Source organism: Magallana gigas, chromosome 4 (genome assembly GCF_963853765.1).
Source record: "Magallana gigas chromosome 4, xbMagGiga1.1, whole genome shotgun sequence".
Taxonomy (NCBI): Eukaryota; Metazoa; Mollusca; class Bivalvia; order Ostreida; family Ostreidae; genus Magallana; species Magallana gigas.
Genome location: NC_088856.1, coordinates 6,641,609 through 6,929,966, shown reverse-complemented (window position 1 = coordinate 6,929,966; position 288,358 = coordinate 6,641,609). Strand labels below are relative to the sequence as shown.

General features: G+C 34.3%; 18 protein-coding genes and 2 long non-coding RNA genes across 57 annotated transcripts; 12 read left to right on the top strand and 8 right to left on the bottom strand.

Annotated features, from left to right (window-relative positions):
* Positions 1–32,659: 32,659 nt before the first annotated feature.
* Positions 32,660–34,948, top strand: LOC105338108 (high mobility group protein HMGI-C). The gene is made up of 4 exons (XM_011443099.4): positions 32,660–33,145; positions 33,690–33,764; positions 34,295–34,333; positions 34,638–34,948. The coding sequence occupies exons 1-4, from the start codon at positions 33,053–33,055 to the stop codon at positions 34,674–34,676; spliced, it is 246 nt and encodes an 81-aa protein (XP_011441401.2). The 5' UTR covers positions 32,660–33,052; the 3' UTR covers positions 34,677–34,948.
* Positions 34,949–40,254: 5,306 nt separating this feature from the next.
* On the top strand, positions 40,255–71,361 carry LOC105338106 (membrane-associated guanylate kinase, WW and PDZ domain-containing protein 1). 13 transcript variants are annotated; one of them, XM_066081103.1, is made up of 24 exons: positions 40,255–40,914; positions 42,350–42,460; positions 43,100–43,219; positions 44,702–44,984; positions 46,046–46,128; positions 47,569–47,601; positions 53,075–53,132; positions 53,547–53,608; positions 54,803–54,910; positions 55,465–55,503; positions 55,883–56,068; positions 56,728–57,366; positions 58,529–58,566; positions 58,709–58,820; positions 60,255–61,210; positions 61,559–61,748; positions 62,021–62,125; positions 62,734–62,781; positions 64,391–64,558; positions 66,976–67,010; positions 67,267–67,331; positions 67,986–68,208; positions 68,592–68,730; positions 68,961–71,361. In XM_066081103.1, the coding sequence occupies exons 1-24, from the start codon at positions 40,563–40,565 to the stop codon at positions 69,116–69,118; spliced, it is 4,311 nt and encodes a 1,436-aa protein (XP_065937175.1). In that variant the 5' UTR covers positions 40,255–40,562; the 3' UTR covers positions 69,119–71,361. The 13 variants fall into 13 exon arrangements, with proteins under 13 accessions (XP_065937175.1, XP_065937173.1, XP_065937172.1 ...); XM_066081101.1 differs by having other exon boundaries at positions 62,021–62,137; XM_066081100.1 differs by having other exon boundaries at positions 62,000–62,125.
* Positions 71,362–76,426: 5,065 nt separating this feature from the next.
* Positions 76,427–91,920, top strand: LOC105329645 (sentrin-specific protease 1). Of its 9 annotated transcripts, none has more exons than XM_066081091.1 (22): positions 76,427–76,572; positions 79,812–79,886; positions 80,065–80,113; positions 80,250–80,328; positions 80,800–80,913; positions 81,227–81,304; positions 81,824–82,920; positions 83,438–83,505; positions 83,790–83,831; positions 84,261–84,293; positions 84,409–84,462; positions 84,583–84,633; positions 84,713–84,748; positions 85,060–85,101; positions 86,277–86,327; positions 86,407–86,442; positions 87,354–87,384; positions 87,688–87,836; positions 88,072–88,203; positions 88,594–88,742; positions 89,301–89,418; positions 89,899–91,920. In XM_066081091.1, exons 7-22 carry the CDS (start codon positions 82,788–82,790, stop codon positions 90,178–90,180), a joined length of 1,407 nt encoding a protein of 468 aa, XP_065937163.1. In that variant the 5' UTR covers positions 76,427–76,572; positions 79,812–79,886; positions 80,065–80,113; positions 80,250–80,328; positions 80,800–80,913; positions 81,227–81,304; positions 81,824–82,787; the 3' UTR covers positions 90,181–91,920. The 9 variants fall into 9 exon arrangements, with proteins under 9 accessions (XP_065937163.1, XP_065937162.1, XP_065937165.1 ...); XM_066081097.1 differs by lacking the exon at positions 79,812–79,886 and having other exon boundaries at positions 76,434–76,572; positions 81,824–81,846; positions 82,813–82,920; XM_066081098.1 differs by lacking the exon at positions 79,812–79,886 and having other exon boundaries at positions 76,434–76,572; positions 81,824–81,863; positions 82,813–82,920.
* Positions 91,921–94,684: 2,764 nt separating this feature from the next.
* LOC105324010 (uncharacterized) lies at positions 94,685–96,798 on the bottom strand. The gene is made up of 3 exons (XR_010713683.1): positions 96,714–96,798; positions 95,169–95,291; positions 94,685–94,722 (listed from the first exon to the last, which is right to left on the bottom strand). It is a non-coding gene; the product is annotated as an uncharacterized lncRNA (long non-coding RNA).
* Positions 96,799–98,662: 1,864 nt separating this feature from the next.
* On the top strand, positions 98,663–103,163 carry LOC136274402 (membrane-associated guanylate kinase, WW and PDZ domain-containing protein 1-like). 2 transcript variants are annotated; one of them, XM_066081087.1, is made up of 4 exons: positions 98,663–98,715; positions 99,484–99,941; positions 100,288–100,477; positions 100,756–103,163. In XM_066081087.1, exons 2-4 carry the CDS (start codon positions 99,861–99,863, stop codon positions 100,854–100,856), a joined length of 372 nt encoding a protein of 123 aa, XP_065937159.1. In that variant the 5' UTR covers positions 98,663–98,715; positions 99,484–99,860; the 3' UTR covers positions 100,857–103,163. The 2 variants fall into 2 exon arrangements, with proteins under 2 accessions (XP_065937159.1, XP_065937161.1); XM_066081089.1 differs by having other exon boundaries at positions 98,675–98,746.
* Positions 103,164–106,378: 3,215 nt separating this feature from the next.
* On the bottom strand, positions 106,379–107,162 carry LOC105338105 (uncharacterized). Its single transcript, XR_004596906.2, has 2 exons — positions 107,099–107,162; positions 106,379–106,515 (listed from the first exon to the last, which is right to left on the bottom strand). It is a non-coding gene; the product is annotated as an uncharacterized lncRNA (long non-coding RNA).
* Positions 107,163–108,249: 1,087 nt separating this feature from the next.
* On the bottom strand, positions 108,250–113,422 carry LOC105326228 (uncharacterized). Of its 3 annotated transcripts, XM_034450485.2 has the most exons (5): positions 113,350–113,385; positions 112,733–112,818; positions 110,120–112,522; positions 109,775–109,942; positions 108,250–109,227 (listed from the first exon to the last, which is right to left on the bottom strand). In XM_034450485.2, the coding sequence occupies exons 3-5, from the start codon at positions 112,482–112,484 to the stop codon at positions 108,461–108,463; spliced, it is 3,300 nt and encodes a 1,099-aa protein (XP_034306376.2). In that variant the 5' UTR covers positions 112,485–112,522; positions 112,733–112,818; positions 113,350–113,385; the 3' UTR covers positions 108,250–108,460. The 3 variants fall into 3 exon arrangements, with proteins under 3 accessions (XP_034306376.2, XP_034306375.2, XP_065937158.1); XM_034450484.2 differs by lacking the exon at positions 112,733–112,818 and having other exon boundaries at positions 113,350–113,422; XM_066081086.1 differs by lacking the exon at positions 113,350–113,385 and having other exon boundaries at positions 112,711–112,818.
* Positions 113,423–115,182: 1,760 nt separating this feature from the next.
* LOC105346514 (uncharacterized) lies at positions 115,183–130,434 on the bottom strand. 4 transcript variants are annotated; one of them, XM_034448500.2, is made up of 6 exons: positions 130,337–130,434; positions 123,538–123,684; positions 119,146–119,405; positions 118,246–118,381; positions 117,769–117,975; positions 115,183–117,391 (listed from the first exon to the last, which is right to left on the bottom strand). In XM_034448500.2, the coding sequence occupies exons 2-6, from the start codon at positions 123,617–123,619 to the stop codon at positions 117,282–117,284; spliced, it is 795 nt and encodes a 264-aa protein (XP_034304391.2). In that variant the 5' UTR covers positions 123,620–123,684; positions 130,337–130,434; the 3' UTR covers positions 115,183–117,281. The 4 variants fall into 4 exon arrangements, with proteins under 4 accessions (XP_034304391.2, XP_034304390.2, XP_034304394.2 ...); XM_034448499.2 differs by lacking the exon at positions 130,337–130,434 and adding an exon at positions 126,341–126,523; XM_034448503.2 differs by lacking the exon at positions 130,337–130,434 and adding an exon at positions 126,341–126,511 and having other exon boundaries at positions 117,769–117,963.
* Positions 130,435–132,649: 2,215 nt separating this feature from the next.
* Positions 132,650–136,509, top strand: LOC105326230 (uncharacterized). Its single transcript, XM_011426132.4, has 2 exons — positions 132,650–133,111; positions 134,237–136,509. Exons 1-2 carry the CDS (start codon positions 132,957–132,959, stop codon positions 135,285–135,287), a joined length of 1,206 nt encoding a protein of 401 aa, XP_011424434.1. The 5' UTR covers positions 132,650–132,956; the 3' UTR covers positions 135,288–136,509.
* A 4,767-nt stretch (positions 136,510–141,276) lies between these two features.
* Positions 141,277–177,977, bottom strand: LOC105326231 (uncharacterized). Of its 3 annotated transcripts, none has more exons than XM_066081081.1 (34): positions 177,913–177,976; positions 172,502–173,462; positions 167,457–167,562; positions 165,638–166,725; positions 163,361–163,532; positions 162,465–162,638; positions 160,880–161,022; positions 160,210–160,320; positions 159,413–159,718; positions 158,925–159,095; positions 157,619–157,699; positions 157,203–157,326; positions 156,428–156,543; positions 156,115–156,217; positions 155,108–155,289; positions 154,429–154,542; positions 153,560–153,730; positions 152,756–152,866; positions 152,300–152,431; positions 151,856–152,051; positions 151,150–151,279; positions 150,778–150,947; positions 150,405–150,484; positions 149,920–150,114; positions 149,344–149,474; positions 146,820–146,904; positions 146,518–146,715; positions 145,918–146,055; positions 145,634–145,779; positions 144,925–145,048; positions 143,771–143,890; positions 143,313–143,459; positions 142,642–142,883; positions 141,277–141,649 (listed from the first exon to the last, which is right to left on the bottom strand). In XM_066081081.1, the coding sequence occupies exons 2-34, from the start codon at positions 173,444–173,446 to the stop codon at positions 141,499–141,501; spliced, it is 6,603 nt and encodes a 2,200-aa protein (XP_065937153.1). In that variant the 5' UTR covers positions 173,447–173,462; positions 177,913–177,976; the 3' UTR covers positions 141,277–141,498. The 3 variants fall into 3 exon arrangements, with proteins under 3 accessions (XP_065937153.1, XP_065937154.1, XP_065937155.1); XM_066081082.1 differs by lacking the exon at positions 177,913–177,976 and adding an exon at positions 177,644–177,665; XM_066081083.1 differs by lacking the exons at positions 141,277–141,649; positions 142,642–142,883; positions 143,313–143,459; ... (4 more) ...; positions 146,518–146,715; positions 146,820–146,904 and adding an exon at positions 148,590–148,825 and having other exon boundaries at positions 177,913–177,977.
* A 1,114-nt stretch (positions 177,978–179,091) lies between these two features.
* Positions 179,092–183,574, bottom strand: LOC105348949 (uncharacterized). Of its 2 annotated transcripts, XM_066081085.1 has the most exons (3): positions 183,454–183,574; positions 180,686–180,816; positions 179,092–179,823 (listed from the first exon to the last, which is right to left on the bottom strand). In XM_066081085.1, the coding sequence occupies exons 1-3, from the start codon at positions 183,470–183,472 to the stop codon at positions 179,257–179,259; spliced, it is 717 nt and encodes a 238-aa protein (XP_065937157.1). In that variant the 5' UTR covers positions 183,473–183,574; the 3' UTR covers positions 179,092–179,256. The 2 variants fall into 2 exon arrangements, with proteins under 2 accessions (XP_065937157.1, XP_011456873.3); XM_011458571.4 differs by lacking the exon at positions 183,454–183,574 and having other exon boundaries at positions 180,590–180,721.
* A 198-nt stretch (positions 183,575–183,772) lies between these two features.
* Positions 183,773–186,097, top strand: LOC105348947 (tumor suppressor candidate 2). The gene is made up of 3 exons (XM_011458564.4): positions 183,773–183,985; positions 184,144–184,252; positions 184,563–186,097. Exons 1-3 carry the CDS (start codon positions 183,846–183,848, stop codon positions 184,644–184,646), a joined length of 333 nt encoding a protein of 110 aa, XP_011456866.2. The 5' UTR covers positions 183,773–183,845; the 3' UTR covers positions 184,647–186,097.
* A 1,893-nt stretch (positions 186,098–187,990) lies between these two features.
* LOC105348946 (leucine-rich repeat neuronal protein 1) lies at positions 187,991–200,591 on the top strand. 4 transcript variants are annotated; one of them, XM_066081084.1, is made up of 3 exons: positions 187,991–188,009; positions 188,826–188,935; positions 197,727–200,591. In XM_066081084.1, exon 3 carries the CDS (start codon positions 198,246–198,248, stop codon positions 200,397–200,399), a length of 2,154 nt encoding a protein of 717 aa, XP_065937156.1. In that variant the 5' UTR covers positions 187,991–188,009; positions 188,826–188,935; positions 197,727–198,245; the 3' UTR covers positions 200,400–200,591. The 4 variants fall into 4 exon arrangements, with proteins under 4 accessions (XP_065937156.1, XP_011456863.3, XP_011456864.3 ...); XM_011458561.4 differs by lacking the exon at positions 187,991–188,009 and having other exon boundaries at positions 188,642–188,935; XM_011458562.4 differs by lacking the exons at positions 187,991–188,009; positions 188,826–188,935 and adding an exon at positions 197,368–197,567.
* A 3,283-nt stretch (positions 200,592–203,874) lies between these two features.
* Positions 203,875–217,785, bottom strand: LOC105348945 (mitochondrial inner membrane protease subunit 2). 2 transcript variants are annotated; one of them, XM_066081080.1, is made up of 7 exons: positions 217,693–217,785; positions 208,386–208,528; positions 207,964–208,073; positions 206,862–206,927; positions 205,355–205,402; positions 204,948–205,050; positions 203,875–204,163 (listed from the first exon to the last, which is right to left on the bottom strand). In XM_066081080.1, the coding sequence occupies exons 2-7, from the start codon at positions 208,509–208,511 to the stop codon at positions 204,041–204,043; spliced, it is 576 nt and encodes a 191-aa protein (XP_065937152.1). In that variant the 5' UTR covers positions 208,512–208,528; positions 217,693–217,785; the 3' UTR covers positions 203,875–204,040. The 2 variants fall into 2 exon arrangements, with proteins under 2 accessions (XP_065937152.1, XP_065937151.1); XM_066081079.1 differs by having other exon boundaries at positions 217,688–217,768.
* LOC136274723 (zinc finger CCHC domain-containing protein 12-like) lies at positions 210,576–211,648 on the top strand. The gene is made up of 2 exons (XM_066082260.1): positions 210,576–211,443; positions 211,536–211,648. The coding sequence occupies exons 1-2, from the start codon at positions 210,576–210,578 to the stop codon at positions 211,646–211,648; spliced, it is 981 nt and encodes a 326-aa protein (XP_065938332.1).
* Positions 217,786–221,417: 3,632 nt separating the features above from the next.
* On the top strand, positions 221,418–226,389 carry LOC105348944 (uncharacterized). Of its 2 annotated transcripts, XM_066081078.1 has the most exons (6): positions 221,418–221,940; positions 223,345–223,450; positions 224,055–224,264; positions 225,006–225,143; positions 225,396–225,985; positions 226,180–226,389. In XM_066081078.1, exons 1-6 carry the CDS (start codon positions 221,473–221,475, stop codon positions 226,192–226,194), a joined length of 1,527 nt encoding a protein of 508 aa, XP_065937150.1. In that variant the 5' UTR covers positions 221,418–221,472; the 3' UTR covers positions 226,195–226,389. The 2 variants fall into 2 exon arrangements, with proteins under 2 accessions (XP_065937150.1, XP_011456860.3); XM_011458558.4 differs by having other exon boundaries at positions 225,396–226,389.
* A 6,691-nt stretch (positions 226,390–233,080) lies between these two features.
* Positions 233,081–240,879, top strand: LOC105335031 (uncharacterized). Its single transcript, XM_066081077.1, has 5 exons — positions 233,081–234,739; positions 235,047–235,635; positions 235,740–235,946; positions 236,344–236,481; positions 238,441–240,879. The coding sequence occupies exons 1-5, from the start codon at positions 233,888–233,890 to the stop codon at positions 239,097–239,099; spliced, it is 2,445 nt and encodes an 814-aa protein (XP_065937149.1). The 5' UTR covers positions 233,081–233,887; the 3' UTR covers positions 239,100–240,879.
* A 7,919-nt stretch (positions 240,880–248,798) lies between these two features.
* LOC105318149 (hypothetical protein) lies at positions 248,799–256,695 on the top strand. 2 transcript variants are annotated; one of them, XR_010712717.1, is made up of 8 exons: positions 248,799–250,230; positions 250,501–250,696; positions 251,694–251,772; positions 252,091–252,244; positions 253,459–253,576; positions 254,037–254,144; positions 254,379–254,429; positions 254,636–254,675. XR_010712717.1 is itself a non-coding variant. In XM_011415085.4 (8 exons), the coding sequence occupies exons 1-8, from the start codon at positions 249,037–249,039 to the stop codon at positions 254,806–254,808; spliced, it is 2,034 nt and encodes a 677-aa protein (XP_011413387.3). In that variant the 5' UTR covers positions 248,801–249,036; the 3' UTR covers positions 254,809–256,695. The 2 variants fall into 2 exon arrangements, 1 of the variants encoding a protein (XP_011413387.3); XM_011415085.4 differs by having other exon boundaries at positions 248,801–250,230; positions 254,037–254,105; positions 254,636–256,695.
* Positions 256,519–261,625, bottom strand: LOC105317665 (mesoderm-specific transcript homolog protein). 2 transcript variants are annotated; one of them, XM_011414379.4, is made up of 12 exons: positions 261,475–261,625; positions 260,440–260,622; positions 259,947–260,026; positions 259,426–259,503; positions 258,971–259,101; positions 258,706–258,761; positions 258,331–258,371; positions 258,104–258,171; positions 257,842–257,943; positions 257,600–257,676; positions 257,415–257,475; positions 256,519–256,834 (listed from the first exon to the last, which is right to left on the bottom strand). In XM_011414379.4, exons 2-12 carry the CDS (start codon positions 260,585–260,587, stop codon positions 256,708–256,710), a joined length of 969 nt encoding a protein of 322 aa, XP_011412681.3. In that variant the 5' UTR covers positions 260,588–260,622; positions 261,475–261,625; the 3' UTR covers positions 256,519–256,707. The 2 variants fall into 2 exon arrangements, with proteins under 2 accessions (XP_011412681.3, XP_019918526.3); XM_020062967.3 differs by lacking the exon at positions 260,440–260,622.
* LOC105317666 (centrosomal protein of 41 kDa) lies at positions 261,608–278,963 on the top strand. 2 transcript variants are annotated; one of them, XM_011414381.4, is made up of 12 exons: positions 261,608–261,727; positions 261,854–261,917; positions 265,491–265,538; positions 272,870–272,931; positions 273,573–273,624; positions 274,034–274,178; positions 274,809–274,945; positions 275,487–275,554; positions 275,923–276,037; positions 276,453–276,638; positions 277,997–278,130; positions 278,263–278,963. In XM_011414381.4, exons 1-11 carry the CDS (start codon positions 261,689–261,691, stop codon positions 278,107–278,109), a joined length of 1,029 nt encoding a protein of 342 aa, XP_011412683.2. In that variant the 5' UTR covers positions 261,608–261,688; the 3' UTR covers positions 278,110–278,130; positions 278,263–278,963. The 2 variants fall into 2 exon arrangements, with proteins under 2 accessions (XP_011412683.2, XP_065937147.1); XM_066081075.1 differs by lacking the exons at positions 261,608–261,727; positions 261,854–261,917; positions 265,491–265,538 and adding an exon at positions 269,783–270,176.
* Positions 278,964–288,358: the final 9,395 nt, after the last annotated feature.

Genomic DNA, 288,358 nt, shown 5'->3' with positions numbered 1-288,358 from the left:
AAGCGGAACGGAATGGAAAATATCATCACGTTTATCGCTAAAAAAGGGTATAGACTGGCCAGAAACGATTTACTTTGTATCTTTTATTTATATCTAATGAATGATTATCAACATGTTGTTATCTTATAAATATTCATATGAATGTCTATCAGTTATAGCATTGTATTCATTCGGCTTTAGTTGAGTACGAAACGGAAAAATCAAATGTATACGAATTGTGAAAAATTAACATTATTAAACGAGCAAATTAGCTATAACTTTTCACTTATTCTTCTCATATGGTATTGCTGGCATATCGGCGTAAGGTACGCAGTTAGTGAAAGCGTTTTATGCGTGTTTTGAGTATTTTTATATTTCAAATATGATGTACAATAACATGTATATACTTACATCAAAATTGAATTTTCGGTGTTCTAGACGATCTTTTATCATACAGATGATACAGTATCATTGAGATGGAAGAAAAAAAACCGTAGGACTGACGACATTAAAAATTAAAATACAGTTAACATTAAAATACCCGGTAATTTGTGAAACTAGTAATTTGTGAAACTAGTATTTTTAGCAATGCAATTTTGTTTATGTTTGCATTACTACATGTAGCTACCGTGCAATGAGGAATCAATAGCAGGTTAAAATTGATGTTTGTGTCTTAAGTAACCTAAATATGAAATTTCATGACATTACTCAAAATTGGCAACTCGAACCCATTTATCCCTTTAAATATCATATGACCTTGTTAAAAATTGGGTAATTTCTTCAGGGATGATTTCACTCATTTGTTTTCAAGTATTACATTTTATTTGATCCATTATTCTTGCTGAGAATTATAGAAAATTTAGCCACACCATGGGTTTAATTAAGATTAGCGATTATTCCCCATATAGGGCAGAGGAAACAAAACCAAAAAGGTTGTACATTTATTGCAACAAAAATCCTAATCAAAAAAAGACGCCTCAGGTAGTTCTCTATCTGAAATCTTATGGGTGGTCAATGACGTCCGAGTCTGACACTCGATATTCATTAAACGATCAACCAACACACAGAAAGCAAGACTAATTACGGAAAAATGATGATTACTTTAACTTTTAATCAGCTTATTTATATAAAAAAAACAAATTTAAAAATGTTTAGCTGGGAAAAGATATCGATAAATATACAGGTATATTGTATACTAAAATATCGTCGCCATGTTTTGTATATACAAAATTGCACGTCACTTTATGAGGACCAACCGCTTTCCTTTTCCCGTTCGTAAATTTTGGGAATAATATTATGTTTTGTCGCCGAAGAAAATGTGCGGTTTTATACAAATTCTAGCACACGCTTATCTCAATATAGTCACGTAATAAACGTTTGATATTACACTGTGTGTTGTTACCAACGTGACTTCATTTTTAAACACCTCGTAGGTTAAGGCGTTTATTGACATAGAATAAAAATGGAAATGATAATTCAGTTGAAAAATGTGGAGTTGTAAATTTGAAGCATTTAATGGTGTTTTATTATATTTTCATGAATTAATAAAAATGTGTTCGAAAAAAAATCGTGTTTGTTAATCTTAAAGGAACGTTTTCCATGCTTAAAGTTGTTGACGCCTGGTTGTCAGTGTGTTATGCGGCTTAAAGTAATACTGTGGAATCATTAAAATTCGCGGGGGCTAATTTTCGTAAATTCCTTAAAATTTGATTTCATGAATTCTCTTTTACCTACAAAAAGAGGCATGACTTTAAAACGCCGATCTAGTAATTCGTGGAGGATGTTAATTCTTGGGTGAGATTCCTCTAAAATTGAACCACCATGAAATTGAATGATTCCACAGTAATTTTTACAGACTAGATTGAGGTTTTTAAAAAAGGCTGGCAAAACATATGATCAAAAGAATCTCATGATTTTCGATGATATATGATTTTATCCAAAGAGTTCTCTTTTCTATCCCCGAGCCTTGGTAACACACATCTCGTTGGATAAAAATCATATATCATCGCCAATCATCCTATATCATTTATCTCACACGTGTGGTGCAATCCATCCAGCAAGCCTCGCGAATATCTACACCAATTCAACTCGTTGGATAAAGTAAATACAAAATCACACAATATAAATATACTCTGTATATTCCATGCCATGATCAGGTACCGATATATCGGTAAATAAAATGAATCAGATAACTCAGCAGGTAGTGTCGTACGCTGCCTTAGCGATTTCTCAGTGGGGAGTGTCTTTCTTATTATTATATATCTCAATATGAGGTATGTTTGTTATAATTATATATCCCAATATGACGTATATTTGTCATTATATATAGAGGATATATATATTGTGTGATTTTATATTTGCTTTATCCAACGAGTTAAAATGGTGTATATATTCGCGAGGCTTGCCGAGCAAATATAACCATTTTAATCATTTATCTCATACAATTAATTTATATTATAAAGCTTTTGAGACAGTCCCTTATATGACCCGAATTGATTTTTTTTTTCAAAGATTAAAAAAAAGATGATGCAACGTTGTGTTACGCGGTTATTGTGACCTTGCGCAATACAATTTAGTACGTCATTTCGGAGATGAATCTAACTGTTTTAATGTAAAGTTTCACTGAAATAAATTGTTAGCTCTTAATGAATTTTCTTAAAGCGTAATCATCTGATTAAATAGAAATACTGAGCAGAAGACTTAGATAATCAAGTTCGTTGACATACACAAAGTTGCGAATGCTCGTTAGTTTAAATTGACTCGATCTCAAACCAGGAACAGTTGTTGATGTTTTATAAAAGAAACACTAGCCTAATGATGCAAAATTGAAAATATTGAATACGGATGCTCACTAGTGGTGGAATAAATTTCTAAAGAAACATTATTTTGGTAATTTCTTATATATAAACATAACTAAAGCGTTCTGATTTCGTCGCTTCTTCAGAATGAACTCCTCGATAGCTAACGTGATTCGCAGTTTTATAAACTACATAGTGGCGTCGGAAACAAATTGAAAAAGGGGGGGAGGGTAACCATATCATAAAACTTGACAAACAAAAAAAAGGTCTTCGGTTACGTTTTTTAATAGCTTTGCGGTTCCGACGCCTATGCTAAACAGTTATGTGTTTTCCTTTATTATTGTAATTTAAATCTTTGACAAAATCTTATCAAATTTTTTTTTTTATCATTTTTTGGTAGTAGATACCGTTGAGTTGAAAGTACTAGCAGATCTTCGAAAATAGGTCACTGAAGCGTTGAAGCAAGGGGCTGTGTCAAAAATAGTTTGGACCGGAAGTATTTTATAAAGCAACACCCGTCTGATAAAGCAAAGGTTTATCACACGGATAATAATTACACCACACATATGAGATAAATCTCAATATGAGGTATGTTTGTTATTATATTTCTCAATATGAGATGTTTTTCGCATTATATAGCTAAATATGAAGTGTCTTATTATATAAGTGTAAATGATCATGTATAGGAAAAGAAACTAGTAACATGAATGTTAATTTTTTTTTCAATGTAATGTAGTGTTCCCATCGTAATCTTAAAATTTTTACACAAATATAGAGTAGCTCCAAGTTTCCATAATAAATGCGCATCACTAAATGTACATGCTAGAATATAAATTCTATGTTTTAATAATTGCTTTTAATCAACTTTGGTTCTCTTCTTTGCATTAAATTTTATACAGTAAACATCAGAAGATTATTGCCAGCTCAAAGACTTATCTATTATCTGGTATTTATATAATATATTCTTTAACAATGCATTTGAATTAAATTGTACAACTTGCAGAAATTTCAAAACTTATGCAATTTGATGACAAAACGTCAACTTTATTTTTTTTTTAAACATTCTTTTAAGTGTCGGATCTAAAATATGGGTACTCAATAGCAAGTTATTTTGAATATATAAAGCTATAAAATTGGCTAACGTTCTGTGTCAACAAGTTATCTCCTGGAGATGCGACTCAAGCCCAGTAACCACGAAGTCCAGTACTTCTTTCACCGATAGTTTATTAATAAGCGTGATCGTGCAGTTAAAATTAGATTAACTAAAAACAGTCCAAATCAAAGAATCTCTATAAGCGGAATCAAAACCCAAAATACAATTCTAAATAAAAAATCTAAAAATTCCTCAAAGTCTCAAATACTAAAAAACTGTCAAACATCATTTTACAGTGGTATATATAACATTTTACTTATGATTGATAGTTCTGACTAGTTCGGCCCATCTACGATGATCATGAGTGAACATTTAGTATTCAAATTTTAGATTAATATTTGATTTCTAAATAAAGTAACAGAACTATCAAAACTGCCTATCAAAGAGTACGAATGCAGGATTTGAGTCTCGGAGTCCCCCACCTGGGTATGAGGCATCACTTTCATATAGTACATTCATTCATACATGGTATAAAAGGTTACAAAGGTTAATACATGTATATAGAATATACAATACATGACTCAGTATAGAGTACCAGAGCTATTGTTGCAGACACAGAATCGCCAAATATGACACTTGTTTATAAACTCTCAATTTGGATATTATTATGCCCGTATTATGCACCTGGTTTCATAACATCATTTAGGAATACTACGCAGTGCTACAAGAGTCATAGAGTTTATTCTGTTAGTCATCAATACCACAATTCAGTGCGCAGTAAGTATCATAGTGACCAATATGTAATACTAGCAATTCAAGGTCATAGCATGGCTATCTGTTTACAAACAGAGTAGCACATATAACCACAAGCTTCCAAATGGAACATTTCTTGTCCTCTGTGCTGGCACGTGCTGTTAATAGGGAGTGGGTTATTCAAGCATACATATGAAGCTAAATTAATGTTTTTTATGAATTACACTACACTCCCCACCTGATATTTAAAATATCACTCCTATATAATACAATAAACCGAATATTAACATATTTCTTTATGAAATATATCATGATATCAAATTTAAACAAACAAATACTACCAAAACATTATCAATGCAGTGAATTGCGGTACAACAATGAGAATGTCACACGTCATGCATTAACAGAATAATATCTGGTATTGGCCTTGTGTAGTTGATTTGTTTCCCATCATTTGTTACCTTGACTTCGGCTTTGCGTACCAGGCCATCAACAATCTTTAAGGCATTAGTATTGATTTCAATCGGCCACTCGATCCGTGCAGTGGATAAGTCTTTAAGAAGAACAATTAATGTCTCCCACACATAGATCAGGAACCACAGACTGCCATTGGGTCCTCGATGGGAGCGTTTGTAAATATTACTTCTTACACTTATGCCAGAAAATATTTTTTAAGAGATAAACACACCGCAATTGTTTGTGTTTAAAAGCTTGGCATCACAACAAGACAGATTGTTGCCTTATTTTAATAATAATAGCATTTATTCCTTGATACAAAGGTCTTCAAGTAGATCCAAAGAATCCCAAAAATCATCGATTGAACACAAAACATTACTTTTTATGCTATCAAGCTATGAACATTTTTTTTCAGGGTATCTCTCAAAATGGCAGATTCATTTTTTTCGAGTCTGATCAATATGAGCCCATGATACTGAAAGTAACTGGAGATGGAAAAATGATCATTGGTTTACTGATAGTCGTACTTTAGATATATGTGTATATAAATCATTGAAATAAATGAACATATGTTCTAAATACTGTGGTTTCATTAATTTTTGTGGGTATCAATTTTCGTGGATTTTCTGAAAACCACAGTTTCAAAGATACGTTATTTCGTGGCCAATGATCCTATCAATACAAAATGTTAGTTGAAATTTAACTTCAATGAACATTTAATTTCGTGGATCAACTTAACAACGAAATTCACGAAAATTGGTATTCAACGAATATTGATGAAACCACATTACATTTATTTTAATTCTGCATGGTTAAACTCTTTGTGAACAGTTCTTAAACTTTCTCAAAAAAAATATCTTTCATTTAAAATTCTATGCTCTCTTTTAAATTTCTTTTAAAATAATGTTTTAAATTCACTAAAATCGATAAAATCCTATTTGTGACATGCATTTGATTTTGAAAATCACTAAATACACAGATTACATAACGTCAAAATGTTGGGGTTTTCAATTGCATCAAACACGCATGTAGATATCAATCGTGAGTTACAATGCGATGTATAAACATTACAATCATATAATACAATCACTATCGACATATATTTTTCCTTTTTTAATTTTTTTTTTTTTTGCTATATTTGTTTCTCTCGTATAGCTGTTTGGTTTTTCTTGAATAATCAAATTTTTTTAATCAAGGTACTGAAATACTTTGATGCGTTTGGTATCTATTTCAGATATCCAAAGTCTGTCTTCGTCATCAACCTTTAAACCTCGAGGCTCTGAAATCCCATCTTTTTCTGTCAGAATGTACTGCAAAAACCGCCCATCGATGTCCAGCAGATGAACAAGGTTGTTTTCTTTATCAGAGATGAGAATATTTCCATCTTTGTCTGTGTCTAATTCTGCGGGACCAAAACTCCTATCATCGTTTTGGTTAAAACATCCTCCATACGCAAACCGAAATATACCAGTTCTGTCAACTACAATAACAGATTTCTTCTTGCAATCTGAAACACAAATGTCTTGGTTGATATTTTCTGAGATGAAAATTGGCCGAACATATAGATTTTTATTGTCGCTGTTTTTCTCGATTTCCTGAACAATGTTCCCTTGGAAATCTATTCTCAAAATTTTTCCTACGTCGGTTTTATTAGTTTCATATACCATTAAATATGCAACACAGACTAGAATATGGCCGCTAACGCTGATGCACATTCCCATTGGATACCATTCGGTTTTGATCTCAGTTTCTTTCAGTAGGTCTTTTGATACTTTTTTAATTTTTTTATCCTCTACATCAGTGTAGAACATGACTCCGTCTTCCGTTTCAATCAATCCAGATGGCCTACCTATCTTTGTCTGCGTGGAAAAAGTTGCTTGAATGTTACCTTCCATGTCTATTTTATGAACGGATGCTTCGTTTCCACGAACCCATACAAATCCTTGATTCCGGTTAGAAACAAAAAGTCCTATAGGGGATTCTACAGTCGTTCCTATTTTCCTAATTTCTTTTGCTTTGGCCACTATGCACCTCTTTTTATTCTGTATCACTAATTGTGATGGTAAGTGCAATCCAAATAAGATCTTGAGGTCATTTTCATATGGAAGATTAGTGAGAAGGCAAGCTGGTTGAAATAATGGTATTTGGAAATTTTCATTTGTTTTGAACTCTGTATAGTTCTTCGTGGATGCAATCAGATCTGTCATACTCTTGGTGTCTCGTATTTCTTCTAATGATGCAAGAAGTGTTTGCAAATTCGAAACGTGATGTTCGATTTTATTCTTCTCTGCTTTGATTTGGTCACTGTAACTCGTTCTCTCAGAACAAATCTCTTGAAGAAATTCTGTTTCAATCGACCGAATAAAGCCAACCAGTTCCTGAGATTGGTTTACAACTGTTTGTTCTAATTCTGTCGTTTGTTTCCTTACATCTCCCAAGATAGCTCCCAGATCCTCTATATTTTGTCTGTATGCCGGAATAAGTTGAGAGTCAACATTAGTTATAATATCTGAGATTCTAGATTTGGCCTCGAGGTAAGCAGTCGAGATATCTTTCATTATATGGCCGTTGTGTTCGCCGGTGATACACTTTGTGCATACGGGTGTTTGGCACGCTTGGCAGCTCAGCTCATACTTGCTTTCAGGATGTATTTTACAATGTCCAAAACCTTTAATCTCCATCTTTCTGGTCAAGGTCATTTTAACCACATCATGGTGTAGAAACATTTTCTTTCTTTTATGGTCATCTTTGCAGTCTATACACATATTGCCTTCGCATTTCCGGCAAAAGAATTTTGCCGGCTTGTCTTCACAAATATCACATAAAACTAGGTCTAGAAAAGCTTCAGCTTCAGCCATATTGATTGTTCGTCTTATCCTATAAAAAGCATCATAATTTTGATTGATAGCTTGTCCTTTGACAATACATATGATTTTTATATAAGATTGCATTTGTAATTAAATATAAACAAGTCTTAGTCGACCTTTGCTCGTGGTATTTGTTGCGTTTTCCTTATTGCTTTGTCTTTTTGTCAGTTGAATTTGTTCTAATGTTTTAATTGATTAGATTTTTATGATATATATTTTTATCATTAGATCAATTTGAAATTTTGATATATATTTAATAAATAATTGTAACTAATGAATTCAAGTCTATTCAGATCATTATCATTTTGTTTCCAAAAAAAGCTTTTTCAATGTATAGTCTGTCCCAAGATTTATATGCTGCACATTTGGATGATTTTTAATAAAAATACACATGCCTGTTTTAAAAGTGCAGTTGAAATCGATAAAAAGGAAAATTTTCAAGATAACTTTATTCACACATAATCATTTTTCCCTCGTAAAAATTCACAGAAACGAAAACAGATTTCCGACCGAGTTTTATAATGAGGAATGTTGACATTTTTTTTCCAATCGGAAGTCACTTGGAATACCTCGCACAATTTCTCAACGTTATCATCCGGGCTTCATAAATGGCTGAAGTAATGCAAAATTCGTATAAACGCTCTATTTTTAGCAGTGAATTGAAGCATGGCTAGCAAGAGGGGGCGTTTCAAAAAAGGAAATCTTGGGATTTTTTCATACTATTGAATGAACATCGTCTTAATCAAAAGTTATTTATGAATATTGAATAATTCAAGAAAATATGCGCGAAAAATATCTTGGGACAGACTATAATAGATACGTGTATTTAAATGCCCTAGAATTGCATCCTTTGTTAAACATTAAACAATTTGCTGTTTCAGTTTTTCAAAGAAAGGGGTGTTTCTATATGTAAATTTTTAACCAACTTCCTGCCATTAATGCTTAATTCTACCTCCTGGGATCATGATTCGTATTAACATGACTCTACGCTTCCTGTGGATGCTTCCATACAAGTTTCAGATTTTCTGGCCAAACGGTTTTTCAGAAGATTTGTTTTTGAATTTCCATCATTTTAAATCTTGAAAGTGTGCCTTTTAATACATAATATGAACGTGTGATATATGACATAAATATCTAAAAAGTTTCTAATGAAATATCTTAAATGTAAAGACGATTTGGTTTTGGAATGCTAATTATGAAAAAAAGCTTTTCATCAAAGGGTGATTTGGGCCAGATTTATATTAATCTTTCATACACGTTCTTTCTGTCAGGAACATCAATGTTTTTTCACACAGTTTCACAAATTCTCAACGGACCCTCCTTCATTTCTTTATCTAAGTGTAGTACAAATGGTATACAGAAAAACTTAACAAGAACTTATGGCAGGCATTTTGCCGGAATTCTTTTTAACAAAACAAACATTTGAAGAAAATAATCGGTCTGTTTCAAAAAATAAAACAGCTTAGTTTTTTAACTAACATTAAAAGCTCGTCCTTACCTAAGCCATAGTAGAAGAACTTTATATTCGCCATTTTGCGTGATTTATCGGGGTACCGGGGGGACGGCCCTTATTCCTTTATTTTGACTATTGGCCTTTTTATTAACAATAAGAAATTTTAAGTTGACAGTCATCTATACTCAATTATTATTTTTAAAATTTCAAACTCTATAAGGATAGTTAGATAGATCTGTCATCATTCCTTTTAAAACGATACGATGTTGTTTTCAACAGCACATGACAATCTTTTATAAATTCTGTATTCCCATGAGATGCCTCATTCTAACTGCGTCTTTTATATCAATTGTTTAAAAACCAATTTACAGACAAGAACACATTCAAAAGACACGTATCTAACAGTTCATCTATAAATATGGAACTAGGTCAAATACATAGTATGCGCAAATCCCTCTTTGGTTTAGTACTTATATACGTTTAAATCGATACAAGAAAACTTCAATTCTTTATAAAGTATACACTCATGTAATTATCAGATAAAATCATTGTTCCACAATGGTAGCTGCATTCATGTGTTAGCAACAATGTATATATATATATATATATATATATATATATATATATATATATATATATATATATATATATATATATATATATATATATATATATATATATATATATATATATATATATATATATATATATATATTACTGTAAATAGATTATGAAGTTTAAAAGTTTATCTTTGTGATTGATCTTTGCTGAAATTCATGGTTATTCTGACCCATAACACTTTAAAATGTCAAGATAAGTTTTAAAAATCAAGCACATTTACTCCAAATAATTATTATCAGATATTATGTATTTTTACATATTGTTTGCAATGGTAGCTTATATGTTAAAAGATATTCAAATAAAGTTTGAAATAAATCAACGATTTTAATTATATTGGTGAAGTTAACCCATACAGTATTTAGCATCCGGCGAATTTCACTATTTGCGCATACATAACGCCTCGCTCTTCTTTGTAAACTATGCACTGACAGCTTCGTGTAATTTCATATTTGGATGCAATTTTGTTGAGATTTAACTTTTATACAATCACATAATTATTCAGTCATGTTTGCCTGTTATGCATAAAACTTATATTCGGAAGTACATTATCATCGCCTTAAGGATGACGTTTACTCAGAATGAAAAAAAAATCCACTGATGATTATGAAAAACCATCTATTGTGTGTTATAGACCTTTGCTTGTATTGTTATTTTTCACTTTCAGAAAAGTAGGTCAATGACCTACTTTTTGAGTTAATGGCCATTGAATATTTATTGAAAAATCAAGAAAAATCACATAAAATTTTACTCTACGATTGAGATTTTCTTAATTATAAAAATATTACAAATAATTAAAAACTTTAAAAATAAGATACAGTTTATGAATGGTAGTGACACTAAATAAGTCAAAGCATTAAGATTTCAGCAACAATTTTAAGAAATAATCCAGTCCGAATTTCCTCTATCAGTTTTCAAATCCCTTCCCATTTTTGATCCAATTTTACAAAAAATTGAATGATGTTAATACAAAAACATTTATGGTATTAAACTACTTATATTGACCTTATTCTGTTGTCATAAAATTTATATGAGGTCAATGATCAAAATTTTGAGATATGGTGTCTTTTATCATTTTTAAGCATTTTTCAATATTTTTATAACTCGTGCCATGAGATTATTTTAATGAATAAGTGAAGTAAAACCAACGGAAAATATGCAAAATTACTTAGACTTAAATATAAAATCCTAACTTTAAATAATAGACTACTGCCAATAAGCTTTTAGCAGAAAACAAAATCTGCAAAATTTAGTCCGAATTTCCTCTGTTTGGCTAAATGTCAATTTTTGTTTGAGCCTAATTCCATAATAAAGTAAAATATTAAATGTTTTGTCAATAATAATTCATTTCATAAATACTTTTTGTATTCAGAACAAATTTTACTCATTACATTAAACTTTATAACAATCGGAATTTGAAAACTCAAACCCTGAGTAAACAACACCCTTAAAGTAAAGTATGTTATTTTGAAAAACAACAAAACATCGTGATTTGTGCTTTTTCAGCATGTTGTTGTTTCGGCAAAACAAAACTTATATCACGATGCTGACAGTTGATATCAAATGCCGATTAGTTCTTGAAAGGAAATATTTTGTTTCTGTATTGCTTATCGACAACTTTACAATCTTAGCGCCTTTGAACTTTGATTTGTACTCATGGCATGGAATCCCGATTTCGATTTAGACCAACGTTTGCTATCCTGTTTTGGCCAATTTTTTTTATAGTTATTGTGCTTCAATGCTTCAGTCAAGCATTTCTAATAGTCAACCAAACTAAGGAGACATTGAAGTGCCCATAGTAGTTCCTTTTATTTGTTTAAAATGTTATCCATTGAATGTTAATTTATTACAAGTCAATACAATTTTTATAGATTCTAAACTGATATTTTTTAAAAGCCGATTGTTGATATTTTAAGGATTCCTATTAATCCAATATTCTATCGCTTTAAGTCCCTGAGAATTTGAAATGTTGCTGTACAAAAGAAAATTCAAGTCATCTTTCATGTAGCTTTTAACCTAAGAACATAATGAATTTAGTAGAATATTAAGTAGATTGCTAAGTTTTTTAGTATAGGTGCTGAAGGCGCACCTATTATAGGTCTGAATGTGATGTCATCTGGAGAAGGACAATGGATGTTTTCAGAACGCTGGATTTTGATGTCATCCTTAATTTTTGTTGATTTATTAATCTTTGGGAGACCATAAAAATCGCTTTCTTTATAGGCATGGTCTGTTAGGTAGTCTTCCTCTTTCTCAGTTCAGCAGGATGTTGTTTTATGTCTTTTTAACAGATTCGTGTTTTTCTGCATTGTTTTTCTATCATTATTGATTGGTATTTCCAGATAATATTCGGTGTTTAAAATCATTTTAATGATATGAGTTTCATCGAAATTGGAATTCACAATTACTACTGTTCCACCTATATCTTTAATCGCTATTAATTACTATTGATTTGCTAATGATTCATGTTTTTTTCTATGTATATTTTGAATCGCACATATTTAAACAAAATAACGTTACAAGAGAACTCGCATGTCCTTTATCATCAGAGTGATACCTTCCGAAACTGAAAGCATATAGTTTGCCCACTCCTCCTCTGGAATGACGTCATTATCCTTCGATCCGAGAATAGTACCAATTATGACGCTGTCCGAGTTGTATGTCAACTTGACATATGTACGTATTTACAATCAACGAATTTACAATAAAATGCATAAGATATTCGCGACTTTAATATACGACAGGACAGTCTAGAATTAAATGGTGTACTATATCGTTGACTTTTCTTTTACAGAGCTTACACGACACTTCCTCTGTTTCATATGTAAAAGAAAAGTTGATTAATTCAAATAATTTCCAGGTCTTCCGGATGCTGAAGGCTCAATAACCAAAGTGGATGAGGTTCAATATATTTATGCTCTTTGGCAAAGCGGTTAAGTTCTGATCGACTTTTCAAAGATTCTCTCCATTCCTCCTTAGAAGAATTACGAATGAGAGAGTTGATGCATTGGTTCCAACTTGACTTTGAAGGTGTTTCCCTGTTTCAGAGATAATCATTGAAGAAGTAATCAATTTTAAAGTTTTTCATGGTTCTATAGATACAATTAACGAACCCACATTTTTGGATGGCGTGCCTACCGAGTATGTACACAATCTTGCAATAAACAATTTTTTGAAAAACAACGAGTAGTTAGATTTGCAGAGCCGATTCCAGAAAAGTAGTTGAAGTTTTTGAACCATCTTTTCCATTTTAATAAGACCTAGTGAGTAAATAGTGCACGCAGAGGGAGATTGCTGCTCAAAACCATGAATCCTGCGTTCAGCAAATCTTTGTAAGTTTCAAGGTTTTCCAAAGATTTTTAGATATATCTGTCCATAGTTCACAGTCATAAAGAACTGCTGGTGCAACAACAGTTTTCCACATCTTGCAGTTCAGGATTGGGTTCATACCATGCTTGTGCACTCTTATGTTTATAAGAGAGTTCATTATTTTTCGCCCTTTACAGCATGAACGCGAAATGGCACTTTCACATGAGAGTTTGTTATTAATTATCACCCCGGCGTAGATGTTTTCGTCTGTGATATCGTTAGGTGAGTTTTTGTTCCCTAAGAGGAAGATGTTTTCAGTGGCAGGTTTTCTACGGTTGCGTTTGGATGTAAAGTATATAATTTTTATCATCAAAGGGTTATATTTCAACCGCCATTTTAACGCATAATCTACTACGACATTTAGTTGCTTTTGCATTATAGTTTAAGTATTTGATATTAGTGATGAGTCTTCGGCGAGAATAACACAAGGAACATGTAAGTCGCAAATATGAGGACCAATGTTGAGACGATCTAGCTCAAGAATGAGGGTATCTATCATTAAGACATCCTTTTCCATTTATCACAATACGAAACAGTTTGTAGAATAAGCCGGTGTAATGAAGAATAATGACCCCCGTAGAATAATGACCGGGGGTCATTTTTCGACGTAGAATAATGACCCCTTAATAAGTGTCATTTTCATAAAAATGAGCACACTCCACATGAAGAAAAGTGACCCCTGTAGAATAATGACCCCCTTGTAGATTAAAGTTTTTCAGTATATTTTTTTATTATTTGTGAAATAGTCTTTACACTATTGTAATTTTTACTGCTGCAGTTTACAGAAAGTAACAGAAATTATAATTCATATTCAAATAAACTTAAAGTGAAAGAAGGGTTATATCTTAGAAATTAAAATCCTTCCGTTATAACAAGATATTGACGTATTGCATCGGAGTATGGTTGTCATCTTAAAGGGGCATGGTCACGATTTTAGTCAAAAATTATTTGTCCGACAATGCTTCAGTAAGGCATTTTTAACAGGCAATCAAAATTTGAGTGTCATTCGTTGAGTTATAAGCAAGTTACAGAGCTTGCAATTCTTTGCTATGTAAACAAAGCTTTTGTTTACATATTGAATGTTGAAGTGAAAATTCCAATTTTAGACCTAATGAACGTGTTAAACGTAAGAGAAACTGTTTATTAATGCCTCAAATGAATAAGAATATTGAAAAAACAAATTGAAAAAAAAAAAATTTCGCACTTTCGCCTTCGCCTTTTTTGATTGCATTCAACAATTATAAAACATAGGTAATCACAGATTACAAAGCTCACCGAGACGAGGCATCACCTTTATGAGGCATCACCTTTATGAGACCACCTTTATCATATTATATGAAAACCATCCTTTATGATCTTGGATATTCATGGATTCTGTTTTGACACAATATCGTATATCATCTGTTAAAAAATTGTATGATAACCATATGATCATATGTTTATCAATACAATAATGTAAAATTTAAATTGCATCCTATCATACTTACATGATATTGTAACGTATGATATGACATTATATTGTGTTATATATTATTGTATTTGATCAAATAATACAATATCATAAAACATATAGCAATATGGTATTAAATGAAACAATTTCATATTGCAAAAATATATCATAGCATTAAAACATATTATACAAATATTGACTGGGTTTGAGGGCAACATTGATTATATTAGCCCCCGAGGGACAAAATTGATTATTTTTTTCCCAAGGGGGCTAATATAATCAATTTTCGTCCCAAGGTGGCCAATATAATCAATGTTGCCCTCAAACCCAGTCAATATTTGTTTTGTTATATGAAGAAACAAACCAAAATTTAAGAAATTAATTGAAAACAGATCGCCGTAATTTTCTCAGCTTAACAAAGAATTCACGAATTCAATTTAAAAGTTAATTTCCAAACCTGCTATCCTCAGCATCAAACGGTCACTGGTGATATTCCGCCGACCGTAAGAATTAACATACAGATACAATATATTCTATTGTATGATCACGGATATAAGGATTTGTGAATTACTGTGAAGTAATTCGCAAATCCTTATATCCGTGATCATAGCAAACCGTCGCTTTGCGCGTCCGTTGTTTACTTTCCTTGACTGACTGTTTATTATGACGTCACCTTGTTTTGGAGTCGCGAAGAGTTATTTACGTCATCGTTTACGAATCAACAAATCAGAGGCGATTATTTGAAATAGAGGGAATGTTCTCTAGATATTATTCCTAGCCGGTCAATATCAAAAAAATATTGACCGGTCAATATTTTTCGGACGAGCTAATATTACAATTATTGACTATTCGTCTATAAAGAGTTATATAGTGAGAATATACAACAACATATTATATTGTATAATATAGTATATTGTTATACTTTCATGTTAAATACTGAAATCTGATTGGTTAAGACGCAGTTAATAATATTTTCTATTACCCTCAGCGTTAGCAACGCACTTGGCAACGGGTAACATTAAAAAATGTTACATGCGCGAAAATTATGCGCGTACGGTTCGCTGTAGAATTCACGTTATTCCTATATAAAAGCAGTAAAATTTTCTTAAAAATTTTAAAAAAGACATTCAGTATAACAAAATAAATAGTGCCTGTTTGGGAGGATAACAGTTGAAATTGGCACCCCTCGAAAACCATTGTCAACCTCCGCTTCGCGTCGGTTGACAATGGTTTTCTCGGGGTGTCAATTTCAACTGTTACCCTCCCAAACAGGCACTATTTATATAATATTGTATTGTATTATACTGTATCATATTTGATACATAACATGATATTATATGATATGACAAAATATAATTTGATACAACATTGTATCATATCAAATGATACAATATCATGAGATAAAGTAAAATATTATATAATACAATTTTATTATACATATTGTATCATATGATACAGTAATATATATTACAACATCATAAAATACAATTTCATGTTATATGATAATATATATTATATAAACCAATATCATATTATACAAAATCGTATGATACGATATTTTTATAATATTACAATATCATATATACAATTTCATGTGATATATGTATTTTTCTATATTACAGAAACCTTTATCTCATACGTGTGGTGTATATTACCCGTGTGATAAACCTTTGCTATATCACACGGGTGATGCTATATCAAATACTTCCGGTCGGAACTACTTTAGACACAGCCCCTCGCTTCAACGCTTCAGTGACCTTTTTTCGAAGACTTTCAACATAACTATATCTACTACAAAAATTAATATAAAATTGATTTTGTCAAAGATTTAAATTACAAATATGGTGGAAAACACATAACTGCGTAGCACAGGCGTCGGAACCGGGGGGCTATTGTGAGTGGGGGGGGGGGGGGGGGGGGTTAGCCCCCCCCCCCCCCACATTTTTTGCAAAGTTATTCATAACCGTAACCACAATACCCTTTTTTCTTGTGTCTCAAGATTTTTGATAAATTTAGCCCACTTCCAACTTTCAATTTGCTTTGTGAAGTTTATAAAGCTACAAATTACGTTAACTATCAAGGAGTTCATCCTGACGACGCGACGAAAACAGGGCGCTCTGGTTGTTTTTATATACAAGAACTTACCGAAATAATGTTTCATGAGACTTTTATTCCACCACCAGTAAGCATCCTTATTCACTATTTTCAATTTTTCAATCATAAGGCTAGCCTAGTGTTTGTTTTATTAAACATCATGCATCAACAACTGTTCCTTGTTCGAGTCAATTCAAACTAACGAGCATTCGTAACTTTGTGTATGTCAACAAACTTGATTATTCAAGTCTTCTAATCGGAATTTCCATTTAATCAAGTGAATTAGCTCTAAGAAAAATTATCTAGAGCTAAAAAATTATTTTAAGGTTTATTTCAGTGAAACTTTACATTAAAACAGTTAGATTTATCTCAGGAATGACGTACTAAATTGTATTGCGCAAGGTCACAATAGCCGCATAACACAACGTTGCATCATCGTTTTTAATCTTTGAAAATAAAACAATTTGGGTCACACAAGGGACTGTCTCAAAAGCTTCATAATATAAATCAAATTGTATGAGATAAATAGAACATCTATAATTGTGTGATTTTATATTTGCTTTATCCAACTCGTTGAAATGGTTATATTCGCTCGGCAAGCCTCGCGAATATATACACCATTTCAACTCGTTGGATAAAGCAAATATAAAATCACACAATATAGATATTCTCTCTATATCATATTATACAATTCTGTATGATACAATATCATACAATATATAAAAAAATATCATAGGATACAATATTATACATTGCAATGTCATATGTTATAGTATCATGTGATTAAATAATAATTTAATAATACAATATAATATTATACAATATTTATCATACTATACATTACTATACATAATAATATCATGATACAAGATCATATCATAACATATAAAAAAAATTGATACAATATCATATCGTATCATATAACGTTTTACAATATAACATATGGTATTATATTGTATCATATTAAACAATCGTGTTTCATATCATACAATACTATATTATAGGAATCATGTTATATCGTTTAACAACAACCACATCTATCTATCAAGCAGGTTTGAGTGAGGTAGGAAATTTCTTGAGCATCCTTGATCAGGCTCTGCATCGATCTGAAACAACCTCTGCGTTTGATTAATAACAAAGTTAAATCAAATATGCAAGCTATCATCTATAAAACATGTGGCCTGTTCCAAAAACCTAAACCTCATCAAGAATCATAAACCTATGGCTCAGATTCAGCATTCAAGCCTGTCAGGTGCATCAGTATCATAATACGCATCATCCATGCAAGTGTGGTGAAGTTATGACCAGTAATAACTAAGATATCATCATCAGAGGGCACCAGCAATTAAAACCTTTACCTCCTCCAGCATCCGCAACTTATGGCTCAGATTCAGCATCCATGCCTGTCAGGTGCATCTGTATCATAAAACACTCCATCCATTCAAAGTTAGGTGAAGTTAGGACTGCAATAACTAAGATATATTTTTTAGCATCCTTGATAATGGAGATCTACCTCTGAAGCTACCTCTGCGATCCATTCATATTACAGTTTAATAAACTATGCAAGTTTGAAATAGTACTATTATCTATTAAACATGATACCTGTTCCAAAAACCGAAACCTATGGCTCAGACTCAGCACTCAAGGCTGTCTGGTGCATTAGTATCATAAGACACACCATCCATGCAAGTTTTGTGAAGTACGGACCAGCAGTAACTTAGATATTGCTATCAAAGGGCACCTGCAACAAAAACTTTAACCTGCTCCAAAAACCTTAACCTCCTCCAGCATCTGAAAGTTAGGAACCAGATTCAGTAGGTCCAGATGCGTCATCCATGCAAGTTTGGTGAAGATATGACAAGTAATAGCTTAAACAAGATACAGGACCTGCAACAAAACTTTAACCAGCTCCTGACGCCGACGCCGGGAGGATAACATAAGCTCCCTTGACTTCGTCTCGGTGAGCTAAAAAGGCGAAAGCGCGAAGATTTGAAGGCAAGAGTGCGAAGTTGCGAAGGCGAATGAGCGATAGTAGTATCAGTTCTTCGCCTTCGCAACTTAGCACTTTCGTCTTTGCATCTTCGCCGTCGCATCTTCTATATTCTTCATATTGTTCATGAATTATAGCGGCGCGAAGCGAGCTCTACCGGCAAGGCATGTGTGAATAAAAAATTCGGACTAGTTGCACATTCATTCAACGGATTTTTTTGGCGTCAGTAAATCGGACTAGTAATGCCTTGTTATAATCGCCCCAGTAATTCCCTGTAAATATGGTTTCCCATTTCACACTCTCACGAGAACAAGATAAAGACTATGTACATCATGCATTGTAAATAAAATAATTCCATTACATAAGACTAACAGAGTTGTCGTTCCTTCGAGTGACGTCACAATGGATTTCTTGCACATTGATCCCACAGAATTTTTCGGCGTCAGTAAATTTCGACCCACAATGCAATTTATCAATGTCGGACGATCTCACTAGCCTTGATTCCTTCTCGCGAGAATCAAAGTAAAACTTTTGAGAAACAGATAAATTGTGTAATTTCAAGAACATCATGCTTTTTAAGTAAACAAAACAGTATATTAATAATTTCACTTTGTTTTTTTTTTAAGAGACAGACGACACTTGACGACGTGAACTTTGACGTCACAATAAGGGGAAATTACTCTAAGTAGTTATCTTGCAAAGCTAACGAATGGGGACATCTTTTTTTTTAATAGGAAACAGTTGTAACCTGCTCTCATTTGGATGAATGCTTACATTTATTTTATTCACTATATATTTACAGTAATTTCCAGGAACGTTTTTTTAAAAGGGGGCGCGGCAGCATCATTCAAAAAATATTTACAAGCAAAATGAAAAAGAAATTCTCAAAATCAGGGAAATTCTAATCCGGGTGAGGAATGGTGAGTGCGTAGTATGCATTTAGCTCTTTAACTGCTCAATGGTATCTTAATTTTCACATTTATTACATCCTCCCGGGGGGGGGGGATCCAAAACCGTTTTTCTTATATGATCAGCAAATTTTTTTTTTTATACGTAAATTATATATTTTTTTAAACAGGGGGGGGGCTCTATGATAACTCAATTTTTTATATGTAAGTTTAAGAAAAATGTCTGATGCAAGAAAAGAGGAAATAAACTGCAATAAACATTATGTTAAAATCTGTATTATTCAACAACATTGTATCTGAGATAAATTCTATTAAATAAATAAACAATCTTATAAATTATGAATAATGAACATTTACTAGAAAAAATAGGCATGTTTATATTTTATTTTGCATTCAAATTCATTTACTTTACGTTGATACTTTTATTTTTATTGATTTATCATAATTCATTATTTGATCACATGCTGCGCTCGCCCCAACGGTCGCACCGTAAAACATATTACTTGCGTTGAGGATTTCCACTATTTCAAACTGCTGGTTATGCAAGTGCATCACCCAGAATTAATGATGAAACCAAAATTATGAAAAGTTTACTCCACTGTTAGGAATTATAACCAAGCTGAAGTTACATTTGTAGTAGGCACTGACAGCAGCCATTACACCAGTAGAGGTGAACGGCCAATAAGGAAAATCGTCAAAGTACTGAGAGTACTCGTACAGAAAATATATTTTACTTTATCATTGGCATACTTTAGTTAATATCAAGATGAGTAATGCATCAATAGTTTGTATGAGTATTGATAACTTTGGATGCAATAAAGAATATGTGATCAAAATCAGAGGATATAAACCCCTAACATGGGCCCGAACCCCTTATCAACGCTTTTAGAAACAATCTCTTCTTATTATAATCGAACAATGTTTATTATCTATTTAAGATGTACTATAGTCAGATACTCTTCACACATTTGCTCTAAGAATAAAGTCTATTCATGATCACAGATACAACATTACAACAAATGTTTAGAATATCGATGTTGATGTATTACGTACAAGGAAACAAAACTAACGTAAAATGATTTTTTAAAAAAAATACTATCCCCCAGAAGTGTAAATAAGAAGTATTTATATTCCTACGTTACATACCTCCCTTGTCTTTTTCCATTAAACTATATACATGTTTCATTCTTCGATTGACAATTCATTCACCAATGAATATTGCTAATATTATTACAACAATTATTTTTTCATGATTATTGTTCGTAATTTATCACACAATATCCTCATTGTATATGAAATTGGTTTTCTTTATTTGCGTCATTTCCCGCCATATGTCGACGAGAGAAGTAACGTAACTGTTAACAATCAATTTGTGGCAATGTAAGAGTGTTTTGTGTGTGCTTGCTACGGATATGAAAAACTATATACATCGATTTATTTAAAATTTCGGTGTTTTTAACTTCAAAATCAGTTGAACAGATGGAACAATTAAGTAATTTCAAAGTCATATCTTGGATACGGAGTAACCAATTTCTATTCATGTTTACGGGGGGGGGTCATTTTTCTATGGGGGTCATTTTTCTTCACGTTTAACATGAAGAAAAATAACCCCTGGGTCTTTTTTCTTCAGAAAAATCCAATTATTCTTCAGCTAGGGGGGTCATTATTCTACGTCGAAAAATGACCCCCGGTCATTATTCTACGGGGGTCATTTTTCTTCATTACACCGGCGTTCTACACACTGTTAAAAGCTTTTTTGTTATCTAGAAAAGCTACTTTTCTTTTTATCGGAAAAACCGTAATTTAATATATCATTCATTTCATTTATATCCCTGAAACCTGAAAATAAAACCAGCATTTTTTTCTTTGAAACATTAATTCTCATTTTAGCAAAGGTGATAATATCATGTTTGAGAGAAATCATTAAAACTTTTGTTTAAGAAATTATTAAATATACAAATTATAGTCTGTCCCAAGTTAATGCTTCCATCGCTTTTTAATCATTTTTAATAAAAATCCACATACCTGTGAAAGAAACACAGTTGAAATCGATAAAAAAGAAAATATATTACCAAGATATCTTCATTGAACAATTATCATTTTTCACTCATAAAAGTTCACAGGAACGAAAAAAATTTCTTACGAGGCTTTATAATGGGAAATGTTTACATCTTTTCTCCATTCGGAAGTACTCGGGATACCTCGCGAGATTTTTCAACGTTATTATCCGGGCTTATTAATGGCTGATGCAATGTAAAATCCCCGTAGACTCTATTTTTGGATGTGTATTGAAACCTGAAGCGGTAGAGGGGGCGTTTCAAAAACAGATAATCTGGACTTTTTTTCATATTAGTGGATGAATGTAGTTTGGGCACAATGGTATTTATGATTATCGAAATATTAAGCAAAAAGTGGTGGAAGCAACAAAACTCGGGACAGAGTATAGATGATATGAACACAGATAGATATAAAGTAACAAGGCGATGTATAAACATTAAATGTGACACAATTACCATCTTTTACAATGACTATCTATCCATAATAAGTTTCTATCGATTTTAAATGAAAACTGTTCTTCCGATATTGCTGTTTGGTTCTTTGGTACATGTAAATTAATTATATTTTCGTGGGAAATTATCCCCTGTTCATTCAAGGTACTGGAATACTTTGATGCGTCGGGTATCTATTTCAGTTAATCAAAGTCGGTCTTCTTCATCAACCTTTAATCCTCGAGGCTTTGAAATCCCATCTTTTGCCGTCAGTATATACTGCAAATAGCGTCCATCGATGTCCAACAGATGAACAAGGTTGTTCTTTTCATCAGAGTTGATAATATTTCAATCTTTGTGTCTTATTCTGCACGGCCAAAAATCCTGTCATCGTTTTGGTTAAAACCTCCTCCATAAGCAAACCGAAATATGCCAGTTTGGTCAACAACAATAACAGATTAGGTTTCTTCATGCAATCTGAAACACAAATGTCTTGGTTGATATTTTCTGAAATGCAAATTGGTCGAACATATATATTTTTTCATTGGGGCTGTTTTTCTTGATTTCCTAAAAAAAAAATGTACCGTGGTAATTCATATTTTTGAAGGGGTCGATATATATGCAACACAGACAAGGATGTGGCCACTTAGAGTAATACACATTTCCAATGGATACCATTCTGTGTTGATTTTACATTTTTCTTGCAAGTTTTTAGCTACTTTTATTATTATTTTTTGTTTTCCAAATCAGTGTACAATATATTTCTGTCTTCCATTTCAATCAATCCAGAAGGTCTACCAATAGAAGTTAGTGTGGTAATGTCTACCAGAACTTTACCTCGCATGTCCATTTTATGTACTCGGCTTTCAAATCCACGAACCCACACGGCAACTTGATTCTGTCTAGAGACACAAACCAACATGTGACTTTATGGTTGTTTTTATATTCTTAATTTCTTTCGCTTTGACCAAGAAAATTAGCTTGCTTTTCTGTATTACCATTTTTAAAGGCAGAAGTAATCCGAATAGGTTCCTCGTAGTTTTTTTTAATGTGGCATTGTTAATCAAATATGCTGGTTGAAAAGTGGGCGGTGGAAACTTTTTTTTTTCAGCAAGCTCTAACTTATTCTTAATGTACAAAATTGAGTTAATCATACTTTTGTCACCTTGTTCATCTGTGGGCGATAATTGAAGTCTTTGAAACAAAGAAAGGTGACTTTCAACTTCTTTCTTCTCTGCAACAATTTGATCCCTGTAGGTCCTCTCGTCAGCATGTATTTTTTGAAGGACATCTTTTTCAATCGAACAAATGAAGTCCGCCATATACTTAGTTGGGTGAATAACTGTTTGTTCCAAATCTCTAGTATGTTTCTTTACATCACACAAGACCGCTTCTAGGTCCTGTAAACTCCGTCTATATGTCGGGTTAAGATGGTCTTTCACTTGATTTGATATTTCTGATATCGTGCCTTTTGATTTGCGGTAAGCAGTCGAGATCTCTTCCATTTTATGCCCATTGTGCTCGCCGACGATACATTTCGAGCAGACAGGTATTTGACATGATTGGCAGTTCAACTCAATTTGCATTCAAGGTGAACATTACAATAACCAAATCCTTTCAACTCTAATTTTCTTGTAATGGTCGGTCTAACGACATCATGGCGTAGAAATATTATTTTTCTTTCATTTGTGGTCTTCCTTGCACTCTTTATTCATATTGCCATGTCCGACAAAAAAATTTTGCTGGTTTGTCTTCACAAAGTTCGCATAAGGTGGCAGGGGACAGTTTTTTTGATACAATTCATCGTAGCCAAAGGATGCATGTCTTTGGAACTCTGTAACTAGAATTTCCTCAGTTCCCATTCAGCACAAATACCTTTAATTCACTCTTTATAAGGCCAATCACCAATTTCTGAAGAAAATTACTAATCAAAACCTGTAAAATTCTCTACATACTGGTTTTTATGAGATTTTGACCCTTTCATATTTTGCTAATTTTTCATGATTTTTCAGCTTTTTAGACCTCCCCCAGCTAATTCCCTGCAGAGGGTTGACCTTCCGTACCGGGTGCATGTTGCACTATCACACGTCAGAAACTTACCGGTGTATAGTTTACAATGTCCCATCCACCTACTTTTCGTGTTATTTTACCTCCCGTCTGTAACTTGCAATTTCACTGTGTAAAGTCAGCACAACAGTCATAGCCGCAGGTTTCGCATTTTACTTCTGATTCTCATGTACCTAACATAAGGGGCCTACATATTGCATATCATTTCAACAAGAGACGCCCCTCTAACTAATGATAATCATTAAAAATCATTTCATGAATTTTAGCAACACTCATAAGCCTTCAAGTACAGCAACTCTCAATTTTACAAAAATATTGACGGGTACTTTATTCGAAACTGTCCCTTGCTACCTAAGACAGGGTCTTGACAATTTTCACCTTCAGCCATATTAATTGGTCTTCTTATCCTAGAAAAGCATGGAAGTTTTGATAGATATATTGAATTAAAATATTTGATATACATATAAGTTATATCTGTGTGATATGCATTTCTACATTAATAGTTAGAGTGTCACCTTTACTCGGATACTGTAACTTAAAACTTCCAGGTCCTATCATTACTGCATTCGCTGAGTAAATCTGAAATCGCTTTTCTTTTGTTACTTTTAACATTTTTTATTGGTACATATGTTATGATCTTTAAGTAAAGTAATCGAAAATAGTATGCAGCTGCAGGTAAAAAATAAAACATAAAATGTGAAAGAATACGTAACGGGCGCATCTCGTTGTCAATATATCAACGAGTAGGGTTTCCGTATGATTTTGAAACGATTGACGCATTTCTGCAAGAACATTCTAAATAAATGTTTTAGATTCGATTTAAATTCATAATTTTAAAATGGTCTTTTAAATATTTTCATTTTGTAGCTATGTTTCAGTCAATTATTAAAACAATCTTTCATTACGAGGCCGTGCAAAACATTTTGAAAATGATGGTTTTATTCATAAACCAATCAAAATCATCTTGTTTGAATATCTACTCCAAGTCACTTAACTCAATTTGAATGACTGTAATATATAGTGCCCTTTTCCCCCTTGCCACCCCCCCCCCCCCCCCCCCCCACGGAAAAATGGCTATAGAGCATTTTTCCCCCAGAAAATGGCTAAATAGCAGTTTTTCCCCTACGAAAAGCTGACTAAATAGTGCGTTTTCCCCTCTTTTATAGCCAGATTACCCCCACGGAAAACCTACTGTATAGTAAATTTTCCCCCGTTTTACATACCGGTCATGTTTATGGCGGACCATTCGTTGCAATATCTTAGATGATATTGATTACTCAAAATAAAGGGTAATAAATGCATTTAAAAATACATAGTATAAAATACATGTTTTTCACCCCTTATATGAACAAGGACACACGCCATCATTACACTTTGTTTTACCATTAATTGCACCTTTATGGAACACGTTTGCAACTAAAATAACTAATTAAACTGTAAAACGAAAACAACCGGTACAGATGGATTCAGGTATACGCAACCTGGGGTGTTAACCATTAATTTTAATCCTTAATGGGTTTTCTTTATAATTATATAAAATCTGAACCAAAATTGTGAGGAAGAAACCCTACTATGGGGAAAACTACTATAAAGTAGCTTTCCTCCTGGTAGAAAAACTACTATATAGCAGGTTTTCCGGGAAAGCTACTATGGGGGAAAAACTACTATATACAACAACTGGTAATCTTATAAAATGAAAGTAAAAGCACGTCTAAAATTTTCAACCAATATGCCATTTTATTATTTTCAAATTATGCGTTGTTCACAATAATATATTCAAGTTCACCTATCAATCAATTTGAATATATCATTGTGAACAACGCATAATTTTCAAAAAGGCGGTCTCTTCAGATATGTTTTGACTGACCTTTTTCCACTCGGTTCTCGTAGTACAGGCGGAGTTAGACATTATCGCTTGGAGAGAGAGAGAGAGAGAGAGAGAGAGAGAGAGAGAGAGAGAGAGAGAGAGAGAGAGAGAGAATGAACTTTCATACTGTCAACAATATCAAAGTTTATTCCCTTGTATTCCGTTCACAACTAACCTGTGTATGGCCCCTCATCGAATCGTAGTTAAAAACATCTTAAGCACTTTACTTCAAAATAGTAACTTCAGATGACTATTCATCTATTATCTAACAGTGGTTTGAATTTAAATTTCTACAGAGTAGCAATCTGCTAATAAATAAAACAACAGTTTATGTCTTACCTTAATCCTAATCTATGTACGCCATGTTTTTTAATTACGTAGCAACAAGAGGCCAAAATAGGTGGGCCTTTTTCATATTACGTTAGTTTGTATAGGTATCCATTTCACTAATAGTATAATGTATGAAAATTAAAAATTATATAGATATATAGTATAAAAAGCAAGAATCCCTCCCCTAATAGGATCTTTAGTTGTTTAATTCCCTTCTCCTGTACCCCCTCCCCCCCCCCCCCCCACCTACACACGCTGAAAAACAATTTACTTCTTGCCAGTCACTAGTTCATAACTGATGTCACAAACCAATTAACTTTCGTATCGGTAATTGTCTCTCTATTCTTGACTATTTCTATTACATGACTTGTACACTTCTTTTATTTGGACAACTTCAAATTTAGCATACCAATTACAGGAACATTAATGAACTTTCAGTTGAATTTAAATCAAGTTAATTTTGATTTAAAGATTTCACGGTTAAATATTGATGAATGAAAAAATGACAATAACAAACCGTCAACCATCTCAAAAATCCATAAAACGAAATACAAATTGAAAGCAGAGCAACTCGGACCTCCAAATAGATAGAGGTAGGATCAGGTGCCTAGGAGGAGAGAGCATCTTCTGCTGACCGGTCACAACCGCCGTGTACTCTTTGTCGTGATCGGGGAAAAAACCCGGAAAAGTCCGTAGACAATTGGGTGATTAATTATGGTCTAACAATTAGTATGAAAAACGTCAGTCAGCATGCGACCCAGTGGAAGATTGTATTTGCTGACAAGGTCGTTATATCGACCATAGAACTTACGAAAAGATGACTTCATACGAGACTGTTGATAGTCCTGTTTAATCAACTTGTTTGTCAGTAGCTTGCCTCGCCTTACAAACTGTTCATACGAAGAGCATGTCCTTGCATATCAAATCAACTGAGAGACAAAAACGCCATATGCAGGTGATCAAGGTTATTTGCTACATAAGTAAGGAAAGTTGACTATAGAAAAATTGAAGTCATTGCGTTAATCATAAAGTTTTGTTGTTAGGTTACCATCAATGTCCATTTCCAGTAAAATATCCAAATATGAAACAGATGACGCAGACTCTGTGGTATCTTTTATTTCAAGTTCACTGGGATATATCGAGTCGACGTAAGTATGGAAATAACAATTGTTATTGTTGTTACTTGCCTTATCAGCAGGGACCAGTACATACTAATCATACAATCTATCTAGTTCATTTCTCACTTCTGCTTTATTGAAGAAGAATAAATGGTTTTCATTTGACCTCTCAGTCGTTTAATACGTGATTTTAATATACATCTTATGCTTTTAACCCACTCTGACAAGGTATCAAGTTTTTCTTTTTCAGATTTTGCCCATCGCTTGGCGTAATCTTCAACAGAATTCATGATATGTATAAAATTACATTAAATAAACTTGGGTTTCATTACACAACATGTATTTTAGAAAAAAACAAAAAACAATAGAACAGACCAGAGATTTTTTTTTTCATTTATCAAATCAAATTTGATGGTCTAAATTATTACCTGTACAGTCTTACTTTTGTATACAAATTTCAATAATAAATGATTTGACGTGTGGGGAATGTTATGCGACAGCTAAACAGCATTTTACTTTTTTAACTTCCTAAATCTTATTTTGAATGAGAAAAAAAATTATACGTTGACCTAAGACTTTTTGCCAAGCAAGGAAGATTCATTGCTTAACCATCAAATTTACGAGTGAATTTATATAATTGCATCATATACAATAGTTGCTTATGCTATTAGATTAATTTTTAATATCAGTCATGTTGTACACGGTTATAAATTCTAATATGATGGACTTGGTAACAATAATATCAGTTGAGTTGTTCCGTCTTCGGAATATAGTTTTCAGAATATAGTTTGTCAGGGTTTTGTGTTTTTCTTTGAATTCATAATATAGAAACGTTGTACAAACGTTTAGCGATAGCATCAGCATGTGCTTCCGAGCACGATTCCTATGTTTTATGTATCTTTAATAGCAAGATTTATCATAGTGGAGTCTGTCCCTGCACTGCGTAAGTGTTAATCATGATATTTTCTTAATTAGAAGTTTATAAAAAAAAATTATATACTAGTCCAAATATAAAACTCCGTGCAACTATTTAATTAGTAAGATGAAATTCGGAATTAATTTATCATGGTACATAATTGTACAATTCATACATTTTTTTATATTTTTTAACATAACTACTTAGTACTTAAAACATATTAATACGTTTAAAAGGAATGGATCTTCATATACATTCAAATACATCTGTATTTTCTTACACATGTTTTTGTGTGGCAAATGTTTATTGTGAGATTGTGTAACTAATTATGATAGTGAGTTCATACTGTTTACATACTGATAAGTTATCACATAAATGTTAATTAAGCATTGAATCATTATTTTTTGAAAGATGTGGTCTCTAACTGCAACGGTGTGTGCATACAAATTGAATAACGCGCGCTAGCGCGTTATGGAAATTTGTTTGCACACACCGTTGCAGTTATGAGACCACATCTTTCAAAAAATAATGATTCAATGCTTATATTTACGTTTTTTAACATTTGTTCTCTTTCCGCAAATATGATTTATTTTAAAAAATCTCGGTCTTTTTCAACAAGTAATGCGCAAGTAACGGAAGAGCCATTGCAACAGCCAAATTATGCTGACAAAAATAGTCCACAGAGTTTTAAATTCTAATTACACAATTTTATTTTCATTCTGTAATTTGATGAATTTATTTTTGGTATATACTAAGAAATTAATCAATTTAATTCATTTAAATCTTAAAAAATATTTACATCCATGAAATATTAATCAGCCCAAGTATAATATCAGGTCGTGATCCGGATTGAAGTCGGGAGGAGAGTCAGTCATGTTCTGAAGGAAGACTGAATGTATTCATCCGCACCAGATTTGGTGATTGGGTCTTCTGTGTTATGCGTAAATATCACTCAAATATATCAATGCAATTTAATAAGAGGAAAGAAAGTTAATGTAAATATTAAAGGTATATATTACATGTACACTTATGGGTATATCCTGTTCAAATTGCTTATTTTAAAGAGAATTTCTGTCTAAATTTAGAAAGTATGGTCACTAATAACTGTCACAATCCAGGATGGTTATTTTCAAATATTGTTATTTGAGATTTATTGTAATAGTGTGTTTTGTTATTTTCAGTTTTTTTACCATTTGGACACGACCTTAATAAAGTGAAAATCAGTTCCTGTAACTCCCTGTTCATCTTTATTTCGCTGCTTTTTGGTTATACTAGCAGTATTACTAGCAGTATTAAAGACTGCATATGGGTTAGATTCTAAAAAGTTAATAATTAAACCTCTGCATGTCTGCAATGTTGCAATATGTCCAAAAAATGATATATTTAGAGAGGATGTCGTCAACTTGGTCCCTTTGTACCCTTCATATCTTTTCTTGGAACAGACATTTTCTCCGGTTCAATTTTACTAATTAAGGTGAAAGTACATGTATATTTATCATTCGTTAAGAATGCTACTGATTCATCCTTGTTTCTCGATGGTTAAAAATATAACTATTTGAAACGTTAAATCTCTTTTCAAAACTCTACAGATAAACATCCTTAAACAAATATGTTTGGATTGGTTTAAAATCAATCTTCTATGGGTACAAGTAACCGATTTTTGACGGTGAAAACTAGACATCTAGACAACAAAATTTATACTTTATTTAATATACATTATGTGTTGGGATGAAAAAAATAATGGTATAGGACTCACCTTTCCAATATTTATAATTATACTTCACCTAGAGGAAGAGTTGCCATTTCAACACGCGAAGTCGTAAACTAAACCATAAAAATGTATGTTTACTTTACTTCAAGATACAATGATGGAGATAATATATAAAGGTTTTTTGTGCTTGTCATATGAAGTCGTGGAATGTCTCAGCATCGTGTCATGGTCTACTTGCATCCTAAATTGGTTCTTATTGGAAGTATTACCAGTGACTGTCAATGTGCATGCAGAATAGGTGAGCACCTGAAACTATTTCTCAGATACCATCCGCTCTGCTCTTGGCAGATGTGAGTAGTTATGTGAACAAGGGCAAAAAAACATTTAAAAAATCATTTGTAAACAATAGGGCTTTCAAATCATTCTGTAATGGTGTAAAATATGCAAATCGCTCTATGGTTTACTTCAAATATTTTTTTTAATCGATGATTTTTGTCGTCTTTGTGAACTAGACATGGTGTAACCAAAATAAATATTAGCTTTTGATTCTTGCTTCTTTCGAAATCAAAAATAAAACAGTCTTTTTGTGCTAACAAAACAAAGGCCTATTTTCTCCAATACGGAATTCGAATTGAAACTCATTTCAGAAGGGCATGTTTACAATCATGTTGAGGTTAAATTCTTTTGTATTTTTGATGGTTAAAAGTTCTTATCAAACGTATTAATAATGGTCATTAAAAAATTGAATGTCATTTGTTAAGTTTTAAGCAAGAAGCAGAGCTCAATACTCTTTGTTCAATAAACAAGGCAGTGTCATGTTTTCGTTTAAATAAAGGTTGCTGGAAATGCAAAAACAACAGATGCTGTTTAATCGGGTTCATGTGCGAACTGGATATAAAGCAAACACATTCTCTGAATAAAGATATTCCAACATAGAAACAATGCCGTGAGCATATCAAAGAATTGTGAGCGTTTTATCCTGCTTGTAAACCGACACAGGACATTCAATTTTCGGTTACCTTTAAGAAATGATACCTTAGTAAAGCATTGTATGCATTAAAAATAGAGTAATAAATTTTGAGCATTTTCATCTCTTTTCGAGACCATGCCACTGTAAAATCCACAGCGACTGCGTTATGAGCTTTACAGCATAAAGTATATTGTTCTCAGATCCTGACTTGGTGCAAATACAAAAAACACCAACTTTTACTCTGGATATCTACAAAATAAAACAGTGTATTTCTTTTCATAAAACTATGGACTCTTCAAGCCATTTCTCCCCAAACATGCCCCTTATGTAACCCTTCTGTAAAAATGTTATTAAGCATATTGCGTTACCACGTCATGTGCAGAAACCTTAACTAGTCTTTTATATTTAAGATGTACACATACGTAAAAAAAAAATATAAATACAAAGAAGGATATTTAATTTATTTAATACCATTATTAATAAACATTGAAAAACCCATTGTGATTCATAAAATGTCGCACTTGCTCAAAAACACAGTTTAGCATAGTTTATTTGATAATTGAATCAGGTTTTCATTTTGCTTGGCTTTTTCCCCTTTTCTTGAAATATTTTGTCGCACTGCATGTGGAACCACTCATTTTTATAACAAAACTTTATAAAGTTGTGATAAAAAAATTGATAATAAAAAGTCTAAAACAAAAATGTCAATGGACACAAACGATGCAATTTTTCATTAATGGCATTCCCTCTACAAAAACTTTTGACACCAAAGTATGAATGATAACATATATTCGTCTTTTCTTTTTATATATCATACACGTGTGTAGCTAAGCAAACGAAAGACAACTCAAGGGCTGGCATACTGGAGTCAGAATGTTGTATGTTCGATTGGTATTTTTTTTGTTACAAGGAAATAACCGCTGTCAAAAATTGATGCAACGTACGTAAATAACAGAGATTTAGGGTGGGACGTACGAAATTATGTAAAACGTATACATGTAAATATGCGCGCGGTGGTGGTGAGTGGGGGCTTGGCTTTCCTAACACCTTTAACATACCTTTATGGATAGTCAGTATCTAATGCAGCCCACGACAGTACACATTCAGGTGTGCACCAGTTATTGCGCAAAAGGTAAATTTGAATGAACTCTCCCATATATTTAAAATTCAGTGACTTAACCATATGTTTATATGGAGTCTGCATTTAGGACAATAAACTATACATGATTATCTTAATTAATTATTCTCTTACATCATAGAGTGAAGGCGGAAAGGAGGTATGGTCCTGCAGTCATGCACCTTTTTCAGGGTTTAACTTCCTCATTTTTCCCGCCAATTATACTATAACTAATTAGTTGAAGTATTGATTGTCCATAGCCTCGTTTTTGTATTCGTTGACCCGCTGACCACAAGTTGACCTGGTTTATGGAAGGTTGTGCCGTGTGAAGTTCTTTTAGTGCTTTTCATCGGATGAGCGAAACTAAGGAATGCGTGTGGGATTTTGCGTGATTTTTCGCGCGGAACGAAACTTTGGAAGGTCTCTAGATTTTACCGCAGTGTAAACGAATGTGACCTATATACGCATGGTGTATTTGGGTCGAATTCTCCAGCTGACTAGAACACGTTTCATTCATAGATTTCTACAATGGTTTGATCACCGTGGGTGACATCTTTTGCGTGGTGGCAATTAGCTGAATGAAACACTGACGTTCTAAGGTATTATCACGTGAGATATAGCATTACAGACATTTAAAGAATGGAGGGGGGAGAGAGTAGCAGCACGGACAAGGTAGCGGAGGAAGCCCCAAAGAGGGGCCGAGGGAGACCCCGGAAGGAAAAGACCGAGGAGGTAAGGCAGCGATTTCTGTCCTTTGTCTCGCCTGTCGGGTTCTCAGCTTTACGATACGGTTCCACAACAAAGGGACGGTCAGATACACGGAACCACGCTGTGGGATAGGGAGCGAGGATCGCGGCCTTATCTCCACTGCTTGTTTTTCTGTGGCCCGTCGACCCCAAGTCTTCCATTCTTTGATTGATTTATCTTCTAGTTATTTTTTTTTCCAAGACAGGAATTTTTATTAGAACTGTATGGTAATGATTTATCGGCATTTAAAAATACTTTCAGGTTGTGACAACTTTAAATATTTTAGATATTTTCGTCCTCTATCTAATGCACTTGTCAAAATGAAACAACGCCAATATTTACACAATGTATTTTCTTATCTCTGCATTTACTTGTTTTACTTTCTAGGAAAGATCGTCATTTTTTTTTTACCTCCCCAAACTTATCGTGCAGCGAATGTTGCGCATTTACGTTTTACATATAACAATGGAACAATGAAGTTCAGGTTCCTTTGTTCTCGGGTGTGAGCATTCTGTTCTTTGTTTTGCAGCCCGACGACGCTGAACCTAAACCAAAGAGGCCCCGGGGACGACCCAAGGGCACCTTTAAAAAGCCAAGACCCACGGTACAAAAAGAGAAAGCGCTCTTGAAAGTTGACATCTTGTTAGATTTCAAAGTATTTTGAAGGGGGAGCTTTTCTTGGTATAATATGACCCAGTGAACATGCACTGTGAGATAAACATCCGCTGCTATCTGGGTCAGATTATCGGGGGCAAGTTCTTTGTGTGGTTAGCTTGTCAACAAAAATAACGCGGGAAAACATTATTTTTTGTCCAAAAAAACCAACAACGCAGAAATGCATTGTTCGAAAGAGAGAGAGAGAGAGAGAGAGAGAGAGAGAGAGAGAGAGAGAGAGAGAGAGAGAGAGAGAGAATATTCATCAAGCCCGTAAGGAACTGTTGGGGATGTGTGCAAACAATAACCCTTATTAATAGCAATACTGAGGACTTTCCATGCCTCTCCCAAGATTAATAAGTTATGATAACATACTTAAACACAGTCGCTCCGATGTAAATCTCTCTCTACGGCTTACGTATTAATCTGTCTTCTTTTAGCGCTGAATTATATTCTTGTCCTGTTGTTTTTATATTTCAGGAGGAAAAGCCCAAAGGATCACGAGGAAGACCCCGTAAGGTACAGAGATACAGAGATATTTATCTTTATTCATTAAAATTTCAATAAAAACAATAACAACAATATATAAACAAATCAGACAAGAAAACACAATACAAAAACTTATCAATAAACATATTAAATACCTGAAAAAAAAATGCTCAATAATATTAAGTCATCACTATTCATCTACTTACACTACAAAAGCAAAAAAAAAAATTAAAAAAAACAACAAAATGTAGAAAAATAAGTAAGCGATGCAACGTTTGTTGAACAAGATATCACTGAGCAGTGATTTGATTGGGTATGTTTTCTTTCTCTCTAGGATGCAGAATCTCCCAAAAAGACAGAAAAAAAGAGTTAATCTGTGGTGTCAGCTCGCGTTCCTTTGGCCTGGACAATTGACCGTGTGTTGATCAAAAACTGAAATATGTAAATGTGTTCAAATGTATAAGAGCCGTGTAGTTTAGATTTTTTAAAATTGACTTTCCATTTCACCCCTGATCATTGCTTCAGTCATTACATATACTGTATAACCTTTGCCTCATGCTTCATTTCCCATGTAACGCCTCTCATTAATGTAACCTCATGACGTCATCTTCATTAATAAATCACGCATGTATTCATCTCCATCAATATATTGTTGTTTTATTTTGTTTGTTGATTGTTCTTAAATCACTAGTATGCAGACAAGAACTGAAAATGCGGTGCAAAATAGTTTTCTGGGTTTTTTTTCAACAGAGATTAGGTGTTTTTCCTCCTATTGTGTTCAAAATAATCCCAGGGTCTGTCAGTGCACATAGACCCAGTTTATATTAACAAATTATTAAACATATTCAGAAATACATGAGACATACATACCTTTTTTCTTACAATTCTCTATGATAAATATCCATGACTAAGATGGAATTTCAGATTCTTTAATCAAAACACATAAAGTCAATCAAACACCTCTGGGTTCAGATGATATGAAATGTTGGGAGTTATTCCTCTTTTATGAAATCCATTGCGATGGGTCTCTATTACTTCCCTTGATCTCAGTTGGGAGTCGGTAAAGCAATTGCTACTGAAACAGGATATTCGGATAGATTCCACTTCCAGCGTATACGAGTACATGTATAAGCATTGAAAATGTGTTATTGTTTTTGTAAGAGCACTCGGCCAAGGTAGATGAGTCCTTCCTGTATCACATTTTAGGCGCCGACGTGATCAACAGTTCTGGATACTCAATGGCCGTTACTCATATTCTACTTAGATAGGAGGAGACTGTTTTACCAATAACCAGAAGTTATGTCAGTTGTGCTCCATTGATTCAACCAGTGGCAACTTGTTGTCTTTTAGCCAGAGATAATGGCAAATATTTGATTAAGTTCATAAAGGAAATACGAAATGGTTTCTAGAAGGAGGAACCCACAGCACCTATTACCGTTTCTTCGTGCTTCTCATGCGCGGATCCAGAAAGTGTTTTCAGGAGGGGTCCGAAGGATAAATGCCGGGGAGTCCGAAACATATTTTCGGAAATTTTGCAAAGTGAATTCAAGAAATTTGAATTTTCGAAGGGGAGACCCCTCCAGATCCGCGTTAAGTCAGCGTATGCTTCTTATTTGACTCCTATTTTTCTTTTTCATTCTAACGCTATGTTGAACGCTAATGCCCTGCCCCCCCCCCCCCCCCCCCCAGCGGTTCCAAAATTGAGAGGTGAACAGATTCTTGATAAACTACGTATGTTATTATACAAGAACTTCTCATAAACTGACACCTTCTTGCTTTTGAGACTTAAGTTTATATATATAGTTTCGTTACGTTAATTTCTTCAGCAACCAAAAAGAAGCACCTGCCCCCGGGTATGTAAATTTCGTATTGCCTATCAATGAGTGTTTGTTGATAACAAAACATGTTGGTCGTGTAAACCAGGTTGAATTGAAAAAAAAAATGATATAGTTTTTTGTAGTAACATCTTGTACATGCATATTCTTCATCATGATCCCTGATTTTATACATAATGCTAAATAGTTAATTCAAGGAAACTTCAATTCTTTTGTTAGCTCATGTATTTCAAACTGAAAAATCAATGTCCAAAAATCGTTAAATTTATTCTTTTCTAAATACTTCTCCACGCAAGTAAAAATAAAGTCCATCGTTTTGTAATAGATGGAGAAATATCTACCTATAAAAAGAAATGATGTGGGTTTTTAACCGGGTTTTCCAACGGAAAAATCCGGTTATTAAAATGGTGAAAATGGCGGGCGGGCGGGCGGGTGGGGGGGCGGCTGCCAAAAGGGTACCCTCATTGTACGGATAACTCCTCCTACAGTTTTCAAGATAGGAAGTTGTTCTTTTGCAGATCAATTGTACATATATCAGAGGTGTGCATATTGCTAGGATTTTGATTTCTGATAATTTATCGAAAAAATACCAGCTTTTGAACTTAGTCATTTTTTGGCAAAATGTTGCATATAGGGAACCCTCATTGTACGGATAACTCCTCCTACAGTTCTCAAGATAGGAAGTTGTTCTTTTGCAGATCAATTGTACATATATCAGAGGTGTGCATATTGCTAGGATTTTGATTTCTGATAATTTATCGAAAAAATACCAGCTTTTGAACTTAGTCATTTTTTGGCAAAATGTTGCATATAGGGTACCCTCATTGTACGGATAACTCCTCCTACAGTTCTCAAGATAGGAAGTTGTTCTTTTGCAGATCAATTGTACATATATCAGAGGTGTGCATATTGCTAGGATTTTGATTTCTGATAATTTATCGAAAAAATACCAGCTTTTGAACTTAGTCATTTTTTGGCAAAATATTGCATATAGGGTACCCTCATTGTACGGATAACTCCTCCTACAGTTCTCAAGATAGGAAGTTGTTCTTTTGCAGATCAATTGTACATATATCAGAGGTGTGCATAGTGCTAGGATTTTGATTTCCGATAATTGATAAAAAAAATACCAGCTTTTGAACTTAGTCATTTTTTGGCAAAATGTTGCATATAGGGTACCCTCATTGTACGGATAACTCCTCCTACAGTTCTCAAGATAGGAAGTTGTTCTTTTGCAGATCAATTGTACATATATCAGAGGTGTGCATTTTGCTAGGATTTTGATTTCCGATAATTTATAAAAAAAATACTAGCTTTTGAACTTAGTCATTTTTTGGCAAAATGTTGCCTATACATGTAGGGTACTCCATTTCACTGGATAAGGGTTGACATGGATTATGGATACAGTTTACATAAAAGAAAACCCGGTTTGCTGTCACATTGACAGCTTTTCACTTGTTTTTTCTTATATGTCTTCAAGTGTCTATGTGAAAACCTGTTTAACAAATAAATGCATAAAAATGCCATGCCTTGACTTTACACAAATTAAAAAAAAATCCTGTTTGCATTACCGTTTATATTAATCCTGTCCTAAAATACAATCACGTATACCTGCGATTTTGAAAGTGGAGACAAAGAGGCAAATTGTGTTAATTTTAGGGCCGGGCTGAAGGATGTATGTGTGTGGGACTGAAGGGTAATATATATACTAAGGCCAGTAAAAAAAAATAAACGTTGAGCTGTTAACATGCAGTTTTCATTGGGTTGGCAATAAAAGAAAATGGACCCAGGCTGAAAACTGTCTCCCCCGCTTCCTAATTAATGTAGGATTTAAATGGAATTATCAATGGTAAATAGGAGAGATCGTTACACAAATTATCGCGTTTTAAATTTATTTATAAATTCAATTTCATTCATTTTTAATAGACAGTTCGAATTGGATTTGTCTGTTTTGTTTGGTAATTGTTCATATTATGTTCACAAATTATCACATGATTTTAAAAGCACTAAAATTGTATGTATACAACTATAAAAGATAAGTTTATGCATGTAACATATACATGCAAATGAGAGAAGTGTATACGAGGGTCAATCAAAAAATACTAAGACAATGTGGCTGTTTATCATATATTTTTCATGAAAGTCATACTTAACAGATTAATCTGTGCACCAACACTTATGTTATTGATATGCAAAGTTTTAGTCCATTTGATGAAATGGTATTTTTGTTACCCCTTTTTAAAAACAACATGTTTTGTCACCACGACGCACGGTAACATTCAAAACATGACGTCAAGATAAAACACGCACAGTTTATAGATATACCCCATCTTTATATCGCGCTTAGTCTCTTGTGCCTTTCTCCTTACAATTTAAAATGGCACTGAACCACTTAACATCTTATTTGCACACATTTGTACGAGAATCATAAGTCAGTTCTTCAAAGTTTTCATTTTCTAACCGTGTATCTCTTAGTTTACAGTAAGGATAATCCTGAACGTCGGTGGACGTTACTTCTTTTTTGACCAAATATTTACAGATATTCTACTCTATTTCGGACTTTTTTATATTCAAAATACAATGACCACCCCCACAAAATTGATTACAGTTAAACACAAACTTGCAAATAATTGTTGACTTATTTTTTGCACCATTGAGCATTTTCACAGCTTGTATTGGTTTTTCATGAGTTAAATACATTTTATTTGTACTTCTCGTTGCGCCGTGATGTCCGGCGACGTCGATGATTTTAGTCAATTCTAAATAGGACTATCTGACTTTAGTTAATATTATCTGTTCGACAAAACAATATATCCCATCATTTTTTAGTACATAGAATACCATGAACTATATTAAATTTGAAGTTTCAATATTATTTGGTTTTAAGCCCAATTTATGGAGATATTACTTTCAACATAATATGGTTTATTATTGACATAACACACATTTTGACTGTGCGCCGTGACCTCATTTTTGCAGGATTAAATTCTAAATAATTCTTAGAAATAAAGAAATTTATTAACTTTTTTTCTTGCAAATTGTTTGAAACTATTGTTAAATTATGTCTACCAAATTTAGTAATGATATGACGTTAAGTAACATAGATATGACAAAAGTCTTCGTATCTTTTTATTGACCCTCGTATAGTGATTGATTTTACATGATATCCAATGAAAGCCAAAACTGGAGTATTTCTAAAGGGGTCTCTCACAATTGGAAAATAACACTAAATTTATAGATGTAAATTCTAACAGTATAGATGATGAAACTCATTTTTTGGATTACATGTGGAAAATATGATAAAAAAAGAACAGAAATTTCCAATATTTTCAGCTATAGATAATGAGCAAAAAATTTTTTGGTTACTCAATATTGACAAAGAGATTCTGAATTTTGTGGACGAATTTATAAATAATAGCATGCTATAGTACCACTTTTCACTGAAATGATACAAAATTGTTTGTCATTTACTACAATTGTTATACTTTAACAATTTGATGATGTTCATTTGCATATCTTTCAGGGCTTTCTCTTGTAGTTATAATAATGTCATACGTGTCTGTTCTGGACTCTGATTTGAAATAATTGTTCTGATTTTGTTCGGTTCTGTATACAACCCAGCAGGTGCTTATACAATATCTAAACTTGGTTGAAATGTGGTTGAATTTTCATCATTTCACTTTTCATATAATTGTAGCTAGGCGGCGAGTATGTGTCATTATAGCTTGCACAGCCTCTGAACCCGAGTAGTTTCTAAAATTTGCAATTACCGTATATGAAATTAGTCAGTTATTGCTATCACATGAAATAAATGCAATATCATAAATAAAATTTAAGTGAAAGAAAAACAAACAAAAATTTTAACTGATCAATGTATATAATGGTCCTCCAAATATCGCCCTTTAAAATTTTTGATCCGCTCACAAATTTATCATGCATGCCCGCCCACTTAACGACATTAGGAATAATGATAAAAAAAATTTATCAAGAACTAGTATTTTATTGTATTTTATGCCAATGAAAAAGAATGGATGTTTTGAATTTTTGCAAAGATTTTAAGAGTTATAAGATGTAAAGATAAATTTTTTGCGACAATCGCCTATTGGCTTTTCGCGCATGCGCATATCATTGTATACTTCGTAATGTTTTGAATGTAGGGCGGAAGATTAAGTGATTTTTGGACCCTTTCGTTTTATATATCGCCCTTTCCATTAATGTTTGTGTGTTTTTGTTGAGTACTTTATGTTCCCGGTCTGCTTGTTACGTCGTTTATGCTAAGAAAAATGTGATATTTATATGCTTTACTTTGGGACGATGTACCCCCTCTGCAGTGAACATGGAGAAAATCCGAGTGTTAGCTGTCAAAGGTATTTCAGCTCATTGAAATGTAAGTGCATCTGCAGATCCACTGTAGGTACCGAATAATGTCTTATCCGAATTCAAACTCCTATACAAACAAACCTCCGCCGTTAGCCCCAAAACGCCGAGAGCAGAGACATTGGTCCCAGTGTATCAATGAGACGGTCGTGTCAACGGGACAGGAGGATGGCCTGGGGGTCACGCTGTCTGGTGGGGCAGACAACGGACAGTTCGTGTGGATAGACACCATCAGGGAGGACCATCTTACATATCACAGCGGAAAGCTGCACACAGACGATATACTCCTAGAGATTCAAGGACAGAAGGTGGCTGGTTATACATTAAAGGATGCCAACTTTTGGCTGAAACAGGTCAGCCAGAATGGGGCACCTGTCATGATCAAGAGTATCAAAATAGGTAAGATTCTGACAAATTGTCGTCATCAGATGAGGTAAATATCATCATTAAAATATTGGACATTTTGTGTGTTTAATATTTCATTTTTGATTAATATTGACCCAGTTGATGTCAAATTGCTAACTTGTGCACTAATAGAAGACGAATAAAAATTTTAAAAGCTACTTGTGATTTTATAGAAACAATGCATTTGAAGTGCTACGATATTATTTTTTTGTTCATTTTATCCAAATTGTAAAAGCACAGCATCGGATGATAAAGATTTGATATATAAAAGCTCTTGTTGATACCTTTAACACACATCTATGTTTCAATTAATATACATATATGTACTATCTCTGTGAACAGGTATGGGTGTACAGTATTAAAAGTATATATAAAGTATATTGCATTATGATATAGATTTTTAACATTCACTTTAACTACACCCCCAAACAATTGCAGAAAATAATGAATTTAAACACAAAATAATTACTGTTTAAAATGAACAACTCAATATGATATATATTATTACTTATTAGGTTAGTTACTGACTCACTACGGAAATATATTGGGTTGATCAATCTCATAGATGGCGAGGCGAAGCCGAGCCGTCTATGAGATTGATCAACCCAATATATTTCCGTAGTGAGTCAGTAACTAACCTAATAAGTGTTTTGTTTTCCCGAGGACTATCAAGCGACATATTTATTCACAAATAGCGTTGATCTACGCAAAGCCATGTACAAGATGCCTAACGTCTCTTCCAATTTAACTCATTTAAACTCTTCAAAATTTTCAATCTCACCTTTCAATAGTCTTTTAAAATCTTTGCTTCACCCATGTTTACTTACAAAGTTTTGTTGCTATTTAATTTTAAATGTTTTCTCCCTTTCCTCTGCAGAGATTTGAGCAAATTTCGACGCTGCCATTTTGTTCTGCTCCAGACAAAACAAAGTGACGTCAATATTCTAAGGGCAACTACTCTAATTTTAAAGAATTTCAAAGGGCAACTACTCCAAATACTTTAAGAACTTACGGCATGCGGTTTATGTATTAAATACTATGAAATATCGAAATGAGTAAGTGAAGCGTCGGCCAACGACGGCCATATTGCCTAATATTATTTCTCACCGAACAAATATAGAAATATATGAGGCAATCACGTGCTATGTTTAAACCAATGAAAGTGTGACATTTCAGTTCAAGGGAAAACAACATATATTATAATGATATATATATTATTTTATTTACAACTTCTCTGTTATACATGACAATGATCTTTATCACTTTAGTCTTATTATGATATTTTAGAAGCATTTTTAGTTATTTTTATGTGAAAGTAAAGTGAAGTGTAATGTACAAGTATTGATATCTATAGATATTCCCAAATTTTGTTTTAAAAAAAACCATGTTATACATTTGCATGATAAGAATAACTGTATTGGTTTTTCAGGCTTACCCAAAGAACTTCGTCAGTTTTTGACTTCTCGATTTCCGAAGGGTTCTGTTGACCATGAGTTGCAACAAACGATTCGGGATAATTTGTATCTGCGGACAGTACCATGTAAGTGAACGCTTCTTAAAGCCAAGAAAGGAAAGCTAGTTAGGTTTTGATGCATGCTATGTTTGCATTATCTCAAAAGTAAACTGTTGTTGCTTGATAATTAAACAGAAATAGAGACAAGAAAACATTGAGAGGTTTTGAATCTTTTCAAGTCTTGGTTTTATATGACCATTTGATTAGTTCCATAAAAAGTCAGCATTTACCTAGAAATTTTATACAATTTTAATTTTCTTGCTGGATAAACAATATCTGAATATTAAGTAATAATGGTCCACATTTATTATGTGCTGTATTTTGAAAGAGAAAAAATTAACCCTAATTGTATATTCTCCTTAATTAATATCATTGTGAAAGAATAAGCTAGATCCAACAGCCATGAGATAGTCTTAGAGAATGGCTGGTTTATCCTTTACACTTTTATAAGATTATTTCAAAAACTTTGATGGTCAAACATTGCAGATTTAGACATTTTAAGGATAATCATATTACATGTGTATTACATTTTCATAATAGTGTATATTAACCCTTATCAGTGTCTCAATGTCCCATTCAGCATTAGATAAAGGTAGACAAATTAAGTAACTATAGACATTATTTAGATGATTGAGTAAATTGGGTACATGTTTTATTGTTTTTTAGGTACGACCAGGCAACCAAGACCAGGGGAACAGAATGGTGTAGATTACACATTTCTGTCCATTGAGGAATTCAACCAGTTAGAGAAAAGTGGTTGTCTCCTAGAAAGTGGCCTGTATGATGGTATGTAACTGTTCAGTGCATGGTCTTATGAGAACATTGAAAGGGAGTGGGTTTTATGTCAGTATTTGATTGTTAAATTAGTGCTATATAAAACATTTTTTATATAAAGTAATCAAAGTTGCTTACCTGTCTGATGGTATGTTATTGTTAAGACTGGGTTATTGTGAAAGTATACCAGTATTACTTCTAAAAATTGTGTATTCTCTTATTGTTAAGTTTGGTTCAAGTATTTTATTAGTAAGTATTTTCTTTTAGAGAGTGGTTATTTGTTATATTATGGTATGTTAGTGTACAGGTTAGATTTATCATGTAGTACATGGGTACTATAGAGTGGTCCATAGGATGGTAAATATGAGGTATGTTGATATTGGGTTTGACTTCAGTAAGAGAGTTTGGTTGCATTCAAGCGTATTATTAGTGAATGTATTTCAGCTCTCTTTGGAAATGTGTAAAATTGAACAAACTGGAGGTGAAGCATGCATGAAATGACATACATTTACATTGTAGCAGTAATTATTTATAGCCTTTGCTAACTGTATCAAGCAAATTCCTAGTACATGTATGTGAGCAAAAATAGGCACAAGGTTCCATTTTCTGTTTTTTATGTTGTTGTAAAAACAAAGCTTTCTACATCAGAGTCTTGATGTTAACAGGTCGTTGGCATGTGTCACAAGGTGTTTCCAGGTATAGGGCCTGATACAGGTGCTGTGGATTCACTTGTCAGGCTTTTTGACCTGATGGCTCTCACAACATGCATATTTGTTGATCTTGAATAAAGATTCTTTTAGTAGTTTCTTGTTGGATGTCAAATTGGAGGAATCGTGACATGCATTCATGTGGAAGCGATAACAAGATTTCCTGAGCAATGCTTATTTTGCATGCAAATGTTGGCTGTGCTTAATTATAAGTCTGGTCAGTGACCCGGTGTTGATCAGAAAAGAGGATAGAGTGTTTGATTGAGTGACATTGTCTCCTAGTCATCAGGAAAGGACGGCTTTGTTCTCTTTGTAAGGACGCTTATGTACATGTATAATATTCATAAGAGGCTGCAGAGTAAAGTAGATAAAAAGGAGTTATGAAGGCAAATGGGTTTTTTTTTTTTTGGGGGGGGGGGGGGGGTAGATGAATTGTAATATCAATATGCAAAAATACACTGATGATTATATTTGTCAAATTCAATTGTTTTTTTTATAGTTATTTGCCTATTTGAGGTTCGAGGGTATTTTTTCAATTTTACTTTGAAATATTGCAGAGGATTTTGATTTGGTTGTGGTTTAGAATCTTTTCAAAGTCTTCTTTGTCCCATTCTTACATCAAGTTTCATGTAGTTGTTAAAGGTTTCTAAAATTTAAAGTAAAGAAAGAATTTTTAGGTAATTTTAAATCATTTCTTTTATGAAATAAAATGTTTTATATCATGAGTGTATACATTTAGAAGTTATGTGACAGGAGTGGTTTTCTAATTTTCCCATTTGTATTTCAGGCAATCACTATGGGACCCCTAAGCCCCCAAGTGAACCCAAGGGTCCAAGCCTGCGACGGTCCACTTCAATGGGCAATGCCCTGCCCTCCTCTGGTGACGGCAAACGGCGACGTAACAGAAGTAACACAGAGGGAGGGTCCGCCCGGACCTCACCGGTACCGTTCCAGTACGACGGAGAGCGCAAAAAGTCGATGGAGAAAATGCAAATTGACAACTCGTTAGGTCCTCTACCTCAGAACTGGGAGCGGGCCATGACAGAGGAAGGGATTCCATACTTCATCGAGTAAGTCGTTGAGCCAGGGTTTTGTTAAAGAGGAGTTTATTGATCTTATGGTTAATTTTTTTTTCCTTTTAGGAATATTTTTGGAACTGTATATATAAGAAATTTTATAGATTTTATGTGGATTGTATATTGCTAGAACTCCTGAAAGTTAAAGAGTAAAATCAGTATTTAAAACTTGAATATAGAGATCAAAAGAACAATCATTGGATGGCATATTTGTATTTAAATGTATTCTATTTATTGAATATGTCAAGTCTAGAGTTAATATATGTGTATTCTTTACACTGCATCATTCACTTATTAGTGTGCAGTATACTATTTCAAAGTTCCCATATTTAGGTAATTTTGGAGGTATTTTCATTAGTCTTTATCTGATTTACATCCTATAAATAGGGAAAAAGTGTATCAATCAATATGGAAAGAAATTTTCCCTATTGACACTGGCTTGTCTGTTACTGGGTATAGATATAATGTCAGTGTATAGTGTATCAATAATATTGATATCCTGTTGTAGTTATAAAGACCCGTCTTTGACCATTGAAATTGACATATCAGTGTTATAAAAGATCGTGTAGATATGATATATTCTGTCAGGGAATTTATCAGGATTCCAAGATAAACTCTCTCCGTCCTTCCATTAGACAGTCTGATCACAAGACATTGTCTGATATCTGTATATATATGTGTATTATCCCTAAATGATGCTACTATATTGATTGGACAAATTAGGTTTGATTACTAGTGCACCATCAATCTATTCTCATGAATGGCAAATCACCTATTCAAGGTCTTATGGGATGTTGTAACTTATAAAATTGGATTAAAAAGTAGAGTAAAAAACTTTCAAAAGATTAAAAATGTAAGAAGAAGAAATCCAGGTGAGCACCAATCTGTACGGATCAAACTTTACTCAGCCAGTCTTACCCGTACAACTTCACGATAAAGTTAAATTGGATAAACAATGATAATATTAGAGTTAATTTTTTGGTTTATTTTGAATGAGAATACATCACAGTTTGAGATGTTCCCTATTCTAAGTGACTGTGTGTTTCTGTTTTTAGCCACACCTCTGAGACCACTCACTGGCTAGACCCCCGACTGGCGAAGCTCCAGAAACAGCAGGCAGGGGACTGTAACGATGACGGTAAGTCACTGTCAGGGTCTCGGGGGGGGGGGGTCAGAGGTTAAAGGTCAAATAACTGGCAGGGGACTGTAATGATGATGGGAATTCATGGTTAGGGTCGGGTTGGGGGTCAGAGGTTAAAGGTCAAATAACTGGCAGGGGACTGTAATGATGACGGAAAGTCATGGTCAGGGTCAGGCGGGGGTCAGAGGTTAAAGATTAAATAACTGGCAGGGGACTGTAATGATGACAATAATGCCCATACAAGGGGCATGGAGTAACATTCTATATATATAAAAAAAAAAAAAAACACGATACAATATGTCCATCTTCATCATCCTGCTAATAAAATGTACATGTACATTTTTTTTATAACGGTAAGACATGGTACTCTTAAGTAATATAGTATAAAGTAATATACATACGGTATATGGGGTATGAAGCTCAACAAGCCTATCTCCAAAATGAAGTACTTTACATTCTTTTAATAATGTAATCTTACCAAAAAATATTTCTTTTATTGATTTCTCTTATCCTGTGGATCAAACATCTTAATTGTCAAAACATTAGTAAATGTACCACAAACCTGAAGGGGATATGGTTTGAATAGCAAAGACATTGTAGAGCCCCTATATGGAGCATGTTTTACTAACCCAAGCATGCAAGTGTTCTCCTACATGAACTGATGAAGTTTCCCAGCCCCAAATTGATATGTGTGAGGGTGTCAGAAACAGGAGATGCATTATGGAAGAGAGCCGTCCTAGCATTAATAATTCAGTGAGACTGATAATTGATATTAATATGGCAGCATGATCTAACACTCCGAGTGTTAAGTGCACCCATAATTAACAGTCCTGTAGAGTGATCACTTTATTTCAACTATGCGTGATGAAAATGGTGCCCTACAGGCTTTTACTGCCTCCTGCATTGATCAATTGATGTATGAGTCAAGAGTAGTAAGTTTAGGCAGGGGAAATTTGTGATCTTGAATTTTCTCAAAGTACAATGTACCATAGTATAGGGGCAGAGAAATTTATGTTGGTACTATTACTTTTGAGAAAGGGGGATAATAGACTCAAGAATTTCTAGGTGCTATGGTCAGATGTTGGAATATATGTACCACTTGTCAAAGACTTTTTGTGGTGTAAAATGTCAGGGACAATACATGTATATGGCCACCAGATATTCTTAGATGTAGAGCATGTGGATGGGGAAAATTTTACTTTTTTACATGGAGCAAGAAAGCTGGATCAGTTAGTTACATGTACTATAAGTTACCATGAACATGTAATGCAATTACAGCTTTAATTGTGAAAATATGAGATTATTTACTCACACATGTGTTGTTAATCATCAGTGCACATAGAGCCTGTTGAAATTTTTTTTAATACTAATATCTTAAAATTTCATTGAGTCTGTGCCCATTTGAGCAGATTATTAAGTTTCGTTGTTTGAATGTAGGTACTCATACATTTCCGCGCTACAAGCGAAAAGGTAAGGACTTATTAAGACACCATCTTCTGCGCCATTTCTCACTCCGCCCATCTCTCACTCCGACCCTGTCACTTTGTATTTCATTGTTCCTGTCCTATTTCTCACAGCTACACTACAGTGTAATGACAGTTCTTTTGCAGTGCATGCTCACCCCCATTTAATAATTAAAGCACATATTGGGATAGTTTATAATTGAAAGCTAGGAAAAATGAATGTTAAACTGCTGTAAACATTCACTTACAGTATACTCACAGTATACATTTATCATCATTGACCAATAAGGTTCAACAGTAAACTGGTACACACACTCTTAAACTTACAGTCATAATAGGAAACATTAAGGTTTTAAAAAAATTAATTTCGAACTTCAATGCATGAGCAATCTCACAGATTTTGAGTGTTATTTTCTACCAGTAGAAATCTCCAATTGTATGCATATATGCCATATCAAATAATATTCTTGTATATTTGTAATATCATATATGTATACATGTACATTTTTAACCTAATATTGAGCTACCTGAATAGACGATAGTGAAACGATTAAAATATGTTACATAATACACATGTATCCTTAGTCTGTAACTTGTTCAGTTAATTCCCTTTTAAACATAACTTGTATTTAAACTTGGTATTTTTGTGTTAATAGGAATTTTTTTAATATAATGGAAAAATAGTTTCCAAATAATAGAAGTAGCAGAACAGTTTTCATTAACAGATAACATTAAAAGTTTGGTGTGTTTTTTGTTCATTTTTGCTTTAATACCATCATATGATTGGTCTTGGCTGTCCAACATCATGTTTACCGTCCTAAGGCAGGCGTCTGTAACTATAGTACATGCAAAAATAAGAGTTATTCCTCTTTGACCATTTGGGAAAACAATCACATTGTCATTGCTCTACAATTTGAGTTTCAACATTGCATGACTTTTTTTTAATACATTGTACTTAACTGCATTGCTTTTTTAATCAGTTCTTATGATTCTAATGAATGGTCATTGGAAAAACGTTGGTCACACAATAGTGTTTGGTACTGACTGTATGTCTTCCTGTAGGGACCTGTCCTGTGTTAGGCCCAGCCAATACCACAGTGACTTTTATTACTGTGTTGTACAGTGTACATCGTCGTTGTACATGGTCGGTGACAATCTAGACATCCGATGCTCCTCCTCTTACCTTTATCTACCTTTGATGTGTGTATTACGTAACCTTTATGACCCGGTGTGAGACCAGGCCCGTGATTGGGTCAATATAAGTGGTATAACCTGCCTGTTTGATCTATTTTGACGTGCTGTGTGTCCGCGTTGTCTACTCCAGATTGTCATGTATATCTTGTTGGACGAGGTTTACTTATGATACCATAATCCTTGTAATGTAGGCGGAGAAGATACATGTATCAAATCAAGTGCCATGAGGACTCTACGAATTATCTATCAATATTTGCTTTATTAGAGGTACTTCTCAATTTGATAAATCTTTTAAAGTAGAAGGATTCTCCATGTGCTCTGTGACTGTGTACAGTGTGTTATATGTGACAGCTCCCCTCTGACGTCTGCTCTGTGCTGTAGGATTGTTCGCTCTGTGCTGTGGGGTTGTTCGCTCTGTGCTGTGGGGTTGTGCGGCGGTCTTCTCTCTGGGGTGGAGTTCTGTATCATCCTATTGTTTCATTGTGTGACAAGCAATGCCAGACCATCGTGCGTGCATCTCTCTCCTGTACAGCTGTTTTATCTCTGTGTTTTTAGAGACTGATTCTCAGGGGGAGAAAGGACTGGTAATTTTGTAATGTTGATTAATTTTCTGTGCACAGACTAATTGAATTACTGCCCACTTCCAGCCATATACATCATTGATGTGTGTATGATGCACAAATATGACATTGTCACTTCTATAGAGGGTGAAATATTGGTCTCTGTAATGCCAAATCTGTTATTGATTATATACACTTATATTGTGTACTCTCTTTCAAATTTCAACCAGTTCTAAGAGTTGTCTGTCTTTATCCCAGAACTTCCAAACTAAGAACTGCTGATTTGACAGACAGATTGGAAAAGTGAAACAAAAGTGTGAAATAAGACTACCTTTACCATATGTGCAGCAATTATTGACAAATTTTGAAATTTGATATGAGATGTAAAAATGATCTATTGTGAACCTGGAGGTAGGACTTACAAAACCCTGGACAACTGATCTGTTAAACAGAGGTGAAAGTGAAACTTGAGAGGGAAAAAACGCTACCTGTTCCATATGTGCACCAAATATTGACGTTTCTTTAAAACCAATTTTAAAACTGTTTTTAAGAATTTAACCTATTTCCTCTACAGCTGCTGTACAGAGGCTGTTTCTCACACCTAGATCACTGAAAGCTAATTAATTATTTTGGTTGTTGACTCAATCAGGCAGGTTAAATTTACTGGGAGACTATACATGTTTACATTGTGGGGAGACTTTAAGCTGTTTTCTTTGACGGGCCCACAAAGGGAAGGAAGTAGGGGGCATTGATTGCCGTCCAATCGATGTGAACCTCCCTATCTTGATTCATATAGATCCTCCGGTGCTGTCCTCCCGAGAGGAAGAATAAAAAAACATGATGGCTGTCATATAGATTTTTTGATAAAAACTGAACGGGACGAATTGGTGTTTTTCTATTGTGAGAGGACAGATGTAGAGAGCCCTGGGAGGAGATGGCTTCCTCGTTTGTTTTAATTGAATGAGCCGGGGTGAAATGTTATGAGTGGCTACACTCTTCGTGGGCCTGAATAGGAAGAGAACCATTAAGTGTATCCATTTTAAACACGTGAAAGGCCCACTATTGATGATGATGTTTGGATATACACTGGTTCACAATGAGCCGGGCTTGATGTACATGTAAACAAATTTCTCCATATTGTTTACACTTACAATCTGCCATTCTATTGAGCCGCTGCTGGGATTTTATTTAATGCTTCAAAAGATGGTTGTCATCCAGACGACTGCCATGTTGAAAAGAAGCCATCCAAATCTGCACCTAGACTTATCGAAAAGCGAGACGACTAAACCGGCTGTAGTGGTCAAGTCCCCCCACCCCCCTCTGCTACCCCCACCCCTCCCCCCGCCGGGGTGTGAGAAGCACAGGAACAACGAGGACTGCCGATGTCAAGTGGTGTTCAAGGCTTGTAAAGGTAGGACACATCCTCCCTGATTCTTTTATAGTCATGGACTCTGAATGTTAATGGGGAATTAAGTTAAATAAGTTCAGACCAAGTATCGGTGAGACTGGCATTGTACCCTGTGTTATATTGATAGGGACAACATTTACGGTTTATTTACAGTTTGGACCAGTCATTGATGACACTCGCATTTTACTCCCTAAAATTCTAAATTTTATTACTGTAAGGGAAAATTTTTTTATTTTAATGCTGGTGTATTTTAAAGTTCAGACCAATAATAGTTGCCTCTTTCTGTGGACTATTAGATTTGGACCACTGTATTTTGTTGTAGGACTCCATACTGTACGTAATCTCCCTCTGTAATCACTATGTCATCAATCAAGGCATTTATTTTATCCTATAATTTCCTGTTGATCAAATTGTATTTTGCAATCATGTTGTTAAGTGCAAATTCTTGATGCATTTGATTTGTCTCCAGATAATTATCCCTTGTTTGTTTTTATCCATGTGCTGCAAATGAACTTCACATATTTCTGTAATCTTTCCATAAAAATCTGGGCTTTATGAAGGAAAAGTTTGATTTTGATTTAGCTTGTAGCAACAATTTTGTTTACAAAAACCTCCATGCCTCCATTGTTTGTGTGCCAACCGTCCTAGTGTTTTGGTGCGCTATTAATGCATGGCTAAAATGCTTGCTACATAACAACCCAAATGATTATGACTGCCAAAGCATAAAAACCGCTAGTATATGAGTTGTAATAGACATTATCTAAATCTCCATCTGAGGCAGTTTTTCCCAGCTTCTGTTATCTCCACAATTCTCCATGTGTTGAACTCCTCCCCATCTTATTCTTATAGAAGCTACCAAAATCTTTCCTCCGCAGGAAAAGTGGAACCTTAACTGTATTCAGGAGGTATATTTTCACTCTGGAAACTTTTTGTTGTTCATCTGGAATTTTGGGAAAGGGAAATTTAGAAAAATCTGGTAAGGTTTTTTTCTCTTCATTTTCCCCCCTGCATGAGTCTGTCTGCTAGATTTGTGCAAGTCCTTTTTATCTCTGGGGTGTGTTTACTTTCATCAAGCATTTTAGAGGTGATAAAAATGGAAGCCAGCTAGCTCAAATAGGCTAAGCAAGTGCTCCATCTGTTATAGAACACACACAAAAACCCAAACAAACAAATTGGGGGGTAAGGTTGGTGTTCATAGATAATCTGACCCAATATTAATGATGGACACCAACTAGACAATGTTTTTATCTGCCATTAACAAGTTTTGCACACATATGTCATAGTCACTAAGTGTTACCTTGTAGCCTGAAGAGGCACTAATTGTAAGATGATGGGTGAGAAAAGCCTAGCCCTGACTAATTGGACAGCTTGAACCGGTGGGGCTAATTACCCCCTGCTACAGATTAGGCTGACCTGAAGCCACCGATAAATCAGTCAGTGGTCATTGATTTTTCTTTGTGAGCCTGTCTCCTGGTCACTTCAATGCAGATGGTTCTAACTGATTTCCAATTTCCCCCTTTTCCTTGATGTATTTGTTCCTGTGTGTGATGATACTGCAGTGCATTTTGCTGTCTCCAGAACATTTTTTTTGTCTGTGTTGTTTTTGTGGATTACAGTGCTTCGTAGGGCATCTGATGCTATTTTCGAGAGGAAATCTCTTTAATTCAAAGAGATAAAGGAATTTTTTCCCTGCTCTGAGTAAGCATGGTTAGAGGATGTGGATTTGGTGTGTAGGATTATAGCACTAGCAGCATGGATGGAAGGCTCAAGAAATTCTTTGTGCGACGCTTTGTTAATCAGCTTCGGCAGCTTCTGTATGTGTCCTCCAGGCTTCTCTATGTTCAAGAAGGTGACACGAATCACCAAAGTACGTACTAACACAGGATGTGTGAGGAGACTGCTTGATACAGTCTCTAAGATTCAGATCTCTGGGACCATTATAGCTTTAAAATTCTAAATGTCAAGTGTTTATTTGTACAGAAATAACAGATTTTTCAGAGAGATACCAGTCCAACAGGCATATTACTTGAAGTGGTCATTACAGCCTCTCAATAGTTTTGTTTACAAAAAGCTGATTTGTTTTTCTGATATAATTGAACAGTTGAAAGTGCACTCTATAAAGTAAAAAAAAATGCATTATCTTATTGTTTAGCTTTTTGGAAAAATCTTTTTATGATAAAAATATAAATCATATTATCTGCCAAGGAAATTGGATGAGCTCCAGGTTCAAAAGCTGCCCGGAAAAATCAGCAGCATTTTTTGTCTGAATTCTGATGTGTGTGTTTATGTATTAAGAATTTTTTTGTTCTTTCTTGCAGAGCTTCCATTTGGCTGGGAGAAAGTTGAGGACCCCCACTATGGGACTTATTACATAGAGTAAGTATTTAATTCAACTCATTCACGTTTCCTAATCAGCTTCATATGTGAGTTAAAAGAAACTGTGTTGAAACAGGATAGTAAAATTCTTGGTTTTCCTGGATGTAAACTGTGAGAGAGCTCTTGGAACGGTTCCCTGAAAGGTGTGAATATAAGAATTCCTTCTGATGAACAATGGAACAGAGTAAACTAGTAAAATCTTGACCAGTTTATATACCACCAAATTTTTTTTGTGACCTGAGAGGTTGGGTTCAGCAGATGCTGGTGAAGCACTGTGTATGTGTGCACGGCTGATGGCGAATTAACTGCAGCACTTCATCAAAAACATTGCGGGTTGATTTCTCTGGCAGTTCACTACACACATTTGTGTTTTTCGGTCTCACACGAAAATAATTTCTATCTTTTATTTTGCAGCCATGTGAACAGACGGACTCAATATGAGAATCCAGTGGCGCAGGCCAAAAGACAAAATCAGGGTAAGTGAAACAAAAGACATTATTAGATAAATAACTCAGAGATTTTAAGTGCGATGAGGGATGCTGTGCAGGCCAGAGAAAAACATCTGTGTAAATTAAAAAGAAAAGGAAATACAAAGCTTGGGTTTTTTTAGGGGGTGGGGGGGTTAGGTAAAGGAAGATGAAGATAATATGATTTAAAGACAAAATCAGTACTAGTCAACAACAGTATTTGTGTAAGTTACAACCTTTGGGTAATGTAGTGTGCAAACTTTGTATTGCAAGCCAAAAGACAATCATTGCATAAGTAAACAAAGGTGATTTTGGAGGAGTGCAAGATGTTGTGGGGGAACCTTGTGACACAAGGGTGCAACCAATCAAGAAGTGAGGTGTATGCCAGTAATCTTGTGGCAGGAGGACATAGGTTGAGATGTACAGGAGAGGACAGAGCCAGGATTCTGAGTTCTGTAGATACTTGTAGAGGGAGTTCCTCACTCAGACAAGACATCACTGACACCAGCTAAACATTACCCTCAGTCTCTGCATAGTTCATCTCAGGTTGTAGATAGCTAGATTCTTAACAAAAACAACGTTTAACATGAAGGCTAGCAAAACATGTGGAGGCTTTGAGTCCTCTGAACGATCACTTACCTACATGGTAGATAGTTAATTAGCAGGTAATATATATCAAGGGATTATATCAAATTTCTACAAACACAGGATTAACATGTAGTTTAGGTAGGAGTCTGAGTAATGCAGACTTGGAGGAAGGTTTCTTTGATACACAGGAAACTGTTTGGCTTGGAAAGCACCACACAGATGCAAAAATAAACAAAAAAACTAATTAATTTAATATTTAATTTACTATGTTGAATTAAAGGTTTAAAAATCAATTATAGACAAATCAGTGAGTTTCTATTAGGAAGCTTGGCCTTAATGTGAACTACTTGAATGAAATATTTTGTTAGACGAAAGAGAAACAACAGGGTTTCCGTTATCTTCATTTTTATTTTTTTTTGGATTTGTTTCAAAAATGTTTGAAGCAAGTGAGATGTAATACGCAACTGTTGTGGGCTTGGTCATTGAAAAGATATTTAAAGAGCGAGTATTGATGAGCCTTCGGAGTGATTTATGAATGAACTTTTTCTGTAGAGTTGCTGATGCTTAGTAAAGGTGAACCATTGTTTTAAATAATGGCTGATTAATTATTTACAGGCACGGATGTAAACAGCACACTACCTCGAACCAAACGGAGTCAAGATTCCGGCAACACGACCAAGCGGTCCATCAGTGATAACAACATGAACGGGCGAGCCCCGCCTGGTAATGTATCCCAGAAAGCCCTGGGTTTCCTGCTGTGGTTATAACAAGAGCTTTAATCATTTCATGATATGCAATAGAAAAAATGCTTGAATTGAACTGCAATAGCTTATTCCTATTTTAAAAAAAACACATTGAAAAGATAAATATATATTCAACATTAAAATGGAGGTCGTTTTTCCACAGATACAGAAAACTTTGAAATAAATTGTCAAAATTGAATCTGTGATACAAGATTTCTTGGAAAAAAATGCATGTTTACACATATAGAATTTAATATTACCATGGATTGACAAACTATCAGTCATCATCATTATCATTAGCTGCAATGTAACAAGAAATTAAGGTCTGAAAATGATGAAACCTTCCATGGATAGAGTACTGGTAGTTAAACTAAGTGTTGCCTTGTACGTACAATGTAATTGCTGCATTTGAGCAGTGTCTGTATTTGTTGTGTTCTGTGTCCTTGGTCAATCTCTGACTGTTGTGTTGTGCATGGTGACCCCTGGTTGTACTAGTGTGAACTAGTGTGTAATTTGGCATGTGTTTGTTTGCAGAGTACCACCAGCTGGGCAGGGTCAACAGAAAACAAAGAGGTTGGATTTGTTTACTAACTTTCCACACTTCACTCTTAAGCTTTTTTTTTTCTTTCTTTTTTTATCTGATAGGAATTCAGGCACTATTTTCCCAGCCATTAAAGTTCAGAAGTAAATTGTTTCTAATGAGTGAAGTGTAGTAGAGTATAGAGAGAATTAGTCATGTCAGAAAATGTGTGCATGTCATTGGAATCCCTTTGACAGTTATATAATGCATTTAATAGTTTTTCTGCTAGAAGCTTATTAAAAAAAAAACTTCATGTAAACCAGCATGTGTTATTGCAAACTGCTTATTAAATGGAATAACATCTCTTTGGAAAAAAGTTAATACCATCGGTTTTTGTTAAAAATGAAATTTAAAAATATTTGAATTTTTCAGAGAGGCGTGTGTTTACCAAGAACCCCGATGAGTTAAAAGGGGAGATAATTACAACAACCTTAGTTAAGAGTACTCGGGGCTTCGGTTTTACAATCATTGGGGGAGATCACACAGACGAGGAATTCTTACAAATCAAGAAAGTGGTAGAAAACGGACCAGCACATATAGATGGAACCTTACAGACAGGCAAGTACTGAAAGACTGATATCCTAAACCCCCAACAGTGTCTAATGTAAATGTACCTCTGTGCTATTGGGGTTTTTCCTACAACCATTTTTTTTGGATTGTAAGGAAAAGTTGCTATACAAGTGTATCCCTTGCCTTAATACAGTTACTTGATTAGAAACAGAGAGGTGTTCTCTTAGATATTGATTGTAGAAGAGCTTGCTAGTTACCTTGAATAACTACAGTGGGCTAATTGGCTCTCTCTTGCTGCAATAGGATGCCCCTCAAAGCATTGAAGCATGTGTGTAATTGTAAACAGTCCTTGGGTTATGTAATCCGGGGCAGGTGTCTGTTGATGCTCTACTTTCTGTTTTATAAACAGCTGAGTGAAGTGGTTTGTTATTTTGTAGAAGGTCAAACTGAAAGACTCCAGTATATTTGATATTTCATTGATACAGAAATCCTTTACAGACCCTAACTTTTAGTTTTACAACTTTTCACTATTAACACAAAGTTGAGAATTTTGAGAAAGTTGATCTTAGAATACATGTATCAAATTGATTTTTTTGGCTTTTTTAGCTCCCTGGATTTGCAGCTGCTTTACTTGTGACTATGTTGGTCATTGTGTTTACATAGAAATGTTAAAAACATCTGGTTCACAATGTTGTTTGTTTTTACAGGAGATGTGCTGGTCAATGTGTGTGATCGGTGTGTACTGGGATATTCCCATCAAGACATAGTCAATCTGTTTCAAACAATACCCCCAAACCAGAGTGTCACGTTAACTGTGTGTCGAGGTTACCCTTTGCCCTTTGACCCAGACGACCCTAACACAGAGATCATAGTGACTGTGGCCGTGACCTTACCTAACGATTCAAACGTCACTCAGCAGCCCCCGAGTTACTCCTATTTTCAAGAGACTCGTGGTGTGACCGACCAGCATAATACGTCAGCAAAAAGCATGAAATCTCTGCCGGATTTAACGCGGTCCACTAACATTCAGCTGAGTCCGAGTTCTTCCAATCAACCCAACGGAACCGGGGAAGCACCGGACGTGCTGGGAATCCAGAAACCGGAGATACTTACGATTAACATTGTGAGGGGGGAGATGGGCTTCGGGTTCACTATAGCGGACAGTGTGTACGGTCAGAAAGTGAAACAGATTCTGGACAAGCCTCGGTGTAAGAACCTTCAGGAGGGCGACATCTTACAGAGGATTAACGACACCAATGTACAGGAGATGGCTCACTCCAATATCGTACAGGTCCTGAAGGAGTGCCCCAAAAACGTGGAGTCTCGCATCATCGTACAGAGGGGAGGTAAGCACCAATTGTTGTCAGAATATCTTGTGTTTATCCCATATTGAAATCTCTTATGTAGAGGAATCAACCATGTTCCTTTAGCTTTTGTTCGCTTTAACAAGGAGAAGCAAGAAGAATTAAGATTGTATATTAAATTGTGTTGTATTCCATTTTTTAGCAAAGGCTTCAAAAAAATATTGAAAAATCTTGTAGAAACATATAAAGCAAATACACTTTACTATCCTAAAATGTCCATTTTAAGTGAGCACTGCATTTATTGGCATTTCAGTTAAAGTCTTTGTGCAAAAGATTGTTTTTTTTAAAGCTTACAAAAAAATTACAACTGTTATTTTAAAATCTGAAGCCTTCTATTCCTCTTTTATTTCAGTCTATCGAATAGGTAATCATTGGTAGCTTGTAAGATGAACAAACTTTAGAATGCTGGCTAGTCGACATTTACACAATGTATCTGAGTAAAATCCTCATTTCATTAGTTAAAAATTAAAAATAAAATCTATAGATGCAATATTACAAAGTAGAACAAATGTGAGACAGTAGAATTTGCTAGTTTATCCTTGTATCATATATTTATATTGATTACTCTGCACAACACCCCATAATGTTCTGAAATTGGTCTCTAATTTTGCAAATTCCCAATTGGAAAAATGTATTATTGGTGTCCTGTTCATTTCATTATTCTCCTGCACTCCTACTGAATCAAACAAATTGACAGACACTCTTAAGCTGGGGATGGGATTCTATTTATTATTCTCTTCACATGACAGACCACTGCTACTTGTACACTGTGTATCAGCACTAGACATATTGTTTGAACTTTGAAATCAATGATATTTGTATCCTAACATAGGTTTAGTTTTAATTACCGGTAAGCTCTATAATATTAAGGTTGATTTGATAGAAGAGCACACATTTGGTAATTGTTTTTAAGCTTTATTACTACTGCTGGTTTAATGTTCTTTGGATACCGGTATTGGGCCGAAACATATCTTAAGGTCAAATGAGAAATCAATCGCTTATCAAAAGTAATCGAGCGTTTTTGAGTTGATGAAATATCTTAATTGCCTTTTTGTCTCTGTAGCCTAATGGTTCTATGAATTTTCCAATCATTGATAAATTATTATGTGTTGATAAGAAGTCTCAAACAACTTTGATATTTTAGGACTCCCACCGAAAGTGAAGAAACCCTCCCGATCATCTGTAAGTTTATTCTCTAATGCACATGAATGACGGCATCATATTTTTATAACTTTAAGTATTTCCATAAAAATTTCATAGTTTATGTCCTCTGTGACTTTAATTGGTGTTTGTTAATGTTCCCTGTAATTGTGCGATTTTCTAGCCGCGTTCCCTGGAGGAGAGTAAAGCCAATAACAACATGTCCGACACAAGCTTCAGCAGCACTAACCAACCGCCCGGACACTACTTCTTTGACGGCCACTCCCAGAATCTAGGTCAGTCTCCCTCAATCCCGGAAGGTTAACTAACCGACCATGCTGTATTCGTATCTACTACTTGTATTTAGTTGATGTTATTCATACATCTAGAATTAATTGCTGAAAAAGTTTAAGCATAGTAAAGTGATAATTAGATTTCAGTACAGATACATCCTATATATTTGTAATTTTTCTCATTGCGTGAAAACCCCCAAAACTAAACTCATTTCTCACTTTCATTTGAATGACGTATGTGTAATTAAAACCCAATCAAGACAGAACATATAAATAAGAAATGCTAGTTTTTGCCATTTTGTTTGCATTTACTTCATTAAAATGCAGTGCACACTCATATTAATGAGGAAAGCTGATTCAGTGTTTGTTGACATTTTGTCAAAGAACTTGTCCTTCTGAAATCAATGTTCCCAATGCTTGAAGCTTTAAAAGAACAATTCTACATAGAAAGTTGAAGTGTTGCATAAAGGGTTATTATTATTTTAAAAAAATATAAATAAGTAAATATTCTTATATTATCAAATCAAACCAAATTTTATTTTTATCAAGCTATCAAATAAGAATAACCAATTATGTTAGTATTGCTTAAAGAATTTGGATTGTCTTAGAACCATTTTAACAAGAGCTTGAGTAGTTGTATCAAACAGAACAAAGTGAGTAATTGTGTCAAACAGTAATGTGACATAGGCCTGTCTATTTAATTGCTGGCCACTCAGCCATGGCTCTTTCAAATCAACAAGATCTGTCTGGCTTTTGAGTGAAGGCTACACAATCAGTGCATATATCGCTTGAAACCAGCATCATTTTCAACTTTTGTCCTAAAGAAAGTCCAAGGTATTGTTAAAATGATTCTATGTTATCTTTCTGTAGATATACATCTTTAACATGGAATTGAAACTAGAAATGTTTTTTGTGATACGATAAACTAGATATTAGACAGCATCACGGCTCTAAGATGGGATTGATGAATTTTCTCAGGATAAATGAGAAGAAATCAATCACAACACACTGTATGCTGAGAGCAGCACTGGTTAGAACAAAAAGCTATTTTGACGAGTTTTTCCGACTTCTTGATTCAGCTCTTTCAAAATTCCAATCAATATTGTAGATTTGAAATTGAAAAAGTCTTTTTCATCTTCACAAATGTTAGTGAAATACATTCCTCTGTTTCCATGGAGTTGAGGTTTTAATAACAGAAAGAGTTTGCTAGCATTCCCTTAGATTATTATGTAACGAGTTTTTGATTCGAAGAGCAAAAGGACAGGAGGTTTGTTCATTTTAGAGTGAAATTTTAAAGTATGGAATTATATTTCTCTAAACTAGCATTTCAGGATAGGTTGACAAGTGTGTGTATTTTTACAAAAATTGTACAATGTGTTTTATTTGTAGAGAGCCGATAGTCACACTGTATCTAATGTATTTTGTGTTATTTATCAGATAACCGGGATGCAGTCGATGGAATGGAGCCCCCCACTCGACCTAAAACACCTACAGAATCTCGACCCAAAACCCCAACGTATCTCGAAAATCGTCCCAAAACCCCAACAAGGAATGCAGGAATGTTTGTGAACGACCAGCGAGGGAAACCTCCAATAGCTCGCCCACCCCCAAGAAATGACGATTACAATAAAAATACTAATAACCAGGATTTAAACATCAGTCATGGTTCATCAGAGTTTTACTTACCGCCGGGAAATAACGACGCGTCATCACGGTCAAGGTTCGACCCGAGATCTGAGCACAGACCTTATGGAAGATTTCACGACTCAGGGAATAGTCGCAGTAACCATCACGACAGAGACAGGGAGACTGCTAAGCCAGGCATGTTCAGGAGTCGAACCCCCGGCCCTGAAATGATCAGCCGAGGCTCAGAGTACAGAAATGAGTTTCAGAGACCTAAAACCCCAACTGCTCACGATATGAGAAGCAAGACTCCCTTACCAGGGCATAGTTACGGTTACTCAAACGCAAACCATGATTTTGGTGGCGGACATTATCAAAATGTTATGAATGGACGTATGGGATATGGAAACAATCAAAGGTCGTGGGGGCAGAACCCTAATTTACCCACATCCCCTCCCCCTCTACGGCGAGGGGATACAGTGAATAGAAACAATGTGAACAATTTCTCTCAGTGGAACAGTGGGCCTCCTCCCAGACAGAGCACCTCCTTTGAGGATGTGACCCCCTCCCCCAGTAACATCACCCAGGTCCCCAAACGCTTCCCCATGCAGTCTCAACCATCCTTCGGAAGCACTGGACAATCTCGGTTTGGAGCCAGGTTTCCTGAGACGGACGACCCGATACGAAGCATGGAGTTCACCATCACGTTACAAAAACAGGAGACAGGGTTTGGTTTCCGGATTATTGGAGGCACAGAGGAGGGCTCTCAGGTAAACATGTTTGCATGAACTTGTAGTTGACAGTGTTACAGTGCACTGCATATTGATGATTCATCAGTATGCTGTTTTAGGCATTTAGAAAATATGGCGCCATTGCACATTATTACATTGTAGGCTGAGACAGATTGTTTCAATTGTATGTGAATCATTATCCAAGTTGGCTATAAGAGACATTTCAGATAAATCATTAATCAAAAGCATTGAACTAGTGAAGTACTTTTGCTTTTTTTCCACTTCGAAATACAAGGGATGTGTACACTAAAATTTACTGTTACTCACAAGCAATGTAATTGATTTTGAATTCGGTTTAGTTTATAAAATTTCTGTCCAATCTTCTAGGTGTCTGTTGGTCATATTGTACCAAATGGATCAGCGGATTTGGACGGCCGTTTACGTACGGGTGATGAGATAACACACGTGGATGGACAAAACGTCATCAACTCCTCACATCATCGCGTGGTGACCCTGATGACGCTGGCTGGACAGAGGGGTCATGTGACCCTCGGTGTACGAAGGCGTGTGTTGGGAGGTAATCAGAACTGTTTCCATTTGATAGGATTCAAATTTTGTAAGAGTAATTTTAAGGACACAAACTTTAAAATGATGAAGAGATTTTTGTCCTGTCTTCAAATTTTTTCAGTCATAATTTATATTTTATTTTATGGTTATATTCTGGCAACATTTGATCTATTGTTTGATTCTGTCTATTATTGGTAACAAACATTTTGTTCTATTTTGGGATTGGTTTTAGTAGTGATATCCATTTCATTCTATTATTAGATTCTGGCTATCTATCCTTAGGACAATCAGAAATGTATCCATACGACGTCCTGGTTACCCGGCGGGAGACGGAGGGCTTCGGATTCGTCATCATTTCCTCCATATCCAAAATGGGATCCGTGATAGGTGAGTCCATAGGTACGTACAGCCGGCTTATCAGTGTCTGCTAATTAATGCTAACAGAGCTACTGGGTTATCCCTTTTGAGGCCCTCAGCTTTTGTAAGAATTACAATGGATTACATAGAAACTTATCATAAAATAGGGGTGCTTTATGGGGATTGTGTATTGAATTCTTTACTTCCATATCATATATCATTCTGTTACATTCTGTAACTGAACAGCATCTAAATGAGAAGATTTTATATGAGTCTCTACTTGAAGTGTGCTTTTAGTTTTACGTTTGAAGATATAAAAAGGAAATTTAAAATGAACTATACATATACAACATCACAAATATTATCAATTCTGCAACTTTCTTTTTCCTCCACTATGAGTAACTTAAATTACTTTGAAACTTTACTTTTCAATCTTTTGAAAATTATAATGTATTGATTTGTATATAAAACCTGTTGAACTAACATGCAAAATTAATTCATAACACACGGGAGGTAAAAGATTGTACTAGGGTACTTATGCTATGCATCAAGTGAGAGTGAACTCAATAGGATAAGTAGGGGGAGGTGAGGTATAGAACTGGTTCTAGAAAACAATGACATGATGTTGGTTCTTGCAGACCGAGTCAGTGACTGGCTAGATAGGAAATCTCTGTATCCATGGATCGGTGAGACATCCCCATGTTTTGCTTGGATATTATTACCCAGAATGCTATACTCCTTCCTGTCTGTCCTGCCTTGCACCTCTGTCTATGTTCACCGTCAGTGAGAATGGTTATAGTGGTTATGTTGACTGTCGCTGCTGCTGTGTTTATAACTGTATGAGAAATTTAATTGTGTGTTTTCTAGCTGGTAGAGACAGGGAGGGATATAAGTGTGATGTTTTCCCTGTATGAGAAACTGGCGGATTTTGTTATTATAGGAGTACTAGCAGTGGCATGACAGGCATTAATGAACATATAAAGATACCATTTATCACCAGACATAGTATCAGACAAATCATATTCTAGCAACAGAGAAATTAACACTGGTGTTTGTACTGTAATTTCTGTACAGTTGTTAACCTGACTGTATAGAGCTGGTCAGGAATGATGTAGCAATAGACAGTAGGGATGTATCCATAGGGTGAAAACATGCATGGCGGCGTGGGGAGGGTCTTACTGGCGGTCGCTATTGTCTTAAGTTAGATGCTTGTGAAGTGGTAATTGATCTGTGTCTTGTGCAGACTGTAGCTATGGTAGGACTCTAGATATGGCATGTTAGTGACAGCCAATTGGTTGCAGTTCTAGAAAATGCATTTTCATTTCATAGTATTTGTTTTTGTTCAGTAAATTTAGAATAATGCCTGAAAATACTGACACAGGTTTTCTTTTTATTGCTACCTAACAAGTTATGATTTCCCCAAAGACTCATTTAAGGTTTACTACATGTAGTTACATGGAGAGGACAATCTGAACTTCTATGGTGGATTTTCCTGTTTTGCACAACAAATAATCAGATTCGACCCCCCCCACCCCTCCACCTTCCTCCATCTGTCACATTTCTCCATCAGTCCTCATTACTCCTAGAGCTACTTACCACATACATACATGTACATACCCCGTCCATCCTCCATGCTTTTGAATCACAATCAAAATCCAACAGCGAGTCAAACTGAATTTTTTGCATTTTGTGTACTGTGGTTTCATCAATATTCGTTGAATACCAATTTTCGTGGATTTCATTGTTAAGTTGATCCTCGAAATTAAATGTTCATTGAAGTGCAATTTCTATTAAGATTTTGTGTTGATTGGGTCATTGGCATCGAATTTACGTATCCTTGAAACTGTGATTTTCGCTTTATCCATGAAAATTGATATCTTTGAATATTAATGAAACCACAGTATGTGTGTCAATATGTGACTGTTTCATTCATTTGATGTTGAGAGGTCTGATTGTTAGTGCAGTTTTTTTGGGTTTTTTTAATAGGGTTTCCCTTGCCAATTTTTTGTGTTGAGCATTTGAAGTTTGATATGAACTGTGTCATCATTCTGTGCATTATGCAATGTTTGGAATTAAACTGTAGAAATCGAGGCTGTCTGTAGCACATGACTGCACATTTATAATTAGAATTTGTGATGTTAGAGCATCATTCATTGCAGTGAATGTACTGCTTACTTTTTTAAATCACTTGCAAGAGAAGATAACTAGGTGAACCGTTGATTGATTATTAGAAGAATAAATTTCTAACCTTATCCAGGATTTCCTCCTAGTTAAATGTGCAATACTGTTTTGCAGGTAAAATCATAGAGAACAGTCCAGCTGAGAGGTGTGGACGTCTTCATGTGGGGGACAGGATCCTGGCCGTCAATGGGGTGGATATCTCCCACATGCACCACGAGGACATCGTCAACCTCATCAAGGACACGGGATACTCAGTCACCCTGACTGTGGGGCCCCCCATAGGTAAAGCTAGCGCCATTATGAGGCCTCCTATGGGACTTTCATTTAGACCTACTGTAGAAAATTTCAAAATGTATGTGGGTCATTATCAAAATATGCAGACTTTTAAAATATGTAAAACATGAGAAAATTATTGATGAAAAAATTACTTTGATTGCAAAAAACACATTTAACAAACAATGAAGTATAACATCTAAAAATTTGCAAACATTGGAATCTACCATTTGGTTGATAATTAGACTGAAATTAAATGAACTGTGAAAATTTTGTCAGTGGTGTAACAGGCATATAGTATAGGAAAAAATTCTTAGATAAAATAAAATAATTCTTTTAAAATGATGGACATAAAGTCTATATCAACAAACTTCATTTAAAGTTATTAGAATTAGATAACAGAAAATATTTGACACATTTACATAGTGACCAACATAACATTTGAGACAAAGTCTTGATGTTACTCAACAAATTTTTAATTTGAGCATTAAAAAGAACACAACTGGATTTTTCTTTTAATGGAGCATAAAAAAGACATTATTGTAAATGCACTGGTGTTTTCAAATATACATGAATCATTGTCAGTTAATTTTTTTTGGAGAAAAATGTGCACGTTACACCACTGATTATTATGTTTTACCACTGACTAAAAGTTACACCACTGACCTAGCGATAATGAATAAGAGATAAGCGTGTTAAATTTTGTAAAATAAACTAATTTCTATTTTTGATTGCATTTAAAACATGATAAATTTGATCTTAAATAAAAGTTTTCGTGCCTTCTTCTTTCATAATCTGAAGATAGACACACTGTTACACCACTTATAATTAGTGTTACACCACTGACACAAAAATGGCATGTAGATGTTTTTTTACATGAATTCACTCATTCTTTGATGTTATATTTTTTACTATTGGCATCCACACATTTATCCACCTTGTACCGAGTTCGAACTTTCTTCGGCTCATCAATCTCACAAACAACATCGTCAATACTATACCAGCTCATATCAATCATACACTTTGGATAATAAAATTGAAATTTCTCCAATTTTCTCCAAAATCTATGCATACAATGCATATACACTTCCTCTTTGTCTATATATGTTTTTTGAAGCTCAGCTAGCATTTGTTACCTTTAAGTATTTGAAAGATTTTAGTATTAATAACATAATAGGGAATGTGAAATGTCAGTGGAATAACATATATTATTGTACACTATAAGTCATTAAAAAATTTGATTTTTTAATAAAAATATGATGTGGATAATTTCATTTCTTTATTAAAATAAATTTGTTTTTACTTTTATCTTTTAATCAAGTATTTAAATGGGTAAAACATAATTAGAGCATACAAAATGTCAATGGTGTTTCAAATAATGTCAATGGTGTAACAGGTCTCATTTTCCAGATTAAGAAAACACAATTGCAATTAAATAGTCAAGCTTTCTTTATTGTGACAGTGTCTAACTTGTAAAATTGATAAATAACAATTGTTCAAAATGCTCAAAATATAAATGAAATGGAAGAAAAAGTAAAATAATTAAGTAATGTCATGTGGTGTAACAGTTTTTTCAGTGGTGTAACAACAATTTTTGGTTACACCACTGACCGTTATACCACTGATGTATCCATAGTAAATGTACCAGTATGACCCAAGAGAACAGATACTACACTAAGCTACATAGCCTATGTTATAATGTGATAAACATTCATCATTTATGTGAAAAACTTTTTTGTTCTTTCATAATAGAAAACCTTAAATAGCACGTTATCCCACTGACACAGTTTACATTGTATTTTTCGGAGCATACTAACATTTTCTGCCATATTTTCTATCACAATGATGTCATCACTGATACATTTATCTTTTTAGTAGCAGGGAATGATGTCACTATGATCTGGGGGATTCCAACTGTAGTACAATATTATTTACTTGATGTATTTTAAGATATTTTTATATAATTTGCCTTGTAACACCAATGACAAAATTTTTTTGTACAAGCATATATCTCATCAAATTCATTGTTTTTAAAAGAGAACTTGTTAAGGAGCATAGCAGAAATTAAAATATGAATGTTGTTTTGAAAATTAACGGCGATTTTTGGAATAAAACATCAATATTATTGAAGATATTGTAGGTTAAAGACGTTGGAAACATTTAATGACAACATAAATTCACTGAAATCTCATAACAAATAATATTTTTTTTATACTTTAAGCAGTAAAATTGTCGATTTATTTGTTCAACAATATGGGTTTAAGTTTCTAAAATCCAATGGTACTGTATATATTCCCCAGAACATTATTTTTTCCTCTTTAAATTGACACTGACGCAAAAGGCTGCATATTTTGATAATGACCCATGTATAAGTGGTAGCAATAGTTGAGGTTTATAAATATTGTTATCCCTGTCTCTTTTTACAGATGACACTGCCAGTAATTCATCAAACTCCCAAAAGGTAAACTATTTACTCATTGATAAATACACTGTATATGTAATGTAATATTCCAGTGTATGCAGGTTTTCACTATTTTAAATGTAAAAATATTTCATTTAAGTATACTGTGAAAATGTATCAAACAGCAGGCAGAAATAGCCTGTTTTACTTCTCTTCAATAACAAGTGTACAGTTCTCTCTATCGCTAATAGATCAGTGTATTGTATTGTAATTATCTAGTAAAGACAGGTTTTTACCATCACATCTTACATTTCAGAGCCCTCAGGGATCCATGGTCAATGCTATGGCATATCCAGCTGTTCCGGACAGTGAACTCAGAAGGTAGGCAATTTGATAGGCCGAAGGATTGAGATGATTTGTTACAAGTGAAAATGATAATAAATATCAATAAGAAAAGACCCTTGTGATGTGCAATATTGATCAGTGATTATTAGTCCCCTATCGTTTTTCACCGGAGGGAACTATAGCTTTCCTCTGCGTCCGTCAGTCCAAATGTCCGTCCGTCCGTCTGTCTGTCCCACTTCAGTTTTCCACACTTTTTTTCTTTGCGTTTGAGGAATAATATGAAATTTGCTGAACGGCTTCAAAATTTCAAACTACAGATCAAGTTTTCACTTTTGTAGCGTCTGGTTGACATATTTTCGAGAAAATTAATTTTTTATATTCTAATTTTTTAATGTTCGGGTTCGATATTCTGCATAACAGTGCATTGTTTTCACAATTTCTACAAACAGGTAGGGAACGTGTATTACTTATGCAATACTCTCAAAATGCTTGTTTTCTGAATGATTATTTTTTATATGAACTGTGCACTAAATGTAAAAGAAAGCTACAATAATATACTGGTAACTAGTAAATTTTGACCATTTTGTATTTTACGCTGAAAAATTACTCAAATACAAAATGCTAAAAATTCTCTGCACTCATTTAAGTCAGGGAGGTAAACACAAGGCTGATGTTGACTATTGCTTACAGGTTCCCTCCCCCTCCCTCCCCGGCAGACAGGGGCTACAAGGACACCAACAAACTCCACCTGATGTCCCGGCCCCAGGAGGAGGGTGACTACTATGTTGAACTACCCCGGGGATCTCGGGGGTTTGGATTCTCCATCCGCGGGGGGCAGGAGTTTAACTGCATGCCGCTGTTTGTGCTCAGGATCGCAGAGGGAGGATCAGCAGACTTAGATGGGAGACTCAGGGTCAGTACGAATATATAAATATGACCAGGGGTCAGTATAAATCTATAAATGGAACCAAGGGTCAGTACGAATATATAAATGTGACCAGGGGTCATAGTGAATGCATGTAAGTAAATGTGATCAGGGGCCAGAATGAATATATAAATGTGACCAATGGTCAGTACAAATTGTTTTATTATCAATATGAATTATATCAATATCATCTTGGGTCAAATTTTTTATCCGTTTGTAAACTTTTGTCAATTTATATCCGAGTCACAGAGAGGTCTTTTTCCAATGCGACCAGAAGTTAGTCCAATGTTATATCACTGTCACTGATAGTTGATACTATCTTTACTGTGTAACTATGGTACTTAGTAATATGTATACAATCTCTGTAACAGGTGGGCGACCAGATTCTGGAGATAAACGGCTACAAGACAGAGAGCATGACCCACTCGGACGCCATCGACATCATCCAGAACGGCGGCCAGACAGTGCGACTGTTGGTCAGGAGGACAGGCAAACTGCCGCCAGCATTCGGTAAATTCATTCTCATTGGCCAATTCATTGTTAACTTGTGAAATAATGTTGAAAATTTGAATGAAAAAAAATTATGAAGTTAAAATATAACAATTGCCACCTTCTAGTTTAGTTTTCCCCATAATATTTTTTAAACATACCACAAATTATAAATATACATGCATGGTTTTCATTGATTGCGGTTTGTTTTGGTGGATGAAAACTCTAATGTGTCACTCTTGCTATTGTAGACCCTAGTCCTATGGGTGGAGGATACTCCCCATCGAACAACGTACCAATGACAAACGGCCCAATAGGTCAAAGTTCACCTTATCTAGGTCGCCGCCAAATTGACACAAGGGAAACAAACTATTTTGGTTACCAAGGAAATCGGCAGTACTCTGGCTAAAGAACAAAAATGAACGAAAATGCATCAAGGTGCCAAATACCAAAGGAAGTGTAAAAAATAAAAACCAAGCCAGACGTGGTGGCTGAGAGACGGAAGAAACCGGGCCGAGCAGGGAGGGGTGTCCCATCCCCACCCCCAGGCCCCCAGGGAGGACCGCAGAGATTGTGAAGTGTGATACACATTTGATATTACTGTCATGTGATATTTTGTAAGTGGTTTCAGTGAATCTGCTGAGATGTGTAACTGTTGTAAAAGAGTGAATTTTTTGCATTTTTATAAAATTTTCGTACTTTGCCTCTTGTTACGTAAGACATGTTTACAAAGCATTTTCGATTGACATTATCTTCATTGATTAACTTGTCATTAACATCGTTAACCCAATTACATATGCTCTGTTATGCATTTTATACTACACCATTAAACATACAAGCTAAATAGCCATCTGTTGGTTCAGTTTACAGTCTGTAAAGGCTGCCTATCAATTTAACTTTTTTTCACTGCAACTTTGAATCAATAATTTCCTGTCAGTTTTTCAGCCAGGCATGAAGAAGTAAAGTATCAAACATATTTTGAAATGTGGTGTGAGTAATAGTCATTTTTAGGGGCATATTGAAAGCAATAGTACCTGTACCTAGTGCTCGTCAGTTTATTGTAAATGTGTGATGCAATGGAAGTAATTTGTAAAAGCTGTTTATTAACATGTTTTTTTAATTTACCTACTACATGTATAATGTTGTCAAATCTGCTTGAAGTCTAATGCTTCTTGATGAAGGTTGTAATCAATATTTAAATGATAAACAAATACATATACATGTACATTTTTAAAGGTTTGTTTGATTACAAAACTAATTATTACTAATTGGGGCCAGTCGTAATAAGTTGACACTGAATTATGTAATCTGTGATCTCTGTTTTTTATTTATGTTCAGCAACCCTTTATAGACAAAACATATCAACAGGACGACAGTCCTAAAGCTTTCACAATTGTTAGATAAAAATATGTCTATTTAAAGTTGAATGTTTGAAATGTTGAAAAACATGTACTTGTATGCAAAATGTTTGAAGTCTTACAACTTATTTTCTTTAATGCTGTGTTATAAAATATGCATACTTAAATAATCAGCATGCCTCTATATTGTAAAGTGAATTTCCTTGTCTGTTATTTTGATGGCTTCAGTTTATTTTTTGTAGCTGGGTTTGTTTTACTGTTCTTAGAACACTTCTTTCTTTATTTTTCTGCTGATTTGACAGGTTTTCTTTGACTCGGTATGGTGTTGTGAAAGCCTTCTAAAGGACATCTCTATTTTTATTGTTATCTGTAAAAGTATGTCCCCAGTGAAATGGCAGATAGTGCTGCAGTGAACTCTATACCTATTTATGTACTACCTTATACAATATATATATTTGTAACAACAAATCAGAAAAAGTCCAATAGGTGCTGTAACACCTGTCCTATATTTTAATGGGCTGTTTAATCAGAGTCTGGTAGAGAGATGGTTTAATTTTTCTTGTAAATATCTTATACAATGCATAGACATATTGATTTTCAAAGTGTATCTTAATGTAAAACCCACAAGTTTCTTTATTTGATTTGAATTTCTTGCATGAAAGATTAATTTCTGTATTTGATTGTAGAGAGTGACCTGTATCAGTGATCAGAAGGCATTTACATATTAATTAACTTAATGGTTGTATTAATTACTCCTATACACAAGTTGTGACTGATGATATATACACATAGAGGAAGTTTATACACTATTTACGCCCTATATCTTCATATACTTTATACTTCTCTAGGTTGTTATTGTTTAAGGAATATATAATTTTAAAGTTGACGTTAATATTGGGTAGCAATTTCACGTTAGATGAAACAATTGTACTAGGGTGGGCATATTTACTGTTTTACGTCCCTACCCATCAAATTATCAGCATTCTTGTTTAATAGTTTCATATTCTTTGTTCATGTTTATGGCATTTAAACTTTTGATGTAATTTTGACATTACTATTTATTCTGTGAGTTGAGTCGTATATTTCTCTTTTTTTGACCTGGTTTCACCCTCCCCCTGCATTCATTTTCTTAACTATCAGTTGTTAATGGCAGCACAGGCTTCATACCACAGTGAATATATGTGTAATATAGATAGTGAGGATGTAAATAACATAGCGTGTACAGATAACTAGGTTGTAATGTACAGAATCAATTCATGTGTACAGATCCAATAATAAAACTTGTTATAATGTGCTTTCTTGTTTCTTTCTGTATTAGTTTACAGTTCACCTGATAAAGCCATGTTTAAATCCCTTAATACATGAGTGATTTATTCTGAATTACATTCCATTATCACTGCCAAAAATTTATATGTACATGTATATACACACACAAGCACATTCAAAGGGAGATAAATCTGCTTCTCAACAGCAGCTGTTTCAATTGATACTTTATGGGAAGTAAATCTGCTTTTAGTTTATTAGCTTACATACATGTACTATGGGAGTATGTCAAGTTGTGCTAACATGAACGGTGGGTTTGTTGCGCTGAGATGTCAGTGAACATATTGCTTTGTACACTGAGCAACAAACATATTGCACATAGTTTTGTTGTTGGTGACAGAAACTTTTTTTTTTTTGGTTAAATTAAACAAGAAAGAAATACTTTGAATATTTACTGGTATATGAACAGGTAGTATGACACCAGGTTGCTATCCTGTACCATTAATTACCATCAGAAATTATAGAAATTTATCCAATGACACAATGTCATTGCATGTATAGCCTAATCGGGCAAAACAATGGAAATAAAAGATGACCAGTTTTTGGTCTCTCGACAACAACACTTGCTTGTTGTTACAAAGTGAAACTTGTCGACTCAGTCTATATGCAACAACAAGGTATTCTGGGTTTAGATAAACTAAACTAATGCAGAATTTTTCCATTACATTTATTGTTAAAATTTGCACCTCTATTAACAAATATACATACTTCTTAAAATAAAAAAAAAAACATGCAATAACATATTTATAACTTTATCACAGATAAATCTAAATAATTAGTGTTTAGTTTCTATGTTAACATTCAGCAGTCATATTGAGCAAAATAGATATGTATAGAAGGCTCTTGTTTTTTTTTTGTAAATTAAAATGTACCATACTTATTTCAAGTACAAGTTAAACATATTGGAAACATTAATCACTGATGAAATCTAAATTTCCACTAATCTACTTGCTTTGAGTTCAACATTTTTTTTTGGATGGAAATCATATTGTGGTCTTTGGCACACATTTATTTCCTTTGACACATCACAGCAAAACCTGAACACTAAATAACATGCATAAACAAAGGTAACTTCAGAGATGTGGACTAAAATAGTAATAAAAATACCTATCAAATATTTCTATAAAATATTCAAAAAAAACTTTGTCTCTGCAAATGTACCATCTACAAAGTAAAATTGTTCACTCATTTAAGCTTTTCACAAAAGAAAAAAACCTTGTATGAAATCAACCATGTATATCATTTAAAAAAGATAACCCTGCACTCTGGACTGTAAAGATAAAAACCCTGTAAAGTTTTGTACATTTAAGGCAAGGTAGTGCACATTTACATAACTGAAAATAAAATGTAAAAAAAAAAAATCATTTTTGCCTTCAGCATTAAGCAGATTTTACTTGTAAGCACTAGAAAATATTTTACAGGAAACATTTTCATACACATATTGCAAGTCTTGAACAAATTAATCCTGTGTCAAGTTCGCTGCTGAATTTGTTGTTTTCACCTATAGACTAAGACATGCCCCAATAAAATGTCAAAACAAAAATCAGGACATCAGAGATATTTCCAATATCCCAACACATTGTGTAGACTTTGTGCTATAACATAACATATATCCATACAATTTATATATTTCAACAATTCTTCAGGGTTATTTTCTCCATATTCAAAATGCATCTATTAGTACTACCTTGAGTTGAAATAATGTGCTACTTTATAATTAAAAGCTTATAAAGAATTGATATGAAAATTCATTTGTTAGTATAAGGTCATTTATGACAAGAAATAGATGTACAGTATCATTAAAAACCACCACCCAATCAAAATGAATATCAATTTTCCTCTAGTGAATCACATGTACAACTTATTGATAAATTAAAACTGGAAAAATGAATTCATTTATACAAAGTATACACTCCTTCAATTTTCACAAACAGCACCAAATTTGCTATGTTCATTTTCTGATAATCAAATATGTTGTCTCTCTCTTTCTCCCTCTTATTGTTTGGTTATGAACATGATTTCATTTCATCTTTAAAAATGACTTTCATTCTGAGGTTGAGCCAAAATAGTTCAATGTAACAATCATGTCTCTTCATTTTGTCAACAGCATTTAGTATTCAACAGTGTTTAATCTAAAGGGGGATATATACATATTTTCACAGCCTCATGTAATCAATGATATGCAGAGGTTATATCCTAAATATTTATATCAAAACTGAAGCTGCAATCATATATATGTTACATTAAAAGTTTAAAATCGAAGATTTCTAAACTTATCTATAACAATCTAACAAAAGTTTAGAAATCTTCGATTTTAAACTTTTAATGTAACATATAGCTAAACCCAACACATCACAGGATGCTGCGGAACCCAAGTTCTCTCTGTCTTCATCTGAACAAGGAAATGCATTCAGATGAAGACTCTGAATTAGATACTAGTTTACATAGCCATTCACTTCAAATCCTCTTTTTGGCTTGAAGGTCTAACGATAGTTTTTTCCTTAACTAATGCTGTTTTTGATGGGCACATATTAAAGGCATAAATTTCTCCTGAAGATTATGGGTAATTTAAATCTTTGGCACAACTATCGTAACTTTTCACTGCACTTCTGGCAATGAGATCATGGTTCTATAAATATTGATGGCCACTTCTACATGCAGTACATACGTCACAAAACACTCCATAAAAACAGCTATACTAAAATATATTAACAAAGAATCTAGGAAAGCTCTCATTATTTTTTCTTCTTCTTCCCCTTGCCCTTTTTCCCTTTCTTTTTCCCAGCGTCTGGCCATCCAAACCCCCGTTTGTCTAGTGCATCAGGCGCATCATGTGCAATGTAGTATAAATTCACCATGGCTGCTGGACTCATTATATCGGGTGCTGATTTCTCTCCCTTATCAGACTTCGCGGATTGTGACCTCGATTTGGCCGATTTCTTCCCCCCCCCCCCTTTTCCCTGATTTTTTCCCAGAGATAAGTTTCAATAGTGCTTCAATCAAGAAACACGACTTGTTCTATGTATGTCTTATCAAATTATCAGATGTAAAATAAAAACATTAACGTCAATTAATGAACTGATCTTTTAGATACTTAATAAAATATTTAATTTTATTACAACGGCATTCATATGAATATATTTACATTCCAAATATTTTTTGCATATAAAGTGTAATATTTACATTCTACTGTGTTTTTCCATTAAATTCTGTGATCTTCAAATGCCTCTAAATGCAACAAGTAGTCAAAGGTCAAATCGACGAGTTTTATTATGACGTCACAAACGTTGAACGCTGTAAACTGCAACGTCACAAGCGAAATTCAAAGTTCACGCTTGTGGCTGTTACTGTGGCTCTTCCATTAATATTAACTTACCCTTAGGATAAGATAGGAATTTTAAGGTATGAATCAAATTTGCAGACAAGGCAAGAAGTTAAAAAAATGTAAATATAAGCATTAAATCATGATTTTTTGAAGTATACACTCTCATAACTGCAGCGGTGTGTGCATACAAATTTTCATAACGCGCTAACGCGCGTTACTCAATTTGTATGCACACACCGCTGCAGTTATGAGAGTGTATACTTCAAAAAATCATGATTCAATGCTATAATATTTACATTCTACTGTGTTTTTCCATTAAATGCCGTGATGTTTAAATGCCTATAAATGCAACAAGTAGTCAAAGGTCAAATTGGCGAGTTTTATTATGACGTCACAAACGTTGAACGCTGTAAACTGCAACGTCACAAGCGAAAATCAAAGTTCACGCTCGTGGCTGTTACTGTGGCTCTTCCATTAATATTAACTTACCCTTAGGATAAGATAGGAATTTTAAGGTATGAATCAAATTTGCAGACAAGGCAAGAAGTTAAAAAAATGTAAATATAAGCATTAAATCATGATTTTTTGAAGTATACACTCTCATAACTGCAGCGGTGTGTGCATACAAATTTTCATAACGCGCTAACGCGCGTTACTCAATTTGTATGCACACACCGCTGCAGTTATGAGAGTGTATACTTCAAAAAATCACGATTCAATGCTATATGAAAAGCTACTGCAGTTATAAGACCGTAACACACACAGGGTACTCAAAGGTTAGAATGACTAGTTTTATTATGACGTCACAAACGTTGAACGCTGTAAAATGCAACGTCACATGCGAGAATCAAAGTTCGCTCTTGTGGCTGTTACAGTGGCTCTTCCATTAATTTGAACTTACCCTTAGGATAAAACAGAAATGTTGACGTAAAAATCACATATGCAGACAAGGAAAGAAGTTTAAAAAAATGTAAATATAAGCATTAAATCATTATTTTTTGAAAGATATAGGGCGCTTTCCATGTACGTTGCCTCGCCGGCGACGTTATCGGGAAACGGCGACGTTAATGGAACGGTTGGCAACGTCACAATGATCCAACAATGACGATTGCAGCTTAAAACTGATATACCTATCTTAAAATTTGATCCAAAAATGTTGGCTATTTGCAGTTTTAATGTATTTCAATGTAGTACGAAAAATTGTAGTTTTAGAAATACTAGTTTTGTAGAATATGATAACATCGACGCCATATTGTTTCCTAATCAGCAACGGTATATTGCGTTGCCACAATCGCTCGCCGGCGACGCGCGTTCCAGCAATCGGCGACGAAGGCAACACCGGCAAATCCGGCGATGCCGGTTAAATGGAAAGCACCCATAGTCTCATAACTGCAGCGGTGTGTGCATACAAATTTTCATAACGCGCTAGCGCGCGTTATTCAGTTTGTATGCACACACCGCTGCAGTTATGAGATTATATCTTTCAAAAAATAATGATTCAATGCTTAATTGATGAACAATGAAAGAAGAAATAAAAAAAATTCAGAATCACGTAACTCTCTTCGGCTATTTCCGAAGACAAAACTTGAACGTTTTACGTCTGAAATATGACGTCATAATGTAAATTTAGTTTTGACGAATCGGATTTGAGTAGGCAACCATGCAGGCGGATCCTACTGGAGGTATAATAGTAACGTATTATTGGATCTAAGAACCTCGATATGGACCTTGATCTGATTGGTTGCCTACTAACCATATTTTGTTAAGCGAACTCTCATTGGCTAATGATTTTTCTTTTTTCGCTTTCACCATAAGTCACCTTGCACCGTAAGCTGCTTGCTGAACTATTTGCACAAGGTATATAATTTATTATATGGATCGGAAATTTAAAATACAATTTATTATTAACGTAAACCAAACCATTAGACACATAACACGTTAAGCATCCCGGAGGGGCTAGCCCCCCACCCCCACTTTTTCTCGCTGGAAACATAATTGTTCCTAAATTGAATTTACCTTTAAAAGAATTAAATATTAATAGTAATATTGAAAATAGAAAAATTATACTGCCCCCCCCCCCCTCACGGATTAGGAATATCGAGATCTTGGGAAATAGTTTTTTTTTTTTTGTCAAGGCTTTTGATGATTAGTCTAGCCCCCTTACCCCCAACCCCCACTTTCAATTTGCTTCGACGCCACAGATTCCTGGTCCAACTATATGTTTTCAATGTGGTATCTGACTGTTCTTCATTTCCTATTACACTGGTGCCATGATAGATGTTATAATAACTATATAGCTACTATGCAATAAAATGCTTTCTTTGGGGATTCATTCGGGATATGCAGGTAGCGACATTGCAAAAAATACATAACCAACATTAGTAAGAGATACATTAAATCACCCAAAAACATTTTGTCTAAACAGATAATTTGTGAGGCATTTTGTACTTTGTTTTGATGCTAGGAATCAGAAATGATTAAAATGATTTTGGGATTAAATATCTTCTAATTTGGTATTTGTGACCATTATTTTTTTTTTAATAAATCAATAGATTGATTTTCTCGTTAGATCGTCAGCAAGGTTTACTAGTAAATATGTATGTTTGAATAAAAAAAGCGATCAGTAGGGGTCCATAACAGTGGCGAATATAGTTAATGCTTTCTACGTGTATTTTAAATGATAAATAAATATTTTAAATGATAAAATGACCTTTTATAATAAAATGTAATCACTCGCCTCTATTTTTTTATGACGCCCAAAATTTTCAACTTTCAGTTTTTAATTTTAAATTTATTGATGAAGTATCATCCTTACATGTTGACTCAGAATCCCTGACATTGTGGGGATGGTTTAGTATATACATTTAATAACTGCATATCTCAAGGGGGGGGGGGTGTTAGACCCCCCCTTGATCCATGCATGAAAAGTATTTCACTGAACAAGTTTCAATTGAGGTGACTTACTATAAACCAATTTTTATTCGCGGTGACTTAATTTTCGCGATCAATTGTTTATAAACTGGCTCAGTCACAACAACTAATGTCTCCGACCAAGCCTTATCCAGACCTGTATTGTTATAAAAACTATAGACAAAGGATTGGTTCGCGGCGAGATATAGGTATTCACGATGACAAGGCTCCCATAAACCTCGCAAAAATTTCTCACACGCGAATAAAAGTTGGTTTATAGTAAGTCACCTCAATTGAAACTTGTTCAGTGAAATACTTTTCAGGGATGGGGTTGATTACTTTCAAAAGTAATCGATTAAATTACAATTACTTTTGGTTTTAAAAGTAATCGATTACAGGCTAATTACATCCATTTTTAAAAGTAATTGATTACATTAGATTACTTTTCCTCATTGTAATCATGATTACTTGTGATTACTTTAGATTACATTATTTGTTTTTCAGTTTTTTCATAGTTTAAATGTTTCATTTTAAAAAAAACAGTGCATTTTTTGACAGGACTCTTTATTCTGGTATCAATGTAATTTGTTGCATTATTTACTATTTTAAGTAGTTTTTGCATTCCCCGATATGTATGCAGAACAGTATCTACATTTGGCTTTCACAATACCCAATGATGTTTGATCATCAGAAAACTCAAAATGTTGTACAGCAGACATCTTTCTCTAAACAAAGTCCAACTAAAAGTGACCCTTTAAATAATTTTCCCAATTAAATAAGCACAGTATGTGAACTGTTTTCTAATGCGCCTAAAAGCAAGGACTGTTGAATAGCAAACTCATTGTATCATGACTGGACATGAATTTAAACATGCCCAAGGGCAATAAATACTGACCAACTTTAAGACTGAACCTTATTCACTAAATATAAGATCCAATGAATAATGATTTCAACCTATTGAGTTTTGCCATTGTAATCATAAAAGTAATCAAAAATTAATCATGATTACAGGACTTTTTCACAGAGTAATCGATTAAATTATGATTACTTGTAATAAGAAAAATGGATGATTACTGATTACTCATGATTACTCAGCAACCTGTAATCGATTACAGCTGATTACGATTACTGATTATGATTACCCCATCCCTGGAACTTGGTTTACAATAATTAGGGCCCCTTCACTGCGGGTGCCCTATAGTAATCAGTCTGTCCGTCCGTCTGTTCGTCTGTCTTTCCTTTCATCTGCTTGGCCAGATACTTTACCCACAGGGATTCTTTTGGTAAAGGGTGTGCAATGACCTCGAACCATTTTCTAGGTTCAAGGTTAAGGTCATAGCAGAATTTTAAAAAAATCCTTGTCTGGAGCATATCTTCTATCCCCTTCTTCCAATCTAGCTCATATTTCACTTACAAAGTGTCTATGGTCGAAGGGTGTGCAGTGACCTGCAGGTCAGGGGTCAAGGTCATAACGGCCCATGCAAAAAAAAAAATCAGCACTTATATATGCTTTTAACTTATCCCTATTTGATTCATACTTTTCATACTCAGAGCTTATAAATTACAGGTTTGTAGTGACCTTGAACAAATTTGCATAGGTCAAATGTGAAGGTCATAGCAGAATTATACGAAAAATCCTTGTTCGGAGCATGACTTCTCTTCCTTTGCTCCAATCTGGTGCATATATCACCCACGTGATGCCTTTGATTAAAGGGTATGCAGTGGCCTTAAATGATGTTTGTAGGTCAAATGTCAAGGTCATTTAGATCAAGCTAAAATCATGTTTTAAGCATATACATACTCTCCTTGTAGCCCCTGTTTGGCTAATACTTTACTCAAACAGAGCTTTTTGGTTAATGGCGTGCAGTGACCATGATCAAGGTTAATGTGAAGGTCAAAGCAGTTCACTTTATAATCAGTTTTAGACCATGGATTATTTCCCATTTGGTTAATATGTTCAGATTGAACAAAAATGCCTGTATGTAAGGGGTAATGAGATTGAATAAGAAGTTCTATGCCAGCTTGAAAATTTTGAAGATATACTGTGAAATCATTAAAACCCGTTGGGGCCATTTTTCATGGATTGCTTAACTTTTACAGGTTCATGGGGATATAATTATGTGTATTCTTTTTTATCATCATAAGAACATATGATTTTATAACATCTATTTTTTTATTTTGTGGAGGATGTTAATTCGTGGATGGGAGGTACCCACAAATTCCACGAAAATTGAGCCACCACAAAATCTAATGATTTTACAGTAGGTCAAGGTCAAAGCAAAATTCTCTGAAATTCTTTTTATCCTATTGTCCACTGTTTAAGCGGTGCCCTTTAACATGGTCACCATATCAATGTTGTCTAGTTGGTATATATATTGATAGGCTAAAAAGAAAAAGACAAGAATAGATTGTTGAATCTTATTATGATACATTTTTCAGTAACTAAAGAAGGATGGAAAAGAAATGGTGGAAGAAGATAGAGAAATATGTATGTCATTTCTTAAAATTTGAATAAGTATATGTTATTTTCACTATTTTATTGTTCTCACAAGAACTAATGTAATATTGATTATGTCTTTCTTCTTGTCAAGCAAATATATTTTTATGATGAATAAATATTTCAGGTTGATAAACTAGTAGAAAAAGGCCAGCAAGTGGCTGTGCTACGCTTCAACAGTAGAGCAAAGGCAATAGATTTTAGAGGTTTGTAATTTTTGAAACTAAATGTGAATGATCTATGCCAATTAAAATTATATATAAGGATAAATAACCAAAAGAAATAAAAATTAAAAATCAGCAATATTTCTCATAAATTAATGTTTAATTAAAAAAAAAAACTTCTGAATCTCTGATCTTTTTTTTTGTCTGTTTACTTTGTAAGCTATGAGTATTTCATCTTTAAGTTTTTCTTGTTACCATTTTCATTTATTTTTGATATGATTCTTCTCACATTAAAGAAAGTCTCATTACAATATTTTGATACAGTCAAACCACATTAATTTGAAGTCTATGGGGCTATGAACAAATTTCAAGATAACTGAGGATTTTAGATATAAAGGGTAAAATACTTAAAGTTGTTGGGACTTTCAAGTCACTTCAACATCATATAGACATCAGTGTTTGAGATATCAAAGTTTAACCATATTTTGTATTTCTTTATTACAACAACTTTAGGAACATCCAACCTGAAAAAGTTTGTAGAGGATGGATCGGTTATGGAAAAATTCATAGATGCCGCATCTGGCTCTTATGGAGTCCAGATGCCATCTAAAGAAATTGTACCTGTTGGTAAGTTTTCAGAATTCAGTACTCATGTCAAGATTTCTTTTTCAAGTAAATTCTTTATTTTACACATGTACTAAATACATGTATCACAAAATGTCTCTTAGATGTCAAATTGCTATAAAAATTATTAGTGATTGGGTGGCTTAGAAAATTTTACCATAAATTTAACTCCAAAAAATTAAAAGCGTGAGTGGTGCTTCTTGTGAAATTACATGCTCTCATCCTGTCTATTTAGGAAACTACAGTAATTATTTTAAAGTATCTTAAGGTGTATTTGCTACTCCAATAGAAATGTTTTTAAAGAATTCTCTTTCAGGTTTGCCTGCTCTTGCACCTGAGGAAATTAATTTGCCTAACTTGAGAAAGGTGGTGGGAAATTTAGTTGGAGCATATGGTAAATTTAAATACCCATTAAATTTAAACAGTATTGTAAAATTTAAAGCTGGTCTTTTTCTTTAATTTAACATGGGTTGATTGAAATGCCAAGTGTTCTGTTTAAAATGTCAAGAAGCCTAAAACAGGGGGTGAAAAATTCTGATTCTCAATTAAAATTGAGAATTCAGTTTCCAAAAGAGAATAGAAATAAATTGATAAATTTGAACAATCCTAGCAATTTATATTTAAGATTGAGCAGTAATGGAACATTTGACAAAACATTTGACAAAACTTAAAATTCAGTTAGACTTAGTTAAAAATGCAAGTTTGAAGATTGTATCCTTTCAATAAATTGAGAACTTTTTAAAGTTTATGAATTTGAAAAATTTTCATGTACTCCAGAAAAACAGAAAACAAGTAAAGAAAACTTTAAATGAAAAAGAGAAAGATATATATGAGTGCCTAATGTATGAGGCCAAGTGATGTTTCTTGGTTATGTTATCATTAGGGTTGAATTTTATATTTTATTTAATTAAAGCTGTGCATGGGTAAGTGGACTTGGTAAGTGTTATGTTTTGGTAAGTATATATCATCATGGTGGTCTACATAGATGTGGTGTGTGGCATTTTTATCATAGTACACTCTTGCTAGATGAACTATACAGGCAATCATTGGTTATCTAAAATCACTGAAATTATTTCTCAATAATAATTTACTTCTCATTTCTGTTTTATGATAGCAAAACATAAACCTTAATTAATAAGCTTCAGTATTATTAACAATACATGCCTATCATTTGATATCCTTTGTTATATACAATATATTCATAATGAAAATAACATTCACTTTTCTATTATATAATTGAATGATTCCTAACTCTCTAATTGGCTGCAAACCAATGTGCTGTAAATCATAAAAGTTATATTCACCAGCATTGAATCAATTGATACTTTAGGTTAATATGTTTATATTGTCAACCTTTGAAATTTCATTGTTTCTCAAAGTATTTGGCAAACACATAATATTCATCAGATATAAACAGCTAAGAAAGATGGCAGATATTGCTACATGGGTTTCAATCATTTCATCACATAAAGAAATAATTACTTTTTATATTAGCCGTCAGCATTATAATTTAGCAACCCACAAAAAGCTATAATTCACATTGTTTTGAGCCAGTTGAATATTGTTCCCGTGAGGTAGATTGTATTCACCTGAAAATAGCAATTTATAATTGTCAAAATTTTATCCTTGCTTTAATGATGCTTACACTGATGCAATATTTCACATTCATTACCATCTAATCACTTGCAATGTATTTGTAGATTCCCTCTGCATCATAACTCATTGGTTTCGTACTTAACCTGTATTCATATAATTTTTATCCTTTTTTGTATATTTATTAAGGGTAAATGTAAAAAAAAAATGGAAACACCAAGTAATATAATTATCCTTTTTCAAGCATAATATGTATTGTTACAAGATAAAGAGCTTTTACATGTATGATAAACAGTATTTTTATTATAGTATATAACAAGTATGGGATAGTCAGAGGATTTTGGGGTATTGAAAGATTGACCCCAGAATGGTATCCAAAAGATGTTCCATTCGTTTCACCGAATGACAACAAGAGAAGTAAGTATACCACCAATAGAATAGAAGCAAACAGTTTAGAGAATAACTGTACACCAAAATGTTCTCTATCTCAAATAATTATGTAACTATGTAAATGCCCAACAGTTAGAACCAAGCCCTTTTTAGCTCACCAGAGCTGAAAGCTCAAGTGAGTTTTCTGATCATCCGTTGTCCGTCCGTCTGTCTGTAAACTATATATATTTTCAACTTCTCAAGGACCACAGGGCCAATTTAAACCAAATTTAGTACAAAGCATCCTTGAGGGAAGGGCAGTTAAAGTAAGGACCAAGTCTTCCTCCAAGGGGAGATAATCAAGAAAAGAAAAAAATAGGATTGGGTCCTGGAACATATGTGGAAGCATACTGGGGTAGTGTAGATTCTAAATGTCCAAATCATGACTCTTGCGGGTAGGATGGGGTCACAATAGATGTTACAATGTGGAAAATCTGGTAAAGAACAGCATGACCAATGGTACTTAGGTGAGTGATGTGATCCATAGGCCTCTTGTTTGTTTTAGAGGAAGACCGGTTGAAGAGAGAAGAGTGTGTTAAAGTGATAAATTCGTACAAAGCATTTGTACTGAGCGTAAGCTATAATTTTCAAACAGTAAAGGTTTTTTTTTTTTAATTATAATTTTAATTTCAAAGTATTTTTAGTGCATTTTTCAAACAAAAACCCTTTTCTTTCTTTTACAGAAGCATTAAACAAGTTTAATGACACTTGGTTGTTATATATCACATATCATAGTGAATCATTTTTGCAACAAAGATAACTGTGTTTAAGAAGCAAACAAACTTCCATTTTAAAACTTTGTTCATTACCTTAATATTTATTTTAGCTATAGTGTATTTTTGTTGTTGATTTTTTAGGGAAAATGTTCCAGCAAAAATTCATCCAGTCATCATAAACAGGTAGTTAATGCATGAATTATATGATTTACCAGTACATCTTCCTGCCTACAATTATAAAGTATACGCAAAGTGATGTTTTCATATACATGCAATACCCATGCATACCTCTATAATTTTAAAATGAGAACATGATGGGATGTTTTTATGGCCCTGTGGATCAATAATATAAATATTTTACTTAATCACAGATACTTTTATAGATATAATGTTTGTTTGATATTACTGGGATGAATGGTTCAAACTTCTGCATAAAAACACAATGGTTGCAAACATGAATTCCTGTACTATCATCAAACAAAGAAATCATTTTATTATTTAAATTGAATGAGAAGGTATTTAAAAGGTTATTTTGCCATTTAGGCTAGACTTATATATTATGAAAAATAAATGTATATGGTATCCAGTTCACCAATCTATTGTTTCTTGTAGGAGACCTATTTTACGGAAAAGATGGATGTTGATGTAAGGACTGTAGATGAAGAAATTTGTTAATGACTTTTAAATATAGTTACTGGTATTTCATAATTGTAAAATCTGGCTCAAATCACTTTTATTTCTTCTGATGTTATTTTTCAAGGAGCCCGGTCTGGCAGAAAGAGAGGACAAGACGGATGCTGAAGAAATTAGACCTGTAAATGAAGATAATTGTTTATGACCTTTAAGTGAAATTTAATTATCTCTTGAACGGATTAGCTAATTATTGAAGATTTTAATGGTGGAACTTTAAATTTGTTTTTTTTTTTTTTTGTAGGAGCCTGTTCTTGAAGATCCCAAGAAGGAAAAGGAGAAAGTTGAATTACATGTAAGTGACTGTAAAAGTAGAAACAGGCTTATTATAAATGAATGTTATTAGATGTTACTTTTATGTCATCATTTTTTAGGAGCCCAGTGTTAAAGATTCAAAGGCCAATGTCCATGTAAGTGACTGCATGTAAATAAAAAGACTTGTATCGAAAAATCTATTCACAATTTGAACTGGTACATGTAAGTCAATAGGTAGAGAATACAAATTATTCAAATCCCCATGGCGTATGAAAATATCAAGATTCTACTATAGTAACTGTTATAAATATATCAGCAACTGTTGTATTGTTGTGTTTTGGTCAAACCAGTGCAGGATATTATATATGTATAGGTATACTCTTCATTGCGTGTAATGGCAAAGTCAATCCATAATTGTAAAATCTGGCTCAAATCACTTTTATTTCTTCTGATGTTATTTTTCAAGGAGCCAGGTCTGGCAGAAAGAGAGGACAAGACAGATGCTGAAGTAAGACCTGTAAATGAAGATAATTGTTTATGACCTTTAAGGAAGCTCGCTGGTTTACCTGCTTGTGAGAAAACCTACCTTGAAAATTTGTCTACGTGATCCATAGGTTTTATAGTTTTATTTCTAAAATATATTTAAGATTTGTCTGCGCGGTAATAATGTTATCGTGTTTCAAATACAGTGTCATTAATAAAATCAAGCAACGCCATTTCAATGAAATATATAGTAAAATGCACATTTTAACTGAGAAACGCATTACAAAACTATGCTCCAAACTTTTAAACGATTCAGACGAAATTAATCATACTCAACACAAAAACAGAGGAGATAATTATGAATCAATTCATAAAAAAATATCAGTATGTGTTCTCAGCCAATTTTTGGCAAAAAAACTTTAAAAATTTAAAAGATTTCTCAAAATCTTATATTTTCATTACGACGTTAGCCTGACGTCATTATTTCCTTACTTCTTAGAACACCAAAATTGAAATGCATTTATTGACAAGACTAGCTGTTTAACACATTTTAGAACATGTAAATGCTTATTAGACTTTATTGTGAATGTTATCAAATGCAATTAATGTAAGGCTGTAAAGATACAGAAAATTGCTATTTTTGTTTTTATGAAACTCTGAGTCAATCAATGCAAAAATAAAATGCCAGGCAACTACTGACATTATAAGTAAGTAATCAAATAAAACGGTTATCTCAAGCCAAAAGAAATTTAAGAATTTAATTAGTAGTACAAATTACAGAAGTTATAATTGTAAAAAAAAAAGCGAAGTTAATGCATACATTCTATTTTAAAACATGACTTTAAATGGAAGAGTTCTAACGCACACTCATTCTTTATCTTTATAAAACAAAATGTGACAATTTATGTGACATCTTTAAATTTTCAGCACTTGATATTATAAATCTTTGTATAAACAGTCATAAACCGCATATAAGCTGTCTAAAATATTTTCTTTTATACTTCTAAATATCTCATTTGTCATTTTAAAATAAAATTATGAGTTTACTATGACGGTCAACTCTTTACGTCGATTTCTGTTGTGACGTCAGCAAACCCGCGAGCTACGTAAAGTGAAATTTAATTATCTCTTGAACGGATTAGCTAATTATTGAAGATTTTAATGGTGGAACTTTAAATTTGTTTTTTTTTTTTTTTGTAGGAGCCTGTTCTTGAAGATCCCAAGAAGGAAAAGGAGAAAGTTGAATTACATGTAAGTGACTGTAAAAGTAGAAACAGGCTTATTATAAATGAATGTTATTAGATGTTACTTTTATGTCATCATTTTTTAGGAGCCCAGTGTTAAAGATTCAAAGGCCAATGTCCATGTAAGTGACTGCATGTAAATAAAAAGACTTGTATCGAAAAATCTATTCACAATTTGAACTGGTACATGTAAGTCAATAGGTAGAGAATACAAATTATTCAAATGCCCATGGCATATGAAAATATCAAGATTCTACTTTAGTAACTGTTATAAATATATCAGCAACTGTTGTATTGTTGTGTTTTGGTCAAACCAATGCAGGATATTATATAATTATGTATAGGTATACTCTTCATTGTGTGTAAAGGCAAAGTCAATCAAAGTTTACTCATTCATGATTTTTTTTCAAATATGTAAAACTTTTATGAAAAATTCAAGCACAAATCTCTCCATCTGAAATGTTACAATTTTTAACCAGGGTTTCTAACGGAAAAATCCGGTTATTAAAATTGTGAAAATGGCGGGCGGGCGGCTGCCAAAAGGGTACCCTCATTGTACGGATAACTCCTCGTACAGTTTTCAAGATAGGAAGTTGTTCTTTTGCAGATCAATTGTACATATATCAGAGGTGTGCATATTGCTAGGATTTTGATTTCCGATAATTTATCCAAAAAATACCAGCTTTTGAACTTACCGGTAGTCATTTTTGGCAAAATATTGCATAAAGGATACCCTTATTGTACGGATAACTCCTTCTACAGTTTTCAAGATAGGAAGTTGTTCTTTTGCAGATCAGTTGTACATATATCAGAGGTGTGCATATTGCTAGGATTTTGATTTCTGATAATTAATGAAAAAAATACAGCTTTTGAACTTAGTCATTTTTTGGCAAAATGTTGCATATATAGGGTACTCCATTTCACTGGATACGGGTTGACATGGATTATGGATACAGTTCACGGTTTGCTGTCACATTGACAGCTTTTCACTTGTTTATCATGCTTTGTAATTAGCTGTTCTTTATTATTGTAGAGCGCCTCACACAGTTCCAAACAGGATACAGGTAGTGAAAAATCTGTGTATTATTCCAAAAACTACTAACAAAAGACTTCTACCTCATACTGTATATCCGGTTTTTTTTTCTCGCATGTCACAAAATTTGTGAAAATAAGGAAAATGTGTAGTATTTTTTATTCGCATTAGTCATTTTTTGGCCTTTGTATAATTTTCTTATTAAAAAATAATACAGAATATAATTTCTGCGTATTCATATTTTGCGATCTAAAAGAGATCACGAAAAAAAAAGTGAAAATTAGATCATTGCAAAATTTAACAGATATATTTTAAATTTTCATTTGTTTTTCAGACCCATTTTCAATGATTCAGACTATTTTGAGCTCTGCAACTAAAGGTGTGCCCAAAATCAAGCCAGGGACACGGTACCATGTTTGTGGGGAGGTCCTGGACAAGGGCGACTTCAATACCCTAAAAAACCAAAATTGGTTGAATGATAAGGTATTTAATAAATATCATTTAGAATATTTTAGTATTGTCAGGTTCACTGTTTTTCCTGAGGGGGATTTACATACTGTTTACTAGAGGAATTATCAATAAGAGAAGACGAAGTTGCATATAGGTGGCAGGTGATCAGTGTACATATATGAAGTTGGCAATGGGTCTTTCCGTTTTGTCTTCAATGTATTTTTTTGAACATTATAAGAATGCAAGCCTTATTTATAATTTTTGTTAGGTTATTAATGCATACCTGGCCCTTCTAATGTGGAATCAAAATAAGGAGGATTCAAATCACATATTTGTGATGCCTTCTTATTTGGCAGTTCTCTGGGAACTTGGCAGGTTCGATACTTGGTTGTATCAAAAGGTAAATGCTTCATTTTTAATGGTTAAGTTAATTACAAAGTGATAAATGTTTAAATTGATTGTTTGATTATACATTTGTCTTTAATAGGCAAAACTTCATATTTTCTGCAGTTTTTCAACTTACATGTTCTATTATAAAGTGAAAGTTGTGCACAATAGCATTGCATCATCAATATTAAATATAGTCATAGATATAACACATTTATCCTTCATTTTCTGTGTTATTAACATTAAAATTATGTTTCACTTAAACTTTATTTGTAAAGTTCATCTTATTGTAAAACTACCTAGTATGCTGCTGATTGCAACTGAATTGATTACATGCATTTCTTCCTAGTATGCTGCTGATTGCAACTGAATTGATTACATGCATTTCTTCACCTTCTTGTAGGTACGATTATCTGCATTTAGATGGATTTTTCTACCAGTAAATGTTCATGAAAACCACTGGGTACTGCTTGTTGCCAATGTTCCCCAGAGATCGGTTACCATCCTTGATTCAATGAATGGGGAGAATCACACTTTAATACAGAGATGGATGTAAGTTATCATCTTATGGTTATTTTCTTATTTTGTCAGTACTCTTTCCCAAAATGAAGCCTTAAATGTGTTTATGTTGCACTCTTTTTCCTATATTACCATATTATAAACTTAATTTGATTCCTGCTTGATGCAAATCATGCTGATACTGATTTAATTAGGTAATTTAGATTCACTCGAGCTCTAAAGTTTAGGAATATTAAAATTGCATTAGGTAAATCATACATGTATTTGTATATAATATATGGGAAATTATGAATCTGATCCCTTCCACAAAGTTAGTACATTATTAATCACTGCAATAAAACATGGTTATAAAGAGGTCACAGCTATGAGGTTTTTTTAATGGATCTTATATACAATCTCAGTTACAAGGAATCTAGTTTTTGATATTCCATTGATTTCCTTATAATCAAATTTTACTGTAGACTATGAATTGTGAATAATTCATAATCAGAAAAGTAATGTAAATTTGCTATAATTGTTTACAATTTTCTTAATGAAGATTAAGTTGAAAGTTTTGGATATCATTTACAGTTGAAGTTTTTTTTTGTCTAGGAAGTACATGCATATCCGGGATAAGCATGTGAATGATTTGCAGTGTTCGTGGACTGTAGGACAGCTACAGTCACAAAGACAGACGGATGGGAGTAGCTGTGGTGTTTTTGTTTTGATGGTATAACATCAGTACAGTAAAATACTCATATAATGACATGCTAGGGACAGCTGGTTTTGCTTTGATATAAACATAATTCCTTATATCCACAATAGTTAACAATATATTTTAAAGTCATGGGGAATGAAAATCAGTTTGCTGTAAGCATCAATTCATTAAAAGCACATTCATTATTAACTTGTTTTACTGTATTAATTATTTCTGCAATAGTTTGAACCATTGATTTCAAAATGAACAAAAAAAAAGCATTTTATTGTTTAACATTTTTAAGTACATACCTATAAATTATAATACAATTTGAATTTCTCTCAACCATAAAAGAAACAAAATATTAGAGTCATAGAATAATTCAAATAATCAATGATAAGGTTACTTGAACCACTTCTGTTGTTTTTAAATTGCCTGCATTGATCATTGATAAGATTTATTGAAAGGAAACAGATACATGAAATTTATTTCAGGATGTGCTTTTTTTTCTAGAATGCTATGGCCCTTGCTTGTGGCAGTAGTTTGGAAGCATTAAATAAAGACTGTGCCATGAACATGAGATTGTATGTCCTTAACCAACTACTGGAGGCAAGTAGGGTGCCACCAGCACAGAGGACACTCTGTGATATGGAAGGATGTAGGAGACCAGGGCAGAGAGAAGCCTGGATAGGATGTGGTGTGTGTGGTAGATGGTGCCATTTTGTGTGTGTACACATCACAGAGGCGCCAATAGAGGGTTTTATATGCCCGATCTGTGTAGCAAGATATGAATGAAGTTTAGCTAGATTTATATTTGTCTTCATTTAAAGCTGACATAAATTCACTCTATATGATTTTGTCTTTTATGCAGACATGCACTGTTCATAGCCTTTTCTTAATCCTTTTTTTATTTGCATTAAAATATGATGAGTCCAAAATTTTGTAACCATTTTTAGCTCACCGAGACGAAGTCATGGGGAGCTTATGCTATACCCTCGGCGTCGGCGTATTGACCTGGTTAAAGTTTTTGTTGCAGGTCCTGTATCTAAGCTATTACTTGTCCTATCTTCACCAAACTTGCATCTGGACCTACTTATGGACTTGAAAGACTTGGATGCTGAATCTGAGTCCTAAATTTCAGATGCTGGAGGAGGTTAAGGTTGTTGGACCAGGTTAAAGTTTTTGTTGCAGGTGCCCTTTGATAGCAATATCTAAGTTACTGCAGGTCCGTACTTCACCAAACTTGCATGGATGGTGTGTCTTATGATACTGATGCACCAGACAGGCTTGAGTGCTGAATCTGAGCTATAGGTTTCGGATGCTGGAGGAGGTTAAGGTTTTTGGACCAGGTTAAAGTTTTTGTTGCAGGTGCCCTCTGATGATTATATCTTAGTTACTACTGGTCCGTACTTCACTAAACTTGCATTGATGGTGTTTCTTATGATACTGATGCACCAGGCAGGCTTGGGTGCTGAATCTGAGCTATAGGTTACAGATGCTGAAGGAGGTTAAGGTTTTTAGAGCTGGTTAAAGTTTTTGTTGCAGGTGCCCTCTGATGATTATATCTTAGTTACTACTTGTCCTAACTTCACCAGACTTCCATGGATGGTGCGTCTTATGATACATGCATGCTGAATCTGAGCCATAGGTTTTGGATGCTGGAGGAGGTTAAGGTTTTTAGAGCTGGTTAATGTTTGTGAAACAGGTGCCCTCTGATGATTATATCTTAGTTACTACTTGTCCTTACTTCACCAGACTTCCATGGATGGTGCGTCTTATGATACTGATGCACCTGACAGGCTTGAATGCTGAGTCTGAGCCATAGGTTTCAAATGCTGGATATGGTTAAGTTTTTTGGAACAGGTCACATGTTTAATAGATAATAGTACTATTTCAAACTTGCATAGTTGATTAAACTGTAATATGAATGAATCACAGAGGAAGCTTCAGATGCAGGACTTGATCTCCATTATCAAGGATGCTAAAAAATATATCTTGGTTATTACAGGGCCTAACTTCACCAAACTTGAATGGATGGTGTGTCTTATGATACAGGTGCACCTGACAGGCATGGATGTTGAATCTGAGCCAAAGGTTGCGGATCCTGGAGCAGGTTAAGGTTTTAATTGCTAGTGCCCTCTGATGATGATATCTTAGTTATTACTGGTCTGAACTTCACCAAACTTGCATGGAGATGTGTCTTATGTATACTGATGCACCTGACAGGCTTGAATACTGAATCTGAGCCATAGGTTTTGGATGCTGGATGAGGTTTAGTTTTTTTGGAACAGGTCTCATGTTTTATAGATGATAGCTTACATAGTTGATTTAACTATATTATAAATGAAATGCAGAGGTTTCTTCAAATGCAGAGCCTACATTGTATACATGTGCAGTTATTTAATTTGTTCAAACTAACGGTAATGTATTTTTGCATCAACTTTTAAAATGTATACATAAAGAATGCTTAATCACTTAAAGTTCTTTTGGATCAATGTTTATTGTCTCATAATAAAATTGCTCTCTTAAAATGTATTTTTTGTCTTGCATTTAATTATATATTATATGTAAAATCATGCCATATTGTTAACAAAACATTTTAAAATGTTAAAAAATCACAGTCAAAACAGTAATTTTCAAGGTTACACATCAAGGTTTGAAGCAAGATATATAATATTGAAGCTAAAAAGTCATATCTATAAAATTCGATTAATTTGATTATTAGTTTGTTGACCCTCGATTTAGCCAATCAACCCAAAAAAGAATGGCATCACAATAATTAATCCTTACTGCAGGAAGCATACTTCTGTTTGGTCAATGAAATTAACCAGATACAGAATAAGTATCTTTGCTTAATTATTGTACATGTACAAAATATTAAAATTTGACAAAGAGCTGCATAGTTATTGTCATATACCATGGTTTCTTAAAAGCCATTTAGCCAGAAGGTGCATGTACACAGAGAAATCTTTTAAGATATATATCTAGACCATATCTAAGAACCTTGTCTACTCTATGCTGACTGTATCTAGGAACCTTGTCTACTCTATACTAACAAAATCTAAGAGCCTTGACTTCACTTTACAAACTATATCTAAGAACCTTGTCTTCACTTTGCAAACTATATCTAAGAACCTTGTACACTCTATGCTGACCATATCTAAGAACCTTGTCTACTCTATACTAACCATATCTAAAAACCTTGACTTCTCTATGCTGACAGTATTTAAGGACATTGTTTACTCTGTACTGGCCATATTTAAGAACCTTGTGTACTCTATGCTGACCATATCCAAGAACCTTGTCTACTCTATACTAACCATATCTAAGAACCTTGCCTTGTTTACTCTATATTGACCATCTCTAAGAACCTTGCCTTCTCTATACTAACCATATCGAGGAAACTTTACTAGATATGGCCAGTACAGAGTAAGCAAGTTTCTTAGATATGGTTAGTACAGAGAAGACAAGGTTCCTTGATTTGGCCAGTACAGAGTAAACAAGGTTCTTATATATAGTCAATAAAGAGTAGACAAGGTTCTTAGATACGGTCAGCATAGAGTAGACAAGGTTCTTAAATATGGCCAGTACAGAGTAAACAAGGTTCTTAGATATGGCCAGTACAGAGTAAACAAGGTTCTTAGATATGACCGATACAGAGTAAACATTGTTCTTAAATGCTGTCAGCATAGAGAAGTCAAGGTTCTTAGATACAGTCAGTATAGAGTAGACAAGGTTCTTAGATATGGTTAGTATAGAGTAGACAAGGTTCTTAGATATGGTTAGTATAGAGTAGACAAGGTTCTTAGATACGGTCAGCGTAGAGTAGACAAGGTTCTCAGATACAGACGGTATTAAGTAGACAAGGTTCTTAGATACAGTCAGCATAGAGTAGACAAGGTTCCTTGATATTGCCAGTACAGAATAAACAAGGTTCTTAGATATGGTCAATACAGAGTAAACAAGGTTCTTAGATATGGTCAATACAGAGTAAACAAGGTTCTTAGATATGGTCAGCATTGAGTAAACAAGGTTCTTAGATACAGTCATTATAGAGAATACAAGGTTCTTAGAAATGGTCACTATAGAGTTAACGATGTTCTTAGATATAGTCAGTATAGAGTAGACAAGGTTCTTAGATAGGGTCAGTATAGAGTAGACAAGGTTCCTTGATATGGCCAGTACAGAATAAACAAGGTTCCTTGATATGGTCAATACAGAGTAAACAAGGTTCTAAAATACGGTCAGCAAAGAGAAGTCAAGGTTCTTAAATACAGTCAGCATAGAGTAGACAAGTTTCTTATATACGGTCAGCATAGAGTAAACAATGTTCTTAGATACAGTCAGTATATATAGTAGACAAGGTTCTTAGATAGTGTCAGTATAGAGTAGACAAGGTTCTTACATATGGTCGATACAGAGTAAACAATGTTCTTATATATGGTCAATACAGAGTAAACAAGGTTCTCAGATACAGTCGGTATAGATTAGACAGGGTTCTTAGATATGGTCGATACATAGTAAAAAGGTTCTTAAATACAGTCAGCATAGAAAAGACAAGGTTCTTAGATACAGTCATTATAGAGAAGTCAAGGTTCTTAGATATGGTCGATATAGAGAAGTCAAGGTTCTTAGATACTGTCAGCATAGAGTAAACAAGGTTCTTAGATATGGTCTCTACGCTATACAAACCATATCTAAGAACCTTGTCTATTCAATACAGAATGGCCAAATCTAAGAACCTTTCACTGTTTATACTGACCATATCTAAGAACTTTGTCTACTCGGTACTAACAATATCTAAGAACCTTGACTTCTCCATACCAATCATATCTAAGAACCTTGTCTACTCTATACTAACCATATCTAAAAACCTTGTCTACTCTATACAGACCATATCACAGAACCTTGACTCCTCTATATTGACCATATCTAAGAACCTTACCTCTCTATACTAACCATATAAAAGAACATTGTGAAAGTATTACAAACCATATCTAAAAGCATTATTTACTCTATACTGACTGTATCTAGGAACCTTGTCTACTCTTTATTAACAATATCTAAGAACCTTGTCCACTCTGTACTATTAAAAACTAAAAGCATTATTTACTTTACATTGACCATATCTAAAAGACATGTAACAATATTACGAACCATATCTAAGAACCTTGCCTTCTCTATACAAACCATATCTAAAAACCATGTCTACTCTATACGAGCCAAATCTTAGAACCTTGTTTACTTCATATTGACCATATCTATGAACTTTGCCTACTCCATATTGACCATATCTAAGAACCTTGTAATAATGTGCATGGTAGATTTTGGAGCAGGCTGCAAATGAAGAAATAGCATAATGACCATGTGTTAATGGAAAAAACATATAATGGTACTTTTTTTCCATAATTCAAGCAGAACCCCCCCCCCCTTTTTCAAAATAAATATAACTCTAACAACATATGTGTTTGTGAAACCCTGATGTCCCAGTATGGCAGCTTATGGCGAGAGATGAATTTTCTCAAATGCATGTCAAAGTCCAAAGGTCAAGGTCAAAAGGTCAAATTTTTTCCTACTAAAAAAAAGGTCTTGTCACATGGAATATATACCTGTGAAAAATGAAACCCATATCCCCACCCACTCAAAAGTTATAGGCAATTTAAGGTTAAAGTTTTTGAGGACAAACAAACAAAAAGATAGACAAGCAGACAGACAGGGCAAAAACTATATACATTGTACTCCCTAAAATTTTATTATAAGGGCATAAAAAGGCAATGACTTACATTTGTGGTTTCTCCAATGCAAGTTGTCTACAGCAAAAGTAGTATTTTGAACAAATAAAGGGTCTCTGTTCAAGAAGTATGCATGCAGATTGCAGGCATTATCATATATCACAACAGAAGGTGCTGTAAATAAACAAGAGGCACATGGGCCACATTGCTCACCTGAGATACAATAGGCATGACAAAATCAGCAAAATGGAGTCATAATACAAAATATCTTGACAATGCTGCATATTGTGGAATCATTAAAATTCGTAGTGGCCAATTTTCGTGGATTACTTCAAATTTACAGGTTCTTGAGGACATAATTTCGTGTATTCTCTATTACCTAACAAAAAGAAATATGATTTTATAACCTTAATTTATTAATCCATGGAGGATGATTATCATGGATGAGAGGTAACCACAAAATCCAGAAAAACTGAGCCACCACGAAATTTAATAAATCCACAGTAATACGTGTAGATCCTGTAAACCCCCCCCCCCCCAAAATAAACCAAATTTTCCCCCTGGATATTCTTTTATTTATTATCAAGTCCCTTTTCTACCAAGATAATTTTATAGTCATACTGGTATCACAAGTTGAGCACTTCAGTTAAAAAAAAAGATCCTAAACAATTGTTTATATTTACATTTGCAAATATGCTTCCTTATATGAACCTATATAATAGCAAAAACATTCAATTCTGTATGAACGTTTTCCTGATGTCACAATGATAGCCGCACGTGCTATTCACTTGAGGGTTGCAATATTGTAAACGTAAAAACACTGTTAAATTAATGATTCTGAATGTTTTGCCATTCCCAAATTTAAATATAAGTAATAAACAGCAATGTTAAAAAGTTCACCGTGATATGAACTTGGCTGGTATGTGATCAAATCTCTTGAGAAGCCCTTTCTTAAATAAATAGGATATAAACCTACATCAAACTCTGAACCACTTGTGAGGCACAAGAACTGTCCAGGAGCCAAAGTCTAAATTTTTTAAAGAATCAACAACACCTGAAGGTCATGATTTCACAGCTCTGAATCTACATGTACACTACGTGAGGATGCTTTCACATGAGTTTCAGCTTTCCTGGCTTAATGATTTGTGAGAAGAAGATTTTTGAAATTTCACTTGTAAAAGGGTGTGGTCCTTTATTTTCACAAATTTTAATCCCCTCTGCCTAAGGGTGCTTTGTGCCAAGTTTGGTTGAAATTTGCCCAGTGGTTCTAGAGAAGATGTTGAAAATGTAAAAAGTTTACAGATGGACAGACAGACAAAATGTGACTAGAAAAGCGCACTTGAGCTTTCAGCATGGTGAGATAAAAACAGAATTGTTTATAATAAATAAGGTAAAAGTTCATGCAAAATATCATCTTCAAGAATTGTAAACTAGTTAATATACAATATAAAAGCTTAAATCAGTATTGCATATGGATTAAATGTTAGAAAAAAACAAACTTAATTCCAGATTTTTTAATTCTACTTACTCTGCCTTTCTTTAAGGAATTAAATATAGATACCAGGTATGTTAATCTTAATAAATACACATACACACCTGTTAAAAATCTTGTTCGTATGAAGGTAAATGGAACATTGGGGGACTCGTTGTTTTCCATTATCTGGAATCCATAGCAAATTCCTTTAAAAGATAATATTGTTTTTCTCAATACATATTTAGAAAAATTGATGGTATATGTACATGTAATTTTATACTGCAACCATCCTTTGCATTGACTGAATATAAACAATTTGGCTTGGTTAAAAACATTTAGTTGGGGTCAGCAAATCTCACCCTCATAACTCCAGCGGTGTGTGCATACAAATTTTCATAACGCGCTAGCGCGCGTTACTCAATTTGTATGCACACACCGGCGCAGTTATGAGACTATATCTTTCAAAAACTAATGATTCAATGCTTAAATATTTACATTCCACGTATATTTTGCATGTAAAGCTACTGCAGATATAGCACCATAACGCAGAAAGGGTACTCAAAGGTTAAATGACGAGTTTTAACTGTGACGTCACAAACGTTGAACGCTGATAAATACAACGTCACAAGCGAAAATCAAAGATCACGCTTGTGGCTGTTACAGTGGCTCTTCCATTAATTTGAACTTACCCATAGGATAATACAGTAATTTTGAGGTATAATTCCCATTTGCGTACAAGACAAGAAGGTAAAAAAATGTAAATATAAGCATTGAATCCTTATTTTTTGAAAGATATAGTCTCATAGCTGCAACGGTGTGTGCAAACAAATTTTCATAACGCGCTAACGCGCGTTATTCAATTTGTATGCACACACCGTTGCAGTTATGAGACTATATCTTTCAAAAAATAAGGATTCAATACTTAAATATATATATATATATATATATATATATATATATATATATATATATATATATATATATATATATATATATATATATTTATAACACCTCGCCTCTTATGGACTTCACAGAACCCACAAATTTCTGTAAACAGTCGGTAACAAATCTAATGAGTTAATAATATCACGTTTAGCTCAATATGCGGTGGATATCACTCATGTAATAAAGTTATAAAGTTTTGATATTCCACTGTTCCACTGTGTATTCTTACGCCACATGATGTCATAATTAAACATTACGTAGTTTCAGGCGGATGATTGACGTAGAATGAGAAAGTAGAATGAGAAAGTAACAAAATAATTCAGTTGGAAAGTGTAGAGTGTTGTAAATATGAAGCATTTAATGCTCTTTTAATTTTTTTTAATAAACTGATAAAAATATGCTCGAAAATGAATGCTTAAAGTTGTTTACATCTTGTAGTAAATGTGTTGTGCGGTTCACAATTAAAATTTTATAGAAAAGATTGTGGTTTAACAAAATACATGGTAAAACATTTGATTGACACACACGCAGGCACACAAACACACATATATATCTATAGACACACACACACACACACACACACAATCCTCCCTTTGTAAATTACGATTTCAATCTGTATTCGGCATTGATGTTTACTCCAAAAATTACAGAATAAAAATACTTTCAAGTCAATTAGAGGTTGTGGAATATATTGTTCTATTGTTGTTTATTCTTTCTGTTTTTCTTACCTTTCTTGACATAAGGCAATGATTCTGTTTTCACACAGTTTTAATCAACGGATTTTTAGCTCCTTGTCAGATCTGGAGGATTTGAACGTACCACCATTAGCCAATGAGAGTTCGCTTAACAAAATATGGTTAGTAGGCAACCAATCAGATCAAGGTCCATATCGAGGTTCTTAGATCCAATAATACGTTACTATTATACCTCCCTACTGTGTGCGTTTAAAAATAGATTTTATTATACAAAAACTGCACTGTGTTAAATCTGCGCTCGGTCCAACGGTCACAGCGTTTACATATTACAAGTTTATTTTCTTGTTATTTTCCTTAACAATTTATCTTAAAATTACAATACTGAGTCGGCGTATAAAAACTCGAATAAACAATGAACAATCTAATACATTTTCATCATTGACACACCGGAAGTTTGAAAGTCTCCAATGACTCTCTCTGCTAGGTATGTAAGAATAAATAGATAATTCACGAAGGTAATGCATAATTATCTGCGCCAAGTTGTAGTAAATTACAAATCAAAGCCTATTCAACGTTTTATCTATAGAATAATTACAGTGAGAGCTTCTTGCTATATCAATTTTCCCACCATAAAATGTCTTGGAAATCTTGAATGATTAAGTATTACAACACGGAAGTCTAATAAGTTAAAATAGCTTATTTTCTAACTTTTTTTAAAAAACATAAATATTATATTTAATATTTTATATTTGGATCATTGTTCAAAGTATGTTATTTTAGTGGTATTTATATGATATTTTAAGATATGTCAACAATCTTTATATGAATATTTAAAAAATATAAAAATTAAAAAGATATCAAAATCCTCATCAGCAATTCTGTTTCAATTAGTATAGCATTGTGGAAACCGCATTCTACCAAAAAAAAAAAAAATAGAATACTGTGGTTTCATCAATATTCGTTAAATACCAATTTTCGTGGATTTCGTTGTTAAGTTGATCCACGAAATTAAATGTTCATTGAAGTGCAATTTCTATTAAGATTTTGTATTGATAGGGTCATTGGCCTCGAATTTACGTATCCTTGAAACTGTGATTTTCACTTTATCCACGAAAATTGATACCCTTGAATATTAATGAAACAATCAAATGTGATGATATATTACTGTGCCTTCTGCTGTAAATATGCATAGTCTTTTTATATTAGATTTGTGGAGTCATGCAACATTTTTGCATCCTTATTTGTTTTCCAGTTTGGAGAGAAAATGGTAGATAAGTGACTGTTGCCCAGAAAATGACCTGGTAACAGAAAAGAGGCTGAAGAATTAAGACGATCAAGAAACCTCAATAGACAAGTTAATAATCATATGACAGGAATTCACCCAGACATGGTACTCACCAAAATGTTAAACATATATTTATACATATAATTAATAAAAAGAGTCCAAATGTAAATAAAATTAGGAAAGGATGTAATTCACATAGGGATAGAAATACATTCTATCAAAATTCATTGGAGTCTCTGTTAGTCCCCAAACGCTTCCCCGTGCAGTCTCAACCATCCTTCGGAAGCACTGGACAATCTCGGTTTGGAGTCAGGTTTCCTGAGTCGGACGACCCGATACGAAGCATGGAGTTCACCATCACATTACAGCAACTGGAGACAGGGTTTGGTTTCCGGATTATCGGAGGCACAGAGGAGGGCTCTCAGGTAAACATGTTTGCATGTATGTGTTGTTGACAGTGTTACAGTGCACTGCATATTGATGATTTATCAGTATGCTGTTTTAGGCATTTAGAAAATATGGCGCCATTGCACATTATTACATTGTAGGCTGAGACAGATTGTTTCATTTGTATATGAATCATTATCCAAGTTGGCTATAAGAGACATTTCAGATAATTCATTAATCAAAAGCATTGAACTAGTGAAGTACTTTTGCTTTTTTCACTTCAAAATACAAGGGATGTATACACTAAGATTTATTGTTACACGCAAACAATGTAATTGATTTTGAATTCGGTTTAGTTTTTAAAAATTCTGTCCAATTTTTCAGGTGTCTGTTGGTCATATTGTACCAAATGGATCAGCAGATTTGGACGGCCGTTTACGTACGGGTGATGAGATAACACACGTGGACGGACAAAACGTCATCAACTCCTCACATCATCACGTGGTGAGCCTGATGAGGCTGGCCGGACAGAGGGGTCATGTGACCCTCGGTGTACGAAGGCGTGTGTTAGGAGGTAATCAGAACTGTTTCCATTTAATAGGATTCAAATTTTGTACAAACTATTAAATGATCAAGAGTTTTTTGTTCTGTCTTCAAAATTTGTCAGTCATAATTTATATTTTATTTTATGGTTTATGAAGTTAAAATATAACAATTGCCACCTTCAAGTTTAGTTTTCCCCATAACATTTTTTAAACATACCACAAATTATAAATACACATGCATGGTTTTCATTGATTGCGGTTTGTTTTGGTGGATGAAAACTCTGATGTGTCACTCATGCTATTGTAGAGCCTAGTCCTATGGGTGGAGGATACTCCCCATCGAACAACGTACCAATGACGGACAGCCCAAGGTCAAAGTTCACCTTATCTGGGTCGCCGCCAAATTGACACTAGGGAAACAAACTATTTTGGTTACCAAGGAAATCGGCAGTACTCTGGCTAAAGAACAAAAATGAACGAAAATGCATCAAGGTGCCAAATACCAAAGGAAGTGTAAAAAATAAAAACCAAGCCAGACGTGGTGGCTGAGAGACGGAAGAAACCGGGCCAAGCAGGGAGGGGTGTCCCATCCCCACCCCCAGCCCCCCAGGGAGGACCGCAGAGATTGTGAAGTGTGATACACATTTGATATTACTGTCATGTGATATTTTGTAAGTGGTTTCAGTGAATCTGCTGAGATGTGTAACTGTTGTAAAAGAGTGAATTTTTTGCATTTTTATAAAATTTTCGTACTTTGCCTCTTGTTATGTAAAACATATTTACAAAGCATTTTCGATTGACATTATCTTCATTGATTAACTTGTCATTAACATCATTAACCCAATTACATGTGCTCTGTTATGCATTTTATACTACACCATTAAACATACAAGCTAAATAGCCATCTGTTGAATCAGTTTACAGTTTGTAAAGGCTGCCAATCAATTTAGATTTTTTCACTGCAACTTTGAATCAATAATTTCCTGTCAGTTTTTCAGCCAGGCATGAAGGAGTAAAGTATCAAACATATTTTGAAATGTGGTGTGAGTAATAGTCATTTTTAGGGGCATATTGAAAGCAATAGTAACTGTACCTAGTGCTCGTCAGTTTTTTTGTAAATGTGTGATGCAATGGAAGTAATTTGTAAAAGCTGTTTATTAACATGTTTTTTTTAATTTAATTGTTTTTTACTACATGTATAATGTTGTCAAATCTGCTTGAAGTCTAATGCCAATTGATGAAGGTTGTAATCTATATTTAAATGATAAACAAATACATATACATGTACATTTTTAAAGGTTTGTTTGATTACAAAACTAATTATTACTAATTGGGGCCAGTCGTAATAAGTTGACACTGAATTATGTAATCTGTGATCTCTGTTTTTTATTTATGTTCAGCAACCCTTTATAGACAAAACATATCAACAGGATGACAGTCCTAAAACTTTCACAATTGTTAGATAAAAATATGTCTATTTAAAGTTGAATGTTTGAAATGTTGAAAAACATGTACTTGTATGCAAAATGTTTGAAGTCTTACAACTTATTTTCTTTAATGCTGTGTTATGAAATATGCATACTTAAATAATCAGCATGCCTCTATATTGTAAAGTGAATTTCCTTGTCTGTTATTTTGATGGCTTCAGTTTATTTTTTGTAGCTGGGTTTGTTTTACTGTTCTTAGAACACTTCTTTCTTTATTTTTCTGCTGATTTGACAGGTTTTCTTTGACTCGGTATGGTGTTGTGATAGCCTTATAAAGGACATCTCTATGTTTATTGTTATCTGTAAAAGTATGTCCCCAGTGAAATGGCAGATAGTGCTGCAGTGAACTCTATACCTATTTATGTACTACCTTATACAATATATATATTTGTAACAACAAATCAGAAAAAGTCCAATAGGTGCTGTAACACCTGTCCTATATTTTAATGGGCTGTTTAATCAGAGTCTGGTAGAGAGATGGTTTAATTTTTCTTGTAAATATCTTATACAATGCATAGACATATTAATTTTCTAAGTGTATCTTAATGTAAAACCCACAAGTTTCTTTATTTGATTTGAATTTCTTGCATGAAAGATTAATTTCTGTATTTGATTGTAGAGAGTGACCTGTATCAGTGATCAGAAGGCATTTACATATTAATTAACTTAATGGTTGTATTAATTACTCCTATACACAAGTTGTGACTGATGATATATATACACATAGAGGAAGTTTATACACTATTTACGCCCTGTATCTTCATATACTTTATACTTCTCTAGGTTGTTATTGTTTAAGGAATATATAATTTTAAAGTTGACGTTAATATTAGGTAGCAATTTCACGTTAGATGAAACAATTGTACTAGGGTGGGCATATTTACTGTTTTACATCCCTGCCCATCAAATTATCAGCATTCTTGTTTAATAGTTTCATATTCTTTGTTCATGTTTATGGCATTTAAACTTGTGGTGTAATTTTGACATTACTATTTATTCTGTGAGTTGAGTCGTATATTTCTCTTTTTTGACCTGGTTTCACCCTCCCCCTGCATTCATTTTCTTAACTATCAGTTGTTAATGGCAGCACAGGCTTCATACCACAGTGAGTATATGTGTAATATAGATAGTGAGGATGTAAATAACATAGCGTGTACAGATAACTAGGTCGTAATGTACAGAATCAATTCATGTGTACAGATCCAATAATAAAACTTGTTATAATGTGCTTTCTTGTTTCTTTCTGTATTAGTTTACAGTTCACCTGATAAAGCCATTTTTAAATCCCTTAATACATGAGTGATTTATTCTGAATTACATTCCATTATCACTGCTAAAAATATATATGTTCCATGTATATACACACACAAGCACATTCAAAGGGAGATAAATCTGCTTCTCAACGGCAGCTGTTTCAATTTATACTTTATGGGAAGCAAATCTGCTTTTAGTTTATCAGCTTATATACATGTACTATGGGAGTATGTCAAGTTGTGCTAACATGAACGGTGGGTTTGTTGCGCTGAGATGTCAGTGAACATATTGCTTTGTACACTGAGCAACAAACATATTGCACATAGTTTTGTTGTTGGTGACAGAAACTTTTTTTTTGGTTAAATTAAACAAGAAAGGAATACTTTGAATATTTACTGGTATATGAACAGGTAATATGACACCAGGTTGCTATCCTGTACCAGTAATTACCATAAGAAATTATAGAAATTTATCCAATGACACAATGTCATTGCATGTATAGCCTAATCAGGCAAAACAATGGAAATAAAAGATGACCAGTTTTTGGTCTCTCGACAAACAACACTTGCTTGTTGTTACAAAGTGAAACTTGTCGACTCAGTCTATATGCAACAACAAGGTATTCTGGGTTTAGATAAGCTAAACTAATGCAGAATTTTTCCATTACATTTATTGTTAAAATTTTCATCTCTATTAACAAATATACATACTTCTTAAAATAAAAAAAAACATGCAATAACATATTTATAACTTTATCACAGATAAATCTAAATAATTAGTGTTTAGTTTCTATGTTAACATTCAGCAGTCATATTGAGCAAAATAGATATGTATAGAAGGCTCTTGTTTTTCTTTTATAAATAAAAGTGTACCATATACTTATTTCAAGTACAAGTTAAACATATTGGAAACATTAATCACTGATGAAATCTAAATTTCCACTAATCTACTTGCTTTGAGTTCAACATTTTTTTGGACGGAAATCATATTGTGGTCTTTGACACATCACAGCAAAACCTGAACACTAAATAACATGCATAAACAACTGTAACTTCAGAGATATGGACTAAAATAGTAATAAAAATACCTAATATCTATCAAACATTTCTATAAAATATTCAAATATTCATAAAAAATGTTGTCTCTGCAAAAGTATAATCTAACAAATAAAGTCACTCATTTTAGCTTTTTGAAAAAAATACCTTGTATGAAATCAACCATGTTAAATGTGTATCACTTTAAAAAAAAGATAACCCTGCACTATGGACTGTAAAGATAAAAACCCTGTAAAGTTTTGTACATTTAAGGCAAGGTAGTGGACATTTACATAGCATAAAATTTAAAAAACATCATTTTTGCCTTCAGCATTAGGCAAATTTTACTTGTACTAGAAATTATTGTACAGGAAACATTTCCATACACATATTGCAAGTATTGGACAAATTAATCCTGTGTCAAGTTCGCTGCTGAATTTGTTGTTCTTACCTATAGACTAAGACATGCCCCAAAAAAATGTCTTTGAAACAAAGAAAACAAAAACCTAGACATCAGAGATATTTTCAATATCCCAACACATTGTGTAGACTTTGTGCTAGCAACATAACATATAACCATACAATTTATACATTTCAACAATTCTTCACGGTATTCTCTCAATTTCTAAAATGTTATTAAAAATAGATTCATTTGCACCCACTAGTACTACCTTGAGTTGAAATAATGTGCTACTTTATCATTAAAAACTTATAAAGAATTGATATGGGATTTCATTTGTTAGTATATGTATAAGGTCATTTTTGACAAGAAATAGATGTACAACATCATTGAAACCATCACCCAATCAAAATGAATATTAATTTTCTAAATTAAAACTAGAAAAATGAATTCATTTACACAAAGGTATACACTCCTTCAATTTTCACAAACAGCACCAAATTTGCTACGTTCATTTTCTGATAATCAAATATGTTGTCTCTCTTTTTTCTCCTTATAATTGGTTAGTTATGGAATGAACATGATTTCATTTCATCGTTAAAAATGACTTTCATTCTGAGATTGAGCCAAAATAGTTCACTGTAACAATTATGTCTCTTCATTTTGTCAACAGCATTAAGTATTCAACAGCTTTTAATCTAAAGGGGCAAATATACATATTTTCAGAGCAGGCTGCTCATGTAATCAATGATATGCAGGGGTTATATCCTAAATATTCATATCAAAACTGAAGCTGCAATCATATGTAGCTAAACCCAGCACATCACAGGGTGCTGCGGAACCCAAGTTCTCTCTGTCTTCATCTGAACAAGGACATGCATTCAGATGAAGACTCTGAATTAGATGCTAGTTTACATAGCCATTCACTTCAAATCCTCTTTTTGGCTTGAAGGTCTAACGATAGTTTTTTTTCTTTTCCTTAACTAATGCTGTTTTTGATGTGTACATATTAAAGGCATAAATTTCTCCTGAAGATTATGGGTAAAATCTTTGGCACAACTATCGTAACTTTTCACTGCACTTCTGGCAATGAGATCATGGTTCTATAAATATTGATGGCCACTTCTACATGCAGTACATACGTCACAAAACACTCCATAAAAACAGCTATACTAAAATATATTAACAAAGAATCTAGGAAAGCTCTCATTATTTTTTCTTCTTCTTCCCTTTGCCCTTTTTCCCTTTCTTTTTCCCTGCGTCTGGCCATCCAAACCCCCGTTTGTCTAGTGCATCAGGCGCATCATGTGCAATGTAGTATAAATTCTCCATGGCTGCTGGACTCATTATATCGGGTGCTGATTTCTCTCCCTTATCAGACTTCGCGGATTGTGACCTCGATTTGGCCGATTTCTTTCCCTTTCCCCCCTTTTTCCCCGATTTTTTCCCAGACTTCTTTCCACCTTTTTTCTTTCCAGGCTACAAACATAAATTTTGTAATGTACAGACAAGACTTTAATGACAGATGCTATTTGTTTAATATATAGGCATTATTGAAACTCTACCACGTTTATACCTGCATATTCTGAAAACGACTTGAATAATTAAAACAAATAATAACAGAGACTCCCATGAATTTTGATAGAATGTATTTCTATCCCTATGTGAATTACATCCTTTCCTAATTTTATTGATATTTGGATTTTTTTTATTAATCAAATGTATAAATATATGTTTAACATTTTGGTGAGTACCATGTCTGGGTGAATTCCTGTCAGATGATTATGAACTTGTCTATTGAGGTTTCTTCATCGTCTTAATTCTTCAGCCTCTTTTCTGTTACCAGGTCATTTTCTGGGCAACAATCACTTATCTACCATGTTCTCTCCAAACTGGAAAACAAATAAGGATGCAAAAATGTTGCAGTTGCATGACTCCACAAATCTAATATAAAAAGACTATGCATATTTACAGCAGAAGGCACAGTAATTATATCATCACATTTGATTGTATATTCTATTTTTTTTGGGGGGGGGGGTAGAATGCGGTTTCCACAAGGCTATACTAATTGAAACAAAATTGCTGATGAGGATTTTTATATCTTTTTAATTTTTATAAATATTTTTAAAGATTGTTGACATATCTTAAAATATCATATAAATACCACTAAAATAACATACTTTGAACAATGATCCAAATATAAAGTATTTAAAATAATATTAATGGGTTTTTTTAAGTTAGAAAATAAGCTATTTTAACTTTTTAGACTTCCGTGTTGTAATATTTTAATCATTCATGAATTCCAAGACATTTTATGGTGGGAAAATTGATATCGCAAGATTACGTGACAGAAAAGCTCTCACTGTAATTATTCTATAGATAAAACGTTGAATAGGCTTTGATTTGTAATTTACTACAACTTGGCGGAGATAATTATGCATTATCTTTGTGAATTATTTATTTATTCTTACATACCTAGCAGAGAGAGACGCCGTCGTCATTGGAGACTTTCAAACTTCCGGTGAGTCAATGATGGAAATATATTAGATCGTTCATTGTTTATTCGAGTTTTTATTCATGCTAATTTATATCTTTTCTTACGCCGACTCACTATTGTAATTTTAAGATAAATTGTTAAGGAAAATAACAAGAAAATAAAATTGTATAAGAAATTGCACAAATCTTTAATGATTTGTTATAAAATTAGAAAATGTATAAATCTTTAATGTATACAGAAATGTTCGTTACGACATTTAAGTTTATTTGATAACAGTAATTATTATATTATGAATAATTGATATGTCAATGTAATATCTACATAATATTCTTATATTAATTCAAATCTATATAAAACTAAAACCCCATTAGACTTTTTTAAAAGTTCCAGGGACTGCAATTAACAATGTTTAATCAAAACATCTGAAGTGTAAAAATAAATGTTATGCAAGCGATCTTTTATATATATTGTGAGAGGAAGTTTGCTTTACAATTTGAAATCCGTTTTACTGATCGATCATTTATGATCAATGGAGTCTGGGTTTTAAAACAAAACCAGAGCTCAGGGTGGAATGGAACACCTTAAATTGATGCGCATGAAAGTACAATGTACATCACATTTAAATTAAATAAAATCATTGTTTGCAAAAATTCTAATTGAACAAATATCTAACCAAAAATCCATTTTGAAATATTAAAAAAAAACAAAACATTAAAAGTACAAGAGCGTTAAATGCCTGTCAAATCCATCGCAGAAATAACAAACATACATTCTTATAAGTTGTGCATCTGTACTTGTTTTAATATAGAACTGCAATGTCTGACACATTGACAAGTATGTACATTTATACTTGGTACTTTTCTAATTTGTTTTATTTCTCAACATTCCTGCACGATCTCTGTGCTGTAGCATTATTGTTATGAGGCGTGCATGCACATAATTTATTTTTGGTCATTATCTGAAGAGTTTTATATATTTTACAAAATATTACTAACAGATTTTTTTTTACTTTACTTTACTTTAAAGCGCAGAAATTAAACAATGACATTTCAGTTATATTTATCCTCACTTTGGTACTTCATAATCAATTCACTGGTCTTCAGGTTAACCCAAGTCAGACACATTAAACAAATATTGGTGTAATATTTTTTTTAATATTTCATTATTTGTTCTCTCTCATGCATAAATATACAACCATGATTACACAATGACAATATAACAAACATGTCTCGGGTGAAATATATCCACAAAAACTCAGAATGGTAAAATGTTTAACATTAAATATCAACAGTAAGACTAGTATTTAAGTGGTAAAACAACAATACGGAGAATATACAGTCTCAAAACAGAGTCATGAATGCCCCCAGCCCCCCGTAGTCCTGGTTTTGTCCCCCCTGCCCTATGTTCTGCTGCAAAGCTGCATTATTTTGTTGCATGTTCTGCTGCGCAACAAAAGCCTGGTGCTCATCCTGAATGATGGCCATTGTTGTAGAAGTGGCCGCCGAGTTCTGTGCAGCATCAGCAATGGCCAGTCTATTGTCTCCTACTGCGGAGTCCACCATCTGATCCGCCATGATTGGCACGTTAACTATTGTCATGCTCTCCATATTTCCGCTATTGCTGTTTTCCACAGAAAGGTGCATGCGAATGTCTTGAATAAAAGAATTGAAATCTGACGGTCTTTCTTTCTCTTGCAGTGTATATGCTTCATGGTCACTCTGGAGGTGGTTCGGGGGTATCGTGTATGAAGCATGATCAAAATGGGGAAATGAAGGCGGTGTCTGTTTCACTTTCCGGCTTTGGGCCCGTGGCTTCCTCTGTTTATACGGAGTCTTCACAGAAGCGTCCGGGCCGTGATGCCTTGCAAAGTGCTCTTTCATTTTGTCTGGTCGAGTTGTCTGGTAGTTACACTCCTGACACTTGTATGGTTTTTCGTTTAAATGAATTTTCTGGTGCCGTACCAGATGGCTTTTCTCAATAAAGGCCTTGTTACAAGTCAGACAGATATGCTGGCGAATGTTCAGGTGACTTTTCATGTGACATTTTAATTGGCTTTTCTTTGGTGTTTTGTATGGACACTGAGGATAGCTGCATGCAAACAGATCACCTGACAAAAAAAAATAATTAAAATCATGTTTTATCATTTAAGATTCTTTTGTAATGCAATTCTGTATATGATGTTGTAACATAAAAGAGTTCAAAAACTTCAAGTTGAGTTTTTCCTTGAAAAGCAATACCAGAAACCCATCAAAAGTCTTCCACGTCATTGATATGACCCAGGGCCATGATCATATTATGTTTTCTGAGTATTGTGAATAATTCATGCCATATTATGATTAGTTCCTTCACACTTATGTGATGAAAATTCTAACACTTGCATGAATGCAAAGTGAAACACATGAACATGACCACTAGCAAATCTTGATGACATTTATCACACAAATATGGTACTTGGTTTGCCATATAACAGCAGCTATAGGTACCTATACGTTAATTTACCTGTGTCACAATGTGTATCATATTGTCAGAAATATTGCAGACAGTAAGTATAATAGTGTGTATCCTTTGTGGACGATACCACAGATATCTATCATACGCCTACAATACCTGGTTTGTAGTATAAGAGCAGCTATAGGTATCTCTATAATTAATACCTGTGTGTATCCGTTTGTGAGAGATAAGGTGAGACTGGAACTTGGAGGAGAATCCACACTCGTCACACAGGTACGGACGGTCACTGCTGTGGGTCACTATGTGCTGCTCCATCGTGTTCTTGGTGGCAAACGTACGCTTACAAATGTCACACTCAAAAGGTCGAAGCCCTATACATATGAAATGATCAAAATAAATAATAGCTGATTGTCAAATATTTTTACTGTAGATAAGGTGTCGACAATTTCAAAAGCATGTGTTTCAAATTTAAAATGTCAATTACAAGGCCACAAAATTTCAATAATCTATTTTTGATTAAATAAAGAAGCCAGATAACATTGATTTACCCGAGTGTATTTTGATATGGGCCAGGGCGTTGTTTCTTGTTTTGAATCGCTGGTCACAGAAATCACAGGCGTGAGGACGGTCCTCCCCGTGCTTAGTGCGATGTGACATCAGCACATGGAGTTTCTTCCCGGTAAAGTCACACTCACTACACCTAAATGGAGGCCCCTTGAAATGTTCCTCCTTTAGATGCTCCGAGAATGCCTTATTCCATTTTGTGGAGTAGTCACACATCATGCATTTGTATGTCATATGGCACTCGTGAATTCGTTTCATATGAGTATCAAGTCTATTCTGGGTATTAGTCTCGTATTCACATAAGCTGCATGGGAAAACTTCTTTGTTGTTTGTTTTCTTGCTACTACATGTATTTAGTGTCAGCTTTGCTCTCTTCTTTTTTTGGACAAGCCTGGAAGGTTTTGGCGGTCGGCTGGACCTTCGGATACCTTTCAATTTTGCTTCTTTTTTGACACCTTCCTCCGGGACCCAATCCTCTTCCTCTGAATCATCATGCAAATCTTCACCTTCAAAGTCTCTCTCTGATCTGTCTAGAATGTCCTTTTCATCCCCCTCATCCTCTTCCATGTCTTCGTTGTCATAATATCCTTCTTCCTCAAACTCATCATCTTCATTATTCTTTTCCTCCTCATCTTCCTCTGTCTCTCTCTCTTCAACATCATCATTAACACTGTCATCATCATCTACATTTTCTTCATTCTTGCTTTTCTTCTGCACTCTTGGAATCATTTCTTCATCATCCTCTTCCACTGCAGCATCTTCAATTTCTGGAGGACTCTCTGGCTCACATTTCACGGATCGCCTCCCTCTTCCTTTCCCTGCCTGTCTTTGCCTTTTCTTCGGTGGACTTTCATTCCTTTTTTTCTCTTCCAAATGCACAGTTCTTTGGTGTTTTGTTGGATTATAACTTTCACTTAGTTCCCGACTATGTACTTTTTCTGGAGTTTCTGCAAGGACCATTTTTCTTGGTTTTCCTTTTCGTTTACTGGATTTGGTTTCTTCCTCTACATGCCGATTTTCAGTCTGATTGCTCTGTTGCTTTGAACTTTGATAAAACAGTTTGTTTTCTTTTTCCACATCATTGATTTGTCTTTCATAGACACTTGTTTGTTGGGTAGGTGGGCTAAACACAACACTGCGCAGTTCCTCCCAAGTCTTTTCAACTTCTGTTGTAGTGTGATAGTAATTATCTGTGCCAACACAGGCATCAGACCTCAAAAACTTTGTACAAACTCCAGAGGCAGTCACAGGATAGAATTCTTCTTCATATGCGTCAATCAGTCCTGCTTTCACAATGTCGTTGAGCATGTGGGAGTATGTTTGGCGAAGGCTAGGGAAATGATCAGCGTACGGACCAAGGGAAATCCCCGAACTAAACAGGGTCTGTAACAAAAGATACAGACTGGATTCATGAGTGGTGAAAAAGTTCTCTGTTCTACTGATTTCCAGCAGAAAATCACTTGCCACAATGGACCAGTCAATATGTCTTAAGAGCTGAATAAGGAAGCATTCACGGTCCCGAACTTCGTACCCTACCCAGCTAATGATGAGGAAGAGTTTGATTTCTGGCTTCAGGTCCACCATGTACCCTTTGGATAAGATGGCGTTAAAACGATCTGCAGGTAAAGTCAGGAATTCAATCTGTTTGACAACATCAGACAGGTTAGCTTGAATAAAACTCACAATAAACTCTTCCAGCGATTTCAGGTTATACTTTCGTGACAAAAAGTACGTGCTAAGGAAATTTCCAAGATGGAGGTTGCTCCTTAAGAATTCCTCACAGTAATGTTTCAAGAGATCAATCTGAAAGCTGACGGCTAAATGAAGAAGCTGGAGAAAATTGGTCTCTCTGGGGGCAATGGTCCCTGAGTAGAGGAAGTCCAGCAAGTCTGAGAACACCTCATAGCTGTCATAGTTCACAATCAACAAGTCCCGCATCACATGATTCTCACTCAATAGCTGACAATCAAAGTAAGGACTCCAAGCCGCCAAAATATTTCGGTGAGCATGAAACCGCACTCCCTTCACATCTATGGCCACGTCACAGTATTTGCCACGATCCCTGAGTGCCCTCATTTTCTCCAGTATCTGCGGCTTCATGAGTTTGGTCTCTGAGCTGGTAGTGCTGGACTTGAGAGTGGTAGGGGGTAGGCTGTTGGTGGGGACCATGATGTAGCCCGGGGTGTTGGTGTGGGAGTAGTGAGAGGTGGTGGCAGTGCTGGGCCGTGTAACAAGCCCATGGGCCTGGGAGGGGCCTGGAGGGTTGTGCTGGGCTATCATGATGTTCTGTGGCAAGGGCTGCCCCGTGTAGATGCCAATGTTCATGCTGTCAGGGAGGTTGTAAGCCATGATTTACACTATTTCTTCATTTTCTTACTTCCAAGGCTCTATAAAGAAAAACAATAACTATTTTAACATTTTTCATTTTGTTATAAATAGACACATAAATTTAGATATAACTTATTGTGACTTAATCCTTTGCATTTTTATTATTTATGGAGATTTTAAAATACACAGACCAATTATTCATCAAATTTAGTTAATTATATTTTGGTTTATTAAAATCCTGGGATACATTGAAGTGAAATAGAAGCCACCATTTCTCAATATCTTGTTTAAAGTCCTTTCAACTTCTGGATAACATGGTTTGACTATATCTAGCTGCAGGTCTGTAGCTCCCAGTCTGAAATTTTAATACTTTAGCTATACTGCATGCATTAATTTACGTAGCCTAAAAAATAAAACGTTATGAAAATGAACAATTTTCAAAGCTATCAGTGTGATAATACACACAATGAGTTTAATGAGGGGTGGATTTTGAGGGGTGTGTGTAATATCAGAATATATTCCTTTGTGAGGTTTAAAGATCTATAATACCTCTGCATATAAAAAAAACCCAGATGTACAAATCGCTGTTATTACAGATCTGATCAGAGAAACTTTTCGGATGGCATGAACAGAATATCCCACTTTTCAGAACTATCATTTCTGAAAAGACCCCCGTTGCTGTCACATTAATGAGGCCGTAAAGTAAATGTGACGTCACATCTTCCATCACAAGTTTTACAAGTAGAAATTTCCTGCACCTTTCGTGGAAGTTGTGCAAATAGTTTTATCAAATAAATTGCTGTGAGATATTAAGAGAAAAAACGTCAAAGAAATATCGTTAGTAAAACATGAAAATTCACAAAACACGTAAACATTACAATCTTACCATTGATATGTTCCCCAAGCGCCATGAAGCCGGATGTGACGTTTTCGTTTATTTGCATAGAAAGTTAAGTTGTACATGAAAACAATACAAAGTGTGCATATTTCCTGTTTTATTTTTAAACTTTTTAAACTTGCCATAATATATTAATCATTATAATGTGGAAGTATGCTTTATTTTTATTTTTTTTTAGTTTTTAAAACCTTGTCTTTAAACATGAGGCCCCAAATGCCAAATTGCTCACCTGGTCAATATATAGGCCTAAAATCAGGTAGAGTCCTAACCCAGCCAGTCAGGCAGTTTGAAAAACACAAACTTCATTTTTTTTTCAGTAGCTTTGGCTATTTATCAAATTCAATAATATATAAACGCATGTATATGAATGTACATTTTTTAAAATACAAATTAGCTTTTTTTCTTTTTTTTGTTGTTTTCATTTTCAAAAAAAAAATTAAATAGGGATGGCAATCAATAACCGGTTAACCGATAACTCGGTCGGAATGATGGTAACCGGTTAAAAATTCAGTAATCTAAAAAAATCAGTAATAGGCAAATCGTATAAAAATAATTATATAATCTATATTTTAAATGCAATTTCAAAATAAATTTTATTTTTTTTGTCTTTCGAAACCTCTATATATTATCTAATTAAGTTAAATTTGGAGACCGTTGAGACCCCAGGGCTAAGCTCTTGGGATGGGGTGGTAAATATGTGTTAATTTTAATGATTAAGACACCAAAGAAGGATACTAATATCACTAGCTGCATGTTGAGTACCGTTACAATCAATGCGTTTATTTCGTGTTTTTCCTTTTTACATGCGATATCAATATCACTATGATCCGAAAAGATAATTTCTAGTATTTCAAATGGAAATCTATCACTTCTCATGGCCATACTTTGTTTCGCGAGGTTGAACTGACTGTGTTGTGAAATTGCTTTCTATGTTATTTATAAGTTATTAAAAAATAATAATAACCTTTTTACAAATTCTCTGTGTGTTTTCCCAGCTAGCAGCACATCGTTGGCCCAATCTCATAATACGGTTGTATTGTCGCCGTTTGGTTACATTTATCAGTTTATTAAGCCAACGGTGGCCCAACACCAAATATTGATAGTTGGTGATGTATTATGGGGCCAACTTGGTTGGACTTACTGTTGGCATATGATCACAAAACTCTTGTAGTTAGAAAGAATATTTGTTGGGGAATTAAAATAGGCCCTAAGTTTGCCAAATGTCATGAATCAGGCTAATCATTATGGGTAAACAACATCTGGGCCACTTTTCGCAACATCATACCCGCGCCATTTTTCATTTGACATGTTATGCATGTATATTATATTTTGCAACAAATCAAAAATTCATTCTCATTAATGTCTTTAACTGAATGATATAAATTGATCTTCATGTACGTTTTCCAATTATAGATCTTATCCTATATTGTAGATCCCTAATTAAACGCGAGTTATTAATATCCACGTAATATCGCGAGAAGTAAATTTCGTGAATTTTTCAATCTTGCTTCTATTTTTTGGATGGATGTTAACTACATGAAACTATTAGAAAAATTCGGCATTCGCGATTTTATGTTCCTGCAACTTGATAGAAAACGGCGGAATCACGGATTTAAGTACTTACGTAAAATAAGGAATCTACAGTACCTATTGATCACTGATCTATATATCTATTTCATAGCGATCAAGAAACAAGTTCGACAACTTACAATTAAATATTTCTCATTGGCACTGATGTTAGAGAGAGGAGGTTAATTAATGATATTCAGAGGAAGCCAAGAACCCGGCGAAAACTCAGTCGATAAAATTATAACACCAACAAAACATGGCTCACTGTTTTATGTAAACATTAAGAGCACTTTGAAGCACAGATAATCCTTATATAAACTCAAAAGTTATCAACATGTGATCACATTTAGGCATGTATCATATTTCCAACCTAATAGCTTCATAATATAAGACTAGCCTGCAGTCAGGCTGAACAAATTATAGTTCTTGTAACACGTATACATGAACATCAATGTTAGTCATATGGCCCATTGCATCATGTGTATATATAGCTCTATACAATATAAATCAGATTACAATGACAAATATTGGATCAGCATAAATTAAAATATGCATTTTGTAAAAGAATGATATGCCAATTTTGTGGACCTCTGATTTACACAAAAACATATTAAATGAGACAGTTGAAGTATTCATTAATGCAGTGTTCTGCCAATGATTGTGAAATACTGATATTGTACAAAAGCCAACTTTTATTCATTAAATTTGTGTGTGAGAAATTTTGCAAGAATTTTGAAAGTCTCATTGTTGCTGATATTGGTTGCCCTGAACAAGATATTAAATGTCTCTTACAATTGTCTAAAACTACCAACATAGGCTTGGTCATGCAAAATAGTTCCCCATAATAATTTTATCAATGGGTAAACCAAAAATAAAGTCATCACAAATAAAAGTTGGTTTACAATCTAGTGTAAACTGTGATAAGTCAATGTACAGAACAAAAAAACTTGGCTAAAACAGCCCTTAAAGTCACAAATTAATATTAGTACTAGTAGTTATATGTTCATAAATGCTTAATCAAAAGCCTCAATGCCTACAAGTTGTCTTAAGATTTAATACAGCTGAATAAATCATGTAAATAACATTTTAAGCATTCCATACATAACCTACATGTTTTTGCAGTTTCAGTTAACTACTCATACAAAAATCTGCGAAGTAAATAAACTGCACTACAGGTACTTGCATCTGGTAATTACAAATAAATACTATAAATAAGCAACAATTAATTTGTTTTGATTAGTTCTACATCACAAAACTGCTTCAAAAAGTAACGTAAAATAAAAATCTGCCAATAACAACATGCTTTAAACCTATGAGAATACAACAGCTATATCAAATAAATAAATACACACAATTCATCGGGCATCATCTGACATTGTCTCTGCTTCCTCTCAATATCTGACGCCAATCAATGTTATACACACAACTTTGCTTTAGTGAAAATCAATCTAAACTTTTTGCAGTTCTGACAATTCAATGATGACATCTCAAACTTGCATCTTACAACAAAAATAAATCATTTTTATTCCTTTGTTTCTATGAACCCAGGGTAAGTTAAAACACGATATACAGACATACTAAAATAGTTTCTTTGTTTGGTGGCATTTATGGGTTATATCAATCTTCCTGGTAAATTTTCTTCTGTTCCAGTGAATTATCAGTTAAATACACAACTTTTCTCATCATTGAATACCCACATATTTCATCAAAAGGTGTCCATTGCACATTTTTTCTTATGAACATTACATATAAAAAAATCACCTTTGGAGAAACATGAAATCAGAACATGAACCGAATCTGTATTATCTATTCCTTATTATAACAATAATGGTATGTATCTGAATTTTAGCCACACTATCTTTAAACAAACATACAAATTCCACTGTAAATTCATATTTACTGCATCTGTAGCATCAATATAGGAATGGCATTAAATGAGATGATAACAAATGAGTCCATTGTCTAAATTAAATCACTCAAAAATTTTCTCAGAAAAAATAATCATATAAAACTAAGTAAATCTGAATATTCATTGCATTATCTTCATGGCACATCCATATATGAAATAAACTGACATGTTCAATCGCGGAACTCTAAAAATCAAATATAAAAGATGTTGTTCATCATATAAAGCAAATAACATGATTCATATTAAGAAAAAAATAATAACTTTTGGTAAAGGTGACAAAACATGGCTTCCTCGGTGAACATATTTTTTTTCACAAAAAGTTATTGTTTTGAGGCCATTATAAAAATAAAACTGCTGCATCCCTGTTTTGAGTAGATGAGTTTATCTTGTCCTGGCATGAGTTATCTCCCTGTCATGGAATCTGTTATTCCTTTGGCTTTTGCTAGACGGGCTCAGGTTTGGGTTGGTAAGGTGGAGGGGGCTCGTTTGGAAACTGTCCGTAGCTATTCAGTATGTGGTGATGCATTTCCACATCAGAGTCCAGGGGAGGAGCTGTCAACAGAACATTGTGTATCAGCTATTGTAACAATTTTATGCTAGTGTGAACAAATAAAACATTGTGTATCAGCTATTGTAACAATAAATAGGCTAGTGTGAACAAATAAAGCATTGTGTATCTGCTACAGCAACAATAGATGTGTGGAGACCTTATATTACTACATACTTCAGACTACCATAATTATTTGTGAAATAACTTGATTAAACTTCAGTCATGCAGTCAAGTAAACTATTTATGCCAGCATAAACTGAAGCTGCATCAAATTCAGGATAAGCCTAACAACTTAATCTTGAGCCATCTTCAAGAAAAGCATTAAAATTTATAAGAATTTCTACAAAAACACCTCTGTTCATTTAGGATGAACACCTACCCGAAGGCTCTGGCCCAGTCTCCAGTAGTCTCCCCTGAGCACCAGAGCGAGGCTTGCTGTTCTTCTTTTTGAACACCCTCCCGTGGTGCCTGTCCTTCCTGCAGCAGAGGACGATGACCACCGCTAACACCACGATGACAATCACCACACCCAGAATCACGCCCACAATCATCCACAACGACATTATGATCTCATCTGAAAAGGCACCTGTGTCAATGCTAATCATTAAAGTAGATGCAATAGGAGGGCAATTGATTGCAGCTAAGATTTTTTAAATTAATGATACTAATCTTATAAAGGCACCATTTTTAATGCTTATTCTTAAAACAGATGCAAAAGGAATGAGATTAAAAATAAAAGAATGCCATCACATTTCAGGTTTGTTTATATATATATCTATAGCTGGTATATCAGCACAATAGTAACAATGTGCTGTTCTAATGTAAATCAAACATCAGAAGAACACGAGACACTAACTCTTCATGGTTTTAGGGACCACCTGCAGCAGCAGACTGTAGCCCTGAGCGTCGATCCGCTCCTTGTACAGTTGGAGTGTAAGATAACGGTCCGTGCTACACACGATCTGAGGTGAGTCTTGGCAACTGTAGTGTCTCTGCAAGACAAAACTCCATGCTTCATACACATTATGAATTATATATCCAAATAAAATTTCCAACAGAATATTATTGTAACTACAACAGTAGCCTTGTATTTTGATTTAAAAGTTTAACTGGCTTTTTACTTTCGATGCACATGCTCAACAGGTTTCCCCATTTTTCAAAAGAGTACCACATATGGTCTCAGAATTTGTTAAAATTAAAATTATGGTTTTCAAAGTTGGTTTTTTTTCCTTAAATTACATCACTTGATCTTTTAAATTTCCATGTGGGTTATTTTGATCAAACAAAACATTGAATTGCTAACTGTCAAAACTCCCAGTTTTGAGTTTTCCAGAATTTCTCCCTACTTTTGCAACTGTATAACCTAATATTTTAAGTGGAGTACATTCCTCTAGTAAAAATACGAAACGTCAAATCAAACATTGCTATCAAATGCATCTGTTTCTAAATTTACACTATGTTAAAATCAATGTTGAAAACAGTAAATTCTAATCTTATCAATTCTACATCAGAAAATTATTCACTAGCATACACCACTACACAAAGTGGCGCATATATATATATATATATATATATATATATATATATATATATATATATATATATATATATATATATATATATATATATATATATATATATATTCACAATTTTTAGACTCAACTTTTTTTTTAAATACATGCATGCCCCATTGTACATCTTTTTTTTCTTCTTTTTTTTTAACTGCATTTGTAGATCTATCCCATTTAGTACTTACAAATAGACACTCATCTTTTGGCTGCCTAGCAAAATCTATTGGCTGGCTTTCTTGGAACACCTTGAAGTTAACACTGCAGTCATCGATGACGAAGTTGTTGAATTTGACACACAGTTGCTGGTCCCTTGCGGCTCTGAACCTTAGGGAGCACCGCATGGTCTGGTAAGCCTGGCCGCTGCCCTTAGCATGGACCAGGTACCCCTCATCATGGACCTCAAAGAAGGAAGACTGCTGGCAGGTTCCATAGGAGTCCATGTACACTGAAAGTCACCAGGGAACTGTTAGGATAGGGGACCGTCTCCACATACATTTTGTTGAGGAAAAAATGTAATTTAAAACCATTCTTGTAATTTGTAAACCAGTAATATACATGTCTTCTAAAATAGGACAATATTTATTGTGTACATTACATGTACATTACATGTACATGTATATATGAATTCATGCATTCTATTTGATGGGTAATTACCATCAGACATACAATGATTAATGAGCTATCATAAGCAAATAAATCAAAATTTATTACTATATCATTATACAATATAAGATAAATATTAAAAAGAAGAACCATAACTGATGTAAAAAGATACTGGTCATTCAAAATCAACTACTGGTATTTGGTCTACAAATCTCTCTTAACCCTGAATTCATGAGCAGTATAGTATTTCTGATTTCTGTATTTAGTCTGTAACCTTTAATCTGTTGACCCTTTAACTATTAGCAGTAGGAGATTCCTGATTTCCCTGTAGTGGTTGCATTGTGTGACTACTGTCCATTAGGTAGTGTCTGTTAGGTGTAGATATTGCCCTTCCTATTCAGATTCTGAAACTGACGACCTTGACACCGTAAATCAATCGTAAGGTCTCCTCTCTTATAAAGACTGACCCAGGAGCCTATCACGTTAAGTCCCAAAAGAAGCTAAATTTTTTTGCTTGCTCTATATAAATAATTATTGTTGAAGAAGCTAAAAGACAAGTACGGTAATTTCCAATGTGGAAATTGTTGTTACTTTGTATGTTTTGAATATTTATCCTTAGTTTGTGAACATAAAAAAATGATTCTGTTTGGTATACCACTGCAATCTATAATATATAAATAATTGTATTTTAGAAAATTTAATTTATAACTTAGTCAGCCTTAATTTCTGTCTTTAGATAAGGTTATGATGTCTAATGTGCACAAATGTTTTCTGGTGTTTGTAATAGCCTAGTCACGGGGCCAGTCCCTGGCTATAACAGCTATAAATAATAGAACGCTTACATCTCCACCAACCTTTACTTGACCTACTTATATGCAGGGATGGGGTCATTTACATTCGAAAGTAATTAATTAAATTACAATTACTTGCATAAATCCTTCAATTAAATTACCATTACCATTACATGGATTTTCAAATGTAATTAATTAAATGACAATTACTTTGCAAATGTAATTAATTAAATTACAAATTACATTTCAGAAAAATACATTTATTGAATTGACATGAGTGTACAAATTTTGTCAATGAAAACTGGTTTAGCTACAACACCTACAGATGTTCTCAACTGCATTTAATGCTCATTCTCGTTCACTATTTATGTCCCCTAACCTACATCTATCATGTCTATAAGTCTTTTCTTGGACACTGAAACTCAACATTTACATCCACAATTCTTCCTACAAACACATTGGAAAAATACAGGTAAAACGGGGATAGAGAGCAGGCTATAGTTGTTATCACAATTCACACCTATTGGTCTAATGGTCATTATTGGAACCAACCAAGTGAACAGATTTGGCAATAAAAACTTGAAAACCATATTGAAGCCATAGCTCAAGGTCAATTAAAAAGCATGACTTCATAATTTATGCAATTCATTAACAAATAACATTGATTTTAATTGTAAAATAAACAGATAATTTTTATCCAACTCAATAAGAAACATAAATTATTCCAATAAATAATAAACATTTTAAGGAAAAGAGATTGAGCATACCATCAAAATAATTTGGTCTCTAACAAATTAATAAATATTTGTCACATTGATATTCATAGATTTGGGATCCTTATGATTAGATCGTCATTCATTAAAAAAGTTTATGTTAAAAACATGTATATCTAATAATAAACAAACAATAAGAGTTAATGCATTTAACAATTCTTCCTAACTTGACAGCTACCCTAGTGTCTGTCTTCTTTGCTTGTTTAATACTGATGTACTATAGGAAGTGTGGGAGACAATGGATAGGGGACATGCAAATTTCTTATTCACATAATACATCAGTGAGTAATTGAATGTAATTGAAAAAGTAATTTGAATTACCGGTACATGCCTTTTTTGAAAGTAATTAATTAAATTACCATTAAATGTAATTGAAAATATTGTCAATTACACATTACTTTTAATTACATCAACAATTGTAATTAATTACACTCAATTACCATTACAAATTACCATTACCCCATCCCTGCTTATATGATACATGAATACCGATTTATTCTTGTGTATCTTGGAATCAATATGAGTGGTCCTTTGGTGTCTAGTTTCTGGTCTCCTTACCATGTAAGCCTAAATGAATTGCCCAGCAAAGTGCATAATTCTAGTACCAGATCAGTTATAAACCTGATATTAGTAGTATATATACTAGGTACATCTGGACCTTCAATAATAAACAGGGGTCATCTACCAGCCAAAGTGTGAAGTGAGCAAGGCCACAAACAGATTTTCTATAGAAACTTATCCTGGCTATGCATTGATATACCTCTATAAAATATTAGAGGTAAATATGTAGATTTTCAATTGTCAATGACCTCCCCCCCCCCCCCCAAAAAAAAAAAAAATGAGAGGCCCATAGACAACATTGCTTATCTGTGTTGAACTGTAATACAAGCACCTCACTAGATTTCAATACAATAACATGAGCCATATAAATGCTTACTGAAATGAGTCTTCAGTCGAAAAGCTGAAGTGTTTCCTCTACTAAAAGTAAGAATATGTTTGATGGGATATTAACTAATGATCTTGAACATTTGAGATCAGAAGGAAGCTGTTGTGTCTGCCACGCTTCCTTCTCAACATGCTCTTTTTTATAGGAACACTTCCGAGGCAGGAAGAAGTAATAATCAAATGTTATGAGCTGAGTATCTTACTGCAATTTTGTTTAATTGATTTTTTGTATTTACATTTTTCTTGATGCATTCTACCACCCTAGGGTTCTTTGTATGTTTTTACAAGGTATTTATACATAAATGTCACACAAACACAAATAAGCTCTTTGCAGCTTTTTTTTTTTCTTTTTTTTTATATCAAAATCTATTCAAATTGGTCTAGTAGGTATGGAATAATTTCCTATATTCAAAAAGTCACTCTTATACCTGCGGGTATGCTAAAATTCTATTCCCCTTGTAACCATTTACATAACTAAATTTTGTCTAACTTTATATGCATCTTAAGGCTAAATGAGTCATTCACTACTGGTAATCAATTCAAAAACAGATGTGTTTTACATTTAACCCAGGTACAGAATAAACCAGCTTCTTAGGTAATTGTACAGTGTAAATATCAAGCTTTGTGAGGAGGTTGTATCAACATGCAACTTTTTTGGGATGGCTCCTAAAATACTGATAGTAAATTATTTAACAATGAAATAGTGGTTGGGAATTCCAACTTGCATAAACATATCTATATGAATAAATGTAAATAAATAAATGCAGAAAAGAAGAAAACTTACTGAAATCAAACTGCAGGAAAAACTGAAGCTTAGAAACAAAACTACAAAATAAAAAGGTCATGCAAATTACAACATCAAATCATATGAACTCAATTTAACAAATAAGTAAAACTTAGTTTTCCTACAACACAAAAATCAATACACTGTTTGTAAAACTTGATCTTTCAACAGAGGGTGTAAGAAGAAAGAAATAAAAATCAGAAGTACATAAATATCATGATTATAATCTAATTATAACGAAGTCCTGGCATTTTAACTTGGTGAAAGAAAGGAGTTTCTAGCATCCATTTCTTGTTAATGAGAAAGGAGTTTTGACTGGCGCAATCCCAATCCATCACTTTAGTTTAGGCCTAACTTAAGTAGGATTTCATGTTTCTATAATGAATGAAAAATTCCAAAACCCAAGAGGTTTTCTCTCTAAGACTATCTAAAGGTAATGAAAGTCATTTAGTTTGTTTAATCTCAGAGATTTTATATGGTTTTATCCTATCTTATAATTTCTTTATCATAAAATTAAGATGAAGAAAATCTTTAAAACTCCAAGAAAAGGTGGCAAAACATTATGTAGCAGACAATTTTTATGAGTTGATTTGACACACGGCATATAATATCATATACTACAACAAACAAACACATACACAAAGACAACAGGCAGAGATTTGTTAGAAATTCATAAATTACTGTCTATAGCTCCAATGTCGGTCGCTAGGGTGGAGGATATCAGGAGAATCAGGGGGTAGAGTGCAGCTGGGCGGGGCTCCATCCTGTTCCCTGGGAATTCCCCGTCCTATAATCTCCTAATGGACAGTACACTTCACATCATGTGTCCTACAACAACGTCGTTATATAAGTAACATACAAGTTGCTGTCCTTTAAAAAAGGACTACAATACGTGGACCATTTGCATGTGTTTCCAACGAAAACGTGAAAGCCTTAAAATTATCAGAGATTCCAGAGAATCTAGCCCTCTGCTTTTAACCACTTAATTTGTACGTTGTATTGCGTATACATGCATGTATAGCCCTGATTTTTTTATCTCAGAATTTAAAGGATTCATACTTCTAAAATAATTATGATCTATCTATGAATGAAGTTTGCATGTATGGTATCAGGCATTCGGTGAATTCTGCTATTTGTACACACATTACGATTCGCTTTACTTTATTAACTATGCAGTGACAGCTTTGTGTAAATTAAAAAATTTCATATTTTGATGCATTTTTCTTGAGATTTAAACTTTTATAGTGACATAATTATTCAATCATACTTAAATGCTTAAAAAATTTAATCGGGAAGTTCTCTAGCCTCGCCTACTATAAATGTAAAGTTAAGTTACATGTGTATTCGGAAAGCAACAAAACATTGCAAATTATGCTATTTGATGCATGTTGTAGTTTCGGCATAGCATTAACTTATTTCATAATACTGATAGTTCATATCACATGCCAATCATTTCTTTAAAAGGAATACTTTGTTTCTATACTGTTTACCGACAACTTTATAATTACAGCGCCTTTGAACTTATATATGCATATGGCAAGGAATCCCGATCCCGATTCAGATAAACTTGTGCTAGCCTGGTTCCCTGAGCTACCCATTATGCACAGGAACCAGGCTAGCTCATGCGCAGACTGAATTTTCCCCATAGCATCCGGTTTAACCTCGCTTATATATTTTCTGCGTGGACCTCAGGGTCCACGCAATAAACCACATCATGTGTCCTACAACAACCCGTTATATAAGTAACATATAAACCACATCATGTGTCCTACAATTGAAAATCTAAATATTACAGAGAAATACAGGACTCGGTATCAATCTGTCTGACTCAAAGAGCAATAAAATAAAGCCTCTATTATCGATTCATTATTCATACTCTTATATCCCTTGAGATATGCTACTCAAAGACAAGGATGGGTAAATTTACATGGCATCCAAAAGTTGTTTCACAGTACTGCCATAATGCTGTGTTCCACTTATCACTGAAACTTGCAATCTGAGGACACAGAAAAATTAACACATTATAATTTCTAGTCAATAACGGAGTGAGAGAAGTGAGGTTTCAATCAATATGTTACTGTAGTAATAGAGACCAGTCACCTGCTGCTTATCTGTCCCTCCTCTCATTCCAAAGTATGTGTACTCAGTATTAATATGCAGAAGTATGTGCAACACATGTTTACCTTGTGTAACAGGTGATGAATATACAACAGATGTTTACCAGCCTCTGTATACTGTACAGCAAGAAAAAAAGGTTTACCAATTTTTGAGATGTGCATATATTAATACCTATTTTTTTTTTTTTATCTTCTTGCATAGGAGCTTGTATTGATCTCTGCATTGTTGATTGCATGTATATTATGGTTTGTATCGTATAAAGTCATGAAATCTCCCATTAGAGAAATTAATAGGTGAAAAGTATCTCATCACACTTCCAACATCAATGATGCTTAAATGGACTCTCCCTAATAAATACATATACAGCCAGTCGTCGATATGTACCGTTATTACTGTATAAGTACTTTTTTATTCGCATATTTTAAAAACAAATTCTGGATCCATCTGACAGTCATGATTGAATACGTCAACAAAGAATATAACAGTAGTCAACAATTGGCTTAGAGCACTTGGTCCCAAAAGATAAATAAAAACACCAGCACTTACATTACAAATTTAAAGTACTAGCTTGTAGTACGACACCATCTTCTTTAAATATTCATGTATAATCATTAATGCTTTTCTACATAGAAGTTGATGTGCTGCATCGATCATAACAGAAAAGGCACCAGGTTTCTTGGTAGTGTAATATCAGTACTTGTACTAGAATATTTCCAAACAAGTGAAAAGCTGTCAATGTGACAGCAAACTGGGTTTTCTTTTATGTGAACTGTATCCATAATCCATGTCAACCCGTATCCAGTGAAATGGATAAGGTGAAAGGGTACCCTATATGCAATATTTTGCCAAAAAATGACTAAGTTCAAAAGCTTGTATTTTTTTTATCATAAATAATCGGAAATCAAAATCCTAGCAATATGCACACCTCTGATATATGTACAATTGATCTGCAAAAGAACAACTTCCCATCTTGAAAACTGTAGGAGGAGTTATCCGTACAATGAGGGTACCCTTTTGGCAGCCGCCCACCCGCCCTTTTCACCATTTTTATAAGCGGATTTTTCCATTGAAAAACCCGGTTAATAAAATTGTTTCAGTCTGATCAAGCCCATGAGTGAAGTTCCTCCACTTAATTTTGTATACAATGTACTACCAGAAAAGAAAAGCATTAGCGCTCTCTCTCTCTCTCTCTCTCTCTCTCTCTCTCTCTCTCTAACTATAAAAGTAATAATTGTTAAACAAACAAAACCTATTGACAAAACAATTATCTAAGAGTCCTGCCATGACATGGCATATTGACCAATCCTAGCTGTTATCTATACAATACATAAACAATTAGCCACAATACTCTAAGTTCAATACATACTGGTAGGAGTGAAAAGTAATCCAGCAATTCAAATCCAAAAACTCTCTAGAATCATTTAACTGTCTGCACTGAAACAGAACCCTGCTGGAACTTGCTTTTGTTTTGTTTTTTCTCATACAGTAAAGAGATCAACAGTAAGACTGGGATCAATACCTCAACATCCCCTAGTTAAGCAGCGGTTCTATTAATCAATGAAGCACTGAAAGCTGCCAGGGCCTTTCCTTGTGGCCATTGTATTAAAAGGCATCAACAAGATCGGCAGATCAATCAATCAGGCAAATACACAGATATAAAAGGAGCCAGATCAACAAGTACCAACATGGAGGCGCAAAACAGCTCCACATGGAGGACCTGAAAAAAAATGATACTGGGGGCTTTGATAACTTTGATTATAGAGGACCTAATAAGGCACAATACCTCAATATACATATTCTCTAACATTCAATATATGGAATACCTTAAAAACTTATTAGGAATGATGAAATTCTGTCCTGATTCTGCAATTATCAGGCTTCACTGTCACAAACAAAATTTGAGGTAAAACTGAGAGTTGAGGCTCAGAGAATAAAGTTAATGAAGTTGATGATGGCCAGGCCAGTATTTTTATTTTCTGTGCCAGCTTTCTATTTCTGTACCTTTTTTAATGATTTTTCTATAAATACCGATATACATATCTATCAATTCAGTAAAAACAGTGAACTTTATTATTACTTAATGGAGTTAATATTGCTCCCAATATTTTCACTATCTGAAGAATAAAGAAAAAACATTTAATTATTGCAGAAATTTACGATGGAAAAATCTGTTATCATTGAATTTAGTGGTTTTCAGAAGTATTTCCTGCAATTTTTTAACATTAAGCCACCCAAAATTAATTCTCCATTTCACGCCACCTCAAAATATAAAACCTATAAGCAGTCTTCGAAATAACCCGGGAGTCCGATGCCCAGGGCCTGGTAAATTTGCAGGCGGGCATGTAAAATTGCCAAATTACATGCCCAGAGGGCATGTGTAAATTTTCTGTCAATGTACAATATGTTTACTTGCCATTTCTTCCATCGTACCCAAGTTATTCGCGTAACTTGCTTTGTGCAGTCTACATTCTTGGTACGACTTGTCAAATAAGCGTCAATCATAATCATTGAAGTGTTTAGTAAAACCTATTGTATATATGTTTGCTAAATTATGAGACGAACAACGCTGATAAAATTGATATAAAACCTTTATTTAATATTTATTTTGGTTGCACAATACATGTACCGGTAAATATTAGAATTTTGAGTTGGGCATGTAAAAATTTGAGTGGGCTGGGTTAAAATGATGGGTCTACATGCCCGAAGGGCATGTGCTGAAAAAAATTTGTCGTGAAGACTGTTATAAGGGAGGGCAATAAATTCAAAACAAACACAGTTTTCCAACAAATGATTACGGTATTATTCAATCACATTAATACAAATACAGTGATTATTCAAACTACATATAGATACTTTTTTAATAGTGATCTTTCCTGATAATAGCATTGATTATCTGATTTATCTGTTGTTCATAATGTAAAAAAAAACAGCTTTAAAAGCTTTAAAATGTTTCTCACTTCTCTTGATCCAGCTTTTGAATACATGTATTAACATTTACTAACTTTCATCAACATCTGGGCTGCGTTTTACAAAAGAACTTACGACAAAATTAATGAATGTTTATTAATCACAAAACTATTCAATGTTTTATTGTAATATCTGTAAAATATAATAATAGAAATCAAAATATTTGTAAATAAATGGTTTGATATAAATTTTGTTCATTTAAGTCCGTTTCATGAGACTGAAAATATTTACGACTTTGTCGCAATTTTTTGATAAAACGCAGCCCTTGTATTAATTTACACCGAAATCATTTTACATGTACTGCTAAATTATCAGTGATTATTACTTTACTATTAACAAGTCTATTTGTTTATTTAGAAAGTTCAAATTCTGTTTTTATTTTAAATGATAAAAATACTTGCACATCCCCTTAAATGACCTAATAAAATCATAATGATTGTAGATTCTTTGCTTTGATTAAATGCAATATAAATCATCTTGCTTAAATGACCATTTTTAACAATCATGTAAACTATTTTTTTTTATGGTAGGGAAAGTGAAGAACTGTTATTTGGTGCAAGGAAATCATTAAATGTTATTTATTTATAAGATATACCGGTATCCATTATGCTCAGACTCTTGTTTACATAGCCACCTGGGAAAACTTAATCTGGAATGCTCATCTGTATATTGTTACTAGGATTAAGTATTCACAGCATTTCCATTCCCTGTTTCGTTTGTTGCCTTGTTATATCTTGATAATAAACGTAAGTACGAATTGTAAGTAGTTCTTGGTTAAAATTTGTAGTAAGAGACACTTATAGTACATGTACATGCACTGTAAATTCCTAATTAAACACAAGGAATTAACATTCGTGTGCATAATTGTGAGAAGCACATCTTGCAGATTTTAAAATCTCGTTTTTTTTTCTCAGGCAGATGTAAACTATTTGAAATTATGATGAAAATTTTCTGTTCATGATTTTTTTATTCCTGCGATTTGACGCAAAATTATTGAATAGCGGTATGTCAAATTTTTCAAACGTCCAGAATAGCTAGCTGTTACAACTGTGATTGAAAAAAAGGATACCAGAATTTTATTATGTCAACATTGCTACAGTGTAAAAAAAACTATACACAGCTATTATGAATGAATTTCCATTTTGATATCAATATGATTTGTGATGATACAATGTCAGGTAGAACTTCATAATCTCATTATCTGACAAAAAGAAATGTAATTTTCACAAAATTAAAACTGGAACTGAGTCTGAATGATTTGTCACAGAGAAATATATATATATACAGACCTAACAAAAGTAAGTATTCACCCTGATAGACTAATTTGAAAATTACAAATGAACAATTAATGTTGAATTTTTAAAACATTTTGAGACAGGTCTGTCTTCTCATCAATAGCACAGATAAAATACGGTGTACTATAGGACGATGCCGATTGAAATGTCGAAACATTAAATTGGTATTCTTTGCATGTGCATAATATGATTGGCAACTTTTTGGGATTTATATTAGTCTTAAAACACTTAAAATGTCCAAAATGATTGTTGAGGATAAAGCCAGAGCCATTGGGATCACATCATATTTGGTGTCTGCATTGTGCAAAGACAGGTTGTGCTCACTTTATACTTGCTGTTTATTTTGTCCTTGACATTGTTTTAAATATTAAGCACTCAAAAGAAACATTATTTTGATGTAATTTTCTCTTCGGTCAGTGAAACGTTACAATTCCATTGACAACCTAACACAATCCTAAAGCTGTATGAAAAATTCTGAAGTGTTTATAATATTAGGCACATAGAATTTTGGTTCAGTGTATTGTATGAAAAATTCATATTGATCACAAATAAATTACTAAATTACTCAGACAAAAACTTGTTTCTTCGTGTTCATGTTGGTTTCAGTGAAAAATTTTCAAATATTAATGTAAATCAAATAAATTCCTTCGGCTAAAAAACTATTTTTGTAATAGGAGTTAGAAATTTATCAGTAAGGTCAATAGAAATCATTCGATTGCCTTCATGCCATGAGCTAATATTGATAAAATTTCGAAATCGTGGGATTTCATATTTTGATACATGTATAAATGAAAATATAATGAAGTCTGTACTTTGCTAACAATACCTGATACCATACCATCAGGTCCATTACAATCTCTAAAATAAGAATTTTAAACAAACAAGTAAATAAATAAATAACCATCACTTGATTGTACTCATCAACCACCGGCTCCTATAAAACTTGAACTCCTCTTCAGCCTCTTGTCAAATTCGAGACTGGTTGAACGACTGCATGGTGTACCATGAACCAGATATCAATAACTTAATTAACATTGGGTATCATGATTCCGTAACAATTTATCTAAATCTGCAATAATTCTAGACAAGAGACACGTTACCTGACAGACAGCACAGAAACAATGCAGGTACACACACATTCCAGCATCAGCAGCAATATTCTGCCGCCAGGTGGCGTATTTTGGAATGAATAACGTACAAAACGAAACCCGACACAGAATAAATAGTTCCGGAAATACATTTGTCAAACTATGTAAAAATGTTTTGAAATTATTGCCGAAACAATGCAATCTAATTAAAATTAGACTTGTGAAACAATGTCAAATTGAATAGAGAACAGCGCTATGATATATAATTAATATATAGAAATAATAATGTGTGTCTTTTACATGTATATTTTAATTATGCATTTGTGTTTGCTACATTTTCTAGAGCGTTTCCCCTCAAAGTTTTTCGTAGGATTTTCGCCATGCACTGTCTACATTTTCAGTCTTTACTATACAGCTATATGCCTAGTGAGGGTTATTTTAAATTTAGGCTGATTTCAGTCATATATCATGTATTCCCAGGAATAATTTTATTTGTACGTTGTCGGGGTAACCCCCCCCCCCCCCCTTCCTGCTGGGGGTGGGGGGGGGGGGGTGCTGGAAAACTCTTTTTAAAAAGTACATTGTCGCTACCAAACTATTTGATTTAAACCTAAATGAACGAATCTGTCTTCGTCCAACTATACCATTAAAACACACTGGATACTGTTGAATTAAACGATTTTGTCATCCATCGCAAGGACCGAATAAAATAACAAAAAAATAAAAGGGTGCAAACGAAATGTCACTAAACTCTGTGCTTGATGATTATTAATTTAGTTTTAAAAATCAGAATGTTCGATGGTGGTCGATCTGTCGTTTTGTTATACATGTATATTCATATTCCACACACAATACACATATACGTCAGCATTGAATTAACTGATTTCATAAATATATATTTCGTTTTTCCTTTAAAAAGATATCTAATAGAAAGTATTATTGTATTGCTAAAATAAGAAAACCGATTCAGTGCAACTTAATGAGATAATTTTATTGTTTTATTAAAAAAAAGGATCAACTCTGTTTCTTTCATAAGTCATTATAGTTAATTCTGGCGCAATATTCAATATAGTGTCTCCTGCACCACCCTCCCATGCAGAAGAAGGGGAGTGAAAGTTTGTCAGGAAATAGGTAAACAGAAACCCTTGACTTGGGAAAATGAATTTATTTTTGATAACATAACATTTCCACATTTTACATCATCAACATTATATGTAGGCAATTGTCTTTTTTTTAATGGACGCTTCTGAGTCAAATTATATTTTAAGGTTTACTTAATATCTATTCCAGTATTGAAACATTCATCTCGTGTCTCCCACTATTCATTGCCGAAATGTACTACGACCCCGCCCCCCCCCCCAATATCTTGCTGTATGCTAGCTATAATTGTACATGGACTACAGATCGTTGTTGACTTGAGGAGTTCTTGTTATAGAAGATAAAACATAGATTTTCATTCAAGACAGCTCGATCAGGCGCGGATCCAAAAATTCTCTGATGTGTGGCTGAGGTAGGTTGAAGGAGGATTTGCAGTAATTTTAAGGTGCTCCGATCCTCGGCCTCGATAAACGTATTTTTTTTCATCATAAAAATGGTATTTATCTTTCAAACTTTATAAATGAAATTTAAAAAAAAAGAGTTTTGTTGATGGCATCCATGCACCATACGAATTTATTGCACTTTTGGCCACGATGAATATAAGTTGAGATAAAATTAGAAAAAAAAACACTGGTTGTACCGGTGCATCTATAGCTCGAACCCATTTACCTCTAGATAGTAGGTTTCCGGAGCCACTAAGCAGTTTGTTGCATGGTGAAGCGTAATATTAACGCTTCAAGATTTATTTTAAATTTTTCTATATAAAAGGCTAATTTATGGTACGAATGAAAAAAAGATCCGGATAATTTAGAGTTATCGAACATTGCTTAGGATCGGAGATCGTTAAATATTTAAGTGAATTTGAATGCTAGTACTGGAACTCTGATTTTGGCGTCCGGGCACATGTACGGATTAAAAATAGTACGGTTTTTTTTTTTGGGGGGGGGGGGGTTAAAGGGCAGTATTTTTAGTGTTTCAAGGGGGTCTGGACCCTCTTGACACCCCTCCATCTCTGATCCACGTATTGAACACAACACCCACCTCTAAAGATCCGTACATTAAATTCATTATCATATCTTCTAAAAGAAAACATGAGACATACATATATTGATCGATTAAAATTGACACAAAATATAGAATTTACATTGTGGTTTACACCGTTGAGTGTTAATTTCCTGTCACTAGCTCTGAAGTATTGGATTTTATCCGGGTCCGTTCGCCGTAGATTTAAATGTGTCGTGCGGGCTGGTAACGAACGACGCTACAGAACCCTGGCAGAAGTCCAGGGCAGATTTTCCAGGTTCCGGCGGAGTCTCATTGAAGACGAAGTATTCTCAGTTCAACGAATCCTTCATTAGGACTTACACATAACCTTAAAAGTGAGAATGCGGGGTTCAAGGAAAGATACCAATGCTGTTAAAAAATCGATTTTAATGGTCGATTCACGACAAGCTCCAAGGGACCAGTAGTCAATATATTTCTGAGGTGTCTAGGATTTTTAAAATACAAAGGAATAAATAGGAGAGAAATCAAAATGTCGGATCTGAACGTTCGACCGTTATTGACTCTGCTGGAGGCCATGATTGACCTGGCCGCCCCCAAGGTGGACGTAAAGCCTGGGGGGTACAGCGAGGACCTGTTCCTGAGCCTGACCCCAGAGCAGAAAGAGGAGTTCGAATGCTCGATATGGTAATAAGTAGGCTATTATAGCATTGTGTGCTGTTAAAATCTAAATACTAACAGGGGACACATAGTTGTTTTCTGCACACTTAACTATATGTAGTTTATTGATTCAGTGGTTAAATCTGCTTTAAATTTATATCACAGGCCTTCATAGTTTATTTTTACTGCAATAAAGAACAAAGCGCATGAGCTAGGTTATTCTGTGGTGAAATTCGATCGTTAAATGAGTTTAAGTTCGTTTTAACAGGCCTTCTTAAAAATTTATCAAATAGAATAGAGCTTTGATCCTCACATATAAGTTTCACAAAATTTAGAACTTTTATTTGGTACTGCATCTAAATAACTTTATAGGGACATTGAGCCTAATTATATTTAGTCAACAATTTAAAGTGATTAAAATAGATGAGATCAATGTCATTGTAGTTAGTATTCAAATCCTGAAATCGCTATATTAATAGAATCATATGTTATACCACTTTCATTCACGCGCGGCTATTCTTACACACAATATACAGGATATATATCGTCTGTACATCGTAACACATGTATCAACACCCGGTCCAAAAAGACCAGGGATTTAAAATGTTTAATCTCTTCAATCAGTGGTCTAGAAATAAAAGTACATACACAACTACATGACTTTAAAATGTAGGCTACGAATTAACCTGTGATTATAAAATGTTGTTTTTTTTGTTTTTTCTTTGGTATTTAAAATTGAATACTTGATTCGCAGAAACGCAACTTTTTGTGTATAGACTTTATATATACTTTTATTCACAGTATACATACCAGTAGATTCGCCCATAGTTAGATTATACTTGTGACTGTCTGGCCGGGGGGAGGGGGTCATTTATATGCTGTTACTCTCTCTCTCTCTCTCTCTCTCTCTCTCTCTCTCTCTCTCTCTCTCTCTCTCTCTCTCTCTCTCTCTCTCCACACACACTCATATCTATACCTATACAGTATAGAATTTTTTGGTTAGAATTTTTATGTGCACAGTATGTTGTTTTTTTTTTAATGTAAATTCATTTCTGTTTTCCGAACAATTACAATGGAATATCGTATTTTACCCTGAACATACCGGTAGTATGAAGTATTTCTTATTTTATCAAAAATTGTTTGTTTTTTCAGTTATCAAATTCTGCGGGACCCAAGGAGATGCAGCAACAGACACAAATACTGCTACACGTGTATTTTTGTGTGGTCTACTTCCGGACCGCACGCAAACCACCGGAAGTGTCCAGTCTGTCGGACAGAGGGCTACTACATTCGGGACCAGGAACTAGAAGAAAAAGTGGGAAATCTTAGGGTTAAATGTCACTTAGAATCGTGTAAATGGAAAGGACCTTTAAAATTACTGCCAAAACACAGGCATACCACATACACGCGAACTGGACTTCCGTTTAGGAGTAGATTCGATGAGCATTATCGAAGTATGTACAGTGAAATGGCAGAACAAGAGGATGATTTGCCGCGGTTGGACAATGGCAGCCACGAATCAGGCACGAGGTTGTCCCTGCGTCCCCCGTCCACTTCAAATCGTTTGACCAGGAGCCGTCTGGCGGGAACTCAGACCGCACGTGACCCCGCCAACGGCACGACCAGTGCATCGCCGCAACAAAGCAGCGCGTCCGCCATCACGACACCACGGACCCCGCACCCACCGACAACGCCCCGCCCCACGGGACAAGCAGTGCGACGGGTGCCAACTCTACCCAGTATTATCAACAATAATTCGCAGAATCCACCAGCACAAGAAGGAAGGATGCTTCCGCTGCGCTCGACAACGAACGAAAATCGTATCGATCGATCTAGAGCAACAAATACCGTTCCGCAACCCCCGCAGCAGCCGAGAACAACCACCACCGTGTCTAGAGGGGTCCGAACGAACCCTAACCCCACCAATCCTGGGTACACTAATGTCAGGCAGAGACTGAGGGAGAGCAGAGAGCGTTTAGACACCTTGATGACGTCATTTTCAACCGAGCTGGAAAGAGGACGTCGAGGTCTGACAGAATTTCAGGAAACTCGTGAGCGCAGGCGCCAAGAGCAGCTAGAGGAAGTGCGTGATTTGGGGCGAAGACTAAGTTACGTTGCCACGGAGTTGCGTAGTTTGCTAAATCAAAGACGGCAACTACGTGACGACTTAGAGGAAATATCTGATGAATATGCAGATAGTTAATGGCAGAAATGTCTGCATATATATGCATATAATTATACTATATACAAACACACCATGATTTACTGAATCATAACTAATTAGTATTAATTTCTTTGACTGTGATATTGTTTTTTTTAAATACTTATGTTTAATGTTATTTTTATGCCAGATTTGTTTTCACTTAGAATATTTAAATTAATCGTTAACAATTTACATAGAAAACATTTTCATTTATACTACCATCACATAACAATTTTTCAGATTTCATCATGAACAACACGCTTTATAAACAATCGTTATGTGGTCATCTTGCAAACACAGTGAACTAAGTTTCTAGTGTCTAACTTTCAGGACTTCAGGACTCTTTGTTAGTATTAAATTGGAATGAAAACTGACTGGGGTGGTTTATCATAAATGACATTTCTTGAAGATATCAACATCATCGGAAACCCACGACCAGAGTCTCATGAACGTTTGCGAGAATGGCCATTGAATACTAGTGTCCATACCACATGTATATTTACGGCACCATTTTATATGGTGTCATTTGATAAACAAGGATGCACAATATTTGATGTCATAACTATACTACATTTTTCATTCATGCAATAAGAATATTAAAGATTCAAGAATATAACCTTGCTTTACCAACTCAGCATGTCCAAAATTCATTGCATTTCTCTTTAGTGGCAAATCTGAAATAATGTCCTTCTTGACAAACCTAACTAAACTAGATGCTGTCATTAGACAGTAATACCCGCACTATGTGTTTGCCCCTAAATAACACTGTTTTGTACCACTTTAATTAAAAATGAAGGCTATACATGTATATGCAAGCTCCGGTAATACAATTAAAATTTATAATTTTCATAACTGAAGGATGAGATCCCTTCCCATATGATAATACACATCGTGACATGAGCAGCACTTTATGTGCAATTTGGGGTAGAACTGTTTGCAGTGAATTTTCAGTTAATCAATAATCTTAACATTTTATGTCATAGAAAGTATAATGGTCTACATAATTATTACAAACAAAATTAAAAATTAAATTATGCCCCCTCCCTAGTGCAGACACTCAAATCATGACGATGTTTGGACACGCCAATGCCTTATTTAGAACTTGATTCTCTCCAGATTGACCGAAAAAATATTCATTATGTCGATTAATATAAAAGGGGGGGGGGTCATCAAAAAGGTGAATCATTTTCATTATAATTAAATAAAAAACAATGAAATACGAGGTGTTGTACATGTGTTTGGGTTTTTTTTTATTATTAGCTCACCTGTGCTGAATGTTCTGGTGAGGTTTTCCGAGCCGTTCGATCGGCGTTATCGTTTGCCTTAAACCGGTGGGTATGAAATTATTTAAGTTTTAATTGAAATTTAAAAACCCGATTTTTAAAGCCAGATAAATTAGTAGTATCAAAAAATTTAAAGCTTCCTTAAAAATGCCTCAAGTAGACGTTTGTTCATACCATGACACCCGGGTCGGCTTGCTCATACCAAGTAAAGTCAGATTTGTAGCAATAACCCTTTAGACCAGAGAGGGGCCACAGACTGGGGATGTGAGAGTCCAACTAACAAATACAATTATTCTACAGAAAACGAGATGCGAATTGATATGAAAACAATTTAAACTATTAGTACTAAAAAACTTTCGAGATGTGATATATATATATATATATTTACATCTACCATGTATAATTTCCTCTTTTTCTTACGGAAAAATATAGTCAATTCATAGCTCTATAGAAACAGCCAAACTGAAATTTACACGCCCCATTTATCGAAATCTACAGCGACTGAAAGTGACAGGACTGAAATTGACACGCCCTGTTTATCGATTGGTCTGTATCTACAGCGACCTATGTAAACTCACGGACTGCACAAAATAATCACGATGATGCCAGACTCAAAGTCTCACAAGAGACGATTTGTCTGTTTCTTTTATCTAACGTACTTATGTACATTAACAGTAATTTAGTGAATTTTACTAACTTTTCATAATCAATTTATTAATTAGTTAAAGAAAGATGTTAACATAAACAATAAAATGCTTTCTTTGATGATTCATGCGGGTTGTTGAAGGTAGCGATCATTGCAGGAAAAATTTACATAACCCGCTAACGCGGGTTTTGTATTTTTCCTGCAATGTCGCTACCTTCATATCCCGAATGAATCACCAAAAAAGCATTTTATTGTTTAAATATATATATTCATGCATGGTGGATAAGAGATGGCTATAGTGATTTTCAAATCCATTTACATCGTATTTCGTTGAGTTAAGCAGAGGTCACAAGTAAAATTCTGAGGAAAATACTTTATTTTTGATGTAAAGAAACACAAGATGTTTAAATATTTTAATGTCTTAAATGATAGTGCTACAGTACAGTTGCAGTTTTAAGAAAGGCCAGTACTGTTTTTTTAAGGTGGGGGGGGGGGGGGGGCTTCTTTATACATTTAATTGGATTATAGTAGATATAGTACTTGTCACGGTTTGACATCAATGATTTGGTGGACAATACAGCCCATAAGCCTCTCTTACACATCTTAGCTAAATGCCTATGAACCATATATTTAAAAAGAAAAGAAACAATACGATTTTGGACTTAAAACGTTTAATATATGAAATCACAGAGATGTACAGCTTACAGGACGGAGTATTTTAATCAATAGATATACACTGTAAATACAGTATTATATAAATTAAAAGTGGAATGGGACACCTCCTATTGTAACCTTCCAATTGAATTAACAAATAAAATCAGGTATAATTTAAAAAACTGTTCCTATACCTATATTCTCTCGTAACAGCCTAGCGCAATGGATTAGAGCGTTGACAGGGAATCTGTAAGTCATGAGTTTTAATCATACTAGAGCTTTTGTAACTTTTACCTTTCCAAGAAATTTAAAACAAACTTTTTTTGGGTCAAAAAATGTAAAAAGAACTATATATGATATTAGTCAAATTTGGCCCCCAAAATTCACTATTTTTAAAATGATTCAGGTACATTAATTTGTTGTGTTATTTTATAAAAGAGTTGACATGAAATACGTTTTTCACCTATTTATTTGATTTATATGCGCTCAATGGCAGTATATGACGTCAGAAGTGACGCTATTTTTATGATTTAATCAAAATCTATCAAAAATTGACATTTTTCTTATCTTTTTTCGAATGGGAAATATAGAGCGACTCCTTGAACAAGAACGAACTTTTTGTCACTTATAAGTATTGGATAGATTAATCTTTGGTGAAAATATTTTGTTTGTTCCTTAAAGAAAAACTACCTAAAAACAAGCCGTTTTATGCTAAAAATGAGAAAATGGCGGGAAAAGGTAAACTTTATGATGTCATATATTTAAATTGTAGGTACTAAAATCAAAATGAAAATTATGAAAAAACTTCAAATGTATATTTGTACAAATAAAACAAAGAATTACAGTAAAATGACAATGTTCATTTTAGGCGGCCATTTTAGGCTCAAACCATATATAGTCCTTTGAAAATGGTTTAAGTATTTTGATTAAAATGTACTTTAATCCACATTCATAATATGAATTTCATATTGACAAGTGTCCTAAACCACCTTTAAATGCTGTTAGCAAGATTAACAAAGTTTTAATTTACAAGTTCAATATCACCTGCATCTTACACTATAACTATCTTGATTTACTCCAAATGAGTAAACTTCAATGCATTCTTAAACAATTTCATAAAATGAAACCATCTTTCCATGAAAAAACAATAATGTGTATACAGTCAAACTTCGTTTTCTCGAACTAGATGGGACTGTTAAAAAACTTCGAGATATCCGAGTATTCGAGTTATCGAAGGTAAAATACATATAAAATAAGTGGTTGGGACTTACAAATCACTTGGACATATCCTTTGTAATCCAGATATCAGTGTTCGAGATATCAAAGTTAAACTGTACATTCATGTATACAAAAGGCTCATAGGTCATAGGAGTCAAAATGTTTGACCCACAAGACCTCAAAATACACACAAAACACACACACCAATTAAAAAAGAAATATCATTAAAGATACAGTCATTATTTTTAAGGACCCTGTATTTGGGATAAATACTGTTTAATTCTTTGTTATTAACTTTATATTACAGGCAAAACAATATACAACAAATGATTGTCATAAAATACCACAGCCAGTTACATATGTAAAATAAAATACAACTTGTGGAAATATTCATCACATTACAAAATTTATGAGACAGAGTGAAAAAAAACCCAAAATACATATCATATAAATAAAAATATACATGTAAATGTATAAAGATAAATAAACCACAGCTGTCAGAAAGAAATTCATGTCCTAATACAGATTCGGCCAAAAAAACCTCATTTAAATTAAGACATGTATAATAATTTAATGTAAAAAAAGATAGGATACGCAGTAATTCTCAATGCTCAAGATAATGAACATCAATGGTGCCAACTACGAACCTCTGATGTCTCTTTGCAGTAAAACCACGGACCACAAAGTTTATATAAATCACAAACTGATGTTCAACAAAGTGTCCCTGATAATCAGAGGTACCCTCATATTCACAGTGACTCCCTTTATTCCCAAAACATGAAATTCTGTGTAAATCAAAATTTTTTGGATGCAATAAAACCAAAATTGAACAAGGTTACATGACCCTGACCTTCATCTAATGACTTTGGTCTAGGGTCATGAAACAGCTTTGCAGACAACATATGTGCTTTCACCAGTTATGAAAACCAAATCATTTTTTACTGTAACATAAGACGTGGACACAGATTAGTTGGTGCTATTAGCCTGAAAACTTTGTGAAAGGAATAAAATCTACAACTGTAGTGTACTTAAAACCAAAGTTTTATGTACATGTCCATAGTGCAATAAAGTGGAGAAAAAAAAACAACATTTGAGAAATCTGAGTATTTATGCATGACCTGTAGTCATTAACAGGCTTCTAAGCCAGCTGTAAGCTACATAAACATTTTAACACAGCTATACCTAACTCCTTCAATACTGTCTAAAAACCTTGTTTTAATACAACTACATCTTTGGTATATGATTCTAAAAATCCTCAAATCTTAAACTTGGTTTAAATCAAAACAAAACCTCTAAACACTGAAATATCTAAATTAAAAAAATGTCACATAGCATCAAATAGACCAATAATTACCAATAATTCCAGCAAACTATATACTGTAGTAACAAGAACAATAACATAGGACATTTTTGCCACAAAAATGGCTAACTTGGTAATATAAACAATGTAAAGATATGGGATATATGAAATTTGCCACAAAAAGGTTAATATCACAGTATGGACAATATAAATATTTGTTTTCCCTCGGACTGAAATGTCACATTTTCATTGGATTAAACATGGCACGTGATTGCCTCATATATCTCTATGTAGGTTCTTTGAGGATTAATATTAGGCAATATGGCCGTCATTGGCCGCCGCCTCACCTACTCATCTCGATATTTCATATTATTTAAAACAGAAATCGTGTTCAGTAAGTCATTAAAATATTTAGAGTAGTGGCCCTTTGAAATTATTTTTAAATCAGAGTAGTTGCCCTTTGAATATTGACGTCACATTGTTGTGTCTGGAGCAGAATAAAATGGCAGCGTCTAGGCCTAAATTTGCTCAAATCTCTGCAGAGGTTTAAAATTGAATAGCAACAAAACATTGTAAGTAATATGGATGAAGCGAAGATTTTTAAAGCGTATTTGAAAGGTGGTATTGATAATTTTTATGAGTTTTAAATGAGTTTAATTGGACGAGATATAAGGCATCTTGTATACATGGCTTTGCGTAGATCACCGCTATTTGTGAATGAATATGTCGCTTGATAGTCCTTGGGAAAACAAAACACTTATTAGGTTAGTTACTGACTATATTGGGTTGATCAATCTCATAGACGGCTCGGCTTCGCCTCGCCATCTATGAGATTGATCAACCCAATATATTTCCGTAGTGAGTCAGTAACTAACCTAATAAGTAATAGTAGAATAAATGAAAAAGGTTTTGCAACAATACAGTCAATACTGTAAATAAATAAACAAAGTTGATTTCCAGAAACTTTCAAGCAATTTGACATTCTCCATCAAAGCCCTTTTTTTTTAACTTAAATCTGGGACAGTTGTTTATTTTTTCAGAGCCCATCTGTCTGTACATAATTTTGTTAAGGCACTGCCTCTTGGGCCCATCTGTCTGTACATAATTTTGTTAAGGCACTGCCTCTAGGGCCTTTTTGGCTGCCTGTGTGTCCGGATGATCATCAGAGAGAAAGGCCTTGTAGACATCATAGGCCTCCTGAAACTGGAACTTTGCCTTAGCATAGTAGCTAGTGGCAAAGTAAAAGGTTCCAAGGTTATATCTACAAAAAAATAAAAATACACTTATTGTGTATTACAAATCTTGTTAAGAAATAAGTGCTTTCAGTGCTGTTTCATACATTGCTTACCTAGCAATATGTGGTGTATTTCAGATAAGGTAACCTTTGAGATGATCTTACCTAGCAGTGAGTGGAGCAATTGAGATAAGCTTATATAGCAGTGAGTTGAGTACTTGAGATGAGCTTACCTAGCAATGAGCTGTGTATTTGAGTTGAGCTCACCTAGTAGTGAGTGGAGTATTTGATTTGAGCTTACCTAGCAGCAAGTGATGTATCTGAGTTGAGCTTACCTAGCAATGAGCTGTGTATTTGAGTTGAGCTCACCTAGTAGTGAGTGGAGTATTTGATTTGAGCTTACCAAGGAGCAAGTGATATATTTGAGTTGAGCTTACCTAGCAGTGAGTGGAGTGTTTTAGTTGAGCTTACCTAGCAATGAGCCATGTATGTGATTTGAGCTTACATAGCAGTGAGTGGAGTGTTTGAGTTGAGCTAACCTAGTAGTGAGTTGAGTGTTTGAGTTGAGCTTACCTGGCAATGAGCCGTGTATATATGTGAGTTGAGCTTACCTAGCAGTGAGTTGAGTGTTTGAGTTGAGCTTACCTAGCAGCGAGTGGAGTGTTTGAGTTGAGCTTACCTAGCAATGAGCCGTGTATGTGAGTTGAGCTTACCTAGCAGTGAGTTGAGTGTTTGAGTTGAGCTTACCTAGCAGCGAGTGGAGTGTTTGAGTTGAGCTTACATAGCAGCTAGTGGAGTGTTTGAGTTGAGCTTACCAAGCAATGAGCCGTGTATGTGAGTTGAGCTTACCTAGCAATGAGCCGTGTATGTGAGTTGAGCTTACCTAGCAGCGAGTGGAGTGTTTGAGTTGAGCTTACCTAGCAGTGAGTGGAGTGTTTGAGTTGAGCTTACCTAGCAATGAGCCGTGTATGTGAGTTAAGCTTACCTAGCAATGAGCCGTGTATGTGAGTTGAGCTTACCTAGCAGTGGCCACATCAACATGAGCTGATCCATACGTGTCCAGCAACATGGCGAGGCTGCTCTCGTACAGTTCACCCGCCATCTTGTCATTCTTGTCGTCGTACACCATCCCAATGGAGCCCAGGATGCGGGCCACGCGGGGATGAGTGACCCCCACTTCACTGCGGGTCAGCTTCAAGTCCTGTAGGTAGTAGGCCAGGGCCTCGTCCACACGACTCTGGGTGTACCCCAACACTCCCAGCTGTAAAAATCATGTACCCGTTACATGTGACTTGACTTCTTTACATGTTGTATTGTATTTAGCATTTATCAAGATGTTTCAGGTACATCAGACTGGTTGGGTTTGTTTTAAGCGTATATAAAATATAACTCTTCATATATTTGTCTGGATAAATTACTTGCATTTAATGTCAGTACAAGTACCGGTACATGTAGTGGTACAAATGTATAAGATCCATAAGGCAATTTTGCCCAAAGAACAAATTTAATGTAATTTACCCAAGTTATAATTACCTTTCTTAACCGAGGGATGCAATATAATACAATCTTAGACAGAAAACACAATGATTAAGAATCACATCCCATCAAGCTTTGACCTAACCCAGGCCTTACCATGTCAAATAGGATGCCAAAGTTAACCTTCTTCTGTATGGTTATCACCATTTAGTACCTTGTTCAGTATAGTTGCTACAAAGTGATGCTGCATCCCCAGGACTTCCGTGGCCAGTTCCAGGGCTCGGATCAGGAGTTTCCGGGACTGGGGCATGTCGTTCTTCAAGTTCATGACACTGGCTAACCCCAACAGACTCTTACACAACTGAAAAAAATTGATAAAGGTTAATGTCAGATATCATTATTGCTTCATGAAGAATAGTCTAATGTTGAAATACAATGCATTATTCATTACAAATTAAACCCATACATGTTTCTGTTGACTCACTCAAACAGTTCTCTTTTAATGCAGTGTAAATAAGCTGTAATCTCAAAAAGGAAAAAAAATCTCCTATTTCTATTACACAATGTGATCTTTCCAAATCTTTTTAGACAGTGTTGGGGGGGGGGGGGCTCAATGACATTTACTGTTAGATTATTCATCATCACAACCACTTGCTGTAAAGGTATATCTACCTGTAATTTCTGTGAGGGGGTGACCACTCTGTTCTGCCTGGTGGTGGCGTCCTTGTAATAGTACCCACTGGCATCCAGTTCCATCAGTTTCTCACAAATCAACCCAAGCTTTTGCAGAGCCTTCAAAAGAAAATAGAGTTAAGATATTACATGTACATGCATATTGTAGTTATTAGCTTCTCACAGATCAGACTATTAAGCTCATGATGCTACGACAAAAACCAGCCAATCAAAAAATGATTTACACACAAAGTGGTACAAAAGGCCCATGGGCTTTTAAATTTCCCAAGAGCAAAGTGTTGACCAATATATTGACAAGTCAACGCTATGTTAGTAAAAATAAATTTAGATTTCTCAGAGGAGAGATTGTGTTGCAATGACCAATATTGGGCTAAGACCGCCACACTTTCTTTATTCAATACTTCTGAGTATTCTGAGTACTTCAATAAGTTCTAAGTACAATCTCATTCATAAACTAAGGATGCTGTATCGGATACCTATATTGAAGACCCGAGGAATGCTTTATAGGATACCTACATTGAGGACCTGAGGAATGCTTTATTAGATACTTACATTGAGGACCTGAGAAATGCTTTAATAGATACTTACATTGTGGACCTGGGGATTGCTTTATTAGATACTTATATTAAGGACTTAAGGAATGCTTTATTAGATACTTACATTGAGGACCTGAGGAATGCTTTATGAGATACTTACATTAAAGACCTGAAGAATGCTTTATTAGATACTTACATTGAGGACCTGAGGAATGCTTTATTAGATACTTACATTGAGGACATGAGGAATATTTTATTAGATACTTACATTAAGGACTTGTGGGATGCTTTATTAGATACTTACATTGAGGACCTGAGGAATGCTTTATGAGATACTTACATAGAAGACCTGAAGAATGCTTTATTAGATAGTTACATAGAGGACCTGAGGAAAGCTTTATTAGATATTTACATTGAGGGCCTGAGGAATGCTTTATTAGATACCTACATGTACATAAAGGACCTGAGGGATGCTTTATTAGATACTTACATTGAGGACCTGAGAAATGCTTTGTTAGATATTTACATTAAGGACCTTAGGAATGCTTTATTAGAAAATTACATAACGGATCTGAGGAATTTTTATTAGATACTTACATTAAGAACTTGTGGATGTTCTATTCTGTACTTCCAGTTCTGAGCGAAGGCGTTGTAGACTACAGTGGTGTGGCTCTCCCTGTACTGAGCCTCAAGATCAGCAACCAACATCTCGTACACAGTTCTACAATGTCACATACCGACAAGGCTAGCTTCATCATTATGGGTTACAAACAGTCAAACATATTTACAAAGGTGCAGGGGTAAGAAATTTTGATTCATTGTGCATGTAATTCCTACATTGCATTTGTTTATAATACAATTCAAATTATCGCAAAAATACTTTGACTGTAAGTATCTAATAAATCTATGTTACATGCATTAATATTTCTTCATTCAGTTGTTTACACGTAGCAGGGAGAGTCTCCAAACCACTAGTTTATAAATAGTCTTTTAATTAAAACTAAGCTTTAAAACTGCCGATTATTTGATACTGGTTTTTTATATGAATGAATTCTGTACGTCTAGCATTAACGGCAGCATCTATTTAAAGGAAACATGCAGATTTATAGTGGTTTGATATAAATCACTTTTAATGTTAAGATACATTCCCTTAGAACTATTGACAAGAATGCAGATCGTGACAACAAAGTTAATTATGAAGTCATATCGTATGAAGAACAGACAAGTGACTTTCTACACATCGATGTAAAATCCATCTGCCCACGAAATATAGAGGACATATTTCTTAACTTAGAACTACTGGTACCTGGCAGCCTCATACAGCCCGAGGTCCACAAAGAAACCACCTAACTTATCCAGGAGGTTGGAGTAGTTCTCTGTGCCCCGCTCAGACTCCGGGATTTCCTTGAGCTTCTTGGAGTATTCCTCCTTTACCAGGTTATAGTCACCTAGCTAATGACAGTAGAAGGATAGGTGTAATGTAAATTACTGCATTTTATCTCATGACAGATTAATATCTATATATTATGCCAGGACTTGATGAGTTTGTGGGAATAACTAGTAAGTAGTCATGACAACAACGAGACTTACAATCTGCCAGGACTTGATGAGCTCAAACTTGCGGTCCTCCTCCTGACTCATCCTCTGGAACACGCTGAGGTCACTGATGGTCGCCTTCAGTCTCTCCAGCTCCCCGGCCTTGGCCAACAGGAAGGGCAGCTCATCCACCTACAGAGGTCACAGAGTTCAATCATCAATGTCAAGACCTTGACCAACTTACCAAGCTTGAGGAAGTGTTAAGTCCAATAAAATCAGTGGCTCTATTCATGACTCATGTACATTTCATGAGAAATAATCCAATGCATCTAGCTTCACTACTAAGAGAACCCAGAAATATTTTGGCTTGTTAAATGTACTATATGACTTTCTTAAAAAGCTAGAGGAAGTGTTTAGCTTGATGATAATCAGTGACTTCATTTATGTTTCTGTAATTTGCCTGTTCATATTTTTAGAAGTCTTTGTAGCTAGCTTCACTACTGGAAGTAGCCAAAAATATTTTGGCTAGTGAGCTACACTGAATGAGCCACATTCTTTAAGTGGTGTTAGAAAGGATAACAAACCCCACTAACTTATCTGATCACTGAGCCCTTTATCCCCATACAGAGGACCCCTACAGTGTGGTTGACTCACCGCTCTGTCCGTCAGTTCTTTGGTGGTGAAGTAGTCAGCCAGTTTGTGGTAGGTGGCTCTCTTGTCCTCTTCGGTGCTCAGGTACTTCCTCTCCACCGCCTGCCGCAGATGGTCATGGAAGAAGTTCAGGATCCCGTCCTTGTTGACCAGGCTGTCCGTCAGGCTCATGTAAAATGGAGACCACACCGCCATAGGTACCTGAATGTTAGACAATCACATGGTGGTTTTATTGTTCTTATTTCTTAAACTGGCCAAGTATTCAGTGGCTCATCCCTTCCCTTCCCCCGAGACTGCCGTCTTACCTCGAGGAGTTCCACTAGTTCGCTCTCAGCCATCCCGCGGTTTGAGCACCACAGGGCAGTGGTGGTTTCCTGGACTATGTTCTTACTGAGTAAAAAGAAGAAAAGAAACAGGTTGATAAAATAATCATATATTGTGCATGTAAAAGTGTTCTGAACTCTAGCTTTTTTTCAAACAAGTCATTTTAAATCTCAAGAGCTGGTTAAGAAAATTTAACTTAATTACATGTATATATATAAACTGTATGTAAAGATATATGTCTGTAACAAGTCTAATAGTCTTCAATCATTTTTTTTAAATCAAAAGTACTGTAGATTCCTAATTAAATGCAAGGAATTTATATCCGTGTAAAATAGCGAGAAGCACATTTCACTGAGTTTAAAATTCTCACTCATTTATCTGACATATGTAATCTAAATGAGACTACGCTAACAATTTGGCATTCCTTATTTTATATTCTCATAATTTGATGCAAACGGGTTTAATTGCGGAATTAATTTCTTGCGTTAATTAAGGAATCTACAGTAATTCAGGCTAGTGAAAAAAACAAAACACAGGATAATAGAAATTCATAATTTTCAGTTCTCTGTATCTGTGAAGTGAGCACACAAGAAAACAGAAAGATCACTTGCCGATCTTAACACTGTGAATCACAACTCTGACATCAATATTTCTACTTACTAGATTTGGTACTTTTCAGGGACTTAAATCAAAGTAAAATCTCAAACAATATTATCTACTAAATCTAAAGAAGAAATTCACTTAACAATGTACATGAATTACAAGTACATGTATTTATGAGTTGTCAATGGACAGATAGCTGACTGATCAACCATGCTAACAGATTTTTAGATTCTCCAAACCACAGAATCTTAAATGTCCTTGCTGTGACTGGCTTTGGAAATATGTGTGCGCGACGTGGTTCAACAAATACAATGCATACATGTAAACTTTACAACTGAAGAAAAAAAGTTTTATAATCTATAGCAACATTCATACTTTTTTTTAAAAGATGCCTTTAATAAGAGGATAGTAAAGAATTTCATAATAAGCAAATATGTCAAACATGGGGAGAGGAAATGTTAAATTCAAGTGTTCATCATTCTTGTGACAAGGTATTTTCTCGCATTATCACCGATGTGAGATCGGTTTGTCCAGTGTGAGACAGCAATGTGAGATTTTTCTGTCTTACACTGTGTATTACTACGCCGCTTTAAAACGTAAACAAACGTTTTCTGCTGTAGGGAAATGCAAAATGATTGATTGAGATTATTCATTAAGTAATTGTTTAGCTTAGTTAATTACAATTTATCCTATTTTTATTGATAAAACTGTCGTGTGCTCTCATTTTGACTTGCACTATTTAAAGCACACGGAGGGATAAACCGAAAATAATCTGTTGAACGTCATAACAGAAAGTTGTCAGACATGGTTTTTTAATGTAAAATAATGCGAGAAAAATAATCATTCATTATATACTCGTGTGGGATAGTGAAATTCCATCTCGGGGCCAAGATTCACGGTCTAGGACTCGGCAAAGCCTCATCCTAGACCGTGAATCTTGTCCCCTTGGTGGAATTTCACTATCCCACACTCGTAATAATGAATGATTCTATTAGTCTCAAAATTGTGCAGAGAAATAAAAGACACATGCTCTATGATTTCCTCAGGAAGCCTTCTGGGTACTCCAATCTTGACCGGGCCAGGAGTCTAGCCTAAACACTACATTGGAATCGACAGCACACTAGCCTTATCTATGTCCATATTTATTAAATAAAAAAAGTGTGGTTTACTTATTCTCAAAAACATCTGAACTTCAAAATCTTATCTGCATGCATGACAAAGTCTTGCACTAATTTATATCATAGCAGTATATGATTAATATTTTCATAAACTCTTGTAACTGAATGAAATAGCTTTTTTGTAAATAGGTTTGTCTTGATTTATATAGTATTCAATCAATGTGTATTGCTTATTGTTCAAAACGCTCACTACTGACCTGTACAACCTGACAGAATAAAAACAAATATTAGATAATAAAATAAACATGTATAATAATTCTTGCTTTAAATTGAGAGAGAGATTTCACTACATTACCAATTATAATACTAAACAATACCAAACAATACCCAATGTATACTGGAATAGAAAAGTTAATCCTTCTTTTATTTTTTACTAGTACAAATCAGATCGCTGTTGAACTGCTTTTGTGAAAATTTGGCAATCCAGGCCTATGGGGGCACTTAATATTTCGGACAAAGAAAATGATAACTAATGCTTCAAATAATGTTGAAATGTTACAACATCACTGATTTACTTCATATCCATATAGTTCAATGATGGTTTGGTTGGGTACAGGGTGTCCCGATTAATGAGACTCCATTTTGCATAGTTCAAAATTTACACATTAATTTAAACTTTAGACTAGACTATGAATTGCCAAGACAGTAAAATGTCTATTATGTATCTATTTAAATTTATCTCTCACCAATGTTTAATTTGAGGATTTGAGGACAGAGGACTTACGAAGAGTTTATTTCATTAAAATCGCCCTCGAGTCGTTCGAGGATTTTTGTGAAGAGCACGCCAGGGCTGTCTGCCAGTAGATAATCCTGTATCTTCTCTGTTAACTTGCGGAAGTTCCCATACATCCTCACCTACAACATAGGCCAAACCAAATGAATCAGTTCATTCCATGATGAACAAATTACTTTCAAGTGTTTACTATTCAAGAATTGAAATAAAGTAGAGTAGATATTGCATTCATTTAAGTAGAAATTATTTGCCTGCATCATGTGAATCTTTAGTAACCTTTTAATTAGATTAATAACATTTTAAGATAAAAATTCTGTAATGCAGAGCTCCAAAATCCAATGTTGACATCATCTAAGCTGAAATGACTTTTTTTGTGTGACTAACAAATTAGAGTGCTGATGGTTGGACAACAAGAATTGAAAAATAAAGTTAATATCAATACACATTTTTGACACCAAATTTCAAAATGAGATGTAGGAAGTTCTGAATTTTCTTTTGTTTGACTAATAGATGGAATAACAGTTGGTCTGACAACGAAACAGATGAGACGATATAATTTCGACTGACCTCGTCCAGCAGGGAGCGGAGATAGAGGGGGTTGTTGGTCTGCTTGGCCTCTACTATCATCTCCTTCTGCTCCTGGCTGAGGGTTTTACCGTAGATCCCCTCCAAATACCCTGTAATAATCTCCATTTTCTGAGAATTGTCTAAGGGAGACACCTTCATAGTGGGCCAGCCAAACTTGACCACAGCATTCATTGCCTGAAACACAATCAAAGTACTGAAAGTACTCAAAGGTTTGATATTTGGAAAATATAACGCCAAATTCTTTTTTATGTCTCTGTGTAAATGATTATGCTATATTAAGCAAATATTTGACAGCTATTATGCAAAACTTATTAAAACCATCAATTCTTTCAATGGCTTTCAAAATCAATTTATTTCATAGTTGAACTCTACAGTCAACACTTGATAACATATTTTTTTTAAACAAATAATATCAAGATTTTGCCCATTCCTTGAGCACAAGCATTACACATCACATGACCTACCCTTCCTGGTAAAGTTGACAACAGAATAAACACATTCTTTGGAAGTTTGCCAGGTATCCAATGAAGGTCATGCTCCACACCTTTTTAAAGCAAGGGAAACAACTTTAATGTATTACTTGACAAGCTATAATTTATTCTCATTCTTGACCTTTGTTACTATAGATTCTAAATTAAACGCAAGGAATTTTAAATATCTTCATATATTTGCAAGTAGATTTAAAATCTTGCCTTTTTTCGACAGTTATGAAATTATAAAAAAAATTGATGCTCTTAATTTTATAGTCCCTTAATTCGACTCAAAACCGTGTAATACTTGCGTAAAATAAGAAATCTTCAGTACTTTGATCGTTAACCTATGACCCCTGATACTGACCATCTTCCTTGGAGCCATCATCCAGCTGGTTGAGTGCATCCAGAACAATGATCAGTTTCTGTTTCCTGCTGCAAGCCTTCAGCCACTTGCTGAGGTCTCTCACCAATGCGATCTCAGAGGTAGGAACCTCCATATCCAGTCCATAGAAAGCCTTCATCTCCTCATACAATCTGGAAAATAGAGGAACTAACAGGACTAAAATATCAACACCTGCTGGGATCATCACAATTTCCAATTTTTAAATTTGCATTTATTTCATTCCCTATTGTATAAGAATAAAAATAAATGTAACATTCACATCCTACTTAAATCAAAGATTGCTCCAAGTTATGAAGCATTATTAGAATTATAAGGAAGAGGTGGACCATTTACCTTCTTAACAGCTTCAAGTATCCAGCACTTTCAGCAGAACTTCCGATGAAGTGGACAAACATGAAGGCCTCTGGGTATTTAGTCCGAGTTCTCTCTGCCCAGTTGGCTACCAATGCCGATTTTCCACAGCCTACATTATATCAATCAAGACAGCTGTATAAGACATGTACTTAAAATCCTCTAAGAATTAAAATAATTTTTGGGGAAACAAACAAAAATAGTTTGAATTGAAAAACCAATTGAAAATATACTTCAATGAAAAAAAATGTTTACACCAGGAAAAGAAACTTAGTAAGTGGGTACCTGATTCTCAGTAAATTGAACTCTTTAGGTGTAAGTGTATCTAATTATCCAGTGATTATCTAACTATCTCATTATAAGTATACCTGATATCCCCAGTATTAACATAATATAAATATACCTTAAATATACCTTACCCCAACCCTCTGACCCCCAATCCATCATAAGTATACCTGACTTACCAAGTATAAATGTAGACTGTCACATCAAAAGTGTACCTGACTATACAAGTATTAAGGTACCTGTCCTGTTACAAGTATATCTAATTTCCCTTTTATAAGGGTATGTGATTTTCCCAATATATCTGACTCCATATCTATAAGGATATGCGACTCCCCCCATTAAAGTATAACTATATGTATACCTGACTTCCCCATTATAAGTTTACGTGACATTATAAACATACCTGACTCCCCCAGTAGGACCATAGGCTCCCCAATTCCTGCCTCCAGTTTCTCATCAATCTGAGTGAAGTACTCCTGCCTGCCGATGTACACCTGGCAGCGAACGTCAGCAAATGCCTGGTGAGCCTCTCTCTCACGCTCAAGGGGAGTTAATTCTGATCCTACAGGAAAATCCTGCTCTATGCATGCCTGTAAATCCTGAGGAGAAAATTGATAAATATATTATAAAGACAATCATTTCAGTCTATCTTCAGAAATGTTTAAAAAATTAAAAAAAAAATTTCAGTAAATAACTTCTGATAATGAAAAGTTCTTTTTTTCCATACTGAATTATATAATTAATGATTCATTAGCATTGCATAAGAGATACATTTCAATGCTTAATATATAATAAAAATATACACCTGTGTCTTTTACATTGTAAAAAGTAATTTGAAGAAGCATACCTCCTTGATCATATTGGAGACCTCGGCCGGGAGGGAGAATTTCCTGACGTTGATCTTGCCGGCGTGCTCCTCTATCATGTGTCGTAACATGTTCTGTTTCTCAAAATGCCACTCAGACTCAGCTTTGAATTTCTAAATTTGGAAGATTTATAATTATCCAATCAGAAAGAGTCATCAATTCTTCTTGTCAGTAGGCAATACTATAAACCAACTTTTATTAGTGTACGTGTAAGAAATTTTAGCGAAGTTTGAAAGAGCCTTGTTGCGAATATTTATTGCTGCGAACCAGTCATCAGTGCCTCTGGTATTTCATTTTAAGATAACCTTCATATTGTTCACGAAAATATAGTCGCCATGAACCAGTTTATTTTTGTTAAATCTAGAAAAAAAGTAATTGTGAATAAAAGTTAGATTACAGTCGACAGATTCTGTGATTAACCCTGTGTTATCAGTGACCTTATGTTCCTTCTCGTCCATGCTGCCCATCTGCACTGGGTTCCTGAGGTAGAAGAAGGTTCTGTCATGATTAGCCTCCACGTCATTAAGGACCCCATGCAGGACTTCCAGCTGAACAAGAGGAGACGGAAATATTTTCACATCAGATCTTGGCTAAGTTTTACCAACTTAAAGTAATCAAGGCCCTAAGACCATTAATCGAGAATGAACTCATTGCAACAATTCAAAGTTTGATTTCTGACATAATTTTAAAATGATATACAGTTGAACTTTGGTATCTCGAACACCGATATCTCGAATACAATGGATATGTCGAAGTGATTTTTAAGTCCCAAACACTTAAACTTTTAGTATTTTACCCTTGCTATCTCAAATATTTGGATATCTCGAAGTTTTTAACCAGTCCCACCTAGTTCGAGATAACGAGGTTTGACTGTATTTCCATAATTTTCCACGTTTGTAAATTATATAACCTTATCAATATTCAAACATTTTGTTATTGTAAATCAAGATATTTAAAATCTATAATTTGATTTTAGTTGTCCGTTTACAGTTTTTTTATATTCTAAAACAATCAGGTCTACACACCTGAGTAACACTGGTATCATTACACACCTGAGTAACACTGGTATCATTACACACCTGAGTAACACTGGTATCATTACACACCTGAGTAACACTGGTATCATTACACACCTGAGTAACACTGGTTTCATTACACACCTGAGTAACACTGGTATCATTACACACCTGAGTTACACTGGTATCATTACACACCTGAGTAACGCTGTTATAATTACACACCTGAGTAACACTGGTATCATATCTGTGATTCTCTATCCATTTCAGGGACTTCTCATTCTCGATGGCGTAATCGTACGTCTTTGAGAGCAATTTATCGTCAGTGCCAACCTTCTGTGACCAGCCAAACCTCTCTCCCATCAGACACAGGAAATAAGGACGACAACGGTCAATCTGTCAGATATCAGTGAATGAATCAACAGTTCGTATCAATCTGTCAGATATTAGTGCATGAATCAATAGTTCGTATCAATCTGTCAGATATCAGCAATGAATCAACAGTTCGTATCAATCTGTCAGATATCAGCAATGAATCAACAGTTCGTATCAATCTGTCAGATATCAGCAATGAATCAACAGTTCTTATCAATCTGTCAGATATCTGTGAATGAGTCAACAGTTTGTATCAATCTGATATCAGTGAATGAATCAACAAATCATATCAATCTGTCAGATATCAGTAATGAATCAAAAAATACTTATTAATTTGTGAGATATCAGATGCAAAAATTAATTATTCATTGATTAATGTGTGGTACAAATGTATGACTCATTTATTCATAACCAATCTGTGAGATATTAATGTTTAATCAATAAATCATGATTAATTCACAATATGATATATTAATGTGAGAATTCAATAATCATTGTCATTCTGAGAGATATCAATGTATGAATCCATTGATTATAATTAACTTTTGAGATATATATAATTCAATTACTCATGATCAAACTGTGAGATATCAATTTAATGCATCATACTTTTAAATAATTAGAAGCTTTTTAAGGCAGTTTTAATCAATAAATCAAATTAAATCATATCAAACACCTCTAAAAAGTGTGTGTGTTATATGCAACAGAAGAATCCATACCTCCTTCAAACAAATAGCTATAGTTTTCCCATTGTCTGATTGCTCTGTTGAAATTCCCCATCTGAGGTCCACATAGGTAAAGAAGATTCCCCTCTCTGCACACAGTTTATTAATCTACAATGTCAAGAATAATGTCTTGGTAGGTAACAAAATAAAACTCAACTATAAGAAAGCACCCCCCCCCCCACACACACACACACAAAACATTGCTATAAGACTGTGAATCTATGCACAATCTTCTACCAGAAAAAAAATGCTTTACAAAACAAATTCATTTATATATTTATCTAAATCAAATTCATCAATGCACAGGTTCATTGAATCTAACCCAAATGGACATTTTCCATTCCTATCTAATTACTGTAGATTCATTATTTTATATGAGTACAAATCACCAGAATATAAAATCACAAACGCTTAGTTAAAATTAGTTTTGTTTAATTTACATCTGTCAGAAAAATGAAAGCAAGATTTTCAAAACCATGAAGTGTGTTTCTCGCTATTTAATGCAAATATTTTATGCATTTAATTAGGCATCTAGTAAAGTACACAATCTGATTAAAATCAGATCCTTTGATCCGCTCACAAGGATTGCTACACTAGTGTAGATCCTAGTGTAGCGATCTTCGTGAGCGGATCAAAGGATCCGATTTTAATCAGATTGGTACAGTAGACAGACCTCTCTGAAGCTCTTCTTGATGATCTCCTCGCGTTCCTGGGAGAAGTCCTTGAATGTACTGGATACGAACACCCGGATCTCTCTCTTCTTCCGCTTGACCCGCGGCTTGCTGACTCGTCCGGACGGTGCCTCTGGTTTTATCTCGACTTGTTTCTCAAACTTCTCATCAAGTACAGGGACAACTACAATTAGGTCAAATGTCAACGTTCAAAATGGCTAGTTCATTCACCCAATGATAAAAATAACCCCAGCGTACAACAGGGTTAAATCTTATCAAAAACATTTTTCTTAAATTTAAAAGAGGATTCTAGCTAATGATTTAATTGGATAATAATGCATATATGTATGAAAAAATGATTGTTTGAGGGAAACTTATTCACTTTATACTTACTATTGTGTCCAATACCTTCTGTGAATTCTTTTATACGACACATGATTTTTAAGGCTTAAGGTTTAACCAAGAAGAGGACATTTAATGTCCTGGATAAACCCAGCCAAAACATCCAAGAAAATTGATATATATGTAATTATGTAAAGATTAATGATGAAACCATGTGACTTGCTGAATCTGATGATGGTATGGATGTCAAAATACACAAGTTTCACTGTGCGTCTCTCAGATATGAGATTTTTTACTGTACAGTATGCTCTAACTCGCCCTTTCTATCCAGAACCAGGAGAGATGCAAGTGTATTTTCTCTTATACCAAAATGCTATAAAATTGTACTGTGTGTTCTGACTCCCCCTTTTTTACCCAGATCCTGTAAAATTGTAAAGTGTGTCCCCTATTTCCATAGATTCCGAAGAATTGTACAGTGTATCGCCCTATTTCCCCATATCCTGTAGACATGTAGAACTGTTCAGTGTGCCCCCCATTAACTTGCATTATATCCTTCAAAATTGTTAAGTGTGTCCCCCTAATTACCCATATCCTGCATGTAGAACTGTACAGTGTGTCCCCTATATACCCATATCCTTTTGAATTGTACAGTGTGTCCCCTATTTACCTAGATCCTGTAGATAGTTTTTAAGTAGCTCGCTGTTGTCTGTCAACACCTTCCCCACCAGACCATCCACTTTGCTGGACAGCTTAGAGTTGTCATCAAGGTCCTGTATAGCCAAAAGTGGAGGTCACAAAAAAATCAACATTTTATAATAACATTCAACTTTGAAAAATTATGACATGTTTACCATTATTTTACCAAAATAAAGTTTATATTATAAAAAAGGAATTTTCTAAGATTTCAGTAATCCACACAATGGAATAGTATTCTTTGCAAGTAAAATTTCAGAAAGTTTTTGCAGGTAAAACTTTGTTACCATTTCAATATCTTCAAATTTGTCGCCCTCGGCTGAGTGGACTTCACGTTTGACACGGATGACCGAGTTTGACATAATAACTCCATAATGGCCGCCCCAATACTTGTCATCCTTCCCTACAGAAAACAGAATATATCATTGAAAAATCAGCACTTCAGAGTATATAGTGATAACATTCCTTAAAATAGTCAGTTCTGATTTTATATCTGTTACACTGGTGAAATGAATTGATTGATAAACTTGTAATAGATTCACACACAGAATAAAGATTCTCAACCATTGATCACACAACAATGATCTCAACCATTGATCACACAACAATGATGATCTCAACCACTGATCACACAACAATGATCTCAACCATTGATCACACAACAATGATCTCAACCATTGATCACAGAATAAAGATTCTCAACCATTGATCACACAACAATGATCTCAACCATTGATCACACAACAATGATGATCTCAACCACCGATCACACAACAATGATCTCAACCATTGATCACACAACAATGATCTCAACCATTGATCACAGAATAAAGATTCTCAACCATTGATCACACAACAATGATCTCAACCATTGATCACAGAATAAAGATTCTCAACCATTGATCACACAACAATGATCTCAACCATTGATCACAGAATAAAGATTCTCAACCATTGATCACACAACAATGATCTCAACCATTGATCACACAACAATGATCTCAACTCTATTAATAAATCTCATTTTCTTCTGTGATGGTTCATGTATGCACTAACTCTCACCTGAGCTCTGGATGGACACGTATCTGACCCCCGGGCCGTAGTTTGAGAACACGGTCCCACTCTGCTCCCACTTATTGTTACGGTAGATGCGGCCCGTCTCCGGCATCACATGACTCTTGATAGGCTACATGAAAGAGGCAATCAAACATTATATTACTGCCGGGTTCAACTACTGAATGCAGACTGACTTATTTGATTGTAATTTTTCTTAAGGATTAAATAAATGAATTCCAGATAGATGACGAAATTAGTAAGACAAGAACAGACAGCTGACAGAGGGATGGATAGACAGCCAGACAGATGGACAGAGTCAGACAGACAGCTGAAAGAGGGATGGTTAGACAGCTAGACAGATGGACAGATAGACAGCTGACAGAGGAATGGATAGACAGACAAACAGAGAGTACATTACTTACATTGCCTTCGCCGTCCAGCAGATGAGCCTCCATTTTGTAGTGCCCACCTCCACACACCCCTTCTCTGTACCACTCTGTCACCTAGATTACAACAGAAAATATTTTTTTACATCTTCTAACGTGTTTCACTTTTAAATTATTTTCATTGCACATGTTTTTGTGCAATCTTGTAAAATACAGTGAATTTATACCTTTTAAGGAATTTTTCAATACTAATTAGGATATCAAACACAATAAAGAAAGGTTTTCTGATTCTGAAATTTTTAACACTGTTCAATAGATGTGTGTTGCCAAATTGTGCTTCTATGACATTATGATAAATATGCTTTTGTAGTGACATTACGATAAATATGCTATTGTAGTTTTTACGCCAAAAAAATCCAAATCAGCCTTCTTAAATGAAATACTGAGTCAGTATCAATGATATCACATTATGATAAACACAGTGAAACCCTGTCATCTCAAACTTGATAGAACTGAAAATAAAATTTAAGTTCATGAGAGTTATGTTCATATGCATGAATGATACAGTGTCCAGGAGCTGTAAGATATTGTACTCACACCTGGATCAGGTGTTTAGTTGTACAACACCTGTATGTAAGGCTCTGTGTAAAACGCACTGTGAAGGGTTGTTGGATATTGTGTACACTTGTTTTAGGTACACACCTGTATGTCAGAAAGTGTGCCCTGGTGCTTTGAGATATACACACACACACACTTGTTTTTACACACCTGTATGTTTAGTGCTGTGCTCAGATGTTGTGTGATATTGTATCCACACATGTTTAGGTATTGTTATATGATGTCTGATGCTGTGTCTAGGTGGCGTGAGATATTGTACATTGAGGTATACATACCTATACATATCTACATTTAGCCATTGCTGTGTCTAAGGGATGCAAGAGATTGACTGTACATACCTGTACATTCTCCAGGTGTTGTGTACACTGGGTTATACACACCTGTTTGTCTGGTGCTGTGTCCAGGTGCTGTGTACACTGGGTTATACACACCTGTTTGTCTGGTGCTGTGTCCAGGTGTTGTCTACACTGGGTTATACACACCTGTATGTCCGGTGCTGTCTACGCTGAGTTATACACACCTGTATGTCCGGTGCTGTGTCCAGGTGCTGTGTACACTGAGTTTTACACACCTGTATGTCCGGTGCTGTGTCCAGTTGTTGTGTACACTGAGTTATACACACCTGTATGTCTGGTGCTGTGTCCAGTTGTTGTGTACACTGAGTTATACACACCTTTATGTCCGGTGCTGTGTCCAGTTGTTGTGTACACTGAGTTATACATACCTGTATGTCCGGTGCTGTGTCTAGGTACTGCTCTGAGAAGTGCTGGGTCAGGTCCACTTCCTGGTATTTGGTGCACCACATGTTTGACGTCTTGAAGGCTTTCTCTGTGTTATACCCGCCTTCATGGATCACCCAGTCACCACTTATATTCCAATGGGATAAGTCGCCTTCCTAGAAATAATCATATGGAAAAAAATAACTTTAACATATACTTACTATCATTTTTTAATTCTTTTTCAAAAAGTTTGATTGTGTTCTTATGGCTACTGCCAATACTGGATCTCAATCTAATGGGTTTTAATCAATTTGTTCACTTCAACAAATAAACTATTTTGAACATTTATCAACATTGCTTCTTTCCAGGACCTCAAGGTTTCTAATACTGTAAACACAATATGACACTTAGCAGGATCATCATTGCTAAATAAATGAACTTTAAAATTTTGAACTTTGAGACGACCTTAATATCAGGTTGAGCTTCCACCTACCTCACCACTGAAGTTTTTTAACAGGTTTTGAGACCAACCCACAATCTCCATTTCTTTCCTCAACATGGCTCTTGTTACTGGCTCGATTTTGTCTGATAATCTGGATTTCTCCTCTCTCTCGTTCCTGAGTTCCTCCTCAGACTTTTGGGGGTCTTTGAAGGCCTTGTCTAACAGAGCGAAGCCTGCAATGGGAGCCATGGAATTCAACACAAACTGGTTGTTGTTGATGGTGACCAGTATGTCTGCATGGAATGCTGTCAGACCCTGCTCCCCGATATCCATCACTTTATCTCCGGCAGCAGCAACCTACAATATGCAAAATCATTGGACTTTGTATTCAAGCATCCTGTGCCAACAACAAAATCATAGGCCTCTTTCTAAAAACAGGCCAAGCATTCTGTAGTAACAACAAAATCATAGGTATCAAAGCAAACATAGAGGCAACAACACCTCATTGTTTCAAGAAGATGATTAATACAGAGCAAAATGTTGTTGTTCTCCAAGCAAGCAAAAAAAAACTCCAACAGTTAATACCTGTTTTTTTTTGTGTAACAGCTATGCAACATAGTAAAACACAATTATAGCTAAGTTCTGGGGACCTATAGATATTTGAAAACTGCTTAGTATATTCAGCACCTTAAAGATTTGATGACAAATATGTTCTCCAAAAGAATACACACTTAAATTTTGATTTATTTTTCAATATCATAAAGAAAAATAAAGTTTATGGAATATATTTTGAATTAAAATCTGTTTTACATGCAGAAGTACTTTAAAATTCTCTATTCCACTCTTACCTGGGATGCAATGGATTGCCCGTTAAAGGAAATGCTGTGTGTTTTATAGCCTTTACCGACATAATGCAAGCGTAGTATATACTGTCCATCAGGAATCTGTAGCGACTTCACCTATAGATAATGTCATAAGGCTTATGTCTACATAACTATGCTATTGAATACCATATATATCCTTTTTTTTGGTGAGTCACAAAATTTGCAAAAATGGGAAAAATCTATTATCTCTTTTTAATTTGCGTCAGTCATTTTTTGCGATGTAAAAAGATTTTTTTTTATGGAAAATGATACTAACAGGATATAATTTCTGCGTATTCAATTATTTGTGACATAAACGAGATCACACACACAAAATAAAGCAAAAATTAGATCATCGCGAAAATTACCGAATATACGGTATCCATAATTAGCATCAGCAATCAGCATTTTTCTGCATGTTCAGTTAACAGTATATTGCAAAAAATATAATGGGTGAAAATATGTCTGTAAGTGTTGTTTGCTATTAAACTTAAAAATTGCAATAATCAACTTATGAAAATAAAAAAACATAAAGGTCTGCTTCATGTTCACTAAACATAGTGACTTTACTACATGCACATTTAAAACTACTGAATTGCGATGGTGACTGAGGTATATTTTCAGCATTAACCACTAACTAAGTTCATGAACTTACAGTGTAAATAACTTTCTGCTCATCAAGGGGTTCTGTGTACTTTGTTCTGACCGTGGCATACAGAAATCCATTGTGAGTGTTGTTTATTAGCTCATAAATGGTCACTAATCCATAACTCTTTCCATAAGCCAAACATCGGGACCCTGTAGAATAGATATTGATCATCCAGTAATTAATTGTCCCACATTGTAAGTATCCAATTAAACATCATTCTGAATTGTTTTGTCAACTACTGTATACAGAACTAATAAACAACAGCATAGCTCTGCTTTCATGGCTCCAAAAACTACAGGTATTATGCTTTATAATTAATCAAGGCAGATTGGAGATGTTTGATATTCATGAGACAGAGGAATATTTAGAGTTGGCCCATGGTCAGTATGTCTATACAAGACTGGCCGTGGGTTTCAGACTATGTGCCACCTAGTACTGACACAAATTATTACATCGTTTGAGCCATAAAATGATAGATATATAATAAGATATAACTGTCAAGATAATATTTTTAAAATGGAAGTTTTCATGCATGATCTCAAACTTTGTCCATCTGTGCTATCTACATTTTTGTTTTCCTTTGAGGCCTATGTTAAAATTTTCCGAGGCAGGACTTGAACTAAAAGGAATTACACAATGACAATTAAAAAAAAGAATTCCTTACAGCCTTTTCATTTGTTAATTTGATGGTGTGGTGAGTTTTTGAACAGGTGGAAGGCAAAAATACCGGTAGGTGGGAGACATTAGTACAGGTAGGTGGTAGGCATTGGTACAGGTAAGTGAGAGGCATAAATACAAGTAAGTTGGAGGCATTAGTTCAGATAGGTGGGAAGCATAAATACAGGTAAGTTGAAGGCATAAATACAGGTAGGTGTGGGAGGCATTAGCACAGGTAGGTGGGAGGCATTAGTATAGGTAAGTGGGATGCATTAGTACAGGTAGGTGGGGGCATAAATACAGGTAGGTGTGGGAGGCATTAGCACAGGTAGGTGGGAGGCATTAGTATAGGTAAGTGGGATACATTAGTACAGGTAGGTGAGGGGCATAAATACAGGTAGGTGGGAAGCATAAATACAGGTAGGTGTGGGAGGCATTAGTATAGGTAGGTGGGAAGCATTAGTACAGGTAAGTGGGAAGCATAAATTCAGGTAGGTGGGAAGCAGGCATTTGGGAGGCATTAGTAAAGGTAGGTGAGAGGCATAAATACAGGTAAGTGGGAGGCATAAATAAAAGGTAGGTGAGGGGCATAAATACAGGTAGGTGGGAGGCATTAGTATAGGTAAGTGGGATACATTAGTACAGGTAGGTGAGGGGCATAAATACAGGTAAGTGGGAGGCATAAATACAGGCATTTGGGAGGCATTAGTTCAGGTAAGTGGAGGCATAAATAAAAGATAGGTGAGAGGCATAAATACAGGTATTTGGGAGGCATTAGTACAGTTATTGTTAGGCAGTTGAAAATACAAGTAACACTACAGGTAGAACAGAAATCAACGATACCGATATCTGACAAAGTTGGTCCCTTTTGGTACATGTACTACACAGCTTTTGGTACTACACAGCTTTTTTCTTGTTACATTAAAACACTTACCACAGTTGAAATCGTAGGTGAAGCTGGCAAACTGTCTGTGCTCGCTTGTGTAAGTGACACCATTGAGGGTGGTATAAGTGGGTCCCCCACAGTTCAAACCATAGTACACCAAGTCCTTCTGTACCTCCAGCTGGCAGGGGGATCCCTGCAGGGGAATCACCTCCTCCGTACCCACTACAGGGAAACAAATTTATCTAATTATCAAGATTTACTGTAAAAGTGGTTATTTATGTTAGTGGATAAGTACGCATTTTCTGGAGTAAAAAAAAATCATGCTGTATGACCCTGGTTAAAACACAGATACATGATTTACCTCTCTAAAGATTTGATTTTTTTACCATATGCATGGGGTATTTAGGCAGATTTAAGCTTACTGCTTTACTAGTGTAAATTTTCCAGACGTATAAATAACCTCTTTTACAATTGAACATAATTAGCAGTATTTGTTGTACATTGTAACAATGTTTTGAAATATTGTTTAACAACAAACCTATTATTTTGTCTATGTATATATTACATTGTATTATTTTCCAATTGTAGATTCTTTGCTTTAGAATTCAATTTAGAATTTTCATAAGATTTGTTTTCATTAGTTTTCATTAAAACAAATAAGGGTTGCATTTCATCTAAATACACAAGAAAATATGCTCAGACTTCTTAGAATAGCATTCATCTCAAGACACAGAAAGCTAAGGTTAATTGGATAATTAAAGTCATTTTTATGTGTTCCAAGTTACTCTAACTGAAAATATATAAATGTATATATACTTATGAATAATTTAATTTATAAAAAAAATTCTGATAGATAAGTCTCTTTTAAGTTCCATTATTACTGTCATCAAGTTAATAAAAATTAAAAGTTGCCAGTTCTATTGGTTTGACCTCAGAGTACCTACATGTCACATGTTTCCCCAGAATGGTGACCTTGATCAAATTCGCCCCACAATGGAGTTCTCCTGACTTCCAGAGCCGCTTGAATCCAAATCCATCTTTGACTTTCTTCAAGTCGTCTGGTTCAAATATTCTCACAACTTTTCCATCAACCTGGATGGAAACTTTGCTGGGTTTCTGAAAATGGGAAAATGCCATTTCTGTGATGTCTGCTATTTTTTTTTAGTAACTCGTATCAATAAAGGCATCCAAACAGAATCAGAAGGAGTCTGGAGATATAAACTACAGTCATGGTGACACAATTTTCATGGATTCTATTGGCATCATTGATCCACAAAATTACTTCATCAAATTATGTAGTTTGACCTATATTTACTAATATTCAAACATCAAATCCATGAAACAATATTGCCAAAAACCTGGGCACCTGTAAAGTGCGAAACGAAATCGAAACGAAACGAAACGAAACGAAATCGAACGAAACGAAACGAAACCAATCGAAACGAAACGAAACCAACCGAAACGAAACGAAATCAAACGAAAGGAAACCAAAAATCGAAACGAAACGAAACGGAATTTAAACAAAACTAATATCAATTTTGACTACATAAAAGTGAAAATAAATTCATTGAAATAAATTTTTGAACCATAAAATATAACTACCTGTATGTTTCAGATTGCCGCTGTAAGTTTTTAAGCCGATTATCCGAAATTTGCAAAAAATTATATAATTATGTAAATAAGTAATGTACATTCCTCTACCTTTTAATGTTTCTAATTTGTTTCATTAAATGATATTCAGACGTTTAGAGAGAGAGAGAGTGAGAGAGAGAGAGAGAGAGAGAGACTAGCAAAGTATATATGCAAGTTTGGGAGAGAGAGAAAGAAAGAGAGAGATAGAGATATGATGATGATACTGAAGGGGACATTCTAACAACAATTTTCTTTCTATCGATTTGAAAAATTGTAAAAATGAAACGATCGAATACAATGTGATTGAGAGCATACTGGTTGGTTACCAGTTTCTAACATATAATAAGAATTGTTGTAGTATGTATAGCATGAATTTGGGCGTCGTAATTTGACAAAATTAACGTACAAGATAAAGAGGTTTTTTTTTTACCTGTGTTTTACCTTAAATCAAACATTATCCCCTCTTTCTCTCCCTTTCACACGCACGCACAATGTATTTGAATCATTTTTACAATATTTCATATCGATATAAAAAAAATCGTGTAGTTGGATTATCTCCGTAAATAATGTAAACGCACTATAACTAGGGTGTACAATATTTGGCGGAATATAATTTATCAACAAGTAGGATGGATTTTATTTAGCGCATTTCTGAATTTACCTTTTTATATACTTATATATTTTACAGTATAATCATCTTTATATTGCACGTTAATTTTGTTAAATTACGACGTCCAAATTCATGCTATACATATTAAAACAATTCTTATTATATGTTCGAAACTGGTAACCAACCAGTATGCTCTCAATCACATTGTATTCGATCGTTTCATTTAAACAATATTTCAAATCGATAGAAAGAGAATTGGTGTTAGAATTTCCCCATTCAGTATCACCATCATCATCATCATATCTCTATCTCTCTCTTTCTTTCTTTCTTTCTTTCTTTCTCTCTCCCCCAAACTTGCGTATATACTTTGCTATGTGATGTCGCTGATAATTTTAAGGCATTTCTCTCTCTCTCTCTCTCTCTCTCTCTCTCTCTCTCTCTCTCTCTCTCTCTCTCTCTCTCAAAACGTCTGAATATCATTTTTATCATTTAATGAAACAGATTAGAAACATTAAAAGGTGGAGGAATGTACATCACTTATTTACATAATTATATAATTTTTGCAAATTTCAGATAATCGGCTTAAAAATTTACAGCGGCAATCTGAAACATACAGGTAGTTATATTTTATGGTTCAAAAATTTATTTCAATGAATTTATTTTCACTTTTATGTAGTCAAAATTGATATTAGTTTTGTTTAAATTCCGTTTCGTTTCGTTTCGATTTTTGGTTTCGTTTCGTTTGATTTCGTTTCGTTTCGGTTCGTTTCGTTTCGATTGGTTTCGTTTCGTTTCGTTCGATTTCGTTTCGTTTCGTTTCGATTTCGTTTCGCACTTTACAGGCGCCCCAAAAACCTTTCAAATAAATAGATCACCATGAACTTAAATGATTCTGCAGTAACACCATTTAGACATGAAAATGAACCAACATAGGTATTTCATCAACAAAAACATCATCTTGGTACAAAAGATCTTTTACCTCCACAATGCCCTGTACTCCTTGCATGGTGATTTCCACCTGTCCTCTGATTGGCTGAGGTGAGCCAGTGGCCAGACACACGTCCTGAAATATATACTGCTGGTCCTTGTATTCATTGTTAGACAGAACCACATAGCGACAGGGGCCTTTTGGACCAGTCACAACTATGGTGTTACCAGACTTCTCAAACTTCCACAAATCTCCCGTGGTGTAGCCTTCTCCATGAAGTTTACTCACCAGCTTATAAGCAATGCCATCTGCTTCGACAGAAACAAGGTAAAATGCAGCGCAAGTATGATCGTCAGCTCCAGAGCTGTTGGAGCAGAGGACAACAAAGCAGCCATGTGAGGGAACACTGTCTGCCAGTACTGTGGGTTCTGTTCCATCCCAAGCTTGGGTCATCAGAACGTTTGACTGCTTCATTCCTGGCTCTTGTAAGACAAGCTCTTCTCTGTTGTGGTACACTGCATAGCGACTGTCACCGGGACCACTCACACTTACAGTGTTACGAGCTGTCACCCCAAACTTCCACTTGTCACCTCCTGACATTAAACTACTGGCCATATAATTCTCCTTCCCACCAGTGCTGATCATGTAGATGGCTGTTACAGGCTTGTTTTCCTCTGTTCCACTGCATAAGATTAAGGTGGTCCCCCCACCATTTTTGGATCCTTCTGACCCATTCACATTGACACACAGATCAGTCTCGTTCCCGGAAGCCTCCACCATAAACCCATTACCGAGCCTGCCGTTCTTGGAATCGTTGGTCAGCAACATCACATGGTTGCTTCCGAATTGCAGGTCTCCCAGAAATCCCCCTTCCTCATCCACAATATATTTCTGTTCTGGGCTGAAGTGCTCCCCTTTGCTGTCCTTCAGATTAGCATGGCTGAAATGGTTACAGTCAAAGCCACACCTGAGGAAGGAGATCCTTGAGTTGCAGCATTTCCCTGCCCCTCCGTAGAAATCTGACGCCAGGAGCAATCCAGCACAGCCTCCATGGCCAGAGTTAACATTGAAGTCTAACTTCGCAAAATTTCTAATTGGCCATTTGGAGTGACCAAAAGCTGTGAGACATTTAAAATTTGCTGGAAAATAATATAAAATACAACTGTAATTGTTGTGAACAAAACATCATAGATGAAAAACTAGAAATATGTCAGTAAGATATGAATGCCCCACCTAATAAATGTAGTACGTTTATAAAAAAAACAAAAACAAAATGCATCTCTGTACAGTGAAATATTGTGAAAGAAAAAATATTTCTTTTATAGTTTGTATCTGGAAATGAATCTTGATGGAAACATTTTGAACAGACTATTTTTAATCCAAAATTAGAAAAAAGTTAAGGTCATATGGAATGCTTTGGTGGAAAGATGCATTTTATCATTAGGAATACAAAACCTAATGAAAATACTTTTTATACCAAATATATTTTTCTAGAAATAATTTTTATAGAATAAAAGCAAAGGGGGACAACTCTTCAAAAAAGGGAAAGGTCATTAATTAGGACATATTCCACTGTTATATACTGATACTTAAATATAAAAATTATGTCCAAGTATACTAAGTATTAAGTCCATACATATCTGTTATGATCCCAGATTCAATGAATCTGGGGCTATTATGGATCAAATACCTTAAGAACTATGAAAATTCATTAAAACATCTCAAAATTTCTTGGTAGCTGAGCAAACTGCAAAATATGTGAAATAATGGTAGTAATGTCAACTCCATGGGGTAAGTGCAGAAAATATGATATTAATAGCTCTCTGTGTTTTAAGTTTTCAAGATAATAGCACTGTCTACAATTTCTTACCAGGCCTTTCCCTCTGAGGTAGGGGAGGTAACTCAGTGGATTCATCACAGACATTATCATTGATTATCTCCCTTGGTTTATCTTCATTTGATACAGTATTTTCCTCCTGTTAAATAAGGAATGTTCACATAAAACATTGAATGAAGCTTAAATCAATTTAAAAATTCATTTAAAAAAAAAGAAATCAGCATAGATACAAGTATGCGTTATTACAGTCCCTGAAACATACTACTTTCCCAACCATCACTCAGCACATTGAGCAGACACTGACCAAAGGTAGATGAAATAGAGAATGTATGCTTAGGGCATACACTGAATGGCCAGCAAATGAAAAATGGTACAAAAAACCCAAACAGGAGTTAAAATTAAGTTTAAATCCAAAATGTAGGCAAAATGATTTACATAACGTGGTATATGGGACACCGGTCCATGTAGTGAAGTACTTCCTGTTGAAATAAATCGAGTGTGATTTTATAATTTTTTCTTTCCTAAATTTGTTACCAAACGTGTAGCCCAATGGGTTGGAGCATCAACTACGAATCTGTAAGTCATGACAACGAATCCCTCTGGGACCTTTATAGTCCAGTCATTCTATGGTTATACCTCAAACTAATTGCAACAGAAATGTTTTTTGTGGAATTCGTGAGAAATATAACGTATAAAAAACATATCAAAAATCGAGAAAAATCGAAATAGGGGAAAGTCGTCAATTTTGACCCCAAAAAATCTAGATTTTACTTCAAATATTAGTCATTCTAGCCAAAATATGACCAAACCTCAAACTAAGTGCAACAGAATGTTCTTCTAGTTTTCCAAGCTGGTTTTGGTGAACTGTTGAACATAAAAAAAATAGAGAATGTTTGGATGAAGGGAAATTGTTAATTTTGGGTGAAAACCTTGGATTTTGATGAAAAATCGCCGAAAACTGGAAATTTGACGTGACTAAAAAACAAAAATAGCAACGGACTAAATTTTAAAGAAAGTCAATAGATCTTATTACAGTTATGATTTATTTCAACGTTGATGAACTGCAAAGTTCAGGAAATTGAAAATTTTGGGTGAAAACTTTGGATTTTGATGAAAAATCGCCGAAAACTGGAAATTTGTTGTAACTAAAAAAAGAAAATAGCAACGTACATAATTTTTAATCAAGCCAATAGATCTTATAACAATGGTGAAAAACATTAAACTATGATGCTTTTTGAAGTATAGAAAGTGATAATTTTGGGTGAAAATGTTAGTATTTTTGATAAAAACTGGGAATTTATGTTTTCTTAATAAAATGTAATTATATCATGAGTCTTCAAATTAATTTTATATATATGTTAAGTGTTTAGATGGATCAAATAAGGACCAATTCGTAAATTCAATAGATCTTATAACAACAATAAAAAACGATTGACCGGAATGATACTTTTTTAAAAACCAAAATATTTACTTTATATGATAACAAAACCATGGAATTGTTTTACCGAAACCCCTTAATTATGCTTATTATGTTTTTGCGTATTCTACATAAATCTTTAGAAGTTGATTGTCACTTAATCGTCCAAGTCAACTGTTTTGCTCGAATTTGTACAACCAGTTACTTTACATTCGCCACAAGCTACTGAACATTCAAGTCCGTTTTTTCTACAAGTACATCTTTTAGTGTCACAGTTTGTCTTACAATTGCATCGAATAATGTTCAGCAATTTAGAGGGAGCTGCGTCCATTGTACACTTAACTGGAACAAGGTTTCCGTTAGCGACTTTCCAACCCCATTCACACGGATTTAGATTGTCCTTGTTCATCCATATTTTCATTAGAAGATAAGCCCTCTGGCTATGAAATGAAGCCGCATTTAATGTTGGCGGCAAAGTATGAATTTGAACGCATGTTTTGTTTGTCAATACTCTTGCAGCAAACTTCCTGTAGCGAAGAACATTCAGTCCTTCATATGGAGCACCATTATATAAAGAGGAAATAATGTTTTCACCAGCAGAAATAACATCATCCTTTGCGTTAGCATTGCACAGTAACTGTGCCTGAGTCTTGAGAAAGTCATGTTCTCCAAATTTCTTTAGGGTCGCTGCCTTACTGACACCGAACATTCTTGAAGTTGTGTCACAACCACTGATAGCATGAATTAAAGGTAACAATGTACATAGCTCCTCACCACGCACCAATTTGGTCTTTAAAATATCCCATATATTATTATGTGTGTTTACTTTTGACACATTGCCGGATTTGAATATCAGCGAATTTGATGTAACGTCCGCATGATGAAGGAGTAGTACCAAAAGATCAGTGTCCTCTCCAAGCAAAACAGTTGGTTTTGTTTTCGCCGATTCGATGGCAGTAAGGGCTATCAATACATCAGCATCGGCATCAACGTGTTTTGTTTTGATTCCCTTTTCTACCACCTTTGCACTCAAGAGATTAATACAGTTTTGCTTATTCTCAATGTTTGCTAGAAACATGTCTTTTTTAGATTTGAAAGGAGTTCTATCTGTGAATGAAACTTTTGTGCCTATGATTCCTTTGGTGCGCCGCTGGTGAGTGGCATCTTTAGTATCTGGACCCGAAGCATATCCATCAAATACAACTATAGCTTTACTGTATTTCCGTTCTACGCTGTCAATGTAACTTTGACAAATTTCACCGAAAGAAAGTCCGCTTTGCCAGTGTATACGATGGAGAAGAGAGCCGCCATCAAGACTTTCAAGCGGACTTTCTTTCGGTGAAATTTGAAACCAACTGTTTTGCTTGGAGAGGACACTGATCTTTTGGTACTACTCCTTCATCATGCGGACGTTACATCAAATTCGCTGATATTCAAATCCGGCAATGTGTCAAAAGTAAACACACATATTAAAATATGGGATATTTTGAAGACCAAATTGCTGCTTGGTGAGGAGCTATGTACATTGTTACCTTTAATTCATCTGTTCATTCTATCAGTGGTTGTGACACAACTTCAAGAATGTTCGGTGTCAGTAAGGCAGCGACCCTAAAGAAATTTGGAGAATATGACTTTCTCAAGACTCAGGCACAGTTACTGTGCAATGCTAACGCAAAGGATGATGTTATTTCTGCTGGTGAAAACATTATTTCCTCTTTAAATATAATGGTGCTCAATATGAAGGACTGAATGTTCTTCGCTACAGGAAGTTTGCTGCAAGAGTATTGACAAACAAAACATGCGTTCAAATTCATACTTTGCCGCCAACATTAAATGCAGCTTCATTTCATAGCCAGAGGGCTTATCTTCTAATGAAAATGTGGATGAACAACGACAATCTAACTCCGTGTGAATGGGGTTGGAAAGTCGCTAAAGGAAACCTTGTTTCAGTTAAGTGTACAATGGACGCAGCTCCCTCTAAATTGCTGAACATTATTCGATGCAATTGTAAGACAAACTGTGACACTAAAAGATGTACTTGTAGAAAAAACGGACTTGAATGTTCAGTAGCTTGTGGCGAATGTAAAGGAACTGGTTGTACAAATTCGAGCAAAACAGTTGACATGGACGATTAAGTGACAATCAACTTCTAAAGATTTATGTAGAATACGCAAAAACATAATAAGCATAATTAAGGGGTTTCGGTAAAACAATTCCATGGTTTTGTTATCATATAAAGTAAATATTTTGGTTTTTAAAAAAGTATCATTCCGGTCAATCGTTTTTTATTGTTGTTATAAGATCTATTGAATTTACGAATTGGTGCTTATTTGATCCATCTAAACACTTAACATATATATAAAATTAATTTGAAGACTCATGATATAATTTAATCTTTATTAAGAAAACATAAATTCCCAGTTTTTATCAAAAATACTAACATTTTCACCCAAAATTATCACTTTCTATACTTCAAAAAGCATCATAGTTTAATGTTTTTCATCATTGTTATAAGATCTATTGGCTTGATTAAAAATTATGTACGTTGCTATTTTCTTTTTTTAGTTACAACAAATTTCCAGTTTTCGGCGATTTTTCATCAAAATCCAAAGTTTTCACCCAAAATTTTCAATTTCCTGAACTTTGCAGTTCATCAACGTTGAAATAAATCATAACTGTAATACGATCTATTGACTTTCTTAAAAATTTAGTCCGTTGCTATTTTTGTTTTTTAGTCACGGCAAATTTCCAGTTTTCGGCGATTTTTCATCAAAATCCAAGATTTTCACCCAAAATTAACAATTTCCCTTCATCCAAACATTCTCGATTTTTTTTATATTCAACAGTTCACCAAAACCAGCTTGGAAAACTAGAAGAACATTCTGTTGCAATTAGTTTGAGGTTTGGTCATATTTTGGCTAGAATGACTGGACTATTATAATTTTTACTTTTCCAAACTTTTTAAAACATATTTTTTGGTCAATACATATTTGTAAAATTAGAAAATTCTAAAAGGTAGCTAAAAGGTATCATTTTTCTTCAGATAAGAATTTAGCACATGTATTACCAAAGAAAAAAATTGGGGGAAAAAATGAGCAAAAACAATTAAAAAGGACTGAAAATGGAATGAATACTCAGAGAGTGAATAAAGGTACACTGAACGAGGTTGACCACTTCTTGATGACACAAAGCAGTTAGTGAATGGTAGGGCAATATGGAGAATAGTGAATGGTAGGGCAATATGGACAATAGTGAATGGTAGGGCAATATGGAGAATGTGTGTTGGAGTACACTGCATGGATACATGGGGAGCAAAATGTGAGAAAATTAATGATTCAAGGACTGTAAATAAGGTTAAACAAATTAAGTAAATTGCTTTAATAGACTTTGTAATTATAAATAATATCTAGGCAAGTTATTAAGAAAACTTTCAATATATTATTGTAGATGGTTAGAAAAAATACTCTGAAAGATTGTGAAAGTGCAGAAAACAAAACTTCTAAATCAATGTGCTATTAACTATTACATTTGCCAATGACAGTGTCAGTGAATTTATTTTTTTTCTAAAAGTTAGCATCCCTAATGAAGTTTCTGAATTTTGTTTTTCTGTTTGTGGGTCAGTGAGATGAACGATTCCCATCTTACTGTCCAACAGTCTAACCTGCTTCTCTCCCTTTGATTTTTCATGAAGTGAAACCTGTCCTGCGGTCCGTGGTTTAGAAGTCGTTTCTGCCTTATCTTCTTTATCTTCGTTCAATGATGACGATGACGCCCACTCTTCATCTTTCACACTTTGAACTGACCCCTCATTAAGGCTGCTGTCATTTTCTTCCTCCATTTCCTCCAGTTGTTGAACGTTTTCATTTGCCATCTGTATCACGTTAGCAACCAAAGCTGCGGATTCTTCTGCTGTTATTTTATCATCCTCTGTCATAGAAATGACACCATTGGATGCTCCACTGAAAGCAGACATGATTGACAGCTGTGAATCCTCTTTTGTGATTGGTTCAATGTTAGAAGAGTCATCAGCATTGACTTTACTCTCTTCTGCAGACAATGGTCTGTCCTCATTCATCAACTGTGGATTCTCATCTTCCATCCTATTTTCTTCCTTTATATCAGCTTCTTTGGTTTCCTCTTCCCTTGATTCCCTTTCTTTGACATCAGACATACCATCAGCTCCAGATAATGGTCTCTCTTCCATAGCTATTTGCAGATTCTCATTTTCCTCTACATTTTCTTCCTTCTTCCCATCTTGAGCCTTTTCTTCAGACAGATCACTCTCTTGTTTGTCTTCTTTGCCATTTGACAAACTACTAGATTTTATAGACACCTGATCCTTAGTTTCCTCTTTAATTACACCATTGCTTTTTACAGACAACTGTGAGTTTTCCCTGGAGGAGGACGGTATTGCTTCTTTTTCTGATATTCCACTTTGTCTTTCTTCTTGCTTTGTTGTACTTGCTTGTCCCGTATTTTGTACTGTTGGATTTTCTGCCACAATACCATCAGCATGGCCTTGGGTGTTGCTGGTTCTCCTGGTTTGGTGCCCTGACCCCGCTCCCTTGGGGCTCTCTACTGTTTGACTGCTTGTTCCACACCCCATATTGATGAACAACTAACTGTAATGTAGTCATATTGATGAACAACTAACTATAATGTAGTCATATTGATGAACAACTAACTGTAATGTAGTCATATTGATGAATAGCTAACTGTAATGTAGTCATATTGATGAACAACTAACTGTAATGTAGTCATATTGATGAACAACTAACTGTAATGTAGTCATATTGATGAACAACTAACTGTAATGTAGTCATATTGATGAACAACTAACTGTAATGTAGTCATATTGATGAACAACTAACTGTAATGTAGTCATATTGATGAACAACTAACTGTAATGTAGTCATATTGATGAACAACTAACTGTAATGTAGTCATATTGATGAACAACTAACTGTAATGTAGTCATATTGATGAACAACTAACTGTAATTCAGTCATATTGATGAACAACTAACTGTAATTCAGTCATATTGATGAACAACTAACTGTAATGTAGTCATATTGATGAACAACTAACTGTAATGTAGTCATATTGATGAACAACTAACTGTAATGTAGTCATATTGATGAACAACTAACTGTAATGTAGTCATATTGATGAACAACTAACTGTAATGTAGTCATATTGATGAACAACTAACTGTAATGTAGTCATATTGATGAACAACTAACTGTAATGTAGTCATATTGATGAACAACTAACTGTAATTCAGTCATATTGATGAACAACTAACTGTAATTCAGTCATATTGATGAACAACTAACTGTAATGTAGTCATATTGATGTACAACTAACTGTAATGTAGTCATATTGATGAACAACTAACTGTAATGTAGTCATATTGATGAACAACTAACTGTAATGTAGTCATATTGATGAACAACTAACTGTAATGTAGTCATATTGATGAACAACTAACTGTAATGTAGTCATATTGATGAACAACTAACTGTAATGTAGTCATATTGATGAACAACTAACTGTAATGTAGTCATATTGATGTACAACTAACTGTAATGTAGTCATATTGATGAACAACTAACTGTAATTCAGTCATATTGATGAACAACTAACTGTAATGTAGTCATATTGATGAACAACTAACTGTAATGTAGTCATATTGATGAACAACTAACTGTAATGTAGTCATATTGATGAATAGCTAACTGTAATGTAGTCATATTGATGAACAACTAACTGTAATGTAGTCATAATGATGAACAACTAACTGTAATGTAGTCATATTGATGAACAACTAACTGTAATGTAGTCCAACACATAAACAACTGACTGTAACATAGTCATAATGATGAACAACTTACTGTAATGTAGTCACAAAAATTAACAACTAACTGTAATGTAGTCATATTGATGAACAACTAGCTGTAACATAGTCAGATGAACAACTTACTGTAATGTAGTCCCAATAATGAACAAATATTACTGGAATGTAGTTACATTGATAAACAACTAACTGTAATGTACTCAAACTTATGGACACTTAATTGTATTGTAGTCCCACTGATGAACAATAACTGTATCATATTCACATTTGATGAACACTTAACTGTATTTCAGTCACACTTTAGCAAGACTCAACTACATTGTAGTCACATCTGATGAACGCTTAACTGTATTGTAGTCATACTTTAGGAAGACTCAACTACATTGCATTGTAGTCACATCTGATGAACGCTTAACTGTATTGTAGTCATACTTTAGGAAGACTCAACTACATTGTAGTCATATCTGATGAACACTTAACTGTTCTGTATACACATTGATCACAACATACATTGTATAAGGAAGTGCAGACGGAATCTAAAGTGCATTCAAACACACAAACATGAGGTAAACAATTTCTACTCTGTAATCAAACATGAAAATTTCTTCTATTGATCATTGGGCAGATAATGACTAAATTACTTAAAGTTTATCTGAGGGTTTTTTCATTGATTTCCTGGTAAGTTTGGTTCAATGAGCAAAATCAAAATCATGGAATTAAATCAATATCACAATAAATATTTGTTCTGTGTAGTGTAAGTTGAACAAAGCTGCTTGTTGTGTCATTAAACAAATATCTAATTGATCTAACCATTTGCCTGCCTTGGTGAATAAACCAGATTGTATTTAATATGTTTTCCTGTACTGAGTGAGTTCAATAATATGATATAATTACTTACAATAATACTTACTCCAATGTAGCAATTCAGTATAATCAATAAAAAAAAAACTAACACAGCACACTTTCCTATCATTTCAACAAATAGCAAAGGCTTTATCAAAATCTTTATGTATCTTTTGTACTGCATGAATATAGTAAATTAACAGACCAAATCATTATTCCAGAAACACAGTGCCAGCCACTAAGCCCATCTCATCTCCCTTTCTTCCTATGAATCAGAAGATATTACAATGCAAGAAAGGTTCCTTGATTTAGAATATAAACCTGATTAAGACAAAATATTCTGAATGAGGTGCTTTTTTTTCAATGGAGAAGCAGTTCATGTTTTAGTACCTGATTCAGAACATCTTTTAATTTGGTTGTAAGACAGTTTATATACACGTCATTGTCACACTGTCCATCTTATTTTTGTTTTTGAGGGTTTTTTTTTTTATTTATGATCCTTAAATTAGTTATATTAAACCTCTTTTATCTCATCTTGTACCATGCGCATAAAGACATTACACAAGCATGTACTTTTTATGTCATAAAGTTTACACCTTACTATGATAATAACACAATGTACCTTACTCCAAATTTAGTGAATTACCTTTTTTCAATGAACAGCTACAATTATTGCTTTCAAATGAAAAGAAAACAGGCCAGTGTATGTTCTATATAATTCTCCCTCACTATGACAGTTAACTTTCAAAGCTATAATATGGCTTAGGCTTGCCGTTATTGTCTGTTATCTTAGTGACGTAAGCAGCATCCAAACAAGTTGCTTACTGGACCAAGGAAAATAAAATAAAGGCATATGATTTGTTATTGTAAATATCTGACAGTGTTATTATTACAGTTGTATTAGGCTATACTGGTACTGTACCAGTTATCGGCTAAGACCAGTTATCGGCTAAACTGAGAGTTCGGGTTTATAGCACGGGACAATCCAAGATATTTTAATTCAGTCGTCTTTTTCGAATAAAGAAAAGTAGGTTTGCTTGAAAACTTTCTTGAATATGTTTTATACACGAGCTTAAACAATCATTGTTTACCGCTGATTTTACATCTTTGCACTTTCAGCAGTGGGGAAAATGACGTAATAAGTTAAAAATAGAATATTACCTCTTTGTGATACGTTATTATATCCCTTCTTTGATTTGACATATAATATCAATACATATAACATGTATAAACAAAAGGAATTCATTACTTTCTGAGAGATTCGTAGCGCAGTTGAACGCCTGATTGCACAATTATTTATTGATTAGTGTACAATTTGGTGAATTACCGTATGATAATAAACGAATAATTTTATGAGTTTTGTTTATAATGTATCACAACCCCGACTACTTTAGTCTGACCCCACAAGGGACATAATTCAAATTTCATTTAGCAGAGTACAAAATCAAAATGTACAGGGATTTTACTATGTTATTATCACGAAGCCGATAACTGGTATAGTAGATCGTAAAAACTCGGCAAATTCGGGCCCTGATAAAAATCACAAAACAAGATGTTTGCGGTTCTAAAAAATTATATAAACTAACAGATTGATAAATAAGGAGTTCATTATTTAAAGTATGGCAATTTTTTACCAAAAATATCAAGAAATAAGAAAATACGAAAAGAAAACATTAAATTTTAGCCGATAACTGGTACAGTGCCAGTATGGAGTAAATTTTATCGCATATTTATCAGCAGGAAATGCTTACTCCTTCTAGGCATCTATCTTTTTAGTGGTCCGTGTTGCTCTGTTTAGAATTTGTATTTCGTTTTATGGATTTTTGAGATTCTTGACAGTTTGTTATTGTCATTTTTCATTATAAACCTAGCAGTGAAACATCCAATTACCAATTATTGATGAAAGTTATGATATGTTTTGAGTCTCATAAATTAATGTAAATACTATAAACGTGCTTCTCCAGAAGTAAAGACAGAGCTTGGTTACGAAACATTGCGATTGTTTATTTGGTATTGCAAATTAATGTATCAAGTTTCAGTTCTTTAAAAACAATTGCTGAAATGAAATTTCTCAAAGATTTTCATTTTACAAGAAATACTCACAGAAAGACCGATACAATAAGTCCCTAGTCTTACAGAAGAAATTGACATAAAATAATATGCGTCTTTGACAGGTATTTTGCAAGTATCAAATTCTGGGAATGTGAAGGGATAACTGAAAATCCCTTTATAGATTTAATTTCGTGGCGAGAGAAGTCACGCTAATTCAAATCAAAATAGTTCTCTGAATCTTTATTTAAATCTCCCAACAAAGAGACTAATCTGTGTTATTTTCTCTTTATTTTTTACCTGTTTATACCTGGAGTACGTACCTTTTCACCAATCCATGCTAAACCTCCTTTCACAGAAGAGTAATTATTCAGGGAGTTGTCATTATTTTTGCAAATTAGGGGTAATCTCAAAATATAGTTTTACTGCGAGATCGAGAGTTATGGTACGATACTGATTTTGAAAAGGGGATGCTAATATTTAAACATTTTATTTACAAATATTTTGTCATTTCTAATCATGGAGGGGGAGAATTTATGAATTCAAAGGATTATCAATCTCCCGAAATATTTTTTAAATTACAACAATTTAAGCAACTTAAAGTTATTACATACCGTAGGGCAATTTTAATAACAGAAATGTAAAATGTTTTTATCTTTTTCATTGGTATTTCACACTATGAAAGCTAGACTGAATAATTTTGGGTTAATTCATTTCTTTTTTACATTATAAATGTATTTGATCTATACTGGTAAAGACAGGTATCTACAAATTATTAAAATTAATTAAGACTTGTAAAACTTCTTCCCTACGACACGCAGCAAAGGCCTAATACAAGTATTGAGATATTCGATGAGGAGAGGTTTTAACAAGTCTTATTTTAAATAGATTGTAAAGAATGCATGCATGTATCGCATTTATTTTATGCTTCTGCATGAAGATTACACCAAAATTCAACAATAACTGTATTTCAATTGTTGATATACGGGTGCATTGTTATGAAAGAAAAGTTGAAAATCTTTTCACGTATATACATAACACTTCTGTCCAGTTAAATTTTCATTATAGAGATTAATTCCCATTCTTCTTTTCTTCATTTTTTTCTCGATGATTTCCAAGACAATTGATAAATAAAATGTCAACATATATGATGGAGTCTTTAAATTCGCGTATGTATATTTTTAATCATATCTTTGTTTAGCTCTTGGTGCTGTGTTATTTTCTTTTTCTTTCATCTATAACGTGTGTGTTTAAAGTGGCATATAGGCCCGACGGGACAGGTGTTAAATTTATGCTTATTACTGTTCATTTTCAATTTGAAATTTTATACACGTCATTATAAATAAATAAATAAATAAATAAATAACTTACTTACTTATTTATAAATATGCTGTATATCAACAAAAGAAAATGTATACCTGGAATCAGTATTCAGTATAATTGTCAACTAGTAAAAGTCAATATCTAAACGTTCAACCTATATACCAGTAAGCAAAAACACATTCTTTAAATAAATAGTTTATCTTTTTATAAAACTGTTTAACAAATTAAATGTACACATGTATATATTTCACGCGTATAAATTCTTTGCTTGGCACACCAACAAGTTTACGTAGGTAAATACATGTAGCTATTCCAATATTTGCTTTCAGGTACTTCAACAAAGATCAGGTCAAATCGTAATCATCAAACAAATCACAGTGAAGGCCGCTTAAATTATTTTTAAGACACAAGTGGACAAACACTGGCTTTGTCATAGAACCATAAGACACTGTCTCCTCAAACCCTTCATCGTCTGCTGCAAACACATTGCGTCTGCTACTTGATGATGTAGCATCTTGTAGCACGTGATCACCAGGCAAATTCACTACTCTTGTTGTTCCTAAGCTTCCTCCATAGAATTTATTTTCCTTTTGATTTTGTTGAGTTGCTGTTGGCAACTGTCCATTTTCATTGAGTCCCAGTTTCTTTAAGACACTTGCTTCCAGCTCAGAGGAGCTGTTTCCGGATGCATCCTTCGTTGTTGCCTTTTCCGTTTTCTTGACATTTTTAACATGTATTTGAGACATCTCATTTTCCGGTCTGTATCGCGTTAACCTTGACCTTGTAGCCCGGTTGCCATGACTCTGTCGCGGCCTGAGGGTAGCAATTCCGAAAGTAGGTCTCGTGGGGACCGGTCCTGGTCCTGATGAACACGTGACTGTTCCTGTTGAACACGTGACCATGTGTTGTCTCTGTGACGAAGCAAGAAACCTGTATTGGTATTTCCTCTTATTGCGTAATTCGTTTACGGGAATAATTAATGTATAACTATTTTTGTTGTGTATCGGGGACGAAGAGTTAACAGGTTAGGTTAAAATAAAGGTTTGTAAAACGAGTCATGCTTGCAGGAATATCTAAATCATATTAAAGTATAAGTAAATGTATTGAAACTATGTACATATATGAGTAGTAAAAACCGTTAAATAAAAGACATCAAATACATGTATATATGTACGATGTCAAAACAGTACGTCAGTATCTAAAAATACCCACTGAATTCAACGGTCCAATCTACATCACTTATAAAACAGTTAACTATTTAAGGTCTATATGAAGATTTCCTGTATATAAGGGCAATGAAAATTGTTTAACTTTCCCGCTTTCGCAACCTTTATCTTTATAAAAGTTGAAGAAAATAATTTCCCACACGAAAAATATGACCAGAAAAAAGAAAGGAAAAAAAACCGGCAAAAAGTTGCATGTAAGTAAACAATTCTTTTTTAATTCCTCGTTTTGCAAAAAGTATATTATTTTTCAAAATTGTGTCATCAACAAAATACACAACGGTGCAGTATTTAATTTTTCTAACTAGCACGTGCTGTTCAAGAACACCTTTTCCCCTAAAAAGGGCTTTAAGCATAGTAAACTTGACATACACATAATTATAATAGAATTTTTTTTTACAATCAATCTCCTGAAAAAAAGTAAAATCTGTAAAACACAATGCGATCTACTAACCAGATAACACGATCCGTGACTGGGGGGTGGTATAACTGACTGCTTTATCATTCCTATTCCGTCCTGCTAGAGAATTCTCTACTACTTAGTACTCACCCTGGTGGTGTACAGTCGGTGGGCCAGGAAGTCAATGGGATCCTCGGGTCGCGCAGCCGCAACATCCGCCACAGCAGACGACAGGATGTCCCCCAGTTTCTCCCGGACGTACTCACTGTAGCGCTCCGCCTCTGGATGACAAGACAGTCAGACAATGCAATGCGTAGCTATACATATAACATTGATCATTAACCCACGACTTAAATTCATAATGTACATGTACAATTTTATACAGTGAACAACACTATTGTGAAGGAAAAGGAAATATCGTCATATATCATTAATTTTGAGAAAATAGAATATCGATTTATCAGAATTTATCAAATTGTTAAATAGTGTTTTTTTTATATGCATATTTTTAAAAAAAAATATAAATTTTGACAATTTTTTCACATTTCTAAACGTGCATGTATTCATTTTTTTAAATACTTTCTAACCATGATTAAAGCAAAACAAAATTACTTTTTACATACGAAAATCGGGTTATTGTTTATCTAAATGTTTATTTGAATGTAATAATTTTAAAACCAACACACACATCTTTACACTTTCACAACCCTGGGTAGTATCGAAATATATATATCGGTTCTTCGTTTAATGTACCGATGTATCATATCGACTACTTCTGTATCACGATACATCGATGCATATCGCGATATATCGATGTATTGTTACACCACTCTGATCAATCAAACTACGAAAATAACGGTACGTTCTACGCGTACATATTTGTTGTTGCTAAACGTACTGCTGCTGGTCTTGTATGGGAAAATGTAAATTATAAAACAAGACCGTAACCCAAGGACAAAGTGTGTGTGAGCGGGTTTAGATCCGGTACAGAAGGACAAATATTTACTATGTTTACCAAATCAATTCAAATTCCATCTCCGCTAGCCAATCTGGGGTTAGGACTAGCTTTTCGAGTACATGTAATCAACATTAGAGCCTCCATGCTATAAATAAATGGGTTGTTTGAAAAGTTTGACTGATATCTTTTTTTCTCTCCTTTTTACAGCATTAATATTACAACTATAATATCTTTTCCTTACTATTATTATCTTATATTTTGTTTTTGAGGCAAGTAACCACTGCTTAGCATTATAATAAAAGGCATGTAATTACATGAATATAGATTTTGCAAATAGTTATCAAAACAGATATGCGTGAGTACGAGTTAGTGTGTTTGTACTGGTTTGTGCTGGTGTAATTATGTGTATTTCAAAAAAATAAAAAATAGATAAATTTGGGCTTCGAACATTTGACAGCGTTAAAAATATACAAGATAAAGTTCATAAACCCAGATCTGTACAAAAGTACACTCTTCTGAATTACACCGGACAGGGACATAAATTGTTAACCGTTTCTTACAAAAAAATAATCCGCATATTAATAGAGAATAAACTTGTTCAATTATGCAGATGTACAAGATATACTATAGATTGCACATGTAAAAACAAAATCATATAGATGCATGTATTTAAAAACTGTAAATGTACTTGAATCATATACAAGTAATTATGGAGATCATATCGAAGTCTTATCGTAGATGATTCAATAGTTAAAACTGATTGCATTTAAATTGGATATTCTATGAAAGTGCAGGAACTTCAACATTTTGATTTTAAACCGATTTCTCAAATACTAGTACTTTTCCCCCCTATTAATTCAAAATAAAGTATTAGTGCACATGCTCTTGGGCATGATCTAAATTATAATGTGGTTGCTTTCAGACAAAGGCAGATCGAAAGCGGCATTTGCAAGAATCCTAAAATTGGGAAATTCTGTTTATTTTTAATTTAATTGCCAATAAAATGCATTTATTATTTAATGCCTGATTTAATTTTTTACTACAGTAACACTATTTTTGTCATACTGTAGTTTTGCTCACACTTATAGATAATGAATTTAACAAATATTCCACACCTGTATAATAAGTTAGCAAAATCATGCACTCTTTTTCCAAATCTGTACATGTCATGAAATACCCCTCTGGCATACCTTTAGCATGGATACGTTATTTTCAAAACATATGTGCAACTGCTGTCTCAAAATCTCTGTAATAGTTTATTTTTTTTCGTTTCGATTGTTTCGTTTCTTTAGGTTAGCTTTGTTTCGCATTGTATTCTTGTACCCAAGACTTAAATCATTAAAATTGTACGCAGTGAATTTCATATGGTGTTTATATTAGCTTCGCGTTTATGGTCTGACATATTAAAAAATTACAAGGAAAATTTAAGCCCATAAGCCAAGACCAAAACGGGCACTTGCTGCTTAGAACAATGGATGACAATTCACCAACTTTGTACATTAGATATGCACTCCCTCTATATATATATATGTTTTGTGGAATGTAATAATAAAAGCGTTCCTACATAGTGCATAAGTTTAAATCATAAAGGACTTTTCTCTACTTTACATTGATATATTTTCTTTGCATGGGCAGTAGGGTTTGAACCCGGGTCCGATGGATTTTAACCAACACTTTGCCGATGATCGACCGATGTTCTAGAGTGCTCGTCGGATTTGTAACGCAGGGGACCCGGATTATTCCAATAGTATACGCAAGGTTACACACTATTTCCCTCAAGTTAACAAAAAATTCGACAATTCAGGTAGCTAGATGATCGCATGTTTCAATGTGAGCATTTAGTGCACAGCTTTGACATCTGTTGGTTTATGATAAACACGTACGCTTGCAAAGAGATACGGTGTGCGCTCAGTGTCGTTAACTTGATATATAAACCGAGGACACCATTAATATAACATACCTTCTTTTACTTTATCCATCGTGCTTCACTTTGTTGTTGTTTTATAAGTGCGCCTTTCCTATTGGTTGTTGCTACCAATAAAAGGGAGCAGTCCTTAACTAAATAGTATTGTAACCGATAATGCAATATAATCAACGTTTATGTCACTTAACTTTGTATTTATTCTACCCTTTATACAGTTGTTCTACACTTTATGAAGTACTTTATTAACTTTCTTAGAACAGAAACTATTTTTTGGCTGTTCGATAAAATTCCAGTTTTGAAATGTTCAAAACACGAACCTTTCCGGAATGAAAATTGATACCATTCTCTTTTTAGTGTGAATAACATCATTTCCGGTAAAATGGTGATCAAAGTCATGTTATAAGTTCTTGGTCCTAAAATGCAACAAAATGGGACAGAAAACATCATCCATGGCACGAAAAGTGTCACAGTCAGTATCATCAATGTTTGGTGCAACGGGTGATGACAAGGATGGAGCACACCACTCATCAGCATTAGCGATAACGCCATTTATATACACTAAGAAAGGGTACCTTGGAATTCACATAATTTATCTTTATATCATTTTTTGACCAGATTGCATATACAGGCACAAAATTGTTTGCTTATTTAAAAGATTGTTATTTTATTTGAAATAATATAGTTACTTGTATTCTAATATCGTTTATTTACAATTATTTTCTGCAGATCAAGGTTTTATGATGAAGATGGAGACCTTGCCCATGAATTCTATGAAGAAAGAGATATAGGTGGCCATTCTATAATGGAACAACACTGGCGAAATCTGACACCAGAGGTCAGTTCTACCTATTTTAATTAATTACAGAAATATTTATAAGCAATTTAACTTTGATGTCATACAGTCAAATTTACATATATCTATATCATACGCAAGACCAATTAAAAAACCTTCTGATCGGAGATTACATTGCAAAGGTACATGCATAAAGAAACGGGGATTTGGACTCCCAACTGCTATTGTTTATCCACTGTATTCAAACAAACAAAATGTTTCAATTTATCTGTTCATTTGTGTTTTTATAGTTTCTTCGTTCAGTTACTCTGTCTTTTGTTAATTTTGTTATTGTTGTTTTTTTTTTCTCCAGGGAGAGGTTAAACTTCGCATTCCAAGGCTCCATGTGGATTTCCCTGTTGTTATATGTGAGGCACCTTATTCAGGTCCAGGGTAGTACCGCTTCTGAAACATGTGAAAATTTAAAGACTTCATCATTAATGTGAAGATATTGACTTATTTCCTTCTGTTGTGAGAAGTTGCTTAATAGCTGTGTTCTACTTTTAAATCAAATATTTACAGCAGTGTACATTAAATATTTATTGCATTGTACATTCTGTATAAACTGCAGTAAATGTAGTAGCTTGTCATGGAAGAAAAGTTAGTGATGTACTGTAGTTAGTTGAGATTGCCAAAGAGAAAGGTGTCAGTGTAAAATGTGTATAAATATGTGCGAGTACAAAATGTTTTCAGGTATTCAATGTACATACAGTATGTATATAATACATCAAGTACCTACAAAGTTGACAAGTTGTGATTTGTGAAATAACTTGGTATGTTTGTGCATGATCACATACCGTTATCTGTATGTCTGTAATACATGTATATATTTATTTTATATTACATGCAGTAGTATGAATGTTATAGTTTTTTTTTGACGTGTGAAAGTGTGTACTGGTACATAAAAAGAATGTTTATTCATTGTACATTTTGTTTCAACAACACATTCGCTTGGATTTGCAAATTCCTATACAGATTAAGATAAAGGGTGTTAGGTAGATTTACAACTGTAATATAAAGTAAAATGAAATTTGATCTGCTGGATATTTCTATATAAATGTTAATATCACAATCAAGTGTTATACTATGAAGCTTCTAGATCTAAGTCTAAAGAATCTTTGTTCTTGTGGTTGTTGCTTCATCTATAGTGCATAACAAGGATGTCAATCTTTAAATATACTGTAAATTTATAATTAAAAGCAAGGAATTAATATTCGAGTAAAATAGTGAGAACCTTCATCTCGCGGATTCTAAAATCTTGATTTAACTAAAAGAAATTCTGAGAAAAATTCTGCATTCGCGATTTAATGAAACCGTTGAATTGCGGAATTATGTACTCGCGTAAAATAAGGAATATACAGAACCTGAATCTATAACCTTTGTATAAGAGGCTGATTTCTATTTGCAAAAATGTGTTAAGAATTTATTATGGAGTGATTGCATTGGGTTGAAAAGGCTGTCAAATGAAAATGTAGAAAGTGAAAGAGTCTGTAATTATTGATGTTACAATTTAATCGATTTTAAGACAATTTTTTTTGGTCACTTCTGTACAATTATCTTTGTAAGGCACTGGTCACTAGTGTACTAAGTTCCAGTACTTTTCCTGTTGTATCTTGTTTTAATATGTACGTGTACATTACCCACGAAAAATGGCTATGGTACATCTTTATCTTAAATACAGAATTTATGGTCAGTATTTTATAATTTTTTCTTATCCTAATGTGTGACATTTATGTTAACTATTTAAGTAAAAAAGCTACACTCCAGTACTGATTAACAAAACAAAAAATTGAAAGCATTAGACTTTGAAGTCTTTTTTCTGTATACGGCAATAAAATATACACTGTATATACTATTTGACAACTACTTTAGAAAATTTAAGGATAAACAACTTTAATTTTATTAGAAACAAAGTGTATACAATTATTTGGAATTAAAAAATAAAACAAAGTGGCTGCTGACAATGAATATCAATTGACTTTTCAGAGTTATTCCCCTTTAGAATCTCTCTCTCTCTCTCTCTCTCTCTCTCTCTCTCTCTCTCTCTCTTAGCTTTAACAAATAATGAAGCAATGTTAAGAATATCTATGTTACAAAATGAATTAAAACCAAAAGAAATTCAAAAATGTTATTAAGGAATTTAACAATGTTTGTCCAGCAGAGTTTATATTGAGAAATACAAATATGAAGTTTGAGAGATGTATAATATGTACATGTAAGACTTTTGAATAGATAAGTCCAGATGGTTAAACCTGTATTCTTTAAACAGTTGATGACCACCCCCATTTAGAGTCATCTTGGAGTTTTCCAAGGAGATCATGGCAAACAAGCTTTTTTATATTGCATTTTTTCAATGAATAACAAGTAGAAAAGTTAACATTAATCAAAGATCTAGTTGGCTTTAAATTTTAACTTAAAGACCTTCCTTTAAAGATTTTTTGAATAAATAAAACATTTAATCCAGCTTGCCATTCACTTTCACTGTAATAAGTATAGATATCTGTTTTATGAATTATAGAGAATCAATACACAAAGTGAACACAGTGTTATCAGGACAACAGCCTGGTTGCACAACAAGTTTGTTCTCCCCAAGATAAGTGTACGCCGAGCGCTATATGGCTATTAGCTCAATTCTACTTGTGTTCTGAAGTGCTAAAAATGTAAACATGAATCCGACAAAAATCAATCAAACGGCATCTTTATGCAGATCAATTAATTCTATAATTAATGGCTTAAAAAAGACCTCGCAAACAAGACAAAAACCATCATCTATTACCGATTTAACAGAATTACAATTGACCCCATTGCTGATATTGATTTGAACTTGGATCAGCTGATAACCCGGTATTTATCCCCTCTCTTATGTAAAAAAAAAATCATAATTATATATTATTGCAATATTTTTGAAGTATGTAGGACATTGTACATTACTTTCTGAGATGGACTTGAATGAGGCTTTTGAGGGAAACACACGGGGCTAATTGATCCAAAGGAAGGAAAAGTATCAGTAATCAACGATTTAGAAAAGGAATTTTTGGCAAGGGTTTAATCCTGGCATTATTAGTAATAGTGAAATAAACTGTAATAAGTAACTAAATTGGCTTGCTAATTATTATCATATTAATAGATGTATATCATAATTACTCTAGAATATTTTATAAGAAATATATACATTTAAGACTCGGTATTGAATGACTTATGTTCACAGATCTGCATATGTAAATTAAGCGTGTCAGGATAACAATAACAATATGAGTAGACGACTAGGAGTTATTTAACATTCTTAAATGTTTGCCTGACAGTTAAAAAGAACAGCCAGGAAATGTAAGGGAGACTATCCAACATATAAATTCAATTATAACTGAAGGGGACAATTTTCAAGAACAAAGGAAATATATACTATTGATATGGTTGTAAAATGATAGTACAGTATTAATTTTACTGACAATTTAATTGATATCACTATTAACTAAAGGCAACTGGGAAGATCAACAACAAAATGACAGCAAAAAAACTTAGCCATTGTTTAATCAGGTGAAAATCATCAGGAATCTCCAGATAATTAAGCTATGAATATCTGAGTTATCTAAAACTTAACCACAATGATGTGATGGCAGTGTTGAGTGAATCATCGACACAGAGCTTGGTGCAATGGGAGGAAAGTACAGGCTTCATCATTCTTGTATTGAATTAACTAATTTCTAGTGATCTGGGTGTAAATATGCAAGAGGTGCCAAACAAAACAACCGCTGGCTTAAAGGTAGTCCTTTGAAGTATTGTTTGAAATCCTTTGCTTTCAACACTTTCTGGGCCTGATTTGGGGGTGGGTGGGGGGTAGAACAGTGGGGGCTTGATCGTATCCATCTGCCAAATGATGAATCAATCTGCGGAGGTTCATATTGTTTCCCTTCAACCACTTAGCATGAGAAGGTGATGAGTTTTCCAGGGATGGGACCTTGAAATCTTAGGAGTACTGGTAGTCTACAGGAGCTGGGATGTAGAGAATCTTATAATTGTAATGACAAAGGGGTTCATATAACACAGACAGACAGACAGACAGACAGATGGGAGCAACTGGTGGCTTGAAACCTGATTAGGATTCAACATTCTTGAACAATGTTCTAAAAATCATATTTAAACCCAGATAACTGTTTTTCACCAGCATCTGACACTACATGTATATGACATTGATGAATGAAGAGGCAAAAAGTTAAATTCTCAAAAGTGTGGAAATCACTAAAGGGGGGGGGGGGGGGGGATTGAAAATCTGCAATATTGAGGCAGAAATCCACCTGTTATACATCTGCAATCTAAGGATCTCTTTGATTTTAATTTTTTGGGGACTTGAGTGAAGGGTGTAAATTTGCAAAATCTTTCCCCCCACTTAAGATCAATAGTTCTTTCCAGGTACCATGAAGCACAGATGGGCGGGCTATTGCGTGCTCTGGCATTGTTTTAACTTCCAGAGTAGTGCGGGGTTTAGAGATAACTGAATACCGTTAAATTGATTCTTATGAACATTATCTCTGCTAGCAACCCGAGAATTCCTCATAACATAACCACAATGTTTCTGCAGTTCATATTTACAGATGCCGTGTGTTTTTTACCTGCTCGTTTCTGGGATGTGTGATTGGAGTCAGGTGTTTGGGGACCTGAAATTCACAGCTCGTAATTGTCACACAACAGGTAAGACTGCTTCTCTCCTTTACTCTTTGATTCAAACTCAATCAAATTTGATACTTCTAAATAGCTTTGAATGAAATGATAATGCATCTCCAGGAATTTTTTTTATGAAGTTCAGAAAAATTCTTGTCACAAGAAACATTTACAAGTCAATTTAAAAATCATCAGGAAAGTAGGTCAATTTTCAGTGTGTCAATTGTAGTCCACTGATAATGTTATAGTTGAACAGGTAGAATGATAGATAAGTATATAAAAAATATAATTATTTAAAATACATACTAGTGTATAATTACCTATCAGATGTGTGTTCAAATGAAGAGTTCTTTATAAACTTTTCAATTAGCCTATCTACAAAATATGTGCTGGACATTCTGACACTTTTTTTAATAATGTCAGAAAATATAAAAAAAAATATGTCGATGAGAGTTTCCATCCAAATTGAACATCCATTATGCAAAGTTGCATGCATGCATAGGTTGTATTTGATTGTTTTGTAATGGTTTTCAGTGCAAGCCTCCTGAAATACTTGAATCGTAATTGCACTGTAAACAAACCTAGCAAAACTAATGAACATCTGTGTTGCATTTTTGTATCGTAAAATATTTTTGCCCGATTTGTTTTCAGCACTGTATTGATTGTACTATTTACTAACACAAGTCTGATACCTTATATTAAAGCATTGTAACAGATTTGGACCTAAACGGATAAATAAAATAAATGATAAAAAAGGATATAGCCATTTTTTAAAAAAAACAATATACTATGTAATACTATGATTTAATGTTTGCATTGCATTTTTCATACCTTGATAAATAAATAATTTGAATTTTTTTATAGACTATTTTAACTAAGGATAATAGTTTATAAATGGCTTCATGATAAATTTTTTTGAATAAGTTTAACGGATTTACTTAAGAGAGTTTTATAAAGATCATTTAATTCTCACAACCTTAATTAAAATTTAATGAATAGACCCCTCGTCTGATACTGAAAATCAAAATTTTTTTACTAGACTGTTATTTTAATCATTTGCCTGAAAAGATTTGATTAAATGGGACAAACTTAAGGGGAAAAAATGCGAACACAAGTTTAAATTAAATTAACCTTCCAAATCTAAATGAACAGATCACGAGGAACAGAGTTTAATTACGAACAATGTGAGGATCTATCTAGCTCCTGCGGATTTATGTTGGAATTGTCTATACACTCTTCAGACTAGGATATTGCGTTCTAGGAGTATTTGAGGCAGAAAAGTAAATGAATCAAAGTATACGTATATGCAATATATACTAGTATAGATTTTGGTAAGATGAGCTTAAATGATATATTATAATGATGTTGATCCCCCCCCCCCATTTCTTAATTATTACATTACTACATATAACACTGCTAGTATAAACCCACTTTCGATAATCATAATTAAAATAATTATACCTTTTATACTCTTATTTATGATTAGGTTATGCATACTAGATAGGCCAATTTCTTTTGATGGGATAATTCTGTGCATTTTATGTCCTTCTGTTACGTAACCGTAATAATGTGTATTAAGTTACGAACCGGGTCATCTTGATTTCAACCTGATGAAACCCAGGAGGTGTCCTTCAAAACTCTCTCACAATAAAAGCTTCCCACAATATCAATAACAGCGATTGTAAAATCAATGCAAAAAATCAATCAGAAAAATATTTGCTTTTGTAATCAAATCGCTAATAGCTGTAATTAAATCTCAATATAACTTTGCTCCAGCTGTCCATTGCTAGGAAAAACCAGTCCGATATTCAGCAGGGGGATTGAGTGAACCTTTATTGGACGGACCCAGGTCAGATTACCGTTAAAAGACCATAGAAATGACGTTGTAAAACTGTCCAATGATCTGCACTTCAAAGCAGAACATCTGTAATTGGGCAGAAGTCCCCAATATCAATGTGACCTAATTATCTAAATGATGTTTATTCTACTTCAATGATTATCCATAGATTACCCAGTAGGAAAGCAGGAAAATTTAAAGGACAAGATAGCATGAAATCTGGACCAGTGGATTTTTTTTGTAGCTAAAAGCATTGGTTGCATAATAGCTGGTAATTATAAAAAGTGGGTTTTCATTGATTTCTTTTTTGTATTTTTGATTGCTATCTGACAAATTCAAACACCATCATGGTGTGTTCACGGGTGTTTCAAGCCATCTTATTTACCCAGCTTGCAATCTGTGTATAAATCTACTCAATGTGATGATTAACCAAAAACGGAAATAAATTTCACCGACCACAAATGAACAGCCCCTGGGGTTAGTCCTTAATTAAAATGCACTGGTCATTTAATGGGGCATCATTGTGAGTTATTCTCCATTATGGATCTCAAGCTAACAAATGCATGAATTCCGGACACCCAGCATTTTAACAAAAGGAATTAATTGGAGAGCCAGACTGACTGCCAGGAACCAAACAAGACTATTTGTTAAAGGATTTCATTCGGCAGATAAATTGATTTTCATACTTGTAAATTATTGGGATTTCTGCATGATCATTTCATGTCTGCAACTAATGCCCAGAGAAAATGACTCAAACCACCACAGTATTTCTGCATGCTAGCTGCACTCCATTGATATCAGCTTTGATTTTCTGCAACAAATTATTAACACACATAACTAATTAAAAGAATAAATCTTAAAAGACTTGAGGCAATTTCATAACAGAGGTAAATGATCTAAAAGAGAATTATTAAGACTGCTGTTCAGAAATAAACAAGATATCTCAAAATAACCCATTAAGATGCACAAAACTGCCTGTTTGATTTAATTGCTAAAATCTATCAGTGCATAGAGGGAGTCGGTTATTTTCGGGAATTATCCTCTTACTTAACTAAGTCTAATTTATTAGCAGAATTAACAATCTTCAATCCTTATGAATGTAAAATTTCTGATAAAAGAGAACATCCCACGCTAGATTTACAGAATTAGTCTAGCTTAACAATTTGTAAGAAATTTTATTACGCATTTTAATAAATACCAAAACTTTCGAAGAAACAATCACCAATCTACAAAAGTGAAAACTAAATGAGCGCACAGCTCATGGAAGAAAAACAAAACATTAAAAATTCAGAAGATACAATGATATTTTGAAGTAGAGTTGCATGGTTGAATGTTTTCTCTATGATGAAGCAGAAAACTGACATAAACGCATCATTAACTCCTCGACAATGACTCCCGACCAGAACTACGCAACCTTCCAACATCAAAAGTGCAAAACTACTAGTGCGTAAGGCAGGAATTTTTACAGCATGATTTAATACTTGATCCTATGTGTTGATCAGGAACTGTAGTAAATATTACATGAGAGGTAATTATTTCCCTTCGCAAGGTCAACCTGCTATTCCTAACAACAAAGTTTCCTGAATTAGATAATCATCGATTATTAAAGTAACAATGTTTTGGGGAGGACCAAACCCCTTTTGACATATCATATGGATAAATTTTATCTAATTCTTATTGAACATTATCTTTTTTTTGCATTAATTGTTTCCCTTGTATTACAGACTTTACATCAATGCATGACTTGTGTCAAAAGCTGGGTATCAGTTCAATTAAATAACAACCAGTGATGTTTATTAGAATCTTTAAAACTAAAAATGACCTCTTAAAGAACTCAATGTCCAATTCACACTGAAATTCAATTGAATAGTTAAGTGACCTTGAATTCCATCAAATGACCTTGTGCCAAGTTCATAGCACAGGCATTCTCAGAATCTTGGACAATTTTTTGCCCTAAAAGAGCTAATGATAAGTTTCTGTATTGAAAAGAATTCAAAGTTCATTGAGAAAGACATGATGTACATCCATTGCCTTAATTCCTTACATCGTTACATGACTCCCAACAAAAGTTTTCACCGGGTAACCTTTTTGTGGGATGGGAGGGGGGTATATTTTTCTATGTTTATCTGATCTGATTGTTTGAACTTTTGTCCTGCATTTTTAAACACCATAAATGAAATATACTGAAGTTTGTACACCCTGAAACTGATTAACATGCATGGTAAGCAAAAAGCAACCTTTCAGGATTTTTGTGTGTTTGTACTTCGATGCATGCATCTGTGTTTGAAAGAGTATTGTTTTATCCCCTGGTTTTGAAAGATAATTCATTAATTTAGAGAATTCAACTTTTATCCCTCTTACTGACATATATCATAAATGAACTGTACTGAAGTTACTGAGAAAAATAATCACAGAGCAAGTCTCCCTTCATGTTCCGAACAACAAAACAGCTATTCATTTAGTTCATTAAAAATCCCACAAGCTATTGAGCTGTGGCTTACATCTGTTGGCACTTCAATAAAGATTATATCATATCTTTGCAGAATGCGCAACTGACATAAAACATGTGCCGCTTTGGTGCATGCTTCAATCCATTATGCATGTTCTCGATAAAATTGGCCACTGTTGGAGAGTAATCTCCCCTTTCAAAAGCTCCATAGAAAATTCCTTTTAAAGAGGGACTTGAAAATGGCTGAAATAAGTTAAAGAAGCATTAAAAGAGATATATTTACCTATCATGAAATATTACTCCCCCCCCCCCCCCAAAAAAAAATGTCAAAAAGATATTTTGAAAAAATGGTCATTCTCAGGATTTTCTTACATCTTGATTCTAGTGTGTTTTCGGGCCTTGCTGCCATAACTACTATTTGATATTTAGTAAACAAAGACATGATTTATCATAGACTTGTCTTTGAATATATAATAGATCTAATCTATGTCTGGTAAATAAGTTTTTTTAATACATACAGATAGAACAAAATATAAAAACAATTTTCACACCCATTTCTTTGTTATACAAGAACATATGAGCAGCCGATCAATGAGACTAAAACGAAGGCGAATTGATGGGTGTTTATTCATGGACCTGGACCAGCCCATTACCATCAGGGCAATCACTTACAATCTGGACTGACCATCTCCGCCTTTGTTCTACACATCCAGATAATCCTGGATAATTGAGCTAATCTGCAAATAAACCCTTCTGATTTATGGTGAAATATTGCAGAAAATTTTGGGAGAGAATTGAGATCTGGATCAGATAGATTTAATGGTTGTTGAACTGATCAGATATTATAGAATTTGCCCCAGAGCTGTAGATGAATGTAGCTCATGGAAATTAATAGTAAATACTATTGGTCCATTCTCTTCTATCAATGGATATAATAATTAATATTTCTATCCTTAAATCATAGTACTGTTCCTATCAGTAATAATGATAACATTTATTGCCCCTATTCTCCCAAGTTATTAAGGGTGGTGTGTGTTATAGCAAGATAAAATTAATTCACCAAACTCTTATAATTACATGGATTTTTGAGAGAAAACACCAATACCACAGAACCGTCATGCAGATGAAGAGGGATACTTATTGGTTTTTATGCACTAGTGTTGTAAACATCTAGATATCAATTGAATATGTCACTTAGTGTTGATAAACCCCAGAAAATCCTCATAAAAAACACCATGCTCTGTATCTGATTACAAAGTCGTTCCATCAAACATCAGAGGTATATTGACCAGTGCTGTCGCGTGACAGAGAGAGAACTTGACGATCCCAGCTCCTGCGAAGCTTTTGCAACTGGCAAATTTACCGCCTTTGCTGTCAGCTCCAGAGTTTGCTTATGTGAGAAAAATCAGGAAGCCTAAGTAACTGAATTATCAATTGTAAGAAAAAACCTATCTGGACGTGCAATCAAAAGACATCCTTTATTGATTTCCTTGTGGTATCTACAGCATTATAAATGACAATAGGTCTCTCTGAAGCATTTTCTCTTTTTATATAGCTATAGGACAATCAGTAGCTGCCCAGTTATACAGAATTTTGTCATAAAAATGCATGCATTTCATAGAACATTTTAAGATCAATTGCATGCTTGTATCTTTGCAAAGAACTGCGGGATGGTGGAATCTGTTATTTACGGAACAAGTGAATTGTGCAATAAAAAAACTGCTTCTTACTTATTGTCTTTAATGGTATCATATATCAATTACCAACCTGTTTTACAATTTCTCTGAGCTGAGAGAATTGTTGCATTGAAAATGCAATAGGTGCTCTTAGTTTACAACAATGCATGAGGCACAGAGTCTCAGTATATATAGATGGATATTAAACTTCAAGGCCGTAGGAAAAATAACTAATTTAAGCTTAAACAAGAGAAAATATATACATAGGTAGACAAATAAAATGTAAGGAGGACAATTAATAGACATAAAGGAAGGCAGATCGATAGACAGATAAGGATGTCAACAAGTTAACATGAATAGACAAAAAAGGATGTTAACAAGTAGACATGAATAGACAAAAAAGGATGTTAACAAGTAGACATGAATAGACAACAAAAAGGATGTTAACAAGTAGACATGAATAGACAGATAATGATGTTTACAAGTAGACACAAATAGGCAGATATGGATGTAAACAAGTAGACATGAATAGACAGATAAGGATGTTAACAAGTCGACATGAATAGACAGATAAGAATGTAAACAAGTAGAGTGACATGAATAGACAGATAAGGATGTCAACAAGTAGACATGAATAGACAAAAAAGGATGTTAAAAAGTAAACATGAATAGACAGATAAAGATGTTAACAAGTAGATATGAATAGACAGATAAGGATGTAAACAAGTAGACATAAATATACAGATAAGGATGTAAACAAGTAGACATGAATAGACAGATAAGGATGTAAACAAGTAGACAATTGAATAGACAGATAATGTTGCTAACAAGTAGACATGAATAGATAAGGATATAAACAAGTAGACATGAATAGACAAATAAGGATGTAAACAAGTAGACACTAATAGGCAGATATGGATGTAAACAAGCTCATAAATGGCGGCCAGCCAATAAACATATTGGGAAAGTAGACAAGTTGATAAAGGAGACAGGTAGACAAATCCAGTTGAAGACGAGTAAACAAAAGTAGGAAAATGTCATAGACTATTAGGGATGTGGACAAATATAAATGAATTAAGGGATGTTATCAAGTAGGTAGAAGGGGGCAGATGAAGAAATAGCAAATTGAAAATTGAGTTGATTAAGGTAGCTAAACACGGTTTCGTATAAAATCCAGGGGGGTTTTCTCTGGGGAAAAGCATGATGGGTAGGGATTTTCCTGCTATTTTTATGCGGTTTACATGAAAACTGATTTTTAAAATTCTCAGTTGCATAATATAGAGGTTTATCTTTCTAATACATGAAAAAAGTATGTAGAAAAATTTTAAAATTAATTTTTTGACACTATAAAATAAAGGGAGGTACCTCCAAAAATATCCGGATTTTACGCGTGCAGAATTTCATGATTTTTTTAGCTGGTAATGTAGCTCTTTAAAAAGCTGGTGAATGTACCCTGAAAATACTATAAAATGATACCTAAGGCTATTGAAAATGCATGGAAATTAAAATGGATGATTTATTTGCTTTCTGCTGTTAGGGGGAGCCTAAAATGCATGGGTGTACTGCATTTAGAGGCATTGTTTTGCCTATTTTCCTCATGTTTTGAATGGCAAATAAATTCTAGCAATAAGTTACATGTGTGCATCATTCTTAAATATTTACAAAATTCACAATTTTATCTTTCTATTGATATATAGATATGTATGTAAAATGTTTTTGCAATTTAATTTCATACGGGTCAGTTTTGCTTGTCCCTCATCTAAAAACGTCCTTATGACGTTGAATATAAAACTGTGTTTTGCACCCTTAAGAGGGCTGGATAGTCATGGCTATTTATAGACTCTATTGATCTCCTTTAGAAGAAGAGTTCTGTATAAAGGTATAAAAAATAATCAAATTTTAAATGGATTTTTTCTTAAATTAATGATAGTTTATAGCTTAACAAATCATGTCTAAAAATTAAGGTAGATCTGACCACCCAGTCCTCCTTAAGTGGACCAATAGGGAGGTAGATAAAAAGAAATGGGAAGAAACCAATAGGATATTAGACTATAAACCATGCATTTAAAAATCAGCAACTTTCTATAACTGAAGATTATAAATTATTTTCAAATCTTTACAAAAACTTAGAAATGCAAAACACTGTGCACTTTGAAATCTACTTTTGATTTAAATTGTTTATCATAAGTGTACTTTTGATTTAAATGAATAAACACCCGTCCAAATGAAAGCACGAAGAATCCCAAATATTTCCGCTACCAACAGGGAAGCTGCACAGTGCCAAGAAGAAAGCATCAATAACAATTTCATTTGTTTAAAAGCTGCAAATTTTGATCAAACAGAATTTTCCACCGTTCCCTTTCACAGATATTGTTCTTTGTCTTAAAATAAAGAAGATTAAAAAGATAAAAAAAAGTGTTTTTCTACTGAAGGTTGTCGAGAAATTTTATACCCCGTTGAAGGAGATTTGACAGAGTTTTCTATCATTCTGGAGAGCAATAGAACTCAATGCTAAGTATTGATTGTATGGACGAGGACCAGACCAGCCTATATAGCCCAGCATTAGGCTCCTTGGCTCAGATGTGAATACTCAGTACTGATTCTCCAGTCACCACTCTTAACCTTTATGACTGACTTCTAAATTACCCCCCTCTCATTCTTTACAGCAATAATGGGGAAAAACAGGATTACATTACCAGTGTAAGGAGACCATTTATTTCTCTGCGCAAAAATGTGCTTTTAATTCTGCAGGCTCAAGATTCCCTATGGGTGTGTGTTTGTTTCAGATATTATTATATTTAAAGTGGATGGTTTTTTTTTAAATATAGTTAATGATATTTGTATTTTCTTAAATTTCAGATGTGTAGAAGCCAGCTGTTGGAATTGGTGAGCACTTGGAGACCTGTGAATGCTGCCTTCAGGAACATCTTATTACATTAGAATCGCATGGCTACAAAAAAATCAAACCACTGCTGAGAATTGGTGAAGAGAGTCTGCAAGTCAAATGAGTCTAATGTGAAATGAGCGGATCTCTCCGAGCAGACGGATTGTCAACATTTCTAGTGAGGGAGCATGTGGATTGTTTTTATGCCCAAGAAGTTTCTACATAAACTTCCAAACTTTTTTCAGTGAAAAAAAAAATGACTTCTGTTCATTTTCAATTTTAAGAAAATAGTGATCTTGATTTGGCAAGAAGCTTGAAGTGATGACATTGTCAGACATGTTATGTTGAGAATTAATCACTGTCTTCCAATTATTTTTTTTGTTCTGGGATCTAATACTTTGCCTTCAGTGAAATAAACCAGCACCATGTGTCAGGACCCTACTGGAAGACAATTACCAAATGGAAAACTTCAACAACATGTTTAAAATAGCGACATGCTGAAAGCGACCACAGACCTGTCTGTTCAATTTTTCAGTTTTCTTGTCATGAGTTTTTTATTTTCACACATGATTTCCATGCGAAGCGATGCAACAAATACCACAGACTCTGGCTGGGGGTCAGGGGAGGCGTGTCCAGAAAACTGCACCTGTAGAGCCATGGACTACCCCAAATACAGGAGTCTTTTTAACAAGACTGTTGTGTGTACTGGAGTCCAATTCCTCAATAACATTTTCCCTGAAAACATTCCTCTAGATGTTGAGATCTTGGACCTATCCCACTGCCGTCTCACTCGTCTCAGTCTGAGACTAATGCTGAAGCATCTGAGATTCTTGGACATCTCCTACAATGATTTGAAGGTGATGGACAGACAAATACACAAGTTAACAGCTCTGAGACAGCTTATCATGAGAAACAACAGTTTGTCCTATCTACAGAACGGTGCTTTCAGTGGTATGCTGTACCTAGAGGTACTCGATCTTTCCAACAACCAACTCTACTCAATCGAACCCCATACCTTTGGCGGATTAAATTATCTGAAAAAACTGAACCTGGAGGGTAACCGCTTGCATTTTTTGTCGCCTCAGTGGTTTGTCAGCATGCCAAGCCTGGGCTGGCTTTTTCTGTCTAACAATTTAATTGGTCGACTTAAAGCTAATGTGTTTGAAATGCTCTCCGGGCTTTTTACCATGAAGCTTGATGAAAACCGGATTTCTTACATCGAGCCTGGTGCATTTAATGGACTTTCGCACCTGCGGATTCTATATCTGACTGACAACCTCCTTCAAACCATTCCATCACAAGAACTACACAATCTTCCGTTGTTACAGTACCTGTATTTTGACAAGAACCCCGTTCTACGTATTCCTACACTCGCCTTTCATTCTATGAACTTAAGTATGCTCACAATGAGTTATATGCCTCATCTAAAAGTTATAGAAAAAGAGTCTTTTTTGAATTTGAAGCATCTGGTGACTTTACAACTGCACGATAACAGTGAACTTGTATATATTGATCCCAACGCATTTGTGAATTGTTCACACTTAAAAAATTTATACCTTCATAATAACAAACTTCAAAGTGTGTCTTCCGTCTTAAAAGACAGTCTGCCTGCTTTAAAAACACTGCACTTGTACAATAACGAGCTTGAATGTGACTGCAATGCAATGTGGATGAAACAGGAAAATCTGAGAGAAATATCAAACAAAACTTATAGATCTGTTCTCTTCGGGGACTCCTTGTTGAAGTGTGGCTCCCCTCCAAACAGAAAGGGCATTCTGCTGCGAGATCTGCCTCTTTCCGCTCTGAATTTTACATGTGCCCCTGTAATTATCCCCCTGTTCAGAAGAAGTTACAATCTGAGTATCGGGGAGGAGCTGCATTTAGAGTGTTACGCAATGGGTTTACCGTCACCGAAGATAACTTGGCGCTTGCCAAACGGTACGTTATTAGACAAGGAAAATTTACGCAAAGGTCGTTATGAAATTCGTAATAATTCGAGGTTCATACTGAGATATCTATATGAGAGTGATACAGGGAGGTACTCCTGTGAAGCACAGAGTGTGTCAGGATTCGACACTGAATCCTCGATAGTGACTGTCAATAATAAGCCGGTTCGAATCTCAGCAGAATATGTAGCTGGAAATTTCATTACCATTTCATGGAATGGGACTCGAAACCAGTGGTCCATGACTGGTTACGAGATCCATTACAAGCCATTGGACAATTCAGAAAAATTTCAAATCATTCCATTGGACCGCCGACTTCGACAATTTCGTTACACATTTACCAATCTGTCTCCTTTAACCACCTACATGTTCTGTATTGTGTACGTGTTTGAAACAGAGCTTTACACTGTTCACTGCACGAACATTACAACAGGCGACAAAGATCTGAGCACAACGGGGATCACACACATTAACTCCAAGATGATTGTGGGCGTTGTGACATCAATATTCATGTTGTTGATTCTGGGATGTTGTGTCCTTGTTGTTCGTCGTGTTGGAAAACGAAAAGACTACCTGGAACCGCTGTACAGTAAAGACACAGAGAGTCTTATAGACGTAATACCCTTGGAATCAATGTACCAAGGGCAGACAACTCCGGCAGCATGCTCCTCACGCACATCGCTGATTCAGTCTCAGGACTGACTTCCAACAGGTGCTATGGAATCAAAATTAGGACAGTTTTTGTCTTTAAATTTACAAGTACAAAAATAACGATTTACATACACTGTCATTCACAATGACTGTTGTCAAAGTATTATAAATAGTGTGTTCAACTGTATACAATACATATTAGGGCATTTTTACCGATTCACAAATAAACCTTAATCATATTAACTAATTTTTAAAGATCTTTTCAAAAAACTGATATGAGAGAGAGAGAGAGAGAGAGAGAGAGAGAGAGAGAGAGCAAATACAATTCTGAGTACATTTTAAGTTGTTTTGCCTTTCTTGCTGTGTTTGTTTACGTTTATTCTGTTCCTGACTGACTAGCCTCTTGAGATACAACAGAATATTATGACATTGAATTCAATCACCATGAATAACTCTTCCTCTCACAAATGCATATGATTGTTTTTCCTCAAGAGAGTTGGATTGCATGCAAACTTTTCAATGCAGACAACCTTTGATGCATCGCATTCCTTCTTTTCACTGAACACTGATATTAAAAATGCAGTGCATATTGCTGCATTGCAGAACTAGAGACGATTTAGATTTCTATAGAAAAAACCTTATATCGGAAAAAATTGAGCACAAGGTACCCTAAATCAGGGTAAATAATGGACCAGAGTTTATGGTCTGCTCAATCAATATAATGAATAGGATCTCATTGATACAGATTGAGTAAAACGGTGCATTTTGTGAGTTTTATGAATTACCGGTATCAAAAATGGAAAACATAATTCTCAAATTATATGTTTTACAATTAAAAATTTGATCATGGAACAGTTCATAAAAAAGAACATTTTCTGAAAAGACATCAAATTCAGCTATTTAAAGACTGCACTGAATTATAGCATCAAGTATAATTAGTGTAAGCATAAAATATCTAGCCCATAAGAGATTTGGCTGAAATCGATTTCACAACAAGATAGTAAAGATTTGACTGTGCACATTTCTGAATTCATTTATCACATCTTATCCCGATATATCCATGATATAAAGAGAAGTATTTGATTAAGTGGAAGCTGCTTTTTGCAAAAAAATACTAAAAAAGGAATACAGAGCCAAGTGTGTTATAAAACGGTGTTCAAAGTCAAAATATCATTATTTAAGCATTGAATGCTTATTTTTGGATGTCTTCGGTCCTATGACACATAAAGCGGTGCAGACAAATTGAATAAAGCGCATTAGCACAGTATGATAATTTGTCTGCACGGCTTGGTGTGTTATAGAACTGACGACATCCAAAAATAAGCATTCAATGCTTATATTGATGTATATTTGTATGAAATATTGTGTATCGCCGCTATAAAGCCATTATTTGCGCTCTTAGTCATGGATACCTGGAACAGCCACATTAACATGGTATTTAGTTAGCTTCTGCGACGAAAAATATTGTGGCAGAAACTTTAAGGGGACAAATCTTTTATTACGGAGTAGATATATATTTAAGTATTGAATCCTTATTTTTTGAAAGATATAGTCTCATAACTGCAACGGTGTGTGCATACAAATTGAATAACGCGCGTTAGCGCGTTATGAAAATTTGTTTGCACACACCGATGCAGTTATGAGACTATATCTTTCAAAAAATAAGGATTTAATGCTTATATTTACATTTTTTACCTTCTTGTCTTGTACGCAAATGGGAATTATACCTCAAAAATACTGTATTATCCTATGGGTAAGTTCAAATTAATGGAAGAGCTACAGTAACAGCCACAAGCGTGATCTTTGATTTTCGCTTGTGACGTATTTATCAACGTTAAACGTTTGTGACGTCACAATTAAAACTCGTGATTTAACCTATTAGTACCCTGTCTGTGTTATTGTGCTATATCTGCAGTACTGTAGCTTTACATGCAAAATATACGTGGAATGTAAATATTAATGATTGATTTGCAAAAGTACTTATCAAATTGGTTATGTAAGATTGAAAGTTTTATTTGATGTCACAAAAATATATATACTAAACGTGAAGACGTTTGTATCTGTGCTCATGGCGCATGAATTAGCAAAGTGTATTCATGGAAAATTGAATGTCGCAAATTTCCAATGCAAACACAGGGGGAAATATACACTGAATGTAAGTATAATACACAGAGAGAGAGAGAGAGAGAGAGAGAGAGAGAGAGAGAGAGAGAGAGAGAGAGAGAAGCTGACAGATCAGACAGATACTAATTTTGATGGTGGTGGAGAGAGGGACAGACAGACAGATCATTGTTTATCAAAAACCCCAGAGTAGGCTCACTGGCTGGGCGGTCAACAACTAGCCATCAGATCTACCTCTACCTACATTTCTATACAGAGCTCTTTTTCTAAAGGAGATCAATACAGTCTTAAAATGGCCATGACTAGCCAGCCTTTTTAAGGAATAGGACTGTTATAGGAATCTTAAGAACATAGAAGTGAAGGTTTGAGAGATTGTGTGAAATTTTAATAAGCTTCATTGAAAATTGACTATTTGATACTATTAATTATAAAGGTTATTGGATAAAATATGAAATACAATGTACTATACCATGGTAAAATAACAGGACTTGTGATGATGATGATGATGATGATGACTGAATGATGAAATTATTCCAATGAGACCAAATGATGAAAACCCCGGTCAGTATAAGCAGTATTCTCTCAATGACAGCCCAGCTACAAAGCAAATACGTACATGTATGCAACTTTATTTCATCCTTCAAAATGTGTGAATTTACTTGAAATTTACCATTTATAATTTGAATCAATTCATACACTTACCCAAAAGATGTCCTATTCCTTCCTGCTTGTTTCCCAGGTAACTTGTCAGAGGCTGATGTTAAATGTTGATTCCTTGTCAGTGTCATTCATACACATGTATTTAACAGAGATATTGAATCTGGACTGACATTTTTTAGAAAGATTTGAGTTGAGTGATTAAAAAAAATAATAATATCTTTACATACTTTTCAAAAGGATTATCACTATCAAAATCAGGGTACTTCATCTTACAAACTGTCTGTCTAAAATTCATAAAGCTATACATTTTTTTGTATCTTTTAAATGAATTTAATTACTGGTATGAGGAATATGGGTTTCATCCAATTGAACCAATTGAAAAGCAACTGACAATGATTGAATGAATCTTGGTTCAATTTCTGGTTCAAACACACATTTTCACAAAGTATGCATTAAATCTTTTCTTGAGCTGGGAGTAATTTCATGTGGTCTAGCCAAAATTCTATCAATCAAGCGCCATTGCACTTAATCTCCTGTTCAATAATCTGACAACAAAATGGAATAAAAAGAGGCCTGCCATAAGTTTCCTGCCAACTTATACAGATGAGACTAGAATCTCTGAAGTATTTTGTAAATCGCTTATCTTAAATTGATTTAAAGATTGATAACTAGCAAAATAAAATAACACATAGTTAAAGAATGCCAAACTGATCACATATCACAAATGCAGCAACTTACAAAAATGTTCAGATTTTATTTTTTATTTTATATATACCCAGAATTACAAAACAATCACTTTCTGTCATAAAAATATGTATATCACTCAGAGAGTTAACAGAAAGCAACACATCAGTGACATATAGAACACTGTCATTGCTACAAATCACAATTCACCCGAATGTAGCGAGTGTTCAGATATTCAGTCGTTCTTGCTCCTTAATCACTCGTCCATCTGACACATCTACTGACTCTAACCGCTTCCAGCGGGGGTATACTACATGTGTTGCCTTGGCAGTTATAAGTCCTAGTGAAATCTGGAAACAGAGTAAGGGAGAAAACTCTAAATCTGTTACACTATCAGAAAAAAGATGTAATAACAAAATTCAAACCTTTTAACCTCAATGAAATAAAAAAAAATATGGTCTCAAGATCATGAAAAACTCAGACGTAACTAAGTCAAAATTTCAATCTCTCTTAAAACGGTTATCTACTTATTTGTGTTGAAATGGAGGCATGCAGTCTACATTTACACATGTATATGTTGCTGTAACTACATGTACAATTTATTAAGGCAAAGTACAAAGTCTGACATAAATCAAAAACTGCACAATGATCCTTCAGCATCATAATCATCATTGGCCCCATCAAAAAATAAATCTTTTCATGGTATTTAAACTACATTTTCATATATTCTGCAAAAACTTCAATAAGTTCATTGGGTTCTGATACGTTTGTGCATTTATCAAATGCATTAGGTGCTATTGTGCATTTATCAAATGCATCAGGTTAGCACCTTTGCAGAAATTTGCATCGGGTAAGAATACAAAACTTTACTATGAATTTCTCTGCCATAAAATATTGGCATTCATGGATAGATTTATCGTATTTATGTCCTTTGACCCTTTTGGAAATGACTTTTAATAAAGGTCAAGTCATCATTAGTCATCCGGAGCTGTGAGGACAACAAAACGTACAAGTTGGACACCTTGGAACCTTAACTTGAGCTTACCCTTCACATGAAAAATCTTCACTGTTTGATTTTATATATGATACAGAATGGGTTAACACAACTGTACAAAGATAGGTGAGAATACTTACAGGTCCGTAAAACCTGCTGTCTTGACTGAGTCGAGCATTATCGCCCTCCACCCAGCAATGGCCCTTAGGAACTTGTATTGTCCTCTTGGCATAGTTCAACACTCTAAAACAGACATAAAGAGAACAACTGCAATACTGTATCAATTACCATCAAAACAGGCTCGTGGTGTTTCGATCTCCATCACCATCTGTCGCATCTTCTGAGTGACCTTCACCCTGTGGATGAGTACTGACCTTCCCTGGCGTTATGTCCCGTAAATGACCAGTGCGGTCGGACGTTGACAAAGTTCCCTTCCCATTTTGACTTCCTTTCTTCATAATCAAAACTTTTGACCAAATAGCACCCCACATATAAACTTAATAATTTTTTTCTAACAAAATTACAAAATGAAATTAAGTTCACTTACCCTTTGGGGTTATCCCACTGTGGGTTTATTTTCGTGTTTTCTGGAATCCTGAAGATGTAAATGTATATAGTTAGGAACAACAGACAATAAACAACAGAAATATTGAGAGATATATGCTGTACCCTCATAAACTGAGCGATTCTTGGACAATGTTGGTACATCTACTGCAACCTCATACATGTACCGCATACCTTACAATCAACTGTGTTCATAATTCAATAAATGCAACTGCTGGATCAACAAGGTTTTTTTTCAGAAAGATGAATTTGTATACATAGCTAGTTACTGTCACAGTGGTAAACATTTTTTCAGTGATCTAAAGCATCATGAACTATAATTGCTAATATACATTTCACAGCTAGTTGAAATGTTGCTGCAGACCAGTCAACAATCAAAACTGAAAACCAGTCAATATTTCTCTTGTTTGACTAACATGATGTATTATTGGTGAGAAATAAATAAAACACATTTTAAATATGATCTTATACCATAATTGTTATCTCACTCGTTTTTTTAAATACTGGCATAAAAACATCTGACAATAGGTAACAACTGATTACTGTAAATTCCTACTTAAACGCGAGGAATTTTTATAAACGTAAAATCGCGAGAAGCATCTCTTGCAAATTTCAAACTCTCACTATTATTTTATGACGGTTGGGAACTATAAGAAATATGAATAAATGTTACGCGTTCACGCTTTTATATTCTCACGATTTGATACAAAACAGCGGGATTGTGGAATTAAGTACTCGCGTAATATAAGGAATTTACAGTTACTGTATAGCAACAACCTTGACAGGATTAAATATACAATGATCTCTGTAATGGATCTAGATATGAAAAACACAGGGCCATAACTGGGCATTATCATCCCACATCCTTTATGAGTCTGGTTAACTCCTACAGTTTTGGTTTCTGGGACTTATTGCGCATGCTGACAAGATTAAATATTTAATTAATGATCTCTAGAAAGAATGTGTGCTTAACAACACAGGGTCATTTCTGGGTGTTATCATCCCACATCCTTTATATGCTGGGTGTAACTTCTACAGTGGTGGGTTCTGTGACTTACTGAAACAATGCTGACAGGATTAAATGTTTAATGATTTTTACAAAGAATCTGTGCTTAACAACACAGGGCCATTACTGGGTGTTATCATCCCACATCCTTTATATGCTGGGTGTAACTTCTACAGTGGTGGGTTCTGTGACTTACTGAAACAATGCTGACAGGATTAAATATTTAATGATCTTTACAAAGAATCTGTGCTTAACAACACAGGGCCATTACTGGGTGTTATCATTCCACATCCTTTATATGCTGGGTGTAACTCCTACAGTCGTGGGTTCTGTGACTTACTAAAACAATGCTGATAAGATTAAATGTTTAATGATCTTTACAAAGAATCTGTGCTTAACAACACAGGGCCATTACTGGGTGTTATCATTCCACATCCTTTATAAGTTGAGTGTAACTCCTACAGTGGTGGGTTCTGTGACTTACTGAACGATGTCTCCTTCCAGTCCTACCACCCTTTTTATGATGTACGTAGCAGGATGTCTGGGAGACCTGTAAACAGAACATTAAACCTTAATTCCTATCTCAGTTATCTCAGTGAGATATATTGTGACTATAACGCCTGTTCCAAATCTCAGACCTTTATCCAATGTCACATACAGTCATTCTGGAAATCTTGCCCCAACTTTGACAGCAAGTTACAATGGTATATACATGTATATATTATATTATACATGTATCCTACACGGCTCATGATTTGTTACCCTTAGAATGTGTTCCACATTAGGTGCTTGGTTAAAATTGGTTGCCTAAACTTATTATAACACTGTATTAAGAACTACTTTATAGCAGTGACATGAAATAAGCCTTCTTATACAATATGTTTATACAGTAAAACGCGGTTATAGCGAACACGCTTATAATGAATTGACGCTTATAGCAAAGTAAATTTCATTCCCAAGACTCAATTTCATGTTGTAAACTTGACGGATATAACGAATTACACTTATAACGAAGTTAAATTGCTCGTCCCTGGGACTTCGTTATAAGCGTGTTTTACTGTAGTAATACTTTAAATCATATATTCATTATTTTTTCATCAACCTCTATTAATTATTGTGAGCTACAGGAGGAAAACAAAAGGAACACGATTCTGGGATTGTTACGAATTTTTGGCAACTGATGATATATGCATTTTCTTTTATTTATAAGGACGATCTAGAACTTAAAAAAACAAATAATAAAGCATTTACCTTGGTAGTCATTTTTATATATTCACGTATAGTACTCAGTTTATGTTAAGACCCCCGACACATTCATACTCCACTGAGATTTACAGATATATTAATACTGTATACAGGGAAATATTCGCCCCCGTCTTATTTTCGTCCCTTTCACTCCCATTGTCAGTGAATTTAAGACTGGACGAATTCCAATGTCTCAAATTATCTCTCTTTAAACACAACTGTGTCTTTGCCAATTTGAGACAGGGCAAAACTTACTGCAAGTGTATCAGGCTGAAAAGTACATGTGACGAAAATAACTCTGTGTACAGTATACATGTACATTAATTACAGGTAGGACTTACTTGATGGACACAATATCTCCATGTCGGAGATTTCCTTTCTTCAGAAGACTGTTGGACTTGCTCAAGAAAACGTAGTCATGACTTTTGGAGTCACTTGGGTTCAAAGTTTCCTGAAATATATTATATGATACACCGTAATTGTTGTATTCATGTGTGCTGTATTGCAGCAAAATTCTGAATTCTAAATTCAGAAAAAAAGAAAAAAAAATTGAATTTATTATTTTTTTTGCTTGTCAATAATATTTTGGATGAGCCTCCCCCCCCCCCCCTTCCAACTATCAACACTGATGCTATATCCTGGTATAAACCTCAGAAATTTATAACCATATAATGGTTGAATCATACCTGCTTAAGCAAGATACTAACACAAATCCTGGTAAAGAGATATTTATTAAAAAGCAGAACTGTAACTTCTAACAAACCTGCATAGAGATTCCATCGACCCGGGCCACGTAACCCACTGCCTCTCGGAAGGCATACATCCCTGGGATAGTGGTCATCACCACCCCCAGGCATACCTTACCCGCCTTTATCAAAGTCTCTCTCATAATGGCAGACAGTCAACCTACAAAATAAGAACTCAAAATAAACTACTCTTCAAATTACTCATAAGTCAATACTCTTCACTGCGTGCATCTTGGCACTCTGCATTTTTCCTGGCTTTAGGGACACAGTCCTAAGCCTGGTATGACAGCTGTGGGGTTCAACGTCATTTCAACAGTGAATGTAACATCAAAATTATATTAAATTTTTTAATATTCTCTGCAAAATGATGCTAATAACAGTATGTGATAAACAATGTTATAATGAATGAAATATGGTGTAGTGAATGTCTGAAACCTACATGTACCATTATGTGCAAAATCCTTTAATTTTATATTGGACACAATTAAGTTTCTAACAATAGGGCTCTACATAAAATTGGTGCGAGTTCTTCAGGATACTTTTTTATCCTTATGTGGTAGAGCAAAATTTCATGAATTAAATATGTTTATTATATTATATGTATTATTGCATAATTTTGGTGATTATGTTCAAATCTTTTTCTAACATGAAAATATTTGAATATTGGTGCATTGTATTATATTATATTATTATTATTTAGTCAATGCAATATTTAACAAAAATATTTAATACAGTTATCTAACCTTAATGTAAGAGTCCTATCATTTGTTATTTTTAACTCTGGCAATGCAAAATCTATATTTAGAAGGAATACCCTTTTTCCTGTATTCCTGTATTTCTATTGGATAAAATTGGTCAGCTGTTACTTTATTGGTCATGTGACAATTTTAGTGGGAAATTTCTTTGTTAAACCAGTTCCTATTTGGAAGTCTACTTGTGTATACTTGAAATTTACATTCTTTATCAGGTCAGTTAATTTACAATTTTTTTTTATACTACCTTATATTTAAATACAGTTTTATTGTGAGATTATTTATAAAGATATCTAAGATAGTATATAATTGGCTTAGAAATGAAATGACTAAATATCAGAAAGTTTGTTTAATAGTAAAATTCAGTCTGATCAGTGAGTACAAAGCATTGTAAGTGTATTTTCTTTTCTTAAATTTAGATTATCAACTACAGTATTATTTATACATCCTGAATATTGTTCCTAATCAACCTTTACACCTCATGTGAGGTAAGCATTGTTTAAACATGGTTAAAGCTTAGTTCATGTATAGTTATATATGAATATATATCATAGTATTAGTAGTATTATGAAACTGATTAATATTTCTACAATTTAATTATAAACTCATGTGAAATAAGTTTGACATGATTACGTACAGTTCTATTTATACAGATGTGATTATTATTGTTTATTTATTTAATAAGCAGATAATTTAAATATAGACACAAATATTTTTGAGTCTAGTTTGTAAAGAGGAATATTTTCATATTTTGTCAAAACTACATGCTTGTAAGAGTTATCTTTCCTAACTCGCATTTATTTTATTGCAGGGTTTATTTATACCTATTTTGTAATTGATTACATCAAATAAAGAAGTAAATTGAATTCATCTCAACTTTCTATCCACAACGGACTTAAGATCAACCCAAATACCCCGGGTTACAATGGCGCCCAACGTGTTTTGTGGATCTTCGATAGACTGTGAGTGAATTTTCCGGAACCAACCAGCCGTCGAAGGGTTTGGACTTTAGATTTACAGACACTTTGTTTATTTCCGGTAGTGACAGCACCTGCTCAACGAAGATTATTATTCTGACTTTCTAAAGTAATTCTTTAATTAAGGTTTAATTCAATTAGAAATTTAGCTTTAGACACTTATTTTTGAGTGCCATATTCAACATTTACTCTGCATAGTGAACATTTTGTTGAATTATCATTTACATTGGTCTGTTGGTATTTAGAATAGTATTATCACTCTGAGTATTGATAGTGAATTTTAGTGATATTATGTGAAAGGAAATAATGATTTCAAGTGATTTCTCTGGGAATTCTGGAATTCTGAGAGGAAATTCTAGTGCTTGTGTTTTGTGAAATATATCAATATAAGTGAAACAAATTGTGAAATCAGTGTGAATGAAATAAGTGAATTCCAAGTTCAAATTTATCGTGATTCTGAATTTAATTATCATTCATCATGAGCGACGAGGAAGATAGTGTCATCAAAACTCAGCCGACTAGTCCTTTTCCGTCCGAACCAGTTGACAAAGCGGTCTATGAGAGGATGCTGCACACATTCCAATCAATGGGACTAAATCCAAAGGGAAATAACCCAGCAGAACTTGGACAATGGATGAAAGACTATATAGCCCAAACAAAAGATATTCCACCAGGTGCTAGTAAAGTGGAACAAACAGGGGTAAGACAAGATGTAAAACCAAAGATACCTCCACTCAGTTTACCATCCGAGGGATCCAGCATATCAAGGACACGATCTGTGACAACTTTGTCTCCGTATCCCCCGAAAATAAGAACATTCTCCGGTGGAGATAACAAAGGAGAAACAACCTATGACATCTGGAGATATGAAGTGAAGATGGTGTTAAAAGACTCAGGCTACACAAGAGAACAAAAAGATTTCGCCATCAGAAGGTCGCTTACAGGATCAGCAGCCAGGGTAGTCATGTACCAAGGCCTGGATAAACCATTAAGCGATATTTTAGAAACATTAGATAGCGTGTACGGCAGTGTAGAAAATAAACAACAGTTATTATCAGAATTTTACGGAGCAAGACAGAGACAAGATGAAGACATCACAGCATGGAGTGGGAGACTGGAGGAAATCATCGGAAAGGGATTAGAGAAAGGAATAGTTAGACAAAATGAAGTGAATTCCATGTTACATTCAATGCTTTGGACTGGACTGAGACAGGAACTTAAAGATATAAGTGGATATAAATACGACAATATACAAGACTTTAACAAGTTAAGAATAGCCCTGAGACAAATCGAAAAAGATCATCAGCAAGATCAACAGAAAACATCCAAATCAAATACAGCTACCAGTATATGCAAATCAACAAACAGTACAGCAGAAAACAGTGACATGGAAGAATTAAAGGGAATGGTGCAACATCTGGTGTCCTCCGTTCAACAGCAAAACGCTCCACAGCAATACAGAGGAAATCAACATTACAGAGGAACACAATACAGAGGAACATACAATGGACAACAACAGAGAAACTCAAACACGTATCAAACATCAGCTGACAACAACCAGTTCCAACAACAGCAAAGAGGACCAACTGCAGACAGAAACAGAGGAGAGATCATCTGTCGTCGATGTGGACAAGCTGGACACATAGCCATAGGATGTCGTGTGAGACTAGACCATTCACGTCGCAATTTAAACTCCAGGAAGCCTATACAGAGGGGCCGGTATTAGGCTGGAATAACAGGATATCTCGTGGTCCCATTACTACAAACAATTATGTGAAAACACCAATACCACCAGGGATATTTGGACCTCCTACAGAAACGGAAATTATTATCAACGGAAAAAAGATATCAGCTCTCATAGATACAGGGTCCACTGTATCAACTATAAGTGAATCCTTTTATAACAAAGAACTATCTCAAAGTGTTGACATGAAAACTTTAGACAACATTCTACAGATTGAATGTGCAGGAGGAACTCAATTACCTTACAAAGGTTACATAGAAGTTAACTTGAAAATACCTAAAAACATTTCTCATACATCAGAACATGTAATGTTAGTGGTACCTGACAGTAAATACAGTCAACAAATACCTGCTTTAATTGGAACTAACGTTTTGGAATCCATGATGCAACTACTCAAAGAAGAACATGGAGTTCAATATTTACAGAATTTATCTCTGACTACACCATGGTACTTCAGCTTCAGATGTTTGAAAATACGTGAAAACCTACTCAGAAAAAAGAACTATAGACTTGCAGTTGTAAGAACAGTGAATAGAATTACACTCCCGCCAAACAGTGTTGTTGATGTAAACGGATATTATGACGAAGAAATTCCGTATCATAAAACTTCATCAGTTTTACAGTCCTCTACTTTAACACCGGACTTCAAAGATATTGATATCACGAACACTCTGAGACTGTATAGTTATAAGCAGAACGGAATAATTTCTGTAAAATTGTCTAACGTTACTACAAGAACTATAACGGTACCGCCTAAACAAATCATATGTGAAGTACAGCCTGTTATTGTCGAGAATCTACAACCGTGGAAATCTGAGACAACAGAATTCTTAGATGAAGTCGATATAACAGAAAGTGATTTAACCACAGAACAGTTACAAAGCGGAAAAGATCTCCTATTGACTTATTCAGATATATTTAGCAAGGGAGATAATGATGTCGGCCATACAGACATGGTAAAACACAGGATAGACCTTACAGACGACACTCCTTTCAAACAAAGATACCGAAGGATTCCGTCATCCATGTACGACGAAGTGAGATCACACCTACGACAATTATTAGACACTGGTATCATCAGACCATCACATTCACCATATGCGTCTAATGTAGTGTTAGTAAGAAAGAAAAACGGTACTCTTAGGATGTGTGTCGATTACCGTCAACTAAACAAAATGACAAGAAAAGACAGCTATGCTCTTCCAAGGATTGAGGAATTACTTGACTGTTTATCTGGTAACAAATTCTTTTCGCACATCGACATGAAGTCTGGATATCATCAGGTAGAAATATATGAAGATCACAAAGAACGCACCGCATTTTCCGTTGGACCACTTGGATTCTTTGAATATAATCGTATGCCTTTCGGTTTGACCAATTCTCCAGCAACCTACCAAAGACTTATGGAAAATCTACTAACAGATTACAACTTAAACATATGCTGTGTTTTCATAGATGACATTATAATTTTTGGCAAAACATTCGAGGAACATCTTCAAAACATCAAATTAGTATTCAACCGCATCAGAGAAGCTCATCTTAAAATATCTCCAGGAAAATGTGAATTCTTTAAGAGAAAAGTGAAGTTCATTGGACATGTCGTGTCTGAAGAAGGTGTGGAAATGGATCCAGATAAAACAGAAAGAGTTATTAACTGGCCGAAACCGAAAACTCCTGAGGAAGTTCGAAAATTTCTCGGATTTGTCGGCTACTATAGGCGATTCATTGAAAACTTCAGTCGAATTAGCAGACCATTGACAGATCTCATGCCAACGCCAATGAAAAAGACAAAGAGGAAGACAAAGACCAAAGAGTGGAAATGGGGAGAAGCACAAGACCAAGCTTTTGAGACGCTCAAGAAACATCTGACGTCATCACCTATTCTAGGTTACGCCAACAGTTCACTTCCCTATGAACTTCATACGGACGCTTCAGGTGATGCACTAGGAGCTGTACTTTATCAACAACAAAACGGACATAAACGTGTAATCAGCTATGCCAGCAGAGGATTAAACAAAGCAGAAAAGAATTATCCACCACATAAAAGAGAATTTTTAGCACTTAAATGGGCCATCTGTGATAAATTTAAAGATTATCTTTATGGACAGCAATTTACCGTTTTTACAGACAATAACCCAGTTACCTATGTGTTAACAACAGCGAAACTTGATGCGACGGGTCATCGATGGTTAGCAGCACTGGCAGCATTTAATTTTGATATCAAGTACAGACCAGGAAGAAGTAATGCTGACGCAGATGCTCTTAGTCGTTTTCCGATGAGTATCGAGACAGTCCAAGCTATCTGCAATTCTGCTACTTCATCGTAAGTAGAATCATTGACTCTTTCATCCGATGTTATACTTAATGATATAGACCCGAGAGGAATGAGCACTGGAAACATCATAGACTGGGAAAAAGCACAATCCTTAGATCCAGACATCCACCATGTCATAGAGTATGTGAGAAATGAACAGAAACCGCCCAAGAATGAAATAGGATCAAATCCTCTACTCAGACAGTTCAACCACCTGAAACTGATAGACGGAGTACTTCATCGTGCTACACATATAGATGAAGAAACCAGACATCAACTTGTGCTACCTATCGAACATGCGTCAACAGTACTTGAAGCATTACATGACGACATGGGCCACCCTGGCAAGGATAGAACTTTATCTTTGATACGTGACAGATTTTACTGGCCAGGAATGCACAAAGACATAGAGACCTGGATTGAAGAATGTGGACGATGCACAAGAAGAAAGACTCCTACCAATCAACGAGCACCTTTAGTGAACATCACAACCACCTCTCCATTAGAATTGGTTTGCATGGATTTTCTGACCTTAGAACCATGTAAAGGAGGCTATAAACATATACTGGTAATTACTGATCATTTCACCAGATTCGCCATGGCCATTCCAACAAGAAACCAGTTAGCTAAGACGACAGCAGAGATGTTCTATAACAACTTCATTGTACATTATGGCATCCCAGAAAGAATACACTCGGACCAAGGAGCCAACTTTGAAAGCAGAGTGATTCAAGAACTTTGTAAAATCATGGGTATGGAAAAATCTAGAACTACCAGCTACCACGCCATGGGAAATGGAATGTGTGAACGCTTTAATCGCACACTGTTAAATATGTTAGGTTCACTAGATTCCAGCAAGAAGACCAATTGGAAAGCATACGTCAAACCATTTGTACATGCTTATAACTGCACTCGACATGAAAGCACAGGACAAACTCCATATCTTCTGATGTTCGGAAATAACCCAAGATTACCAGTCGATGCAGCATTTGGTCTTCGAGTGAACGAAAAAGAACCATCTACTCAATACATCAAGGATCTACGAGAACGAATAATCCAAGCCCATAAACTAGCAACAGCTACAGCAGAGAAAGCCAGAAACAAGCAGAAAGAGTGTTACAATTCCAAAATCAGAGGAGGTACAGTGAAAATTGGAGACAGAGTTTTAGTGAAGATCGTTGCATTTGAAGGAAAGCATAAACTGGCAGATAGGTGGGAACCAGATCCTTATATAGTTATTGGACAACCTAATGAGAATATACCTGTTTTTGTGGTCAAGAAGGAAAACGGAGAAGGTCGTAGAAGAACATTACACCGCAACCTTCTATTACCCATAGGAATACTAAAGGACACACCTACCCCACAACTCCAAAAACCTATTCCTGTCAAGAGAAAATCGAAAATACTGAAAAAGGAGCCTACAATTAATCCTACAGAACCTTCCAAAACTGATGATTTTCTTGAACATTCTTCAGAAGATGAGTCAGAATGGAGGTACGCTGTGATCAGTCAAGAAGAACAAAGTGACAATAATTCAAATATTATTGGTGAATCTCAAGTTCAGACTGAAGCAGACCAAGATCCAGCAGAGACACAAGGGGACGCCCACTCTTCGAGGGACACAGTGAGTGTTGAAGAAGATATCTCTGTGAGGGACAGTACAGACAGTAGCGCTACACAGAGTGAGACGAATCAGGAAGAAACACTTGATAACCAAGATGCATCTCATACTGAATCCGAAGACGAGGAAACGCAACCAATGGTTCCACTTCGCAGATCCACACGGGAGAGACGATTACCTCTTCGTTATAGGACTGACGATTTTCAGATTTCGAAGTCGATGAGAACAGCAACACCAGACTGGAAGGAACGAATCCATTGCCTGACATCATTAGCAGCTAGTTCTCCGTTATTAGAACATTTACGACCAGAGGCAGGAAAAGCGATTCTTGATATTTTGACGTCTAATTCAGTGAAGTGAATTCTGTGAATGTCGGGACGACATATTTCAAACAGGGGGGAGAATGTGGTAGAGCAAAATTTCATGAATTAAATATGTTTATTATATTATATGTATTATTGCATAATTTTGGTGATTATGTTCAAATCTTTTTCTAACATGAAAATATTTGAATATTGGTGCATTGTATTATATTATATTATTATTATTTAGTCAATGCAATATTTAACAAAAATATTTAATACAGTTATCTAACCTTAATGTAAGAGTCCTATCATTTGTTATTTTTAACTCTGGCAATGCAAAATCTATATTTAGAAGGAATACCCTTTTTCCTGTATTCCTGTATTTCTATTGGATAAAATTGGTCAGCTGTTACTTTATTGGTCATGTGACAATTTTAGTGGGAAATTTCTTTGTTAAACCAGTTCCTATTTGGAAGTCTACTTGTGTATACTTGAAATTTACATTCTTTATCAGGTCAGTTAATTTACAATTTTTTTTTATACTACCTTATATTTAAATACAGTTTTATTGTGAGATTATTTATAAAGATATCTAAGATAGTATATAATTGGCTTAGAAATGAAATGACTAAATATCAGAAAGTTTGTTTAATAGTAAAATTCAGTCTGATCAGTGAGTACAAAGCATTGTAAGTGTATTTTCTTTTCTTAAATTTAGATTATCAACTACAGTATTATTTATACATCCTGAATATTGTTCCTAATCAACCTTTACACCTCATGTGAGGTAAGCATTGTTTAAACATGGTTAAAGCTTAGTTCATGTATAGTTATATATGAATATATATCATAGTATTAGTAGTATTATGAAACTGATTAATATTTCTACAATTTAATTATAAACTCATGTGAAATAAGTTTGACATGATTACGTACAGTTCTATTTATACAGATGTGATTATTATTGTTTATTTATTTAATAAGCAGATAATTTAAATATAGACACAAATATTTTTGAGTCTAGTTTGTAAAGAGGAATATTTTCATATTTTGTCAAAACTACATGCTTGTAAGAGTTATCTTTCCTAACTCGCATTTATTTTATTGCAGGGTTTATTTATACCTATTTTGTAATTGATTACATCAAATAAAGAAGTAAATTGAATTCATCTCAACTTTCTATCCACAACGGACTTAAGATCAACCCAAATACCCCGGGTTACACTTATACCCTCTAATTCATGCTTATAGTAAATTGAATAGCTGTGTTTGAATGTTTTATGTAATATTTTAATAACTTTGAAATGCCTTCACTTGTTAACCTACAGAGATGCAAGTGTTAAGGGGTAATGCACAACTAATGTGAAAGTTGCTGTTCGTAATTAACACTCTGTAGTAAAATAACTACTTTTTATTCGTCAGGGACGATAGACCCCAGGAGGGGCCCTCTTCTCATCACTCGAGGCTCATGAAAAAATTCATGTAACATAGTTATAATTAAATGTACCATTGCATTGATTGACAACAAAATGACGAAACTGATTGATAAGGTACATATCTTATATAGAGAATTTTTACCAAGCTAAAAAATACACAATTTTCTTACCTTACGGTTTTTAATATAACTTAACATGCTGAAAAATTAGCCAGCATTGCCTCGATATGTTGTTCGTGTATCCACACGTTTCAGCCCATCGACACTTCAGCCACTTTTCAGACTTTTCAATGAGAGGGTCAGATGACTTACTGTGAATTTCTATTAATTCATGGTTTAATTAAACGTTTAGGTCTTCGTTGCATTTGATGGGTCATGGACCCTTTCTCTTTTTTTTTAACGAATGTCATTTGGACGACTTGTCTTGGAGGCGACTTGCCCTGAGACCGGGTAGAGCAATTAGTCTGGTTTCCGCCCCCGCCACTGCGTTTTCACAAAAACGAAGTGAAAACGCAGGGTAACGGGACGTTTCGCTCCTATAGACGTTTCGCGCTGAGACGTTTCGCTCCTAAAGACCTTTCGCGCTGAGACGTTTCGCACCTAGCCTATATCATTTATTATATATTATTATAACATATATAGCGATGTTTTAAAAATAATAATATTTAGATAAATATTTATAAATAAATATATATGCGTGTCATTATTGACTTTATTGAAAACATATGATCATGTTTATAGTTGTGGCACATTCACTGATAACTTTAATATTGTATAAAACGACAATCCTTGTGAAGATATATAATTATGTTTATTTAGCAATCGTTATTAAGTTCTGAATCGGTCTCCTAATAAAGGTGTGAAAATTAAATTGGAGGCGCTCCATGACAAGCTAAAGAGGAGAAATTAATTATGAGACGGGTGTTAATTACATGTATGAGAACTAGCGGTTACATATACATTTATCAGCTGTTTATGCGACATGATGAAATACATCGTAATTCATCATATAAAATTTATAACTATAGCATTAAATGATTTATTTTTGACGTCGTCGTGTCAATAACTGCCGTCAGGTGAGCAGGCAATTTGAATAACGCGCGTTAGCGCGTTATGATAATTTGTCTGTTCACCTGACGGCAGTTATTGACACGACGACGTCAAAAATAAATCATTTAATGCTTATATTTACATTCCCTTACTGAAGAAATCAATTGTTTACTTAAATAAATCGATATTAAGTGCAGATCACGGAGGGAGTGAATAAGTAACAGCAAGAACAGCTGTTTTGTAAAACCGGTTTAAACTGGTTTTCACATAGACTGTTGAGATGAGATCGACGAGCATGAAAATATAATCCAAGATAAATAACTCTTGAAATGTTGCTTTTTACAATAAAGTCAACTTTTTTGTCGAATAATTATAAAACATGGTGTTTTGACAACATTCATGAAATACATTTTTTAACCGATAACATAGAAATCACTGTTTGAGAACTACTTATGTAAATTACTCGTAAATTCATACGCAGTGAATATGTGTTGCATTTAGAGGCATTAACCATCACGGAATTTAATGGAAAAACACAGTAGAATGTAAATATATCATATATAATATGCAACTTAAAAACAATGAAAATTAAAAAAATATATTGTTAATTTTGCTTACTTTTTGTGTCGTTTTATCCAGGTTTTTTTTATATAAATCATTGGAAAACTTTTTTTTCATTTATACACAATGTTTTAATTTAAAGGGACTTGGACACGATTTGAGATCAAAAAATTTATTTTTATTTTTTATGTGTAAAATGGTTAACTGGTGCATTTTAAATGATTGACCAAAATGTGGAATGTTAAAGTCAAGTTACAAGCGAGATACAGAGGTAAGAATTGATTGTTATGTAAACAAAGCTCGAGTCTTATAGTTGTTTACAAAAAATGTAATGTAGAGAATTACCATTTCTTTAACAAAGTGGCATGTAAAAAACAAATTAAACTAATTCAATATCTTTATAAATACTATTATCAACAAAAGAAAGATGCATTTGATTGAAACTCACACCAATACAACACATATGTAAAAATGACAATATTCAAGCTTTGTTTACAAAACAAAGAGTTATGAACTCTGTATCTTGCTTATAACTTGATATTTGACTTTCAAATTTTGACATAGCATTATAAACTTCTTTATTTATCAGTATATTCATTGAAAATGAAAAAATGAAATTTGAAAATTTTAGGTCAAATCGTGTCCAAGTCCCTTTAAGTAAATATAATGAGTAAATATTCATATGAAATACCTCGCAATAATCATATAAATTTTCTAGAACGATATATATAATGCGATGTTTTAAGAAAAATATTTATACAAAATATTAAAATTGACTGCATTAAAAATCCTTCTTTCTTAAATTGTCTTTAAACAAATCTGAATTTATACAAATACAAATATTTTATTGGCACAGACACAATTACAATAATTGGCAAAGGCCCAAAGAATATATAAGAACATCATTGTATGTTTACAATAGTTGCATGTACAGTATATATATTTTTATATTTTATGTAATGAACCAAATCATTATCCGCGTGCAGATATAATTATGTTTATTAAGCAATCATAATTAAATGTCTAATCAGCTTTCCCTTTTTTATAACTCCACGTCCAGCTAGAAGTGAATGGTGTTAATTAGTTTACTGCATAATTACCACATAATCAATAGGCGCGAAACATTTCGGGGCGAAAGGTCTTTCGGGGCGAACCGTCCCGCATTCAAAACGCAGTGGCGGGAGCGGGAACCAGACAATAGCGCAAATTTCAGGTATCACACCGGTAATTGTTTTCACTATATAGCACTATAGAGGGGAAAAAATTCTTAAAAATCAGTTTGTATTTTTCATGACAAAATATTCGGAGGAAATGTTATTTGTTACCTATCTCATCAGCTAACACCATAAAAGGGGCAAGCGATACTGCATTTTCTCAAAATATCTAGCTCCAAACAGGTCTACCCTCAAAACCACGTGTTTTACATTTGTATGTAAACAGACTGCACACTCCCCAGGAAGCTGCTGCATGTGCCCTTAAAGAAGTAGTCCCTGTGAAAAAAGATCATCACCTAACAAAATACATGAAATATCCTACTCAGTGGTACAAAAAATTTTAAAACTACAAAGTAAAGGAAAATGTAAAAATGCAGTCAAGGAAAAAAATAATTCTGAGGTATATATGGAACTACAATTGACTAAGTTCATTTAGTTCATTTTGATTGGCCAATTACCGGTGTGATACCTTCAACTTTCATTTTTAATTTCGGATGAGCCATGGATGACACAGCGTCCAACTCCCAGCAGGTAAAGATGAACTTTAACTTTGAGGATCCAAATATTGCAGAAAGATTACACGGAGTGGAGAAACGTTACCCAGTGGGTTGTTTACCGCAATCTCTTACGACACCTAGTACTGATAAAGCATAGGCGTCGGAAGCAAATTGAAAGTGGGGGGGCTAGACTAATCCTCAGAAATATTGAGAAAAAAGTAATTCCAAAAATCATGGAAATCCTAATCCGTGGGGGGGGGGGGGGGGGGGGGGGGGGGAGTATACCTATACTTCCAAAAAAATTTAAAATACTTATCCTAAATTTTTTTTCCAAAATCAGGGAATTCCTAATCCGTGGGGGGGGGGGGGGGGGGGGGGGGGGGGGGGCTAGTATGCTTCTGAATCTAACTTCTCAATCTTTCAAGGTAAATTTAGGAACAATAATATTTCCTACGACAAAAAGTGGGGGGGCTAAACACTCTATCATGCTATGTTTGTAATGGTTAGGTATAACTTTGCAAAAAAAGTGGGGGGGCTAAGCCCCCCCTAGCCCCCCCGGTTCCGACGCCTATGTAAAGCTAAACGCTGTTTGTTCGAGAAAATAGATAGCACGGTATATGAGCCTAAAGCCAAAATGGTGGCATTTAGGACAAAACATAACAGAATTCAACCCTGGCTTAAGGCCTTATACCTGTATTACGATATGTCATGTAAAGATACCAGAACTGTTGATTTTGTTGACACACCATTGGAAATCTCATCACAACACCTGCTAGAAAAAGTGACTGCTGATGTGAAAGATATTAAGACTAAGAAAACAATTTACAAAGTCACATTCTTCATCAAATCTGGACGAATCCAGATACAAGGAACCAGCTACATTGAATTTGTGTCCAAAGACCTTCCATTGCTGTTAGACATTGTACATAAAATTTGTGGACCATTGGAACTCCTGCAAGAAGGCAATTTGATCTCAGTACATCACTCAAATGAAGAAACCAGTCCAAAAACAACTACTACAAATAAATCCAACCATCTGAGCCCCAACTATATGGATGCCCCCCAAAACAGACTTGATCAACCTTCGTTGCAAGCAGTTCATGTAAGTCAACCTAAAACATTCTGTAATGTATCGGTATTTGGGGGGTAATTTTCAGTGTAATTGGGATCCTGTTCAGAGTCTGGGTGACCCTCGTAACCCTTGTAACCCTGCTTCAGAACATAGCTTAGTATAGAAAAAAGGATCTGTTACCCTCGTAACCCTTGTAACCCTGTTTCAAAATATAGCTTAGTATATAAACAAGGGTCTGTTACCCTCGTAATCCTTGTAACCCTGTTTCAGACCAGAGATAAGAATAGAGACATAGGTTAGTTAGTATATACAGAATTTAATTCAAGCATGGTTGAAGTTTAAATTAGGAAGGGTAAGTATTATATTAGTCTGGTTTGAACGTTTCGTTTGTAACTGGGTTACAGAATTGCTGCACTGGGAAACTGTACTGCATTCTTGCCGTATATGCAATGGGGGGGGGGTCAAATTTTGTAAACAAAGGAAGATGCTCAAACCCATATTGGCCAGAAAACCTGTAACTGGTGAGAAAGCATCCTCATGTACCAGTAATGTAGATTCAAGTTTGTTTAAATTGTTTAAATTTTGTCTCCCATGGGTAGGATAAGCCCAAATTGGAAGAGGAGTCAACTTCTTACATAAAAAGGTATGAAGAAAAATCTTCTGGAAAAGCAAAAAAGCTGAAACTTGTGTGAAAGCACAGGTTGTGCAGACTAAATTTTGATCAAATCATGATTCCCTGAAAAAATTGGGGCCCCAAGGGGGGGGGGGGGGGTAGGGTTGTCTCTAAAAATTGAAGTAGAAGGAGGAAATGAAAAAGTAGTAGAGGGGTTTGGGGGTCTTGCTTATAGCTACATTGTGTTTGAAATGCAAAAATAGCCAGGTAATTAAGGCATTATAGGTGGGGGAATTCCCCGCCTCCTGGGTCTTAGAGACAACCCTGGGGAGGGGATAAAAATTAAAGAGAAAAATCTTCTCACAAATACTAAAACAACAAAAGGGGCTTGATATTTACCATAGAAATATGTTGATAAATATTGGAAGACTTTTTGTGCAAAATCTACTGTGCTGAATTGTCAAGATATTTTGAATATGATACTGTAATGCTAATTTGATTTGCTATTGTTGCTCTGGTGAGCAATCAGGCCCCTTGGCCACTTGTTAACAAGAATTATTAAAGTTTATGACCAAAAAAAAAATTTCATTGTCTTTGTTGCAAGGCTTCTGGTAGGGAGGGAGGTGGTCATTACACACTATATATTACATTTTTTTACTGCATATATGTATATGAGATTCCTAATGACAGGTCTGTGTATGGACTATGGTACTCAGGTGACCGTTAAGACCCGTGGGCCTCTTGTTATTTTATTCTTCAACACTTGTTACAAATATCTCATCTGCTTGTTGATATAACAAATATTTCTATATTTTCTTTAGAAAACCGACAATTTTGATGTTAAGTTGAGAAAATCTGATGCATTACGGGACATTACAAATCACAATGACCTCAGAGTTAAGGAAGGAAAAGCATTTTATCAGCCAGGTAAGTCACATTTTATTTAACATTCAGTAGCAAATTTGTTAAGAAGCACTATGATTGATTCATTTGCTCAATGATGAACACAAATTTGCTGAGGTAATAATAGCTACAGTATATTTGTGGCTGTAGGTGGCATGTCACCTAAAACAACACAAGCTAACACACCACTTTTAAAAGGGGCTATACCATCTTAATCAGTAAACACGGGATCAAAATCACTATCATTTTATTTTCAATCGTATTTTAAATATTTTTAAAGCTTACACCAAGTTTTCATTAGTGTATCAATAGAAAAAAATGGCGTCCAAAATCGAAAGTTATTAATCCATGATATATGTCTTAACTGAACACAACACTTTTAAAATGCATTGCATCTAGAAATGATAACAGAGGGGTCAAACACCAATATTTTTTATCTAGAATATAGTCATGCTTAATAAAATGTGCTTATTTGATTGGCAATCTGTAGACTGATTATCCAGAAAATTACCCGACTTATAAGAGGGTCAATGGCAAAATCTTATAAATAAACCTGAAAAATGACAACCGACTTATAGGCGAACAATACTTATAGGCGAGTATATATGGTAATTATTTCTTTTTAAAGCAAATTTTCAGCATGGTGAGCCACTTAGGAAAACTGACGGTAACAGCTTTCCCTGCCAGGAAGCACTGCTTATATATAATCAGGAGAAACTCTTCGAGCGGATTGGCTGTATCAAGGTAACCCTTCATGGCAAGGAGAGTCATGGTACGGGATTCCGAGTGGGCAGCAAGTACTTCATGACAGCCTTCCATGTTATGGAGGATGTTCTAAGTAAGTGAATGCGTATATTCTTGTCAAGGCAATTTAAATTTAACTGTTTATACCATGATTCAGTTTTGTCAGTAGATCTTTGAACACAATCCAATTTCTTAGATGTTAATACTCTATACATGTGTTAACTTGGTGATCTTAAAATGAGTTTAAAATTGTTTTCTGGTTATCATATTCAAACTGTAAAACAAAATACATGTATATAAGATGAGAGAAATAATGATGGACCAGAGAGGGATTCAAACATGGGTCCCCATAATCTCTAGTCAGGTGCTCTACCAACTGAGCAGTCTGACCATCACATTCCTCATTCCTTAAATGAGCTTCGCCCTCAAAGATCACCCAGGCTCATTACCTGGCAGAAGTTAACCTGTCTGTTTCGATTAAAGACTGGTCATGGCACCAAATGTAACAGGATGGAAGAAATAATGATGGACCAGATCGGAATTTGAACCAGGGCCCCTGAATCTAAGTCAGGTGCTCTACCAACTGAGCTATCTGGCACCGATATTCGAACTGGTCTGACTGTAACATGTATTTAAATTTTTCTTAAAGTAGAAAAAATTGTAAAAAAACCAAACAGTATTGTATTAACAAAAATTTAAGTATTCTGCTTATGCAGATTACATGGTTTTTTTTTCTAGAAGGTGCACTTTCTTTATGGACAACCAAAGAAAGCATTTTGTTGTTTAGATAGCAACAATGATGAATAGTAATCTTTTGTATATAATATCATTGTAGTTCTGTTTTGGGAAGAAGTATACAGGAGATTGACAAAGGAAGAAAGAATGCAAATGAAATGGACAGATGACAAAATACCAGTTGATGGAGCATGGAAATTGTCCAAACTCTTGACATTTGTGGACCCCAGCAAAAGGAGTAAGCTAGGATATACAGTAGTTAATATGATTGGAAACAAAAACTTGCTAAAGTTTTGAACCTCAGATCAAAAGCAGCTACCAGGGTTTATCATAACCTTTTGGCATTAATGCCTACATCTGTCTTTTGCTTTGAAATAAGGATGAAAACATTTGCATTTTATTGTTTAAATTAATGTTTCAATAGATTACAATAAATTATTGTCAACATGTACATGTTTGTGCTCACCTTAACATTTTGATTTTTTTACAGAAGAATTGATTGAGATAGGAAAGCAATTCATCACCAACCATGTTCATATTAAATTTGGATTTGTGAGAGACTGCGAGTACAGTTCTCTTGCTCAGTGTTCATATGAAGTAGCATTTGTCTCTCCATCTCACGATGTTGTTATTCTGGAGCTAATAGAGGATACAAACTTACCGAATCCATTTCACCTAAAAACCATTAACGCAGCAGCCACAAAACTTCATTTAATTGGTCATCCTGGTGGTAGAAAACTAGAGCATGACCCAGCATGCAAAATCATTAAGGACCAGAAAGAGTTAGAAAATCTAGTGAAAGAGGGCATATCATTCTTTACCAGTCGAGGTTGCAAAGAGGACCAAGTTAAGGAAGATTACAAGCCTTGCATACTGTCTCCAGACCACCTTCTCTTCCATTGTTCAGAGAGCATAACTCATGGCGCCTCTGGTTCACCACTCATTGTCATCATCAATGAAAAAGAGGCCCAGGTGATTGGGATGTTGCTGAGGGGACACCCCAAATTCTACTACAACTATGACAAACGAAATGGCGTTCGTCTCGATCTGCTTGTAGAGTCAGGAATCTCCATGGAAAAAGTTCATTCCCTACTTATTTGTCACTCTTTACATGATTTAGCCGCAAATTTATTTCCAGAGCAGTTATAGGTTTAACATTTTACATTCAGAGTCTAACTCTGAGGTAGTTTTGAGTTTCAATTAATAACATCATACATAGCATAATAGGAGAACATTCCTGTATGAAATCCAGTAATACACGTCTTTTTTGCCAGAGATTGTGTTTATGAAAGGACGCATCGTCTCAAACCATGGTCTGCAGTCCAAAAAGCTATCTCGTAGATTAAAGAGATATTGGCCCTGGTTTGTGATGAATTGGAAGGAAGACAAAGACAAAAAGAAAGTATTTCATGTATATATCTGTCTGATTTTTATGAAGTTTTTAATAATTATGAAATTATGTTATTAAATCATATTTTATTGAATATGCATGTGTACCTGTATCATTTATCCTTTCTGTATCATTGTTGACTTATTTGAGGCTTTGTTGTTGCATAATGTTTTAAGTATTATTTTCCATTTCTTTTTACAATAGCTATAAAAAGAATTGCGAGAATGAATGCATTCGTGTATTTTTTGTTTACTTGAAATGTATTACTTGTTGTTCATGGAAATTTGTTTGTTTGTTTTTTGGGTTTTTTTTTTTGGGGGGGGGGGGGGTGTTATTGTGTTCACCCTGGGAAATAAAATACATGAATTTGTAAATTGCGAAATGATATTAGGTCAATTTTTTCTGTGTATTGTTTTGTGCATGCTAAACATAATTGGCAACTTTTTGTGATTTATATTACTCTTTAGTGTAAGTTTAAAAATAAAAACACTTAACATGAGCAAAATAATAATTGAGAGAACAAACAGAGCCGTTGGAATATTGCTTCTTGACATGGTTTATAATATAATTGAGCAAAGGAATTTTTTTTTCTCTTTTTTATAACACGGGTGCTTAAAGATAGAATGACCCCAGGGGCTTCATGTGCGGATCTAGAGGGGGGACTTTCTTTAAAATACATTATAAAATTATCCCAAAGCAAACTCAAATATCTATCGGAGCCCCTTGGGAAAACTTTCTGGATCCACGCGTGGGCTTTACTCTGTCTTCAAGCACCTGTGTTCTATAAGTGTAACGTCATTTCCATTGGCAACCTAAAACAGTAGGTGCGTTCAGAGTTGTACCGTTGGTGAAATGGAGATTTACCGCTGGCAGCATTTGGTTGCCATTGGTGAACTATGGTAGCCAATGGTCACCAAATGCTGCCATTTGTAGCAATTTGTATAGGTAGTACCATGAACGATTTTTTGTCAAATTCAAACAAATGGTAGCCTTTGGTTACACTTGGTTACCAATTGTAACCATTTAAACATATAAAACAGTTAAAAACAAAACAAAATACCTTTCCTCGGTGTAGTGTGACTGTTTCCATTTAAAACAGCTTCATTGAGTGATTTATTATACTCTTTCCCAATTATATAAATAGGTCTACAAAATGACTATTAATCTAGCTATCATTAATACAAAGAAAGTAAAGATTAATTCAAATTAATGCAAAATTGATAACAAATATTTAACGCCAGAAAAAAGTATATTAATTAGAATCAATTTTAACAGGAGTTTGGACTAGCTTTGGGTAGTTGTGTCAAACAGCAATGTGACATATGCCTATCAGTTATTTTTTTGCTGACCACTCAGCCATGGATCTTTGAAATCTACAAGATTTGTCTGGCTTATATATAAAGCCATTTCTACGCAATCTTTGCATATTTCGCTCGATATCAGCATCATTTTAACTTGATTTAATGCAAGAAAAAGTAACGTCCTACCGAGAGTCCAAGCTTGAATATCAAAATGGTTCTCTATCACATATTCTCTATAATGATGACATGTTTCTGGGTATAGAAGCTGGTTTTAGAAGCCCTCAGTTGTATTCATTCAATAAGATATGCATATTATTACTTATTAGGTTTGTTACTGACTGTTTAAAGAAATTTGTGGGGTCGGTAAAGTCCATAGAAGGCGAGGCGAAGCCGAGCCTTCTATGGACTTTACCGACCCCACAATGGACTTTACCGACCCCACAAATTTCTTTAAACAGTCAGTAACAAACCTAATAAGTGTTTTGTTTTGTCGAGGACCTAAAGTTTGATATGTAAACAAACGTTTGTGTAGAAAATCAGTTCAAATAACGTTACGTCCGCCATGTTGCCCTATAAATTTTGACGCTTGCCTTTTAAAGAAATTTGTAAGGCAGCCACGTGACGCGTTTCATCCAATGACGTCGCGACATTCTAGTCCGAGGCAAAACAAATTTTATTCTAAAGTCTTTTTTTACATCAGTATCTAGAGGCATATTATAACCCGCCATGTTGAATTAGCATAATGGCGTCACCTACCAAACTTGCCTAAGCTCTAAGCTGCTGGTAGAATTGGTGACCTCATTTGAAATTGAAAGTACACCAATGGTCAACATTGGTAACCAATTGCTACCATTGGGAACCATTTGTAGACATCGGGGACCAAACTTGCCGTTGGTAACAATCTGGTGAACTCTGAACGCACCTAATACAAGAGGTCCACAGGCCTTGACAGTCACCAGAGTACCATAGCCCTTAGTTGGCGTGTGAGAATCTCATGTTTGCCTTTCAAGCTGACTCTATTGAAATATGGTGATAACAAACAGCGTCTAAACCAAAAGTCCTAAGGAAAAAGACCAAACAGGAGCAAAGCAGACACAGACCTCTACAAAAATAAGAGGTAGGATCAGGTGCCATGGAGGAGCGAGCATCTTCTGCATCCCCTACCGCATCCTCAGCATTCGACCTAGCGGAAGATTGTATTTGGTGACAAGGTCGTTGTATCGACTATAGAACTTAAGAAATGATAACTTCAATCGAGACTGTTGATAATCTTGTTTTATCAACCAACCTCATGAACCTGTTTGTCAGTAGCTTGTCTCGTTTTAGAAATTGTTTATACGTAGAGCATGCCCATGCGTACCGAATCAACTGAGAAACAAAAGCTCTATAATTATGCAGGTGGTGAAGGTATATTGCTTCATTAGCATGGAAAGTTGAAGTCATCATGTTTATCATAAAGTTTTGTTGTAAGGTTACCATTAATGTTTTGTAATGACTCGGACTCTATGGTATATTATATTTCACTAATGGGATATATCGAGTCGATGTGAGAATGGAAGTAACAATTGATAGTTGACAATACGTCGTCAATATACTTAATGTCAAGTTAAAGGCCACAGCGAGTGATTTCTTCTTTCTTTCTTTTTTACATTACAATTCTTTGAATAAATTCAGCTTTATATTAATATAGAAATAAGTCTGCTAACAATGGAGCACAATTGGTACACTTGGGAATTCCAATAAATTGTTGGAAGACCTGATTTCCCAAAACTACATAGAAACGCAAGCATCTTTTTCATATCCTCTTTAGAGTACATGTATTTGTGTACGCAATCTGAATGTTTTTAAACAAAATATTTTTGTTAATGACTGAGACTCCATTTAATTTTAAAAAAAGCTTTTAATTCATGAAAATGGGGGGGGGGGGGGGGGGTACAAGAGTCGGGGGAAATTCAGATTATAGCTCATGAGGCCAAAATTGTAAACTTTTGGTATTAAAATTTCTGCAGGTCTTTAATAATCAATCTATAAGAATATTCACTGTTTCATTTATAATGCACACAACATGCATAAAGCGAACTTTTTCTTCAAGCATGCAATGCACGGTAGAATTTTTTAAAATGGAACAGATATTTAATTCATGAATATTGCCGAGCGAGTGACAACTGCCATGCTGTTTTTGAGATGGAGTTAAATTTGTTATGGATGACAAACAGCAATTACCCTAAAAATACATGTTCACTATAAAGCCAAAATCAACCACGAATTTCACATTTAATTCTCCTTCCCATAGGAATGCTTCACAGGAACAATGTAACAATTGGCTTTGTAGTTTTTAAGAAGAAAATAAAAATGAAAATTGTTGACGGACGATGGTTGACGCACGACGACGGACGAAGACCAATTGCAAAAGGTCAACAAAGTGGCTCAGGTGACTGCATAAAAGATCAGGGCGAAGTTAAAAAATATCGGAAATGTTTGTGATAATAATTAGCAAAAGGGCAATGTCTCATGTCGCAACCTTATGTCAAGATCAAACATCGCTCTTTTAAAATTACTTATGGAAATCTGTAGTCTCGATGGCAAGACACATGTGTTGATTTCATATAAAGGGTAAACTGGGGTAATTTCGACCACTTTTACTGATACGTCAAATTTAGTTTTAAAATGATCTTTACGATATTTCCGTGTGAATGTCTGAAATCATTTAGGATAGTTTGGATTACTTTCTGTCATGCATTTCTACTTTCGAGTAAAATTTGTCACTATAAAGGAATTTGAAGAAAAGTGAATAAACATGTCACGGGGGTTAATTTTGACCGGTCTCAAGGTAATTTCGACCGCATGAAGGATCGAATTCGACCATGGATGCACTTTTTTTGGCATGTGTGCGGGAATGGTAATTCAGAAAAAGCAGCTTGCAATTTGTTAGCAGTTGTTTGAATTCATATAAACAGGATTGCAGCATAATAAAAAAAAAATATCAGATATATTGTCACCTGCATTTTATGAGGATGGTTGCGTATCGATATCGATGACAATCGATGAAAACTCTTTTGCAATTGACCATTATTTTTATACATTTGACAACATAATATGTTGATAATTATATGATTATCAAATGCTAAATATATATCGTCAAAATTATCCCTTTTGGGACTCCTCGACTCAAAACATATACGATTTACAGATTTTAAGTAATCGAGTGATAGCTATACAAGTTTTATCATACCCAGACCACTGCATGACATAAGCATTTTTTTCCCTTTTATATGAGTTAATACTAGTACATTATTAAACAAAGAAAACACCGCTGTGTTACCACCTGTCTATAGAAATTAGGAAGCTAGTAAGCTCATAGTTAGACTTGAATTTTCTAACACGTGTCCACCACTCAAATTTAAGTGGTCTCCACTTTTTAAAATTCTCATTTCACAACGTTCTCAGTCAAACTTTTTTTTTCTCTTCGAACACTTTAGGGCGAAGATGCAAAGGCGAGGGAGCGATATTACTATCGCTCGTTCGCCATCGCAACTTCGCACTTTCGCTTTTGCATTTTGTTACTGCATAATCAGCAAGTCTCGGTCGATTACATGGGATTTATCAATTGATTATGGTGTTCCGATGGGCCGCTTTCACCTTCACATTTTCCTTGGACGAAGATGCGAGGTCGCGATGAAGGCCGTTGAAAGTGCGAATGGGCGAAGGCGAAGAGGCGAAAGTGAGAAGTTGCGACGGCGAAGTGCCAAGGTGGCAGGGGATAGTTTCGAACGAAAGACCCGGTCAAAATTTTGGAATAAAGGGAGAACCTGAGGTTTGGCTGGTTATTTGAGGGGGTATAAATTGCTAGAATATTTATTGCATTCATTTTGTGGATAGAGGAGCTCATGTCAATTTCATTAATATATGACACTTTAATGCTGGTAGCACTTTTCATCAGATATGGAATGAAAATGCGAAACTGTGGCCAAAATTTTCACTTTCGGTTTTGTGCTTGAAAAGTAGGGTGGGTTCAGAACACGAAATGTCAATCGAAAAGAAGGTGATTGACCCCCCATCAATTGGTGATTATTTGCATGGGTATACATTAAGCTACCACTCCTATGGTAGTTTATGGCAGTTGCTCGGGACTGCAGCGTGGTTCGGGACCCGTGAAATTGTGAAAAATGGGCAATTTTTCAGAAAATTTTGAGACCGTCCCTGGCTATTCTCTATAGTGCTATAGTTTGCTACCACAAACATAAAAATGCGAAGGCAAAGGTGCAAAGTTGCGAGGGCGAAGGAGCGATGTAATTATAGTAGTATCGCTTCTTCGCCGCCTCCACACACTTGCACTTTCGCCTTCGCATTTTTGCGCTTCGCCGTCGCATCTTCGCACTTTCACTCCTTCGCCTTCGCACCTTCGCACTTTCGCATCTTCTCCCTAAAAGCGAAAGTGCGAAGGTTGAAGCGGCTCTATCGGATCACCAGATATAGGGGAGAAGCAATTGTAGCGCACACACTGCCGCCTGGCGTCATAATGCAACAATATTTACATTTTTAAGTGTCTTTGCCTGTGATAACACTACGAATCGATTTTGTACCATACAGTCCAATAACACTACGAATCGATTTTGTACTATACAGTCCAATAAATTCAAATGATGTATTGTTGGAGCTCAAGCGGGGTTTTGCATGCTTGATATTCTAATTTTAATCGTGCTACTGCTGAAATTTATATAAATATAAGTAATAAGGAATCATTCTTTGGATATTATGAGGTAATAATTTCGGTCGGAGCGTGATCAAATCTAATATTATAAATCCCTTCGGTCTTTTTTGGATTTGATCACACCCCGACCAAAATTATCACCTCATAATACCCAAAGAATGATTCTTTATTCCTTAATTAAATTCGTTCAAATTGTACTCGTCTATTGAAAGAATTTATGGTTAGCGTGATTGAATTCACGTTTGTAACGGAGAAAAAAGTAAAAATATACACGAATAATAATTATAAGAAAGTATTGCAACATTGAATCAGGGACGTATATACTAATACTAGTATATACGTCCCTGATAGAATTAAGCAAACCATAAAGAATAAAAAAGAACCAAAGTGAAATTGGATAAACATGAATATGAAAACAGTGGAGTAAAATACAAGTGTAATGTTATACTAAATTAAGAATAATTAAAGAAGTAAGCATAATAAGAATTAAAGCAAGATACATAGACTTTTGGCGGTAATTCCCTTCCATACTTTCACATGTAATTAAAATCACCCAAATGTTCAGCATAAATATTTTGGGACAGACTATAGAATACCGGAATATTTGTTTCTAATGGCCAGAGACATAAATAACAGAGATTGGCAACTCCGCCATTAGCCTGTTTTGTTGTTGAAAAATGGTACGGGACCAACCTTACTTTGAAAACTACATTTTAGTAAACTGAGATAATGATCTTAAACCAAAAGTATATTGTTTTAACGAAAAGTGTGCATAGGTTTTGGGCATTTTTGAAACAAAAAATTGAAAAATAAGATTAATATATAGAAAGTATATTGGCCAGCTATAATCCATCGGCGAAATCTCGGACAACGGGTAGCCAACTGCCTCCTAAAACTCCTCTTTAAATATTTTTTATATGACATAAACTCATGAAATATAATATTATGAATGTTTTGGTAATAGGTTTTAGCTGTTTATATTTCGATATACCTGTTTATTAGAGACATATACTGATTTAAACTTGGAACACTTTACAAAAGGGACCGCGGGATTTCGCGAGATTTCGATCGGTTGCCAATCTCTGTTATTTATGTCTCTGTAATGGCGAAGCGTGCAAAAAAATGCTTAATACACATTTATAAATTCAATATCCATGTACATATTGTAATTTTAAAGCCTCTTTGGTCCGCTGAGTTAGGCCAAAGAGTTGGATATTTTGGAACTGGTGAACGATGTTGCCGATGGGCCTAGTGTCATGTGTAGCTTTCCCGTGCCGAGTTTACCTGACGCCAAGTTGACATGTGACCGCTTGCACGGAAGTAAACTGAAAATACAAACTTTCAAGTTGAGTTTGTAAACTATTTTTTCATACATGTATTTAACACCACATTCTACTTAAATCAAGGACATACATTACCTATGTGTATCATATGTAGAACTTTTTACCTCAGCCAAAAACAGTCCTCTCAGGGCACTTAACCAATTATTCACTCCCCTCAGCCACAGTCTCTATATATATTGTAATACAGTAGCTGTTTTGGTGTCGGAAGTGTATTTTCGTCAGTGTTCTTCCACTGCCATGTCCACAATGGGGGATACAGAATTTGATGCTACACCTGTATATAGTTGTTGTGTAGATGCCAGAACACCAGGACTTCATGGGTATATCAACAGAATAAGTAATCGAGAAATTTTCGAACGTCAACCCAGCTATCCCAGGACAGTGGACGAAGAACAAGTGGAGCCTGATGATCTGTTCCATATTGTTTTTGTTTATGCCAAGGATGATTACGACACTTTCATGGATTTTTTAGGTTGGTTTAATGAAATTTTAAAAACTGTAGAAAATAGCCAATCTGTCAAGATAGCAACTCAGGATAGCGAGCATTTCCCATGTCCATATGATGACAATGTCCATGACATTTCTGAAAGAGCGATGTTTATCTTGGCATTTCTCACGAAATCCTTCTGTACTGATGAAGTGCTAAAATTCTTCACCAGTGAAGCAATTGGAAAGACAAGGTTAGATCCAACTTGTCCCAAAGGAGCACTGGAAAAAAAAATAAAACAGCAGAAGAAGTATGCTGTGAGACCTATCCACACTGCAGACCCTGGTAGTGGTACATATCGTACCCCAACTGGCCTTACTATGATGAAAGGGGTTGAATATTACAGCAAAGATAAGCATGCCCGATATGTTAAAGACCAAGTAATTAGAGTAGTCAAAGAAGCCATCAAAAAGTATGAAGAGAGAAAAAGAGTGATGGTAAATGTACCCACAACCTCAGAAAATGAAATGGAAAATATGTTGTCAGCCATGAAAAATGTTGATCTAAACCCAGTAACCACTGAACATGATACATCACTGGAGGTTGATAGTGGACCCAGCAGGCAACACAACATCACAACCTGTGAAATGGCAATAGGCCAGGTAAATACCCATAAGCACAGTATTAGATTATAATAATTACATGACATTTCAATGCATCAGGGATAATCCCATTGCTTCCAAACCTGATTTGTTTCATGTAAAAATCATATATGATTTTGCTTATCCCCAGATGTAGGTATTATTTTTTTTGCATATGAAACGAGCAAAATCCACAAGATTTCAGAATTTTTAGGTGTCCATGTTTCAGTTTTAAGTCTTTGTTTATTCAATATTGTACATTAAATATGCATTCAGAATTTCTACTCATTAGTTTAGCACATACATTTAAGTCTCTTTTATTCTTCAGAAAGCAGGCAATCTTAATGATGAGTTGAAAAAGTTGGATGCATTACTGATGAAATCAAAATATATTGACCTCAGAGTGGAGGATGTACCTGGTGACGGAGACTGTCTATATCACTCTTTCATTCGGAACAATCATATCCATGGGCTTCCAGACGGTCCTAAAAAACTCAGAAGGCAGCTTGTGAAATATCTAGAATCCAATCCGAACACTCCAGCTGGGGTGTCATACAAGGATTTTTTGTGCCTGCCACTTGATCAAGATCACGGTATCATTGAGCCAGAGGACATGGCCATTGAAAGGGTGGAAAATGTGGAAAATCGAAAGGAGCTTAGATGGCAGAGATTTCTGAAGAAGGTCCATGAGGGTGAGTGGGGAGGGAGCTTGGAGATCCTGGGCCTCTCCCAGATGTATGATGTTCCTGTCACAGTGTTATCAGTAATGGGATCCCGACTCGATGAAGTCAAGTTCAATCACACTCACAAAACCACTAGGAATCCAGTCATTTATATTGGACACTTGAGGTTGAATGGAATGGGAGCACACTTTGTGGCATTAAGACCTTTTGAAGAAAAAGCAGTTCAGCAGCCAGGTATGGCAAATTTCATTAAACGTATACACAAGCAAACTTGTTTAGAAGAACCATAACCCAGTCATTTGCTTAATGATGAGCCTTTTATTTTATTTCTTTTAAAGCAAGTTTTCAACAGGGTGAACTACTCAGAAAAATGGAAAATAACAACTTCCTGTACCTAGAAGGGCAGATAATATATAAAGGAGAACACTCGGAGCGGATTGGCTGTATCAAGGTAACCCTTCATGGCAAGGAGAGTCATGGTACGGGATTCCGAGTGGGCAGCAAGTACTTCATGACAGCCTTCCATGTAATGGAGGATGTTTTAAGTAAGTGAATGCATAATTATATTCATGTGCAGGCAAATTAATTCAAACTGTTTATACCATGATTCAGTTTTGTTATTAATACATGAGAAATTATTCAGTAGATGTTAATACATGTATTTTAATTAACATAATTACTTTATTAATTTTTTTTTTTTGCAGATTATCATTTTATTTAAAAGATATTCAAATTGTCAAACTTAGCATATTAAACTTTGCCTTAAATTAAATTTTTTGGTTTATATTTGTGTAAACAAAATTTATATAATGGTATTTGCTGATGCTGGTTATATGTATTTCTACAAGGCTCACTGCCTTTATGAACCACCAAAGAAGGCATTTTGTTGTTTAGATAACGACAATGATGAATAGTAATCTTTTGTATATAACTGCATTGTAGTTCTGTTTTGGGAAGAAGTATACAGGAGATTGACAGAGGAAGTACAAGGACAGATGGAATGGACAAAGGACAAAATACCAGTTGATGGAGCATGGAAATTGTCCAAACTCTTGCCATTTGTGGACCCCATCAAAAGAAGTAAGCTAGTTTATAATTGATAATAATGAAAACCAAACCTTTGTTTTCCTGCTAAATTTTTGAACTTCAGAACAAAAGTAGTTATTTTGGCTGCTTTCTATAGGGAATATTTTGCCCCTGTTTACCGGTAATTTTGATCACATTTCCCCTCTTTGTCGATAGAGAGATGCTGCCATATTGGATTTTTCCAGAGCAGTCATATCAGTTTGAACTTTTGTTTGAAACTCAATGTCAAAAATTATTTTGCTATCCTCTCATTACATCTGTCATTAATAAAGGTATCCCTTTAATCTGCATACTGGTACTGTACCAGTTATCGGCTAAGACCAGTTATCGGCTAAACTGAGAGTTCGGGTTTATATCACGCGACAATCCAAGATTTTTTAATTCAGTCGTCTTTTTCGAATAAAGAAAAGTAGGTTTGCTTGAAAACTTTCTTGAATATGTTTTTTACATTAATTTAGCTTAAACGATCATTGTTTACCGCTGATTTTACATCTTTGCACTTTCAGCAGTGGGGGAAGTGACGTAATAAGTTAAAAATAGAATATTACCTCTTTGTGATACGTTATTATATCCCTTCTTTGATTTGACATATAAAATCAATACATTTAACATGTATAAACAAAAGGAATTCACGAATTTCCGAGAAATTCGTAGCGCAATTGAACGCTTGATTGCACAATTCTGTATTGAATAGTATACGATTTGGAGTATTACCGTATGATAATAAACGAATTATTTTATGAGTTTTGTTTATAATGTATCATGACCCCGATTACTTTAGTGTGACCTAGCAAAGGGGCATAATTCAAACTAGATTTAGCAGAGTATAAAATCAACATGAACACGGATTTTTACTATGTTATTATCACGAAGCCGATAACTGGTACAGTATATCGTAAAATCTCGGCAAATTCGGGGCGTGCTTAAAAGCACAAAACAAGATGTTTTGGGGTCTAAATAATGATATAAACTAACAGATTGATAAATAAGGAGTTCACTTTTTAAAGTACATTGTATGTCAAGTTTTATCCAAAAGTATCAAGAAATAAGGAACTACGAAAAGAAAACGTTAAATTTTAGCCGATAACTGGTACAGTGCCAGTATACTTCTTCAGATAATGGACAAATGGCTAATATGAGGACAGAAGTTATTATGTAATAATTCTGGTATTCCCTTCCAAATACTATAGTACTGATATGCATAGTCAAAAGGCGTTGATTTTGATTTTGACCATTTTGAATATGGGCAGGATTGTATACATTGTGTTATTGTTAGGTAGGGGGTTAATGTTTTTATTTAATATGAGAAAAATATATAATGTGAGGTGCCTGTTGGTTTAGTCACATGACAAAATATTGGGAAAATATTATAAAATATTCTCAAGAACAACAAAGGTAATATTATAATATTATTCATATTATTTGTATGCCATTGGATGCATTCTCAGGTAGTGTATATTCGACTTTGGTCAAGTTCATTCACTTGCATGTATATACATAGTTTTAACAAATATGGATCCTACCAGCAGTTCAGATGAGCAATGTGGCCCCTAGGCATCTTGTTAATGTATGCAATGCTTAACTAAGGTATTTCTAATCATGAACCAAATTTGAAATTCAATAAATATAATGTTATGTTGTGAGCAAGACAAAGAGTTTACAATAATTGTTATTTTAACAAGGCATGATATTTGATATACTTTTTCACACTTCATATGTATGATGCAAAATGATGAAATGTTTTCTGACAAGACATTATGCTTGTGATTACTGCAAAAGAATTATCATAACTTTTTGCATGAGTGATGCTTTTTTATTGCCTGCAACTGTTTTTCTGCTGTGAAACAACAAAGAAAGCATTTGCATTTTATTGTTTAAATATTACAATAAATTATTGTCAACATGTACAACAATATACATATACATGTATAGCATTTCTAGTTTTTTTTACAGATGAATTGATGGAGATAGGTAAACAAACCATCACAAACTTGGTTCAAATCAAATTTGGATTTGTGAGAGACAATGAGTACAGTTCTCTTGCTAAGTGTTCATATGAAGTAGCATTTGCCTCTCCATCTCACGATGTTGTCATTCTGGAGCTGATAGAAGATACAAACTTACCGAATCCATTTCACCTTAAAACCATTAACGCAGCAGCCACAAATCTTCATGTGATTGGTCATCCTGGTGGTAAAAGACTAGAGCATGACCCATCATGCAAAATCATTAAGGACCAGAAAGAGTTAGAAAATCTAGTGAAAGAGGGCATATCATTCTTTACCAGTCGAGGTTACAGAGAGGACCAAGTTAAGGAAGATTACAAGCCTTGTGTTCTGTCTCCGGACCGCCTCTTCTTCCATTGTTCCAAGAGCATAACTCATGGCGCCTCTGGTTCACCACTCATTGTCATCATCAATGAAAAAGAGGCTCAAGTCATTGGGATGTTGCTTAGGGGACACCCCAAATTCTACTACAACTATGTCAAACGAAACGGCGACCGTCCCGATCTGCTTGTAGAGTCAGGAATCTCCATGGAAAAAGTTTGGTCCCTGCTTGTTCATCACTCTTTACATGATTTAGCCGCAGATATATTCCCAGAGCAGTTCTAGATTCAACATCAACTGAGCTGCCTCATGCATAGCATTATAAGAGAACAAACTGATATGAATTTTAAAATACAGTTTTATATTATGCATGTTTTAATTACCAGAGTTTGTGTTTATGGAAGGAAGCATTGTCTTGTGCCACGGTCCAGTGTCTCCATAGCTCTCTCCTAGATGTGAGTGGTATTGGTGGTGGTTTGTGACCATGGGAAGGAAGGCAATACATGCACAATCAGTACACTACAATGTATTATACATGTGCAGTAAAACTTGTTTAGTACGAACATGGATATAGCGACATATCGGATATAGCGAAGTTTTTTTGAGTCCCTGGAAAATTTTTTAAATTATCTTTGCAAAATTTTAAGGTTTTAAGGAATTTACGGATATAACTAACTGATTTTGAGTTCCATAAAGATGAATAATGATGAAATTTAACACTTTTATAGCAAATTTCTTTACAGTTAAAAAAGTTTTCACTACTATTTAATATAATAGTTTGGATGAATTTATTTTCACATAAATTTTCCAATTTACGATCCGATCATTAAAGGTATAAAAAAAAATGTACTTTCATTCTAAGCCTCAATTAGCAAAAACTGTAGTATGGTGTAAGAAAACATGCATATAGTGAATTTGCTGTATAGTTATTATTAAGAGTTCATTATATGAATATAATTAATTATGGATATAATGAAGTAAATCCACTGGTCCCTAGGACTTTGCTATATACTAGTTTTACGGCATACATTTGTCAAACCTGTGTTAAGATTTTGATGATGACGTCCGTTATAAAATTTAATCAAATTTTGTTGAAAATACATGTGTACCTTTAACATTGACCTTTTCTATATTATTGTTGGCTTATTTGAGGCATTGTTGTTTAATGATATATAATATTTTTATTATCCATTTTATTTTACAATATCTATAAATAGAAGAGAATGAAAATAATTATTAAAAGTAACTTTTTAAGAATTGTTTATTTTTTGTATGTTTATTTTTTTTGTGTTCATGGATTATTTTTTTTCATGCTTATTTTATTTTGTTTGTTTGTTTATGTTTTACATTTAAAATGCCCTTTCAAAAAAAAAAAAATTAGATCTGTATTAACAAACACAGTTTGTGTGATAGAGATATGCATTCCTGTTCCATACTTGCGAACTTCATCCTTCATAAATGTACACTGATATTTTTCTTGTGCCCCCTGTTAGTTCTGTTGTTTCAATTAATACTATTGAATGTAGAGTTTAAATAACTTTGATTTGTTTTATATGTATAATTATTGCATTTTCTGAATATTTATATACTTACTGTTTGTTCGATTTTCATTCATAACTTACATGTAACTTCATTTTATATTTTGGGACACACATTCTGTGGTAATATCAAGTGATATTAAGATTCACTGTTTTAGATTGTTTCAAAATAGGCAGCAACAGCTAAACTAATCTGTCTGTACAAACATATTTCAGTTCATTGGAAAATGTGTTCATAACTCTATATATGCAATTGTTGCAATAAGTTAAAGCTTAGTAAAAAATTATGCATTTTAAACTAGGTACGTATACAAAGAAAATTGTTTGTGCATATTTTTATATTTTTCATAGTATGAGAGGAGATATAGATAGATTTTCTCATTTATGATGGCTCAGTCTTCGAGATTTAATCTGGAAGTGGTGTTAAAAACCAATTCTATTTTTGTAAAAGGTGATATTTCATAACAAAATATTGCATTAAAATAAATGATATCTATATATGTAATAAAGAAATATTTATCCTAAAATTTCTTTTTGCATTTTTCTAAACAATATTTAATTAGAATCATATAAAAATAAAGAAATCATTTCAATGGTATTGGTCACATATTTAAAGAAAAATAAAACTTAAACATTTTACAGTTACTACCATGAATACCAGAGAGTTTGTACCCAGCATATTTGATAGTTTCTATTTGGTACGTTGGATTTTTTCTATCCAGTACATTTGATAGTTTCTACCCAGTATCATCTTCGCTAGCAAAGTGTCCGATTCGTTAATTAGTTTCTACCCAGTACATTGGATAGTTTCTAACAAGTAAGTTGGGTAGGAACTATCTAATGTACTGTATATAAATTATCCAATGTACAGAGTAGAATCTATCCATTATCCAATATACTGGGTAGAAACTATGCAATATTCTAAGTAGATACTATCAGATGTGCTGTATGGAACTTAGAAACTATCTTATGTACTAAGTAGAAACTATCCAATGTACAGAGTAGAAATTATCAAATGTACTGAGTAGAAACTATCCAATAATCTAGTTAGAAACTGTCAAATGTACTGGGTGGAACGTTTTCATTGTTCTGGGTAGAAACGATCCAATTACTTTTTATCCAGGACATTGGAGAGTGAGTTTCTAGGGTGCGTCGATTTACCCAAATCGAACATAAAATGACCCAAATGGAAAATGAATGGCATAATTGAAGATTTTATTTAATAATTTCAATCATTATTTTAGATATGATGAGTTTTTTTAATTGAAAAATTTCAAAGAAAACATAAAACAACAATTTCTGACCAAACGGAAAGAGAATTTGATAATGTAGCCTTATCAATTAGTTTCATGATTTAAATATATGTACATGATTTATTTTTTTTCGAATCTATTTATGGGATTGTTAGCCGTTATAAGTAGTATAACGTTGCCCAGCTCTTGCCACGTGGATGCCATCCTTATAAGAGCCATAATTTTGAAATAAAAATATTTAAAGCCAAAAAGAACAAATTGAAATTTTCAAATAAAAATATTTAAAGCCAAAAGAACAAATTGAAAAATTAAACGTAAAAAATATAACTTCTGTGCAGAATACTTCAAAAGAAAATTTTTTTTGTTTAAAAATAAAATATATATATTCAAATAATTAATGGTTACTTAGAATTTCATAAGACCTTAAAAAAAAATTTCAGCCCAAAAATCGATTAAGAAATCAAAAAGTAATTCAAAAATTGATGCATGGAAAATGAACCACATACATGTATCAGCAAAAAAAAAACCCAAACCAAACAAACATCATATCAAAACATGCACTACAGGATTGGTTTGAGCTACTATTTGATTAAATGCACTATTATAAGAAACAACCGAACAGCACTGTATTTACAGCACCTAAATTATTTAACATGCATAACAAGAATTTGCCATCTAACTAACTTATATACATCTATATTTAGAAGACAACTATTATTTATGCATATTTTCCTAAATAGAATAACATTTTTCTTATATACATCAAATATTTACAGCACTTGTAACCACTTAACTATTAATAAATCATATATTAACATTGTAAAGTTTCATCGTTGTACAAACAGAAATATCAGATTGTATTTAGAAACTGTTCCTATCGTGTTAAACACGACGCCCTACCAGGGCCCGGACTCAGTTACCTCACACAATCTTATTCTATAACAATTTCATTAATAAGTTCTTTTATGAAAAAAAGTCATAAATTGGTGTTTTTATTATCATAATGATTTTTCACAAGTTACTATTCGGTTTGTCACATTTGATGTCACATTTTATGGTTGAATTATTTAGGAATTGTCACTATTCGGTTTGTCACATTTGGTGGTAAGTCCTTTCGCGTTATGGTCACTTTACGGTTTGTCTCTTATCGGTGTCTGGTTCGCTCGGCCTTCGGTCTCCTACGTTGGCTTGGTTTTTGGGCCACCTTGTTGTTGGAGGAATCTAGATAAAATATAAAATTATTATCATGTTAATATACTATTTGTATGATCGGTATTGTCGTTATGTCAATAATTAAAGTAAAGTAATTATCTGCAAATTGAACATAGTTACCTGGAAGCTGTTCGATGTAGACTTGATGTAACTATTTCGTCTTGTCCGGGGCTGGTGGTTTCTGTGTTACAAGTTTCTAGACTATTTTTTTTTTCTGAGACGCTAAACTTTATCCATGTATCTTGGGCATTTACCTTGTGTTGTTTCATAGATTCCTCCAGAACATAATTTCTATTGCCATGAAGGGCGCATCGCAGATCGTGAAACTGGATGGAGCTGATCTCGTAAATCTTTTTGATTAGTTCCAGTATTTTGTGTGGCTTCCAGTTTAAAGAATGTTTTAACCGATTGTTCATGGACTCGGCGTTGTTATTGGTCCATTGTTTTCTTATGATGCCAGTTTGCAGAGGGTTGTAGACATGTTTTTGTAGGAGAGGTTTAAGACGATTTTCAAAGTGTTGGTTGAACTGTGGGAATTTGGTTTGTAGCTGACTGGTTAAATGATTAATCTTCCACTTTTGAATCGAACGAAAAGGAATCGTCTGCGTTGATTATCCCTTCGTGGCCAAATATGGAGGAGGCTATGTTTTCCCGTTCCTTGGTGCCGCAACCTTCTTTGTTTTTGAGATATCGGCGAACGTTGTCATTGAGGTGTTTTGTGCAAAGAAGCTGTACCGGATCCCGAAAGGCATGGCGAACTGCTTTCAAAACGGCTTTTTCTTCGTCGCTGCCGACGTTTAGACCCGATAGGAAACCAAGTTTGTTGTTTAGGTGGCAGTACATGTGTGGTATGATTCGGTCTCCCCATCCCAATGCAGCAATGTTGGTCCTAGGAAAATGGGATTTTGAAGTGTTTCACGTTTGACAACTTTCCGGTTTTTATATGCTGTTGTCGTGACGAAACAGGGACCTAGGTTGAAAGTACGGTCGATACCTAGAACGCTGCCATTGGAGCTTGTACAGTTAGACTTTAGGTCTTCTAGTTGTTCGTCTGAGTAGATGATGATACTTTGAGGTTTTTGGTGTTACAAACAATTCCCGAATGTTGCTATCGCCGTTCTGACACATTGAAATTGCTGCTAAAACCTCATCGGCAACGTTGTGAATGTCTTCTTTCCTAGAATCATTTATCGCGGATTTGTTTTGCGTTAGGGGCAGCCATGGAGTCGTTAAGCCTCATCTGGTGGGAAATTTTGATTGGCATTTGATGAGTGTCTTTGGTGATCATGGCAGCATCACGTAGAATACTAGGGTCCGTTCTTATGTATGACTCCTCTATCGATTTGTTGTTACCATGCTGCATCCTTTCGCTATTACGTTCGCCCTGATACTCTACCAACGCAATTTTCTGTTTGTCTTCGTGCTCCAGGGAAAGCTTTGTGAATATGGTCACCCTTTTTCTGTAGTTGTCGTTGGCCTTCAATTTAGCATAGTAGCGATGACATCGTAGTATGGCTGCTTCCGTGGGTTGTGGCTCTATTGGAGGATAATGGTGTTGACCCTTGACCATCTTCTCTGTGCAATAGATGTTATTCTTGAGAAATCCATTTCCCACCATGGTTTATGAATGTGGAGTTGACAGTTGTACCCGCGCGACCCCATGCTCCACAATCGTCTGGGAACTCATGAATGGTTTCGGATGTTTTCTTTAGAAGCAGGTAAACGTTGTCCTTTGGTCCCCAAGGAATACTAGTAGTTGTTGACATTGATTCTATTGGTGTAGATATGATAGTTTGGAATGCTTCGTCAACTGACATAAACTTGTTGCCTTGAAGGGTTTGAAATTTATGAGTATCTGGAAGCATGTCATATCTATCATCATCTGAAGCTGCAAAACTGTTGTCTGGAGATGACGCTGAAGACGCGAACGACGAGCCTAATAGAGAAGACATCGGGGATATGTCGATACGACGTGGTGCTATGTTTGGTTTTGATTTCTTGTTGGTCGGTGTCAGGTTGTCGGTTGTTCTTGGTCGGTTTTTTTAGGCAACAGGCGACATCAACTCCGGAGATGATGGTGGTTTAACACTTGGAGATGGTAGAGAAGGTGAGGAGGATGTCGACACAGGTGAAGCAGCCGAAGATATTGGTTTTGGTATTGGATGCTTAGGAGTCTTAGTTTTTGGAAGTTGTAGTTTCTTGGTAGTTGGTTTAGTTGTCGATTTGTCCCTCAGGTCGAAGCTGGATTGAATGTCCTTGGGAATTTTTAAAATGGACTTCTTTTCTTTCCACTCGACTCGTTTTGGTGTAAAACTTTTTCATAGGACCATTTTCACATAACTAATATTCATCTTTTATTATGGGGCGATTGGTCGTTTTCCTTGATATTAACAAGCAATTATTTCTCATTAGTTCAACTGTATATCAACGAAACTGGTAGATTTGTTTAGTATAGTCTATGTGCATGTTTCTTATTCTCGTATATAGCACTTATTTTCATTGATCGTAATAAGAATTCTATCATGTAATAATTTTGTATAATTTTCTATTTAATGGTAAGGACCTTAAATAAGGTATGTACCTCTGACTTTTGAACTGTATATAATGATTGACCTCATGTACCATTTCATAGTTTGTGCGATTAAACTAAATTTAATTGAAAAAATTGAAAATTAAAAAACTTGTTTGCTATTTCAATGGGATTAACAAACTTACCTCGTAAAGATTAAGTATGGTCCTTCTTGTAGAAACAGTCCGGATCAATTAAGTCCGGGGCAATTTGGGAGGCATTTAAAGACACGCATCTCATATAATTATGTTCTAAAAAAAATTATGAATTTTCATTGAATACTGAAATATCCTCATAATTATGTTACTCATCTCATTTTCGTGTGATGTTTCTATATGGTATTGAACTTTCAAATTTTACTGGTCAAATTGACCAATGAGCAACATAATTAAGAGTAAGTTGCATTGATGCAACTTACTCTTAATTATGTTGCTCATCCTTTCTTTTTCTTTTTTTGATTTATTTATCCAATATCGAAAATAAATATTTGAATTATATTGTTATAATTAAAAGGGTATCTCGAAATGAGTATACATCAACAGTTATATTAATAGTTATATGAGCCAGTGTATGAGAAAAGGGGTCTTATGACAAAAAAATCACAAAATTATATTTTGATTGCTTATAATGTAAGAAAACATGGGAAAACAGAATATGTTAAAATTATATTCTTATCTTGAAAATTAAAACTTCAATTTTAGGTTGAATGATGGCCTTTGATTTCATCATGACGTCGACATTGCGTACTGTTTATTTTGACGTCAAAATTGTTAAAATTGGTGAGATAATCGGCATTGCTAAATAAAATACGTGTTTGACTTTTGCTAATCACATCGTACAAATGAACATATTATTAAAGTGATTCATAAATTACTTATAAAAGCCATACACTTTTAAAATATTCGATAAGATACATGTCACAGGATTAGTTATTTTAGTTAATAAGTAATCATATTTGCGTTCATATTATTTTCATTTCCCATTGTTCGTTTGTTTACATTCATTCATTAAATTTATCTTTAGTTAAATAATATTTAAATTACATATAACACTGTGCCGGATAATTATGCCAGTGCCAAAGTGGCATTTTTGCACCCGCTTAAGCTGCATATATCGAAAAATTCAAATATGCCATATGATAGACCATTGCTTAAAGAGTTAACACACACCTTTGTTATCATTGTATCTCACCTGTCATGTGAGATATTTACCTTTCAAAAATAAATTCCTGTAGGAAAATAATTTTTCCCGTAGGAAAAACAATATTCCTATAGGTAATTTGAAATTTCCTATCGGAATACAAGAACTTCCTATAGGAATTTTAATTTCAATTCCGATAGGATTTGTTAAAATCCGATAGGAAAACTTAATATCCTATAGGAAAACTACATGTCTGAATCAAATTCCTACAGGAAATATCATTATCCTATAGGAAATACAATTCCTACAGGACTTTTAAAAATCCTATAGGATTGTCAATATTTCCTATAGGAGGATCAATTCTTCTATGGGAATTATCATTTTCCTATGGGATATTAATTTTTAAAGGTAAATATCTCACCTGTCAGGTGAAACAAACTAAAAACAAAAGTTGTTATATACTCTCTAGACAATGGTCTTTTATTTGGTACACATGGATTTTTCCGAAACTGCATCTTAAGCGGGTGCAAAAATGCCACCTTGGCACTGGCATAATTATCCGGCACAGTGTTATATATTTGATTAAAATGACTCACCAAGTATAACAGGAAAATGAACTAATATATAGTCGGGTTGAAAAACTATGAAGTTTAATAATTCAACCGTCTGTCTTGGGTGGTGTCGTGATTCTGAATTAAAGTTCGTGCTCAAAGTTAGATTAAGCAAACGGACATGCGCACTCACTCACTCAAACCCGAAAAACCAGTCTAACACACCCATTCATTCACTGATCCACCCGCCAAACGTAACCACGTGACCTCTCGTACTACTGTCATACTATGAATGAATGAAGCGGTGTGAATGTAAACAAACGAACAATGGGAAATGAAAACAATATGAACGCAAATATGATTACTTATTTAAAACTAAAATAATTAATCCTGTGACATACATAAACATAGATAAAACGTAATTATTCAATTGATTATTGATGGAGTTTAATAGTTGTTAAAAGATGACAGGGAAATTTATTCCTCATTGGGACATTGATTAGATAGTTCCTACCCAGTACATTAGATAGTTCCTACCCAGTACATTGGATAGTTCCTACCCAGTACATTAGATATAGTTCCTACCCAGTACATTAGATAGTTCCTACCCAGTACATTGGATAGTTCCTACCCAGTACATTAGATAGTTCCTATCCAGTACATTAGATAGTTCCTACCCAGTACATTAGATAGTTCCTACCCAATACATTGGATAGTTCCTACCCAGTACATTAGATAGTTCCTACCCAGTACATTGGATAGTTCCTACCCAGTACATTGGATAGTTCCTACCCAGTACATTAGATAGTTCCTACCCAGTACATTAGATAGTTCCTACCCAGTACATTAGATAGTTCCTACCCAGTACATTAGATAGTTCCTACCCAGTACATTGGATAGTTCCTACCCAGTACATTAGATAGTTCCTACCCAGTACATTAGAAAGTTCCTACCCAGTACATTAGATAGTTCCTACCCAGTACATTGGATAGTTCCTACCCAGTACATTAGATAGTTCCTACCCAGTACATTAGATAGTTCCTACCCAGTACATTGGATAATTCCTACCCAGTACATTGGATAGTTCCTACCCAGTACATTGGATAGTTCCTACCCAGTACATTGGATAGTTCCTACCCAGTACATTGGATAGTTCCTACCCAGTACATTGGATAGTTCCTACCCAGTACATTAGATAGTTCCTACCCAGTACATTGGATGGGTTTTACCATATTCTCTTTTGAGAAGTGGACAGGCATAGCCTTTTTCCATGGATGTAGGCTTTGCCTGAGTGTCCACTTCTCAAAAGAGAATAGCCTAGGTTCTACAAGAATATTGGATATTGTACATTTGATTATTTCTACATAGTACATTGATTGCCTCCGAAGTCAACAATTTCTCTAACTACGTAATTTTAAACCTTAGACATAGCATCGAAAATCGCCGATACTAAATGAAAGAGAAGTCGTCATCGTATTTATGCAGTTTCGGTCCAGGTATAATAAACTTTAAAATACTGTACAGTATTTTACAAATGGAAATGTCCGAGCGTCTTATGTTTTACGACACATGTAGTATGATTCATAAACAAATTTCAAAAAACTTTACACAGTCGCGCGCTGAAAATCGACTATAACGAAAAATTATGGGCCCCTTATTCATACGTCGGATTCCCGTGCCTAGCATACCTGACGCCAAGTTGACATGTGACCGTATGCGCGGAGGTAGACTAAAAATACACACAGGGATTTCCAAAATATTTTGTAGTCTATTTTCATACATGTTCCTTACTATAACTGGTGATTGATGATATCAAAATTGAATACCACAATATGCTTTCTGGCTGTACTTAAATCAAGTAAATACAGTATCTATGTGTATGTACAACTTTTTACGACAGCCACAGGATAGAGATATTTACGGTAACGTGTAGTTTCGGTTTCGAAACAAACCACAACTATGGAGGACACAGAATTGGATGCTGCACCTGTAGACAGTAGGTGTACAGACGCCAGATCACTGGGACATCGAGGGTTTATCAACAGAATAAGTAATCGAGAACTCTACGAACGCCACTCTAGCTATCCCAGGACAGCTGATGATGACCCAGTGGAGCCCGAGGATCTGATCCATATTGTTTTTGTTCGTGCCAAAGAAGATTATGACACATTTGATGGTTTTTTAAAGTGGTTTACGGAAATTTTATCAACGGTAGAAAATGGCGAAACTGTGACATATGAAACACACGATAGTGAGCTGTTCCCAGGCACACACGATGACAATATCCATGACATATGTGAAAGAGCAATGTTTATTGTGCCATTTCTCTCCAAGTTTTTCTGTACTGATAAAGCATTACGATTCTTCACCAGTGAAGCGATTGGAAAGACAAGATTAAATCAAACTTGCACCAAAGGACAGCTGGAAAAAACCTTAAAAAGGCAGAAAAAGTATGCTGTGAGACCAATTCATACTGCTGACCCCCGTAGTGGTACATATCGTATTCCAACTGGCCTTACTATGATGAAAGGAATTGAATTTTACAGCAAAGATAAACATGTTGGATATGTGAAAAACCAAGTAACAGGAATGATCAAAGAAGCTATCAGAAAGTTTGATGAGAGAAATGCGGCCATGATCAGTGCACTTACTGGAAGGGACCAACTCCTGGAAGAATTTGATGAAAGTTTTGAGAAAAAATTTGGTCCCCCTCCAGTGGAACCCAGCATTGAAAGCATTATGCATGGAAACCCAAATGGTCTGGCTCTCGTAGGAAATGGATATGGTGTCCAGGAACAACAGGTTGGAAATATGGGAATGGGAGAGTATTTAACTCTGACCACTGATTCTCTGGCTGCTGAAACTGATGGAAACACTTCCTTGACTAACAGTGCTTCATCAGATACTCAAGGAAACAAGCAACTGAATGATACAGCAGTTTTTACAAACGGAGAGACAACATTGCCCCAAACAAGCACAACTTCTGAAGGTGAAAGGGTAAATTTGTTGGCAGAGGGGAAAAATGTCTGCATAAATGACAGTAATGGTTTTAGGCCAGCTGCGTCTCAAAATGATATATCACTTGAGATTGATAATGGATCCCTTCACAAAAATACAGTACAAAATGCAACTCAGAAAGCGGCAAAAAGCCAGGTACTTTAATAATCATTCATCAGCATTTCATTACAACATTAATTGAGGTATAATTTCAAGTTGTTCCTCAACTTTAAGAGGAATAAAAGGTCAAATTAAAGTTAATCAAGTAGATTAGGGTACATTATCAGATCATGATTTCGATTTGCTTTAACAACATTGACTTTTTATGTTTAGATTAAAGAAGCAGTCAGTTGCTTGAGGTTTTTTTAACCATTGAGTTGATTATATAAATTGTCCTCTTTAATACCACTTTTTATTGGTTTTCAGGACCAGAATTCCCCAGACAGAGCCCTCAATTTCAGTCCTGGTGTCAGAGTGAGGAAGGACTCTGGGGAGACAGTGAGGACCAATTATATATCTTACACAGGACCCGCTGTTCCAAATATTGCAAAGGCTGCGGCGAGCAACACTACCCAGGAAGAACTAAAGGGCAAACAACCTATGAAAAATCAAAGGAAAAAAGGTAAGTCAGAAAAAATTTAAAAGATCAGATTAGTAAAAAAATGATGAAAAAACATTAAAATATATCTCGGGATGAATTATGATTATTACCCGGGGGTGTTAAGGAAGCATATGGACAATTGAGCGTCTTATTTTGACTGTTATAAATCGTGAAAAAAAACCTATTTTGAATAAGATGAAAAACTTAGTATAAGTATTATCCTTTAATCCTTTAAAATAGATGTCAGTGCAATAAAATCAGTTAGTACATCACTGCCACATTGGTGCATTATAACGTGACAACTATAAATAGCTTACGTATATTCCTTAACATAAAATGAAGATACAAAGAACAACACTACCCCACGGTTTTCAAAATAAAATAAACATACCAAGTGAAGGCAAAACATCTCAGTTTACTCAAAACTGCTCCTAGAACTCTATGTTCTTCTTGATTAAATAGTTATTCATTCGGCTCTCGTAAACCTTCCCAACTTTTATAAAGTTTGCACGGAAAACGGTATGTTGCATCAAAACAACACACAATTGCAACATGTGATTCTAGCAACGATTTTAAATTGAAGAATTGATCAAACTAATGATATGTATAAAATTTCAAGTTCAATATATACGAGGTAGTGTTGTTCTAGCCAGAGGAAAGCCTGGCCAAGAAATAAAAGCAAATTCACATACCTTTTAGAGAATCATTCATAAAACTAACATCTCTCCCAGTATTCTTATGTTCAATTCTCAATAAATCACACCACAGTACTTTATTAGAGTTCTTAATAGATTAGTTATATTTTGAATATGTTTATGATGCTTTCCGATCAAATTCACACGGCATTCAATGTGCTTCCTTAACACCCCCGCGTAAACTATTATTGACTTACATTGTACATATCATTTTTATCAATTTTACCTTTCCTCATCTATCCTTTTTGTGTTATCTGGCACATAAGGCCATATTTTTATCATGAGAAATCTTTGATACAAGATTTCACTTGTAATTATTTCAGGAGAAAATATCATTGTCATTCAAAACTGTAGAGTGGTACAAATTGGTGATGGATCTGCCATTCATACCAGAGAAAAGAGGTACATACACTAGTCCCATCAACAATTCACTTTTTTGCCTTCCGTTCCCCTCCCCTTCGACCAATTTTTCATTCCGTTCTTTGCATAAAATTCTTTTATTATACATGTATGATCACTGATTATTTTCTAACATTGTAATTTAATAACAGGGAATGAAATGTTGGCAAATTACACTGAATTATTATTGCTGTAAGATTTTACAATTTTGAGCATAACATGTACATTCGGATATATACTATTTGTTATGACTGTATGCATTTAAACATAAGTATCAATCATGTAGCAAATTAATGCTTAAATTTAATTGTAATTTGATAGGAAGTCTGCTCAGAAGAATACCGCAAAAATTGAAACAAGTTGGTATGATACCAGCCCAACCACACAAATCTCTGAGAGTGAGGCCAGTTGGAATGATTTGAGTTCCACTGATGAGTCCTATATTGAGACTAGAACTAAAGTGATGACAAACGAGGTAAAACTGGATATCATTGCATTGATTGGGCTTATTTTCAGTCTGACAGAGACTATACATACATTGCCTCTCAACACTTATTTTTTTATCTTGACTCTGCATGTTTTACATTTCTATATATAAATGTATTGCCTCTCTACACTACACATATTGTCTCTTTACACTACATGTATTGCCTCTCTACACTACACGTATTGCCTCTCTACACTACATGTATTGCCTCTCTACACTACATGTATTGCCTCTCTACACTACACGTATTGTCTCTTTACACTACATGTATTGCCTCTCTACACTACAAGCATTGCCCCTCTACACCACATGTATTGCCTCTCTACACCACATGTATTGTGTATTGCCTCTCAATATTACATGTATTGCCTCTCTACACTACACGTATTGCCTCTCTGCACTACATGTACAGGTATTGCCTCTCTACACTACACGTATTGCCTCTCTACACTACATGTATTGCCTCTCAATATTACATGTATTGCCTCTCTACACTACACGTATTGTCTCTCTACACTACATGTATTGCCTCTCTACACTACACGTATTGCCTCTCTACACCACACGTATTGTCTCTTTACAGTACATGTATTGCCTCTCAATATTACATGTATTGCCTCTCTACACTAAACGTATTGCCTCTCTACACCACACGTATTGTCTCTCTACACTACATGTATTGCCTCTCAATATTACATGTATTGCCTCTCTACACTACATGTATTGCCTCTCAACACCACACGTATTGTCTCTTTACACTACATGCATTGCCTCTCTACACTACAAGCATTGCACCTCTACACCACATGTATTGCCTCTCTACACCACATGTATTGCCTCTCAATATTACATGTATTGCCTCTCTACACTACACGTATTGCCTCTCTGCACTACATGTACAGGTATTGCCTCTCTACACTACACGTATTGCCTCTCTACACTACATGTATTGCCTCTCAAAATTACATGTATTGCCTCTCTACACTACACGTATTGCCTCTCTACTTACATGTATTGCCTGTTTACACTGAATATAACAGGAACAAATGTTTTTAAATCAAGGTAAAGCACTGATTCATGGGATCAGAATCAAGGTCATTAATTTATAAAGGATGAAGAAAAGAAAACATCTCTAGCTATGTGATATATGATTACACTTGTAATATATGATTATGCTATGTATTTATGTTTTTTTTCTACAGGACACTGTAAGCAAGGAGTTTAACACCTCAGACAGTGATAATGAGAATGCTCTTTTTGCTGACAACATTCCAAGTGACTTCAGTCGTGCATCAAGGAATTCTGCGAGGTCCTCTCAAGGTAGAAACCATTGTAATGTTCAACATAACATAGCCACAAAATTTTCTGTTAGAAGGATAGGAGATTTGAGGAATTGCTTGCTTTGTTCAACACACATTTTGTGTTTGGCGTTTGGTGTTGGAGTCAATAGAGTATACACATGTTTACTTGTTTAAAGAGTGTATTAGTAGTCTTTTGATACTGTAAATCAGAAATCCATTCTTTAAAAAAAGGATAGACCTGGGGTTATATTGCCATTGAAAAGATTGAGGGTAGAAGAGTAGATTGGGGGAGGGGGGGGGGGGGGGGTTCGACAATGAAGATTAAAGGTAGAGGCATTGATAAAGAAGATAGAACAATTGGATGTAAAGGAGAAATTACGCATAATTAACCCAAATTTGAAAAGATTAATTAAAATTCATTTACATTTATAGGCACATGAGTTTGCAAACATTTCTTTTTCTCTTTTTTTTTGTTAAAGGTTTGCAAATGGCTGAGGAACATGGTGAAGAGTTAGAGGAGCCTGGGTCAGACATGGATTCTTTCCTTGGTAGGTGACCAGTGCTTTAAGAAAACAATTGTACAGAAGGTACTTTCATAAATAATAGAAATATAAGGTATCCTTAATCAGTAGATGTCAGGGGAGTGAGACTCCTAGCAAGGTTCAGGACATAGAAAAATTGATAATGGGACCTAACAATGCTTAGTACCTCTTTCATTTGATCATTTCTGTAAGGATCATGGTGATTTTCACTATTAGTGGTGAAACTGCATAATGTGTGTAGATCACAATTAGAATTTATGATGTTGTTATTATTTGCAGATGAACAATTGAATGATCCTTCATTAGAATCTCTGAAACCTTTTGAAGAGGGTATGTGAAACAAATGAAATTACATTAATAAACCATAAACTGATAACATCTATGCATAAATATTTACATTTCTTTGTTTCTTGGAATATCAAACTGTTTACTTAATCAATTCAAATTGATTATAATGCCTCATTTAATACCAGGTATATACTCCATATCTTTACAATGTGTTTTCCTGCTGACTGTCTCATGGTTCTCCGTTTCAGACCCCCTGGAGTGTACCGGTGTCTGCCACGAGCCCATAGTCCGACTCTGTAAAAACACTATGAAGAGATATGGTTCCATTGACAGTGGGTACCACAGCCACTTCAGTCACATCTACCAGACAAGTCCGACTCCCCGCCCAGGGACTGAACAAGATGACGACGAAGTGGATTGATTACTGTTTTTGCTCAATCAGCTTTAATGATTACTGTTTATGATTAAGATTCTAAACCTGTAGCAAATATTTTAGAATGCATTGGACTTAGCAAGGCTAGAGGGTGCAAAAGGTTGTGTATTTGAAGAGACTTTAAGAAAAGTTTAATATAACAATAGAGTCAGAAGATTTATTGAGAGAGAAAAAAGGCAAAGAGAGAATTAAATGTTTTCTTTCTATGTATGCTTTTTAAAATATATTTAATGGTGTAATCAGAACATGTATTTATGTGGATGAAAGATAGAGGTACTTTTTCAGTGACCCTCGTAAGTTCAAGAACGTCCAAGTTATATTGAAACAAAAGTTATATTTTGTAAAGGTGAATATCTTTTAATTGCTTTTCAAGAATAGCCATAATTACATATATAACTGAAACCCTTCATTTACATTTCCTAATCATGCAATGTTAACAGCTATGAAGTATGGTTTTTATTGTGAAATTGAATGGTTATGAGATTAATTAATCATAGTCTATTTATTCTTGATTTACTGTTGAGGCATTTAGGGATTTGTGTTAGTTCAACAAGATACACTGATGCATCATCTTTATACTATTAATACATGTTTGTTTTGTTAACAATTATCTTTATAATGTTAATTAACAAGTGAAAGGCGATACAATACAGGGCATTGTTACACTGAAATTCTTCTCTATTAGTCTGCTGTTATTTGGAATTGTTATACTTTCATGTTAAATACTGAAATCTGATTGGTTAAGACGCAGTTAATAATATTTACTATTACCCTCAGCGTTAGCAACGCACTTGGCAACGGGTAACATTAAAAAATGTTACATGCGCGAAAATTATGCGCGTACGGTTCGCTGTAGAATTCACGTTATTCCTATATAAAAGCAGTAAAATTTTCTTAAAAATTTTAAAAAAGACATTCAGTATAACAAAATAAATAGTGCCTGTTTGGGAGGATAACAGTTGAAATTGACACCCCTCGAAAACCATTGTCAACCTCCGCTTCGCGTCGGTTGACAATGGTTTTCTCGGGGTGTCAATTTCAACTGTTACCCTCCCAATCAGGCACTATTTATATACTATGCATAAGTAATTTAATTATATATTGTAGGTATTATATACATATCTGACAGGGATAAATTCTGTTTTGTTGCTCTAGTCTGAGGACACTGTAACAGGTGCTTTGTACATGTACTGGGAGATGGGACCTCTGTGATATTGGGATTACTGGTCGTCAACAGTAGCATTGGCTTCTTTCTTTGCCTTTTTTTGCTTACATTTCAATGATATTTCTGTTTGCACATGAACCTGATACACATGTGATTATCTCTAGGAGATAAGTGTATCTCTAGGAGATAAGTGTATCTCTAGGAGATAAGTGTATGAAATGGTTCATAAAGCCAAGAAATGAGTTTCCTGCATTATATTATGGCTCATTTTCTGAAACGTTTTTGTGCCTACTTTATGTTTCAGTTAAACATTTCTAAATGTACATAAACCTGGCCTATAAATGTATGTAATTATATCTTAAGAACATGTATTGGGGACAGCTTCAAAAAACCAATAATTTAATTTTGTGTAGATGACCATGTACTTGTACAGGTACCTTAAAAATGATGCTTAATCAGACTGTGCAAAGCACATGTAGTGCTCTTAGCATTAGCCATTTTTGCTTTAAAAATGAACTAACACTGATAATGAATTTAAGTATTTACATGTATTATTTTATTTTTCCAATCTACAGATGGTGTACAAGTGTTACTGGTTGCTCATCGTTCTGTCTTCTGTTTCTAAGAACATGTGATAATGCAGATTTAGTGCATGCATTACTATGAATAAGTCTTCACTTGTTGAACTGTTCAATAAACTTAAAACTTGAGTCCTTCGTTGTTTATTTTACAGATAACTGCTTTTGAAATGATGTGTAAGCTTTTAGGAACTCCACCGGGGCCTCCCATTGGGGGTAGTGTGAAATCTCTGCTGGCAGTACAGTTATACCATGCTTAGGGACTGTCTTCCTGAAAATAACAAATGGAAGTGATGCTTATTTGTATTTATTGAAAAAGGAAAAACTGGAGAGAAATTATAATGATGTATAATTATTGGTCTCAATTTTGGTCAAAACCAATACATGACATTGTATTTGAGTGTCAGTCTATAAGTGAGATAGAGAGATCACAATTTTTTTTAGTGTAAATAGGCTCAGGCCCTGTTTTGTTTACAATTTGAATGTTAAAGATAAAATTCCAGGTTTTATATAGACCTAAAATGAATGTGACAAATGTCAGGAGCTGGTTTATTTATGTTCAAAACAAATTACCAGATACAAAAATCAGCTTTTACAGGTATAATGAACCAACGTAAACACAAGGCACAGGCCTTGTTTTCATAACAAAGAATGTAAGCTCTGTTATCTTGCTTATAACTCCATGACTGACACTTAAATTCCTGCTGATCATTAGAAATGCGTTACTAATTTATTGTATACAATAAAACCAGAAAATTAAAATTTGACCAAAATTGTGGCAAACCCCTTTGATGTATTCATTCAAGTGGGAACAAATGGAGAGAGACACAAGCACAAACTTGGCTACTTACTTGTAGTGACCGATGAACACAGGCGGGTTAACTGGGTCGGAGGGACCGTAGATCATGTGGACTGAAATATAGAGTCATATAGTGTCAATAATTAAACATTAAAATGCTTTCTTTGGCGATTCATTCGGGATCTGTGACTGAAAACAGATTTTTTCAGCTCCAAAAATTTATAAATGTTTGATTACCAGGGATGTCAGTTTGCTGTAGACTCCCCACCCATCTCTCTTTATGTTGACTTCTTTCTGCTATGTATCCAAGGAGTCTGAAACAAATATTGTACATACAAGTACAAGTTCTGCATGTACATGTAACTATAATCAGGAATTTCACTCAAACACCTGTCAAAAATTTATGAAAAAAAAATTCTTAGGCAAATTTTACAACCTGTATTTATGATAAAAATAATAATATAAAAACGCAGACATACTTGTAATTGATGATGTAGCCACTGTTATGAAGAATAGCTGAATAGAAATCTCTGAATTCAGATTCTGTGGGTTGTGTGTTGACTCCAAAAACTTCCCCAAACCTGAAACAGTTGCATTAAAGATGTCATTGTTGATAGTTCAGCCACATTCTATGCAATTTCAATTCATAATAATCATTTATTATATACATCAAACTTTAATTCAGTACAAGAGATTCCAAAAGTTTAAAAATCAAATTGAAGAGACAATGAAAACACCTACCCTCTTTTGAAGGCCCTGTAGAAGGACAATCTACATAGCACAGCTCCCAGGTACGGAATGGTCAGCAACTGAAACAATTAAGCAGCGGGTTCTGAGCTTAGCTGCTATTGGTAGGCGAACAACTATTTTCATTAAAGTGCTTCTCAATTAAGTAATATAAAAGGTGCATGTACTTTCCAAAATAAAAATGATTACATTCATTTATGTAAAATAAATTGAATACTTACTTTTTGTGAAGGTCGAGGAAAATTTGTTTCTGGAAATATGCCTAAAAATAAAGAAATATCAGTATGTATAATACATGTACATAATTATGATTATTATCTCCCACGGTATGTGACAGGAGAATATTTGTCCAAAGTTGGATAAAAATCACATCTCAAAAAACAGGGATTTATCTCTAACATTAAAATCCCACACCCACTCTTAGTAAAGCCTTTGAATTCCATGTCAACAGTTTTGAGCAAGACACATAGTAAAAGTTATGTCCATGTCATATCAGTAAGTATCATAAGTAATATCCATTGGTAATTTACTACATAGTTAGGCAATATCTATCGGTTATTTTTTTTGCATATTTACTGTCTAGTGTGTTGTCTTACCTCCATTACTTAAGCACAAGGAAAGAATATTCAAGTTGGTCGCTTTCTGGTTGAATCTGATTAAAAAATGAATAAGCAGGCGAGTGATGATACAGTCTGGCATTATTTTCTTTACATACATGTACCTCAATGTATTTCAATCATACGATCATGGTTTTCTATTCCGTTACGTTTCTTTCATAATTTACAAAAACCAATACAAATACATAACATAAGAAGGTTAGATCAACATTTTTGAGTTCTAGATAAAGATATCGAATCAAACCTTGCTAATAACTCCAGTGCCACTGTATCACCATAGTCATGTGACAAAAGATGGACTTGTGTAATTTTTAGTTTCTTCAGTAATTCCTCAGCAATGTCTGCTTGTTCCATGATAGAGTATTCATGATCAACCTGGAACGTAGACAATCCAGTCAGAAACTAACACAGCCAAGTGTTTACATGAGTGGGGATCCAAAAGACGGCAGTAACTGTCAGTATTCTCAGTACTGTGATTTTATGGGCCAAATCATTTACACTTTTGTCTTTTTCTGACTTTCTCACTCTCTGACTATTACCATGATCTGTATCTCTTTTAATTTGACCTTTTAATGACATAACTCTCTCTCTCTCTTTTATTTTTAGCAGCATCTTATGAGAAAAATTCATAGGAATGAAAATCTGATCAATTTAAAGCTTTGGGTGAAGCAGAAGGATAGGGCCTGGGTGGTTCCTTACTGGTTTATCACTCAGGCCAAAGCCAATCATGTCAAACAGGACCACCTCACTGTGCTGCTTCTCTAGACCTCCAAGCACCTGTCACAAAAAATTACTTTTTACAATAACACAATTGATTTAAGCAGAACCCACACTATTTTCTCATACCCAACAAATAGTGACACATGGTTTAATCACTTCACTTTGTCTTGCTTTATATTCCTATCTTTTATTATAACATATACATGTACTGGAATTCATATTTTCAAATTCTTAAAAAAATTAGTCTGGAGCCAGTCTAATACAATTTTAAATGCATTTGAAAAACAAAATTTAAGATGATTGCACAGAACATTTGAAGAATGTACCGGTATATAAAAACAAGGGGCAGCTTCTTTCCCATCAGTTGATTTGGAGAGGGCAAATAAACAACTTTTATAATACATAAAAGGTGGCCTTATTTTCTTTTTGTAACCACATGCAGATAGGCTAAATGATAGACAGACAGAGGGACAAGCAGCCCAATAAACAGGCAGACAGACCTTGCTCCAATCATGACTAGATGAAGGGAATCCGTGTATGGTCAGGACAGGCCCTCCAGCGGGGTTACTTCCCTTTTCCACTGCAACACAAACACACGTACATTGTACACCATTATGTCATTCCTATTTGACAAAGCTTCAACTTCACATAATCCCAGATATAGACGGAGAGACATCACATCTGATTTTATACAAATACTGACTCTAAACTTTAATTGACTTTTCAAAAGATTTGTTCTAGACTATCAGATCAGTATTAATAAAGTATATTATTATTAGAAAGTATTTCCAAGTTCAGTGTTACAATTTATTCATATATACTGATGAAATCTTTTGTTACATTATGTTAACATCACAATTAAAATTATAGATAAATACAACATATATATATTTGCATGATGATTGTTGGTATTGTCTACATGTCACTTGTGGTACATGTACATGTATATGTATATATGATAGAGACAATGTTAAATTAAAAATCTTTAAAGACCTCTGTAAAAGATATCATGGGTCTTGAATTTGAAATACCCTCCTCCATTCTTCCACGCTGTCATGACAGGGGTAAGAGGGGGGAGGGGGTAGTTGACAAAAACGACGGCCAAAATCCCCACCCCAACCGCAACATACAGCCACATCATCACAAGTCAAATATCACACCAGGCTCACAAAAAATCTGCAAGAGAAAATATTCATAGAGCTGTATGTATTATGATGGGTAAGATTATTGTATTAAACGTGCATCTCTGAAAACTATTTATCATAACTATTGGATTTTTCAACACTTTTGATTACTTTCATGATGACTGACAACTCTTAAATTACAAATGTACTGTGTATAGATCAGAATTAAATACATGCATAAGAATATACAATGAATATGGATCATACTTCAATATACAGGTGATTCATATGACACATCCCAGGCACACGTAAAACATTGTTTTTAAAAATGGGTGATGGGGCAGACTCATCCATAAAATCTTGACAAGAAAAAAACAGAAAGTAGGAAATTCCTGAAATCACTAAAATCCTTATTCGGGGAGGGGGGGGGGGGAGTTTATACTTAGCACTTCAATTTCACTGTTCATTTCCTCTTTTCACTTCATGGAGTTGGCCCCCCCACTTTTTTGGGAGTATATAAAAAATTGATATGAAAATAAGGAAATGAGGAGTGAAATTGAAGTTATTTATATATGTTCGCCAGCCCCCCCCCCCCCCCCCCCCTTAACTTAAGATTTTCCTTTTTTTTTTTTTTTGCTTGTCAAGATTTTTTGGATGAGTCTGGTGCCTGTTTTACACGGGGTCGCAAAAAGTGGGGGAGGGGGGATTCAGTTTTTAAACATGTAAATTTAAGAAAAAGTGTTTGCTATGACGAAAAGTGGGTGGGGGTGGGAGGCAGGCCCCGCCCACTGATGCTACGTGCCTGCATCCTGCATGTAATACAGTATATGCATGAGATCTCATTGAACGAGATAAAACGGTCACTGTCATTTTATAAACTGCAAAACTATATACAAAGGCCTACCTGTAGGACTTTCTTCAGCAAATCTGTCCTCAACTATCGTTGTCATTCGTATGCACACAGTTTTTCACCTCATGACCAAACCGTCGACCTAGTTTGTCACCCATCACTCCATATGTAAACAAATCCCAGATTGCACCGTTGAAGCTCCCGCTAACGTGTTGACGCAAGCTCAGTGCTTGATCTCGCGGGGTGACGGAAGCAAACAGTTTTCAAGATGTCAGCCGTCAGCACCGCTAAAGCAAAGAAATCCGATGTTTGTATTACAATTCTTTTAATCTTAATTTTACGTGAATTTTAATAGCCTTTATGTTTAACAACACAATTGGAGAGTCTGTAAGGCATGAGATACAAACCCTAATTGTATTCTATTGCATTTCAGCCGCTTTCAAAGAAAACTCCAGAAAATCCCAAATATGCACATATTAGGCATACTATCGATACAGGTTAGATATATTTTTGTTTATTGCATATCCAATAACAATATACATTCACACATGCAAAGGTGATTTTGAAAATCTTAAAATATACACAGATTTCAATAAGACGTTTCGAATTTCCTCGATTTTAGTTTACATGTATAGACACATGTATACTGTAAATTTAAGAACGCCATAACATAATGTAAATTTATAGTAACATATCACGAAGTATGCAAAATCCATATATTCATTTTAACACTTGGAATATTAGCTATCGCTGTAATGTCTAGCATCTATTCCTTAGCTTTGTTAGATGTTATTGACGACAAAATCATAGATGATATATATAATATGTTTTACGGTGTGACCGTTGGGGCGAGCGCAGAAGGAACCACACATCTGTAATCATTGTTAAATGGAACCCGTGGACTTGTCCTAACCAAAAAACTTGGGCTTTGTTTGAAAACTTTTACCGCCGCAAGGAACCCAAAGTTATTGAACTTTTTTTTCAATGGTCCCTTCCTAGGCTTATACATTTAAACAAACTACCATGCACTGAGCATTAATAATGATCATTAAAATCAGTAAACAATAAATTGTGTGTCTGTGTTATCTCTCATTTTGTTCCTTGTTGTTATCTGTGTTTTAATTATTTTCCTCTGAGACATCAATTTTGTTTTTAATCTTTTTAATTTTTGTACGTTATATAAGCGTTGTAGACATGTGCCCTCACCCTTTTTTAGTGTGTGTTATCTAATTTTATTTAAAGGTTTGACCACATATGTAACTATAACAAATACATGTAGATATTTTTAAATTAACAGTTTATTTTTTTTCTTTTATTTATTCATTATAAAATGACGTGGCAGCACGTAGATCGAATAATGATTGGACTTTTCTTTTTTGATAATTTTTTGTCACCTAACCTAACGTATGCATATATGATTGGATCAATATGACAGTAAATTTAGCATGGAACTTGCATGTGTATTTACTGAGCAAAAAAAAAATCTTCAAAACAAAACTAATCAGCCAAAGAGTCACCGTTAACACTGATACTGAGTACTTCCTACATGATCCAATACATATGCTTGATCCACCTCTAAATGTATCGCGGGAAATTAAAACGCGAGATCTTTGTGACGTCATAGTTAACATTCTTTTGCGCTCGACAGTTTTCGTAAATTGTCGGACAAATTCGGAGAAGGAAATGACGTCATATGTCATCAAAAGTTCCGTTTTTTTACGTAAGCTTATGTGTTGTTTACTGTAATGTTTTTAGAAGGATTTTTTTTTATTGTTAAATGAAAATGATGTATGCTATGTATAGGTAAGAATTTTCCGTAGAAACACTTTCTGTTCCACCATGTTGCTATGCACCGCAAAGGATCACTGGGATAGTAGAACGTTTTCACGTGGCCTCATAAAATTTTCTTTGAACAATGTGCAGATTTCAACTCGAATTTCCTCCGTTCGTACACGTTGTCTATGGAGCTCGCTACGCGAGCGGCGCTTCGCGCCGCCTCGCTGTGCTCGCTATTATAAAATAAGTTTATGTGATTTCTAAAATAATTTAGATCTATTGTCTTTTTAATGAATGTTCTGTCATGTATTGATGTATTGTTCGGTATTTAAAAGAAAATAAAAATAATTAAATGATTGCTATGAATGATTGTTGAGAATGAGAATGAATCCTGTGAATCAGTCAGAATGTTTTTAGTTGTTGAAATTCATTGTACAAAGATGTACATTTATGAACAAAATATAATTTATATGTATTTACAGTTTTCCAAATTTCAGGTTTCAGAAATCTTATTTTGTAAATTTTTGTCTAATAGACCCCTTCTCAATAATTACAGTACTGCTCGTTAGCAGGACAAATTCATATACTTTACCAAAGTTTTACTTAGTAGATAATTAAATGACATAAATGAAACAATTGATGTTACACCATATTTCACCAAACTATTATATTATTTTGCCCTGCAAAAGAGCAGTACCACTGTTACTGTGAAGGGGTCTATGTATAATAAAACCACACTATTTAAAGTTCCTACCTCCATCTTGTGCTATGTAAGAGGAAGGGGGGGGGGGGTTTACACAGGAGACTGAGGAGTGAAAAAATAATACATCCATTTCATTTTTCCAGCAGATGGTTTCCAAATTTAAAACTGCATCACTGGCTAAAATCTAATTTTTTTTTTCATGGTAGCTAGAAATTAGATTTTACCCAGTGTTCCAGCAAGCTACAATATATTTATAGCATTACAGAGTTTCTTTTTCATGCAACTTGAACATAAGATACTGTTTAACGAGGCCGAGTACAGAACGAGTACGCACGCTTTCGCGCAGTGTTTCATTTGTATTGTGACGTCATCTTTTTGCTTTGTTGACGCCATGGCGTGATAGTTTCAATTGCAGATCGGTATTCAGTGAAATTTGTTGAAAATAGCTCGTTTGATGCATAACATTGATATTATATTGTCGAAAACACTTAACAGTAACCATGTATTTTTTTTAATGACCCTTAATATGTGATGTTATATATTTATTTATTACTTAAATATGTCTGAATGTTTTAAACATACTAATATAAAGATCACCATTTCCGCCTTTGTCAAATAAAAAATAGCCATTATCTGACAAACTGGGAAATTGGGCATACAAAAAAACAACTTTGATAAAACCCCTGGAACAAACCAGGAGGTAAAAGGTTTTTTTTATTTGACCATTTGATGCCTTTTAGCAATAACTTTAATATGTAGAACAGAAAAAGAAATCCCTAGGGCAGAAGTTTAAAAAAATTGTAAAAAATGTGCAAAATTGATCAAAATCCCATAGGGTCCTATGTTTTATAACTAACAAACTTTGAGATGACCCCGTAAACAAACAGTATGGTAAACGTCTTATTTTTCTATCTTAAAATAGTAATTATATCAGTAGAAATTCATGTAAAAAATTTCATTCAAAAATCTAGGGCATAACAAATTAGACCCGGCCTCGTTAAAAAAAATACATTGTCATTTCTTCATTTGTCAATATGTGCATCACTGTAAACCTTGCTTCTGGCAGAAAATTGATGGTAGGGCCCAGAGAGTAATCTATGCAAAGTTCATTCAAAGGGCAACTACTCTAAAAGTAATTTCAAAGGGCAACTACATGTACTCTAAATATTTTAAGAACTAACGGAATGCAATTTTGGTTTAAAATATTATGAAATGTTTGGATGAGTAGATGAAGCATTAGCCATATTGACAAATATTGATATTGATTCTCAATTATCACCATAGTCGGTACGGACATATAGAGATATGTCTTGCAGTCTGACAGTACCTTTGGTCCATAAGAAAGCAATTCATTTTACAATAGAGCGTAATCTAAGCATATCCAAGATAAAAGTCCAGTGGCTTATTGTACATGGAGAGGAAAAAATATGGCTTGGTTCCACACCATCGTTTTATCTTATTTTTTCTCCTTAGTACATGTATGCACCTTAAATATACACTCAAGTTGGAAATTTTGACGCATTGATTCCAGAAAGAAATTGTGAATACTCTTTGAAATTCAATTAAAAATGATTTGAAATATATTTTACAGGTGCAAGTGTCACTAGATACATGGAAAAGATTGAAGATATCAGGAAAAGTAAGTACATTTTCATAAAGATTTATAGATCTCCTGGTTAATGGTCCTCCACACCTTCTGAAAGAGTTTCTCATACATGTCCAAATTATCTTAAAGATATGGAATTCAAGCATTCATTTGACTTGAAATGACAGGAAAAAAGTGGTCAAGTTTGGAGGCTGGAAAATCAACTTTAGGAAATGTATTGCTCTTCATTAAAAGACTCCCTACTTATTTGAACTCTGGACCTGTGGGTTATTATACTAAAGCTATAACCATATACATGTATTGCATTACAGAGATAGACACTCAGATTTTGTGACATAAACATGCAGTTTCTCAGAGGGTTAATTGAAATCGCCATGATATGACGTACTGTCTTAAAAAGTAAAAGTCACAGGGTATCAAGGACCCTTAATTGACATTCCCCTTGTACACAAACTACTTGTAATCACCATGTCTCAGACTTTCTGAAGAAAGAGTTGTCCTTCTTTGTAACAGAGTGAGCAATCATGTTCAATTATATTATGTATATAGGCTTTGTTTTAAAATAGATAAATCATTGGCTTTCTTTGGAGAATAGTTTTGATGGTAGTAGGGAGTTGGAATGTACATACAGCTTACTCCACTTATATTCAACTCGCTTATTTTGAAATTCCGCTTATTTTGAAATAGAAATAAATCCCCAGTTTTACCTCTCATATTCTTTGCATTGATTTCACGGATATAATGAAATCGGTTATTTTGAAAAATCGCTTATATTGAAGCGACTGATCGGTCCCCAAAGGTGATAAATAGTTGTTTTTATAACGGTTATATTGAAGTTCTCCCTGGCGGCTGTCGTCACGGTTGGTGACAGTAATTATGCCAGACTGACCAAAGGTGTGAATTGATAAGTTCTCTTCATGTGTGTTTTTATACTTTTATTAAAAAGTGAAATTTATTCACTGTTTACTTTTTTGTTTTTACGAATACGGATGTATTGAGGCTAGACATAATATGGAAACCCCACGGAAAAGAAATACCTTATCTCCGGACTCTAAATACAAACTTGTTATGGCTAATGATGAAAGAACAAAGCCTAAATTCGAAATAGCTAAGGATTTTGAGATTATCGCGTGTACACTTACGATGATATACAAGCAGCGTTCAGCAATATTTGAAGCGTTTGAGTGTGGTGATTTTTCTCTAACGTTTTTCTAAAACGTAATAGAATGCGATCCGAGATTATGATGAGTTTTAAGATAGTAACAAAACGAAACTTACAAAACTTTCGGATATAATTTTAATCAAACTTTCAAGGACTAATGTTCCATGTAATCCATTTATTGTAATAGATAAATGATGATCTAATAATTTGTTTGGGTTTGGTTTTCTATGCTTACATTGGGATTGAACTTTAAAAAATGGCAGCTTCACGTCAGTCAATTTTGCTTACATTGAAATACGGATATATTGAAATAATTTGCATGGTCCCCTGAATTTCAAGTTGGCTGTACATGTATTAGTTTCTTTAAATCAATTTTCATTTGTTTTTTTTAGTAATTAATTTGAGCATTATGACACCATCCAAACAATATGCTCATGCGGGTGAATATGCAAATTATAGCATCTTTTTCTGTACTCTGTATAATGTAAAAGATGATTAGAGGCTTTTTCTTTTTTAGTTTATAATTAAGCATAGTAAAATAGCATATAAATATCCTGTGTTTAAATAAATCCCAATTTGGTACAAGAAACTCTGACATTCTCTTTATTTCATAGCTCATTCCTATTTAAAGGACAATAGGAGCAGGGGTGTCAAGTCCAGGTGTTAATTAAGTCCATTTTGTGCAATGTAGTTCACACTTTAAGAATGGCTCAAGTAAGAAGTTTGTTCAGTAAACTTGAGGTCTTGTGCAGGTCTCTTTGTCCAAAGTCCTTGGTATCGCCTTACAAAATGTGGTCACCATCTCAGTGCTTTCCAGTCTGAGAATGCATCTGCCTAGTTTTTGATTTTGTTGGACATATATTGTCAGATTGCACCTTGGGGATCTTGTTCCAGCTGCTTCAAAATTCTCCTCTAGCATTTCCTGGTATTAAACAAAACAACTCCAGATTTTTATCATTTGTTTACTCGACCACTGTGACATATTTAATTTTTGTGTGTGTATTTCTTGCCTTGATAATAAACCCATGATCAATTAGCTGAATATTTTAGGAAATGTAAAAATTACAATTATTTTTCACAAAGTAAACAAAATAAAACTTTGCACTTCGTGCATATCTAATTGTTTTATTGATTAAAATTTTCATACACTGTCAACCTTCAAATGATCTGGCTCACAGAGTTTCTGTGCATCTTTCTGTCCTTCAACATCTTTCTAGTTTGTCCAAACAGTATCACAGTGACTGTCTTACTGGCTTAATTACAGCATGCAAATGTTTCAATTTAGTGTGGTTGCAAATTTTTATTATGAAATACTATATACAAGGAAACATTTGACCCCATTTTGTTTTTGCCCCTTCCCCCCATTGTCAGTGGGCAAATTTAAGGCTTTTTCTTTCTATATAAACACATCTATGTTTGAGTGAATTCAAGATGGGGCGAAACCGTTTGCAAGTGATTACAAGGACAAAAATGACTCTGTGTACAGTTACAAAAATTCCTTCAAATTGGTACAGTTTAATGTTTGAGCATTGAGTGACTTACAAGTGAAACTTTCTACCATGCAGTTAAACATTGATTTATTGTTAATTAGTGAGTACTGGGATTGTAATGCTAGATATTTTGATTCCTACACAATGCCACTGTACTTCAAAGTTAATCTGTAAACTACGAGTGGATGATCAATAATCATATCAATTAAGGGTCAATCTTGGCAACAATGGTTTGTTTCCATTGGTCAGTAATATAAAACTAGTCTCATATTGAAGCTATCCTCTCTTCATTCAACCGCAGTTTGTGCATTACATACATCTTAACATGAATGTACTAAGCTTTAATTCCAGGTATAATGTCCATCACAGGACTTTGTTATATAATTTATGATAAAAGTCATTCAATTTAGAGTCTGAATAATATAACTCCATTTCATGGCTTTTAGTACTGTGGCATTATTGTCTTCAAAATCAGAGTTTATTTCTCTAATAAACACTAAAACTAGTAAGACATGTACTTTATCGTCTGAATAATCAGTATGTCACTTTGATGCAAAAGTACTGTAGTTAAATTAGTATTTGTTAGTGATATATTGTGTGTAGTCATGTTGGTTCCCTAATAACGAAATTCCATTATCATGATTATTGAAAGTTTATTTTACATCATAGATGAAATGCAAAGGAAATTTGACACTGCTCATAAATTACTTTGGAGCTATATCTCCAAAGGGCCAAAAAATGCCAGATTTATTTCACAGAAGATGTTTAAAATGTATTTTGAAAAAATATTTTGCTGAGATTTTTTTATGGAATAAAATAATTGCATGAGGAATTAAATAAAAAAAATATTTCAATAATTACATAAATAAGTTCTAAGTAAATTTGCTTCATTTTAGTTTACATTCTAAATAATCATAATCGCACATGAATTTTTTTTTTATCCATTTTGAATCTGTTTTATAGATAAATATAAAAGCTAAGGAAAACTAAAAGCTTTATATAATGGAAATTTACAAGTAATTGCCATTTTATAATGGAAATTTGCAAGTAATTGCTAATGTACATGTATATTCTAGAATGTCTCATATTCCATTAGGAAAACCACAGTCTTTGGGATTTAAAGCTGTTGGGGTAGTCTGACTTTAATAGTTTCCATTTTGTTCGTGTTAAAGGGTATATCGCCTCTGTATTGTGTAGCGAAAAGTGTAACAGAATGAACTTATGTATTAGACCAGCCCCTGGAACTTTAATTTCTATGTCTATGGGTTTGGTAATCTTCCTAATATCCATAGCTTAGTATTTGATTAAGATGAATATCCTCTTATGACCGCTATTGAGAAGTGATTAATAACTTTGATCTGTTTCAAACCGTTTCAGTGAGTGAGTTACGTAAAATATCCTCGCCGCTTAATCAAATACCTGAATGTGTAGAGTGCTGGGGTCCCTAGAATTAACTCGTATATAAAGCTAAGTTTTATTTGATAATGCTAAACAGTAGATTAAGGCATTATATCTTAACATTATGCTGTTTGTTTGAATGTCTTTTCTTGTGTTGACTCAAGAGAAAATCTTTTATGCAGTGGTAATGAAAGTGTCGCCTTTTGCCATTGGTCGGATTTCCTCCCTGGTAACAATATTGACATGTGGAAACTGACGCTCTTGCGCTGCAATTAAATTTCAATGGAAACTCGTGGCTAATAGGTTAACAATATACATTATTAATACACAGCTATTGATGTTTTTCATCAAAACTTTGGATCACTGAAATATTTTATCATGGAGGTAGATATTTTATGATGCAGTGGTGAAGTAATTAATCTGGGATTAATTACAACGTACATCAGAGAAACATTTTGTTATACCGGTACATAGGAACTCTTGAATTCAAAATGCCAAAGAAAGGAAACCCTGCGGATTATAATTCTAGCATCTTTTCTCCCCGTTTACCGCCTATAAGGCCAAAACTTTTCAAGGAAAATCGTCTTCAGTTGTTTGAAATTATTAAGGATGCTGAAAAAGGTAGGAAAATGGTAGAGGCTATATCTTCCCAGGTTTATTTAGATTATGATACACACATTTGCAATTTTTCAAGTTTGTCATTTTACTGTGAGAATATTCTATTCAGTTCATTATTATTTTTGGTTGATGTTAAAAAATTTTTGCATGCTTAATTTATTTGGTATATATTTATATATACATATTTGTAATTGTGGTCATTTATGAATTAATTGCCACAATTTTTATTTTTGGAAAATTAACAAACAAAAAAACTCATGTTGAATGCAACCAATAATTTTCCATTTACATACCTATGTAAAAGTTTACATTGTCAATAAGATCAATATTCACATAGAAATTGACAGGTCTTCGGGTGTGTTTCTTTGCTTTTTTAAAAGACCTCAGAAACAATGGTCGTACATGCCTAGGGGAACTAGAGTCGGCTGTAGAGAGTTCATATCTCTTCATGAATTTATTTGAAATGTTTATTGACTTAGAGAAAAAGTTTATTGACTTAACCTTTGCAACAAGTGATAGAGAAATGTTCCTTGATGCAATGTCTTTGGACATAATACAAGAATTGAACTCCCCCCTGTGAGGGGCCAGGGTAGACATTTTTACACAGAGTTTATAATATTAAATATTCTTAATGCTCTCAAAAGACAGTGGGGGTTTTTATCGATTCAAGGACATTATGAAGGATTTCACTTTTCTCCTCTATATCCAAGCTATTGATTGAAAAAGAATTTTATTGCACCTGTATTGAATTATTGAGTGCCAAATATGTATCTGATCAGCATATTTCAAACATGTTTTTACAGTCTGTTCACGCTCCTTGATGCATTTTTTAAAAACTAAAGGCAGAACCTTAAAAACTATTGAGTGCTATTGTTAAACTATATTTTAAAAGCTTCCAGGGTTAAGTTGTTTTAACTATCAAATCAATAAAGTCTCAAACAAATTTTATCCCTCTGAAGCTTTTAATAGAGTTTTCAAACATGAAAGAAAAAAGAAACAATCAAGAAAATGAATTGTTCATCTCTTGTTGACCAGACAAAGTTAACAATCTCAGCTTATTCAAGAGTGATCAGTATGTAATAAAAATGGTGTGGTAATTATGTAGACTTGCTTTTCAAGTTGACCATTATAAGTTTTTCGTTGGTTGAAGGGGAGGGGGACATCTTAATAATGGAAGTTTATATGAATTAGAAAGTTAGAGGAGAATTCAACTTAAAAGTTAAAAGTTAGGAAACTGGCAAAGGAACCATAAAACTTGTACCAGCTTGCTTTTGTTTGAACTGCTTATTCCTTTTGTAATTATTGTGAGACTGGGATCAAAAGTACCTACGGTAAGCTGGTCTAGAATTTGTGGTTCTGAAGCCCAAATTTTGACTCTCTGTAGAACTTATTTATTGTTGGCTGAGGATGATGACTTCAGCATTCAGAGGTCCAAAAACTAGGCCGTGACAAAAACAAGCTGTATAGCTAGCAATACACTGTACCATGAAGAGGTCAGCTATATAGCAAGCTATACCATCAGGTCCACAAAAACAGCTGTAGGTCAGCTATATAACTAGATATACCATATAGGGGTCAGCTATATAACTAGATATACCATATAGGGGTCAGCTATATAGCAAGGAATACCATTTGGAGATTAACTATGAAGCTAGCTAAACCATAAAGGGGTCAGCTATTTAACAAGCTATTCCATAGAGAGGTTAAGTAGCTAGCTAAACATAAAGGAATCAACTATTTAACTAGCTTTACTATAAAGAGGTCATCTGTATAGCTAGCTACACTACAAAGAAGTCAACTATGTCGATTTCTAGTCTAAAAAGAGGTTTACTTTGTAGAAAAGGTTAGCTTATTGGACCTAACTAGACAATTTCACTTATGATCTCAGTCTCACTTTTAATAGGGTATACTGTTCAGTTAGGCTAAAATCAAGTGAACTCTAAGTTATACGGCCCCAGACTGAGTCAAGCTCAATATTCTTTGGCTATGAAAAGGAGAAATAGTTAAGGTAGATTAAAACCAACTAAACTATATCACAAAAGTTAGCTAATGCAGCCACAAAGTGGCAATCTAACCCAACAATAAACAAGTCACATGTCAGTTAGCTGTTCAATGAAGAGGTCAGTTTAAGTAGACCAAAAATCAGTCAGGCCATGCTTTGTTTATTTAATGAGATCAAAGGTCAATTAACTGGATCGTGAAAATTTCATTTAATTCTATATACCATCAATAAAATGAGAAGAAACTCTATGACAAGTGTTGTTCAGTGACGTTTGATATTTGCAGCTTTTTGATTTTTTTACTTACACTTTTGAAACATATAGACTATTTTTTTAGTATTCACTAATTTGTTGATTATATAGTGTTTCTTATTTTCAATATTTCCAATAATGAATATTCAATTAGGTCAATGGTATAAACACTGGTGGTCAATAGCGGTGTAACTAGGGACCTCGATACTGACCATTCACTGAGGACTGTTAGTCCTTGCAGCTTTTCTCCCACAGCATGAGATCAGCAGCCACCCAGTCTTCAGTTTTGAATGAGTGAAACAGATTGAAACACACTTGAGTTTTTATTTTATGAATAAAATGTATACTGTTATAACCAGGCACATGTTCTGTGCAGTATTGGTTTGGGTTTTTTACATGCTTTATGAGATCAATAAGTTAAAATAGCTATTGTTTTAATTGCAGATTACAGATTTAAAAAAGATGAAGTTTTCAAACGGATGAAGGTCACCACATTTGTACAGTTGGTAAGTTATTGTACAGAATAGTATGTTATTGACATACAGAATAGTAAATTATTGTACAGAATAGTATGTTATTGATGTACAGAATAGTAAATTATTGTACAGAATGATAAGTTATTGTACACAGTAGTAAGTTATTGCATAGAATAGTGTGTTATTGTACTTCTGTACATGATTGTAAGTTATTGATGTACAGAATGGTTATTGTACACAATAGTAAGTTATTGTACAGAATAGTAAGTAATTATACACAGTATTAAGTTATTGTACAGAATAGTAAGTTATTGTACACAAAAGTAAGTTATTGTACACATAGGTAAGTTAATGTATAAATCTGATACTGGTACAGAAAGTATCAGTATCAAATTAAAAAATTCTCGTGTCCTGTTACCAGTAAATCAATATTAGTTTCAATAGAAAAAGACAGAAATAAGAACATTTTATACATCTAGTAGTTGTAAATATGGGGTTCATGTAAAGTAAGAGGTTCAAATCTAAACTAGAAGGTAATAGTTCCATTAAAATCCAAATGTAGCCTTATTTCTAAATATTTTTGTTTTGATCTCAAACATATTATGAAGAAAATAAAACCCTGTGTAAAAAAAGAAATTATAGGTGAATCAAGATTTCTCTTGTGTTTTCAGATTGCACAAGTGGCTGAGTATGAGGCCAGGAACAGCACACAGTCTACAATAGGTAAGTACTTTGTATAGGTGTAGCTCCTTATTAATGCTACATATTGCAATGTCATGATTCTTTTACCTGAGATACTCAGACAGCTGTTCTATCGATACACAAAAAAAAGTAAAGCTCTCGTAAATCAAGTCTTTGTGGGAGAAAAACTTCAGCAAACTGTTCTCAATGTAACCAAAACTCAAGAGTGGTTGTCAGTCTATGAGGGTGTTTAAAAGACACTCTCAATCTCACAAAGAATATGATGATGTATTTGTATCATCTTGTTGGAGTATGCTCTATTCTAAAAAATATCTTGGTGGAGTATGCTTAATGATAAAATTATCTACTTGAAATCGCTGCATTAGGTTGTAATATTTACATTGACTGTTAATGATTTGATTTATTTTGACGAGTTGATTGATTTCAACAGGTAATGGTAATTACACTGATCGGCCAGACACGGCTGATCTGGAGGTTCAGCACATACAGAGGGGGAGCCCCGCCCCCTCACTGGCGGTCACTGAGGGGGACTACGGTGATGGACCCCGTACGGGGGCCAGGTCAACACTTCAGGGGTAAGACGGTCAGGGATAGAGGTCTCTGTAGAGCATTATCGTCGAGGGAAAATGGCTGAAATAATTCAGATAAATGTGAATCAAGTTCTATTCAAGAGTTTACGGTGTTTGAAATAAGAATCATTGATTTTGAAGAAAATAAATGCAGAACAAATAAATGTGCATCAATAAAAATAAATCATTGAGAGGACATTGTATTCAGATACATATGTTAGAGAAGTTTTTAGTATAGTAATGTGCCTTTTTAATTTTTTTTTTTATTATCGGTAATTAGATTCAGAAAAGTAGAATTTAAATGTTTGTCTTGAAAATATTTAGTTTAATCTTTGCCTAAAACTTTCATACCCATTCCTCGCAGGTTTTAAATTCTTGCTTTTATTTTTTCTGACAATAGTAAAGTTTATTAGTACATTTATCAACAAAAGTTTTACAATTTTATATTGTCTTTGTTTCAAAGTGTTGGAATTTGGGAACTGCGTACAGGCATTAATAAGAAATTTATAGTAATAGATTGCTGTCTTGTTGCTGTTAAGTTTTGCTTCAAGAACATAGTTTAATGTATGAGATCAATATTCACATTATCCAAGCTATAAGTACATACATTAAAACGTCAATATTTTCATACTTTAGAGTTGTGAAGGGGGTGGGGGAAATAGATTCTGCACGGCCACCCCAGGCTCCCTCCAAGGTGGAACAATTCAGCTGTCCGTATCTATTGCTGGACATCAGGGACACAGACTCCTTTGAGGACTGCCACATCATCACAGGTCGGTGGAATTCTTATCTATTGTTTATAGGGTTATTTTTGCCCCAGTTTTATTTGCCCTAAGCTTCTACACTTGCAAACTATTACACCCGGTTGTGAACTTTTGCAGACACAGTGTGTTAAAAAAGAGATCAATAATTTGAGACATTTCAGTTTGCCCAGTCTTAAATTGGACCACTGACAAAGAAGGCAAAAGGTGTGAAAATAAGATATGGGGCAAATATTTCTCTGTATATGTTATAGTTTTTTTGGTATGTGTCAAAGTGATCATTTTATTATATTGGCAATAAAGTCTTTTGGTTCTGTTTGTAGATAAGTTGGCGTATGTGTTTTTGCGTATACTGACAGTTTTTAGGTAATTCCTGACCGAGTCTGATCTTGTTAGAAAGTTACAGAGACAGCATTATTCATTCTTTTTTGTTATAACAGGGATATACATTTTCTGTTTAAATACTAAATGAAATGCAAGATGAACTGCAGTATTTGAAGTGCTAGAATTTTATATTTATGCATGAATGTTCATGCTTTCTTTATCTTTGCAGCAAAAAATTACCCGACATCAATGTTATCCAGGGCCACCAACTATGAATCTAAAGACATGCTAGCATTTGTATCCTTTGTTGTGTGACTAGCAGAACTATATGACTAGCTTAGCTTGTAGGGCAGTATGAACGGTTAATGTTACATGTACATGACTAGCTTTTAGGGCGATTGGAAAGGTTCATGTAATTCCTATTAGAATATATATCATTCTTAGGTGTTAAAGTCAAAAGTTCTCGATTTTCAAGCAATTTTGTATATAAATATATACTCGCTGGAATTGTTTTTACCAGAATATGTAATGCTAAGAGCGCAGTTTGCAATATCATACTGGTAATTATAAACCACTTAGCTTGTGCCATGTATATGTTTTTGATGAACGACAAATATTAGGTAATTGAGGTTTGAGAATAATGATGGAGCCTTAACAATTGTCAGAAAAACCAGCCAGGAAAAATCATAGTTATATATGACGAAGACGAACGACTGGGACCAAACGCAGCCACGACCCTGGTACAGCGCGGCTACGATAACCTGTTCTTATTATCTGGAGGTCAGACATACATTATGATATCTGTGCTATAACAGGAATAATTAGAATCTGCTGACTTAAATATCTGACAATTTGATGAACTGTTTTTTCTCTCTCCGTCATCACAATTCCAGTTTCATTATGTATTAATTGATTATAATAACTAGTATGGTATATAAATAAAGGGGAATTATTGTCAGATTATACGTGTATGAACTGGTGTTCCTGTGGGATTGAGAGTAGAATCATAACTTTTAAACATTATTTATATGTGTAATAAGTGTTTACATCTCATACAAGGGATTAGATGTATTGTTTCTTTGGACGTAAGGATAGCTAAACTGTACCCTATGATAAATTATGGTTTATCTAGTTAGAGTAACAATGTCACTGTACCATCCAATGAGATTAAATGTATACATTGTTGTTTCTGTAGGAATGAGGATAGCCTATCGGTACTTCCCTGATGGTCTCATGACAGGCACACCTAGTCAGACAGTCACTGAGAATACCAAACCCCCCAAAACCAAGGAGAAGGCATCCCAGAAGTCCTTCACGACCTTTGACCTGGAGAAACTCCACACCCAGTTAGACAGCCAGTTGTCTGACCGAAGTGTAGGAAGTAAGTCAACAGTTCTCTCCCTTCACTTCCATCTCATCTGAATAAAGATGTATTACTTAACAAGATTTTGAGGGTTCTTTTTTTGAATGTTTGAAATGAAATTGAAAAAAAGTCACTGATGATACAGTTAGCAGGATTACAGTTTCATTTAATACTTAATACATTTAAAATATGGATTTACCCCATAAAAATTTACCAATCAAAACACAGGGTTTTTTTTTTTAATGAAGTCTAGGATATTTATGTAATTATGGCATGTAATAAATGATGACTGTTTTATTTTAGGCAGGAGTAAGTATAAAATTCTATGTATGCTATGTATATTAACTATTAGAGGTTAATATTTCTCAAAGGAAAATAACTCTAGAATTAGAGAGATCTTTACTGATATAAATAATCAGATTTTGAACTTAATTAACATTAATTTGTGTTTAATCATGCAATAGAAACAGTGAAAACTCTTGGAATCAGTTTGAAATCCTTGATCAATATAAAGCTACAGATGTATCATTAATTCACATAATACGTACATCATTCTTTTTATACTGAACTAAAAGTCTTAAATGGTGATCAGACATTGCTTCTGAATTCCTACATTTGAAAGTTTAGTTACAAAAAATACTGGTACTCTTGCATTTGATTTTTTAAAGTAAATATAAAAATTGAGTGTGCATGTATATATAAACGGCATGGTTTTAAAAAAATATGTTTTTGTGCATTGTTATTGTCTTTTTTCAATGGAATTGACTTTATAAAGGATGACAGATTATTTGTCTGTTATTATGTAAACAATGTCATTTTTAAACGTGTGCAAATGTTTAAATTATGCATGGTTTGATTTAAATGCCAAACATTGTTATTCCAATTGGAATTGCTTATTGTAAGAAAGCAAAACAAAATTTTAGTTTTAATTGCTTCGTCAAAATAAAATGATAAATATAAACTGAATGGAATAAACCAATGCGATAGTCTTATATTACTATCTTTAACATTGAAATTTTATAAAGAAGATACAAGTAACCACATTCAACAGACTGGATAATGACTTGTATCAGACTGATCTACTCTGTTCTTCTCAATATGATATTGATATTAAGAGGGCTTAATGGGTGTGGCCATTAAAGGCTATATTTACCTCCTTTAGATGAAGAACTCAGTATAGAGATAAAGGAAAATGTTCAAATTATAAAGTTAAAATATTTAAATTTTTTCTTTACTGAATGATAGTTAATGGCCAAGAATATCATGTTTAAAGTTTAAGGCAGATCTGACGGTTGATTTATTGATCATCCAGTCTCCTTTCATGCCCATTTGATGTTGTTTTTTGGAGATTGAAATATTTGTTCTCTGATTGACAGGTCGGTTGTCCAATGCGAGCACCGTGTCCAGTCGGATGGGACATACCAGTACGTCACGCGTCAGTAACGTCTCCGGCTCAGTCTCCGGACGTCCTCCCTTCAAACCCTGCTAGCCACGTCCTGTCTATTCCAAGGTCAGTTATTGAAGTACCTCATATTTATTATCCTTAAAGAGGAAAATGCAAACAACATTTAATTTAGCTTTAAATATAGTAGCCTACTGAACTTAAATTTTCTAAACACGACTTTCTTCATGAATTTTACAGGTCAGATTCTATTGAAGACCAAGAAAGACAACTCTATTTCAAGAAACATACTATACAGCAGAGTTGTCACCCTTATGCCATTTTCATTCTGCTGGACTTGGAAATGCACTCAAATTCATCAAAAAAAACTTGATGATGTCTTAATATGAACTTATTGATGAACTGTTTATTTTGAGGAGTACAAATCGACGGATTTGCACGCCATTGAAAATGTGTTCTATCTAACCAGTGACCACATTATTCCATTTCGTCTTGTCCGATGAAAAACTTTGATTTTGCACAGTCTTATGAAAGGTACACTGTCACTGGTGCAATATAATCACGCGAACCATGAGAATGAAAGAGCTCATCAATGAAACTGTTGATTGGATTATTGATTATGTCTTGAAACTTTTAACGTAAATTGTAATTAGTTGTAATTAATTTTTTTTTAACAACGAATAAGAAAAACATTATTATACACAAAAGTGTGTATATTTGAACTTTTAAAAGCTCATGTATTCTTCCTATACGTAGTTTTAGCCCATCCTATGCACTAACTCTCAGAGATCCGTCCAATAGTATAAACCAGAGAGGAAGAATTTCCCGGATTTTAGTGGTGTGAGAGAGAAGACTAATGTCAGGAGTGGTGAGAGATCTGAATGACTGTGAATGTAATTATTTATTTTTGTGATTAAAACTTGTGTATTCATGTTTACAAATATTTCGTTGCTTTTTAATTAAATTTTCTTTAAAATTTTTATGCCGTCCAAAGTAAAAAAAAAAAAAAAAAAAAGCAAAACTTGTGCAGTTCAAAAGAGCAGTTGCTATTTCATAATTGGGCTATCACCATATGAAAAAAAATTAAAGAAGTTCATAATATAGTGTCCAGCAAATTGATAAGAATTATAATCAAACATGGAAAAGAACAATATGTGTTACAATGTTAGTCGCCCAGGCCAGGCAAGAAGCGGAAGCACATGGGCCTGCTCTGCCATTTGGTTAAAAAGAGTTGGAAAAAGAATTTAATTGTTTTAAATACTTTTTTTTTAAGTATTTCTTAAAGTAGTAGATATAAAAAAATTTATTCGTGATTTTTCACTATATATGGGAACAAGCGCCTGTGATCTAAACTACTTGTACTATAGTCTGTCCCAAGTTATTGCTTCCATCAATTTTTGATGATTTTTAATAAAAATACACACACCTGTGAAAGAAATACAACTGAAATCGATGAAAGGGAATATATCCAAGATATCTTCATTGAACAATTATCCCTTTTCACTCATAAAATTTCACAGGAACGAAAACAATTTTCTTACAGAGATTTGTAATGGGAAATGTTTACATCTTTTCTCCATTCGGAATACACTCGGAATACATCGCGCAATTTTTTAACATTATCATCCGGGCTTGTTAATGGCTGATGCAATGCGAATTCTCCGTAGACTTTCAATTTTTGGATGTGTATTGAAACGTGAAGCGATAGAGGGGGCGTATCAAAACAGATAATATGGACATTTTTTATATTAGTGGATGAACGTAGTTTGAGCACAAAGGTATTTACTATTATTGAAATATCAAGCAAAAAGTGGTGGAAGCAAAAACTCGGGACGGACTATAGTACATACCAGGGACATGCATCGTGTGAAAAGGGGGGGGGGGGCTATTATAAATTTTATAAATGTAATGTGAAAATGCAGTAAAATCCACAACAACGGGGGCAGGATGTAGGAAGCTGGAATTACATAGAGCGACAATTAAAGTGTACAGTAGCAGGAACAAATGAAGAAAAGCGGAGGTTATCTCGACAATGGCGGACAGTCAGTCATTTACATCGTTTAGAGATGGGCCTGACTTTTGATGTGGAATCCATTGTGTAAAGCGGTCGGTGTCTTGTTTTAGCGCTAGCATGTCGGTCGGTGATTACTGGTTCTACAAAGCATGCGCTGTAACTGGGCACTAAAGTCCGGGGAGATCATCACTGTTTGCAATAAGATTCCATGCTGTTGTGCCATCGCTCTCTGATCTACCGTCCATGTTTATACGTATAGCATGGATCACTGGTGTAAGAGACCGATGATGTTTTGAACCACAAAATGAATCTCTTACGAAGGTTCTACAAATATTATCGAGTTGGAAGTGAAGCATCATATGACATTTGCACAATTTTCATAAACAAACACCCCCTCCAAAAAAAAAAATAAAAAACAAACAATTAAGGCAAGTTTGCTGCATATGCTATCTATTGGTTCAATTGCAATGTTGACAAATTTAATCTAGAGGTGTACATACATTTACGTATAAAATGTGTGTATGAAAGTCAATTTCTTGCTGTTTTCACAAATCATTACAATGCATTGCATTCTATGTCTTGAATCAATGCGGCTTGATCTTTTCCGATTTTTATCATACTATTCCTAGTTGTCGTAACTGGTCAGTTGGTTAAATGTTTCTTCCATGATGTCAGAGGTTAGAAACACACAGAGGGCAATCACTTGTTGTATAACTTTGCACCACTTCCGCTTACTTACTGTGGGCTTGAAAAGGTACCTTTTTGGCTTTGGGCAACAGGGCTAAACTAAGTGGTAGATTCATATAGTTTTTGTATTTCCATTTTTGCATAAAACCGATCGTGTATTGTGGCCACATTCTGCGTCGTGGGTGGGTTAGGATGGAGTTGGTAATGATTTTAACATTTTATTCCGGAATTCACTCATTCAATATTGCTTTAAATTCATGTCACATTCCAGTGGATGACCCAGATCATGTTGCCTTATTCTCTACTGAGTTTGGTGTTGCTGTCTGGAACTTTTAAACCCTATATAATTCATGACAGTACATAGGCTACTTTTTTGCTATCGACTTTTAATTTTAAAACGAAACATGAAAAAATAAATTCCTTTAAACAAAGCATTGGTGCTTAATTATCAATCGATGTGTTTTCTATAATAACAAGCTTGATATCTCAAATAATTGCATATACGTATATGCTTTACTCGTATAGGTATATAGAAAACTAAAAACAAACACACAGTCACACATACTAACCCAAAAAAGTTAAATGGATTTTTTCTTTTTCTCTATATAGTGATTTCAATTCATTCATACATGGCAATGGTCTTATACAAAAGTGGTACCCATACATGTATTCTGCTATCAACACCATGCTATAAATTAATTGAATTGAATTCATAGGCCAGGGATTAAATCTTTGACAATCTTAGTGTGGTGTACCTTAGTGTGATATATAGTTGCACACAAAATTGTCTATCAAGAAAATGTTAAAGAAACTTGTATTGTTTTGTTATTTTCTGTTAGAACCATGGTTGAGAACAAAGTATTATATTTTGGTACCGATCGAGAAGCGCCAAGATAACTTTGTTTATAAGTAAATATGAACAGCTCTGAGTAAGACTTAATTTAAAAAAAATCAAAAGTGAAATCACTTTGATTGGAATAATGCTTTGTTTTGTTATGAATTATTGTATATCTTCTTTTTTTTCTATGTATATAGATGGGTTTTTTTTCTCTTCTGGCCTAAAATATTCAGCATAGTATATTTTCACAAATGTGCCGCGTCAAATACGGTCTATCATGCTTTTATGTACATGTGACATGATTTCATACTCTTGCATACAACGTGTTTTGTTAAGAATGTCTGACATTACTGTCGCTGTTTACATTTCTCAAACAAATAATCTCAGTAATGCTCTCTCAATGTTCAACTTTTATTAAATGATTCTCAGAACATTTTTCTCAAATAATTCTGAACATTCTCTCAAATGGTTCTCATATCATGTTTTCAAAATGATTCTCTGATTTCTCTTCAATCAATGTCCAGTCCAAAGTCCCACATTTAAACGACGTCATGTTGTACTTGGTTTTTGTTGACAATTAGTGATCCACGAAAGCATGACGTAATTTGAAGTATCAGCGTCGATGCACATGCGCTACTCACGAAACTAGTTAATGACGTCATGGGTAGAACTTGATGCCTGCAAGTCGGCGGTACCATTTGGTTGTCCCGAATACTATACAACATTCTGACTTGTTAAAGATTACACACAAGTACAATTTCGGTCCAATCTTTAGATGTATCCATAAAGTGAAGTAATACGGCTATGGTTAGATAACTGAAGAGTTTATCCGCGAAATCCACAAATATCCAGTCAGGAGTGTTTAAAGGCTAATACAAATGCTTCATGTCTACATAACCAATTGGTTTTTTACATAATCTGATCATGAAGAAATTACTGAATTATCATTCACACTGGGGCAGTTCAAAGACCAGTAACCTTCTCTGATTGGATCACGTCGATTCACAATTTGCGAACCGCAGCACGAGTACTGGATCACACGTGTTATGTAATAAATTTGAAGAAATCTTTTGATTCCATTTGTATGAAGAGATACAAAGTATGGTTTATATTGGTCTTCGAAAACTTTGGAAGACTTCTTTCCCATGTCCCTATACGATTCTACCGTTTTGACCTTTCACCCCGTCTTATGACTATCCGGGCAGTGTTAATGATTTTTCGGCGGCGGCACTTGACTTTGAATGAAATATTTGTACAAGTTTTTTTTTATTTATAAAAAAAAGATGTGGGTGTCGAGAGCTTTCACGATGAGAAATTTAAATTCAATTTTTTTAAACTTCTCCAAATCCGCTGACGTCCGACGTTCTATAAAGAAGAGAGCGATGACCGGGATTCTTGTACAGTTGCGGGGTTGCTAAGCCGGGTGCATATGTTAACGCACAGGCCTCGATTATTTAAATCTATTGTAACATTTAATAAATGATAAATGAATCGATGACGTCACCATAGAGCCTTATGCACAATAGTTGTATACGGCGTCTCCTGAATTAACTTGAAGTGAAAGGTTTTAAAGTTTTGTTGGTGAATCTTGAAGCACTCTGTGGTTCCCTAACACAATGACTATCATATTTGTAGATTAATATTCATTAATACATTCAGTGTGCGTCCTCTAACAACGGGTTCAGAGTTTTGGCGGCAAATATTGGAGACAGGACGAAGCCACGTGTTAACAAAGATGGAGGAAGAGATGCCGCGCGTAAGTTACCTAATGATTTTGAGTTAAAGACGGCAGTCTTTGTGTGTATTTTGTGATTTTGTACTGATATAGCGATGTTCGATATGGACGACAGAATCAGTTAAAAACTACTGTATGTCTGCCTTATGGTGATGAAGAATTCATAAGTTAAGTGCATTTTGACAATTTTACCGATTCGTCCAAGTTGATATTTTTACAAATATAAGTGATCTAAATCTGCGAGAGTTTGTTTTAAAGAGAAAAAATGTTATATGACCGGGGTCACCATTGTGTTTAAAGAAAATGAAAAGACCTTTCGAAAAATAAAGGGTAATTTTAAAGTTTATCAATTTGTTGCTATGGTAAATTTAAGAGAGAGAGAGAGAGAGAGAGAGAGAGAGAGAGAGAGAGAGAGAGAGAGAGAGAGAGAGAGAGAGTACAGTACCACGATGTACTGTCTAAACACGCTCCAGACTGATCGCTAGTTTTTCCCTCCCTAATTTTAAAAGTACACGGGGACCATGCGACTCTCCACCCACGTCTAAAATCACTAACGGGCCACGTTCGTTATATTGGCCTACTTAAACTTTTCTATTGACATAAAGCCCATTTTTAAAAACGTTTTGAATTTTACTATCCATCATTTTTAGCCCTGAATGCCGTTGAGAGAGCCGCCTTTATATTGGATGCTAATGTTTCTTAAAAATTCTCATTTCAAATTACCTATATTAACGACCCGGGGTCGAGAGCAAATACTTGTGTTCCGATCGGCCCAGTGTGTAATAATGGATTTTATTTGTTTTGTGCAGGAGGTTTTGTTGATAAAACAGCCCTGGTCATTAAATTTTAGAGGATTCTTTCAAACCATCGATTTGGTAAAAAAGAAACAGATTTTTACTTCGCTGGAAAGAAGGGCATGACCTATATTGTGCCCCGAAATAAACCTATACCTGTGCTACGAACAAGCGCACAGAGAGTTTGATTGAAATTAAGAAATTCCCGACAGGTAAGTGGAAATCATTAGAGTGCTGCGGTCTCAACGCTTTTGTTGCATTCATTTACTGAATCTTTCAAAAATTACATTTATATTAGCACCTTTGGTATTTCGCCACATGGATTATTATGTATACAGTGTCAACACAGGTAGAATATGCATTTTGAAATCGGGCTGAAAAAATTAATTAATTTGCCAAAGACTACATGCTAATATTTTTCTCGACTTTCAGTTTTAACGTTAAATAATTATTGTGCGTTTTACTTTTTTCCATCTTCAGTAACTCTTTGTCTTAAACGCGCCAGACGTTTAGAGAGAGAGAGAGAGAGAGAGAGAGAGAGAGAGAGAGAGAGAGAGAGAGAGTCGTAAGTTTACTCAATGGATTACCAGTACCCGATAAGAAGAGTTAGTGGGCGGTGCATAGGGCGTTGTACTGTTAAAACGTTCTCGGGACGAAATCCGTCAATGAAATTCCAGACTGTGAACGTTCCACCAAGTGCAGCGTCTGTTTGTTATGTAAGTCATGGCTACTCATCAGGCGGGGCGAGTTTACCTTTCACAAATCTCTTATGACGCCCACACGTGCACTTAACACACCTGTAGTCGCGAACTTGCTATCAAGTCTTTTTATTTATCTGCACAAATATCTACAAAACTCATTTTTGTTTAAAAAAAGGACAGGCAACAACCACGCACAAGCGCCATTACCCTGTATCCTAATCTGGGTCGTGGGATGAAAAGCATTTTGGCCATCAATGAAGTTAATAACGCCGGTGTTTGTTTGTTCTTGGCCGTGAAAGGGAGACTCTTACGTAATGAATTGAACATCCATCATTATGATAGCATCGTCATTAACTTTATCGACTGAAAATTTATCAAAAACTAGATGATTGTAATGCATGGACTCCATGTTATTGGAGAGTTTAATAAAATGGACCAGAAGACAATTTTTAAGGCGCAAGGATACCAACGTGTTACGGCCTCATTCAAATAGCAAGTTCTGTGCAGGTGGTTATGATTCAAGGCGATATTCCACAAAGGTATATTATGCTTGATATAATCCGCAAAATGCTTTATAACTCTGCTCTTAACTCTGATCAACTCGATTTTCAGTGTAAACCTTTTTGATTAATTTAATTTTTCAATAGAGATTTGAATAATAATCTTTACTTAAATTTTGATTGAATATGTTTTATTTGGACGATCAGATATAAGCATTAGGAACTTAGATGTGAGTTTTGGTGTGAAAAATCTTATTTTTTTCTGCTTGCCCAGCTTTTTGGGCCGTTGTCTCAAAAGTGTGTCACGTGATGTTGTTACTTGACTCAGTACCGCAGTGTTGACACTATGTATGGTTGTATTGACCTTATATATGGCATTATGTTATAGCTTACCTGTCAGAAACTGTGTTTTGGTACTTTATTATAGGTGTGGAAATAATAAAGGTGTCATACCTTATCGCAACGGACTTATGCAAAACATAGAGTTGAATCTGTATCAAAAACTTTGTATCCATTTGAAGATTTCGCCATGTATCGTAGATGTGACAGTGTATTAATGATGTGAAACTGTAAAACGGGTGTGAGGGCGACATATTCATTGACTGAACAATGTATGATAGCTTTAATACTTTATCATAGAAAAGAAACTGTAGCTTGGTCACCAAATTAATGTTGTGCCACTAGCTGTATGATAGTCATAACACTGTATCATAACTTAGACGTTGTTTAACAATGCATCATGGCTTAAACATTGTATCATAACATTCAACACTGTATCATGGCTACAACATTGTATCATGGCTTAAACATTGTATCATAAGTTCAACACTGTATCATGGCTTTAACAATGCATCATGGCTTAAACATCGTATCATAATTTCAACACTGCATTGTGTCTCTAACATTGCATCATGGCTTAAACATTGTATCATAATTTCAACACTGTATTGTGTCTCTAACATTGCATCATGGCTTATATATATAATTGACTCAATATATGTGCTGTTGCACTTTATCATAGATTTGAAATTTTTAATAAGTATGCAGTTGCATAATTATGATACTTTTCAATAAACTTTTAAAACCTATTTCTAAAGTTTGGACTTTTAGGCATAATTAGATGGGACTCTTTATTAAAACAATATAATGCTATTAGAGTTCCGTATCGCATCATGGCTCATTCACTGTCTCGTGATCGCATCATGGCTCATACACTGTCTCGTGACCGCATCATGGCTCATACACTGTCTCGTGACATTGTGTTGTATACTATATAGTTTTGTTATTTTTTTATTAGTCTTTTGTACTAATACTGTGACCTAGATGCAAAAATTCTTCTTTTTTTCCCGTAGATTATACGTTTATATTTACTTAACTCTTTAAGTTTGTTTCGCATTTTATATATGCGATGTATTTTTAAACATTTTTCTTACAGTTAAAATATATTTCAAGTTTTGATCATTTACGAGCACAATAAAACCACTCCATAACGATAATTTGGTATATTTTACTATATTATGTTTATCATATTCTAAGCATACTCATACCCTAAGCATACAATTTAATCTGTTTAATGGATGATAGGGTATTTTTGCACCTTATTTTTACCCGGTCCAGTTTATTTTTATTAAGAACTTCGCTGTTGATGAATTCTTATAATCCGAGTCATCAACCGGTCACAGGTTCAAACCTTTAACACAAAGCTTAAAAGAGAAAACTTGTACATTCTCGAAGATTTTTCTTTCTTTTTTACAAAGAACTCAGGATTTATGAAATCATAGGGCATCTTGTCATATTGTTCTCATGTTGACAAGTTTATCCGCTCTTTTGAGGTTAATTTGGATTGATATCAAGTATTTGTTTTGCTGCCAGAATCAACTTTTAGCCTTGTTTACTTCTTGGCGTTCAAAAACTCTTTAGGAATGCCAACTGTGAGATTATTTAATGTAATTAATCAGTTGAAATTATTTCAAACGCGGGAAAGAATTGAAAGAAACCTTTGCGGAATGCACTCATAAGATATGTTTTTGTTTAATAATATGTTTTAGTCCATTTTTTTCTTTCGTTGTTTTGAACTCGTTACTAAGTAAACAGTTTGCCAGCAGACACAAAGTTACCTGTCCTTACCTATCTGGGGCACGTGCGCCATTGGCCATATTGAGGTGTAATGGAGGTTACTATGTGAACTGCACGAGGTGGTGTCAGACCTCTGTGTGTGTAGACGCCCACGTGCTCGCGACCTCGTCAGACGCTTGAACTAGCCTGTGCATTTCAAAAATTTTAATGATTGCTAAGTATCTGCCTGAGTGACGTCATTACATTTAAATGATAACAAGCGATGACAGAGCAATACTTGAATTATGAAAGAATGTGTTTGTGTAAAACCACGCGGCCTTGGTTTACTTTCATTTATTCTCTCAGTTTTTGTGACATTTTTGTTTCCATTGATAAATGCATGGAGTCCAAGGCTGAAGTATTTCATTCACGTCATTTTATTTAGGATATGATTCCAACATATATGCGCTAATTTATATGCAATGTGACGTAGAAATTCTGGGACTGTGTTTAACACGTGTTAACACCATCTTAGTTGTATACTCCCTGTCTTTTATATAACATTTCCCTTTATTCCTAAATGTATTGTAAATTCGTTGAAAGTTTTGTAAACACATATTCTTGACAATGATGATCCGACATCAATTTATCGCCATTTCAAATGTCGTGGTTTTTAGCAAAAAGAAACTTTCAATTTTAACTTCCATTCATCATTAATTTAAAACACAAACGTAACGACAGGCTTTAAATCCCAAGATACTTAAACGTTATCAGAAAATAGGAGACATATTACCTTCGTGGTTATGGCAATATTACCCTCACAGGAGACACTGGATACTTTTATTATTTTATATTCAAGGTTTTGGTTGATTGATTGAATTTTAATTTAAGTCTTGCAATCAAGGTTCTAGTTTTCTTTTAACTGAGTATATTGCAGCAACATTCCTGAATCCTGAACATTATGCATATTATTCCAATAAATTTATAAATATCTAAAAGTGTTACATACAGA

What these genes read in the sequence shown, in the direction of transcription:
- LOC105338108 (XM_011443099.4), top strand. Translation starts at nt 33,053, where the DNA reads ATGGAGGGGGGAGAGAGTAGCAGCACGGACAAGGTAGCGGAGGAAGCC. An exon ending in GGAAGGAAAAGACCGAGGAG is followed by an intron (nt 33,146 to 33,689) that starts GTAAGGCAGCGA and finishes TTTGTTTTGCAG; the next exon opens with CCCGACGACGCTGAACCTAA. An exon ending in CACGAGGAAGACCCCGTAAG is followed by an intron (nt 34,334 to 34,637) that starts GTACAGAGATAC and finishes CTTTCTCTCTAG; the next exon opens with GATGCAGAATCTCCCAAAAA.
- LOC105338106 (XM_011443086.4), top strand. Translation starts at nt 40,563, where the DNA reads ATGTCTTATCCGAATTCAAACTCCTATACAAACAAACCTCCGCCGTTA. An exon ending in AGGGGACTGTAACGATGACG is followed by an intron (nt 46,129 to 47,568) that starts GTAAGTCACTGT and finishes GTTTGAATGTAG; the next exon opens with GTACTCATACATTTCCGCGC. An exon ending in CGGCCACTCCCAGAATCTAG is followed by an intron (nt 58,821 to 60,254) that starts GTCAGTCTCCCT and finishes GTTATTTATCAG; the next exon opens with ATAACCGGGATGCAGTCGAT.
- LOC105329645 (XM_066081091.1), top strand. Translation starts at nt 82,788, where the DNA reads ATGATAAACAGTATTTTTATTATAGTATATAACAAGTATGGGATAGTC. An exon ending in ACAAAGCATTTGTACTGAGC is followed by an intron (nt 83,506 to 83,789) that starts GTAAGCTATAAT and finishes TTGATTTTTTAG; the next exon opens with GGAAAATGTTCCAGCAAAAA. An exon ending in GTGGTGTTTTTGTTTTGATG is followed by an intron (nt 89,419 to 89,898) that starts GTATAACATCAG and finishes TTTTTTTTCTAG; the next exon opens with AATGCTATGGCCCTTGCTTG.
- LOC136274402 (XM_066081087.1), top strand. Translation starts at nt 99,861, where the DNA reads ATGGAGTTCACCATCACATTACAGCAACTGGAGACAGGGTTTGGTTTC. An exon ending in GCACAGAGGAGGGCTCTCAG is followed by an intron (nt 99,942 to 100,287) that starts GTAAACATGTTT and finishes CCAATTTTTCAG; the next exon opens with GTGTCTGTTGGTCATATTGT. An exon ending in ACGAAGGCGTGTGTTAGGAG is followed by an intron (nt 100,478 to 100,755) that starts GTAATCAGAACT and finishes ATGCTATTGTAG; the next exon opens with AGCCTAGTCCTATGGGTGGA.
- LOC105326228 (XM_034450484.2), bottom strand. Translation starts at nt 112,484, where the DNA reads ATGGCTTACAACCTCCCTGACAGCATGAACATTGGCATCTACACGGGG. An exon ending in CCATATCAAAATACACTCGG is followed by an intron (nt 109,943 to 110,119) that starts GTAAATCAATGT and finishes TCATATGTATAG; the next exon opens with GGCTTCGACCTTTTGAGTGT. An exon ending in TCACAAACGGATACACACAG is followed by an intron (nt 109,228 to 109,774) that starts GTATTAATTATA and finishes TTTTTTTGTCAG; the next exon opens with GTGATCTGTTTGCATGCAGC.
- LOC105346514 (XM_034448500.2), bottom strand. Translation starts at nt 123,619, where the DNA reads ATGGAGCCCCGCCCAGCTGCACTCTACCCCCTGATTCTCCTGATATCC. An exon ending in CGACATTGGAGCTATAGACA is followed by an intron (nt 119,406 to 123,537) that starts GTAATTTATGAA and finishes GGTGACTTTCAG; the next exon opens with TGTACATGGACTCCTATGGA. An exon ending in GACTGGGCCAGAGCCTTCGG is followed by an intron (nt 117,392 to 117,768) that starts GTAGGTGTTCAT and finishes TTCTGTTGACAG; the next exon opens with CTCCTCCCCTGGACTCTGAT.
- LOC105326230 (XM_011426132.4), top strand. Translation starts at nt 132,957, where the DNA reads ATGTCGGATCTGAACGTTCGACCGTTATTGACTCTGCTGGAGGCCATG. An exon ending in GAGTTCGAATGCTCGATATG is followed by an intron (nt 133,112 to 134,236) that starts GTAATAAGTAGG and finishes TTGTTTTTTCAG; the next exon opens with TTATCAAATTCTGCGGGACC.
- LOC105326231 (XM_066081081.1), bottom strand. Translation starts at nt 173,446, where the DNA reads ATGGGGTGTGGAACAAGCAGTCAAACAGTAGAGAGCCCCAAGGGAGCG. An exon ending in ATGATACCAGTGTTACTCAG is followed by an intron (nt 152,867 to 153,559) that starts GTGTGTAATTAT and finishes CCTCTTGTTCAG; the next exon opens with CTGGAAGTCCTGCATGGGGT. An exon ending in TCTCCAATATGATCAAGGAG is followed by an intron (nt 152,052 to 152,299) that starts GTATGCTTCTTC and finishes TTTTCTCCTCAG; the next exon opens with GATTTACAGGCATGCATAGA.
- LOC105348949 (XM_066081085.1), bottom strand. An exon ending in ACCGACTGTACACCACCAGG is followed by an intron (nt 179,824 to 180,685) that starts GTGAGTACTAAG and finishes GCTTCGTCACAG; the next exon opens with AGACAACACATGGTCACGTG.
- LOC105348947 (XM_011458564.4), top strand. Translation starts at nt 183,846, where the DNA reads ATGGGACAGAAAACATCATCCATGGCACGAAAAGTGTCACAGTCAGTA. An exon ending in TTTATATACACTAAGAAAGG is followed by an intron (nt 183,986 to 184,143) that starts GTACCTTGGAAT and finishes TATTTTCTGCAG; the next exon opens with ATCAAGGTTTTATGATGAAG. An exon ending in GGCGAAATCTGACACCAGAG is followed by an intron (nt 184,253 to 184,562) that starts GTCAGTTCTACC and finishes TTTTTTCTCCAG; the next exon opens with GGAGAGGTTAAACTTCGCAT.
- LOC105348946 (XM_066081084.1), top strand. Translation starts at nt 198,246, where the DNA reads ATGCTGAAAGCGACCACAGACCTGTCTGTTCAATTTTTCAGTTTTCTT.
- LOC105348945 (XM_066081080.1), bottom strand. Translation starts at nt 208,511, where the DNA reads ATGAGAGAGACTTTGATAAAGGCGGGTAAGGTATGCCTGGGGGTGGTG. An exon ending in CTGGAAGGAGACATCGTTCA is followed by an intron (nt 205,403 to 206,861) that starts GTAAGTCACAGA and finishes TTACATCTTCAG; the next exon opens with GATTCCAGAAAACACGAAAA. An exon ending in ACAGCAGGTTTTACGGACCT is followed by an intron (nt 204,164 to 204,947) that starts GTAAGTATTCTC and finishes CTCTGTTTCCAG; the next exon opens with ATTTCACTAGGACTTATAAC.
- LOC136274723 (XM_066082260.1), top strand. Translation starts at nt 210,576, where the DNA reads ATGAGCGACGAGGAAGATAGTGTCATCAAAACTCAGCCGACTAGTCCT. An exon ending in CAAATCAAATACAGCTACCA is followed by an intron (nt 211,444 to 211,535) that starts GTATATGCAAAT and finishes TCCGTTCAACAG; the next exon opens with CAAAACGCTCCACAGCAATA.
- LOC105348944 (XM_011458558.4), top strand. Translation starts at nt 221,473, where the DNA reads ATGGTGGCATTTAGGACAAAACATAACAGAATTCAACCCTGGCTTAAG. An exon ending in TGTTATGGAGGATGTTCTAA is followed by an intron (nt 224,265 to 225,005) that starts GTAAGTGAATGC and finishes ATATCATTGTAG; the next exon opens with TTCTGTTTTGGGAAGAAGTA. An exon ending in TGTGGACCCCAGCAAAAGGA is followed by an intron (nt 225,144 to 225,395) that starts GTAAGCTAGGAT and finishes ATTTTTTTACAG; the next exon opens with AAGAATTGATTGAGATAGGA.
- LOC105335031 (XM_066081077.1), top strand. Translation starts at nt 233,888, where the DNA reads ATGTCCACAATGGGGGATACAGAATTTGATGCTACACCTGTATATAGT. An exon ending in TGTAATGGAGGATGTTTTAA is followed by an intron (nt 235,947 to 236,343) that starts GTAAGTGAATGC and finishes ACTGCATTGTAG; the next exon opens with TTCTGTTTTGGGAAGAAGTA. An exon ending in TGTGGACCCCATCAAAAGAA is followed by an intron (nt 236,482 to 238,440) that starts GTAAGCTAGTTT and finishes TTTTTTTTACAG; the next exon opens with ATGAATTGATGGAGATAGGT.
- LOC105318149 (XM_011415085.4), top strand. Translation starts at nt 249,037, where the DNA reads ATGGAGGACACAGAATTGGATGCTGCACCTGTAGACAGTAGGTGTACA. An exon ending in AGAAAGCGGCAAAAAGCCAG is followed by an intron (nt 250,231 to 250,500) that starts GTACTTTAATAA and finishes ATTGGTTTTCAG; the next exon opens with GACCAGAATTCCCCAGACAG. An exon ending in GAAAAATCAAAGGAAAAAAG is followed by an intron (nt 250,697 to 251,693) that starts GTAAGTCAGAAA and finishes TAATTATTTCAG; the next exon opens with GAGAAAATATCATTGTCATT.
- LOC105317665 (XM_011414379.4), bottom strand. Translation starts at nt 260,587, where the DNA reads ATGATGTGGCTGTATGTTGCGGTTGGGGTGGGGATTTTGGCCGTCGTT. An exon ending in CTAGTCATGATTGGAGCAAG is followed by an intron (nt 259,504 to 259,946) that starts GTCTGTCTGCCT and finishes TTTTTGTGACAG; the next exon opens with GTGCTTGGAGGTCTAGAGAA. An exon ending in TTGGCCTGAGTGATAAACCA is followed by an intron (nt 259,102 to 259,425) that starts GTAAGGAACCAC and finishes TCTACGTTCCAG; the next exon opens with GTTGATCATGAATACTCTAT.
- LOC105317666 (XM_011414381.4), top strand. Translation starts at nt 261,689, where the DNA reads ATGTCAGCCGTCAGCACCGCTAAAGCAAAGAAATCCGAT. An exon ending in CAGCACACAGTCTACAATAG is followed by an intron (nt 273,625 to 274,033) that starts GTAAGTACTTTG and finishes TGATTTCAACAG; the next exon opens with GTAATGGTAATTACACTGAT. An exon ending in CCTGTTCTTATTATCTGGAG is followed by an intron (nt 276,038 to 276,452) that starts GTCAGACATACA and finishes TTGTTTCTGTAG; the next exon opens with GAATGAGGATAGCCTATCGG.